General features: G+C 47.1%; 1 protein-coding gene across 1 annotated transcript; it reads left to right on the forward strand.

Moving 5' to 3' along the window:
• Positions 1-32,333: 32,333 nt before the first annotated feature.
• On the forward strand, positions 32,334-208,814 carry fat2 (FAT atypical cadherin 2). Its single transcript, XM_038796111.1, is given in 25 exon segments — positions 32,334-32,621; positions 89,348-92,609; positions 95,059-95,373; positions 117,796-117,857; positions 119,848-120,080; positions 120,082-120,160; positions 133,274-133,484; positions 146,175-146,314; positions 150,600-150,875; positions 156,287-156,497; positions 160,601-164,659; positions 167,500-167,696; positions 168,172-168,325; positions 171,498-171,731; positions 174,177-174,566; positions 178,312-178,526; positions 179,281-179,418; positions 181,248-181,391; positions 184,349-184,546; positions 185,307-186,111; positions 189,502-189,656; positions 191,413-191,863; positions 192,175-192,328; positions 202,199-202,767; positions 206,319-208,814. Coding segments are annotated over 24 exon segments (13,134 nt in total). The 5' UTR covers positions 32,334-32,621; positions 89,348-89,377; the 3' UTR covers positions 206,831-208,814.
• The last annotated feature ends 28,379 nt before the right edge of the window (positions 208,815-237,193 follow it).

Below are 237,193 nucleotides of genomic sequence, written 5' to 3' on the forward strand. Positions count from 1 at the left end.
TTTGCCCTTTTTAAAATTTAGAGAACCCAATTATTAGTTTTTCCCAATTAAGGGGCAATTTAACGTGGCCAATCTACCTACCCTGCACATCTTTGGGTTGTTTGGGTGAGGGCCATACAGACACGGGGAAAAAGTGCAAACTCCACACAGACAGTGACCAGGGGCCGGGATCGAAGCCGGTTCCTCGGCACCATGAGGCAGCAGTGCTAACCACTGTGCCACCATCTGATTAGCACTTGTGGCCTGTATATGTAACAACAGGATTGAGGAGTACTGTTGGTCACTTAAGAAATCACCATGCTACAAACAAAACTCTCCCACCTCCAAATATTGCTGATTGTAGTATTGGCTAGCCATGTTATGTAATGTGCAGAAGACAGATAATCAGCTATGGGTATGAGTAATGCAACATGTGTAACATGTACTGTTTACATTTTGGTTTACTCTCCAAGGCACAGTTGCAAATTATTGTTATCGAACAAGTTTCTCCCCTCCCCATTCTGTTCCTGGATGTAACCCTATCATTATTAAGTGAGACAGTGACTCTACCCAAAGTTGAATAATCTGTTCGTGAGGCACTTCAAAGTGCCGTTGATGAGGAAATTTGACGTGGAGATTTTGAATGGGAAACTTGAAATGTGGATCGGATCAAGGGTAATTCCATTTATATTCTCTTAGTGAATTTAATATCAACTATATTTACACATTAAGGTTTAAGTTTATGCATGTGACTTCAAAAGAGGGATAGCCTGATTTCGAACTGAAGTTCTTTGGAAAAGGAGGAACTATCACAGGAGCAAATAGTGTTAATTTTCCTATATGCATTTTGAACTTAAGTCAGAATGAAAGGATGTCCATTAAGATGGTGGCAGGACAGACTGATAAACCCATGAAAAAAAATACATATGGAATTCTCGGCTTTATTTTATTTGTTTATGGGATGTGAGCGTCATTAGCTGGGCCAGCATTTATTGCCAATCACTGAGGGCATTTAAGAGTCAACCACATTGCTCTAGATCTGAAGTCACGTATAAACCAGACCAAGTAAGGACAACAAATTTACTTCCCTAAAGGACATTAGTGTGATGAATGTATTATGCCAATAATCCACTATTGTAATTGTCTCTGTACTGTTTACCTTGTATTTGTATCTGTGCTATGCTGTTGCCCTTGTGGGCTTCTCCTATGGGCCATTGTATGGCATTATCCATAGGGGAACATGTTGGGGCATGTATGGGGCATGTAGGCAGTTCTCAGAATTGGATCAGTCGCAGGCAGGAACTGTTCTAAGTTGATTAAAGCCACATTTACTTCTACTCTTGTCTCGAGTTAATTGATGGTCGCATCAATTTAATCAACTTAAACGCAACTATGGAATCGGCCCTCAAACCTGACCGGCTGGAACTTGATCCGCAGGCTGCGGAGGCAAAATAAACTTTTCCGCACTGGCTCAACTGCTTCAAGGCCAATCTCGCAGCCTTCTCTATGCCTTCCGTCAGTGACGAACAGAAGCTGAGCCTCCTCCATGCACGCATGAGCCATCGAATCTCTATTCAACTCAACGAGGCCTCCTCCTACGCAGACGCCCTCGCGATGCTCAAACGCCTCTATGTACGGCCCGTGAACGAGGTCTACGCGTGACACATCCTCACCACTCGCCGCCAGCGTCCCTGGGATTCACTAGAATACTACCTACGCGACCTCAAAGTCCTCGCCGCAACTGCAACTACCAGGCCGTTACGGCCACTCAACATATGGAATTCGCCGTCCGAGACGTCTACATGGCGGGCGTCCGGTCCAACTACATGAGACAGCGCCTACTCGAAAAGGGGGCCCTGGTCCTGGATCAGACGGTAAAGTTAGCTTCCTCTCTGGAAGTAACGTTCCAGAGCCTTAACGCGTTCCCGGCTGACCAGGCGTCCCCCTCATGGATCCCCGACCAAAGACTACCCCAGGCCTGTGCCACGCGGCCGCCCGCCCATCATGGGGTGCTACCCTGCTATTTCTGCGGCCAGTCTCAAAACCTCCGGCAGCACTGCCCGGCCCGTAACGCGAACTGCAGCAGCTGCGGGAGAAAAGGACATTTCACCAAAGTTTGCCTGGCCATGTCCAAGAACTCTAACTCACAGGCCCGATCCTCAGACTCACAGGTCCGCAGACCCCGCAGTGTGGCAGCGTGTCTGCCGACTCCGCCCCCTGCAGACGCATGAGCAGCCTCGCGCTATCCGTGGGGGCAGCCATCTTCCAGCCCTCACAGCACATGAGACTCACGGGGCCACCATCTTGGTCATCCTCCCACATGCAGCCGGCCACGTGCGATCCATGGGGGCCGCCATCTTGGACGCCATCTTCCTCACCGCCCGCCACGCTCAACCAACGGCCATCTTGGCCGACATCTGCTATGCCGCTCAACGCATACGATCAACAAGGGCAGCCATCGCAGAGCCAGCCCAGCACCTCTGACCATGCTGGCTACCCGCAACTCAGCACGGTCACCCTGGACCAGTCGCGACCCAAGCACCTCCGGAACTCTATGATGACCGTCTGGGTAAACGGGCACGAGATGCCTTGCCTTTTCGACTCCGGGAGCACAGAGAGCTTCATTCACCCGGACATGGTAAGACGCTGCTCGCTCACAATTTTCCATGCGCACCAAACATCTCCCTCACCTCTGGGTCGCACTCGGTGCAAATCCGAGGGTGCACTACCGCAACCTTAGCAATGCAGGGCACCGAGTATGCCAATTTTAAGTTAGATGTGCTCCCAGATCTCTGCGCTCCTCTCCTATTGGGACTAGATTTCCAATGCAACCTCAGGAGCCTAATCCTGAAGTTCGGGGGGTACCCCCACTCGCCATATGCAGCCTCGCGACCCTCCCCCACTCTTCGCAAACCTCACCGCTGACTGCAAACCAGTCGCCACCAGAAGCAGGCGGTATAACATACAGGACAGGACTTTTATCAGGTCCGGGGTCCAGCGACTCTTGAGGGAGGGAGTCATAGAGGCCAGCAATAGCCCCTGGAGAGCTCAGGTGGTGGTCGTCAAGACCAGGGAAAGGAACCGGATGGTTGTAGATTACAGCCAAACCATAAACCGGTACACGCAACTCGATGCGTACCCCCTTCCCCGGATTGCAGACATGGTAAACCAGATCGCCCAGTACCGGCTCTTTTCCACGGTGGATCTGAAGTCTGCATACCACCAGCTCCCAATCCGCCCGGAGGACCGCCACTACACGGCTTTTGAGGCAGACGGCCACCTCTTCCACTTCCTCCGCATCCCCTTTGGCATCACGAACGGGGTCTCGGTCTTCCAAAGAACAATGCACCGACCAGTGGACCAGTACGGGCTGCGGGCCACATTTCCGTACTTGGACAACATCACCATCTGCGGCCATGATCAGCAGGACCACAACGCCAACCTCCACAGATTTCTCCAAACTGCACAAACCCAAAACCTCATGGACAACAAGGAGAAATGCGTTTTCAGCACAACCAGACTAGCTATCCTCGGCTACGTCGTGGAAAACGGGGTTCTAGGACCCGACCCTGACCGTATGCGCCCCCTCCTGCAACTTCCCCTCCCCCACTGCCCCAAGGCCCTGAAGAGGTGCCTCGGGTTCTTTTCATATTATGCCCAGTGGGTCCCCAACTATACGGACAAAGCCCGCCCAGTAATCAAGGCCACCATCTTCCCACTGGCAACTGAGGCCTGCCAGGCCTTCAGCTGCATTAAGGCGGACATCGCCAAAGGTGCAATGCGAGCAGTGGATGAGTCCGTCCCCTTCTAGGTGGAGAGCGACGCATCAGAGGTCGCTCTCGCCGCTACCCTCAATCAAGCAGGCAGACCGGTAGCGTTTTTTTCGCGCACCCTCACCACCTCCGAAATTCGGCACTCCTCAGTCGAGAAGGAGGCCCAAGCCATCGTGGAAGCCGTACGGCACTGGAGGCACTACCTCGCTGGTAGGATGTTTACCCTGGTCACCGACCAACGATCGGTAGCCTTCATGTTCAACAATACGCAGCGGGGCAAAATCAAGAACGATAAGATCTTGAGGTGGAGGATCAAACTCTCCGCCTATAATTACGATACAGTATATCATCCTGGGAAGCTCAACGAACCCTCAGATGCTCTGTCCCGTGGCACATGCGCAACGCGCAAGGTGACCGACTACGGGCTATCCACGATGACCTTTGCACCCGGGGGTCACCTGGCTTATCCACTATATCAAGGCCTGCAACCTGCCGTACTCCACCGAGGAGGTCAGAGCCATGACCAGGGACTGCCAGATCTGTGTGGAGTGTAAACCGTACTTCTATCGACCAGGTAAGGCCCACCTGGTAAAGGCATCCTGGCCCTTTGAGCGCCTCAGTATCGATTTCAAAGGGCTTCTCTCCTCCAATAACCGCAATACATATTTCCTCAATATTATTGATGAGTTCTCCCGCTTCCCCTTTGCAATCCCTTGCCCCGACATGACCACGTCACCGTCATTAAAGCACTACATAGTGTCTTCACCCTGTTTGGTTTCCCCAATTATGTCCGCAGTGACCGGGGCTCATCGTTCATGAGCAACGAACTGCGTCAGTACCAGCTCAGAAAAGGCATCACCTTGAGCAGGACTACCAGTTATAAACCCAGGGGAAACGGGCAGGTGGAGAGGGAGAACACGACGGTCTGGAAGACCGTCCTACTATTCCTGCGGTCCAGGAATCTCCCAGTTTCCCACTAGCAGGAGGTCCTTCCCGATTGGCTCCACTCTATTAGGTCCCTACTTTGCACGGCCACAAACGAGACCCCTCATGACCGCCTATTTGTTTTCCCTTGAAGATCTACCTCAGGGGCCTCGCTTCCATCCTGGCTGAAGACACCGGAGCCTGTCCTACTCAGAAAGCACGTCAAGAGCCATAAATCTGATCCTCTGGTAGAGAGGGTCCAGCACCTACACTCCAACCCCCAGTATGCTTATATCGAACACCCCAATAGCCAACAGGATACGGTCTCCCTCCAGGACCTGCCGCCCGCTGGTTCCACTACCACCACCACTGCCCCACCACCATATCCCACCCAAACTACCATAACCAATGCCCCCGCCCCTATATGGCTCCCGCGCTCCCTCCCGCTCGCCATCCCCCCTTCACCGATCCACAGCAATGAAGCTCCAGAAGAGACGTTCCCAGATTCCACATCTGTACCTGCACCGGCGCCCTCTCTACCGATGCCAGCACGGATGAGTTCAACACCTGGGCCAGCAACAACGCCAGAGCTTCGGCGATCACAGTGCACAATACGTGCGCCGGACCAGCTGAATTTATGAACCCGTCACCCCCGCCGGACTTCATTTTTTTAACAGGGGGTGAATGTGGTTAATGCCATTAATGTATTATGCCAATAATCCACCATTGTAATTGTATCTGTGCTGTTGCCTTGTATTTGTATCTGTGCTCGGCTGTTGCCCTTGTGCGCTTCTCCTATGGCCATTGTGTGGCATTATCCATAGGGGAACATGTTGGGGCATGTATGGGCTCCGCCCATGGCTCCTCTCCTTGAAGGGAGATATAAAGAGCAGTTGACCTGTAGGCGGTTCGCAGTATTGGATCAGTCGCAGGCAGGAACTGTTCTAAGTTGATTAAAGCCACGGTTTACATCTACTCTTGTCTCGAGTGAATTGATGGTCGCATCAATTAGTGAACTGGATAGGTTTTTACAACCATGGGTCTTTGGATTACTAGTCCAGCAACAATAGCACTCGACCACTGCCTCCCCTATAACTAGAGTGCAAAAACAAGAAAGCTCTGCTAAATATTTATAAATCACTGGTGAAAGTATTTTGCCCAATCTTTGGCACCAAGCTTCAGTAGTGTTCTCAAGGCCTTCAGGACGTTGTCAGAAGATTGTTCAAATGTGAACAGGGATGCAGAACTTTAGATATGTGAACAGACTGGATAAGATGGGGTTTCTCTCCTCAGAGCAGAGATGGTTAAGGGGAAATGTAATAGAAGCATTCAAAATCTTGGAGCATGAGCCCTGCTGCCTCACGGCGCTGAGGTCCCAGGTTCGATTCCGGCTCTGGGTCACTGTTCGTGTGGAGTTTGCACATTCTCCCCGTGTCTGCGTGGGTTTCGCCCCCACAACCCAAAGATATGCAGGATAGGTGGATTGAACACACTAAATTGCCCCTTAATTGGAAAGAAATTAATTGGGCACATTAAATAAAAAAATTTAAAAATTAAAAAAAATCTTGGAGCATTTTTAAAAATAAATTTAGAGTACCCAATTAATTTTTTACAATAAACGTGCAATTTAGCGTGGCCAACCCACCTACCCTGCACATCTTTAGGTTGTGGGGACGAAACCCACGCAGACACGGGGAGAATGTGCAAACTCCACACGGACAGTGACCCAGAGCCGGGATCGAACCTGGGACCTCGGCGCCGTGCGGCAGCAGGGCTAACCCACTACACCACTGTGCTGCCCTATCTTGGGGCATTGTAATCGATTAAATAAAGAAAAGCTATTTCCAATGGCAGAGCTGAAAATAATTTTTTGTTACACGGGGAATTATTATAATCTGGAATGCATTGTCTGAAATGGGTGGTGAAAGCAGCTTCAATGATAACTTTCAAAAGTGAATTGGATAAATGTTTGAAGGAGAAAGGTTTGCAGGATTATGGATAATAGCAGAGAGCTAGATTAATTTGGTAGCTCTTTCAGAGAATTGGGCACGATGGACTGAATGGTCTCCTCTGTGTAGTATCAATCTGTGATTTTACGGTTCTGTGAACACTGATGGAAAAAGAAAAGAATTTGAAGGTAATCAGTGACCATTTGCTGAGTGAATGTGAAGTTGTTAATAATAAACCGAATGGGCACCAGAGTGGCGCAGTGGTTAGCACTGCTGTCTCATGGCGGCCCAGGTTCGATCCCGTGACGAGAAACGGCTTGCCGAGGCCGCACTTAGTCCCATTACCTGCAGCAACGCGCTCTGCTCGCCAGTGCAGCAAGAGATCGGTGGATTGGCCATGCTAAATTGCCCCTTAGTGTACAAAGATATGCAAGTTAGGTGGGGTAATGGGGATAGGGCAGCTGGGTGGGCCTCGGTAGTGGGCTCTTTCAGTGAGTTGGTGGAGACTCGACAAGCTGAATGGCCTCTTTCTGCATTGCATGAATTCTGTGATTCTATCTTTCTCTTCTGGAACAGTGCTTCATCAGGGGATGAGATTGCTGAGCAGCACGTTGGTGCAGTGGTTAGCACTGCTGCCTCATGGAGCCGAGGTCCCAGGTTTGATCCCGGCTCTGGGTCACTGTCCGTGTGGAGTTTGCACATTCTCCCCGTGTTTGCCTGGGTTTCACCCCCACAACCCAAAGATGTGCAGGTTAGGTGGACTTTGTACTCTAAATTATAAAAAGGAAGATAGACAGATAGATAGATCTGTGTGTAGTAATATACCACAAACATGGCTGAGGCGCAGACTAGCTGTCAGCACCCATGGAATTGTACGCCAGCACGGGTGAGCAGAATTCTTTTTTTTTAAATAATTTTTATTCAAGTTTTCAAAATTTTTAACCAACAAGAACAGAAGAAAAAAAATAAGAACAGTAACCCCTCCCATACACAGACAATAAATTAACAGAAATAATTAACATGAGAACAAATATACACGCATGATAAAGGAAAAAACAAACAAACCCTAACCCCCCCCCCCCCCCCCGGGGTTGCTGCTGTAACTGACCATCATCTAACGCTCCGCCAGGAAGTCTAAAAATGGTTGCCACCGCCGAAAGAACCCTTGCACCGACCCCCTTAAGGCAAATTTGACCCTCTCCAGTATGATAAACCCAGCCATATCGTTGACCCAGGATTCTACGCCTGGGGGCCTCGCATCCTTCCATTGTAGAAGAACCTGCGCCGGGCTACCAGGGACGCAAAGGCCAGAATACCGGCCTCTTTCACCTCCTGCACTCCCGGCCTCACTGCTACCCCAAATATCGCGAGCCCCCAGCCTGACTCCATCCTGGTGCCAACCACCCTTGACAGCGTCACCGCGACGCCCCTCCAAAAACCCCCCAGCGCAGGGCACGCCCAGAACATGTGGGCGTGGTTTGCTGGGCTCCCCGAACACCTGACACACCTGTCCTCTCTCCCAAAGAACCGGCTCAGCCTTGCCCCAGTCATGTGCGCCCTATGCAGCACCTTAAATTGAATTAAGCTGAGCCTCGTGCAAGAGGAGGAGGAATTCACCCTCCCCAGGGCATCCGCCCACATCCCATCATCGATCACCTCTCCTAACCCCTCCTCCCACTTACCTTTCAGCTCTTCCACCGAGGCCTCCTCCCCCTCCTGCATCACCTGATAGGTTGCCGAAATCCTCCCCTCACCAACCTACGTCCCCGAGAGCACCCTGTCCTGAACCCGTCTTGACGGCGACAGTGGAAACTCCGCCACCTGCCGCCTGACAAACGCCCTTACCTGCATGTATCTGAAGGTGTTCCCCGGGGGGAGGCCAAACCTCCCCTCAGACTCCTGCAGGGTCGCAATCTTCCCATCTACAAATAGGTCCCTCATCCGCCTAATACCTGCCCTGTGCCAGCCCAGAAACCCTCCGTCCATTCCCCCTGGGACAAACCGGCGGCTCCCCCGCACCGGGGACCAGACCGAAGCCCCCACCTCCCCCCCACACCGCCTCCATTGCCCCCAAACTTTGAGGGTAGCCGTCACCACCGGGCTCATAGTATACCTCATTGGGGGAAGAGGTAGCGGCGCCGTCACCAGCGCCCCCAGACCCACGCCCACACAGGACGCCGCCTCCAACCCCCTCCACGCCACCCCACCACCACCCACCCATGCATCATCGCCACATCGGCGGCCCAGTACATAAGAACATAAGAACTAGGGGCAGGAGTAGGCCATCTGGCCCCTCGAGCCTGCTCTGCCATTAAATGAGATCATGGCTGATCTTTTGTGGACTCAGCTCCACTTTCCGGCCCGAACACCATAACCCTTAATCCCTTAATACCAACCCCCCCCCATCCCTACCCCGCTCCAGGAACACCCTTCTCACCCTCGGGGCCTTCTGCGCCCACACAAACCCCATAACGCTCCTACTGACCCGCCTGAAAAAAGCCTTAGGAATCAGGATAGGGAGGCACTGAAGCAAGAACAAAAACCTCGGGAGCACCGTCATTTTGACTGATCGGACCCTACCCGCTAGGGAGAGCGGCAGCGCATCCCACCTCCCAAACTCCTCCTCCATCCGCTCCACCAGCTTCGCAAAAGTTAAGGCTGTGTAAAGCCTCCCGGCTACCTGTACCCCCAGGTACCTAAAACTCCTCTCCTCCCTCTTCAGCGGGAGCTCCCTAATCCCCCTCTCCTGGTCCCCTGGATGTACTACGAACAGCTCGCTCTTCCCCACATTGAGCTTATACCCGGAGAAATCCCCGAACTCCCTAAGGATCCTCATCACCTCCGGCATACCCCCCATCGTGTCCGCCACGTACAACACTAGGTCATCCACGTATAACGGCAGCCGATGCTCCTCCCCCCCCCCCCCCCCCGCACTATCCCCCTCCAATTCCTCGAATCCCCCCGCGCCACGGCCAGAGGCTCAATCACCAGCGCAAAGAGCAGGGGAGACAGGGGGCACCCCTGCCTCGTCCCCCGGTACAGTCGGAAACTCTCCGACCTCCTTCCATTCGTAGCCACACTCGCTACCGGGGCCCCGCACAGCAGCCTCACCCACCCAATGAATCCCTCTCCAAACCCGAACGCCCCCAACACCTCCCATAGGTATCCCCATTCCACCCTATCAAAGGCCTTCTCTGCATCCATCGCCGCCACCACCTCCACCTCTCCCTCCACTGCCGACATCACCATAACATTTAAGAGCCTCCGTACATTAGCACTCAACTGCCTCCCTTTCATAAAACCCTCCCGATCCTCACGTATGACCTGCGGCATGATGTCCTCAATCCTCATGGCCAATATCCCCGCCAGCAACCCTGCATCTACATTTAGGAGTGAAATCGGTCTATCTGACCCACACTGTAGGGCATCCTTATCCCGCTTCAGTATCAGGGAGATCAGCGCCCTAGACATCGTCGGGGGCAGAACCCCCCCTTCCCCCGCCTCATTGAAGGTCCTATCTAGCAGCGGGCCCAGCAGGCCTGCAAACCTCCCGCAGAATTCAATCGGGAGCCCGTCAGGCCCCGGCCCCCCCCCCCCCCCCCCCTGCCTGCATGTTCCCCATCGCTTTGACCAGCCCCTCCAATCCACCTGCGCCCCCAACCCCGCCACCTGCCCCCCCCTCCACTCTCGGAAACCTCAGCTTGGCCAGGAAGCAGTCCATCCCTCCCTCCTCCACTGGGGGCTCTGACCGGTATAATTCCTCGTAAAAGCTCCTAAAGACCCCGTTGATGCCCATCGCGCTTCGTACCGTGCTCCCTCTTCCATCCCTAACTCCCCCGATCTCCCTAGCTGCCTCCCGCTTCCGGAGCTGGTGTGCCAGCATCCGACTCGCCTTTTCTCTATATTCATATACCACCCCCTGCGCCCTCCTCCACTGCGCCTCCGCTTTCCTGGGGGTCAATAAATCAAACTCAGCTTGGAGGCTACGTCGCTTCCACAGCAGCCTCTCCTCCGGGACCCCTACCCATCCTGGACCTGGAGCAGTCGAGTGCCGGGTCCAGCACCGTGATAAAATCCCCTCCCATTATTAGACCCCCTGTCTCAAGGCCTGGAATCCGGCCCAACATACGCCGCATGAAGCCCGCATCATCCCAATTCGGGGCGTACACATTGACCAGCACCACCCCCTCCCCCTGGAGCTTGCCACTTACCATCACATATCTGCCGCCACTGTCCACCACCATGCTCAACGCCACAAACTATACTCTCTTCCCCACCAAAATCGCCACCCCCCGGTTCTTCGCATCTAAGCCCGAGTGGAACACTTGCCCTACCCACCCTTTTCTCAACCTTACCTGATCCACCACCCTTAGGTGCGTCTCCTGGAGCATGGCCACATCCGTCCTCAGCCCCTTCAGATGCGCGAACACCCGGGCCCGTTTGACCGGCCCATTCAGTCACATTCCAGGTTATCAGCCAGATCAGGGGGCTATTCGCACCCCCCCCTGCCGATCAGCCATAGCCCTTCCTGGACCAGCCACGTGCCCGCGTCCCCCACACGGCCCGTTCCCCACAACGGCAAATCCCCGTCCCGACCCCCTCTGACAGCTCCAGATCCCCCCTGGCCTTTTCAGCAGCAACCCAGTCCCCCCCCCCCTTCTCCCTCCCACCCTCCCCCCCAAGCTAGGCCCCCCCCCCCCCCCAGCTGCGTTGCTTCCCCCATTGTACTCCCGTGAGTCAGCTGACTCCTGCTGACCCCGGCCACTCCCGCCGCACCAACGACCCCCCCCCCTCACCCCAGTGTAACACTGCCCCTCCCCTCCCTGCCCACGAACAGGCACATCCCCTTCCCTTTCCGGCCCCAGCGCGGGAAAAAGCCCGCGCTTCCAACTTCAGCCCCGCCCCCTTCAGGCCATAGCACGGGAAAAAAGCCCGCGCTTCCCGCACAGCCGGCCCCACCTCCTCTGGCGCAGCTCCCTTTCCAGGCCCAAACAACCCATCCCCATTCCAGGCCACCCCCCCCAGGAGGCCCCGTCAACCCCTACCGACCATCAACCCCCCCCCCCCAGGCAAAGCGCCTACCCCCCCTCCACGAGCCCGTCTGACGGGCCAAAACAACGCCCCATGAACTCCCCAAAGAACAAAGGAACAAGGAAAGAACCCCCCCTCGGGGCACAACACAACCATCCCTGACCATCCCCCAACCCTCAGTCTGGGTCCAGTTTTTCAGCCTGAACAAAGGCCCAGGCCTCCTCCGGGGACTCAAAATAGTGGTGACGGTCTTTGTGGGTGGCCCAAAGGCGCGCTGGCTGTAACATGCCAAACTTCTCCCCTCTCCTGTGCAGCACTGCTTTCGTCCGATTATAACCGGCTCTGTTCCTCGCCACGTCCGCACTCCAGTCTTGGTAGATTCAGACCTTCGCATTCTCCCATCTGCTGCTCCGCTCCTTCTTGGCCCACCTGAGCACACACTCTCGATCAGCGAACCGGTGGAACCGCACCAGCACCGCCCTCGGCGGCTCGCTGGGCTTGGGCTTCCTCGCCAGCACCCGGTGGGCCCCCTCCAGCTCCTAGGGCCCTTGGAAGGACCCCGCTCCCATCAGCGAATTCAACATGGTGACCACATAGGCCCCATGTCTGATCCCTCCAGCCCCTCCGGGAGGCCCAGGATCCGCAGATTCATCCGCCTCGACCGGTTCTCCATCTCCTCGAACCTCGCTTGCCACTTCTTGTGGAGCGCCTCGTGCACCTCCACCTTCACCGCCAGGCCTGGGATCTCATCCTCGTTCTCCGAGATCTTTTGCCGGATCTCACGGATCGCCTCCCCTTGTCTGGGTCTCCAGGAACTTGTTAAATGAGGCCTTTAGCAGTTCCAGCAACTCTGCCTGAAGCTCCCTAAAGCAGCGTTGGAGCAGCTCCTGCTGCTCCTGCACCCACTGCGTCCACGCTGCCTGGTCCCCGCCCACTGCCACCTTGGTCTTCCTCCCTCGCTCCAATCTTTCTCTGCTCCAATGCCACTTTTAAAAAAAATAAAATTTAGAGTACCCAATTATTGTTTCCAATTAAGGGGCAATTTAGAGTGGACAATCTACCTACCCTGCACATCTTTGGGTTATGGGGGTGAAACCCACGCAGACACGGGGAGAATGTGCAAACTCCACACGGACAGTGACCCAGGGCCGGGATTCGAACCCGGGTCCTCAGCGCCGTAGGCAGCAATGCTAACCACTGTGCCACCGTGCTGCTCAATGCCACTTTTTTAATTGCCCCGCTCCTGGTCCAATCCATACACCAGCAGGGAAATGTTGCTGTTTCATTTCCACACTGCGAAAAGTCAAACAAGCGCTGTAGCGGACCCTAAAATGAGCCCAAAAGTCCTATGCTAGCGGGAGCTGCCAAACGTGCGACTTACCTCCGCATAGCCGCAACAGGAAGTCGGCTGAGCAGAATTCTATCGAGAGAAAAAGATATAATACTCAAATAAAAAAGGAAAAGAAATGGAAGAATAAATAATAAAATCTTTATTGTCACAAGTAGGCTTACATTAACACTGCAATGAAGTTACTGTGAAAAGCCCCTAGTTGCCACATTCCAGCGCCTGTTCGGGTACAGTGAGGGAGAATTCAGAATGTTCAATTCACCTAACAGCACGTCTTTCTGGACTTGTGGGAGGAAACCAGAGCACATGGAGGAAACCCACGCAGACACGGGGAGAACAAGCAGACTCCGCACAGCCAGTGACCCAAGCGGGAATCGAACTTGGGACCCTGGCACTGTGAAGCCACAGTGCTAACAACTGTGCTACCGTGCTGCCCAGGACTGATGAGAAATGTTGAGATAGTGATACTGCTCAGGGAAAATCGCTGCATAAAAGCAACAGTTTGAAATGCAAAGACCAGTTTAGCATTGCAAATAAGTGAGGAAAACAGCAGGGAAATAGCAGAATGAGCTGATCAACGAACAGTCATCTGTGGTGACATCATTATCTTCCCACAAGCTATTGCTGTAAATAACGGTGCCATGCTGTGTACACCTCCTGCCAACCCAAAGACATATGGTATGACAGCAAATGCCCTGTTATATTGTTATTTGGAGCAGCGGTGTTTTGCCCAACAGATGGCATTCAGTGTGACTACCCATGAGCATGGAACTGTTCACCTGTACCCCAAAAAAAACCACCTGACTTCAGCACGAATTAGAACACTTGACAGATTGTCTTTCTCGGGGCTAAAGTCTGAAAAGTTATGAACCTTTCTTGACCACAGACCTTTGGTGTCCCAGTGTCCCCTCGAAGGAAGGATTTTGGCAAGCTGAGTTTATATCCCTATTCCCTGAAGGCATCAACGCATGTTCTAATTGTGCCAGTGGCCTCTGTCCTCATTCAGCTGTCCAGCCGGCAAACTCTTCTGAGGTCCTGGGCCAATATCAGCCAAATTTAGTGGGATGATATCTTCGAGCAAGTGGCATGTTTAGGGGCTGTTTAGCTCACAGGGCTAATCGCTGGCTTTGAAAGAAGACCAAGGCAAGCCAGCAGCACGGTTCGATTCACGTAACAGCCTCCCCGAACAGGTGCCGGAATGTGGCGACTAGGGGCTTTTCACAGTAACTTCATTTGAAGCCTACTTGTGACAATAAGTGATTTTCATTTTCATTTCATTTTCATGTCACAGGGCCGTTGACACCATCTATATTAATAACTTACACAAAGGCGCAGCGAATAATGTATCTAAGTTTGATGATGATGCAAAGCTAAGTGGGAATGTAAGCTGTGAGTAGAGCATGAAGATGTTGCAAGGAGATATCAACAGGTTAAGTCAATCGTCAACAAGAGGGCAGATGGAGTATAATTTGGGGAAGGGTGAGGTTATTTACTTTAGCCGTAAGAATAGAAAAGTATCATTTTTTAAAAGGCAGAACGTGCAAATGTTGATGTTTCATGAGGCTGCAGTGTACTTGTACAAGGAATATAAAAGGTTAGGATGTAGGCACAGCAAGCAATTATGAAAGCACATGGCATGTTGGCCTTTATTCTAAGGGGAATGAAGTACAAGAATAAAGAAGTCTTGTTATGTATCCCAATAGAAGGACAATGGCACCAGGAGCATGAAAACACCATCTCCTGCAAGTTCCCCTCGGAGTGACAAACCATTCAGCCGTTCCTTCACTGTCACTGGGTGAAAACCTTGGAACTCCCTTCCAAACAGCCCTGTGAGGGTAGCTACACTACATGGTGAGCAATTAGGGATGGGCAATAAATATTGGCCGAACCACCTAAACTATTTCCCTTTCCAGAACCTTTGGGCTGTATTTTTTTGCATTGGGGTGGGAAACAGGAGATATATCTGTTTTTGGGAAAAAACCCTAACTCTGGAGGATGAATTTAATCAGGTTGAGGGGTGGAGGGTGGGATGTGGTGGTGGTGGTGGTGTTGCTCAACCCCTGTTGGAGAATATGGGGCAGGATTCTCCGTTGCCTGACGGCAAAATTGTGAATGGTGATTGGGCGGAGAATGACTCCCGACGCCAAAATCGCGGCAGGTGCCGGTTTGACGGCGGGTCGCGATGCTCCGCCTCCTCCATATCCGCGTCATTGAGACAGTTACAACCCCATTGGAATGTCATTAGTGAGCCCAACCGTGATGCTCTGCCTACGATGGGCCGAGTTCCCAACGGCGAGGGTCACGTGTGGTCTCAGTGGTCGTGAGCCTGGCATGGCAGCTGCAGAGAGAGATAGAGAGAGGGCGTGTGGACAGTGTCCAGCACCGCCACACTCGGCTGAAATCCCTGCCGCTGGCCGGGGGGCTTCTGCCAGGGCTGGGGGAGTGGCCAGGAGGTGGGCTGCGGGGTCACGGTGAGTGGGTACACGGTCCAGCACAGCTGACGCCATCTCTTCCAGCGCGATCGGTGCGTGTATGGGGGGGTGTAGGCATACGCGCGGCTGCAGCTTGTCAGCCCAGTGCATGTACAGCATGGACCTGGCGATACTCCACACCTTGAAGTTAGTTTAATATGATTTATTGAACCTGTCACACAGTTAGCTCAATCCTCTGGGAGTTCAACTCTCTGCTAACCTAGTGTGATTAATCTGTCTGACTGAACCGGACTAGCTCTTAGCCACGTGCTGCAGGAGTTATATGACATGTACACCCTGACTCACACTGTAGATGTCACCAGTGGAAAGAGGCGGAGTGTGAGTGCCTCGTGCCTTTTATAGTGGGAAACCACCCCCAAGTGTTCTGCCTGCTGATTGGTTATGTACTCTTCATTAGCTGCCGGTTTGTATCTCATTATGTGCATGTCTGCATATCATGACAGCTGCAACACAGGACTACTTGCGTGCTAAACAGCAAAAGCAGCCAAGCAATAGCACAACCAACGGATCAGATCCAGGTTCTGCAGTACTGCCACATCCAGCTGTGAATGGTGGTGGACAATTAAACAACTCACTGGAGGAGGAGACTCCACAAATACTCCATCCTCAATGATGGAAGGGCCCAGCACATCACTACTAAACATCGGCTAAAGCATTTGGAACAATCTTCACCCAGAAGTGCCGAGTGGCTGATCCACCTCAGTCTCCTGCAGAGGAGCCCAACATTACAGAAGGTAGTCTTCAGCCAATTTGATTCACTAAACGTGATATCAAGAAATGGTTGAAGGCACTGGATACTGCAAAGGCGATGGACCCTGAAAATGTTCCTGCAATAATACTGAGGATGTGCTGCAGAACCTGCCGTGCCACTAGTCAAACTCTTGCAGTATAGCTACAGCACGAGCTTCTACCTGGCAATGTTGAAAATTGCCCAGGCATGTCCTCTACACAAGAAACAGGACAAGTCCAATTCGGCCAATTACCGTCCCATCAATTTACTCAGCAAAGTGATGGAAGGGGCCACACGGCGCTGAGGACCCGGGTTCGATCCCAGCCCCGGGCCACTGTCCGTGTGGAGATTTGCACATTTTCACCGTGTCTGCGTGGGTCTCACCCTCCAACCCAAAGATGTGCAGCGTAGCTTAATTGTAGGGGAATCGACCATGCTAAGTTGCTACTTAATTGCAAAATAATAATTGGGTAAGCGAAATTTATTGAAAAAAAGTGATGGAAGGGATCATCCACAGTGCTATCAAGTGGCAGTTACACAGCAATAACTTGCTCATGGACGCTCAGTTTGGGTCACTCATCTCCTCGCCTCAGTACAGTCTTGGTACAAACATGGAAAATAAGAGCTGAATGCCAGAGGTGAGGTGGGGGGGACTGCCTTTGACATCAAGGCAGCATTTGATCAAGTATGACATTATGAAACTCACGACAAAATCAGGCTTGGGCTGACAATTGGCATCGCTGGACGGAGCATCCTGGCCCATGATTTCTTGCTAGATGCCCAAGAAATACCAACTGCCTCTTCCTGATCTCAGCCAACAGTTATTTTGGTCTCAGAGTTTTACTGCCACCTCGTCATTGCTGCTGTGACCTGTCCAAGATTTCTTCATTATTCACCTCAAAAACCACAACTCTGCAGCCTCAAATCTTCTTGCATTGCTTCACCGACTGTCCAACACTCGCTTCCACATGCCAAAATTGGTGTGATGAAGCATTCCAGGACTCTGAGCTTTGTTTCCATGGCTAATTTTGAGCTGATCATAATCTTTTAAAATTTTCTGAAATGTAGCTTTCTCCATTCCAAAGAACAAAGAAGAAAGAACAATACAGCACAGGAACAGGCCCTTCGGCCCTCCAAGCCTGTACCGGTCATACCAACCTTGGCCAAAACCCTCAGCTCTTCCTTGTGTCTCTATACCCATCCTATCCATATGTTTGTCAATATGCCTTTTGAACGCCGTTAATGTATCTGCTTCCACAGCCTCCCCTGGCAACGCGTTCCAGGCACTCACCACCCTCTGCGTAAAAAACCTGCCTCGCACATCTCTAAACTTTGCCCCACGGACCTTAAACCTATGTCCCCGGTGACTGACCCCTCCACCCTGAGAAAGAGTGCCCACCCATCCACTCTGTCCATGCCCCTCATAATCTTGTAGCCCTCTATCAGGTCACTCCTCATCCTCCGTCTTTCTAATGAAAACAGTCCGAGTCTATTCAGCCTCTCCACATAGCTAACACCCTCCAGACCAGGCAACATCCTGTTAAACCTCCTCAGCACTCTCTCCAAAGCCTCCACATCCTTTTGGTAGTATGGCGACCAGAATTGTGCGCAATTCCGATCCTTCATCTTATTTTTTGGTGGCATTTTCCATCCGGTGTTAACATCCGTGCTGTAAACCTCTATGACTCTATAATTCCTATGGAACAAAATTGTCTATCTGCTTAATCATTTCATTCTTCACTGTGGTCTTACATTCTCGTATGATTTTCTTTATCGGCATTGTTGGACATTTGAAATTCGTATAATTTATGCTCAGACAGTTCTTCTCTCTTTCACTCTCTCTTCCATTAATAATCTTTTGCAGTTCTTCAGAGACAGCAATAAGAATGGTGTCATCTGCGTTTCTTGAGTGGGATTCTCCCGTACCCGGTTGGGCGGGGGGTTCCGGTGGGACGGAGTGGCATGGATCACTCCGGCGTCGGCCCGCCCCAAAAGGTGCGGAATCCTCCGCACCTTCAGGGTTTAGGCCGGCACCGGAGTGGTTTGCGCCCCGCCGGACGCCGTGGAAGGCCTTTGGCGCCACGCCAGCCGGGGCCGAAAGGACTTCGCCGGCCGGCGCGGGTCTGCATCATGCGCGGGAGTATCAGTGGCTGCTGACGTCATCCCGCGCATGCGAAGGGGGGGGTTCACCTACGTGTCGGCCATCGCGGAGGCTGACACGGCCGGCGCGTAGGAAAAGAGTGCCCCCACGGCACAGGCCTACCTGCGGATCGGTGCACCCTGATCGCGGGCCAGGCCACCATGGGGCCACCCCCCGGGGCCAGATCGCCCCGCGCCCCCCCCCCCCCCAGGACCCGAGACCCGCCCGTGGCGCCAGATCCCGCCGGTAAGGGACCTAGTCCAATTTACGCCGGCGGGAACTGGCAAAGAACCAGCGGGACTTCGGTGCATCGCGGGCCGGAGAATCGGCGGGGGGGCTGCAGTGAGCGGCCGCCGACCGGCGCTGCGCGATTTCCGCCCCCGGTGAATCTCCAGTGTCGGAGAATTCGGCGGCCGGCGGAGGCGGGATTCACGGCCCTTATATTTGTAAAGTTTTAACCTCAAAAACGAATAATCCTGGAAGGTCTTCAATCTCTCCATGACACCACCCTCTTCGAATCTTCAAAAAGTTTTAAAATTATTCTCCACTTATACAGTTGTAATTTGTTCCCAATAAAGGTTTCTTATCTAAGATGTTTTTCATCAAGGTCAAGGGACACTAATATGACTCCACCAAAAAGCAGACAGTTTTCAGCAGTTGTTAGAACCCATACTGGGACCTACAGAGTTGGACCATCATCTGCCAGACAGGGCCAGTATCTTGTCGAGTACAGGCACAAGGTTGCATCATGTGAAAGCACCTTGATCACATTCGGTCCAGATGACTAATACTTAGTAACGTTCCTCAAGAGGGGTGGCACGTGGCACAGTGGTTAGTACTGCTGCCTACGGCGCTGAGGGCCCGGGTTCGAATCCCGGCCCTGGGTCACTGTCTGTGTGGAGTTTGCACATTCTCCTTGTGTCTGCGTGGGTTTCACTCCCACAACCCAAAGCTGAAAAGGAAAATGAAAATGAAATAAAAATCGCTTATTGTCACAAGTAGGCTTCAAATGAAGTTACTGTGAATAGCCCCTAGTCGCCACATTCCGACGCCTGTTCGGGGAGGCTGGTATGGGAATTAAACTGTGCTGCCGGCCTGCCTTGGTCTGCTTTCAAAGCCAGCGATTTAGCCCAGTGTGCTAAACCAGCCCCTCAGGTGTGCAGGTTAGATGGATTCGCCACACTAAATTGCCCCCTGAATTGGGAAAAAAAAATAATTGGGTCCTCTAAATTTATTTTAAAATGTTAAGTTCCTCAAGGGAGGAAAGTTCTTATCAAGCCAAATCTGATTTGCATTGCCCCAAGGGAGTCCTGACCCCGACATGAGAGAGGTCGACGATGCAGATTTGGATATGGAGACACAGGCATCAGAGGTCTTCAACGGGGAGTGAACAATGCAGCAACCTCAGACAGTGCATCCACCATGGCGTTCATGTCGGAAGTGGTGTTCTCCATCCAGGTGTCCACCGCCCAATCCAGCATCGTGAGTCTCTGAAGCACAGCCGGATGCGAAGACCGTCCGCACTCTCCTACTTCGCAGTCGTCCATGGAAACTTTGGATTTTGGGATGGGAGGTGTCTATAAATCTCATGAGACATGCGAGGTTGGAGCAATCAACTCCCATGAGTCTCGTCGAATACGAGCTCCCCCGCTAAAGGGACAGGAAGCTCCAAATCATCCAGAGTTAAGTTCTGTATAAAGTCGGCCAGGTATGTACTGATAGTCAGACCTATTTGGGATCTGGTATATACTGTAAATACGAGTGTGTGTTAATACACCAAGTTTCTTAAATCTACTCGGTCCAGATTTGTTTGGGTCTACAAAAGCAGTCATTTTTTAAAAATAAATTTAGAGTACCCAATTATCTTTTTCCAGTTAAAGGGCAATTTAACATGGCCAATCCACCTAACTTGCACATCTTTGGTTTGTGGGGGTGAAACTGCCTCCAAATGCCGCCCATATTTTGTTATGATCACAAACTTTCTTTTTCTCTTTTATCTTCCCCTGTATTTTTCTGGACAACCATGGAGTTCTCGATTTGACCAGATTTGTCGAGAAGGGCATAGTGGTTGGCACAATTGCTTCACAGCTCCAGGGTTCCAGGTTCGATTCCTGGATTAGGTGACTATCTGTGCGGAGTCTGCACGTTCTCCCCATGTGTGCGTGGGTTTCCTCCATGTGTTCCCTCCCACAGTCCAAAGATGTGCAGGTTAGGTGGATTGGCCCTGATAAATTGCCCTTAATGTCCAAAATTGCCCTTAGTGTTTGGTGGGGTTTATGGGGATAGGGTGGGGGTGTGGGCTTGGGTAGGGTGTTCTATCCAAGAGCCGGTGCAGACTCGATGGGCCGAATGGCCTCCTTCTGCACTGTAAATTCTATGAAGAGCAGCCTTTTCCCATCCTCCACTACACTGACCTGACAGTCAACAACCTTCTTCTAGTGCTTGCAGGTGGTCTTCAAGCCGTCCAATTGTCATCCTCCTTCCTGCTAGAAATGACCAAACTAAGGGAACGGACAAGTGGAGTCAGAGAGTTGCCATATTTGCAAGATATTACATTCCAATTTCCACCCAGGTCACATCTTTGCTCAATGATCACGTGTTATGTTGTGGTGCCACTTGCAGATCTCTGGTACCCCATCCAAGTGACTACCTTTCATGTACAAGAGTGCCTAAATCCGCACCAGGTTGAATCGGTTTATGATCAAACCAGTCCGCTCCCATTGGTGGATTCTGGAGACACCAATTGAGACAATTGTTAAAAAAATAAATTTAAGGGCAGCACGGTGGCAGAGTGGATAGCATTGCTGCCTATGGTGCTGAGGACCCTGGTTCGAATCCCGGCCCTGGGTCACTGTCCGTGAGGAGTTTGCACATTCTCCCCGTGTCTGCGTGGGTTTCACAACCCTAAGATGTGCAGGACAGGTGGATTGGCCTGGCTAAATTACCCCTTAATTGGAAAAAATAATTGGGTACTCTAAACTTTAAAAAAAATAAATACATTTGGAGCACCCAATTCATTTTTTTCCAATTAAGGGGTAATTTAGCATAGCCAGTCCACCTACGCTGCACATCTTTGGGTTGGGGTGAGACCCACGCAGACATGGGGAGAATGTGCAAACTCTACACCCGATTGAACCCAGTCCTCAGCGCTGTGAGGCAGCAGTGCTAACTACTGAGCCACTGTGCTGCCTCCAATTGAGACAAATTAAGAGCAATCTCTATTTCATGAATGAGATGGAAGCCCAATCTAACAAACTTCTGAGAACCATCCAGCTCCCCAGTGAAAGGTCATGTGGGCACCATTTGGCACTCATATTTAGAAAGAGGAAGCTAGCGCAATGGCTGCTGCGGCGAGCTGAGGAGGTGAGTAGCTATTTCCAGTCCCTGACATGCTGCCCAGGGCACTGGAGCTGCTGCCCCACTGCTTGGGGACGGGTGGGAGAAGGCCTGGGCTGGATATCATAGGTCGGGGGATGCCCCTGGGCTCGGTGTGAGGTGCTCAGTGTCTGCGGGGCCGACAGGCCAACCTCCAATATTATGCATACCCATAACTGGGACATCTACATCTGCTGCCTGTCTGTCTTCCCAAACACTTCCAGGACAGCCCTGTTCAAGGTTATTAGCTGAAGGTCACTTTAACTCCCTTTGACTTTGAGCAGCCTCTGACTATTGTAAATAATGAATTGGGATTGTTCATTATGTGAACACTTCACAGCTCCCAATTGCATTCTCATGGGTACATGTGCCATGTCTCAGACGAGTGTTATTGACCAACAGTCCAATCGAAATGTAAGCCATGGACACTTTTTTTTAATGAATTTTGATTACCCAATAATTTTTTCCAATTAAGGGGCACTTTAGCATGGCCAATCAACCTACTCTGCACATTTTGGGTTGTGGGGGCGAAACCCACGCAGACACGGGGAGAATGTGCAAACTCCACACGGACAGTGACCCAGAGCTGGGATCAAACCTGGGATCTCAGCGCCGTGAGGCGGTTGTGCTAACCACTAGGCCACCGTGCTGCCCCAGCCATGGACACTTTGACTGAACACTGGAGGCATTAACACCACAAGGGCAGCAGCCAACAATCACTCGAGAGCTAGGCTTCAGCACTAGGGACAAAACCCCGCAACCAGAGGGTGAGTGTGTGGATCTGGGAAGGGCACCTGAGCATGGTCTCCCTAATGTTCTCGGTCGGGGTCTGGGGTCTAGGGTCTCCTGCTGTGGCCGGGGGTGAGTGTGCAGAATGGGATCTTCCCATGCAACTGGCTACGTGGATGGCACCTAAGGGTGGGGGAGACCCAAGGGATATGAGAGTCCAGGGGTGGAAGCCCTCGCAGTGCTGGTGGCAGCCCAGACAGAGAGGCAGCAGCGCAGATGCAGGCTGGAGGCAGCACACCATGTGCAGGGGGCTGCTGCACACCCAGCAGACCCAGCAGCCCATCAGGTCAAGGAGGGACCCAGAGGGGGACGCCAGCGATGGCCCAAGGTGTAGAGGCATCTTGGTCATTCGAGGAGGTAACAGACAGCATGCGCTGCAGGAGGCTCCGTCTCAACAGGGAGACGGTACAGCACCTGTGCCATGTCCTTGCGGACTCGGCACCTTGTGGTGGAGGAGGACACCTGCTCTTGGTGGCCGTTAAGGTGGTCTGCTGTGCCCTCCACAGCCTGGCACAGCCTCCACAACCTGGCACAGCAGCGAGGTGACGTGCAGGAGGAGGGAGATGTGGCCTCGGAGGACCCCTGGGAGCAGCTGGAAGATTGTGGTCAGGCGGCGGCGAGGATCTGGCGTGCCTGGAAGGCCAGGGAGCCCCTCATCCTCACCCGCTTCTCATAGGAAGAGGCTTTGCCCGTCAACTCAACCCATCACCCCATCACCCCCTCCCCCCATTGACCACCCCCCCACTAATCACCCTTACCCCAATTGACCACCCCCATTCCATTCCTCTCCCTCTCACCCATTCCCCCCTTCTTCCACACCTCCCCATTTGTGATCCCACACATACCCCTCCCCGACTATCTTGTTCCATCCTCCTTGTGTCTGTGTAACATCACTCCAGGGTGATGGGCCTGTGTCTTTCTGCTGAGAGCTCACTCATACCCACCACCTGCATGGGGTCTGCATCGGGGACTCTTGATGTTGGACCACTGTGCCTGGGGCAGCTGGAGTGGGGATGGTGGAGGGCAGCTGGCGGTGGGGGTGCGGGCAGTTCCGATGTGAAAAATAATGTGACAGAGGCTTCACGTGTATCAGGTGTAACATGTTTTAGTGTTGTGAACATTAAAAATAAATAAATTTGGAGTACCCAGTTCTTTTTTTTCCCAATTAAGGGGCAATTTAGCGTGGCCAATTCACCTTCCCAGCACATCTTTTTGGGCTGTGGGGGTGAGGCCCACACAGACATGGGGAGAATGTGCGAACTCCACAAGGACAGTGACTCAGAGCTGGGATTCGAACCCGGGTCCTCAGCGCCGTAGTCCCAGGGCTAACCACTGCGCAATGCTGCTCAGTAATGTCCACCTGCATGTGGGACATGTCCGTCAGCAACTGGGACCTGTCGTCAACGCCTCAGCCATGGTCGCGCTGACTAAGCAACACCTTGGACACAGCCACTCATGATGCTGAGGTCGTGCTCCAGGCTTTCCACTGCGGTCATCATCCTAGAGGTGTTAGCCAAGGTGCCATATTTTGCCGGCATCTTCTTATGCGCCTGTAACCTTTAGGACTCCTCAAATTGGCTATGCACTTGCATGAGTGACATCCCCAAATGGCATGGCCATGCCCTAGCGTTTGCATCAGCTCCAGGATCACCTTGCCCAGAGGCTCGGCATCTGACTGGGAGTCAGACAGGCCCTGGGATCCATAAGACCCCTGTTCCTTTGGATATTCCTGCCTCCACTTGATGTGTATCAGCAACTGTGTGGGGCTCACCAGATTGTACCCCAGAAGCTGTCCAATAATGTTGCCTTGCGAGGTGTCTTTCATAGATTGTCTTTCATAGAATTTACAATGCAGAAGGAGGCCGTTCAGCCCATCGAATTTGCACCGGCCCTTGGAAAGAGCACCCGACTCAAGCACACGCCTCCTCCACCCCAGCCCCTTAATCCAGTAACCCCACTTAACCTTTTTGGACACTAAGGGCAATTTAGCATGGCCAATCCACCTAACCTTGACATCTTTGGACTGTGGGAGGAAACCAGAGCACCCGGAGGAAACCCACGCAGACACGGGGGAGAACGTGCAGACTCCACACAGACAGTGACCCAAGCCGGGAATCGAACCTGGGACCCTGGAGCTGTGAAGCAACTGTGCTAACCACTATGCTACTGTGCTGCTCCACTGCTGTGTGTCTCTGCGCTGGGGGAGGGTGGGTAAGACATCTCTGACGCCTCGATGGCGCCCTCCTCCGAGCTCTGGGTGGCAGGGGGGGAATTAATAGCTGGGTGTCCCCACCCTATTAGATGGAGATCCTACGAACAATGAACATGTGGTTAGTGAGGGGGGAAGATCATTTTGTCCGGCATCAACAGCTCACTTGAGACTGGGTGAAGAGGCAGTGGATACTTACATCTGCGGCACAGGCCAAGCTCGCTGCTAGGTGACCGCTCTCTCCATGGTCAACTCCGCGATCTCGGGCGGCACGGTGGCACAGTGGTTAGCATTGCTGCCTACGGCGCTGAGGACCCGGGTTCGAATCCCGGCCCTGGGTCACTGTCTGTGAGGAGTTTGCACATTCTCCCCGTGTTTGCGTGGGTTTCACCCCCACAACCCAAAGATGTGCAGGATAGGTGGATTGGCCACGCTAAATTGACCCTTAATTAGAAAAAATGAATTGGATATTCTAAATTTATAAAAAGAAAAAAAAACTCCGCGATCTCCAGGGTCCGTCCCTCATAGGGGGTGAGGACTCTGATGTCCAGAGCCCTGCCGGCGCCTGGGCCCTATCCCGCCTGTTATGGGCAAACTTCTCCTCCGGGGACGGGGACGGGGGGGCGGGGGGACGGGGGGGGCATTGTGAGCCCCACGCTTGATGCATCGGGGGGGGGGGGGGAGCATCTATGGTAGGTGACATAGAGAATCATAGAATTTACAGCGCAGAAGGAGGCCATTCAAACCATCGAGTCTGCACCAGCCCTTTGAAGGAGCACCCTACCGAAGCCCACACCTACACCCTATCCCCATAACTCACGGCTCGAGAGATGGTGCAAGGGGGAGGGATTCAAATTCCTGGGGCATTGGAACCAGTTCTGGGGGAAGTGGGACCAGTACAAACCGGAAGGTCTGCACCTGGGCAGGACTGGAACCGATGTCCTAGGGGGGGTGTTTACTTGTGCTGTTGGGGAGGGTTTAAACTAATGTGGCAGGGGGATGGGAACCGATGCAGGAAGTCGGAGGGAAATAAAACGGGGTCAGAAACAAAAAGCAGTAAGGGGGAAAGTGGAAGGCAGAGAAGCTATAGTCAAAAAATCAAAAAGGGCCACAGTACAGGGTACAGTGACTGAGGAGAGTGTGAAAAGGGAGGTGGCCAATGCAGGATTGAGGGTGTTGTACCTAAATGCGCGTAGGATGCGGAACAAGGTAAATGAACTTGTTGCGCACATTGAAATTGGCCAGTATGATGTTGTGGGCACCACAGAGACGTGGCTGCAAGGGGATCAGGGCTGGGATCTAAATATCCAAGGATATGTGTCCTATCGAAAGGACAGGCAGATGGGGGCGGGGTTGCATTGTTAGTAAGGAATGAAGTTAAATCAATAGCAAGGAGTGATATAGGATCAGAAGGCATAGAATTTCTGTGGTAGAGTTGAAGAATAGCTGTGGTAGAGTTGATGGGAATTATGTACAGGCCCCCAGCTGTAGTCAGGATGTGGGGCAGAAAATAAATCAGGAGATCGAAAAGGCAGGTAAAAAGGCAATATTACAATAATCATGAGGGACTTCAATATGCAGGTGGACTGGGGCAATCAGGTTGGTAGTGGATCCCAAGAAAAGGAATTTGTGGAATGTCCAAGAGATGTTTTTTTTGAGCAGCTTGTGACAGAGCCTACTAAGGAACAGGCAATTCTGGGTTTGGTGATGTGTAATGAGGCAGACTTGATTAGGGAACTTAAGGTGAAGGAACACTTAAAGAGCAGTGCCTACAATTTCATAGAATTTACTCTGCAGTTTGAAAGGGAGAAGCTGCAATCAGATGCAACAGTATTACAATTAAATAAGGGTAACTATAAAGACATGAGGGAGGAGCTGGCCAGAGTTGATTGGAAAAGGAGCCGAGCAGGGAAGACAATGGAACAGCAATGGCAGGAGCTTTTGGGGGTTATTAGGGAGGCACAACAGAAATTCATCCCAAGGAGGAGGAAACATGCAAAGGGGAGGACAAGGCATCATTGGCTGACGAGGGATGTCAAGGACAGCATTAAAGCTAAAGAAAAAGCATACAAAGTGGCGAGGATTAGTGGGAAGCTAGAGGATTGGGAAGCCTTTAAAAGCAAGCAGAGGACAACAAAAAAAGCAATAAGGGGGGAGAAGATGAAGTATGAGTGCAAGCTAGCTTGTAATATAAAGGAAGATAGGAAGAGTTTTTTTACAATATATAAAAGGTAAGAGAGAGGCAAAAATAGGCATTGGACTACTGGAAAATGTTGTTGGAGAAGTAATAATAGGAAACAAAGAAATGGCAGGCGAACTGAATAGTTACTTTGCATCAGTCTTCATGGTGGAAGACACGAGTGGGATGCCAGAGCTCCAGGAGAACCAAGGGGCAGAGGTGAGTGCAGTGACCATTACTAAGGAGAAGGTTCTGGGGAAACTGAAAGGTCTGAAGATGGATAAGTCACCTGGACCAGGGTCCTAAAAGAGATAGCTGAGGAAATTGAGGAGGCATTGGTGAGGATCTTTCAGGAATCACTTGAGGCAGGAATGGTCCCAAAGGATTGGAAGGTAACACCACTGTTTAAGAAGGGACAGAGGCAGAAGACGGGAAATTATAGGCCAGTTAGCCTGACTTTGGTCATTGGTAAGATTTTAGAGTCTGTTATGAAAGATGAGATTGCGAAGTACTTGGAAGTACTTGGTAAAATACATGGTAAAATTAGACTGAGTCAGCACGGCTTTGTCAAAGGGAGGTGGTGTCTGACAAATCTATTAGAGTTCTCTGAGGAGGTAACAAGAAAGTTAGACAAAGGAGAACCAGTGGACGTGATTTATTGAGATTTCCAGAAGGCCTTTGACAAGGTGCCGCATAGGAGACTGTTAAATAAGTTTAAATCCCATGGTGTTAAGGGTAAGATCCTGGCATGGATATGGATTGGCTGACTGGCAGAAGGCAGAAAGTGGGGATAAAGGGGTCTGTTTCAGGATGGCAGCCAGTGACTAGTGGCATGCCTCAGGGGTCTGTGCTGGGACCACAACTTTTCACAATATACATAAATGATCTGGAAGAAGGAACTGAAGGTACTGTTGTTAAGTTTGCAGATCATACAAAGATCTGTAGAGGGACAGGTTGTATTGAGGAAGCAAGGGGGCTGGAGAAGAATTTGGACAAGCTAGGAGAGTGGGCAATGAAGTGGCAAATGAAATACAATGTGGAAAAATGTGAGGTTATGCACTTTGGAAGGAGGAATTTAGGCATAGACTATTTTCTAAATGGGGAAATGCTGAGAAAATCAGAAGCACAAAGGGACTTGGGAGTCCTTGTTCACGATTCTCTTAAGGTTAATGTGCAGGTTCAGTCGGCAGTTAAGAAGGCAAATGTAATGTTAGCATTCATGTCAAGAGGGCTAGAATACAAGACCAGGGATGTACTTCTGAGGCTGTATAAGGCTCTGGTCAGACCCCATTTGGTGTATTGTGAGCAGTTTTGGGCCCCGTATCTAAGAAAGGATGTACTGGCCTTGGAAAGGGTCCAGAGGAAGTTCACAAGAAGGATCCCTGGAATGAAGAACTTGTCATATGAGGAACAGTTGAGGACTCTGGGTCTGTACTCATTGGAGTTTAGAAGATGAGGGGGTATCTTATTGAGACTTATAGGATACTGCGAGGCCTGGATAGAGTGGACGTGGAGAGGATGTTTCCACTTGTAGGAAAAACTAGAACCAGAGAACACCATCTCAGACTAAAGGGACGATCCTTTAAAACTGAGATGAGGAGGAATTTCCTCAGCCAGAGGGTGGTGAATGTGTGGAACTCTACCGCAGAAGGCTGTGGAGGCCAAATCACGAGTGTCTTTAAGACAGAGTTAGATAGGTTCTTGATTAATAAGGGGATCAGGGGTTATGGGGAGAAGGCAGGAGAATGTGAATGAGAAAATATCAGCCATGATTGAATGTGAATGAGAAAATATCAGCCATGATTGAATGTGAATGAGAAAATATCAGCCATGATTGAATGGCGGAGCAGCCTAGGTGGGCCGAGTGGCCTAATTCTGCTCCTATGTCTTATGGTCTTATACCCAGTAACCCCACCTAACCTTTTTGGACACTAAGGGCAATTTAACATGGCCAATCCACCTAACCTGCTCTGGCTCAGGATCACTGTCCATGTGGAGTTTGCACATGAAAATGAAATGAAATGAAAATCGCTTAATTTCTCAAGTAGGCTTCAAATGAAGTTACTGTGAAAAGCCCCTAGTCGCCACATTCCGGCGCCTGATCGGGGTGGCTAGTACAGGAATTGAACCCGCGCTGCTGGCCTGCCTTGGTCTGCTTTAAAAGCCAGCTATTTAGCCCTGTGCTAAACCAGCCCCTGTATGTGTGGGTTTCGCCCACACAACCCAAAGATGTGCAAAGTAGGTGGATTGAACACGCTAAATTGCCCCTTAATTGGAAAAAATGAATTGGGTACTCTAAATTTTAAAACAAAATCCACCTAACCTGCACATCTGTGGACTGTAGGGGTAAACCGAAGCCCTACAGGAAACCCGCGCAGACACGGGGAGAATGTGGAAACTCCGCATAGACAGTGACTCAAGCTGGGAATCGAACCTGGGACCCTGGAGCTGTGAAGCAACTGTGCCAACCACTGTGCCCATATGTGGGTACTGCTCTTGGCATGAAGGGGTGTGCTGTTGGGTGCCAGGGTGTGATAGGGCACAAGTGCAATGATATACTGTGGGGCGGGGAGGTTGCGAGGTGCCAACCGCTGACTTGTTGGGGGGGGGGGGGGGCTGGAGGTCAAGGGGGTGGCAGGCAGGGCGAATGCCAGGGGGCCATTAACTTAACCATTGCAACCCGGTGGAGCTCCCAGGCAGCATTGGCAGCCCTGTCGCTGGTCCTCCAGTCCCCTTGGAGGAACAGGGGGTGAGATTCTCTCAGCCCGAGGCCGGGCCGGAGAATCCCCACGACCGGCGCAAATCGTGTCACGCCGCCACGACACCGGGGCTCAATTCTTCGCAGAGCGGAGAATCGGTGCCATTGGCGCTGGCATGGTTGGTGCGGCGCAGTTCGGACCCCCGCCGATTCTCAGCCCGGGACGGCGCGAGCGGCCGTTGTAAAAACCCCGGGTCCCGCTGGTGTCGTTCACACCTGCTCTCAGCCATCGGGAACGTGGCGTGAAAGGATCCGGGAGTGGCCTCCGCAAGGGGGTGTCCGACCCCGGGGGGGTGGCCTCCGATGTCGTGTGGCCTGTAATTGGGGCTCACCGATCAGCAGGCCGTCTTCTCTGTCTGTGGGCCTCCTTTCTTCCACTTCAGCCCCTGTCGCCTTGTGCCATGTGTGCTGGTGCCACCGCGCATGCGTGGACCCCACCACGCACAGTTCATGCCAGGATCTGCAGCTGGAGCGGCGTGGATCACTCTGGTGTCGTGCTGGCCCCCTGTCGGGCCAGAATTGCTCTTCCTGAGGACGTGTTGACACCGTCGAGAAAGGCGACGGTGTTTCCAACGGCGTCAACACTTAGCCTCAGGATCACTTAGAAGAGTGGCACAGTGGGTTAGCCCTGTTGCCTCACAGCGCCGAGGTCCCAGGTTCAATCCTGGCTCTGGGTCACTGTCTGTGTGGAGTTTGCACATTCTCCCTGTGCTTGTCTGGGTTTAACCCCAGAACCCAAAGATGTGCAGGCTAGGTGGATTGGCCACGCTAAATTGTCCCTTAATTGGAAAAAAAATGAATTGGATACTCTAAATTTCTAAGGGCAGCACGGTAGCATTGTGGATAGCACAATTGCTTCACAGCTCCAGGGTCCCAGGTTCGATTCCGGCTTGGGTCACTGTTTGTGCGGAGTCTGCACATCCTCCCCGTGTGCATGTGGGTTTCCTCTGGGTGCTCCGGTTTCCTCCCACAGTTCAAAGATGTGCAGGTTAGGTGGATTGGCCATGATAAATTGCCCTTAGTGTTGGGTGGGGTTACTGGGTTATGGGGATAGGGTGGAGGTGTTGACCTTGGGTAGGGTGCTCTTTCCAAGAGCCGGTGCAGACTCGATGGGCCGAATGGCCCCCTTCTGCACTGTAAATTCTATGATAATCACAGAATCCCGCCCAGGATGTCCCAACTCGCTCCACGGCATCCAGTAGCCTGGCAAGATCAGCATCCCCGAAGCTTGGTGCAAGTCTACGTGGTTCCATGGTCGGTGTGCTGCCTGGGAATGGGTTCGGAGGGAGCGTTTATGAGCAACTCCCCCTTGTTAGAGAGGAGTTTCCGGGCACAGTTCCGGCGAATCAGCTGATGGGACAGCCAGTTCCACCGTGAAGCTTGAGTGGGATAATTTTTGGAACTACTCCACTGTCTTGTTGGCTCGGCCCTCAGGAAGCATGCGGGAGTCCGCGCCCGATATGTCATTGAACATTTCCAACTAAATCGTGCCACTGACATTGAGATTAATCATTCCAGAGCAGATTGGAAATAAAGCCTGTCACCTTGCTGGCCCTCCATCATTCAGAGCCATAGTTGGAACATAGGAAGATGAATGGGCCATTCAGCCCATCCACCCTGTTCTGCCATCAAGTAATCATGGGTAAAATAAAAACAGAAAGTGCTTGAAAAACTCAGCAGATCCAGCAGCATCTGTGGTGACAGAAATAGGGTTCAGTCTGACTGCCCTCTGGGACCGCCAGACCTGCTAGGTTTTCCCAGCACAGGGGCAGCAAGGTGGCGCAGTGGGTTAGCACTGCTGCCCCACGGCGCTGAGGTCCCAGGTTCGATCCCGGCTCTGGGTCACTGTCTGTGCGGAGTCTGCACATCCTCCCCGTGTGTGCGTGGGTTTCCTCCGGGTGCTCCGGTTTCCTCCCAAAGTCCAAAGATGTGCAGGTTAGGTGGATTGGCCATGATAAATTGCTCTTAGTGTCCAACATTGCCCTTAGTGTTTGGTGGGGTTACTGGGTTATGGGGATAGGGTGGAGGTGTTGACCTTGGGTAGGGTGCTCTTTCCAGGAGACGGTGCAGACTCGATGGGCCGAATGGCCTCCTTCTGCACTGTAAATTCTATGATAAACATGTTCCTATGATGTGCAGGGTAGGTGGATTGGTCACGCTAAATTACCCTTAATTGGAAAAAATGAATTGGGTACTCTAAATTTTAAAAAAAGTTTCCCCAGCACGTTCTGTTTTTATTTCAGATCTGCAGCGTCTGCACTATTTTGCTTTAGTTCAGAATCATGGCTGGTGAAGCTGTACCTTCCTTACAATTAGGCAGCATGATTCCGTCTGGACAATCCACTAAAAACTATTGATGGGAGAGAGATTTTGAATCAGAACTTATTTAAAATCAAGCCAGAAAGAGCAACACATTAGTCCAGGTGACCAATTGCCCTACATAAGAAACAGTTGGTTTTATGATCCAGATTTCTAATAAACGCAGGTCGTTACCAGAACGAGAATTCTGGCTTTTTAAACAAACCTGCTGCTTGATTTGGTGAAGTTAAGTGTTGAGGTACTTGTAGCGATGAATCCGCAGTAAAACTTTGAAGGATTGGCTGTAGGAATTGGCTCCCCTCCAGCTTTGACGAAGTTCCTGGAGATTCCAGGTTTTGCATCTTTAAGCCACCTTTTCCCACGACAGGCAGTACAGGGGAACGGCGCTCGGGCAAAATTCTCGAAGATCCCCGGAGGTCGAGGCAACGCCAAGGACAGGGGTTACTCGGCCAGTGAAGAAGGATGAGACTGAGGGCCGGTCCTGGCAAGCTGCAGAGCCGGAGGGATTGAGCGAGATCAAAAAGCAGGACAGAAAGGAGGGAGAGAGTGCAAGAATCCAGACTGTGAGGTTCCAGTGGCTGCCGCCCAGCTCTGCTCCAGGAAGAAGTTTGAAGCAGCTCAGAGAGGTAAAGTTGTCAGTTTCTCACAGAGTTGCCAGTTTCATCCCTGCTCAGTGTTCACACCTGGATTGAAATGTGCAATGCAGCCACCCTGAGCCCGGATGGTCGGTGCAACTTGGTAAACTGGCTGATGGGTTAATATTCAGGTGAGAATGCAAGACGGGATGAGGCAGCGGTTCATTGCAAAGTGTGTTCCCTGTAACTTGGGGATTCGATTTTAGTGACTTACGTTTATTGAACAGGGTGAAAGAAAAACAAAGCGTTTTCGCTGATACTCTCAATGCAATGTGCCTCATCGCAAGGAAAGTTTATAAAGCAGTTTTAAAATATGTAAAGTGAAGGGAAATAGACTTGAAGCTCAGAGGAGTCACCAAAGAAGGCGGAGAACATGCATTGTCAGTCCATGTGTTCCGAGTCAGGTATAAACTCCAAAGACACCGAGAATAGGGAGGGAGAGAGAGAGAGAGGGGGGTGGGCTGTCATTGGACGAACTTTAACTTCAACCAGAGATCATCTCATTTAATTTTATTGTTTTCCTTTTCTTCCCTTCCCCAGTCACTAAACTGGTTAGTTTGCTATTGTGTGACCTGTCAGCTCCTGCACTGTAGCAGCCCGGGTTATCAAGAAAAAGTGAATTCCAACGAGATGACCTGGCACCTAAATCTCACCAGTAGTGAGACTTTTCTCTTTAAATGTTATGTGGGTGATAGTCAGAATACATTTTGCACCAAAGAGTGAAACCACTCGGCTGTTCTTCCTGTAATCTGTTCAACCTAGAATTTGACTTGAATTAATTACTGGGAGATGATTTATCTCCACCTCTTTTCCATTTCTTTCACCTTTAGTATTCTTTACTGCAAGCCTTTAATCCTTTGCCTGTGCTATTGAATTGACAGAAAATAAACTCAAATCAAAATTAACATAAGAATGCACCTCTGCATAAAAACAGTGCATAAAAGTAAAGAATGTTCTCTGGGTTACCAGCGACCTGGAGAAGCCTAATAGCTGTGTGACATTTCTATCACAACCTCATAGAGAAATAAGCATGGGATGTTTCTCCAGTATAGTGAAGTTTTGTTCCAAATTGCATATTCAAGGCGGCACAGTTGCTTCACAGCTCCAGGGTCCCAGGTTGGATTCCCAGCTTGGGTCCCCAGCTTGGGTCACTGTCTGTGGGGAGTCTGTACTTTCTCCCCATGTCTGCGTGGGTTTCCTCCGGGTGCTCTGGCTTCCTCCCACAGTCCAAAAGATGTGCGGGTTAGGTAGATTGGCCATGATAAATTACCCTTAGTGTCCCAAAAGGTTGGGTGGGGTTACTGGGTTATGGGGATAGGGTGGGGGTTTGGGCTTAGGTAGGGTGCTCTTTCCGGGGGGCGGTGCAGACTCGATGGGCCGAGTGGCCTCCTTCTGCACTGTAGATTCTATGATTGTATGATTGTTGCTTCAGAGCTCCAGGGTCCCAGGTTTGATTCGCAGCTTGGGTGACTGTCTTTGTGGAGTTTGACATTGGGCGGTGCATGGCACAGTGGTTAGCACTGGGTCTACGGTGCTGAGGACCCGGGTTCGAATCCCGGCCCTGGGTCACTGTCCGTGGGGAGTTTGCACATTCTCCCCGTGTCTGCGTGGGTTTCAGCCCCACAACCCAAAGATGTGCAGGTTAGGTGGATTGGCCACGCTAAATTGCCCCTTAATTGGAAAAAAAATTGGATACTCTAAATTAAAAAAAAGAGTTTGCACATTCTCCCCATGCCTCCGTGGGTTTCCTCCGGGTGCTCCGGGTATCCTCCCACAGTCCAAAGATGCGCAGGATAGGCGGATTGGTCATGCAAAATTGCCCTTAGTGTCTAAAAAGAAAGATTAAGTGGAGTTACTGGGTTACGGGTATAGGGTGGAGGTGTGGGCTTGGGTAGGGTGCACTTCCCAAGGTCTGGTGCAGACTCGATAGGCCGAATGGCCTACTTCTGCACTGTAAATTCTATGGGCGAGATTCTGCGCAAATGCGGAGAATCGTAAAGGTTGCCGTGGGACAGGCCGTGACCCACGGCAGCCTTCACGCCCACTTCCGGGGCCGATTCTCCCCCCCGGGCGGGGCTAGGAGCGCAGCCCCGTGCGGCGTGGCCTTGACGACGGTCGTCAAGGCCGCACGTCAAGCGTCACGCCGGCTGACGCGGCCGATGACGTCAGCCGCGCATGCGCAGGTTGGACAACGCCAACCCGCGCATGCGCAGTTAGCGTCTTTTCCCTCAGCCGCCCCGCAAGACGTGGCGGCTTGATCTTGCGGGGCGGTGGAGGGAAAAGAGTGCGCCTGTTACGGATGCACGGCCCGTGATCGCGGGCCTATGCCCCACTTGGCACGGCTGTGGTACTGCCGTGCCAATCGGGCCCCCAGATGCTCCAAACGGGCATCTGTCGCCCGTTTCACGCTGGCAGCAAACAGGTGTGTTTGCTGCCGTGTTGAAATGGGCGTGAAGGCCCGGCCGCTTGGCCCATCGGCCTCGGCGAATCGCCGCTCGCCGTAAAAGAGCGGCAATTCGTGGCCTGGGGAGGGGAAAATAGCGGGAGGGCGTGAAAAATGTCGGGAGGCCCTCCCGCTATTCTCCCACCCGGCGTGGGGGGCAGAGAATCTCGCCCTATGATTCTATTTTTAAAAATAAATTTAGATTACCCAATTCATTTTTTTCCAATTAAAGGGCAATTTAGCGTGGCCAATCCACATACCCTGCACATCTTTGGGTTGTGGGGGCGAAGCCCACGCAATCACGGGCAGAATGCGCAAACTCTACACGGACAGTGACCCAGAGCCGGGATCGAACCTGGGACCTTGGCGCCGTGAGGCAGCACTGCATGATTCTATTTAATATTGAATAAAATATTAGCTATAGGGCGGCACGGTGGCACAGTTGTTAGCACTGCTGCATCACAGCGCCAGGGACCCAGGTTCGATTCTGACCTCGGGCGACTGTCTTTGTGGAGTTTGCACATTCTTCCCATGTCTGCGTGGGTTTCTTCTGAGTGCTCCAGTTTCCTCCTGCAGCCCAAAGATGTACAGGTTAGGTGGACTGGCTGTGCTAAATTGTCCCTAGGTGGGTTTACAGGGATAGGGTGGGGGATTGGGCCTGGGTTAGGGTGCTCTTTTGGAGGATCGGTGCAGACTCGATGGGCCAAATGGCCTCATTCTGCACTGTACAGATTCTATGATTCTATGAAACATGTAGCAAGAGGTTGAGCTAACATATTTTTGGATAGAATTCTGTCCTATGAGAAAAAGCATGATATTGGGGAGCAAATGCAGGGAATTAATGAGCATTGTCAAGTTAATGGGAAAGAGGCCTCTATACAATACTGCCAACTAAGACAAGGCCATTGGGAACCGTGAGCTTCCTCTTTTAGAAATGCAGATGTATTTCACAATGAGATTTAATTATTTTCCACCATGAAAATCGAGGTAGGCAGAAATAAGCAAAACGGAGAAAGAGGAGGTAGTTGGTGAAGCAACATATTGGGACCCCAGGATGCGTGTTTGTGCTTGCGATCTCCCATCTGGTGAATAGCTGTGCAATTCTGTCGAAGGAAAGCCAAGCGTGGCCTCACTTGGTGAGTTAAAGCCAGGCGCTTCCTCACATTGCGAACTAGCTGTTGATGTCTTGGAGCCTTCTGTTGAAGTTTTAGATTGGTGTGTATTGAGCTCAGAGGTATGCTTCATGCAATGGTGCCAAGATGGTGAATGAAAGAGATCTAATGTGGGAAGATTCAAGACCAGGCAAGGGGGGAGGGGGGGGGGGGGGGGGGGGGGGGCGGGGCGGTGAAGGGGGAGAGAAGGATGTCTCAAAGTTAAGACCTTCTCAGGTTGAACCAGAACAAAAATGTGAAACTTAGCAGGTCTGAGATCTCACGGTGTCAAATAGTAACCTTTTAGTTACATAGGGTCCCAGCAATCATTTGACTGTTTGCTCCCAAGTGCCCAGGGTAAACAGAGAATATCCCAGAGCCTCCCAAGATTTCAAACCTTTCGTCCCATTGTGTGTGTTTCACACTTATGAAAGAACTGTGCTAAATCCTGCTGAAAGTTCCTCAGTTCCCATCAAAGCACACCGAGTCCCAGATCAGATGGTGGTGTGAACTAGCTGCTGAGGTTTTGGAGATTTCTGCTGGAGTTTTACAATGGTAGACACTGGTGCCACAGGGCTGGTTCATGCTATGTAGGCAGATTGGTATCACTCAAGAAAACAGAATCATTTCTGATCATTTCAAAAATTGTGGCTAATTCCTTTCAAGAAGATCGCAAAAATTGATTGATATTAATTAATTCCTGTCTCTGCTAGATTTGAAATCCTGAAATCTAACTTGAATATTCCATCTGAATGACCTTGTCACGTTTTGCATTCCTTTTAATTGGTGCTTGATGCATGTTAATGGCAAGAAAATATCAGCATTTATGTATATCTGCAAAATAGCTTGTGGCTTAGATTGTGAATGATAACAAGAGAACTGATAGAGGACAGTATTATATCTAAATATGTATCAATAATATTCAGCTGTTTGTAACATTTTTGAGCTTCAGAAACATGTAGCTCTTTCTGGGATTACATAGAACATAGAACATGGGCAGCACGGTGGCTCAGTGGGTTAGCCCTGTAGCCTCACGGCGCTGAGGTCCCAGGTTCGATCCCGGCTCTGGGTCACTGTCCGTGTGGAGTTTGCACATTCTCCCTGTGTTTGCGTAGGTTTCGCCCCCACAACCCAAAGATGGCAGCACGGTAGCATGGTGGTTAGCATAAATGCTTCACAGCTCCAGGGTCCCAGGTTTGATTCCCGGCTGGGTCACTGTCTGTGTGGAGTCTGCACGTCCTCCCCGTGTGCGTGGGTTTCCTCCGGGTGCTCCGGTTTCCTCCCACAGTCCAAAGATGTGCGGGTTAGGTGGATTGGCCATGCTAAATTGCCCGTAGTGTCCTAAAAAGTAAGGTTGGGGGGGGGGGTTGTTGGGTTACGGGTATAGGGTGGATACGTGGGTTTGAGTAGGGTGATCATTGCTCGGCACAACATTGAGGGCCGAAGGGCCTGTTCTGTGCTATACTGTTCTATGTTCTATGTTCTATGTGCAGGGTAGGTGGATTGGCCATGTTAAATTGCCCCATAATTGGAAAAAATTAATTGGGTACTCTAAATTTAAAAAAAGAGAAGAAAAAAGGACATAGAACAGTACAGCACAGAACAGGCCCTTCGGCCCTCTATGTTGTGCCGAGCATAGAACATACAGTGCAGAAGGAGGCCATTCGGCCCATCGAGTCTGCACCGACCCACTTAAGCCCTCACCTCCACCCTATCCCAATAACCCCTCCTAACCTTTTTGGTCACTAAGGGCTATTTATAATGGCCAATCCACCTAACCTGCACATCTTTGGACTGTGGGAGGAAACCGGAGCACCCGGATGAAACCCACGCAGACATGGGGAGAACGTGCAGACTCCGCACAGGCAGTGACCCAGCGGGGAATCCAACCTGGGACCCTGGCGCTGTGAAGCCACCCTAAATTCTTTAATATGAAGCTCACAAATTTGACCCGCACTATTACACTTCATTAGAGTCAGGTATTCTATGTCAGGTATGGCTGTTGCCAAGTCCTGATCCCGAACATCAGGAAACATGTCAGGATGAAACAATATGATCAGTAGAATACCTGATTAACTATATTAGACATTGTCCTGGAGTGTCCCACTGAATCAATAATGTGAAGTGTACATTGTTTTTTCATTGTTGCTATTTTAAAGTTGAAAGCTCCTTGGCTTTGTATTGTGATCTATGATTTCTGAAATGAAATGAAATGAAAATCGCTTATTGTCACAAGTAGGCTTCAAATGAAGTTCCTGTGAAATGCCCCTAGTCGCCACATTCCGGCGCCTGTTTGGGAAGGCTGGTACGGGAATTGAACCGTGCTGCTGGCCTGCCTTGGTCTGCTTTCAAAGTCAGCGATTTGGGTTTCTGGTTTCTGGGGGCGCTGGATGCAGCTCCATGATGGTCGCAGGTTATTCAGGGTGGGGGGTTTTGAACAAGTTAAGAAGATTGGATATAAGAATGGATAATTAAATTAAATGCAGTTATAAATTTATATATATTTGAATAAGAAACAGCGCATACAGTCAATATAAAGGGCACAGTAAGATCTTACTGTGCTCACCCCAGTCCAATGCCGCCATCTCCACAGCAATATAAAAGGATAATAACGTTCTGAGATTTATCTCATGAAAGCTGATTATATGTTGAATCAAATCATTTCATCCCGTGCATATAATTTATTGCCCATTCCTTTTTTAAAAATAAGTTTAGAGTACCCAATTCTTTTCTCCTAATTGAGGGGCAATTGAGCGTGGCCAATCCACCTAACCTGCACATCCTTTTGTTGTGGGGGTGAAACCCACGCAGAATGGGGAGTATGTGCAAACTCCACACGGACAGTGAATTTATTGAGCATTCCTGTGACTCCAACCATTTGTGCATCCCTCCCCGTTGATCCCAACATTAACAACTGTGCCTTTAGAAAACGAGTGCAGAGTTTTTGTGGGTCAAATTGGGGTGGGATGAAGGTAGGTGGCCAAGAAAAGTGATGTCAATGGTCGGTCTGCCACCTCCATTTCCATCCCAGGTGGTTCTCGTGAAAGTCAGAAGAGAGTGTAGTTGGAGGAGAGTGGGGGGGGAGTTTAGCTGGAGGTGGATGGGGCAGAGCAGGCTTATGATCTTGCCCGCAACAATGATCAGGCAATTAAGGATCTCATTAGGACTTTCTTTCAAAGTTTTCACGGGGAGGCCCGCTATCTAAAGATCAGATCAAGGATGGCAAGAACAGGGTCAGCTGATTGGAGAATATCAACTTCTAAGTCACAGTGAAGAGGCTTGGTGGCATTGAGAGGCCTGCTTGATCAGAGGATAAGTCGAAAAGTGTTTACAAGTTTTCACATTCCTACCTCATCACGTGTTCCATGTCTCCATCTGTCCCTGAAATGTGAAATGTCTGCATGTTCTGTTTTCGTACTTCTGAAATTACTGTCCAAACAGTAGCAACCTCAATGGTCACTTGAAAACAAGTCTGAACGTGGCCTGCATTTCCAGTGGCCAGTCTCTAATCCCGGAACCGCGCCCCCGCCCCCCCAGCCACTAATTGGCTGGCAAACGTGACCTTGATTCAGTTAACAGCTCGCCTCCACCAACATCACAGAATGTTTCACAGAATCATAGAATTTACAGTGCAGAAGGAAGCCATTCGCTCATCAGGTCTGCACCGGCTCTTGGAAAGAGCTCCCCACCCAAGCCCATACCTCCACCCTATCCCCATAACCCAGTAACCCCACCCAACACTAAGGGCAATTGTGGACACTGAGAGCAATTTAGCACGGCCAGTCCACCTAACCTCCATATCTTTGGACTGTGGGAGGAAACCGGAGCACCAGGAGGAAACCCACGCACACATGGGGAGAACGTGCAGACTTCTCACAGACAGTGACCCAAGCCGAGAATCGAACCTGGGACCCTGGAGCTGTGAAGCAATTGTGCTAACCACTCATTGACAATTCAATCTCATTGGTCTGGGTTCGTAGCCTGGTAGCAAATCCATCTCCCGATTCCTCCCTCCACCTCTAGATTTCACACTTGAAATTCCCTTGCTAAACTTGCCTTTTCTGACCAAACGCTGGTTTGATAGCACAGCCTTGCAGCTGATCATAGGGGCAGAGGCCAGCCCCCTTTATACAACTAGCCAGTTGGAAACAATTGCCACGGGTTTAGGGGAGGATTTCAAACATGGAAATAAATGACCAGAGACTATCACCATGTCCTTCTCTTCTTTTAAAACCAACTTTAAGACCTTTTCAATCCCACTTCTTTGACCAAACTTTTGATCCCCAGATTTCTGCTCCTTCACCCCAACACTCATTCTTTCCTTACAGTCTGCCAAGTTTCTTGGGAGGATTTTCTAATTTCAAATGTAAATTGTCAATGTGATGTTGTCAATGTAAAATATTTTAGGCCTCTACCTATAAAAGGACAACAGGGCGACACGGTGACACAGTGGTTGGCACTGCAGCCTCATACCGCCAGGGACCCGGGTTTGATTCCGACCTTGGGTTCTGTATGGAGTTTGCATGTTATTCTAGTCTTTGCCCGAGTTTCCTCCCACAGTCCAAAGATGTACAAGTTAGGTGGGGTTACGGGGTTAAAACATAGAATAGGGGCAGCACGGTGGCCTAATGGTTAGCACAGCTGCCTCACGCCGCTGAGGTCCAAGTTCGATCCCGGCTCTGGGTCACTGTCCGTGTGGCGTTTGCACATTCTCCCCGTGTCTGCGTGGGTTTCACCCCCACAACCCAAAAATGTGCAGGTTAGGTGGATTGGCTACGCTAAATTGCCCCCTTAATTGGAAAAAATAATTGGGTAATCTAAATGTAAAAAAAAAAACATAGAATAGGAACAGAGAATTCCTATAGTCCAGAAGGACGCCATTCAGCCCATCGAGTTTGCGCCAACCCTCTGAGCACCCACCTACAACCACGTCCCTGTAACCCCACCTAAACTGCATATTTTTGGTTGATGGGGCAATTAAGCACGGCCAATCCGCCTAACCTGCACATCTTTGGACTGTGGGAGGAAAATGGAGCACCTGGAGGAAACCCACGCAGACGCAGGGAGAAAGTGCAAACTCCACACAGACAATCACCCAAGGCCAGGATTGAACCTGGGTCTCTGGCACTGTGAGGCAGCAGTGCTAATCACTGTGCCACCATGCGGCCCACTTGCAGGGATAGGGTGGGGGAGCGGGCCTAGGTAGGGTGCTGTTTTGGAGGGTTGGTGCAGACTCACTGGGCCAAATGGTCTCCTTCTGCACTGTAGGGATTCTAGGATTCTACTGCATTGGGATGAGTTTGAAAAAGATTAAGGACAGTCTGGGGCATCTGGTGGGGGCGGGGGCAGGGGGGTGGGTGAGGAGTGAAAAAGTCAACAATCTGCAGTTGGTTTCCTTGAAGAAAAGGAGACACAAAGGTGACACGATCCTTCCTTTAATATTGCTGGAGGAAGTAATTCGTTCATCCAGCTGTGAGCAGGTTATTTGTCTTAGACACAGCCGCACCAAGTGTAATAGATATGTAGAGTGGACTCCTAATAAAAGCAGTTAATGTTAAATCAAGTTAAATCCTTTACAAAGGATTTGGGTAAACATCCGTTTAAGAACAAGATTTAAGTGCAGAAGGACAAAGTTAGACAGTGTTGGCTAGACATCAAGTGCTCAGTGAAGCTTGACAGTGTGTGTAACATGTAAAATATACCTGGTCCAACTGAATTATGTGCATTGTAAGGTTAGATTAATAATGTGGAGTTTCTGTTTGAATTATTTGGATGACATACTGAAGCTTTGCTGGCATGTTTTTACTATTCACTCAAGGCATGTGGGCATCCTTGGCAAGGCCAGCATTTGTCAATTCTTAATTGGCCTTGAGAAGGTGAGGGTGAGCTGCTTTTAGAACAGCTGCAGTGCATGTGGTGTAGGTACAGCCACAGTGCTATTTGGGAGGGCATTCCAGGATTTTGACCCAGTGATGTTGAAAGAGCGGTGATCTCGTTCCAAGTCATGATGGCGTGTGACTTAGAGGGGAACTTGCAGTTGGTGGTGTTCCCATGTATCTGCTGCCCTTGTCCTTGATGGCAGAAGTCCGCAGATTTGATAGAAACCTTCAAAGAAACCATCGCGAGTTGTTATGGTCCAGCTTGTAGATCGAGCATGCTGTTGTCACCGTGTAGAAGTGATAGAAGGAGTGAATGGGTAAAGCGATGTATGGGTTCTGATCCAGCAGGCTACGGAAATCAGAAGATGAGCTATTTGCTGCAGAACTCCTGGCTTCTTATTTGCTCTTCAACCCAAAGTATGACTTGTCTAAATGTGTTTCTGGTCAATGGTATCGCCCAGGATGTTGATGGTGGGACATGCAGTGATGGTAATGCTGTTGAACCTCAAGGCAAGATCGTTAGATTCTCTCCTGTTAGAGGTAGTCATTGTCCAGCACTTGTATGGCGTGAATGTTAAATGCCACTTATCATCCCAAACTTGTATGTTGTGTAAGTGTTATAGTTGGTGTCACCATTCCTGGAGTAGGTAAATAGGGGTGGTTGAATAGGTCAGGCTTACTACTTTGGATCTCTATCCAGTGACTTGTGCTGGAAGTTTTTGTAATTGCACATATGACAAGAACAGAATTAGACTCAGTTGCGATGTATTGCTTCCCATGATGGAGCAGACTGCTGATTGTCCAGGTTCACACACGCTGAGTGGTCATCCTGACAGCAGGGTGACTCATATTTGTGCAACTGCAGCCCAACAAAAGGAACGGAGTACAGTGCTAGAATAAGGAGGAAGGAAAAATGTTCAGATGGGTAAAGTACTGAGGAAAATCTGCAGATATATTTTGTTTTCCTGCCATATTTTGCAGGTTGCACCACATTTGCTGATGATATCAGCAAATTGGTCGTTCTAGGTAAATTAATTAGATGAAAATGTTCTTTTGAAATGCTGTTCTAATGTTCTGCATTGTTTGAAGGCATAATTTTAGAATTAATAAAATCAGTCACTTATCAGATGAATGTCGATATTGCAAAGCGTGTTCAGAAAATCACCCGCTCCATAAGCGCGCTGTTCTTTACCAGACCTGCTAGTTGCTGAACTTCTTTAACTTGACCAGGAGCTCCTGTTAGATGAGCCTCTCCCTATGTTTTAAACCTGATATGTGTGTTTTGCGTGGTTTAGCTGGCAGGCTGTAAGAGCATGTGCATACATGTCTTCAGAAACGAAAAAGTACAGAGGGTGGAGCCGGATTGCTGCAACTATTCAAACCTAAGTGAGAAAAAATATTGTCAGCCTTCTGTAAAAGTTCTGTCTCAAACCGCAACTGGAGCAGTGATAATCATAGAATCACTGCAGTTGGACTATTGAGTCCGCACCGACCCTCTGAAAGAGCACCCTACCTAGGCCCACGTGTCTCCCTATTCCCGTACCCCCATAATCCCAACTAACCTTTTGGACACTCAGAGGCAATTGAGCCTGGCCAATCCACCTAACCTGCACATCTTTGGACTATCAGTGTTAGAGCAAGGAAATGAGAAAGGAGATAGTAATCAAGGTGATAGCTAACATGCAGGAATAAGATACAACAGGAGCACTCAATTAGGGAAGCAGGGCAAGCATATTCAGCAATGAGTTAAAATAACAAACTTGCCATAAAGATAGGGCAGTGAACTTGGCGATGAACTGGGGAAAGAAAGAAAAAAGATTTTCATTAATATAGCACCTGTCACAATCCCAGCGCATTCCAAAGTGCCATACATCTAACAAGGTACTTCTGAAATAGCAGCGCTGTTTTAGTGTCGGAAACAGCACAGCCCATTTATATACCAGGTCGACAATGAGGTGGTGATTGCAAATGCTTTACTGGTGTGGGTTGACAGATACATATCAGCCAGGACTAGGCACGATAGGATCTTTTAGATCCAGCTGTCAAAGACAACACAACCTTTATTTAAATTCTCATCTAGATTTCAAATCTGGATATGGCCTTGAACCCTCAACCTTTTGGCTCAGAAATGAGAGGGCTACCAATGATCCAAGGTCAACTACTGAGTGAATACATTTAATTTATATACCACCTTCCTCACCAAGAGATAGAGCACTGGTGCTCATCAATGTTGGCTCTGCGGGGAATATACACCATCCATACCAGTGAAACCAAAAATCTGTTGGGAAATCACATGGCAACAAATTGGGTGCAATGTTTAGGAATTAAAAATATACGGAATTTCACTCATTCTTAAGTGAGCACTGTTCTGACTGATTTGACAGAATCGAATCTTTCACACGGATTAGTGATATTGGATTTCCCCACATGGCCAAGGTAGAAGTATACACTAGAGACCAAAAAGTTTTAGGTTCAAGCCCTGTTTTGTGCTGAGTTAGATCATTTTAATAGATGTAAGAGTAGCAGGTGCTGCGATAACTTCAAAGTTGGTGGGTCAGGAATAGTGGTTGGTGGAGGGGGTGGGGGGGGGGGGGCATTGGTCATGGTTCCCTTTAATGATTGTTATCCAGTGACTTCAGGGCCGCACGGTAGCACAGTGGTTAGCACTGTTGCTTCACAGCTCCAGGGTCCCAGGTTCGATTCCCGGCTTGGGTCACTGTCTGTGTGGAGTCTGCACGTTCTCCCCGTGTCTGCGTGGGTTTCCTCCGGGTGCTCCGGTTTCCTCCCACAAGTCCAGAAATGTGCAGGTTAGGTGGATTGGCCATGCTAAATTGCCCATAGTGCCCCCCCCTCCAAAAAAAAAATGAGGTGGGGTTGCTGGGTTACGGGATAGAGTGGAGGTGTGGGCTTGGGTAGGGTGCTCTTTCCAAGGGCCGGTGCAGACCCAGTTGGCCGAATGGCCTCCTTCTGCATTGTAAATTCTATGATTCTATGACTTCAGCTGGGAAATGTCCATCCACGAGCATCGAGTTGATGCCAATACCAAGCTGCCTTCAGAATGAAATGACCTGTTAACACTCACCACCAGGGCTAATGTAAGAATGACTGTTTGAGGGAGATACCAGAGTTCAGGTGGCTCCCATGGAAACGTACCCCAGCTTGAGCTGACACTTCCATCAAATCACGGGAGGACACTTTAGAGGAATAAAGATTAACTCTGCTGTTTTGGGACTCAGCTAAAGGGGAGAAAGTGAAATTCTAAATCACTTGCTTACTCCTGGTAGCTAACTAATTACAGGAAATCCAATTAAGTGTTTTTTAAAATAAATTTAGATCACCCAATTCATTTTTTCCAATTAAGGGGCAATTTAGCGTGGTCAATTCACCTAGCCCGCACATCTTTGGGTTGTGGGGGTGAAACCCACGCAAACACGGGGACAATGTGCAAACTCCTCACGGACAGTGACCCAGAGCTAGGATCGAACCTGGGACCTTGGCGCCGTGAGGCAACAGTGCTACTCACTGCGCCACCGTGCTGCCCAATTAAGTGGTCTGTTAAAGGGACTATTCATTGCTTGTTTCCACAAATGCTATCTTACTGTGACCCAAACCATGTTCTTATAAATTTGAGCAGTATTGCGAGGTATATCAATGATGCAAAAGAACTTGGAATTGTGGTTAGATAGTGAGTCACTCAGCTCAAGGGAGTGCCCACAACACTTAACTGTTTGAGAACAATGCACATGATTAACCATTCTTCTCTGCAGCAGCTATAAAGGAATCATTCATTATTTCATCTTATTTCACTAAGTCTACATCTTACTGCGACTGGCCTGCTGAGCTGAGGAGGTTTACAGTGAATGCTGCCTGAATTTCAGCCAGGGTGGGACTCGTCACTCCTACTCGGATATTTACAATCGACATTGCAGGAAAGAGAAAATAAACTGCTGCCAGTTTTTCCTCTTGGCTGCCATCGACCCTGATTACAAATAAACCATTTGTAGGTAAACGGTGAAGGCAGGATCTGACTTGTTTATGATCTGCAATTTCCTGAGAAAATAGACCACTCACTGTGAGAAACATAGGTAGAGAAACTGACTAGTATCGGTCAGTTGGCACAAGTGGGCACAGGGGAAGCTCCAAGCCCACTCTAAATTGGACTTCACTTCTTTTAGATTCAAGAGATGTGGGCATGTGCTGCGTATCACCAGGCAACCTAACAGTGAAGCTAGCGTCAATCGTGGTCGCTACAATACTGGGGTACAGAGGGGGGTTAATCAGGAGGGGGATCAACAGGAGCCGGCGATGATAGCTGAGACAGCTTTGGAGCCGTACCGGCGCCAAAGAATGGCGTGAACTAGTCCGGCATTCGGCTGCCCGGAAGGTGCGGAATCCTCCGCACTTCCGGGGGCTAGGCCGGTGGTGGAGTGGTTGGCGCCGCGCCAACTGGCGTCGAAGGGCCTCAGCCGGCCGGCGCGGGTTGGTGCATGTACAGGAGTGCCAGCGTGTTCTGGCGCATGCGCAGAACCGCTGGTGTGATCCTGCGCATGCACAGGGGGTTGCTTCTCCATGCCAGCCATCGCGGAGCCTTACACAGGCTGGCACGGAGGGAAAGAGTGCCCCCACGGCACAAGCCGGCCCGCAGATCTGTGGGCCCCGATCGCGGGCCAGGCCACTGTGGGGGCTCCCCCTGCGCCCCCCAAGGACTCCGCAGGCCGCCCTCAAAGCCAGGTTCCGCTGGTATGGACCATGTCCATTTCGCGCTGGTAGGACTGGCCACAAACAGGTGGCCGCTCGGCCCATCGGGGCCTGAAGAATCACCGGGGGGGGGGGGGGGGGGCACTGCCAATGGCCCCCGACCTACGTGGCGTGATCCCCGCCCTTGCCCAAAAGCTGGCGCCGGAGAATTCGGCAGCCAGCGGCGGAGCGGCGGGGTGGGATTCATGCCGTCCCCGGCGATTCTCCGACCTGGCGGGGGTGGGGGGGGGGGGGGGGGGGGGGGGTCAGAGAATCCCATCCCACGTCTTTTGGGACTTGTGGAAGGAAACTGGAGTACCCGGAGGAAATCCGCACAGACAGTGACCCAAGCCGGGAATCAAATCGGGCTCCCTGGCGCTGTGAAGCAAAAGTGCTAACCACTGTGCTGCCATGCTGCTTCTGAAGCATATAGGAGCGCAGAGATCACTGCTTCCCAGAAAACCATAACTGTAGTCATGGTTTTGAGATCCTGGGCCTCAAATACTTTTTCTCATCAAACAAGGGCCAATCTGAGTGATTCTGCTGGAACCTAAACTGAGAATCAGTGAGCAGGTTATTGCTAAGCAAGAAGTGCAGGATAGGTCGATAGGCCAGACTAAATTGCCCCTTAATGTCCAGAAGATTGGGTGGGATTGCTGGGTTACGGGGATAGGTGGAGGCGTAGGCTTAGGTGGGATGCTCTTTCTAAGGGCCGGTGCAGATTCGATGGGCAGAATGGTCTCCCTCTGCACTGTGAATTCTATGAAGTGGTGTTTGGTAGCATTGTTGATGACCTCTTCCATCACTTTATTGATGGTCGAGAGTAGACTGATTGGGTGGTAATTAGTCAGGTTGAATTTGTCCTGCTTTTTTTGTAGACAGAACAAACATGAGCAATTTTCCAAATTGCTGGGCAGATGTCAGTGTTGTAGCTATACTGGACCAGTTTGGCTTGGGTTGCAGCAAGTTCTGGAGCTCAAGTACCTTTATCGGAATATTGTCAGGGCCCAAAGCCTTTGCCGTGTCCAGTGCCTACAGCCCTTTTGTTTTTAAATTTAAGAGTACCCAATTAATTTTTTCCAATTAAGGGGCAATTTAGCGTGGCCAATTCACCTACCCTGCACATCTTTGGGTTGTGAGGGTGAAACCCACGCAAACACGGGGAGGATGTGCAAACTCCACACGGACAGTGAACCGGGATCGAACCTGGGACCTCGGCGTTGTGAGGCCGCAGTGCTAATTCACTGCGCCACCGTGCTGCCCCATGATGAGTTTTGTTGGCTATGTCTGCCTTCCATCAAGACGAGGCTCCATTTAATGGAAAATGGGCCACATTTTCTAGGATCATGCCATTTAGCTTCATTGGTGGGGTGGATGGGGCAAGGTGTTGTGTTGTGGTAGTTTGTTGGAAGAGGGCCTTAGTTTTCTTGGTGTTCAGTGAAAGGCCAGTTTTTCATATGCTTCAGGGAAGGTGTCAGTTTGGCAAAGTATTGGATGAATGGAAACACTCTCAATTACTTTTGTTTCCTCATAAAATTCAGGGGTACTTCCGGACAATAAAGCTTCACAACATTTTCACTGTTGGATTTTTTGAGAATTCCAGCAGTCAATATTAATCCCCAGCCCTATTGTGCCCAGGGAAGCTCTCATCAGTGAAGAAGTGACATACGGTCCACTCAGGTCCAAGTATAGCTCTGCAGAGAGAGGGAATTTATCCTGGACAGGAAACAACTCTGTTTGGAACATTGGCTTTTCGCTAACACGGCATCCTAAAATTTTTAGACAAGATCTTTGGCCCTTTTCCAGCCTTTTATCCACCTCGTACAGCAAAGCGGCTTTTCTATTTTCATCATAACCATTTGAATTAATTTTGATTTGATTTAATATTGTCACATGTATTAGTCTACAGTGAAAAGTATTGTTTCTTGCATGCTATACAGACGACGCATACCGTACATAGGGAAGGAAGGAGAGACTACAGAATGTAATGTTACAGTCATAGCTAGGGTGCAGAAAAAATATCAACTTAATACGAAGTAGGTCCATTCAAAATTCTGATGGCAGCAGGGAAGAAGCTGTTCTTGAGTCAGTTGATACGTGACCTCAAACTTTTGTATCTTTTCCTGACGGAAGAAGGTGGAAGAGAATATGTCCGGCGTGCGTGCGGTCCTCAATTATGCTGGCTGCCTTTCCGAGACAGCGGGAATCGTAGACTTAGTCAATGGACGGGACGCTGGTTTACATGATAGACTGGGTTACATTCACAACCTTTTGTAGTTTACTGTGGTCTTGGGCAGAGCAGGAACCATACCAAGTTGTGATAAAAGTGGGTGAGAATCGTAGCTGACTTGCCAAATTTCCCTAGTTTTCTGAGAAAGTAGATTCATTGGTGGGCTTTCTTAACTATAGTGTCGGCATGGGGGGGTCCAGAACAGATTGTTGGTAATCTGGACACCTAAAAATTTGAAGCTCTCAACCCTTTCTACTTCGTTCCCATTAATGTACTGGGGTATGTTCTCCTCTACGCTTCCTGAAGTCGATCACTAATGTATCGTGGCTTTGATGGGGCCTGCACTGGAATCCAGTAGGGTTTGGGAGTACTACTTTGCACAGTTTTGCTGCCAAAATAGGACTTCTGTAATTGTGGCTCCTGTATTTTCCTTTTAGCTAGTTTGGTTTTCTCACCACTCTTGCTAAAGGCACTGATTCATCCTGAGATTATGAGTCAACTTCCCAATACCTTACCCATCCAGATATTCAAACTAGATAAAGCTAACAAGCTCGCCAATAATCGTCACGTCCATCGCCTCCCAGCAGTCATGGAAAGAGTTGTATCTGAAGCTATCAAAAAGTACCCTGGGCGCGATTCTCTGCTGCCCACGACGGGTCGGAGAATAGTGGGAGGGCCTTCCCGACAATTTTCACGGCCTCCCGCTATTCTCCCCCCCCCCCCCCCCCCCCCCCCCCCCCCTCTGGCCGCCCCCGACACGAATCGTGGCTCGCCGTCTTTTACGGCGAACAGCGATTCTCCGCAGGCCGATGGGCCGAATACCGCGGAGTTTACGGCCGTGCCAAGGGTGGCATGGGCCTGCGATCGGTGGGCACCGATCGCGGGCAGCGGGTCCGATACCCGCGCACTATTTGTTCTTCCGCCGCCCCGCAGGATCAGTCCGCGGGGCGGCTGAGGGGCATGACGGCCCGCGCATGCGCGGGTTTGACGCGTCTGCGTGATGACGTCATCCGCGCATGCGCGGCTGACGTCATCGTGCGCGTCAGCCGCCGTGACTCTTGGCAGGCGGAGTTAGCGACGTTCGGTAACTCAGCGTCGCTGTGATTCCCCCGGCCCCGATACTAGCCCCGTCCGGGGGTGAGAATCGGGTCCCGGGACGGAGCTCCGAGGCTGGCGTGAAACACGGCCAGTTTCACGCCAGCCTTCACGGCACGCCGGATTTGCGGAGAATCGCGCCCGTTCATCAGTAACTTGTTCAACAGTACTCAGTTTAGGTTCTGTCAGATCCACTCATCTCAAAATAAGAGCTGAATGGCAGAGAGGAATCAATACTGTTGGCCCTTGAGATCAAGGCAACATTTAACCGAATATGGTAGCAAGGGGCAGCATGGTGGCGCAGTGGGTTAGCCCTGCAGCCTCACAACAAACAATGAAAAGCAACAATAAAACACCATAGTAACTGTAACACCCCCAAGACCGTATCAACGCATGTATCTCACCCCCCCCAAACCCAGTAAACAACAAGAGAACCTAAAAATAAATTAAAATTAAATAAACATAGTCCACCCCCCCCCTCCACCCCCGGGTTGCTGCTGCTGCTGACCCAGTACCCTATCGCTGAGCCAGAAAGTCGAGGAAAGGTTGCCACCGCCTAAAGAACCCTTGTACTAATCCTCTCAGGGCGAATTTGACCTTCTCCAGCTTAATAAAACCCGCCATGTCATTGATCCAGGTCTCCACGCTTGGGGGTCTCGCATCCTTCCACTGTAGCAAGATCCTCCGCCGGGCTACTAGGGACGCAAAGGCCAAAACACCGGCCTCTCTCGCCTCCTGCACTCCCGGCTCCACTGCAACCCCAAACATCGCGAGTCCCCAGCCTGGCTTGACCCTGGTTCCTACCACCCTCGACACCGTCCTCGCCACCCCCTTCCAGAACTCCTCCAGTGCCGGGCATGCCCAGAACATATGGGCATGGTTCGCTGGACTTCCCGAACACCTGACACACCTGTCTTCGCCCCCAAAGAACCTACTCATCCTAGACCCGGACATGTGGGCCCGGTGCAGCAGCTTGAATTGGATGAGGCTAAGCCGCACACATGAGGAGGAAGAGTTAACCCTCTCCAGGGCATCAGCCCATGTCCCATCCTCGATCTGTTCCCCCAGTTCCCCCTCCCACTTAGCCTTTAGCTCCTCTACTGACGCCTCCTCCACCTCCTGCATTACTTTGTAGATATCAGATATCTTACCATCCCCGACCCAGACCCCCGAAAGCACCCTGTCACTCACCCCCTCGCGGGAAGCAAAGGGAATCCCTCCACCTGCCGCCTAGCAAACGCCTTTACCTGCAGATACCTGAACATGTTCCCCGAGGGGAGCTCCAACTCCCCCAGGCTCGCAAACCTCCCATCAATGAACAGGTCCCTCAGCTGTCTGATGCCCGCTCTGTGCCAACCCTGGAACCTCCCCATCAATGTTCCCGGGGACGAACCGATGGTTCCCCCTTAACGGAGCCTCCATCGAGCCCCCCACTTCCCCCCCTATGTCGCCTCCACTGCCCCCAAATCTTGAGGGTAGCCGCCACCACTGGACTCGTGGTATACCTCGTAGGAGGGAGCGGCCACGGCGCCGTTACCAGGGCCCCCAGGCTTGTGCCTCCACATGACGCCATCTCCAACCGTTTCCATGCTGCCCCCTCCCCCTCCATCACCCACTTGCGCACCATCGACACATGGGCCGCCCAATAATACCCCGAGAGATTGGGTAACGCCAGCCCCCCACCATCTCTACCCCGCTCCAAAAAGACCCTCCACCCTCGGGGTCCCATGCGCCCAAACAAAGCTCATGATGCTGCTAGTCACCCTCCTAAAAAAGGCTCTAGGGATAAAGATGGGCAAACACTGAAAAAGGAACAAGAACCTCGGGAGAACTGTCATTTTGACGGACTGCACTCTACCCGCCAGCGATAGCGGCACCATGTCCCACCTTTTGAATTCCTCCTCCATCTGCTCCATAAGCCTGGTAAAATTAAGCTTATGGAGAGTCCCCCAACTCCTGGCCACCTGCACCCCCAGGTATCTGAAACTCTTCACTGCCCTCTTAAACGGGAGCTTCCCAATTCCCTCCTACTGATCACCCGGGTGTACTACAAATACCTCACTCTTGCCTAGATTTAACTTATAGCCCGAGAAGCTCCCAAACTCAGCCAACAGCTCCATCACCCCCGGCATTCCCCCCTCTGGGTCCGCCACATACAACAGCAGGTCGTCCGCATACAGCGATACCCGATGTTCCTCCCCACCCCGCACCAGGCCCCTCCACCTCCCCGACTCCCTCAGCGCCAAAGCCAGTGGTTCTATCGCCAGTGCAAAAAGCAAGGGGGACAGGGGGCACCCCTGCCTGGTCCCACGGTAGAGCCTGAAGTACTCTAATCTCCTTCCATTGGTAACTACACTCGCCATCGGGGCCTCGTAGAGCAACCTCACCCATTTGATGAACCCCTCCCCGAATCCGAACCGCTCCAGCACCTCCCACAGGTACCCCCACTCAACCCTATCAAACGACTTAGCTGCATCCAGCGCCACCACTATCTCCGCCTCCCCCTCCACCGCCGGCATCATAATAACATTTAACAATCTCCGCACATTCGTGTTGAGCTGTCTTCGCTTGACAAATCCTGTCTGATCCTCGTGTATCACCCCTGGCACACAGTCCTCTATCTTGGTGGCCAGGATCTTTGCCAGCAACCTAGCATCCACATTGAGGAGCGAGATTGGCCTGTATGATCCACACTGCAGGGGGTCCTTATCCTGCTACAGGATCAGAGAGATCAGCGCCCGTGACATCGTCGGGGGCAAAGCCCCCCCTCCCATGAAGCCCTCATTGAAGGCTCGCACCAACAGGGGGCCCACCAGGTCCGCATACTTTTTATAAAATTCCACCGGGAACCCGTCCGGCCCCGGCGACTTACCTGACTGCATTTGACCAATCCCCCTGACTGGCTCCTCCAACTCTATCGGTGCCCCCAGCCCCTCCACCAGGTCCTCTTGCACCTTTGGGAAACGTAGCCTGTTCATGAAGCTCTCCATCCCCCAACACCCCCCCCCCCCCCCCCCCCCACCACCGGTGGCTCCGACCGGTACAGTTCCTCGTAAAAGTCCCTAAAGACCCCGTTCACCTTCTAAAGGGGAATGTGGCCCCATTCTGCGCCACATTCCCACCCTTATCCGTCACTCCACCAATTTCCCTAGCCGCATCCCGCCTGCAGAGCTGATGCACCAACATCCTGCTCGCCTTATCCCCATACTCATACACCGCGCCTTGCGCCCTCCTCCACTGTGTCTCCGCCTTTCTGGTGGTCAGCAAGTCGAACTTGGCCTGTAAACTACGCCGTTCCCCCAGCAACCCATCCTCCGGGGCCTCAGCGTACCTCCTATCCACATCCAGTCTCTCCCTCTCCCTCCTCTCCCTCCTTTCCCTATGGGCCCGGATGGAAATCAGCTCCCCCCAGATCACTGCTTTCAGAGCCTCCCAGACCATCCCCACCCGGACCTGCCCCGTGTCGTTGGTCTCAAGATACCCCTCAAAACTTCCCCGGACCCTCCTACACACCTTCTCATCAGCCAGCATCCCTACATCCAGGCGCCAGAGCGGGCGCTGGTCCCACGCCTCCCCCATCTCCAGATCGACCCAGTGCAGAGCATGGTCTGAAATTGCTATGGCCGAATACTCGGCATCCTGCACCTTCGGGATCAATCCCCTGCTCAGGATGAAAAAATCTATTGGGGGGTAAACCCTATGCACATGGGAGAAAAAGGAATACTCCCGCGCCCTTGGCCTCCCAAACCTCCAGGGATCCACCCCTCCCATCTGGTCCATAAACCCCCTCAGCACCTTGGCCGCCGCCGGCCTCCTACCCGTTCTTGAACTGGACCGGTCCAGTGGGGGATCTAGCACCGTGTTAAAGTCTCCCCCCATGATCAGGCCCCCTGCCTCCAGGTCCGGAATACAGCCCAACATGCGCTTCATAAAGCCGGCATCATCCCAATTCGGGGCATACACATTTACCAGCACCACCTTCTCTCCCTGCAGCCTACCCTTCACCATAATAAATCTGCCCTCCTTGTCCGACACCACCTCAGCCGCCTCGAACGCCACCCTCTTCCCCACCAGAATCGCCACCCCCCGGTTCTTCGCGTCCAATCCTGAGTGAAAAACCTGCCCCACCCACCCCTTCCTCAGACGAACCTGGTCCGCCACCTTCAAGTGGGTCTCCTGGAGCATAGCCACGTCCGCCTTCAGCCCCTTCAAATGAGAAAATACCCGAGCCCGCTTAACCGGCCCATTCAGCCCCCTCACGTTCCAGGTGATCAGCCGGATCAGAGGGCACCCCGCCCCCCTCCCCCGCCGACTAGCCATAACTCATCGACTGCTCGACCCAGGCCAGCACACCCCGCCCGACCCGTTCCCCATGACGATACCGCCTCCCCTCTACCCCCCCCGGGCCCACACCAGCTCTCTCCTGGCCCTTCCAGCAGCAAACCGGTGCCTCGTACATCTCCTCTAAACCTTGTCCCTCGCACCTTAAACCTATGCCCCCTAGTAATTGATCCCTCTACCCTGGGAAAAAGCCTCTGACTATCCATCTGTCAATGCCCCTTATAATTTTGTAGACGTCTAGCAGGTCGCCCCTCAACCTTCTTCATTCCAGTGAGAACAAACCGAGTTTATTCAACCTCTCCTCATAGCTAATGCCCTCCATACCAGGCAACATCCTGGTAAACCTCTTCTGCACCCTCTTCACATCCTTCTGGTCGTGTGGTGACCAGAATTGAACACTATTCTCCAAGTGTGGCCTAACCAAGGTTCTATACAGCTGCAACATGACTTGCCAATTTTGATACTCAGTGCCCTGACCAATGAAGGCAAGCATACCGTATGCCTTCTTGACTACCGTCTCCACCTGTGTTGCCACTTTCAGTGACCTGTGGACCAGTACACCTAGATCTCTCCGACTGTCAATACTCTTGAGGGTTCTACCATTCACTGTATATTCCCTCCCTGTATTAGACCTTCCAAAATGCAGTACCTCACATTTGTCTGGATTAAGCTCCATCTGCCATCTCTCCGCCCAAGTCTCCAAATGATCTAAATCCTGCTGCATCCTCTGACAGTCCTCATCGCTATCCGCAATTCCACCAACCTTTGTGTCAGCCGTAAACTTACTAATCAGACCAGTTACATTTTCCTCCAAATCATTTATATATACTACGAACAGCAAAGGTCCCAGCACTGATCCCTGTGGAACATCACTAGTCACAGCCCTCCAATCAGAAAAGCATCTTTCCATTGCTACTCTCTGCCTTCTATGACCCAGCCAGTTCTGTATCCATCTTGCCACTCACCTCTGATCCCGTGTGACTTCACCTTTTGTACCAGTCTGCCATGAGGGACCTTGTCAAAGACCTTACTAAAATCCATGTAGACAATATCCACTGCCCTAACTGCATCAACCATCTTTGTGACCTCCTCGAAAAACTCTACCAAGTTAGTGAGACACGACCACCCCTTCACAAAACCATGCTGCCTCTCGCTAATACGTCCACTTGCTTCCAAATGGGAGTAGATCCTGTCTCCAAGAATTCTCTCCAGTAATTTCCCTACCACTGACGTAAGGTTCACCGGCCTGTAGATCCCTGGATTATCCTTGCTCCCCTTCTTAAACAAAGGAACAACATTGGCTATTCTCCAGCCCTCCGGGACATCACCTGAAGACAGTGAGGATCCAAAGATTTCTGTCATGGCCTCAGCAATTTCCTCTCTTGCCTCAGGTCAGAGAGAATTGCTTACTTGTCATTCTAGTGATCAGCTCCATTCGCAATTCAGTAGTTGATCTGCACCCTCATTCACCACTAAAGTAACTGCTATGTTTCCTATCAATAGGATATATGTAATAATTAATCGACTTTGCTTAAACAGCACTTCCCAGGAATGAAGAAAGGAGCAATATCATTCTTTTAAAAAAATAATTTAGAATACCCAATTATTTTTTTCCAATTAAGTGGCAATTCAGCGTGACCAATTCACCTATCCTGCTCATTTAATAATAATAATAATTGCTTATTGTCACATGTAGGCTTCAATGAAGTTACTGTGAAAAGCCCCTAGTCGCCACATTCCGGCGCCTGTTCGGGGAGTCCGGTATGGAAATTGAACTTGCTGCTGGCATTGTTCTGCATTAGAAGCCAGCTGTTTAGCCTACTGCACTAAACCAGCCCCAGTCTTTGGGTTGTGAGGGTGAAACCCACGCAAACAGGGGGAGAATGTGCAATGTCCACACGGACAGTGACCCAGAGCCAGGATCGAACCTGGGACCTTGGCGCCATGAGGCAGCAATGCTAACCACTGCACCACCCTGCTGCCCAAGGAGCAATATCTTAAGAGCATAACTGCTTCTTTGTAATACACTATCTTTAATTGAACATATACCACTGCTTCACCATCCTATTCATCTTCTCATCAAAGAACAAGGACTTCAGTAGTTCCAGGAAAGGGTCCTGTTGTTGATAACTCACCACTATTCTTAGAATTCCCCTATACCAAAAAGGGCCGACATTCTAAATGGTGAACTGGGATTCTCACTCCCCAACTCCGATGCAGGCTTCGGTGGGTGCTATTCAGGTCAAACTATATTTTCTAGTTATCCCCCGGTATAACCCATAGTTTCACCAAAGAATTCATCTACTTACCACTTAGTAGCATCGATCCTGGGTCCCGCATTGCTAAGTAAGTAAAGTAGATTTAGGAATAACCACTGTTTCAGGTTAAATTAAGTTATTTTATGATTATATTTTTTCTTTTAAAAGCTGCAATCACTTTCTTTACAGAAAGGTAAAACGATCTTGCTTCTGGATCCTTTTGGTTGGTTGAAGGGACCTTCAGGCCCAACTTGACAATCAATCTTTTTAAAATCTGGTCTTCTTTAGATGTATTCACTGGCTAGCTCGGCTGTTATGTCCTATCTTTCCCATGTACCGAGCTGCGAGAGCTGGCTCTGCCGGCTATATATGAGCTGACTCTGAGCTGACTCTGCCTCCTCTTTAAATTCTAGTCTTCCCCAGATGTATTAGCTGTTTTAGCTCGGCTGCTATGTCTTATTTTTCCCTTGACCGAGCTGGCTGTAAGCAGACTCTGCTTGCTTCTCTTGTTCCTTCTCTCTGAGTTCTGTCGTGGTCTGGTCTCTGGGTTTATATTCTCTTTCTAACAGTTATTAAGTTTTATTGACTTTATTGTAAACTAACTATTATTTCACTTTGATTGTAAAAAGTATCTTTGATCTAAACATTCTAGTACAACTAAGTATTCATTTTGACATGACCTCGCCTCTCAGGTCTCTGATTACATTGCTTCCTTTGTGATGTTCAAAGTTCCTTTGTGATATTCAAAAATGTTTTGGTTTCAATAGAGGTGTGAATTTTGGTTTGGTTCCTGTCATTTCTATAGTTTTATTTTCCAATTGTGTCCTCTGCCCATAATTTTGACTTTGATTTTGGCTCTAAATTATGTTTCTCGCAGACTGATAGTCTCCAGTTTTCTTTAATTTACTTGGTGTTGGCAGAATTTCACACCTAGAATTGTCACCAAATTCAACTGAACCTCATCCTTTCCTTTCCAGCTGCTTCCTAAGACAGTTAATTTCAATGAAGGTGTGAAACATTGCTTTTAGCTGTATGCTAAAATCCACTTGGTTATAACTTGAAAGGTTTACATTTATCACTTCGCTCAACTGAAACTCTCATCCATGCTTTTCCAGATGCTTACTAAGATAGTTACTTTCAATGAAGGTGTGAGCCATTGTTTTTAGCTTCATACAAAAATCCTCTCATGTTTCTCTCAGACCAGATACTGCCATGTTTCAAATGACACATCTTTCCATATTTTCATTAACAGTCCGTAATCACCTTCTGTGGGAAACAAGGGGTGAGAACCAAAGGTAGCCTGGCCAGCAGTGCCTGTACCTTATCAACACAATTAAATGCTGTATGGACCCAGATAATGAATGCCAGCAGGTTATATGACTGGAAAGTGTGAAGACAATCAAGGTTAATCTGGTCATCTGATAGGCAGCACAGTGGTGAAGTGGATTAGCCCTGCAGCCTCACGGCGCCGAGGTCCCAGGTTCGATCCCGGCTCTGGGTCACTGTCTGTGTGAAGTTTGCACATTCTCCCCGTGTTTGTGTGGGTTTCGCCCCCACAACCCAAAGATGTGCAAGGTAGGTGGATTGGCCACGCTAAATTGCCCCTTAATTGGAAAAAATGAACTGGGTACTCTAAATTTATTTTTAAAAAACTTTGAATTGGTATAAATGTTGCAGATAATTTGAGAAGAGATTGAAGGATTGTTGTACAGGTATAAACTTGCCCTATGCTGACATCTTTTATTAGTATTTAATTATCACAATGTAGGTGTTGTTGGCAAATCCAGCATTTATTATCCAACTCGAGTTGTCCTGAAACAATGGTGGATGGTCCTCTTGAACAACTTTAATAGTTCGATACGATTGAATAACTTGGGGTGGCATGCGGCGCAGGGGTTAGCACTGGGACTGCGACGCTGAGGACCCGGGTTCGAATCCCGGCTCTGGGTCACTGTCCGTGTGGAGTTTGCACATTCTCCCCATGTCTGCGTGGGTTTCACCCCCACAACCCAAAAATATGCAGGTTAGGTGGATTGGCCTCGCTAAATTGCCCCTTAATTGGAAAAAAATAATTGGTACTCTAAATTTATAAAAAAAAGGAAAGTAATTGAACAACTTGCACGGCCATTCCAGAGGGCAGTTGAGAGCCAACCATGTTGGTCTGGGACTGAACTTACCAATAGTCTTTGTCAGGAACATCTGGGGGGCGATTCTCCGATATGGCGGCCAAGTGTTCATGACGGCGCGAACAGGGCCCGGGCATGTCCTATTCTGGCCCCCATAAGGGGCTAGCACAGCGTTTGACCGGTTCACGCCACTCCAGCCTCCTTACGCGCCGCCAAATGGGCCTCAGAGAATCCGAGGCGCGGTTCCTGCGATGCTCCGGCCTGGCGCGGGGCTTGGAAAATCGCCCCCCTGGTTTCCTTCCCCAAAGGACGTTAATGAATCTGTTGGGTTTTTATGACAGCCTGGCAGCTGCATGGTCACTTTTGCTGCTATTGAGCTCATTGAACTCTGCACGCATTTTCGTGTTATAAAACTGTAGCTGTTGACACACAAAAAATTTCTACCTTCGGCTACAAAAAGACCTATAAATGGATAGTTATAAACATCTTATTCTGAAGGCTACAGAGACCCAGGTCCAAGAGCCTTGTGAATTGCTGCCGAACATCATTGCCTGATGTCTGATGGGGAACAGTGCTGGGAAGGGGTTGTTAGAGGGAGAGTAGAGAGCTGACAGGTTACTACAGTGTAGCTCTCCCAAAAATGGAATAACAAAGTGAAATGAAAGCTGAGCACAACTATAGTCAGTGAAGAAATTCCTGTGTCCATATTATCGGTTACCTATACTTTATAACAAATTTTCATGGGATGTGAGCATTGCTCGCAAGGCCAACATTTGTTGTCCACCTCTAATTGCCCGTGAGAAGATGGAGGCAATATAACTTTGACTGACATTTTTTAAAATGCCAACTTGCACCTTAACATAGCAAGACGTCCTAAGGCATGGGAGCACGGTGGCGCAGTGGTTTGCACTGCTGCCTCACGGCGCCGAGGACCCTGGTTTGATGCCGGCCCCAGGTCACTGACCAAGTGGAGGCTACACATTTTCCCCGTGACTGTGTGGGTCTCACTTCCACAACCCAAAAAGATGTGCAGGGTAGGTGGATTGGCCATATTAAATTGCCCCTTAATTGGGGAAAAAAGAATTGGATTCTCTAAATGTATTTTTTTTTAAATCCCAGGAGTGAATATCAAACAAATGTTGACACTAAAGCACATAGCAGATATTAGGACAGGTGTCAAAAAGCTCGATCAGAGAGTAGGTTTTAAAGGAAATGACATGAAATGAAAATCGCTTATTGTCACAAGTAGGCTTCAAATGAAGTTACTGTGAAAAACCCCTAGTCACCATATTCCAGCGCCTGTTCGGGGAGGCTGGTATGGAGGAGAGGTGGACACATTTAAAAAGGGAATTCCAGAGCTTGAGCATGTGAAAGAGGCCAGGATTGTGGGAGAGAGGGATCTAGAAGGGTTGTTGGGCTGGAGGGGTATGCAGAGATGGGGAGCAGTAAGACCATGGTGGAATTTGAGAACTGTTGTTACTTGACAAAAAACAGATGTATGGGTGAAAAAAACCAATCTTATGTGTTATTTTGTTTCAGACAATAAGTTATAGCAGAGAAGTCACCAGCAATACAATGTCACTTACATACTTGGCCTGGAATTGTGCTGGTTGGTACTTGAAACAACATGTTCTTTTAAACAGGTCTTTGTTAAATAGTGGACAGAGGAATTTCATGAATCTATTGGGTGTACAAACAGTGCGATTTAAATCATTTTTGCATTACTCACAAATTTAGACATTTTGCCTACAATACGTTGTGAAAGTTGAACAATCCTAGGATTAAGATCTGGGTAGAGTAAAGATTAACATTGACAAGGTTACAAAAGTAATGTGGTTGACTCTTAACTGCCCTCTGAAATGCCACTTAGTTCAAGGACAGTTAGGGATGGGAAATAAATGCTAGCCCAGCCAGCGATGCTGATGATCCATAAATGAGTGGAGAAGCTCATGTTGTACACCTTTATAAAAAAATTTAGAGAATTATTTTTTTTCCAATTAAGGGACAATTTAGTGTGGCCAATCTACCCATCTTGCACATCTTTGGGTTGTGGGGGTGAGACCCACACAGGCACAGGGAGACTGTATAAACTCCACACGGACAGTGACCCGGGGCCGGGATCGAACCCGGGTCCTCGGCGCCGTGAGGCAGCAGTGCGACACTGTGCAAAAAGTAGTCCAAATTTTCTTTCCATTGACTTGTGACATTTGTGTCAGTTGTGTTGCAAGATGGTAGCACTCTGGTCTCAGAGTATCAAGGTTCCACTATCCAGTGTCACTCATCAAAGCATAGAATCATAGAAAGTGTACAGCACACAAAGAGGCCACTTGACCAATCCTCTCTGCACCAGCCGGAAAACAAGCCACTCAGCCTAAACCCACTTTCCAGCATCTGATCCGTGGCCCTATAGGTTACAGCACATGAGCTGCACACCCAAGCACCTTTTAAATCAGCTGAGGGGTTCTGCCTCTACTACCCCTTTCAGGCAGTGAGTTCCAGACCTCACCACACTACTCCAGGGCTTGAGCATAAAAAAATCAATGCTGACACTCCATTGTGGTACTGACAGAATACTGCACTGTCAGAAATGACTTTTCTTCAATGTGACATTAAACCAAAGCCCCATTTGCCTGCCTGGGTGGATGATTCCATGGCACCATTTTTAACATGAGCAGGGATGTTATCACTCGTATCCCTCAGTGAACATTTCAGTTACAAAAACAGACTATCTGGTCAATATCACTTTGCTGTTGTGTCAGTTTGCTGTGTACAACTTGGCCATTCAATACGTTACACTGTGACTACTCTTCAAAAGTAGTTCACTGCCTCAGAAAGTCTTTGAGATGTGCAGGGGTCGTGAAAATTGCTATTTAAATGTAAGGCTTTCTTTCTTTTGACAAGAGTTTAGACTGGGCGACATAACGCACTGTCTGCTGCTCATTTTGAAACCTTTTTGAATGTGAACTTGACATGGGTCATAAATGTTCCGCCGGCACTCTTGGCATCTTATAACTACTCTCAGTTCCTATTATTTAGCCAAATGAAAATCCTGTTTAAAAGCCTCGTATTCGTATCCATTAGCTGTCCTGTGAACCCACAGTCTCAGCAGAAACAATGATGGCGTGTTTATGTCTTTCATGGTAAAAAAAAGAGTCTTACATTTATGTGGCACATTTAACAACCTCAGAATAGAAACTTAGAAAATAGGAGCAGGAGGAGGCCATACAGCCCATCGAGCCTGCTCCACCATTCATTAAGATCATGACTGATCATCCAATTCAATAGCCTAATCCCGCTTTCCCCCCTATATCCTTTAATCACCTTCGCCCTAAATGCTGTATCTAGGTTAGATTAGATTTTGATTTATTGTCACATGTACAGTGAAAGGTATTATTCTTCATATAATCGAGGTAGATCATTCCACACATGAATAACATAGGACACAGAACACATACAATGTCCTAGGGTAACGTGCAGTCAAATAAATCTTTTGAAATATAGCCCCAGTTGTAATCCAATACAGCAGGGCAATTAATATGCACCAGATCTCACAAACAGCAGAATGACCAATCTGTTTTAGTGATGTTAGAAGTAGTGTGACCCGGTATCTAAAAGGCACAGGTTCAAACCATATTCCAGAAACATGAGCACATAATCAAATTGACACTCCACTGGACGCAAGTATCCTAGAGAAAGGGAACTGTAGCGACATGTATGACCGACTGGTAGAAAGGGACGACACCGTACTGGACGCAACAAGAATGAAATGGGAGGACGACCTAGGGATTGAGATAGGGTGGGGACTCTGGAGTGAAGCACTGCATAGGGTCAACTCCACCTCCACGTGCGTAAGGCTCAGCCTGACGCAACTAAAAGTGGTACATAGAGCCCACTTAACAAGAACCTGTATGAGTAGGTTCTTCCCGGAGGTGGAGGACAGATGTGAGCGGTGCCAAAGAGGCCCGGCCAACCACGCCCACATGTTCTGGTCTTGCCCCAGACTTGTGGAGTACTGGACAGCCTTCTTCGAGGCTATGTCCAAAGTGGTGGGGGTGAGGGTGGAGCCATGCCCGATAGTGGCGGTCTTCGGGGTTTCAGACCAGCCAGATCTATTCCTGGGGAGGAGGGCGGACGCCCTTGCCTTTGCCTCCCTGATCGTCCGGCGTAGAATCCTGTTTGGCTGGCGGTCAGCAGCACCGCCCAGAGCTGCAGACTGGCTGTCCGACCTCTCGGAATCTCTCCAAATGGAGAAAATCAAATTCGCCATCCGAGGGTCGGACGACGGCTTCCACAGAACGTGGGAGCCATTCATGCAACTGTTCCGGGACCTGTTTGTGGCCAACGTACAAGAGGAAGAATAGTCGGGTGGCCAAGAATCGGGGGAAAATGGATGGGAATCGGGGGAAGGTAGCCGGGGGGGGGGGGGGGGGGGGGGGCTACGGGTTCGTTATGGGGGATTGATGGCTAGCTAAGGCCCAAAACCAAACTGTAAATAAATGCCTATAAACATGTGCCTCGGCCATATTGGGGAATGTAAAATATGTATGCCGGCTAAAGGGGGCGGCCACAGTTGTTATTACGAAGATGCTTACCTGTAAATATACATGTTAATTTTTGCGGGTTTTTTTCTCTCTCTAATAATTTGTTATTTGTTCAATAAAAATATGAAAACTCAATAAAAAACATTTAAAAAAATAAAATTGACATTCCACTGCAGTACTGAGGGAGTGCAGCATTGTTGAAGATGACGGCCACCTGATGAGATGCTAAACTGAGGTTTGTTTGCCACCTTTTGTGGACGTAAAGTCACCTTTCAAGAAAATTAATAACAATAATCTTTATTAGTGTTACAAATAGGCTTACATTAACAATGCAATGAAGTTAATGTGAAAATTCCCTAGTCATCACACTCCGGCGCCTGTTCGGGGATACTGAGGGAGAATTCAGAATGTCCAAATCACTTAACCAGCGCATCTCTCGGGATTTGTGGGAGTAAACTGGAGCACCTGGTAGAAGCCCACGCAGACATGGGGAGAACGTGCAGACTCCGCACAGACAGTATGGGCGGCACGGTGGCCCATTGATTAGCACTGTAGCCTCACAGCTCCAGGGTCCCAGGCTCAATGGGTCGCTGTCTGTGTGGAGTTTATGATGTGGAGATGCCGGCGTTGGACTGGGGTGAGCACAGTAAGAAGTCTTACAACACCAGGTTAAAGTCCAACAGGTTTGTTTCAAACACGAGCTTTCGGAGCACGGCTCCTTCTTCACCTGAAGAAGGAGCCGTGCTCCGAAAGCTCGTGTTTGAAACAAACCTGTTGGACTTTAACCTGGTGTTGTAAGACTTCTTACTGTGTGGAGTTTGCCCTTCCTCCCCGTGTCTACGTGGGTTTCCTCCGGGTGCTCTGGTTTCCTCCCACAGTCCAAAGATGTGCAGGTTAGGTGAATTGGCCATGCTACTCTATAGTTTTGAGTGGAATAATAATTATCATGCTTCTTTCTAATTTGGTGACTGTTTCAAAAAGTTTGGGATTAAAACATCTGACCACTTAACAGCTCACAAGTGCTAAACACTTTGCTTGTTTCCTTTAGTAGAAAGTCAGGTGAAGCAGCTAAGTGTAAAGTGGAGAGTATTCAGTTTAATGAGTATTGAACAAAAGGAATTGTTACCAACAGAATAGCTTTCAGATTGAGAACCCTAATCATAATGTAGAAAGGCCAGTGATTAAAGAAAACAGGAAAAACTAGAGCTACCAACACACCACAGACTTGATGTTACGGATTTGGGTTCCAACTTGCGACTGTGAATGCAGCTGGGATGTTGGACATGGAGATTGAACAAGCCAATCGCAGGACTTTCTGTCAACATAATTCAAATTTGCAAAATATGCCATTATATGATCAATTGGTCTGAAGCAGGAGGTAGAGGCACAGAACATTGTGAATTCTTAAAGAAATTGATCGATGAAAACATCAAATGAGCGAGCAGCAAGTGACACAGGGCTTAATTAACATGCCACCTTGCACATGCTCAGAACATCCCGAAGTGCCTTACAATGGAAGAAACTCACTTTGAAAATGAAATGAAATGAAAATCGCTTATTGTCACAAGTAGGCTTCAAATTAAGTTACTGTGAAAAGCCCCTAGTCGCCACATTCCCGCGCCTGTACGGGGAGGCTGGAACGGGAATTGAACCGTGCTGCTGGCCTGCCTCTGCCTTTGGAAGTATAGCAACTGGACCCGGTAGGCACATGAGTGAAGCTTCACATATAACGATGAGAGTAATGACCAGCTAATCTATTCTTTGAATATGTTAATTGAGAGATAAATATCAGTAAAATTCCCCTTTCTTCAAATCATGCCTTGGGATCTTTTACCTGCACGTGAGCAGGCAGATAGGGACTGTGCATCAGAAAGTTGGTATCTCCAACGTTGCCATGCTGTCTCAGTACTGTATTGAAGAATCAGCCTCATTGTTTAAGTCCTGCAGTGGGACTTGAACGTACTACCTTCTCACTCAGGGGTGAGTATGTTATCACTAAACTAATGGAAATATGACAATAGAATATGATCCCCTGCTCCCCCCAGAGCTTCTAGATTTTAATGCCAAAGGGATTAGGTGGATTTATTTATGAGATTCCACAAGGTTACAAAATCTAACGCAATAAATAATAAAAATTAACCTGTCTTAATCAGGCAAGCTGAAACAAATTTGTGTACAAGTGCTCACATGGATTTGAAAAGCTCATTATAAGCTCGTTTTAAGAAAGAATTAAAGAGCGATTATGTTTAACATACCTCCAAACATACAATACCAGCTAGGTGAGTAGCAATTTCCATGTCTCGAGCTTTATAATTTCCTGCCTAACTTCTCTACACGAATTCAGGATACTTCTGGGAATCTTTAAAAAATAAATGAATTTAGTGTACCCAATTACTTTTTTCCAATTGGACATTCTCCCCAGACATGGGTTCTCAGCGCCGCAGTCCCAGTGCTAACCACTGCGCCACATGCCGCTCTAGAAATGTGGAACTAAGGCCACAACCAGGTCACCGATGAATCCTATCGGATGTTGAAGCTCAATGGGTGAGCCGAATGGCCTACCTCTTCTCTTATTTCTTATGATCTAATGATGAAGTGGGAGCACAATGGCACAATCAGCAAATTAGCAGCAGGTATGGTTTCTGCATGATGACCTATGTGCCCTTTCTAATATGATATGTGTCATGCTGCAGTTTTCAGAGATGAGTGTTCCAACGACTGCACAAGAGGAACTTCCTGCAAAAATCTTGAATAGTACCCCACCCTGTTAATTTCGCAGGTGTGGTTTTTCTCAATAATATGAACCATTTCAAGGTTAAAGGAGCTTTTCCATTGAGGTTCGTTATGTATTTTATTTTTTCTGAGTTGAGTTCAATGCCTATGTGATCAGCACTGAACACAATGCTCAAATAAGGACTTGCCCTCCACCATTTTGGTGGCATCGTTCACAATTTTGGTTTAATATTCATTCTTGGGTTGGTGGCATTAATGGCAAGGCCACCATTTATTATCCATACTAGTTGGCTTTTGCAAGGAGGGTATCGTGCACCTCTGTCTTGAATCACTGCAGTGGTAAAGGAACATCCAAGGTGCCATTAGGCAGGGTGTCCCAGGATTTCAATTCATCGACAATGAATGAATGGTGATATATGTTCAAAACAAAATGGAGTGTAACGGGGGGAACTTGGAGATGAGCGTGTTCCATAAACTTCCTTTTCTTATCCTTCTATGTGATGGACGTCAAGGACTTGGAGGTGTAATCAAAGTAACTTGGAATCACTAGGTATCTATTTTGTAAGGAAAAATGGAAATGTAGAATATTTGTTAAATGGTGAATGACTGGAAAATATTGGTATTCAGAGGGACCTGGGTGTCCTGGTACACAAATCGCAGAAGGTTAACGTGCAAGTATAGTAATTGACGAGGAAATTAGGTACGTTAACTTTAATTGCAGAGTAAGAAGTCTTACAACACCAGGTTAAAGTCCAACAGGTTTGCTTCAAATCACTAGCTTTCAGAGCACTGCTCCTTCCTCAGGTGAATTAAGAGATGGGTTCCAGAAACATATATTCAGACAAAGTCAAAGATGCAAGATAATGCTTAGAATGCGAGCATTTGCAGGTAATTAAGTCTTTATAGATCCAGAGATAGGGGTAACCCCAGGTTAAAGAGGTGTGAATTGTCTCAAGCCAGGACAGTTGGCAAGATTTCACAAGCCCAGGCCAGATGGTGGGGATGAATATAATGCGACATGAATCCCAGGCCCCGGTTGAGGCCGCACTCATTTGTGCGGAACTTGGCTATAAGTTTCTGCTCGGCGATTCTGCGTTGTTGTGCATCCTGAAGGCCACCTTGGGAGAACGTTTACCCGGAGATGAGAGGCTGAATGCCTTTGACTGCTAAAGTGTTCCCCGACTGGAAGGGAACATTCCTGCCTGGCGATTGTCGCGCGATGTCCATTCATCCAATGTCGCAGCGTCTGCATGGTCTCACCAATGTACCACCTTCGGGATATCCGAAGCATTTTATTGCAGAGTAATTTGAGTATAAGAGTGATGAAGTTTTACTGCAGTTGGATAGGACCTTAGTGAGGCCACAGCGAGAATACTACGTACAGTTTTATTCTCCTTCGCGAAGGAAAGATTAGAGGGAGTGTAACACATGTTCACTAGACTGATTACTGCGATCAAAGGAGTGTCCTCTAAGGAGATATTTAGTAGACTACACTAATATTTCCCAGACTTCAGAAGAATGAGAGGTACCTTGTTGAAACAAATAGCTTGATTGAGTAGATACAGATAGGGGGCGAAATTCTCCGACCCCCAGCAGGGTCAGAGAATCGCCTGGGGCCGCCGAAAATCCCGCCCCCGCCGTGGCAGAGATTCTCCGCCACCCGGGAATTGGCGGGGGCGGGAATCACGCCACTCCGATCGGCGAGGCCCCTGCGGCGATTCTCCGGCCCGCGATGGGCCGAAGTCCCGCCGCTGGGAGGCCTCTCCCGCCGCCGAGGTTTGAACCACCTCTGGTGGCGGCTGGATCGGCGGCGCGACCGGGCCCCCGGGGTCCTGGGGGGGGGGACGTGGGGCGATCGGACCCCGGGGGGTGCCCCCACGGTGGCCAGGCCTGCGATCGGGGCCCCCCGCTCAGACTCCGGGCCAGTGCCCTGGGTGCACTCTTTCTCCTCCGCCGCCGCCACGGCCTCCGCCATGGCAGAAGCGGAAGAGAAACCCACATCGCGCATGCGCCGGCGGCGAAAGCCTTTCAGCCAGCCCCTGAAAGGCCGCTGGCGCCGGTTTTTTGCGCCAGTCTTCTGGTGCCAACCACTCCGGCGCTGGGCTAGCCCCTAAAGGTGCGGAGAATTCCCCACCTTTTGGGAGGCCCGACCATGGAGTGGTTGGCACCACTCTCCTACGCCGGGTAGGGGAGAATCCCGCCCAGGGTATTTCCTTTGGTTGGGAGGTGGAGGTTAAAACTAGGCAGTCACAGTCACAGAATAAGTGATTGGCCGTTTAGTATTGATATGAGGAGAAGCTTCCTTACTAAAAGGGTTGTGAATTCGCTACCCCTGTTGGCTGTGGATGCTAAATTGTTGAGTATATTTTAGACAGAAAGGGTGGCATGTGGCGCAGTGGTTAGCACTGGGACTGCGGCGCTGAGGACCCAGGTTTGAATCCCGACCCTGGGTCACTGTCCGTGTGGAGTTTGCACAATTTCCCCATGTCTGCGTGGGTTTCACCCCCTCAACCCAAAGATGTGCAGGTTCGGTGGATTGGCCGCACTAAATTGCCCCTTAATTGGAAAATAAATAAATAATTGGGGACTCTAAATTTATTTTTAAAAAAGTATTTAAGACAGAGATTGGAGATCTTTTGGATACTGAAAGAATTGAGAGATAAGAGGATAGTGGGTAGAAGATCAACCGTGATCATATTAAAGGATGGGGCAGGTACCTAGGCCTGAAGAGCTAAGTCCTGCTCAGAGTTCTTTTAAAAAAAATAAATTTAGAGTACCCAATTATTTTTTCCAATTAAGGGGCAATTTAGCACGGCCAATCCACCTAACCTGCACATCTTTGGGTTGTGGGGGTGAAACCCACACAGACACGGGGAGAATGTGCAAACTCCACACGGACAGTGACACAGGGCCGGGATTCGAACCCGGGTCCTCAGCGCCATAGGCAGCAATGCTAACCACTGTGCAACTGTGCTGCCCCTGCTCAGAATTCTGGGGCGGGATTCTCCGACCCCCCGCCGGGTGATGGGCCGAAGTCCCGCTGCTGACAAGCCTCTCCCGCCGGCAGGAATCAAAACACCTACCTGACAGGCGGGATTGGCGGCGCGGGTGAGCGCCGGGGTCCTGGGGGGGGGGGGGGATCTGGCCCCGGGGGGGTGCCCCCACGGTGGCCTGGCCCATGATCGGGGCCTACCGATCGGTGGGTGGGCCTGTGCCGTGGGGGCACTCTTTTCCTTCCGCTCTCACCATGGTCTTCACCATGGCGGAGGCGGAAGAGACCCCCTCCCCTGCGCATGCGCCGGGATGACGTCAACAGTCGCTGACGCTCCGGCACATGCGCGGACTTACGCCGGCCGGCGAAGTCCTTTCAGCCCCGGCTGGCATGGCGCCAAAAGCCGTTCACGCCAGCCGGCGGAGCTGGAACCACTCTGGCGCGGGCCTAGCCCCTCAATGTGAGGGCTTGGCCCCTAAAGGTGCAGAGACTTCCGCCCCTTTGGAGCAGCCCGACGCCAGAGTGGTTCACGCCATTCCAACACGCCAGGACCCCCCCGCCCAAGCCAGGTAGGGGAGAATCCTGGCCCTGATGTTCTTGTGCCCACAAAGGTCAATAATTGGGACCATCTTGCTTGTGCTGGCGTTTTGAAAGTGCAATCCAATTAGTCCACCAACCCTACTCTTTCTCAGTAGACCTGCAAATCTTTACTTTGGAAAACTGCTGCTATGCCTTTTGTGGATAGTTTACAATGGAATCACAATGTGCTGGTAATGGAGGAAGTGGATATTTAAAGTGAAAAATGGATGTCAATCAAGCAGAATGTTTTGTTCTGGATTTTTGCAAAGCCTCTTGAGTGCTGCCCCCAACCTGCCATGTGAAGAGTATTCCAAATGACTCTGCTTTATTGATTGCTGCTCTTTAGTGATCTGCTATCAGAACACAAGCACGAGGAGCACTAATGGTTCACCGAGCCTGCTTTGCTATTCAATATGATCATGGCTGACCTTGGGTTCCTCACAATTTCTCTGCTCACTCTCCATACCCCTAAAAGCCGTGGGAGACCAAAAATCTGTCTATCTCAGCCTCGAGTGTATTCAACAATGGAATGTTCAAAATCCTCTGAGGTAGCGAATTCTAAAGATTCACAACCCTTTGATTGAAGTAGGCCACACGGCCATAAGACGAAGGAGCAGAAGTAGGCTGTTTAGCCCAATGAATCTGTGCTGCCGTTCAATAAGATGATGACTGATCTGACATGAAAATCTCAACTCCACTTTCTCGCCTTACCCCATAACCGTTGATTCCCTTAGTGAATAAAGTAATTTTTCCTCATCTGAATTGTAAATGATAGGCCCCTTATCCTCAGACTGTGCCCTCGTGTTTTAGACTCCCCAATCAGCGGAAACAATATCTCAGCGCTTACCCTAGCAAGTTAGATATAGAGTTTAGAGTGCAGAAGGAGGCCATTTGGCCCATCGAGTCTGCACTGGCCCTTGGAAAGAGCACTCTATCCAGGCCCACACCTCTACCCTATCCCCATAACCCAGTAACCCCATTGAACACTAAGGGCAATTCTGGACACTAAGGGCAATTTAGCATGGCCAATCCATCTAACCTGTACGTCTTTGGACTGTTGGAGGAAACCGGAGCACCCGGAGGAAACCCACGCCCACACAGGGAGAACGTGCAGACTCCGCACCGACAGTGACCCAAGCCGGGAATCGAACCTGGGGCCCTGGAGCTGTGAAGCAACTGTGCTATCCACTGTGCTCCGTGCCGCCCTTCAGTTCCTTCAGAATCTTGCAGATATCAACAAGATTGCCTCTCATTCTTCTCTCTTTAGTAAAACCATGTTGACTTGCACAAATCATACCATGTTGATGAGCCCTGGACCATTTTGAACTTCAGACATTTCGATCAGTCACACAATGTTTATGTCAGCAGAACTATTTCTCCACCACTGAGGTGAAATAAAAGAAACTGAACATGTAAAATAAGAGCTTGATAAATCTACTGCTCTAATGAAGAGTTCCACCTGAAATTCTAATCTGTCTTTCAACTTCTGTTGCTAAAAATGCTGCGTATTTTCAACATTCACTGTTTTTCTTTAAGATAGAAAGACAATTATGACGTAATATGCTATTTCTCATGGGCAACTTGAGCTCATTCAAAACTTTGCTGCCTTTATTGAATGCATACCAAGTCCCATCAATCCCTGTGCTCAACTTAGCTCTGGTCCGACAATACCTCCATTTTAAATTCACACGCCTTGCTTTAATCCCTCCATGGCCACCTTCCACATCCTATCTCTGAAACTTCCTGAACCCTCACAACCATCCAAGAGCTCCGTATTTAGCCAAATCTGGATTCTTGTGCATCCCACCTCTTTTTGCATTAGCAGCTGGCTTCAGCTATCTAGGTCCTAAGCTTTGGAGTTCTTGCCCTGAAACATTCTGTTACACCAACTTTTACCTATAAGATGCTCATTAAACCCACCTCATTGACCAAGACTTCAGACATCTTTCCTAATATTCTTTGGTTTTGTGTCACATTTAGTCCGAATGTGCTCCTGTGAAACAGCTTGGCATGGTATCTTGGCATCTTGGCAGCAAAGTACCACAAGTGGGCAGCACGGTAGCACAAGTGGATAGCACTGTGGCTTCACAGCGCCAGGGTCCCAGGTTCGATTCCCCGCTGGGTCACTGTCTGTGCGGAGTCAGCACGTTCTCCCCGTGACTGTGTGGGTTTCCTCCGAGTGCTCCGGTTTCCTCCCACAGTTCAAAGACGTGCAGGTTAGGTGGATTGGCCATGATAAATTGCTCTTAGTGACCAAAAAGGTTATGAGGGGTTATTGGGTTACAGGATAGGGGGGAGTGAGGGCTTAAGTGGGTCGGTGCAGACTCGATGGGCCAAATGGCCTCCTTCTGCACTGTATGTTCTTTGACTATGACTGTTTCCCTGTGTTAATGGTGCAAGTTGTTGTTGCTATTGGACCTAGAGGAGGGCGCAGAAGGATGGGTGAGTAAATTTGCAGACGACACTAAAGTCGGTGGAGTTGTAGACAGTGCGGAAGGATGTTGCAGGTTACAGAGGGATATAGATAAGCTGCAGAGCTGGGCTGAGAGGTGGCAAATGGAGTTTAATGTGGAGAAGTGTGAGGTGATTCACTTTGGAAAGAATAACAAGAATGCGGAATATTTGGCTAATGTAAAATTCTTGGTAGTGTGGATGAGCAGAGGGATCTCGGTGTCCATGTACATAGATCCCTGAAAGTTGCCACCCAGGTTGATAGGGTTGTGAAGAAGGCCTATGGTGTGTTGGCCTTTATTGGTAGAGGGATTGAGTTCCGGAGCCATGAGGTCATGTTGCAGTTGTACAAAACTCAAGTACGGCCGCATTTGGAGTATTGCGTACAGTTCTGGTCGCCTCATTATAGGAAGGACGTGGAAGCTTTGGAGCCGGTGCAGAGGAGATTTACCAGGACGTTGCCTGGTATGGAGGGAAAATCCAATGAGGAAAGGCTGATGGACTTGAGGTTGTTTTCGTTAGAGAGAAGAAGGTTAAGAGGTGACTTAATAGAGGCATACAAAATGATCAGAGGGTTAGATAGGGTGGACAGTGAGAGCCTTCTCCCGCGGATGGAGGTGGCGAGCACGAGGGGACATAGCCTTAAATTGAGGGGTAATAGATATAGGACAAAGGTCAGAGGTGGGTTTTTTACGCAAAGAGTGGTGAGGCCGTGGAATGCCCTACCTGCAACAGTAGTGAACTCGCCAACATTGAGGGCATTTAAAAGTTTATTGGATAAGCATATGGATGATAATGGGATAGTGTAGGTTAGATGGCCTTTAGTTTTTGGACTTCCCATGTCGGTGCAACATCGAGGGCCGAAGGGCCTGTACTGCGCTGTATCGTTCTATGTTCTATGTTCTATTGTGCAAGGTCCATGAATTCATTTCATTTACATTGTATTAAGGTTTCAGACACCTGGAGCAACACTGAAGTACCTGCACGTACAGAACACGTTTGTACAGCTGCTAAGAAGTTGCAATTGTGCAGTCCTGTTTGCTTGCGAGTCACAGTTGTCACTTCATGTTTTTGGCTGTTATCCTCCCCTGCTGCTGCCGTTAAGGTCTATACAAGCCAACAAAATAATAAATCATTCTTCTGGCTATTGTGGGTGGGCTGCTATATGCGTAGAAAGAAATGATGGCCTACAGCATTTCAGTGCTATCGTCAGCATTTATATAGATTTATGCGAAACAACAGCTGCTTTCACTTACATTGTGTTTTGAAGGCAGAACTGCACTTCTCTGCTCTTTCTGCAATGGCATATGGGAGAATGGATGTCAAAGACCTGACAGCACAATCACCAAAAAGTCTACCGGCTCAAGGAGGCGGTTCACCACCTTCTCCTGGGCAATTTGGGATTGGCAATAAATGCTGGCATTGTCAGTGACACCCACATCCTGTGAATATAAGATGGTCTGGGGTGTGGGCGTTAGAGGGGGTGGTGGCAGAAGGAGATACTGTCGTAGGACTGAAGACAGTTAGGGCTGGGGTATGGGTGTGGACTGATTCAAAGATGAGAATTTTACATTTAACTAATTGTGGGCAATTGACGGACTTGCGGAGACCAGGAGACAGTTAGCAGAGTGTTAGATGAGCCGAAGCTTATGGAGAACAGTTGCTGAACCACAAGCACATCTTTGTTCATATTACAGCATTGCTGCCAAAGTAAGCAAAGACATTTCTTTCCCTGGACAAAGAAGTTCAGCTTCATTTCATAAAACAGCGTGCTGAGGCAGACACCTTTTAGGGAACAGTTTGCTTGCATTTTCTCATACTCCTCCATTTCCTACCTTTTTATATGCTAACAGATGTGACAAATAGCTCATTAGCTAAAACCTTGCATATCCTGGCTAAAGGATTTTATTATTTCAAGATTGCATCTCATTTTCTCCTCTTCAAATCACTGTTCATTAAAACTAGTCAATTAACCAATATCTATATTGCTGCAGATGTAACGCTGAGAAGCAGCAAAAAGAGGTTTGTTGCCTTGGAAGAAAAGAAAAGACAATTATCTAAAGTTATTGCGGTAGATTTTAAATTGTGCAACTGAGAGAGATGCAAAGCTGACTGATTATCATCTCTTTCTACCGTACCACACTAAAGTCTATTTCCATTGACTCTAACAACTCATGGTTTCATGGATTTCACAGTGCAGAAGGAGGCCATTTGGCCCATTGAGTCTGCACCGTCACATGGAATGATCACCCTATCTAAGCCCACATCTCCACCCTATCCCCGTAACACCATCTAATCTTTTTTTAGACACTAAGGGGAATTTAGTATGGCCAATCCACCTAACCTCCACATCTTTGGACTGTGGGAGGAAGCCGGAGCACCCGGAGGAAACCCACGCAGACACGGGGAGAACGTGCAGACTCCGCAGACAGTGACCCAGTGGGGAATTGAACCTGGGACCCTGGCGCTGTGAAGCCACAGTGCTAACCACTGTGCTACCGTGATGCCCTTTATCAAACCATTATCATAGAAAACCACTCCAAGGTACTTTACGGGAGTGTTAGCAAATAAAATCTGACATTGTGACACATTAAGAAATATTAGGACAGTGACCAAAATGTTTGCTCAAATGGCTAGGTTTTTAAAGACTACCTTATGGAAAGAGAGTGAGATAGTGCGGAAGAGAGTTTTGGGGAGGGGAATAGTCGAGCTTAGGGCTTAGGCTGCTGAAGGTACAAAGGTACAATCACCAATGGTGGAGTGTAGTTAATAAAGTTTTGACTGAAAGAGTGTAGAGACCTCAGAGGGTTGTAGGGCTGAAGGAGGAGACAAGGCTATTTAGGCCATTGAACACAAAAATGAGAGTTTCAATGCTGATCCATGATAGGGAAGGCCCAAGGTTCCATAGTGTGGCTTGGAGGGACTGTCCTGCTTCTCCTTGGCACCATTGGAAAGTTCAAAAAAAACTTCAATTTTTAAAATAATATTATCTTTATTATTGTCACAAGAAGGCTTTCGTTAACACTGCAATGAAGTTACTATGAAAATCCTCCAGTCGTCGCATTGCGGCGCCTGTTCAGGTACACTGAGGGAGAATTCAGAATGTCCAATTCACCTAATAGCATGTCTTTCGGGACATGTGGGAGGAAACTGGAGCACGTGGAGGAAACCCACGCAGGCACAGGGAGAACATGCAGACTCCGCACAGACAGTGACCCAAGCCGGGAATCGATTCCAGGTCCCTGGTGCTGTGAAGCAACAGTGCTAACCACTGTGCTACGGTGCCGCCCATCAATTGTGCCTCATCAATCCCCAATCCTCTTCCCCATTGTTTTTGCCTTGCAGGCAATTGATATGACGAGTGATAACACTACGGGGACTTGACATATCTATATGAAGAAGGACCCCAGTTGCCTTGAGTGGGTGCTTAATTAAATGCTTAAAATGGAAACGTGAGCAATTTTAACTGCCCAGTGGGCAGCACGGTAGCATTGTGGATAGCACAATCGCTTCACAGCTCCAGGGTCCCAGGTTCGATTCCGGCTTGGGTCACTGTCTGTGCGGAGTCTGCACATCCTCCCTGTGTGTGCGTGGGTTTCCTCTGGGTGCTCCAGTTTCCTCCCACAGCCCAAAGATGTGCAAGTTAGGTGGATTGGCCATGATAAATTGCCCTTAGTGTCCAAAATTGGCCTTCGTGTTGGGTGGGGTTACTGGGTTATGGGGATAGGATGGAGGTGTTAACCTTGGGTAGGGTGCCCTTTCCAGGAGCCGGTGCAGACTCGATGGGCCGAATGGCCTCCTTCTGCACTGTAAATTCTATGATCTATGACCCATCCAGTTTCCAGCAGGCAGCCTAAAATTAACCCCCACTCCCTACCCCGAGCATCAGAAATGTAACAACTTATACTTGCCTAATTGACAGCTGGTTCTGTCAATTGTAGGAGGTTTGAGCTGGATTTCCTCATCAACTCTACCATCCCTCACCCCAGCATTCCCCCCCCCCCCCCCCCCCCCCCCCCCCCCCCCCCCCCCACCACCATGGTCCTGCGCTCTGAGACTGAGACAGGGCTCTGCTTTCTACTATTATCTCAGTTTAGATCAACTAGCTCCTGAAAGATAAAGCATCAGACCTCAGGACTTTGTGGGGTTCTGTATGTATGGATCAGCACCAGACTGAGGCACGTGGAGCTACGAATTCCTGGCATTCAAAAGAAAAGACTGCAATAAAGGAAGGCAAAATTGAGTTAGAACCATAGTTATGAAAACAGAAAACACTCATAGGTCAGACAGCATCTATGGAGTCTAAGTTTAACATCTCATTGACGGTGCGGCACTCTACCGTGTTGGTGTGCCTTGATTTTTACACTCATGCCCTGGAATGGGACACAGAATCTCGTGACTGAAAGCCAAGAGTGCTACCAACTGAGTCACCTCTGACAGAATATGAGGCACCATGAGGTGATGTTGTCAGGCCCATTCAGTCAACTTGTCTCACAGAGGAGGTAATATATACAATTCTAGAGTGGAGCATGCAGATAACACCCAAAAAGAACAGAATAAAAGAAAAGATTATCATTCAAATGCCTCAATTTGAATAAATTCTCAGAGCCATCAAAGGAATGATTTGACCAATTAGTATGACAGGCTGGAACCTTTGTTCAGCAGATTGCTGACAGGAAGCTGCTATTCAGTTGGAGATTTTCTTTTTAACTGGGACAGTCCTCCCAGAGTCACTTGAGTCTACAGGAGCCTGGGGGTAACAGTAACCTGCAGACATAAGAGATGAGCTCAAAAACAAGTCAGGAAGTGGAGGAGCTGCAGCAGCAGACGACTATGTAGAGGGTAGGTGGTGGCTCTTCTGAATAATTTTGTGTTCAGTTTTGTACTTGGATAAATTATCCAAACATATTCGTTCATGAAGTAAAACAAACCATGCTCCTGATACTGTAAATTACATTGGAGTATATTTTTACAATAGGTGAGATTCAGGGCGGCACAGTGGTGCGTGGGTTAGCACTGCTGTCGAAGGCACTGAGGACCTGGGTTCGATCTCGGCCCCGGATCACTCTCCGTGTGGAGTTTGCACATTCTCCCCATATCTGTGTGTGTTTCACCCCCACGACTCAAAGATGTGCAGGTTTGATGGCTACACTAAATTGCCCCTTAATTGGAAAAATATCATTGGGTACTCTAAATTTATTTAAAAAAACAATAGGTGAGATTCAAATCCAATAGGGAATTCATGAGAACCGATTTTTAGTTAAAGAGCTGCAGGGATGTGGAAATCGCTGCCATGAGGAGTAGTTGAGATGATGAGCAGAGGGATTTTAGGGAGAGTAGATAAACACGCAAGGGGGTGTGATAACCCTCACGAGGACATGGGGAATCACTCACGATCTCCCTCTGGGGCTCATGGAGTATGCGTTCTCATGGTAATGGCCGGCGGCCCGCCTGGCGGGGACTTGTTACCGAGTCCTTTAAATGCCGTCTCAGACCCGAACTAGTCATTCTGTTAGTTGTCCCTTCTGTTAGCTGGGGCACTTATGCTGTGCGCTGTGAGTTGCAGTTTTACCTTTCAGTTTAGATTAAATCTGTTTAAACCTTCATCTCCGTGTCTCCTGGGTTACTACAGGGAGACAGGAATAGAAGGTATTCTGATAAAGTGAGATGGGGAAGATCATAAACACTTGGTATGGATCCGTTGGGCTGAATGGATCGTTCCTACCCAGTACATTCTATGTAATTCTATGCAACTTACTGATGTTAAAAATAAGTATGTATAGGAATTTACAGGTATATATAGGTGTAGTTAGGAGTATTGGCTGATGATTACCTGCTTTGGAGTCATGTTTAAGTGTGCGTTCACGAGAACTTGCAGTCTCCAATACTATGCACAAGTGACTATTCTTTCTGTGCAGACAGTGAGGTTTGACAAGCTCTATACCCGACAGCCCTACACAGTATCACATATTGGGTAGTGCTGAGGAGGAGGAATACTAGTGATTTCTTTGCTCCGGGGATTGGGGTTGGGTGGGGTTCTGCAGCTGACTGTAGTTGCCTCAGCTGCTGCCTTGGGCTGAGATCAACTAAGCTCAGCACAAATCAGGAATTGAACCTGGGATATTCATCTTTAATGTATAGCTGCACCATACCAAATTGCCAGCATAAATAATAAATATTTTTTTAAATTAACTTTGTTTCTGTCAAAATAAAACCCACATTAAAACCAGTGTCAAGCAGAAGAACTGGTTCTGAGTCAGTTCTGGAGAACATAAATTGGAGCCAGAGGATTTATTTACTCACTGTTTAGGCAGTTGATCATAGAATAGATTCAGAAATTCGTAGACTAGTTACAATACAGAAGGAGGCCATTTGACCTGCCATATCTATGCTGGCTTTCTGAAGGGACGATTGACCAAGTGTGTCCCCCCCCCCCCCCCCCCCCCCCCCCCACCATCACGCCATAGCCCTACCCATTCTTCCTTTTCGGATAATCTCCCAATTGCCTTTTGAATTCCTTGATTGAGGCTGCCTCTGTCACACTCTCATCGAGTGCGTTCTGAATGCCACTTGCATTCAGAATTACCACTTGCAGTGCGAAAATAGTTTTCCTCATGTCACCATTGCTTCTTTTGCCAATTACCTTACATCCACGCTTCTCAATCCTACAGATGGGACAAGTTGCCCTCTACCTACGTAGTCCAGACACAATATGATTTTGAATACCTCTATTAACGCTGCTCTCAATATTCTGTTCTCCCAGGAAAAGAGTCCTGACGTCTCCAATCTTTAAGCAACTAAAGTTTGTTATCCCTGAATCATTCTTGTAAATCTCTACTGCACTCTCTCTAAAGCCTTCATGTCCTTGCTAAAGTCTGGTACCAAGAACCGGACGCAATAATTCAGTTGATGGCAAACCAGTTTGGTATATAAATTTAAGATAACTTATTTGTTTTTATATTCCATGCTCTTATTGATAAAGCTTGGGATGCCATAAGTTAATTAACTGTGCTCTCTCAAATTATCCTGCCACCTTCAATGGTTTACCCACATATACACGCAGGTCCCTCTGCTTCTCCCTTTGGAATTGTACTTTTTATTATTGGGGTGAATTCTCCGCCTCACCAGCTGCGTATTTCTCGGCGTCACACCGTCGCTGGCAGCGGGATTCTCCGTTCCCGATGCTGGTCAATGGGATTTTCCATTGTAGCCACCCCCACATCGCCGGGAAACCCGCGGGCGGGGGTGTGTTGCTGCCAGAATGGAGAATACCACCAGCGGAGAATTCACCCCATTCTCTCTCTGCGTTCTTTCTACCAAACAAAAACACTTCACACTTCTCTGTATTAAATATTCAGCTGCCATTGTCCAATAAAAACTGAAACGCGTACAACAATTAATTTCTAAGTTGACAATAGCTTCAGGGGCCCTGGTTACTCTTTTTTAAAATACTCACCTTCTTCTCCACTTTTCTGCTCCTAAATGATGTGTGTATCATGACAGAGGAACGAATGGGGAAAAAAAAATCGTAGAAAACTTAATCGGAAAGTCGTCCGGACCAGAGGCCTTACCAGCCTACATATGACCAATGCATTTTAAAATCTCGATGGGGCGTAACGGGGAGTCCACCTCACAACTCTTGATTGTTTCGACAGATGGGCAGGCTGTCCAGAAAATCAGCCACGATTGACTTGTCTGTGGGAGGCTCAGATTTATACAGGTCACAGTAGTGGGATGTAAAAGCCACATTGACCTGGAGAGGGGCAGAAATGAAGTTGCCATCTGGGTTGAGTATCTGGGCAATCTCAAGGGAGGCCGATTGGTGTTTAAGTTTGTGCGCTAAAAGATGACTGGCCTTCTCCCCATATTCGTAGAAAGTATCCCTGGAGCAGATGTGTGGCCTTATTCATGGTCAGTAGCTCAAACTGGGTCTGCAGCATTTGTCTGCTTGTATATAATTCTGGTGTGGGATTGGGTGAGTACTGGTGATCTGGCTCTAAAATGGAATCCTCCAGCCTCTTTTGTTCTAATTTCTTCATCTTTAGCACATGTTGTCTGGAAGAAATAAATCCCCACCCTAAGGACAGCCACAATGTGGAAGGGGAGATGGGGAGATGGAGTCGGGCCTATTTAATTTAATGTCATCAATAGAGGTGGACAGGCACTCGCCAACAAAGTAGTATCCAATCTCCAGAGTGGACGTTGGGTTGGGCCAGACTCCAGCAAAGATCAACAATGTGTGGGGCGTAGTCAGAAATTACAATTGCTCAGTACTGAGCTGCCACCACCAATAGGAGGAGAGCCCTATCTCGAATGAAATAGCACGGTAGCATTGTGGACAGCACAATTGCTTCACAGCTCCAGGGTCCCAGGTTCGATTCCGGCTTGATTCACTGTCTGTGCGGAGTCTGCACATCCTCCCCGTGTGTGCGTGGGTTTCCTCCGGGTGCTCCGGTTTCTCGCACAGTCCAAAGATGTGCAGGTTAGGTGGATTGGCCATGATAAATTGCCCTTAGTGTCCAAAATTGCCCTTAGTGTTGGGTGGGTTACTGGGTTATGGGGATAGGGTGGAGGTGCTGACCTTGGGTAGGGTGCTCTTTCCAAGAGCCGGTGCAGACTCGATGGGCCGAATGGCCTCCTTCTGCACTGTAAATTCTATGATTAAAAAAAATGCGAGAGTACACATGGTGAACATGAGAGAAAAAAGAGCCCCTGTCATTCAGATGCAAAAAACACCAGGGGTCCACCCTTACCCTCTGAGGCATGAAGGAAGACAAAGCCCTGGCCTCCCCCGATGGGACATAAGATTTGGGTTTTGATTGATCCAATTTTGGGTCCAGAACACAATTCAGGTTGCCTCCTAAAATAAGATGCCGTGTGTCGAGGTTCGGAGCATGGTAGCACAGTGGTTAGCATAGTCGTTTCACAGCTCCAGGATCTCAGGTTCAATTCCTGGCTTGGGACACTGTCTGTGCAGAGTCGGGCCGATTCTTTTCCGATTTTGCCTCTCCTGGGCGTTGCAAAGATGAATTAATTCTATCCAGTTGATTTCAGGGTTTTATCAAAGCGCCGGGAAAAATGGTAGAATTGTCAGGTTTTCCTGCTGTTGATAATCTTTCATCAGAACCGGTTCCTGGTGCTGGTTTCGAGAGGATTGTTAGTCGGCAAACCAGGAAAGACCCTTTCTTCCTCAAATAGTATCATGGAATCATTTACTTAAGCAGGCAGGGGCTTGGTGTGGCATTTTGTCTGAAGGACAGTACTCAACCATGTCAGTATAGAAAATATGCTCAAGTCTTGAAGTGGGCTTGAAAACCTACCTCTGAGAGGGCTGCACAGTGGCACAGTGGTTAACACTGTTGCTTCACAGCACCAGGGTCCCAGGTTCGATTCCCGGCTTGGGTCACTGTCTGTGCGGAGTTTGCACGTTGTCCCTGTGTCTACGTGGGTTTCCTCCGGGTGCTCCGGTTTCATCCCACAAGCCCCGAAAGACGTGCCGTTAGGTAACTTGAACATTCTGAGTTCTCCCGCTCTGTACCTGAGCAGGTGCCGGAATGTGGCAACTAGGGGCTTCTCACAGTTACCTCATTGCAGTGTTAACATAAGCCTACTTGTAACAATAAAGATTATTATTATTATAATATGTGTAACAATCACCCAAGCTATCTTTTCTCCACCTGTCTGCTAAAGTTCCACATTATGTCGCACATGCCTTCCTGTAACAAACCACCATTAAGCAAGAGACGGCGGCCACTGAACAATTAAAAAACAGCTGCTACAGGAATGACTGAGAGGGTAACTATATTGCCCAGTATGGACTATGTGACAAAAATTAAGAATGAATCGAATCTACATCCCTTGTGTGGAGGCCTTCAGCTGTGACAGCAATCGTAATAGCCTGTCTGTTACTGCAACAGGGTCCCCTTGAAGCTTTTAAAATCATTGAATCCCTACAGGGCAGAAGGAGGCCATTCTGCCCATCGAGTCGACACCGATCCTCAGTGTTGAAAGAGCACCCTACTTAGGCCCAGTCCCCCATACTCTGCAACCCCATCTAACATTGGACACACTAAGGGGCAATTTAGCATGGCAAATCCATCTAACCTGCATATCTTGGGACTGTGGGAAGAAACTGGTGCACCTGCAGGAAACCCACACAGACACAGGGAGAACATGCAAACTGCACACAAATAGTTACCCAAGGCCAGTATTGAACCGGAATCTCCTGCGCTGTGAGGCAGCAGTGCTAACCAATGTGCCACCATCCCGCCCTGTGATTCTTGCTGAAAAGTAGACCTGAGATAGGAACAAACTTGGCTGCAATGAGCTTCTCATTGGTGGAGAAGAGGGAGACAGGGGAAGAAAATTGCAAGAGGTGAGGCAAACATCATAATTACAAAATTAATGTATTTTTTTCCCAATTAAGATGCAATTTAGCGTGGCCAGTCCATCGACTCTGCACATCTTTGGGTTGTGGGGGTTAGACCTATGCAGACATGGGGGGAATGTGCAAACCCCACATGGACAGTGACTTGGGGCCGGGAGTGAACCCAGGCCCTCAGCGCCGCGAGGCAACAATGCTAACCACTGCGTAATCGTGCCGACCTAAAAATAATATTTTTGACTGTTTTGAGTAGAGGTCATTGTGGAGGTTATTTAAACTTGTTGAATTTGGAATCAAAACAAACCTGATAATAAAATGCATTTAAAGCTGTTTTGTTGGGTCTACCTAATGGATATTTGTTGCATCCTGTGGGTGATTAGAATGCCAGGAATGGAGTTTCCCTTTCAGCATTTCACAGCTGCTTATTGCAGTGTTTTGGTAGTGTAATGTTTATCACATTAACCTCACACGCGAAAAGTCCTTGGTTCGAAGCTGGGCAGAAAGATTTTCAGTGCCGTTTATTTCAGTGTTGGTTAGTGCTGTGATTTTGCATCTCCGCACCCCCCCGAATATGCGCCTACAGTGTCTGTGTCAAACAATTAGAGCCATTTTCACCAGCCTGTTATCAGGGGCCACAGACCCAGCCAAGGTCATTTGAGAATCGTATAACAATCCGTACCACAGAGTCATGGACAATGGAGCATTCCACACGTAGTGAGTGTGTGATTTAAATCATTGGGCACTTACTAAGGATGGGATTTTCCGGTCCTTTCCACCAGCGAGATCTTACGGTCCCACGGAAGGCAAACCCCCTACAATGCAGAAGGATTTAGCCCATCGGGTCTCCACCAAGCCTCTGAAAGAGCACGTGGTGTGGTTCGGTAACAGAACAGGAATCTGGCCAGCCGAGTGTCCATTGATCCTGCTGTTTGCTTTTCCAGCCCTCTCTTAAATGTTTGCACCACCCAGTCGGGTAGTACGGTGCTGTATTTGTGTGCCATAGCCCGTTTGCCATCCTAAATCCCAGCAACTCCTTGCAGGTAAAGGGCTCCTCATTGTCGGTGACCAACACCTTTGGGATACCATGCATGTTGAATGAGCTGTAATTTTTCAATGGTCGCCTTTGAGGTAGTTGAGACATTCGATGGTCATCGAGCCATTTCCAGGGGAGCATACTAGAATCAAGGGGAGCCTACTAGAATCAAGATTGGGTCACTGTGTGGAGTCTGCACATTCTCCCTGTGTCTGGGTGGATTTCCTCCGGGTGCTCCGGTTTCCTCCCACAAGTCCCGAAAGACTTGTTGTTCGGTAATTTGGACATTCTGAATTCTCCTTCTTCAGGGCAGCACGGTAGCACAAATGGATAGCACTATGGCTTCACAGCGCCAGGGTCCCAGGTTCGATTCCCCGTTGGGTCACTGTCTGTGCGGAGTCTGCATGTTCTCCCCATGTCTGCGTGGGTTTCCTCCGGGTGCTCCGGCTTCCTCCCACAGTCCAAAGACGTGCAGGTTAGGTGGATTGGCCATGCTAAGTTGCCCTTAGTGTCCACAAAGGTTAGGAGGGGTTATTGGGTTACGGGGATAGGGTAGAACTGTGGGCCTAAGTGGGTTGGTGCAGACTCGATGGGCCGAATGGCCTCCTTCTGCACTGTATGTTCTATGTACCCGAACAGGTGCCGGAGTTTGGTAATTAGGGAATTTTCACAGTAACCTCTTCGTAATGTTAATGTAAGCCTACTTGTGACAATAATAAAGATTGCTATTGCAAAGAACATAGATCCTTGGAAAGGACCAGCAAGGTCAGCATGTAGCACCCAAGGCTGCCCCGGCTACTCCCAAGGGTGAAGCGGTGCAGCGGGTAGAAGGTTCTGCTGTTCCTGACAAACCCTGCACTTTTGGGCCGGCCTTTCTATATCTATGTCCAGGCTCGGCTGAGGGTGAGCATCTTCATTTTCATTATGCAGGTCCCGCAAGATGGACCCCACGCAGACACGGGGAGAATGTGCAAACTCCACTTAGACAATGACCTGGGGTCGGGATCGAATCTGATTCCTCAGTGCCGGAGGCAGCTGTGCTAACAACTGCGCCACCGTGCTGTCAACTGATGGAATAGTTACATAGACATTAATACTGGACAGCATCAAAGGAGAGACCCTGGCAATTTGTCTCCCTAACCCAGCATTTTTGAGACCAATTTCAATGCACCTAACTCAGTACAGATGAGGACTCAAATCTGGAATCTTCCATCTATTCTATAATCCCTTTCAGGAAATAGAGCCCCTGAACCAATGATCCAGTTAGATAGCTCTGATGATTAATTCTAATTTAACAACGTTTTTCATCAATCATAATGGGGTCGGCTGTTGATGGTGTTCAGATTTGTTGCTGGCAAGAAAAGCAGGGAAAGAAAGCCGATTCCCAGTTCCGATAACATTGTGCAGCCATGCACACCATGGCTGGGTTGGCAAAGAGTCATAAATGAAGGGGAGGCAGGCCTCAAACTAGCATCCAGGTCCTGGGAGGAGCATCACTGAATGAGATGATTGATCTCCAATCTGCATCACTCAAAGAAGCTTCGGAAATGAGATGCACTGTACAATTGTCAGGAAATAATTAACATCCTGTTACATCCTGAATGATTGGCTAACTTTGTTTCAGGTGTCCTGAGCTTTTTTAAGGAGCACATAAAATATGCCTTGTTGCATTCCAGTATTTGTTCAGATTAGTTCAGGCATGAGGGCAAAGCTTCTATGAACAACTGCTGTCTGCACACTTGACCTTTGAGGTTGAACACAAGAGCAACATTCAGGGTGCTATTAAGTTTCTGGCATGTACCAACAATGGCGAATCACAGGAATCAGCTAAAATGCTACTAAAGATGAACTTGTGTCGTACATTGATGATGGACATGCGTTGTACAGTGATATCGTGTCTGTTATATTCACTTAAATGCCCTAAATGTAATTCTTTTTTTACATCCGCCTGTCACATAATTAAAAAGAAAGGAAATATTAATCATGGCTTACGATCAAAAGGTGAAGACACGCCGTGAATGGTAGTACAAAACGGACATGATATCACATCAGCCACCTGTTATAGAAACTCTCGCCTAATACTCAATTCCATTGGTGTCAATGAAGTTGAATGCCTGAGGGAATAATGAAGGACCAAAGTAGTAACGTCCATCCCAGGCCACCACCCAGATGTATTTCTACCCCTACATCCAGGATGGTTTCATTGGTGCCTGCAACCCTTACAAGCTTCAGTACTGATGTTGCCATTTTGCCGTGATATTTGTGGGGCGTGGAGTTGCCGGGTGAGAAGTTGATAGTGGTGAAGAGTGAGCGATTTTTGTTCCCACTTGTATTAAAAAGAAGGGGTGGTAGATAAAGGCCAGAATTAAGTGACCTGCACTTGGATCAACCTAACCACTGGGGTTGGGATTTTTGGATGGATTTTCATCCAGATTTCTCATCAGAAAGAAGCTGAGAGCCGCAGACAGATTTGAGTCAAAATTTGGAGTTAAGCCCCAGCAGCTGTAAGTTCGGAGGCAGCCGTTTGCAGCAATGACTGACAGGGATGTTGTCAGTGAATGCTGAGAGACGTTTTGGCGACTATTGGAGGGGTTGCCTGTGGGTTTTGTACCTTAAAGCCTTTGAAACGTGGTTGCTGTTGCAGGCTTCTCAAGCAGGATACTAAGATTTAGATTTATTATCACATGTACCGAGCTATAGTGAAAAGTATTGTTCTGCGCACAGTCCAGGCAGATCGCTGCACACATGATAACATAGAACATACGATAATGCACAATGTAAGTACAAACATAAATATCGGGTGAAGCATATGGAGTGTAGTGCTACAACTGTGGGGAGGTTGCTGAGAAAGATCAGTTCAGTCCATAAGGGGGCCATTCAGGACTCTGGTACTGTATCAGAGGGGAAGAAGCTGTTTTGAATCTATTGGTACGTGTTCTCAAACGTTTGCATCTTCTGCCCAATGGAAGAGGATGGAAGAGAGAATTACCCGGGTGGGAGTTTTTTTTTGATTATGCTGCCCGCTTTCCCAAGGCAGAGGGAGATGTGGACAGAGTCAATGGATGGGATGCGGGCTCGCGTGGTGGACTGACGTGTGTTCACGACTGTCTGTAATTTCTTACGGTCTTGGGTCGAACAGCTGCCATACTAGGCTGTGTTGCAGCCAGATAGGATGGTAAAAATTGGTGAGAGTCATTGTGGACATGCCAAATTTCCTTAGTTTCCTGAGGAAGTATAGGCGCTGTTGTGCTTTCTTGGTCAGAGCGTCAACATGGGTGGATCAGGACAGATTGTTGGTGATATGTACACCGAGGAATTTGAAGCTGGCAACCATCTCCACCTCGGCACCATTGATGTAGATTTGGGGCATGGATGACACTTCGCTTCCTTAAGTCGATGACCAGCTTTTTGACATTGAGGGAGAGATTGTTCTCATTGCACTTGCTGATCTACGTTATATTTGTGGTGCCATATGTACCTTTCCTTTAAGGTGCTGCAACAGGCCCTTTTACTATGCATTTTTCCCACCTCCAAGTCAGCAAGCTATATTAACGATGTAGGTAGATATGATACATTATAGTGAGAGCCCAGGGCTGAAATTCAGTCGGCACTCTGACTCCTCTGGGCTTCCTTACTTTATGGCCATTAACCATCCATTTCATACAAAGATTCTATACTTTTCACTATCTGGACATTTAGCCTTCCTGTTTCGCTTGCAAGCTTATTTTTATAAAATTGTCTTCATTCTCTTACCTACTCAGAAACTTATCTCTAATTGGTCCCCATAAAATGTGGCTGTCAGTTATTGCTGGTGTACTTGCAACATTAAACTGTTTAGAAAGCTTCTGAGAGACACGGTATTCTGCCCACCCACGCCGGGTGGGAGAATCGCCAGGGCGCCGCGTGAATCAAGCCATGCCGCTCTGACCCACCCCCCCCCCCCCCCCAAAACGAGCGCCGCGCGAATTGCGCCGGGCCACTCGGAGAATTGCCGCAAACGGAGAGCGGCGATTCTCCGGCCCGGAGGGGCCAAGTAGCCGCTCCGACACGACGGGTTCCGTCTGGTGCTGTCCACCTCTGGTCGCTGCTGGCGGGAACTGTGCGGGAACGCTGGGGGAGGGGGAGCGGCATGTGGGGGCGGGGGGTCGGGGGGGGGGGAAGAGTGGCTCCTTCACTGGGAGGGAGCCTCCGATTGGGTGTGGCCCATGATCGGGGCCCACCGATTGGCGGGCCGGCCTCTCCGCCCCTGGGCCTACCTCCTTCCGCGGCTGGCCCCAGAACACTGGCACAATGTTGGTGAGGGGCCAGCGTGCGTAAGAAGTTTCCCGCGCATGCGCAGGATGGCGTGGCCCAACTGCGCAGGAATGAGCTGCCCCAACTGTGCATGCGCGGGTTGGCGCCGTGTAGGGATGCTGGAGTGGCATGAGCCACTCCAACGCCGTGCTGGCCCCCTGTGGGGGCCAGAATAAGTCATGCCCGGGACCTGTTTGCGCCGTCGTGAAACGCGACGGCGTTTATGATGGCCCGGGGACTTAGTCCCAGGAGCGGAGAATGCTGCCCAGGAGGCATCCCAAGCTCTCCTACACTCTAAAATCAGTAGATTGTCATTTCAGGGAACAGGCTAGTTTCAGGAAAGCTGGATCAGCCCCGGTTCTTACGCGTTCTCACTAAGAGGATACGTAACCTCAGTAACATGAATAGATTAGAGAGATTGGGACTGTTTTCCTTGGAGAAGAGAGGGCTGAGAGGGGATTTATTAAAGGTATTCAAAATCATGATGGGTATGAAAGGCACAGTGACCCACTGGTAGAAGGATCGAGGGTCAGAGGGCCCAGATTTAAGGTAGTTGGCAAAAGAAGCAATGGCAACATGAGGAAAACAATTTTTCATGTAGCACGTGGTTGGGATCTAGAATGCACTGCTTGAGAATATGGTTGAGGTAGAATCAATCGAGGCATTTGAGAAGGAATTGGATTGTTACCTGAAAAGTAAGGATGTGCAGGGGTATGAGGAGAAGGCAGGGAAGTGGCTCTCGGAGAATTGCTCTGTCAGAAAGCAAACACAGATACAATGGGTCAAATGGCCTCCTGTGCTGAAACCATTCCATGATTAAATGATTCTAGGTGGAAGACACCATAAAGATAATGCACCAATGTACAGGAGACAATATCAGCAAAAACATGTAACTAAAAAATGCATGGAGAGCAGAAACTGCATGAGGAATAGAACAAAATTAGTACTTAGAGGGAGAGGGAACTAAGAGAAGAAAAAGTGAGGAGAGGACCAGAAACCATGGAGTGGACTGGAAGACAAATAAGAATGACTGAGTAGCATCATATATTATTTTTCCAAATGGATTAGCTTCCAGGATTCAAACCTCTTGGTACTGTGTTTCTAGGACATACGTATGTCAACATATCATACTTAAAATGATGGGAGCTAAAATGGGCCATTTTATTTTCTCACGTTTAATGTGGACTGGTAAGACATTTTTACAATCAGCTTATGAGAACATTAATATTGGGATTCCCTGCTGTCATCACTGATTAAAATCCAATATAAACTTGCTGGATTTCCTAAGGCCAGACAGCGAGAGATCAGGGTATCCAGGTTCAACCTAGGTTCAAAGATGAGCTTTGAAATGTAAAACGGAGTATGGAGTTTATTTGTACCTTTTCTGGTGCTTTAAATGTTAGGATCTTGTGGTCATCAGGAGCTAATCATTTTCAATGGTCTTCCTACAGATTTTAAGAAGATAGCCAATGTGATGAACCATGGCATTCAAAAGTTTACAACTTATAGCACTTTTGGTGATGTTTGGCATTTCCGAAGAGCATCTGGAGAAACCGCACATCTCACCTTTCCAATTCACCCACCATGTTTACAACGCTACTATCTACGAAAATTCCGCCCCCAAGACTTACGTGGAAAGTAGTGTAAAAATGGGCATTCAGATTATAGAGGCTATTGACAACATTAAATACAAAATTGTTTCTGGAGACAATATGAACGTTTTCAAAGCAGAGGAATACTTTGTGGGTGATTTCTGCTTTTTGCGCATAAGGACCAGAAGTTCCAACATGGCTGTTTTAAACAGAGAAGTAAAGGATCATTATCTCCTGACAGTTCAGGCACTTGACGGGACATTTCAACATGAAGCATGGACCAAGGTGATGATCCAGATCCTTGATAAAAATGACTTGCGTCCTCTATTTTCACCATTGTCATACACTGTCTCCATAACAGATGATGCCCCATTGAGATCCAGTGTTGCCAGAATCACCGCGACAGATGCTGATGTTGGAAGCAATGCGGCATTTTACTATGCTTTCAAAGACAGGGCTGATATGTTTGCCATAAATCCCAGTAGCGGCGTTGTCACATTGGCAGGAAGCCTGAATTACACAACTTTTAAGCAATATAGGCTGGAAATCTTGGCAGTGGACCGCATGGTGAAGTTATTCGGAGGTAGTGGGATTGGCAGTGTGGCAAAGCTGACTGTCAATGTAGAGCGGGCTGGCATCAGAGCGCCAGGAATTCTGTCTGTACATCTCACCTCTCCTGGAAAGGACTATGATGCAACACGTGCCATTATCACAGTCGAGGAAGGAGTAGATGCAGTGGACATTGTGGATGGGGATCCAGCTCACCATTTTAATGTGATACCATTCTACCAAGGCAGTCGGGAGTTCAAGCTACTATATATCAAGGAGGAAAATTGGGTAGACAATTCCCTGGGCTATAACTTGGCTCTGCAAGCTAAAGATAAGAGCAACCCAACTAACCATTCACCAATAAAAATTATCCATGTACCAGCAAAGTGGCCTGAAACCTTAAAGTTTGAGGAAGATCGTTATAAGGTTAGATTGCCTGAGTTTGCACCACCAAATACTCCTGTTCTATTGGTTAGAGCTCAACCTAACCTTCCGAATCAGACTTATTACCTGGAGCATAAGCACGGCAGTACAAAATTCAGGATAAATCCTCGAACTGGTCTCATTACTACTGCTACTGCAATGGATTTTTTGGAACAATCCCACTTTGAATTAAAAGTAAAGGCCAGTATTGGTCAGATCTCAGCCAATATCATTATTGATCTCATCGACACCAATAATAATGCTCCAGAGTTCAGAGCATCTTCATACCAAGGGAGTATTGATGAGAATGCACAAATTGGAACAAGTATCTTAACAGTCAACGCAACTGATAAAGACCAAGGTGAAAATGGTTATGTGACATACAGCATTGCCAATGCAGGTCCTGTCCCCTTCAGCATTCATCCATTTACAGGAACCATTGTGACATCTGAGAACCTGGACTATGAACTTATGCAGCGAGTGTACCATCTACGGGTTTGGGCCTCTGACTGGGGCTCACCATATCACTATGAAGTGGAAGTCCCTGTCACAATTTACTTGAAGAATCTGAATGACAATGAACCACTGTTTGAGAAGAACAATTGTCATGGCAATGTTTCAAGGAATCTCACCGTTGGTCACCTCATCACCACTGTGTCAGCAGTGGATGCAGATGAACTGCAAGGAATCCGATATGAGCTTTCGTCTGGTAATGAACTCGATTTCTTTGATCTCAATCCAATTTCTGGTACACTAATGTTGAAGCGCCCCTTAACTTACAGTCCTGCCCGCATGATCTCATTTTTTAATCTTAAAATCACAGCTACAGATGGAGAGAACTATGCTTCCACTATAGATGTAAACCTCACTGTTACAGATCGCCTGAAAATGGTCAATATGCGCTGTAACGACACTGGAGCAATTAAAAAGCTTGCAGAGATTCTTCTGCTTTCTGTTAAACCACATTATCAACCTCAAGATGAAGATTCATTCTCTTATATCCACATCGTCAATGCCCACTCTCCACAATTTGATATTCATTTTCCAAACTCCATCGACGTAATCGAGAGCATTCCAGTAGATTCAACCATCTTGAATATTCATGCTATGGATCCTGACTCTGGTTTCAATGGCAAGATGGTCTATGTGATCTCGGATGGGAATGAAGACAGCAGCTTTGTTGTAGAGATGGAGACTGGGGTGCTGAAAGTTGTGTTACCCTTAGATCATGAAACAACAAGTCTTTACACTTTAAACATTACAATTTATGATCTTGGAAAACCTCAGAAATTTTCTTGGAGGCTGTTGACAGTGCATGTGCTGGATGCAAATGATAATAAACCAAAATTTTTTCAGGATAGTTATTCAGCAATAATACGTGAAAATGAGGAGCTTGGGACGCCTATAGCCCAGGTAAAGGCTAAAGATAATGATGTGGGAGATAATGGAGAAATAAAATACTCACTTCTAAGTGGTACCAAAACATTTTCCATTGACAAAGATTCAGGCATAGTGCATGTTTCTGGCACATTAGATCGAGAACTTCATCCAATGTATGTTCTGAAAATTGAAGCCAGAGATCAGGCTCGACAAGAGCCTCAACTATTCTCAACTGTCGATCTAACAGTAATCATAGAAGATGTAAATGATAACCCACCTCAGTTTGTCCCATCTCGCTACAGGGTGAGAGTTCCTGAAGATATTCCAGTAGGAACTGTCATAGTATGGCTTGAGGCCTACGATCCAGATCTAGGACTGGGAGGTGAAGTGAAATATAGCCTGATAACAACTGGAGAAAATGCATTCAGAATTGACAGACAAGTAGGAGCTATCCGCACCAATAAGCAATTAGACTTTGAAAGTAAGAATTTTTATAATCTAACAGCTCATGTGATTGACAGTGGAAAACCCCATTCTCTGAGCTCCACCTGTTATGTGGAAATCGAAGTGATTGACGTCAATGAAAACCTGCATCGACCACACTTCTCCTCCTTTGTGTTTAAAAGCTCTGTCAGTGAAGGAGTCCCTGTGGGAACCTCAGTGATAACACTCACTGCTCAAGATGAAGACAGCGGAAATGATGGTACGATTCGATATTCGATCAAGGGTGGAACAGGTCTTGGATTCCTCACCATTAATGAAAATACAGGTAAGAACATGAGCAGAAATTCTGATGGGTGTCATATTGTTCTGATTCCATAAAACTCCAATGGATTGTATGATTCGTATTATTGAATGTTTGAGGATTGAGACTTTTTAAAGAATTTCATGTAAAATAAATTTGTAAAATTTAGTGTGTAAAATAAAGTCTAAACATATTGCAGATTAGAGTCATAGGGCAGGATTTTCCGGTGACAGAGGCAGCCCGCCATTAGTCAAACGTGAGATCTTCCGGTGCCACCGAAGTCCAAGGGGTTTTGTGTGACCTGCACCCTCCAGCACCTGGGAACCCATCATGGGGGGGGAAGGGTTGCCATTGGTGGGACTGGAAGATGCTACTGGCAGGAAGGATCCAATCATAGAGTCGTGACTGCACATGGGAGGTTATTCAGCTCCTCAAGTCAATGCCGGCTCTCCATTGAGAAATCTAGCCAGTCCCATTCTTCTGCTGAATTGCTGAATTCTCATAGCCCTGCAAGTTTCCGTCAAGTACCCATCGAGTCTCATTTTGAAATCATTAATCACCTGAGCTTCCACCTCATCACCATTTCCTGTGTACATCTCCCCTGCATTTCTTGCCAAGAACGTTAAAACCGCGGGGGAAATTCTCTGGCCTCCCCACGGCGTTTTCTTGCGGCCGGGAGGTGGTGCTCCATCCTCTGGTTCCATTGCTGTCAATGGGATTTCCCATTGATCCCACATCCCGCCGCTTGGAAACCCACCGGTACAGGTGCGCCATTGGCAGGACCAGAGGATCCCACTGGCGTGAATAGCCGGAGAATTCTGACCTGTGTTGCCCCCCATACCAACCCAGCCTTGTAACATCAGCTAATGTAAGAAAAAATGGGCGGATTTAAAAAAGAAAATTCCCTCATGAATGAATGTTAATGAGTCAATTTTCTTCTACCAACTGCAGAGGACCTTCTTGTAAGCTTAGAAAATAATTCTATGTTGATGAGGTCTTGGTGTTAATCCTGAGAGATCAAGAAACAAATATTAATTCTGAGTGACTAACACACAAATACAGAGTGCATATATTGCTGAGTTTGAATATATGTTCATCTTAATGAGTTGTCATGAGAAATATCAACAGATTGAAGTTTGGTCAGTTTGAAACTTTGAAAATTGGCAGAGCGATGTGTAATGGGCAGATGAATCAATATTATCTGCTTCACACTACCACCCAAAGTTAAAATTACACCCAATTGCCCTCAAATCAGAGGAAGAGTACAGAAACTTTAAAAACATTTTTTTGAATCCCATTCTCAAAATTACAAAGCCAACGGGCAGAGTGGACAGGGCAAACCCTAAATCCATCTCATTGCTTGCTCCAAAACGCAATTCAATTCAAATTGAAACCAATTTATTGTCTCCACAAGAGAGACGTACAAGATCCAAGCAGACAAGAAAAGGCATTGTGCCTCATCTTGGGCTTGATCTGACGCTTAATTTCAGCCAAAAGACCGAGAAGTGATGAAGAATAGAATAACAATAATTACAAATTTACTGAATATGCTTTACTGGGGAAACGTGCCACTATCTAAAAACGTAAAAAAATCTGTTTAGCACTTCATTGCTACTTGATAAAACATTTGAAAATCTGTCAGTATGATTTGTGGTTTGAAAATAGTAAATTTGGACATGGAACACTCTATTGTGATACCTAAGTTCATAGTAAATACAGTGAATAGCTATGGCCCCAGTGCAGATCCCTGTGTGACATCACCAGTTATTTCCTTCCAATATGAATGCATACCCATTCTCCCTACTCTCTATCTTCACCTATCTCCTAACCATGCCAATATTTTGCCTTCAATTCAGTAAAATGAGTATTTATTTGAAAAGATGATAAAAAGCTAGTTCTGACACAATTCTGGAAGTATCCTTGCTAAAAACGATTCTATTCCCATTTTGACTTTCTTGGACGTACCTTCCCCTCCTTCACCACCTCATTCTCTGTGAGAATTGAAACCAATGAATTGTGGGACTTTTCAGAGTTCCACATTTACCGTACTTGGTCATGGAGAGGACCATTGCTTCTTGCATATTTGTCAATTCTGTAAGGCTCACATATGCATTGTGTCAGAATACATGATTAGCCTGGTGAATTTCATGGGAATGTTGATAGTCTGTTCTTTGCTCTATGCCATAGAGTCTATGGTAAGTCACTAACAATGTAGTCTGGAGTGATTTTAAGAGGACAGTTTTAATATAACCCAATAATTGGAAAATGTTCATGATCAGGTGAACCAATATTGTACCTGAATCCCATGGACTTTCCAACCCTGTGAATTAAGTTAAAATTACCCGATAATTGTGCATCACATAACACCTGAGTTGCTTGCATGTTTTTCAGGATAACAGAAACTTGTATTGATGGTAAATCATAAGGCAAAAACAAAAACCCGTCATTAAAGTTAATTTCCTTTCGATTACAGGAACAATACAGACTGTGGAACTCCTTGACCGTGAAAGATGGCCCCACTATTGGCTGACAGTTCTTGCTACGGATTTAGGTGCCGTTCCTTGGGTCACTTCAACTGAAGTCTTCATCAAAGTTTTAGATGTTAATGATAATCCTCCTCAGACCACAGCACCTGTTTACTATACCTCAATCAGTGAAAACTCCCAGAAAGATAAACCTGTTCTTCGCATCGACGCACATGACCGTGATTCCAGTTCGCAGGGTCAGCTGACCTTCAGGATCACTGGTGAAAACCCAAGAGGATTCTTCGCTATTAACCCAAAGACTGGTATGTTAATACGTTGTGAAACTATCACTTTTGAAAGTTTAATATTTATTGTGTTTTCTTTGCTTCTGCTGCCAAAATGAGTGAAGATCTGGGCCTATGTTTGTCAACAGGACAAAAAAATATTTATTTGGTTGTTCTTGGGTAGTACTGCTTTTGATGAGGTATTTTTCCTTTAAATTTCTGGTCATTTCTTTTTTTTTTTAACAGACAATTTTATTGAGGTATTTTTGGCATTGTAAACAGTAACAATATACATTAGTGTGGAGATACCAATTACAAAAAACATAGTGCAAATAACAGTACCACTCTCGCAAATAGACCAGCCTATTCTTCCCCCCTACTCCACCCTCCTCCACCACCCCCGCTGACGACTAGTTCCCTACGAAGAAGTCGATGAATGGTTGCCACCTCCGGGCGAACCCCGATAGTGATCCTCGTAAGGTGAACTTGATTTTCTTCCAAGCCGAGAAAGCTTGCCATGTCCGACAGCCATACTTCGGTCCTTGGGGGCTTTGAGTCCCTCCAGGCCAACAGTATTCGTCACCGGGCTATCATGGAAGCAAAGGCCACAACGTCGGCCTCTATTCCCTCCTGGACCCCCGGGTCTTCTGACACCCCAAAAATCGCCATCTCTGGACTCATCGCCACCCTTGTTTTCAGTACCCGGGATATGACGTCCGCAAATCTCTGCCAGTATCCCCTGAGTTTTGGACACGACCAGAACATGTGGACATGGTTCGCTGGTCCTCCCCCACATCTAGCACACTTGTCCTCTAGCCCAAAGAATTTGCTCATCCGGGCCACCGTCATGTGGGCCCGGTGAACCAACTTGAACTGAATCAGGCTGAGCCTGGCACATGTTGTGGTTGCATTTACCCTCCTCAGAGCGTCTGCCCATACGCCTCCCTCCAACTCCCCACCAAGCTCCTCCTCCCACTTGAGTTTCAGTTCCTCGGTCCCTGTGTCCTCCGCTCCCATAAGCGCCTTATAAATATCCGAGACTCTAACCTCTCCTACCTCACCCCCGGAAACTACCCTGCCCTGGATCCCCCTTGGTGGAAGGCGTGGAAAGGACGGGACCTGTCTACGGACGAAATCCCGGACATGCAAGTACCAAAGGTCATCCTCCCTCGCCAGCCCGAACTTTTCCTCCAGCGCCCTCATGTTCGCGAAGCTCCCTTCCAGGAACAAGTCGCCCATCCTTCTCACCTCCGCCACGCTCAAAACCCGCCATCCATCTTCCCCAGGACAAATCGGTGGTTGTCACATATTGAGGACCAGACCGACGCTCCCACTTCCCCCGCATGCTTCCTCCATTGACCCCAAATCCGCAGAGCCGCCACCACTATAGGGCTGGTGTAGTACCTGGCCGGCGGGAGCGGCAGGGGAGCCGTGACCAGGGCTGCCAAGCTGGTGCCCCTGCACGAAGCAGCCTCCACCCACTCCCGAACCGACCCCGTACCCACCATCCATTTCCTTATAAAAGCAAATTACTGCGGATGCTGGAATCTGAAACAAAAGGGCTAACGTTTCGAGTCCGATGACTCTTTGTCAAAGAATCATCAGACTCGGAACGTTAGCTCTTTTCTCTCCCCACAGATGCTACCAGGCTTGCTGAGATTTTCCAGCATTGTCCCTTTCGATCCATTTCCTTATCATGGCTATGTTAGCCGCCCAGTAGTAGTTGCTGAGGTTCGGCAACGCCAGCCCTCCCTCGCTACGGTTCCGTTCCAGCATCCCCCTCTTTACCCGCGGGGACTTCCCCGCCCAAACAAATCACAGGATGATTTTATTGATTCTTTTAAAGAAGGACCCCGGAATGAAAATAGGGAGACACTGAAAAATAAACAGGAATCTCAGGAGGATCGACATCTTCACCGTCTGTACTCTCCCGGCTAGTGACAGCGGGAGTGCATCCCACCTCCGAAACTCACTTCTCATTTGCTCTACCAGCCTGGACAAGTTCAACTTATGCATCTTACCCCAGTCGCGCGCCACTTGTATCCCTAGATACCTAAAACTTTCCCCAACCAGCCTAAATGGTAGCTCCCTCAGCCTATTCTCCTGACCCCTCGCCTGCACCACAAGCATCTCGCTTTTTGCCATGTTCAACTTGTAGCCCGAAAACCGGCCAAATTCCCCTGGGATTTCCATAATCCCGTCCATCCCTACGGCTGGATCTGACACATACAAAAGCAGATCATCCGCATAGAGCGAGACCTTGTGTTCTATCCCCCCCCCCCCTGACCATTCCCTTCCATCCCCTTGCCGCTCTCAGAGCAATTGCCAGCAGTTCTATGGCCAACGCAAACAGCAGTGGAGAGAGGGGGCATCCCTGTCTTGTCCCGTGGTGTAGTCTAAAATACTCAGATGTCGTCCTGTTCACCCCTACACTAGCCTCCGGGGCCTGATATAGCAGTTTAACCCAGTCCACAAAGCCCTCTCCAAACCCAAACCGTCCCAGCACCTCCCATAAATAGTCCCACTCCACCCGGTCAAAAGCCTTGTCGGCATCTATTGCCACCACTACCTCCACCTCTCTGCCCTCCAGGGGCATCATAATCACATTGAGTAGCCTTCTTAGATTGGCTACCAGCTGCCTGCCCTTAACAAACCCCGTTTGGTCCTCCACAATCACGTCCGGTACGCAGTCCTCGATTCTGGACGCCAGGATCTTGGCCAGCAGTTTAGCGTCTACATTAATCAGGGAGATTGGCCTATAGGACCCACAAACCTCTGGATCCTTATCCCGTTTTAATATCAGCGAGATGGTGGCTTGCAACATCGTCGGGGGTAGCACCCCATTGTCCCTCGCCTCGTTAAACATCCTAACCAGCACCGACCCAAGTATACCCGCAAACTTTTTGTAGAACTCCACTGGATACCCATCCGGCCCCGGGGCTTTACCCGACTGCACGGCCTTCAGGCCCCCCATTACTTCTTCAGCTCTAATCGGGGCCCCCAGTCCCTCTACCACCCCCCTGCCCACCTTTGGGAAGGTCAGCCCATCTAAGAAGCACCTCATCCCCTCCGGTCCCGTGGGGGGTTCCGAGGTATACAGCTTACTGTAAAAGTCCCTGAATACCCTGTTCAATCCTGCCGGGTCTCCCACCCGGTCCCCTGCCCCGTCCACTGCCGTCCCTATTTCCCTGGCCGCCTCCCTCTTCCTAAGTTGCTGTGCAAGCATTCTGCTGGCTTTCTCCCCATACTCATACACCGTGCCCCTGGCCTTTCTGAGCTGCTCTATGGCCTTCCCAGTGGATAACGCTCCCAGCTCCGCCTGCAGTCTCCGTCGTTCCCTAAGTAACTCTGCTCTCGGGGAGTCCGCATATTCCCTATCTGTCCGTGTCATCTCCTGCACCAGTCTGTCCATCTCTGCCCTGTCCGTTCTGTCCCTATGGGCTCGGATTGAGATCTGTTCCCCTCTCACCACCGCCTTCAGCGCCTCCCAGAGCACCGCTGCTGAGACTTCCCCTGTATCTTTGACCTGCAGGTAGTCCTGCATGCATTTCCCCACTCTCTCACACACCCTCTCCTCTGCCAACAATCCCACCCCTAACCTCCATTGTGGGCGCTGGTAACTTTCTTTGCAGACCAGCAGTCGACCCAATGTGGAGCATGGTCCAAAATAGTGATCGCCGAGTATTCTGTATCCCTCACCCCCTCCAAAAAGTCCCTACTCATAATAAAGAAGTCAATACGAGAATAAACCTTGTGAACATGTGAATAGAACGAGAACTCCTCCCCCTCCCCCGTTCGAGCAATCGCTCTGGGACTGAAACAGAAAGAAAACAAACAAAGAACAAAGCTCGCCCCCACCCTAGTGCAATTCAAACTGTGTAATGAGGTGGGCGCTACCACCCACCCCCCTCCCAACATTCCCAGAAGAAGAGAAAAAGAAAAGCAAAGAGAACCCGAACAGTCCCCCAGCACCCAACAACTTAAACTTTAACTATAACTTTGGCTTTAACTTTCAAACAGGCAAGCACAAACACAAGACCACCCCCAAATTTAAGTAAAAGAGCATGCCGAACGACATCGCTAACACGAAGGGCAATCTGCGAACAAATGCAGACATCTCTTAGTACACTCTAACTTGAGTCCATGGGTCCTCAGTTCGGCACCAGTCCATGCCCCTTAGCAAAATCCATTGCTTCCTCCGGGTCGTCAAAATAATGTTGATGTTCCCGGTATGTGACCCAAAGCCGCACCGGGAAAGGTAGCCCGAACTTGACCTTCTTTTTAAACAGAATCTCTTTAATTTGTCTATAGGCTGCCCTCCTTCTGGCCACCTCCTGGCTCAGATCCTGGTAGATGCGCAGGACACTGTTGTTCCATGAGCAGGTCTTCGTGCTCTTGGCCCACTGTAGAACCCGCTCCTTTTCCACAAACCTATGGAACCTGACCACCATCGCCCGGGGGGGGGGCTCCCACCACCTCGTGGCTGCCTCACCTGCACTCTGTGTGCCCTGTCCAGCTCCAACGGACGCGGGAAGAAATCATCCTCCACCGGCGCTGGCCCTGATTCCGGCTTCGGAATCGGTTCCCGCCCGATCGCCGATTACGATTTCGGCGTCGGGCAATGGAGAATCCCACCCTGTGTGTCTGACTTAATAAAAAAGTTGGATTATGTGTGTCTTGGACCAATTACCCTTGGCTCTCTCATTTTACTTCATTGAAGGCTTCACTTAGACATTGATTCGTCTTTTGCAATACCATGGGAGAATTCTTGCATCGCACTTCAAAAATATAGAAAGCAGACCAGTCATTGCTGGTCTCTGGCTCCTCTCCTGAGTTTAGACTCTCCCTGAGGCTGCAGTTCACAAACTACAAAATTATCTTTCAACAAATAAGTAGCTTAAACTAAACTCCATTTTAGCAGCTTAACATTGGCAGTAGAACGAGGGGGGCAATGGTGAACTTGCGCAATATTGTAAAACAAGTGGGAACAAGCCCATTTTGCATCACTTTGAATTTTTATTTCTACTGAGTGAATATGGGGGCAGATTACTGGCAGACATTTAGTGCAGACAAACATGAAGTGTTATACATGGGAAGCAAGAAGTAGATTTGATTTGATTTATTGTTATGTGTACCAAGGTACAATGAAAAGTATTGTTCTCCATACAGCCCAGACAGATCATTCCATACATGAAAACACTTAGTACATACTTAAATACTGAATGGTGTTGTAATAGATATGGATGAGATTAAAGGCATTTTAACTTCATAGACAAACAATTAAATATGCCTAACCATTGCAGAGCAGTGATCAACAAAGTCAATAAAACATTACACAGCATAGTCAAAGGAACAGAATGTAACTCGGGAGAGGTGATGATCAAATGTATTTGTGCTGTTCGGCTTTCGGTGGCGGCTATGAAGGAGTAAGTCGCACATTTGGTGGCTCCCGCTCGGGTCGGACTTTTGGACCTTTCCCCCGATTTTCTACCGGACCTGAATTGTAAAACTGATGACAGAGGCAATTGTGTACTGAATTTCCACATCGGTGCATGGAGAGGAGGACTAGAAGTGCTCGTAAAGGCAGAAACAGAAAGACAGGCTTGGGCTGAAGTGGCAGCGGGAGACAGCATGGCAGAGGTCCAGACCTCTGGTTTGTCGACCCAGCGGTCAACGGAGCAGCTGATGCAAGTTATTCAGGAAGGCTTCGCTAAGCAGAAACGGGACTGCTTGTACCCGATAAAAGAGTCAATTGAACCGCTGGAGCTTAGATTGGATGCCCAAGATCGGGCGATCCAGGAAGTATAGAAGGCGCTGGCTGACCAGGAGGAACGTCAAACTGCAGAGGAGTTGGAGGTGGGGATGCTGAGAGACAGGCAGAAAAGGCTCCTGGAGACGGTGGAGGACCAAGAGAATAGGTCCCGCTGGCAGAGCTTGAGAATCGTTGGGCTCCCGGAGGGGTCCGAAAGAGCGGCCGCTGGAGCATACATCGCGGGTATGTTTGAGAAGTTGCTGGGTGATGGGGAATTCCCCCGACCCTTGGAGGTAGACAGAGCTCACAGAGCACACGCGAGGAAGCCGCAAATGGGAGACCCCCCGAGGGCAATGGTGGTGAGATTCCACAGGTACTTGGATAAGGAGGGTATTTTACAGTGGGCCAAGCAGACACGGAGCTCCAAATGGGACAACAGTATCCTGCGGATCTACCAAGACTTGAGTGCGGAGGTGGCCAGGAGAAGAGCGTTCTTTAACCAGATCAGATCGATCCTTTTAAAGAAAAAGGTGATGTTCGGACTGTTGTATCCGGCCTGTCTCTGGGTCACGTACGAGGAACAGCACTTTTATTTTGAGTCGCCTGGGGACGCGCTGGACTTCGCGAAAAGGAAAGGACTCGTGGTGGACTGAGAACTTTTGAACACTGTTGCAACGTTCATCGTTTTTAAAAAAAGTTTCTCGTTTTTTGTTTTGTGGAAGCTGTTCCACAAGGAAGCCTTCTGTACTGATTTGGGGCCAGTTGCAGAGATGAGTAAGTTAAGGTTTACATTTGCACTGTTGGGGGATGGAGGTGTGCTTGTTTAGGTTTTGGATCTCTTGATCTTTGTTAGCGTTTTTTTTCTTCCTGTTTTTTCTATCGGGCAATTGTGTTGTGATTGTTTGTCATTGGAATATGTAGGGATGAGCGAGGGGGAGGGTGGGAAGAGGAAAATAGATGGGAGACTTTTCGGCGCCAGGGGTGGGGGCCACCAAGCTAGCTGGGTGGGCTAGCTCATGGAAGCGTAGTGGGGGGTGTGCATATGTTAGGTTACTAAAGGAGTTGAGTTATATTGTGTTGTTACTAGGGCGGGAGGGGAGGAAAATGTTCTGCTGACTTGGGAAGGACTTGTGCTAAGAGACAGAGAGGAGGTTGGGGGCAGAGGCTGCCTGGAGGAGGGCCGGTGGAGGCGCGGAGCATGGGCTGGAGGCGGGCCGAAAAAGGGGGATGGCTGATCGGCGAAGGGGGGAGCGGGGCAATGAGCCCTGCCAACTCGGCTGGTCACCTGGAATGTGCGAGGGTTAAATGGGTCGGTCAAGAGGGCACGTGTGTTCGCGCATCTGAGGGGACTCAAGGCGGATGTGGTAATGCTACAGGAGATGCACCTTAGAGTAACTGACCAGGTTAGATTGAGGAAAGGCTGGGTCAGCCAGGTGTTTCACTCGGGACTAGACTCAAAGACTAGAGGGCTCACGATCCTGATCAATAAGCGGGTGGTGTTTGAGGCGGGTAGAATAGTTTTGGATATAGGAGGTCGGTACATTATGATCAGTGGGAAACTGGAGGGGGTGCAGGTGGTATTAGTGAATGTGTATGCGCCAAATTAGGACGATGTGGAGTTTATAAAGTGGATGCTGGGGAAGATAACGGATCTGGACTCGCACAAGTTGGTCATGAGAGGGGACTTAACCACAGTTATTGACCCTGGCCTAGACCGGTCAAGCCCGAAAATGGGCAGGGTGCCAGCGATGGCACAGGAACTGAAAGGGTTCATGAAGCAGATGGGGGGGGGGGGGGGGGGTGTTGGTGGACCCATGGAGATTTGGGCAGCCGATGATGAAGGAGTTCTCCTTCTACTCACACGTGCATAAAGTGTACTCCCGGATCGTTTTCTTCATTCTGAATAGGGCTTTACTGACGGGGTGGTGGACACAGGGTACTCAGCGATCACAATCTCAGACAATGCTTCGCACTGGGTTGACCTGCAGGTTAGTAAAGACAGTACTGGAGGTTAGATGGTGGACTTTTGGCTGACGAAGGGGTGTGCGAGCGGCTGAGGAAATGTATTCAGAACCACCTGCAGTTCAACGACACGGGGGAAATTACAGCAGCGATGGTCTGGGAAGCACTGAAGGCGGTGGTCAGAGGGGAGCTGATCTTGATATGGGCCCATGGGCAGAAGGTGGACAGGACAGAGAAGGACCGACTGGTAAAGGCGATACTACAGATCTATAGGAGGTATGCGGAGACCCCAGAGGCAGGGCTTTTAAGGGAACGGCGGAGGCTACAGGCGGAGTTTGGTGTGTTAACCACAGAGAGGGCGGTGGAGCAGCTGAGAAAGATGAGAGGGGCAATCTATGAGCATGGAGAGAAGGCCAGCAGAATGCTTGCAGAGCAGCTTAGAAAGAGGGAGGCAGCTAGGGAGATTGGGAAAGTAAATGATGTTGATGGGTACCGGGTTGGTGATTCAGCAGGGGTGAATAAGGCGATTAAGGATTTTTACAGTAGGCTGAATGGGTCGGAACCCCCTACGGGGCCGGGGGGGGGGGGATGAGGCACTGCTTAGGGGGCCTGAATTTCCCAAAGGTGGACAGGAAGCTGGTAGGAGGGCTGGGGGCCCCGATCGGCTTGGAAGAGATAGTGGAGGGTCTGAAGACCACGCAGTCGGGTAAAGCCCCGAGGCCAAACGGGTACCCAGTGGAATTCTATAAAAAGTTCTCTGGGATATTGGGACCGTTGTTGATGAGGACGTTCAATGAGGCAAGGGAGAGAGGGATGCTACCCCTGACGATGTAACAGGCCACCATTACGCTGATTCTGAAGCGGGACAAGAACCCGGAGCTGTGTGGGTCCTACAGGCCGATATCCCTGTTGAATGTGGACGCCAAACTGCTGGCCAAAATCTTGTCCTTCAGGATTGAGGACTGTGTTCCGTACGTTATTGGGGAGGACTAGATGGGGTTTGTTAAGGGTAGGCAGTTGGTGGCTAATATAAGAAGGCTATTAAACGTGATCATGATCGCACTGGACTCTGGGAAGGCATTTATCGAGTCGAATGGGATTATCTGTGGTAGGTACTGGGACGGTTCGAATTTGGGTGGGGCCTTATTGACTTGGTCAGGTTGCTGTATCAGGCTCCTGTGGCGGGCATATGGATGAATAGGACAACGTCGGACTATTTTAGACTGCCCCGGGGAACAAGACAGAGATGCCCCCTCTCCCCACTGTTGTTCGCGCTAGCTGTAGAGCCGCTGGCAATTGCTCTGAGAGCTTCAAGGGGCTGGTCTGGGGGGACCAGAGTCTCGCTTTATGCAGACGGCCTGCTTCTGTATGTATCGGACCCAATAGAGGGGATGGGAGAAATCATGAGGATTCTAGGGGAATTTGTCCGGTTTTTGGGGTATAAGCTAAATATGGAGAAAAGTGAGAAGTTTGCGGTCCAGGCAAGGGGACAGGAGAGGTGATTAGGGGAGCTGCCGTTTTGATTAGTAGGGGAAAACTTTAGGTATCTAGGCATCCAAGTGGTGCGGGAATGGGATCGGCTGCACAGATTAAATCTGGTGGACCAAATAGTAGACCAAATGAAGGACGATTGTCGGAGATGGGACGCGCTTCCGCTGTCACTGACTGGGAGGCTGCAGATGGTGAAGATGATGGTCCTCCCGAGATTCCTGTTCGTATTTCTCCCCACCTTTAGTGTCCCCCCATATTTATTCCGCGGTCCTTTTTTAAACGAGTCAACAAAGTGATCACTGGCTTTGTTTGGCGGGCAAGAACCCGCGAGTAAGGAAGGTAATACTTGAGTGGAGTTGGGGAGAGGGCGGGCTGGCGCTGCCACATTTTAATAACTATTACTGGGCGGCGAATACAGCCATGATCAGGAAGTGGGTGGTGGGGGGAGGGTTGGCATGGGAGCGTATGGAGGCGGCTTCATGCAAGGGCACCAGTTTGGGGGCATTGGTAACTACGCCTCTGCCATTCCCACTGGCACGGTACTCCACCAGTCCTGTGGTGGTGGCGGCCCTGAGAGTCTGGGGGCAATGGAGGAGGCATGTGGGAGCAGATGGAGCATCGGTCTGGTCCCCAATCTGTAATAATCACCAGTCTGCCCCGGGAAGTATGGATGGGGGGGTTCTGGAGATGGCGGAGAGCAGGGATTGAGAGGATGGGGGATATGTTTACAGAGGGGAGCTTTCCGAGTTTGAGGGCGCGGGGGGAGAAGTTTGGATTGGCGAGGGGAAACAAATTCAGGTACCTGCAGGTGCGGGACTTCCTACGTAAACCGGTTTGAACCTTCCCGCTCTGACCACCAAGGGGGATTCTGGACAGGGTAGTTTCCAGAGGATGGGTGGGAGAAGGGAGCGTCTCGGACATTTACAAGGAACTTATGGGGTCAGAGGAGACGCAGGCTGAGGAGCTAAAGCGCAAGTGGGAGGAGGAGCTGGGAGGAGAGATAGAGGATGGTCTATGGGCGGGCGCGTTGAGTAGAGTCAACGCGTCCACAACATGTGCCAGGCTCAGCCTGATACAATTCAAGGTCATTCATCGGGCTCACATGACAGTGGCCCGGACGAGCAGATTCTTTGGGGTGGAAGACAGGTGTGCAAAGTGTGTGGAAGGACCAGCGAACTATGTCCACATGTTCTGGGCATGTCCGAAGCTTAGGGGATTTTGGCAGGGGTTTGCAGATGTCATGTCCACGGTGTTAAAAACAAGGGTGGCACCGAGTTCAGAGGTGGCGATTTTGGGGTGTCCGAAGATCCCAGAATCCAGGTGGAGAAAGAGGCAGACGTTCTGGCCTTTGCTTCCCTGGTAGCCCGGAGACGGATAATATTAGCTTGGAGGGACTCAAAGTCCCTAAAGTCAGAGACCTGGCTATCTGACATGGCTAGCTTTCTCTGTCTAGAGAAAATTAAGTTCACCATGAGAGCGTCAGTGTTAGGGTTCATGGGGAGGTGGCAACCGTTCATCGACTTATTTGCGGAAAATTAATCATCAGCAGAAGGCGGGGCGGGGGGGGGGGGGTTAGTTTTAGCTTGCAGTAAAGGTTAATAAAGGTGGGACCTGTAAGGGAGAGAGAAGGCTTTTTCACTATGTTTATAGATTCATGTACATTGTTTATTTTGTTGTTGTAAAACCAAATATACCTCAATATATTTTGTACAAAAAAAAATGTATTTGTGCTGTTGGCAGACCAGAGCGTAAATACCACGTCCAAATTATTAACCAAGAAACAAGAGAAAATTCAATTGCTGGAGACAGTGTTGAGAAGATCTATCAGAGTGGTATCTACAGAGTGGTATCAAGAGTCTTGAGTTGTGAGGAAAGACTGGAGAGACTATGGGCCGGATTTTCGTGAATGAGGTGGGAAGCTTGAGTTGGGACATTTCCTGACCTAGCAGACCTGTCTCCATAAAAATGGTCCCTTGTACACACTAACTGGAATTTTCCAGCCATTCCCGTTGACTGGATCTTCTGGTCTCACCAATGGCGTACCATGGGTTTCCCGATGGCACGTAGGGGCATAAAACGGGAAATCTCGTTGACAGCGGCGGGACCAGAAGATCTAGTGCCGGCCAATGGTGGGGCCTCTATCCCTCACCTTCCCCCCTCTCCCCCCATCATATCTCCCATATCTCCTGGGTGCCCCCTAAGCTCACATACCAATTATACAATGTACAGAACCAATAAGACATATAAAAACAATGGCAAGCCTTGAAATTGTTGTGAAAAAAACATCTCTTCTGGAATTTTCTTTGAAATAAACTGCTGCACCTACAACCTTAAAAAAGTGTCAGTTAGACACTTCATGGATAGTTTCAAAGCTTTACCCCACCTAATGCATTTTAATCTAGTCCAAATAACCATACAGACATTGAAAAGCAAAGATCATAGAAAGGAAAGCTTTTTATAATAGAACATAGAACATTAATTAATTAATCAAGGCTAGCACGTCATTTCCGTCTGAGCTGAGCTTTGTGTTTGTGAGTTTTGGAATAACGTTGCAGCACAGTAGCATGGTGGTTAGCATAAATGCTTCACAGCTCCAGGGTCCCAGGTTCGATTCCCGGCTGGGTCACTGTCTGTGCGGAGTCTGCACGTCCTCCCCGTGTGTGCGTGGGTTTCCTCCGGGTGCTCCGGTTTCCTCCCACAGTCCAAAGATGTGCGGGTTAGGTGGATTGGCCATGCTAAATTGCCCGTAGTGTCCTTAAAAAAGTATGGTTAAGGGGGGGGGGGGGGGGTTATTGGGTTACGAGTATAGGGTGGATACGTGGGTTTGAGTAGGGTGATCATTGCTCGGCACAACATCGAGGGCCGAAGGGCCTGTTCTGTGCTGTACTGTTCTATGTTCTATGTTCTAGGTGTTGGGAAGTGGTATTTTTTTTAATGTTTCAAATTAAGGGGCAATTTAGCATGGCCAATCCACTTGCCCTGCACATCTTTGAGTTGTGGGGGTGAGACCCACACAGACGGGGAGAATGTGCAAACTCGGGGAGTGGTATTAGCATCTGGATTACTCAGGATGGCCTTCTTCACCCTCAAGTATATTTTGATCCTGTTATAATTAAAGACCATAATGGAGAAAAGGATGAATATTACAATGAGTAAGTTAGAAATGCTTGTGGGTGTAGATGGACATGAACACAAAATTCGCAGGTGTCTTAAGAGATAACTAGAGATAGGAGAATTGCTTTTCCGAAAAGGTAAATTGTTGGCTTCCAATTGCTGGCCTGGCTGGAACCAGCTAATGTTGCAAAAATAGCGAATCAAATCTGTATCTTCCAATTTGCGTGATCTAGTAGTACAGGAAGGAGACTGTCTTATTCCCCTTCTATCATAACTCTACAGTAAATGTCTGTGGAGGAATGGAATTGTGTGGGAATAGGAAGTATCTAGTCACAATGCTACAGCCATGTGAGTGTGGGCAGGTTTGATGGGCCAACTATTCTTTTTCTTGTCCATTGTTTTTGGAAGTATCTTTCTGCCCAGGGCAACATTACCTTGCACCACCAGCTAAATCAAGTCAAGCAACTTTTTAACACTGCCTGTATTCAAGCTAGTAATTTACTTTCCCTTTTGGCCGACATACTAACAGCCTCTCCATTTCAAATATAGTTAATTATGTGAAACCCTTTGAGACTTTTTGGCATCCTAAAGTGCTGTGTAGATAGTGAAATCATTTAGGATCTTCAGATTTTGGAATGCTTTATTATGTTTTGAGATGGGTTATAATTATTGTTTTGTTTAATAGCTTAATTTGGAATTTGAAACTGGAACAATTTGCATCAATTAATATGGCTAATTATGAAACTAACGTGTGTGTATAGAACAATTCTTGCCAATGTTTGAGGAGCCTTGTTATCAGATTTATGAATCAGAATAATTTACATAATTACTGACGTCTCTGTGCATGAGTCAATGAAAAAAACTACCAACATGGCAATTAATTGTCTGCCACAAGAAAATTGGTTAATTGGTGAAATTATGAAAGGAAAAGCAGACTTGCTTTCTCCAAACAGAATATTATACGGTTTAATTTATTTAATGGATTGGAATATTTTCCAAAAACTAGGTGAATTGATCATAATATTTGCTGAGAACATCCCAAATGTTGAGAAATGTTGTCAACACCAAACTTCTGAAACTCAGAACTCTGGTCAATTACTCCAATATCTGGATGTGATTTGGCACCACATCTTCCTTTTCCATTTTCTTCATCTTCTTTTTCTTCCCAATTCTTGCCTTTCCTTTTATCATCTCTAAGCCATTGCTTCTTTCCGTTCCATTAGTTATGGCTCCTTTTTATATTTATATTTCTTATATTTTTAATCAGTGAGGGAATCAAAGATTGTAGGGATAAGGTGGGAAAGTGGAGTTAAGGATAATAACATCAGTTCAGTCATGATCTAGTTTAATGACGGAACAGACTCGATGGGCTGAAAGGCCTATTTCTGGTCTTATGTCTTTTGCATTAGTTGGGCTCATGATTTCTTGAAACCCCTGGTTTATTGGTCTTGCCACAGGTCAGACGGTCCTTATTAAAGCCACAATCAGAGGTTCTCCAGTTTATTGTCAGAACTCCCAGTTTTATATGAAATATTTGACTGAGAAAATTCAATATAGTGTCATGGCAGAGGATCTGTGGGGGCAGCTCAGTGGCGCAGTGGTTAGCACTGCTGCCTGACGGCGCCGAGATCCCAGGTTCGAACCTGGGTCACTGTCTGTGTGGAGTTTGCACATTCTCCCCGTGTTTTCCGTGGGTTTCGCCCCCACAACCCAAAGATGTGCAGGGTAGGTGAATTGGCCACGCTAGATTGCCCCTTAATTGGAAAAAAAAAATGAATTGGGTGCTCTAAATTAAAAAAATAAATGACAGAGGATCTATAGGATACTGATAAGTCCTACTATTAATAATTACCTGGGGACTTGGCGTCACTGTATTTTTAATAGAGGGACCTATTAGTAGCCTACAGTTCCTCTGCAATTACACTATATTGAATCTGACAACAGTCTTGAAAAGTCTGCAGCATTCACTTTAAATAAAAAGTATACATGATATTCCAGTCTCTTCTACCCCCTTGAAGATCTACTGTCTTTCTTCTGATACTGCGATGGGTATCCTGCCGCAACACCATTGCTAATCCCTCTTCTCCAGCAATGGGCTGGCTTTTGAAAGCTGAAATCCAGCCAGACGCCCACTCTGCGTATCGAATGTGATCCAAGGAAGAAATGGACTAAGCTTTACAACAGAATTGGAAATGCAAGTAGAAGCCTAGCTTCCACTCTCCTTTCTAAGCTGAAGAAAATCTTGTACTTTCCATCAGCGTTTACGGGATAACAATTAGAAATGGGAGCCAAAATTGATTTATTTTTAACCCTCATCAGCTGTTACCCCATTGGAATCAGTTAAGTCGGCACAGATTGAGGAGAAAGTCTGAGGATGGTCTGATCTGGATGGTATAAGTGATACACTAGGAAGTGACTTTAAAAAATAAATTTAGAGCACCCAATTATTTTTATTTTCCAATAAAGGGACAATTTAGCGTGGCCAATCCGCCTATCCTGACATCTTTTGGGTTGTGGGAGTGAGACCCACGCAAACATGGGGAGAACATGCAAACTCCACATGGATAGTGACCCAGGGCCAGGATCGAACCTTGGTCCTCGGCACCATGAGGCTGCAGTGCTAACCACTGCGCCACCGTGCTGCCTTACTAGGAAGTGTTTTTAGGCATAATTATAATAAGAATAATAATCGCTTATTGTCACAAGTAGGCTTCAATTAAGTTACTGTGAAAAAACCCTAGTCGCCACATTCCGGCAACTGATCGGGGAGGCCAGTACGGGAATTGAACCCGTGCTGCTACCTTGTTCTGCATGACAAGCTAGCTGTTTAGCCCACTGTGCTAAACCAGCCCCTCATGTAATTGTAGAGTGGTGGATTTTAACTGTGATATGCTAATCAGATACTGTGTATTAGCCTATATAATACAAAGAATGCTATAATAGTGCCATTAGTGATGCTGTAATGAAAGAATCATAGAATCATAAAATCCCTATGGTGCAGAAGGGGGCCATTCAGCTTATTGAGTCTGAACCAACGATTCGATAGAACCCTATAATTCATCATAATGGATTGATAGATTTATTTTCAGCAAAGATACGAAGTAGCATGGCAGCAAGATGGGCAGATGGAATTAAGGTGCAGAACAGCTATGATCTGCGGTCTAATTAAATGCCATACAGGCTTCGAGGTCTGATCCCATGTTCCTGTGTTCCATCACAGGAATCATAGAGTCATTGAGTCTTTGCAGCACAGAAATAGGTTATTGGGCCGATTGAACTGTCCCAGCTCTGCAGATTAACCCAGTTAGTTCTGCTCTCCTGTAGCGCTGTAAATTTATTTCCCTCAAGTCCCCAACCAGTTTCCTTTTGAACTCATTGATCCTTTTCCTTTCCACCAGCTTCACAGGCAACAAGTTCCTGGTCATTATCACTCAGTCAGTAAAAGGTCTTTCTCATATTTGATCTCTGGCTCTTGCCTAGCACCTAAATCTTTGTCCTCTAGTCTTCGTACCATCATCTAATGAAAACAGCGTTCCTTTGTCCACGTTATCCAAACCTATCATAGTGTTGTACACCAGAATCAAATTTCCCCCCAACCTCCTTAGCTGCATGGAGCACAACCCAAGCTTCTGTAAACTCACCTTGTAGTTGAAATCCCTCATCACTGGAACTTTCTGGTAAATCTGTACTTTAGTTGTGGCCTAACAATAGCCTTTAAAGGTTCTGAAAAACTTCCCAGCCTTTGCAAGGAATACCCATATTTATGATGCCTAAGATCTAAGATCCTATATTGTTTTCCAATTACTCTCTCAATCTTTCCTGCCACCTTCAAAGACATATCCAATTGAGCCTCCAGTTCCCTCTGACCCTACTCTTGAAAACTGTGCCGTTAAGTTTATACTCCCTATCCCCTCTGCCAAAATGCAGCACTTCTCAGTGTTAAATTCCATCTGCCCCTTGTCTGCCTGTTCTGCCAGCCTACCTATAACTTGTTGCAGTTCATTGCCATGTCCTCATTGTTTGCCGCACCTCTAAGTTTGGTATCATGGGTAACTATTGAAATTTTACACAGGATTCCAATATCCAAATCATTTATATTTATCAAAAGGTCTGATTGCAATTCCTTCAAGGCTGAGGTACATTTATCAGTTCAAGCTATTTCTTGCTTCGATACATCTAAATGTTGAAATACTTCCTTTCCTCAATAATTTGTTGCTCTTTAGTAAATAATTTGACTAACTTTAGGATGCAATCAGACATTTGCGGTTGAGCTAAGCAGCTTTCATGATAGAAAAATGCAGCTCCACTGCCATAGTGTATTATTGCCACTGAAACATTTTCCACGTCAATTTGATACAGCAGTTACTCATTTCTCTTTCTCCTTTTGGTTTGTGTAGGGTGTTATTAAAATTGCCCGGAGCTAGTGCGCAAGGACAGATTAATGCATGGGAAAAAGAAACCATCAATTTGATTTTCATCTCCCTGTTTAGACATGACTGGAAATGGCATCAAGTAGCAATAACAACAAACCCATCTGCACACTTTATTGCTTGTAACCTATTTTTCACTAAGTATTTAGCTCTGACATGCAGCTAGCGTAGGCTATATATTGTCAAACACTGCTCAGTTTGTATATCTGATTGAGAATTTTCTCGGTTCAAAGACCCACGGCGCAGAATTTTGAGCGCAAAATCTGCGTAGACTCTCCAATACAGAAGGAATGTTGGACTGTCAGAGGTGACGACGTTTCAACGAGGCCCAGTCTGCAATCTTACGTGGGCGTAAAAAATTCCACAGTAATATTTTCGATGAAAAGGGGGAGGGAGTTATTTGCAGCATTCTGATCAACATTAATGGTCAACCAACATCGTGGAAACAAATGATCTTGTGATGATCATTTTGCTGTTTGTGGGACTCGGTTGCATGCAAATTAGCTACCACAATTTCTACATTACAGCAGAGACACCGCTTGAAAAAAGTACTTAATTGGCTGCAAAGCATTTTAGGATGCCCTGAGGCCATGAAAGACGCGAGATGAATGCACGTCTTTCAAGCTTCATGCAGTAATGTGAGTTTGTTTGGTTCAACTGGGAGGTTTCTGTCTGAGTCAGAAAGTTGTGAGTTTAGTCCTGTTCCAGGAACTGAATATGTAATCTCGGGATGGATGTTTAGGTGTATTGCTGTAGTAATGCTCCTTTGCAGGGATCCTGTCTTTCAAATGATACCTGAAACGGAGGCTCTGGATGACTCATTTAGGTGAATGTTAAAGGTCTCATGGCCATATTTGAAGAGGAGGAGGGTACACTGTTCAATCTTTCCTGAATGAACTCATTACTCATTTTGGCAACATGCAGACTAGCAACAATATTCATTTAGATAGTCACATTCATGGTCATTCACTGTCCTTGCAATAAGGTTGCCTTGAGGATGTGAGAAGCACTGAATATTTGCAAGTTTCTTTTTCTTAGATTTCCCAAATTGTAAGATGTTTGTTCAGAGTGGACAGAGGGGTCTGATTACATTGGACATTTAGCACGCCATTTTGTTTTCTCCTGTCTTTTTATCAAGATGGTCACTGATGGACTATGATTCACCTCTGTTGGTCAGTCAACACTTGTTTCCCACAGTGAGTTATTTCAACAAACGATTGCAATCATTCCACCTCTGCTTCTTGGGCCAAAGATTGCATGATCGAGGGCAGTGCAACAGGAAAGTGACATTGGCGATAAATGGAGCTAACTGAAGGCCATATCTTAGAAAATTGTATTCTTGGAAACAAAACGATGGCCGTTTCTTATACAGTGCTTCTCAAATCTTCTCCCACTGTGACCCCATTTTGAAGCTTGAAAATTGCGGTGACACCTGAGGAACACTACTTTCAACTTGTCTCTAGACTGAGAAATGCCCATCTCCACCTACCCTCTGTTTCCTATCTCTTAGCCAACTTCTAATCTATGCTGCCAAGGACCCATCAATCCTAAACATTTCTAATTTGCTAACCAATCTGCCATGTGGCACCGTATCAAATGCTTTCTGAAAGTCTAAACATCCAACATCCATAATACTACCCTCATCTACTGCCTGTGTCACCTTGTCAAAGAACTCGATTAAAATTGTCAGACATGATCTGCCCTTAACAAAGCCATGTTGACTGTCTAGTATTAACTTATTTTTCTCTATGTGTAATATTTAGCTTATCCCTTGTTATGGCCTCCAGTTTTCCCACTATTGATATCAAGCTGACAGGTCTGTAGTTTCCTGTGTTATCCTTTGCCCCTTTCATAAACAAAGGCATCATATTTGAAATGCTCCAGTCCCCCGGGACTAATCCTTTCAGGGAGGCCCGGAAAATTTCTCTCAATGGCTCCGTAATGTACTCCCTTACCTCTTTCAGCAATCCAGGATACGTCCCATCCGGGCCTGGTGACTTCTCTACATGGAGTGCTGCCAGCCCTTTTAGCACCTCTTCTTTACCGATTGCTATTTTGCTCAGTTGCTCAACGCCCACATTTTCAACTTGGCCATTGTCACCGCATTCTGTTTTGGTAAAGACAGAAGCAAAGTACTCATTAAAAAAAAAAAAAATTTAGAGTGCCCAATTCATTTTTTCCAATTAAGGGCCAATTGTAGCGTAGCCAATCCACCTAGCCTGCACATTTTTCGGGTTGAGGGGGCGAAACCTACACAAACGCGGGGAGAATGTGCAAACTCCCCATGGACAGTGACCCAGAGCCGGGATCAAACCTGGGACATCGGCGCCTTGAGGCAACAGGGTTAACCCACTGCGCCACCGTGCCGCCCGCAAAGTACTCATTTCGTATCTCTGCCATACTCTCTGCTTCAGTGAGCAGCTTATCCTGCTTTTCCTTTTTGGGCCCACTCTATCCATCACAAATCCTTTACTATTAATATGTTTGAAGAACATTTTACTGTTTGTTTTAACGTAGCCTGCCACCCTTTCCTCATGCTTCCTCTTAGACTTCCTTATTTCAGCCTTAGCCTCTCTCCTATATTTTAGATACTCTTCCTGATTTTAAAAATAAATTTAGAGTACCATTTCTTTTCAATGAAGGGGCAATTTAGTATTGCCAATCCTCCCATCCTGCACTTCTTTGGGTTGGGGGTTGAGACACATGCAGACAAGGGGAGAATGTGCAAACTCCACACAGCCAGTGATCCGGGGCCGGGATCGAACCCCAGTCCTCAGTGCCGTGAAGCAGTAGTTATAACCACAGTGCCACTGTGCCGTCCCTCTTCCTGATTTCGATTGCTACTATTATTCCTGCATGTATCATATGCCTCTTTTTTCTTCCCTATTTTCTCCTCAATAACTGTACTCTAGCTTTAGATTAACAATCTTTATTTATCTCTGTATGTACACAGCTTGCACCCTATTCATGTCTCCCATTTTATATTCACTGCTTCATCCACCAAAATGCGTTTCCAATCAACCTGCTACAGTTCAACTTTTAGACCCTTAAATGTGCCCCTTTTCAGTCTGGGATCTTAAACCGTGACAGATTTCTATTGTTTTCCAACTTCATATTGAACCGTATTATATTATGATTGCTATTTCCCAACTGCTCCTCACTCTGACATTCTCCACCTGGCCTGCCTCATTTCCTAGGACCAGATCCTGCACAGCTTTCTCTCTCGTAGGACAGTTCCGGAAAGTTCTCCTGCACACACTGCAAGCCTTTCTCCCACACTCAATTCTTCTCCCATTTTAGAATCATAGAATCCCTTACAGTGCAGAAAGAGGCTATTCAGTCCATCGAGTCCGCACTTGTCCTTGGAAAGAGCACCCTACTTTAAAAAAAATAAATTTAGAGTACCCAATGATTTTTTTTCCAATTAAGGGGCAATTTAGCGTGGCCAATCCACCTAACCTGCACATTTTTAGGATGTGGTGGTGAAACCCACGCAAACACGGGGAGAATATGCAAGCTCCACATGGACAGTGATCCAGAGCCGTATTCGAACCTGGGACCTCGGCACCATGAGGCAGCAGGGCTAACCCACTGCGCCACCATGCTGCCCTAAAAGAGCACCCTACTTAAGCTTAATTGAAATCCTAACTGTCACAACCCAACTTGCCCCGCAGATTCCATAATCTCTTATGCACGGACTCTCTTTCGGAGGCTCTCTTCTACTTCCTCCCCAGCATTTGGAGGTCTATAATAAATACCCAACAAGGTAACTGCTCCCTTCCTGTTTCTCATCTCCAACCATATAGATTCTAATTCATGAATGGCATCTCATTTCAAGGACCATAATACTACCTTTGACCAAGACTGCTACAGCCTCCTCCCTTTTTACCTCTCCACCCCTCTTTCTCCTAAAAACCTAATAGCCCCGGGATTTAAGTATCCAGTCCTGTTCTAATTTGAGCCAAGTTTCTGTCAATAATACTATGTTAAATGCTCCAGAGTAATTTCTGTTTCCAGTTCTCTGGGTTTGTTCACTATATTCTGTACATTTACATACATACAATTTAACCCGGCCCTTATGGGCAACATGGTGGCGCTGTGATTAGCACTGTTGCATCACAGCCCCAGGGACCCGGGTTCAATTCCGGCCTCAGGTGACTGTGTGGAGTTTACACTTTCTCCCCGTGTCTGCGTGGGTTTCCTCCCACAGTCCAAAGATGTGCAGGTTAGATGGATTGGCCATGCTAAATTGTCCCTTGGTATCCAAAAGGTTAGGTGGAGTTACTGGGTTACAGGATAGAGCGTGGGCCTAAGTATGGTGCTCTTTCCAAGGGTCGCGTTGGGCCGAATGGCCTCCTTCCGCACTGTAGGGGTTCTATGACAATCTCTTTCTTGCCCTTTGGGCGGCGACCCTTTCTTTGTTCACTGTCAACGCTCAAGCTTCCCCCACGTCCTTTTTCCTATTCCCCATCTTCTCTCTTTTGCCCTCACTGGCACTTAGGCCTATTAGTCAATCCATCCCTGCCTTACAAGTAATGCAAGTCATGGGAGTAGCCCAGTCCCAGGTACAAGGGTTTTTGCATATATTAGGCGAAGATCAAACATTGACCACAGCAAACCTTTCAAAAATGGTGGCAACATAGAATAATACATATATATCCATTTTGACATGAGTGAGGCACAAAGATGTTTACTTTCACTGAAGATACAGATTGAATAGGAGTAGTTCCTGATTTTAGTTTAATGGAAAATTCCTTTCCTTTAGCCATGGATATGGGATACATATATTGCTCGTGTATTGCTCGTTTAAGTCAAAATTAGAATAGAAACGGGGCGGCATGTGGCACAGTGGTTAGCATTGGGACTATGGCGCTGTGGACCCGGGTTCGAATCCCGGCCCTGGGTCACTGTCCGTGTGGAGTTTGCACATTCTCCCCGTGTCTACATGGGTTTCACCCCATCAACCCAAAGATGTGCAGATTAGGTGGATTGGCCACGCTAAATTGCGCCTTAATTGGAAAAAAAATAATTGGGGACTCCCCAGCAGGTGAGTTGGGGGCGGTTCGGGGGTCGCGTCGGGGCTTGAGAGATTGGAGTGCCATACATGTTCACTGCCGGAGCTCGGAAACAAAACAGAGTTCGCTAGCGGGGTCCTCACTAATCCTCTCCAGAAAGCACTTTTTTTTTAGTTAAATTGCACCCTTGAAGTTTGGGATCCACCATTTGTTCATCTTCATGGACTGCCTGTCGTCCCAGCAGTGGCCACGGCTCTATTTCAGCAGAGCTGGGACTACAGTGCTCCTAGTCAATCAGATTGGCCGACAGCTCTCTCGGGCAGGACTTTGTCCCGGATGGAGGTACAGCCGATACAATTAAGGACGTCCCCAGTGTATCATCGCTGCCAGGCAGCCAGGACCCTGGTCGGAGTGATGCTGACACACGTTCCTGTCTGGAGAGCACGGATAACTCACATCCTGTAAAATCCACCCCATAAGAGTGACATGGACATATGATTACTTTCTAAACCATTTCATGGCATTTTAAGATTTTAAAACTATTGAGGACGGTAGAGGGTGGACTCAACTTAATTCAGCTAAACGTGTTTCATCTCATTGCACCTCCCATAAATATGTACCCTTAACTGAAATCATTTCTACTTATGTCTTTACAATATATCTTTACAAATAATTGCTTTCTTCTTTTTGATTCTAGGTCTCATTACTACCACAGTGCGTAAGCTTGACCGTGAAAAGACAGCCGAACACAACCTAGAGGTGAGTAGAATAAGACCATCAGGTTAGCGGTCAACAACTGAGGCCACCCCCCCCCCCCCCCCCCCCAGTCAGAGCAAGACAATGGTCAAGTTGGACAACTCGCTCCGTCCTTTGCATATATAAAGGTGCATCATTGTATATTTGAAATTGATATTAATATCTAATGGACATCTTGTGGTGCAGTTGGTAAAGACCCTGCCTCTGAGTTACAAGCTTCAGATTACAATCCCACTCCAGGACTTTAATGCCAAGGAAGATGCATTCACAACAAGGCCAAACAGGTTGAATATCAACTTGGAAATCCTCCTGACAAATGCCAATGGTAAGAGCACAGGGGATTCCTGGTCAACTATGTAATGGAAAGAAATTGGAGCCACGACCATCACTATCCATAGCTCCGAGCAACAACAACAACTTGGACTCCTTGGCCAATTTGGCTGGACCATTGGTATAGATCAGATGGAGTCAACAGCAAGAGGATCGACCCCCATTTCAGTTGGGGGTGGATTCGGGTCCCGCCTCCGTCCCCAGTGGTGGAGTTCATGCTGCTGTGGGTCGGACCAGCCCTTGGGCAGAGAACTCAGAAGAAGGAGATTAACATCTAAAAGAAAAATTATTTATTTCATGAGGAAAATGTAGAAAATCAAGCAGGTAACCGTCAGCGCAGTGACTAGATTCAGAACATTCACAATTTTCGTGATTCGTATTTCCACAAACGGCCGGCTCTCCTCCTCCACCCGTTTTGCACCATCCGCCATTAATTTTTGTTGGAGCAGGACTCTTACTCACTGCGACACTACCGTGCTGACCCTTGGCCATGCTAAAATTGACCCTTAGTGTCCAAACATGTGCAGATTAGGTGGGGTTATAGGGTGACGGGGATAGGGCAGGGGAGTGGGCTGAGGCGGGGGGGGGGGGGGGGGGGGGGGATTTCGGAGGATTGGTGCAGACTGGATGGGCAGAATGACCTTCTTCTGCACTGCAGGAATACTATGATTCTCTGGTTCTATCTCAGAATACTGGACATGAAGCCTCTCAAGCAGCCAAGAATGTGAAGGTCTGCTCCATGTTTTTCTTATTCACCTGGTTTTGTCACACATTGTCCCTCATATGGACAGGCATAGATTGTTCTGACAAAACCATGCCTCAGGTGATGGTAACAAAATGTGAATTCAGAAAATTGCACCCAGATAGCTTTCTGCCGTGCCAAGTTGGTGGGGAGAGTGAAGGCAGAATGGAGTTCTCAGCTTTCTTTCCCCACTTGCGCCTAAATTGCAAGAAAGCTTATTGTGTCTGTTATCCCATAAAAAAGAGGGATAGGTTTGGGCCTCCTTATGTTAAAAGATTTCGGCTGAATGCTCTGATAGATTTGTGTACTTTCTCTTGCTTGGATATACAACCTCTAATGGTTACAACCTTCTAATAGTTGCCCTATTATCTAATTTATTTTCTTTTCATATATGAAATGATCTGTTTGAGTTGCTCGCAGAAAAATACTTTTCACTGTACCTCGGTACACGTGAGAAGAAACAAATCCAATCCAATCATTGATCTCACAACGGGAAACATTCCCACTTCGAAACATTATCATAGAATCACTTGGTTTTACAATGTGTGATTTGGTGACAAGATGGTCTCTGACAGAAAATCTGAACATCTAGTTTATGATTTTTCACCTTTTCCCACCTGTGGGGAACCTTAAATCATGAAATTGCCTTGATACTATACTATGCTCACTGAAAAGTCAAAGACAATTGTTTTTATTTCCATACCAACACTTAAAGCAATCCAAATACACCCATGTGCCATTTTGATGGTGAGAGGGGATATGAATTAGAAGGTATGTTACCATTGATTTTCTCTGTTCATTAGCGTAGCTAAGAAGCTTGTAAAGCAGCATTGGTTCGCGACAATACAGGGAGATGGTTGCATCTATCTTAACAACATTTGGAAATGTTGGGAACAGTTTGCTCTTTCTGTTTCCTCACAGGTGACTGTCAGTGACAACGGTGTTCCCCCGAGACAATCCACAGCAAAGGTGATGGTGGAAATTTTGGATGAAAATGACAATGCTCCCAGGTTCCCAGAAGTCCTATATAATGTTAGACTGCTGGAACGCAACAGCTCCACAGAGCCTGAGCCCATCTACAAGGTGATCGCTTCCGACCGAGATATTGGTCCAAATGCAGATGTTACCTACAGCATTGAGAACGATGAGGAAAAAAAAATTCAACATTCATCCGAAATCTGGGCTGGTGTCATCTAAGTCGACATTCATAGCAGGGGACTATGACATCTTAACAGTGAGTAGGAATGTTTCCTATTTAAACCTTTTCATTTAAAGTTTAGTCTTCTGAGTGGATGGAACTGAAGAATATAATAGATGTGAAGTGCAATGGAGTACGTAGAGTTTTCTGGGGAGGGGTGTTTGCTTTGATCTGAGTTTGCAGGTGGATGGGAAGGGCGGCACAGTAGTTAGCACTGTTGCTTCACAGTGCCTAGGTCCCGGATTCAATTCCCACTTGGGTCACTGTCTGTGTGGAGTCTGCTCGTTCTCCCCATATCTGCATGGGTTTCCTCCGGGTGCTCCGGTTTCCTCACACAAGTCCCGAATGATGTGCTGTAAGGTGAATTGGACATTCTGAATTCTCCCTCAGTGTGCCCGAACAGGCACCGGAGTGTGGTGACTCGGGGATTTTCACAGTAACTTAATTGCAGTGTTTAATGTAAGCCTACTTGTGACAATAATAAAGATTATTATATTGTTATTAACAGGTGCCACATAAATCTTTTTTTATTCTTTCATGGGATGTGGGCATCGTTGGCAAAGTCTGCATTTGTCATCCATCCCTTAATTGCCCTTGAAGTGAATGACTTGCTCCACGCCATGTCAGGAGGCATTTTAGACTCAACCACATTTCTGTGGGTCTGGAGTCACATGTCAGCCAGACCAAGTAAGGACGGCAGATTTCCTTCCCTAAGCGGCATTAGTGAACCAGATGAATTACGGCAATCAACAATGGATTCATAGTCATCATTAGACTTTTGACATTGAATTCAAATTCCACCATCTGCCATAGTGGGTTTTAAACCTGGGTCCCCAGTGTAATTTTACCTTTTTCATTAGGCAGAGGCAAGTCTGAGCCGGTTTGAAGAAAGTACTAACTTTTCTAATAAATCTGAAACTTGCCATAGCAGAGCCGGAAGGTGGCAAAGGGTCACCTGACCACCTCCAGTCTTGTACCCTATTTGTGTCCCAGGTAGCAAGAGGGTGGCAGTATTTAAATTAAGGTTGGGATTAAAGTGTGGAGCAGGTCCAGAAATGGATAAAAACAAATTAGTGCAGATGCTGGAATCTGAAACAAAGAACAGAAAATACTGGGCAATCTCAGCAGGTCTGACAGAGAAGGGAGCTTGTTAGGCAGTATAGCGCTTGGGGAGAATGGGATTAAAGGCTATTGAGAGAAAGCAAGATTAAGCTATTGAGTTGGATGATCAGCCATGATCGTGATAAATGGTGGAGTAGGCTCGAACTAGCAAAAGGCCTCCTTCTGCTCCTATCTTCTATGTATCTATGTATCTATGTAATGCTTTGAGTCTGGATGACACTTTGTCACAGCGAGAGATAACTGGAAATGGGGGGAAAATTTATATTGTTGTGGGGAGTAGATTGGTGGGGATGGATAGAGGGCCAGCGATAGGTGGAGATTTACAAAGATGCTGTGGACAGAAAGATAAAGAAATGTAAATGAGGGTGATTACGGCTAAGAAGGTGCTGATCGTGGCCAGAAATGAGAAACCTGCTCTGAGTTAAAAATCACCCAGAATAGGCAGCACGGTGGCACACTGGGTTAGCACTGCTGCCTCATGGTGCCGACGTCCCAGGTTCGATCCCGGCCCTGGGACACTGTCCGTGTGGAGTTTGCACATTCTCCCCGTGTCTGCGTGGGTTTTGCCCCCACAACCCAAAGATGTGCAGGGTAGGTGGATTGGCCACACTAAATTGCCCCTTAATTGGAAAAAATTAATTGGGTTCTCTAAATTAAAAAAAATATCACCCAGATACATTTTTATTTTACTCTTGCATTTCAGTTACATTGCAGAAAGAAATCTATCACAGTGATACAGTGGTGTAGTCATTGGACTTGCTCCCGGGATCAACCTGGTCTGCAAAGCCTCGCCTGATCTATCGTGATCCGTGAGACGATGCAATGTAATTCCCCCCCATTGTCGTTTTGTGGTAAACCTGAATATTAAAGTGAGACATCTAGGGCGGGATTCTGCGCAAATCGTCGGGGCAGGAAAAAATGACGCAAACCACTCAGCTAGGACGGCTCCCGAGTGGTTTGCGCCGCGCTGGCCGGCGGGAACGCCACGGCAATTGGCGCCGAAGGGCCTCCGCCGGCCGGTGCGAGTTGGTGCATACGCGGGAGCGCCAGCGTCTGCTGGCATCATCCCCGCGCATGCGCAGGGAGGGGGTCATCTCCACGTCGGCCATCGCGGATCGGTACAAGGCTGACACGGAGGAATAGAGTGCCCCTACGGTACAGGCCCGCCCGCGGATCGGTGGGCCCCAATCGCGGGCCAGGCCACCGTGGGGGCTCCCCGGGGGCCAGTTTGCCCCGCCCCCCCCTCCCCCCCCGAGGACCCCGGAGGCCACACATGGAGCTGGGTCCCGCCGGTAAGGACCAACCTTGATTTATGCCTGGACCCTCGTTAAATGGGCGGGACTTCGGCCCATCACGGCCCGGCGAATTCGGGCGGCCCCGGGGCCATTGCGTTGTGCCGGTCCCCGCCATTCTCCGAGGCGTGCAGCGCGATTCACGCCGGGGCGATTTTTGGGGGCCGGAGTATTCGGAGGACGGCGGGATTGAGATTCACGCCGACCCCCGGCGATTCTCCGACCCGATGGGGGGGTCAGAGAATCCCGTCCCTAGTCTCACTTTAATAGGCAATTTCCTTTTAAAAAAAATTTATAGAGGACCCAATTCATTTTTTCCAATTAAGGGACAATTTAGCATGTCCCAGCCACAAATTCTGGAGAGAAGCATTGATAGAATTGGAGGGGCCTCCAGAGATAGAGGCCCCCACGGTGTGTGACCCCCCCCCCCCCCCCCCCCCCCCCCCCGCAAATGGCGTCAGTCCATTTTCTTTTCCATAGATGTCACGCCCAGTCCCCGAAAGAAAGGAGTCGGAGGGATGGTGAGGAAATCCCAGCAGCTGCCGCTGTTCCTCGACCAGGGTGCTTCGGGGTCGGACGGGACCCAACAGGGCCCGTTCCACCCAGCACAATTTAGTACCCAGGGGTTCCAGCGAATGGAGCTCTTCATTGCACAAAACGGGACTATGTGCGTCCTCGGCTGCACGTTCCCCGCTGAGGCACCTTATCTACCCAGGTGCCGTTTTATAGCATTGTGTTTCTCGGCACTGAGAGCACTGGGAAACACATGACTAACATGCTTGCTATGGGACTTTGTTCCTATTTAGTTAAATCCCGCCCAAAGTCGACAGAGGACATTGAAACACTTATCGATAAATACCCATCTGATTGACTAATGTTCCTTAGGGAAGGAAACCTTCCCTCCTTACCTAGTCTGGCCTCACGTGACTCCAGACCCACAGAAATGTGTGGTTGACTCTTCAATGCCCCCTGAAATGACAAGCCACTCTATTAAAGGGCAATTAGGGATGGGCAATAAATGCTGGCCCAGCCAGAGCTGGCCATGTCCCATGAACACATTTAAAAAAATCTGTAATAAGTACTGCTATAGGTATAATTGCATTATTCTGGAGATAAGCCAAAGCTGTCAACAATGAACAAAGCCTAGATATGAGCCTCTTCATTGCAGTCTGAGGTGTCACCTCTTAACAAAAACATAAGCATTAAAAGTGGCAGACTTCATACCACTTGAAGGTCGCAGGAAATATCAATTTTACTCTCTTTTCCTTGAGTTTTATTTTTTTTTTTAAATTCTCTGTATTCACCGTACAATCTGTAGGACTTTGTTTTTTATTCTTTTTTAAAATAAATTTAGAGTACCCATTATTTTTTCCAATTAAGGGACAATTTAGCATGGCCAATCCACCTACCCTGCATATCTCTGGGTTGTGGGGGTGAGACCGTCGCAGACACGGGGAGAATGTGCAAAATTCACACAGACAGTGACCCAGGGCCGGGATCGAACCTGGGTCCTCAGCGGCGCGAGGCAGCAGCGCTAACCACTGCGCCACACTGCCGCCCAATCTGTGGGACTTTCAGTTGTTCTCCCTGTTGACTCTTGTTGGAGGTAAAGCAATCCCATCCCTTTAACCCCACCTAGGGGCAATTTAGCATAGCCAATCCATCTAACCTACACATCTTTGGACTGTGGGAGGAAATGAGAGCACCCGGAGGAAACCTACACACAGCGGGGGGGGGAAAGTGAAAACTCTACACAGAGAGTTAACCAAGGTCAGAATCGAACCTGGGCCTCTGGTGCTGTGAGGCAGCAGTGCTAACCACTGTGCTGCTCTGAATTTTGTTATTTATTTTTTTTAAAAATGTATTTTATTACAAACATGTATCAAAACAGGTTACAGCAAATAAACACCGTGGGAAACATACTTCCCAGCAGTCAACTATACACTCCTTTTCCCGTTTTCACCCCCCCCCCCCACCCACCGCGACAAACAGCTCCTCAAACATGGTCACAAACATCCCCAACCTTTACTCAAACCCCCCTGCAGAGCCCCTAAACTCCTACTTTATCTTCTCCAACCGCAGGAAGTCGTACAAGTAACCCAACCAAGCCGCTACCCCCGGAGGCGATGCTGACCGCCACTCCAGTAAAATTCGCTGCCATGCAATCAGTGAGGCGAAGGCCACAACATCGGCCTTCCTCCTCACCATGGGCTCCAGCTTCTCTGAAACCCCAAATATCGCCACTAAAGGGTCCGGGTCCACCTCCTCCTCCACTATCCTGGCTAAAACCGCAGACACTCTCACTCAGAATCTTCCCAATTTTTCGCAACCCCAAAACATGGGTGCGTGATTCGCTGGCCCCCGCCCATACCTCTCACACTCATCTGCTACCCCCTGAAAGAACCCACTCATTCTCGCCTGAGTCATATGCACCCTGTGCACCACCTTAAACTGTATCAGGCTAATCCTTGCACAAGAGGAGGTCCCGCTTACCCCACGCAGTGCCTCACTCTATGCTCCCCAATTGATCTCCCCTCGCAACTTCCCCTCCTATTTCTCTTTGATCTTCACCATGCGCTCGCCTCCCTGCTCCCCCAGCCGCTTGTATATATTCCCAATTCTTTCCTCCCCTTCCACATCTGGAAGCAGCAGTCGTTCCAGAAGGGTGTATCACAGCAACCTAGGGAACCGCCCCAGGCAACCGAGGAACCCTCTCCCCCGGCAACCTAGGGTCCCGCCTAAATTTTGTTTTATAATGCTCCCGTGAACTGCCTTGGGACATTTCATTACATTAAAGCAATGTATAAATGCAAGTTATGTTGTCATTGTTGTTGTTATTAAAGCATAATTATCTATTCTCCTGCAGCTCTCTTCTCGTTCCCTCGAGGTATTTTCTTTCCTTTCACTATTAGGCTTTATCCTCTTGCCCTGGAGACAAACCTGATTCTCTGATCTCTGATTTCTAGGCCTTATTCAACATTTTGTAACTCTGGAGAATTACTATTCTTATTACCCTGGAATTAGGCCTAATTCTCCATTCCTCGGTTTGTAGGTAGGCCTGATATGATCCTCTCATGTATGTAGTTGGGAGGATGCGGTGTAGGAATCAATTTTGTGGCAGTGACTATTGGAGGAAATTTCTGCTTGTTCGATATGGGACAATGAATGAACAGCAGGAGAAATCAGAAGCAGTGGAAGGGTCGAGAGAGGTGGCGGTGAGGTAGTGCTGAGTATCATCAGCAAACCCATGGAACCTGATGCATTGCCACTTAGGTCCAGCATGCGGATGAAACTCATAAAATTAGAGAAACTTTAAGGTGACTATTCAGTCGATCATCTCTGTCCCAAACAGTGGTCTTGCTTAGGTCCACACCTGGGATTTTGTCCTTAACCTTATTGTTCTGTATTCTCAGTTCAATCCCTTTCAAAAATAAATAGCGGGAACCGAAGGAAAGCCAGAGGTAATTGTGCATGAACAGCAAAAGAAGCCATTACAGGAGGAGTTACAGGAGACCGGAGAAAGATATTGAAGCAGACAACTTAGTTTCCTCCTAGTTACAGCACAGACACAGACCATTTGGCCCAACTGACCTACACCAATGCTCATGCTTCACACTAGCCTCCCACCCGACTGTTCATAACTCTGTCAGCATATTTGTCTATTCCTTTCCACCTCATTTATTTAACTTTAAATACATCTGCACAATTTGTCTCGACTGCTCCATCTGACAGCAAGTTCCACATTCCACCCACTCACTCTCTGGGTAAAGTAGTTCCATAATAGATTTCCTTTTTAGATTTATTAGTAACTATCTTTTGTAAAAAGTATTCTGGTCAGAATTTTACATTGCTCAGGTGCACGCCCGGCCCAAAAGTCTGTAAAATCGTGGGAAAAGATGTCGGGCGCGCATCTGACGTTACTGCACACCATATTTCGGTCGGCTGGCAAGTGTGAAAGCCGGAAGCGCACCCGGCAACAATTAAGCAGACAATTTAGCCCATTAAGGGGCCAAGTGAACACAATTTAAATAGGATGTCTGATTTTATGATTGGCAGGAGGGCTGATTAGCCAGGTGGCCTGTATGTTTTAACTTGAACCTAGATCCAGGGCGGAATGAACTGTCAGGGCTGAAGTAAAATTTAAAAGGGTGCCTGGGGACTGAGTTTTGTGTTTGCCTGTGCTGCCTAGACACTGTTTGCATACTTTTCCCATCAGAATTTACATTTCAGCAGCTCCCTGAGCTGTCTCCCCCGGGGGAGCATATTGGAATTCTGGCCTGCACCCTCCGTGCTTCCTGTCCTCCACATCAAGGATGTGCCTTTCCCAGCATGCATTTCATGCTGGCTGCCAGTTAATTAGCCAGCCAATAGGAAATTGTGCTCCAGGGACAACCATGGCCAAGAATGCATTTCACGCTCGCTTCTGTGCTCGGCAAGTCAGCGCGCTCAATGGGCGCAAAAAATCCCGGCCTCTGTGTCCATCCTACCAAGCCTCTTCATAATTTCAAGGACCTCAATCACTCCATGTCTCAGCCTTCTCTTTTCAAAAGACAAAGCAAGCTCTTGGAGAGGAAGTCTTGGTGATCATTACTGGATAAGCAGTTGGAAAGTTAATCTGCCAAATTGTGGAAAGCATAATTCGAAAGCAAGGTTGACCAAGCATTAAAAGGGCATTGTGAAAAGCAGAGCAAGCCTATTTAATTTTGTGCAAGGAGAAATAGCAGAAGGACATTTTAGTCATAAATTCATGTGTGTAGTTGATACACTATGTTGTCTATTTATAAGCAAACAGAAAAAGGGTTGCCAAATGTTTTCTGTGAAACCGGTTAATATTCTAAATAACATTTAAACAAAGACACCAACAAAGATATGTTTAATTGCAGTTTCTCTGAACACAGAATCCATTAAATAGAAATAAAACCTGATTACAGGGAAACAAGGAAGGCGTGCTAGGATTATAGTTTAAACATGTTGATGTGTTGAAGGCAAATATGTTCACGTCTTTTAATTAAGAATGATAGAACCTTTAATGACACGGAGCCCTCAGGTAAACGCAAGAGATTTTTTTTTGCCAACAGTAGCTTTGCCCAAGATATATATATTTTTTTCTTTTTTGTAAGTTTAGAGTACCCAATTCATTTTTTCCAATTAAGGGACAATTTAGCATGGCCTATCCACTTACCGTGCACCTCTTTGGGTTATTGGGGGGGGGGACCCACACAAACACGGGGGGAATGTGCAAATTCCACTTGGACCGTCACCCAGAGCTGCGATCGAACCTGGGACGACGACACCATGAGGCAGCAGTGCTAACCACTGCGCCACTGTGCTGCCTCTTGCCCAAGATAGATGATAGGTCAGCTTCTTTTGGAAGGCTATTGATGGAGGCAGTTGCATAAAACTCACAGTCCAGAAGCTGACCATTCAGCTCAACTGCTAAATGGTATTCATGTTCCTCATGAGCTTCCATTTCTGACTTTATCGGCACAGCGTTCTATTCCTTTATCCCTTATGTATTCATTTAGTATCCCCTGAAAGAATCTATACAGTTTGCCTCAAGCATGCCGTTTTTTAGCAAGTTCCACACTCTTTACTTATGGGTAAAGAAGTATCTCCTGAACTCCAAATTTGATTCCTTAGTGACTATCTTCCATTATGACCCTAGGTTTTGGATTTTACCACAAGTGGAACTATTTTCTTTAGGTCTCACGGTAGCATGGTGGTTAGCATCAATGCTTCACAGCTCCAGGGTCCCAGGTTCAATTCCCGGCTGGGTCACTGTCTGTGTGGAGTCTGCACGTCCTCCCTGTGTGTGCGTGGGTTTCCTCCGGGTGCTCCGGTTTCCTCCCACAGTCCAAAGATGTGCGGGTTAGGTGGATTGGCCATGCTAAATTGCCCGTAGTGTAAGGTTAAGGGGGGGTTGTTGGGTTACGGGTATAGGGTGGATATGTGGGTTTGAGTAGGGTGATCATTGCTCGGCACAACATCGAGGGCCGAAGGGCCTGTTCTGTGCTGTACTGTTCTATGTTTTACATCTAGAGTATCAAACACCCTTTTCATTTTAAGGAGCTTGGTCAGGTGATCTTTCAGTCTTCTCCTTTTGAGAGAAAAGCACCTCTATCTATTTGATCTTTATAGAACCCCTCAGCTATCAACAACATGGGGGCTACTATTGACCAGAAACTGAACTAGACCAGCTGTGGCTACAAGAACTGATCAGAGGTTTGGAACCCAGTAGTGAGTAATTCACCTACTGACTCCCCAAAGCTTGTCCGCCATCTACAAGTCACATGTCTGATGGAATGCTCTCTACTTGCCTGGGTGAGTGCAGCTCCAACAATGTTCAAGAAGCTGGACACCATAAAGGACAAATCAGCCCGCTTGATTGGCACCCCACCCACAAAGGTTCAATTCCTCCACCACCGGTGCACAGTAGCAGCAGTGTGTACCATCTCCAAGATGCATTGCAGGAACTCACCAGAGCGCCTTAGACAGCATCTTCATAACCCATGATCACTACCACCTAGGAGGACTTGGGTAGCAGTGACATGGGGACACCACCTGGAGGTTCCCCTCTAAGCCGCTCACCACCATGGCGTGGAAATATATCGCCGTTCTTTCACTGTGGCTGGGCCAATATCCTGGAACTCCCTCCCTAATAGTGTTGTGGGTGTACCTACACAATATGGGCTACAGCAGTTCAAGAAGGCAGCTCACCACCACCTTCTCAAGGTGAATTTGGGATGGGCAATAAATGGTGGCCTAGCCAATGGCACCCAAATCCCACAAATGAATTAAAAAAAGCTCTGCTGAATCTCTTTTTGCACTTTCTCCAGTGCCTTTTCGTGATAGAGTGATCCCCAACTGTGTGCAGTAAAAGGTGCATTATGGATGTGAGTACAGCTGATACTAAATGCAAATATTTATGTGTACCACTCCCACACACAGCGTCAGGTCTTAAGCAGCATCATGACTGAATGATTGCCTGTAATTTAGAGAGTTATTCCAAAAAGATCAAATACAGTCTGCATTGTCAATGACTCTTTCTAATTTAATCTCTTGAGAAAAATTAATAATAAAAGAATCTCTCAAGTTACCTGATTCCAAAGACAATTGAAAGGAACTATCAACCCAATATTTCAATTTACAATATTCAGCCTTGATATTCTCATTCTGATATGATTGCATGCACAATGAGTATTTAATCATCTTCCTGTACCTTACTCCAGAATCTGTGGCCTGAATTTTCCAGATTCGTTGGTGATGGGTTGGGATGGGGAAGGTTGGCAATATGACATGGTAAGGTGTTGGGGGAGTGAGGGGGAGGGGGTGCTCGAGCCTCCCCACCACCTGCCTTTTTTCCCGCCACGGGAAAAGTGAGAGAGGAACTGCCCTCTGAGAGCCCAATTGAGTCACATTAGAAGCAAATTAAAAGCCTCTTCCTGCCTTCAGATGGGGAGTTTTCCAGCTAAGGTCTGGTGGGCTCCAGGGAAGTGGAGTGGCGCCTCCTTTTTAGACATTCCTGGGCCTACTGAGCTACAGCGTGGCCCCACTCCACCTGGTGCAATGTCTGTCCCAGCAACCCCCTTTGGCTGGGGCCTAACTAATTTGTCCGGCATCCCCAGAACCCACTCACCTGTCTTCAACTTCTTTTCTCTGATGGTAGCAAGTTTGATTTTTCCTACCTGTGTTCATTACTTAATATTTGGAACCCCATCTACATGTTGCTAATATGTAATCGATGATATGCGCAGAGTAGTCTATGCGGCTTAATATTTTGTGGATTATCATTTTCCTTTTTGACAAAATCCAGACTGAGGACTTGGCCAATTGTTCAGAAAAACAGTGAGGATACAAAGTGAAGGAAGAATGTGTAGGACAGTGTAACTGTAGGTCATGGGGAACAAGAGAAGAAACATTTGCACAGCAATAATAATGATAGCATCATAAATTAGAAAAAGATAGACTGTTGATAGTAGAGTTTGAAAATAGAGGGAGCTGGCTGTGAGCAGTGCTAGGTGTGTTCCTGCATGACAATTTGAGGTACACAAACAGGCAAAACAGATACTTGTATACCTACTGTTTATTGGCCTCCTTATTTAAGGAAAGATGTAAATGCTTTAGGAGCAGTTCAGAGAGGTTTACAAGGAGAGACAGTGGCATAATAGTATTGACGCTGGATTCGCAATCCAGTGAACCAGAGTCATGCTCTGGGGACCTGGGTGCGAATCCCACCACTGCAGATGGTGAAATTTGAATTCAATAAGAAACCATTGTCGATTCACTAAAAACCCATCTGGTTCACTGATGTCCTTTAGGGAATGAAATCTGTCACCTGGTCTGGCCTACATGTGACTCCAGATCCACAGCAATATGGTTGACTCTTAAATGCCCTGAGGGATGGGCAATAAATGCTGTCCCAGCCAGCGATGCCAATGTCCCATGAATGAATAAAAAAGAACAAGATTGATATCGGGAAAGAGCGGGTCATCCTATGAGGAAAGGTTGAACAGGTTAGGTTTGCATCCACTAGGCTTGGAAGAGTAAGAGGCAACTTGATCAAAGCCTTAAACATCCTGATGGGATATTGACAGGGTGAATGTGGAGAGGATGTTTCCTCTTGTTGGAGAATCTGGAACTAGGGGTCACTGTTTAAAAATAAGGTCATTTAAGACAGAGATGAGGAGAAATGTTTTCCGTCAGAGGGTTGTGAGTCTCTGGAACTCTCCTCCTCAAAAGGCAGTGGAAGCAGAGTCTTTGAATATTTCAAAGAGAGAGCTAGATAGATTCTTGAGGAACAGGGGTTAATAGATTATGGGAAGTAGGCAGAAATGCGGGGCTGAAGTTACAATCAGATCAGCCATGCTTTTTTGACTGGGGGAGCAGGCTCGAGGGGCCGAGTGGCCTACTCCTGCTCCCAATTTGAATGCTCGTGTGTCTATTTTAATTATGCTGGAGAATGAAAAATGATGGACTGATAATGAGCTAATATGATTATGTGGTTGTATCGTAACTTTAATTAAAATCTAGTGGATAACAAGCAATGTTCTTTTCAGATCAAGTACAATGAATGCTTTCAGAAATATTTTTTAAATAACTCTGTGGTGTGTAGCTTACGACACGTTTCAAGGCATTAGTGGGCGTTAGTGGGGTGGCACAGTGTTGAAATACTGAGGCACGATGCCAAGGAATGGCTCACTGCATGTTATATAGTGGCAATAGCCACCCAGCAAGGTCCTGATCTCAGCAAAACTATCAACTTAGTGACTCCCATTGAAGTATGGATTCACTGAGGCGAATGCAGGCCTGTTTGTGCTGGTGTGTTAAATGGCTTTCTTATTCCAATATGTGTTTATTGCTGCCAGAGTAGGGCGGCACGGTGGTGCAGTGGTTAGCACCGTTGCTGCACGGCGCTGAGGACCCGGGTTTGATCCCAGTCCCGTGTCACTGTCCTTGTGGAGTTGCACATTCTCCCCGTGTCTGTGTGGATCCCACCCCCACAACCAAAAAACAAAATGTGCAGGGTAGGTGATTTGGCTAGACTAAATTGCCCCTTAAGTGGGAAAAAAGAAATTGGGTACTCTAAATTTTTTTGAAAAAAATGGTTGCCAGAGTGGACTTCCTTGTGCTGGGAAGGGTCAATCTGAGTCCATTTGTTCAGATGTATACCATCCATTCGTAAAATGGGTGTACTGCAGCTGGCTTAATTTCTTAACCATATCTGCTGCAGGTGGGAACTCTTTCAACACATGTACGAATTTCAGAAGTTCCATGTCTTTTATTTGCATTATGAGGTATTGGGTTTCCTGCCTCATATTATTGACTTCTAAGCATGTACTGTGTGACTACTGGATGGAGAAGGTTCTTCTGACATATTTAATCTGAGTTGTAGCATCAGGTAAAGGAGTGAACATGATCCATTTACTTATTATGAAGTGGCTTGCAGAGTCTAGCTTTTTCCTGAACAGCTTCAGGCTCAGCTTTTACTGATTAGGTACAGGTGATTCTCAGGTTAAATCCCCACCAGTCAGTTCTCCTCGTCAAAGGGTAAAGCAGCCTATGGTCATCCGGGACTATAGCGATTTTACTTACTTACAGAGATCAGAAACAACATCAAAGCTACTAAGGAACCCATTGGAGTTGGACAGTTGATAACAACTGACAGGTGAAAATGCTCAAATAAAGTTGAATTAAATGCTGGCTTCAGATTGGAGGCAGTCCCAGTTTAACCCTATGTGAAAAAGATGCATTATCTAATGTATAACTTGCACTATATCCAATTTAAGATTCTTTTCATACAGTAGGCAAAGGATTATATTTTTAAATAAAGCATTTAATGTATATTAATTTACAAACTTGCCTATTACATATTAATGCAGTTCATTATCTTGTGCATGGCTCAGGAGCTGTTGTGACTGCAATATTACCGTAGGATTTCAGTTGAAAAGGGATTTGAGAATTCTTTGCACAATGTTCTTTGTATTGGGAAGACACCAAATGTTATCCTTCTCATTTGATGGTTGTGTCTGGAGAGAATGTGCATCTTCATAAAATCTGCTTTAGAATGCTGTGCTGCTGCCATGTAGCAGATACATAGCAGGAGTAAGAAGAGGACAACCAGATCATGTCACCATGTTGCAATAAAATCCACACTGCTGAAATTCACTGTATGTCACGACCGTGACTAGAATTATTTTTGTAATCCAAGTCGTTTAACTGCATTGTGTACTTTCAGATCTGTGCTTCTGATAATGGGAACCCTCAGAAATCAGCGACTGTCCGTCTGCACATTGAATGGATTAAGAAACCTTCACCATCCACCGAACCGCTGGCTTTTGACGAGCCTCACTTTAACTTTGCCATCATGGAGTCAGACCCCGTGAATCATATGGTTGGAGTGACCAGTACAGAACTCACTAAGAGTCAGCTGTGGTTTGATATTATTGGTAAGACAGTAATATACTTTCAGAAACATAAACATTCTTCAAGCTTAAGGATTATTTGTTGCCTTATGCAGTTTGAGTTTGAACCTGTTTATAGTTAAACCAACCCATCTTTCTGTTAAACACTGAAAAAGCCCAACAATTCTGTTCAAGTAACAACTTTTCCCAGCTGTGACGAAGAGGAATATCTTCCTTCTCAGGACTGTTTCGATGTCTCAGTTAGGTTACTGTGATGGAAGTGTCCTGTGCTCCTAGATGTAAGTTTAAATCTGACGGTAATCGGTACTAATTAAGCAATTATGCAAATTATGCTATTTTACTCAAATCGCTACAATTTGATTGCCTTGCACATAGCTGCTTTGAATTTGCATTTATGTAGTAGTTTTCATGGACCAGTACAGTATACAATATAGTAACAATAATATAACTTAGTCTGGCAAGATGGATCCAGTGGGAAGTACCATTTTTACCTGCCCACTTTGAGATGGACGATTCTTGTATACATGGAGATCTTTTGAGATCAAACACTCACAGAGTTAAGAAGTGTCTTATTCTGAGCAGGAAGATTATGTTGACACCTATCAATTATCCTTAGATCCAACGCATGAAAGATTGAGCTTCCCCACAATGAGTGACAGTAAAAATTGATAGAGTGGGGTTTAAAGAGAGATCAGAAGCTATCATCCAGGGCAGTGACAGGGATACTGAAATTGGCCTCAGTGCCCTTGGTTAAGGAGGGGAAGGATTCATGCTCCAAGATTTTCTGCTAGCTCTTGCTAGAAATGGAGGAGATGGTGGCAGTTCGGGAGTGCGGAGAGGGGAAGTTGCTGACTAAAATAGGAATCGGACAGGTAACCCTGGAACAAGAGTAGGGGCTGCCAGGTGCGGAGGTGGACTGGGCACAAGGACTACCTCTGTGCTCCACTGTGTTTACAATTTTTTAAAGTGCTAAAACAAAAACATCCCTCCAGCCCTCAACCCCCTCTCACCACTCCTTATGGCCCTAACCATGCCAACCTATTCCATGCAAAATACCCACCCACCCCCATGGTCCTTCAGACCACCTATGCCAACCCATGTGCCTACCCACCCCACCCCATACATGGAAACTTGATGCCACTCATGCCACCTCAAGCTCCCCCAACCACCACCCTTTGCCCTTTCATGGCAACTCACCCCAAGTGCCTTTGATAGTTCCTAGATGGCTTGGCGGTTCCAAGGAGTTTGTGCAGAATCATTTCTAATTCTAACAATTTCAAAGGGTTCCTCAGCACTCTTCTCTACTGAGTCGCACGACACTCCATATGCTTCATCTGATGTCAATGTCGATGTATTTACATTGTGTATTTATCATATGTCCAATGTTTTTCATGTATGGAACGATCTGTCTGGACTGTAAGCAGAACAATAATTTTCACTGTATCTCGGTACATGTGACAATGAATCCAAATCCAAGTCCAAATTCAAAGACGGTGCCTTATCTCTCCAAACGTTTGGCTTACCTCTTCCAAAGGTGACTCTGAGGACCCTATACCTTGCCAAAGGGGAGAGCTATCCAAATAATCCACCAATTTCAGACCTCCTCTCACCTGGTCTGCTTGCACAGTCCGGAATCTGTGCAGCAATGGTCCAAAAATCCCCCCTCAGTGGAGGAAGTTGGTGACTTAAATGGCTAGTTGCCTCCATGATGTGCGAAGTCCAGCTTGACTCCAGTCCTGCCTCTCCAAAGATGGGAAATGCCAAATTTGGGGACGGGACTTAGAAATGTTGTCCATTTCTGGGACTTGTGCCATGTTGAGAGCCTCTCCTTCACAACGAAAATCCAGGTATGTGTGTCACTGTGACAGCAGTTGCCCCTACTTTTGTCCAGTGTTGGAAAAGTGCATCTGATTCTCTGAAGGAAGCAAATCACATAGAATAGACATCACAGAAACAGACCATTTACTCCAATTACAAGTGTATAATATATACGTGCCACACCCGCAGTCCATCTAGCTGTTAGGATCTCGGATGCGAATCTGACTATCTGCAATTTGTAAAACTGAGGAAAGGTGACTGCAGCACAGGAATGATATCCCTGACCTTTTTTTAAAAACAAAATAGGTTTAAAGCACCCAATTCATTTTTTTTCCACTTGAGGGCAATTTACTGTAGCCAAACAACCTTCTCGGCACATCTTTGGGTTGTGGGGAAGATACCCACACAGACGTGAGGAGAATGTGCAAACTCTACACAGACAGTGACCCAGGGCAGGGATTGAACCCGGGTCCTTGGCGCTGTGAGGCAGCAGTGCTAACCACTGCACCACCGATCCTCCTGTGATAACACTGACCAATAGCCAGCTTTTGTGTGAAGGCAAATGTTATGAGCCAGGGTTTAGAGAATCCCAAAGTGTATCATGGAGTTCATAGATAGTTAATAGATTGTGGTATGGGGCAGCACACGGCCCACTCTACAGGTGTGCACAGCAGAAACGGTAGCATGGTGGCAGCACGGTAGCATGGTGGTTAGCATAAATGCTTCACAGCTCCAGGGTCCCAGGTTCGATTCCCGGCTGGGTCACTGTCTGTGCGGAGTCTGCACGTCCTCCCCGTGTGTGCGTGGGTTTCCTCCGGGTGCTCCGGTTTTCTCCCACAGTCCAAAGATGTGCGGGTTAGGTGGATTGGCCAGGCTAAAATTGACCTTAGTGTCCTAAAAAAATAAGGTTAATGGGTGTTGTTGGGTTACTGGTATAGGGTGGATACGTGGGCTTGAGTAGGGTGATCATTGCTCGGCACAACATCGAGGGCCGAAGGGCCTGTTCTGTGCTGTACTATTCTAATTCTAATTCTAAATGGAAAAGTATTTTTTTAAAGCAAAACAATGTTTATTCTATGAACTCAAAGTTAACCTTTTTAAAACATACAGTGAACATCTTAGCAACCATTAATTCAAATACAACCCCCAAAGACTACAGCATTAAGTAATCCTTTAAGCTTTCCTTTTAACATCCATATGACTTAAAATACCTTTTACCAGAAGCAGATCAGGTTAAAGTCACAACTGTTATTAGTTTTAAATCACCAGGATTGATTTACATTCTTTAGATTACAGAGAGAGATTCATACACCTTCTGGCTGTGACTGCAGCTATCCAGCTCTGAAAATGAAATGAAAACACACCCTGCAGCAAACAGCCTAAAACAAAAGCTGACAGACAGCCCAGCTCCACCCCCTCTCTGAGATCACTGCAGTAATAAACACTCATTTCTTAAAGGTACTCTCATTACAGATATTTATATACACACCCATTTATAAACACCCATTTCTTAAAGGCACTCTCACATGACACAAATCATGGGGCTGGGTTAGCTCACTGGGCTAAATCGCTGGCTTTTAAAGCAGACCAAGCAGGCCAGCAGCATGGTTCAATTCCCGTACCAGCCTCCCTGGACAGGCGCCGGAATGTGGCGTCTAGGGGCTTTTCACAGTAACTTCATTGAAGCCGACTTGTGACAATAAGCGATTTTCATTTTCATTTCTTAATTTAATCACAGAATGAAAAAAACCATTTAGAGTACCCAATTCATTTTTTTCCCCAATTAAGGGCAATTTAGCCTGGCCAATCCACCTACCCTGCACACCTTTGGGTTGCAAGCCCCATGCAGACACAGGGAGAATGTGCGAAGTCCACACGGACAGTGACCCGGGGCCAGGATTGAACCTGGGTCCTTGACGCTGTATGGCAGCGGTGCTAACCATTGTGCCACAGTGCTGCCCATTTAAACACAGAGTTAACCACTATGACAACAGGGAAATAGCTTTACAGTTAACAGTTACAACAGTTCTTAAGTAAAAGAAGACACCTTAACTTATTTCCTAAATCTGCCACTATATTTCAATTAAGTCAACCAATATAGCTTAAATACCACTCATGAAAAAAGTTAACAAACAGGTTTTTATTTGCTTTTCTCTGTGCAGGATCTTTGGAGAGATAATCTTTCAGGACCAAAACTGAAACACCTCTGTTTTAGATTAAAATCCTTGGAAGAAGGGGCAGCACGGTGGCCTAGTAGTTAGCACAGCCGCCTCACGGCACTGAGGTCCCAGGTTCGAATCCCGGCTCTGGGTCACTGTCCGTGTGGAGTTTGCACATTCTCCCCGTGTCTGCGTGGGTTTCGCCCCCACAACCCAAAAAAATGTGCAGAGTAGGTGTCTCGGACCAAACACAATACCCCTCGTAAGTTATCAACACCCCAATTGTCCTTTAATCCTCTGCTAGCTAACCAGATATAAACAAGTAAACGGTTCTCAAATTTATAGCAGAATACTTAATCTACAAAATCAATGATTACCCCACTTTGATGACCCCTTAATCACGCTTTAGCAGACATACTGGCTGTATGCATCTTAACCCAGTTTAAAAAAAATATAATCTTTATTGTCACCAACACTGGAAGTTACTGTGAAAAGCCCTTAGTCGTCATATTCCGGCGCCTGTTCGGTTACACAGAGGGAAAATTCGGAATGCCCAAATTACCTAACAGCATGTCTTTTGGGACTTGTGGGAGGAAACCGGAGCACCCGGCGGAAACCCACGCAGACACGGGAAGAATGTGCAAACTCTGCACAGACAGTGACCCCGCCGGGAATCGAACCTGGGACTCTGGAGCTGTGAAGCAACAGTGCTACTCATTGTGCTACCGTGCTTTCCATTGCTGCAAAAATAAAATAAAATATGACAATTTTTTACATACATCACGTACCTGGGACGGGGTCGAATGGCCTTGTTGTGCCCGACTTGGTGAAGCGGCGAAGCCGTTTGCCTCTCGCGAGATTTTCAACGCTCAGGATGCCTCGTGAGATCTAATTTGATCTCGCAAGACGTCACCTCTCGGGGCAGGGTCCAGATTTACATATTTAAGTGAGCAGTTAACTTCACTTAACTATGTCTCTGCCTGAGTTTCCCAATGCCTGGGATTGAACGTTCATGCTTGGGAATGCTTCCTGTCATGGTCCGTTTAACACTGGTTCCCACAAACGTGGACCAGGCATAATGGCACTTTGGGGAGTCTCCCTGGTGATCAGAGGCCCCTGAGTGGTCTGTCTCTGGGCATGGTGGTATCCTGGCACCCCCCTTACAACCCAGGGACCTTGGCTCTGCCACCCTGGCACCTTGGCACTGCCACCAGTGTGGCACTGCCAGGTTGGCATGGAAACTGCCAGGGTGCCATAGGTACCCAGGTGCCAGGTTACCTGTGAGAGGATCAGGTCCGGGGGTGCCCTGCTCTTATGAAGTGGGTGAGGGGGGGGGGGTTAGGGGCTCAAGGATCCTCTAATCTGTAAGTTGGGGTGTCGTGCAGGAAATGCGGTAAGTGCGGTCTGGGCGGGCATTCACCGCAGAAGCCCCCCAGAATAACAAAGTCCCGTTTGATAGCTGGGTTGTTCTGGCACTGCGGTCTCCGAGAAACACCCGACTGTTCGAGCCCAAAATAGAACATTTTTTTTTTGTTAAGTCGCACCTCTCACCTCAGTCTTTCAGCATTTTGATCTATTCCTTTATCTCTCATGTACTCATCTACTTCTATTTGAAAGCCTCTAAACTATTTGCCCATTCCACATACTGTTCTCTTACTGAGTTGATAAATTGCGCATAATTTTTCAATTAGATTTATTAGTAACTATCTTTCCCATCTTGTGTTAATGGCTCCTAGTTTTGGAGGCCAAATCTGTACAGAGTACCCTCAGTGTATGTGGCAAGGATTGCATGCAAGTTTAATATAATTTAACTACTTTTGAACTCTGTACCCACAAAAGTAAAGCCAGGGCTTAGTAAGCATTTCTACTTGCTGAACTGATCTGCCCTTGCTCCTTTTAATGATTTTATAGAATCACAGAATTTGTACTGTGCAGAAGGAAGCCATTTGGCCCATCATAGAGTTTGTACAGCATGGAACAATGCTGGGCCCAATGTGTCCGTGCCACTGTCAAGCACCTATTATTGCAAGAGGATTTGAATACAGGTGGAATGATGTCTTATTGCAACTGTATAGGGCCTTGGTGAAACCTTTTTTTAATCTTCTCACCCAAGGAAGGATATAGTTGCCGTGGAGAGAGTGCAGCAAAGGTTTACCAGGCTGATTCCTGGAATGGGAAGGATTGTCATATGAGGAGAGATTGTGGGCTGGATTCTCTGCTGGCGGGATGCTCCATTTTGCCGGCAGCCCAGGGGTTTCCCGACGGCGTGGGGCTGCCCCACATTGACCGGATGGCATAATGGAGCATCCCGCCGGCGTGCTAACACGGAAATGTAGTGCGGCGGGGTGGAGAATCCAGAGCTAGGTTGATTAGGCTTGTATTCATTGGGTGTCGAAGAATGAGAGGGATCTAATTCAAATATACAAAATTCTATCAAAGCTGGACAGATTGGATGAAAGAATGTTGTTTCCCCTGGCTTGGGGGGGGGGGGGGGGGGCTCTATAAACAAGGGGTCACAGTTTCAGGATTTGTGGTAGGCCATTTAAGACTGAGATGAGGAGAAATGTCTTCACTCAGAGGATGGTGAACCTGTGTAATAATCTACCACAGAAGGCTACGGAGGCCAACTTACCGAATATATTTAAGAAGAAAATAAATAGATTCCTTGGGGATGATTTTGAGCCCACATTAGGGGTCCACGGGATCATCAACGTGGCAGAAAATGAACCGGGAAACGGTTCCCTCTGGAATGATTGCAATTCCTGCTTTTCTACACACCCCACAAAGGGTGAGAACCTCATTTTAATGGTTTTGTATGCATTTTAACACAATTAGCCAGCCGCCTGCCACATACCAGCCTGGCAGTGCCAACCTGGCAGCAGCAACCTGTACTGGGTGTAGTGCCAGGAATGGGCCCTCTGGGCAGCACCATGGGAGGGGTTCTCCTTGTATGTGTCGGGGAGGGCTGATGCCTGTGGGGGGGGGGGGGGGGGGGGGGGGGGGGGTCTCTTCAGTGCCTGCAAGGGGGTTGGTGGTGAGAGGGTCACCCAATGCCTGCAAGAGGGGGTCACTTCGTACCTGCAAAGGAGTTGGAGATGAGGGGTCCACCTGACAGCTGCAAGAGGGGTGAGGAGGTTGCCCGATACCTGCAAAAGGGTTGGGGGATGAGGGGGCCACCCAATGCCTGTGAAGGAGGTGGGGTTGCTGTGATGTTGGCATTGTGGGAGGTGGTGGGGGAGAACCTCATCACTCTGGTGGCACAGTGGTTAGTTCTGCTGCCTCACAGCTCCAGGGTCCCAGGTTCGGTTCCCAGCTTGGGTCACTCTTTGTGCGGAGTCTGCATGTTCTCCCCGTGTCTGCGTGGATTTCCTCCGGGTGCGCTGGTTTCCTCCTACAGTCCAAAGACTTGCAGGTTAGGTGGATTGGCCATTCTAAATTGCCCCTTAGTGTCCAAAAGATTAGGTGGGGTTACTGGGTTACAGGGATAGGGTGGAAGCCTGGGCTTACGTAGGGTGCTCTTTCCAAGGGACGGTACAGACTCGATGGGGCGAATAGCCCCCTTCTGCACTGTCAATTCTATGATTCTATGATTCTCTGCTGTGGTGGGCGGAGGCACTGAATTGGCCGTCTTTTAAAGATGACCTCCCGATCTCTGTGGCCTGGCAAAAACCATGCCCACTCAATTTTTTTTCTCAGACATTCTCACGATCTGGGGCGAAACTGGTCTGTGCAGCTGCGAGCTACACAATGGATTCAAAGAGCCAAATGGCCTACCCCTCCTATTTTCTGTTTCTCATATCGCTTTTGAAAGTTTGTTCACCTGTACCCCTAAATCCCTTTGCTCTTCTACCCCATCCAGTTGCGTATTTTGTACTCAGTGTAGGTGACATTAGTACCTAAGTCTTTCACCTCATATTTTTCCACGTTAACATTCACTTTCCACTTAACGCCCAGTCTACACGTTTTCTACTATTCTATATTATGTTGTTTACACCGTCAATTTGAGCTACACCCTCGTGTTTAATATGATCTGTAAAGTTTGATGCTGAGTTACTTATTCCTGAATCCAGTTCATTAATGGAAATTATGAATAACAATTGTCAGGGCAGCACAGTGGCACAGTGGTTAGCATTGCTGCCTATGGCACTGAGGACCCGGGTTCGAATCCCGACCCTGGTCACTGTCCGTGTGGAGTTTGCACATTCTCCCCGTGTCTGCGTGGGTTTCACCCCCACAACCCAAAAGATGTGCAGGGTAGGTGGATTGGCCACGCTAAATTGCCCCTTAATTGGAAAAAATAATTGGGCACACTAAATTTATTTTCAAACAATGAATAACAATTGTCTCAGCGCTAATCCTTGAGGAAAATTGTTTTCCTCCATCAAAAAATCAAACTTTAGCCTTCGTCACTGTTCTCTATGTAAAAGCCAATATGCTACCCATGTAACTATTTGTCCTACGTACCCGAAAGTTTGTTATTAACCCACCATGTGGTACCTTATTGAAAGGTACAGCACAAAAGGTTGCTTTTTTCAGATACATTGCACCTGCAGATAAACATCTTTCACTTTACGATTGATTTAAATCCTCTTGTGCTCTGGCAACAGTTCGTGCTGTTTGTTTGTGGTTGTTATGAAGTTCTACAATCAAGTGTGTTCCCTTTCTGAATTGAACAAAATTTAGTTACAGTTGTGCTGCGATTTGAATGATTCTTGTGAAACCCATTTATAGCATGTCAGTTGTGAAAACCCAGTCCTGGCGATGATAGATTATAAATGCTGAAGGCAGATTAGATTTGTACGAATGCTCTCTCTGAACATGGACTCAGCGACTACTTATACTCTGTCGGTCTATTTGAATGGTAAAGGGCAGGTAGTACCCCTGGTGTGGTGTGTCCTCTGATTGTTTTAGTTGCATCAGCATGCTAAACATCTCTACACCAACAGAAACGCACTTGCAACCGCTAGTGGTCTGCATGGAGAGGTATTTATGCAAAAGTTTCCCGTGGGTTTTGAACACTGAAAGAATGGCAGTTATGCTACAATTATATAAAGCCCTGGTAAGACCCCAATTAGACTGTTGTAGTTAGTCCTGGGTACCACACCTCAGGAAAAATGTATTTGTCTTGGAGGAGATTCATCAGGATTATACCAGGGCTAAAAGAGTTAAAATATGAGGCTAGGTTGCGAAGTCTAGGTTTGTATTTCCTCACGTGCGGAAGATTAAAGTGTTATCTAATTGTGGCGATTGTCCCTTGATAAGAGTGGGGAATCAACTCAAGGCAGGAGTTATCGTAGGCAGAGGTCCTCTAGAGCTGCAGTATGTTTACGACTATCTCTGAATTTCCTCTGCCTAGGGAAACCCCTCCCCCGGGGGTGATTCAGTTCTGATTGGTCACCCAGGCCAGGTGACCTTTACTCCGATATGTTGCCCTTAAAGGTACAATCACCACGCTGATTGAGGTTTTTCAGTTGATTAAAGGATTTGATAATAATCGCTTATTGTCACAAGTAGGCTTCAAAGAAGTTACTGTGAAAAGCCCCTAGTCGCCACATTCCGGCGCCTGTTCGGGGAAGGCCGGTACAGGAATTGAATCTGTGCTGCTGGCATTGTTCTGCATTGCAAGCCAGCTATTTAGCCAACTGTGCTAAACCAGCCCCTTGGGGTAGATAGAAATTATTTTCTCTGGTGGGAGAGCTGGAAACAAGTGATCATGACCTTAAAACTAGAGCTAAACAGGGCAGCATGGTGGTGCAGTGGATTGCACTGCTGCCTCACGGTGCTGAAGTCCCAGGCTCAAGCCCGGCTCTGGGTCACTGTCCGAGTGGAGTTTGCACATTCTCCCCGTGTCCGCGTGGGTTTCGCCCCCGCAACCCAAAGATGTGCAGGGTAGGTGGATTGGCCACGCTAAAATTGCCCCTTAATTGGAAATAATGAATTAGGTACTCTAAATTTATATTTTAAAAAATCACTGCCAAATTTTCTCCCATCATCTCTTCAAGCAGTATAATTAATATAGTTGACAAAAATGTCACGGGAGGAGTTTTTTATGCCGCAAATTGTTTCAGATTAGAAAGCCTTGTCTTATAGGGTGGTGAAAGCCGATTTAGTTGTAATTTTCAAAAGGAAAACAGATATATCATTGAAAAATCATAATTTGCAGGGCTATAGGGAAAGAGAAAGTGCGTGGGCCTATTTGGATAGTTCTTTCAAAGAGACGACACAGAGACCATGGGCTGAATGTCTCCTCCTGTGTTGTATGATTCCAATCACTGATTTACGAAAGCATGAAGCTGCTATTCTCCAGATGAGAGTCTACAAAAACAGACAATAGAGTAAGAGAGAACATCAAAGCCAAGTCTGATCTTGTCACCTCATACAACGTTTCAAGCAGAGGTTACGAGATATCAGGAGCAGGAGTCCTGACTGACTTTTGCTGTTTACTAATCCGGCATGCTGAGGCCAGTTGCAGCATCTCCACGTGAACTGGAGAGAGAACCTGAAGCATTCCTATGATCTGGTTCCAACTGAGCAACACATCCACCAAGTTCATCAGGCGAGGTGCAACAGGCTCTCTGTCTACTCAGGTGTTTCGTATCTGTGCCTCTGTGCTGGTGAAGATGCTTCACACAATGAGGAAGCAAAGGCACAAACAGTGTACCTGTCCAGTGTACAGATATGAAAATCTATGTACAGCAGATAGAGGAGCATTTGCTATGAATCTAGAGTATATCATTATTTCCTCACAATGTCATTCAATTCATGATGTTACCATCTGGGATCTGGCACGACCTCCATTCCCACTGAGTAATCCATCTGTTCCTCACACTTTGCATTCTTTCACTTGGCCATTAATGTAATAAGTCCCCTGTTGCTCAGAGTTTCCATTTAGATGTCATTTTATTATGTCATTAACTAATTATGGAACTGCTTTTTCTTTGCTGACTGCTGATAAATACTTGTAATTCTTCACAGTACAGAAAGACACAAATGAGAATAATATTTTTATGAATGTATTTGACTCCATGCCACTGGCTGTACTTAGTGTACTCAACATATGTGCATATGTATATGAATTATGTAGGTATATGAATTATGTGTATATGTATATAAATTATGTATGGGCAGCATGGTAGCACAGTGGTTAGCACTGTTAAGTCACAGCGCCAGGGACCCGGGTTCGATTCCCACTTGGGTCACTGTGGGGAGTCTGCACATTCCCCCTGTATCTGCGTGGGGTTCCTCCGGGTGCTCCGGTTTCCTCCCACAAGTCCTGAAAGACATGCTGTTAGGTGAATTGGACATTCTGAATTCTCCCCCTCTGTACCCGAACAGGCGCCGGAATGTGGCGACTACGGGATTTTCACAGTAAATTCATTGCAGTGTTAATATAAGTCTACTTTGTGACAATAATAAAAGATTATTGTATATAGTAATTTCTATGGCATTACTAAGATCAATCAAGGGTTCCAGTGGCACTAATTTGCAGATGCAAACATAGAAGAATAAATTCCTGATATTTCAATTGCATACTTGGCGTTTCAACTAAAATTTATATTTACATTTCAGACTGACTAGATTCAATCAAATGATAGTGCAACTAGTGTGAGTTTCTGAGACATTTCCATGAGATATTCTAACAGATGCAATTAAACCAACAAGAACATCTGTAGGAGTCTGTGGTGATTGTAGATCTGTGTAGATGCAATACAACCGAGCAAGCACTAGAGGGAGCACGGGAGAGCTATAAATACAGAGGGACAGGAAGTGAGGGCACACTTCACAGAAGGGAGAACTGGTAGCAAGACACAGGGAGCAAGACACAGGCAGGCAGCATTTGAGGTAGCTGTAAGTTAAGCTCTGAAGACAGAACAAATTCACAATAAAGCATCTACTCCACCTTTGAGACTACGAGCTTTATTAAGACACAAGGAACAACACAGAGTCAAAGCATTAAACCATGAGGAGCCATTCCGAATGAACAAGGTCACACAAACTGCAACGAAGGGCAGGGTGAGGATTGCTGCCATTTTGAGCAGGCCGCCCGACAGCAAAGCCCCATAGCTGGCCACCTGTCCCTGCACATCGCAAATCAGCCCCCTACCCCCGGAGTTTCTGGGTTCCCCTCCTTCCCCTGACCTGCCACCCCCTAGAAACCCCCTAAATAAAGAGACCCCTCCCAGCAACCCCCTAAATAAAGGGATCCTCTACAGAGATCCCTTAAATAAAGCCCCCCCCCCCCCCCCCCCCCCCCCCCCCCCGCCCACACACCCACAGAAAGGAGACCCCTGTCTGAGAGAGCAGTTGGAGGTAGTGAAAAGAAATACTGTTGTACCACTCAGCTGGGCACACACCTGCAGGCTCAGACAGAGGAAGCACCACGTGTCAATTCTAAGAAAGAGAAACCAGTGATCGGTGTTTAAACTGTTACGATCCTTGAGCTGCAAGCCATTCATTCATTTCCCTTACTGGGCTATTGGGCTGCCATTTTGTCCCTTAGTGTCCTTAGTTAGGTTGGGTTATGGGCCTAGGGTGGGGGCATGGGATTAAGTAGGGTGCTCTTTCCATGGGTCGGTGCAGACTCAATGGACCAAATGGCCTCCATCCGCACTGTCAATTCTATGATTCCATGATTTTTGATGAAAAGTATATTATTGAAAGAGATTCCCGTGCCTGGCATTGAATCTGGGGAATATTTATTTCAGGCTGACATATTCATCTCTCCTTACTTTATCAGGTGGGGCTGCCGATGAGGAGTTTGAAATTGAGAAGAACAGTGGCACCATCACCGTTGCTAAACGATTGAATGCCAGTCAAACCTCAAATTACAATTTGACAGTACAAATGACGAATGGAACACATGCTGTGACAACTCAGGTATAAAAGTTAAATAAATATCAATGTCAACGATGTGCACCATTTATTTTATAGTTCAGTAGTAACGAGCTCCGTGTGGCCATAACACATAGGGTAATGCCACCATCTGCTGGAGCCATTCCACGACTCTCTTTTGAAATTGATTGTAGTGCTAATTTATTCGGGTCTGGAACACAGCGAGGATGCTTCTATGCTCAGATAATGCTGCGTTAACTTGGCCTATCTCTGCTCAGGCACTGCCTGTGGACAAGCAACTTAAACAAATGCATCCTGGGGCGAATAAGTCGTTCATTGTTGAAGGAGGTTTCTGTACTGCCACTTTTTACTACTTTTTTTAATGTGGGGAAGATGGTAATGTAGTGGTAATGTCACTGGCCTAGTAATTCCACAAGCCCAGGCTAATGCTCTGGGCACATGGGTTAAAATCCAGGACTCTGGAATTGAAAGCTCGTATCAGTAATGGTGACCATGATTCATTGTAAAACCCCATCTGGCTCGCTAGTGACCTTTCAGAAGGAAATCTTCTGGGAGGGATTTTCCGTCGACTTATGCCAGAATCGGGAAATGTGATTGGGCGGAGAATCGGTTTTGAAGCCAAAATCATGGTGGGTGCCAGTTTCACAGCAAATCGCAAATCGCAATTCTCCGTTGACTCGATAGCGGGGTCAATATGTTCCAAAACGCATGTAGAGTAAACGTTGTTGGCTTCTCATTAGCGGGCCCGACCCGCGATTCTCCGTATCCAGTGGGGGGGGGGGGAATTCCCAACGGCGATGTTCACTTGTGCTTTTAAAAATTGTGAAACAGGCGCCGTGGCTACTGAGGGGGAGAGTGGGGATACAGAACATGTCCAACATCGCCATAGTTTACTGACAGTCATGCCGCTGGCTGGGGGGCTTCTGCCAATGCCGGGACGGGTGGGGGTGGCTGTGGGGTCGGGGTGGATGGGCACGGAGCACCATTGCTGCAGACTGCAAGGCAGCCATGCAGCTGCGCATGCCGCTGACTGCCTACTGTGAATTTAGGGCCACAGTTCCACAGGTCCCCACAGGCCATTCATCTAGGTATCCTCTGGCCCCAGCTAACCCATCAGCTGGATGGGCATACTCCAGCGCAACCAGTACCATCTTGTTGGCTGGGATGAGGTGTGTGTGGGGAGTGTAATGTGTATATTAAAAATTTAGAGTACCCAATTAATTCTTTCCAATTAAGGGGCAATTTAGCATAGCGAATCCACCTCCCCTGCATATCTTTGGGTTGTGGGGACGAAACCCACACAAACACGGGGAGAATGTGCAAACTCCACACGGACAGTGACCCAGAGCCCAGATCGAACCTGGGACCTCGGCACCGTGAGGCAGCAGTGCTAACCATTGCACCACCGTGCTGCCTAGAGTATAAAGTGTGTATGTGGAAATAGCTTGTCAGCCTCCTGAGTGTCAGTCATGGACCCGGCGAATCCCGCACCGTTTCTCATTGGAATCGATTGTGTTCCACGTGGCACCAGTGCTAGCCCCTCAACAGTCGCTGAATCGGTCCAGGTGCGGTGCCAGTTTTGCTGCCGTAGAAGTCCACGAATCCTGCCCCGGCGGCAACACTTAGAATAATAGAATTTATAGTGCCGAAAGCGGCCATTCAGCCCATTGATTCTGCACCATCCCTTGGAAAGAGCAACCTACTTAAGCCCATCACTCCACCCTATCCCGGTAATCTCACCTAACCTTTTGGACACTAAGGGGCAATTTAGCATGGCCAAACCACCTAACCTGTACATCTTTGGACTGTGGGAGGAAACCAGAGCACCCGGAGGAAACCCACGCAGACACAGGGAAGAAGTGCAAACTCCACACAGGCAGTCACCCGAGGCCAGAATTGAACCTGGCTCCCTGGAGCTGAGGCAGCAGTGCTAACCACTGTGTCACCGGTACGCCCCTCTTAGGCTCTTATTCTCAGGAACGGAGAATCTGGCCGTGAATCGTTACCTGATCTGGCCTTCATGTGACTCCATACCCATAGCAACACGGTTGACTCTTGGCTGCCCTCTTAAATGGCCTAACAAGCTAGTCAGTTCTAGGGACAATTCCGGAGTGGAATGCAACAAGTACTGGCATTTCCAAGGATGCTCGCATCTCATGCAAAAATTTAAAAAGTGTGATATCTGTAGTTGAAATCAGAGGAAGGCATTATACATAGTCCTCATGGGTTCCATCACTCAAATTATACCTGAGACAATAAGGACAGAAAGTGCAGAAATTTCCATTCCTATGAATTACCATTTTACAATACTTTCAACGGAAGATATAGGTTACATTGTTCCGGCCATTTGAGGGTTGCCATATTCTGAGATCATTTTCTTGACCTTGTACTAACCTGAACAAATCTTTGTTGAAACATATTCTAAACTGTTTCTTTTTGCATCTGGCTTGACTGCAGCTTTGGATTTGCTAATCTATATGGCTCAGTACCACATTAAGCATTGTGTCACTGGGATCATAGACTTAACAGAACTGAGGGAAAACTAAAATTAAGATCATCATGCCACTGAATAGACTGGGTAATGGCCAACTGCCCAGTGGATAGATGTGCTTGTGCGGTGATCCTGGACCTTACAGACACTAGATCCCTCTCGTCATGATGTGAATCCCACCCATCGTGAGAAGATCACTTTTTGGCAAATCTGCACATCAGTGTGAGACAGCCAGTCTCACTCTTAATATGCACTCCCACATCTACCCAAGGCTTTGGGATCTAATCCCTTTGTGTTGTAGACTTCGGGTGAGTACCGTTCAGTGCTGGTCTCCACAAACGAGGATCAGAGGGAACGGCACTCATGGGGGTCGCCCAGAGGAAAGAAGGCCCCCAGCTGCTTGCCCTCTTGGCAGTATGGCTCCCTGGCACTGCCAAGTCTATAATTATTCCCAGGTTAATGCTGAGGGGGCAGGGGGTGTGTGTGTGTGTGTGTATCAGGCTGGGATTCCTCTTTCTGTCGACAATGTAGTGATCTCTGCCGGAAAGTGCAACAGTAAAGAATAGGTCAGGCAATGATGGGCATTCCCCGCCCATTGCTGCTCACTCTCCAGAGGTTGAAACATGGATAATATAACTTTAACAGTGCATCAAAGGGTTGGTGGCACTTGAAAGGCTGCAGTTCAGCATCAATCCCCGGTTCAGAATAGGAGGTAAGAAAATGTACAGTAAAAAAATATATAGCACAGAAACCGTACCATTCAATCCACCAGTCCAAGCTGGTATCTGAACCCCCTCCCATTCTTGTTCACATAACTCAGCTTAGTCCATTATTTCCATCTCTCATTTGCTTCCTCTTAACTATATCCACACTATTTGTCACAATATGCCTTATGGCAGTGAATTCCACTTTCTCATTACCCTCTGGTTTCCCAATTTATTTATGGAATCAGGAGCAATGGGGTAGGTGGACGTCCCACCCCAGTGACTATGGGCTGCAATTCAGCCAGGCAGAAATATCCCAGCAGCTGTGTAAAGGAAAGTAGACCAACTCATTTGAATGGACAATACATAGACGCATGCAATCAAATAGACTGTGATGAAGGCACCCCTTTGAATTTTAAATACTACCCCATCAATGCCATTACAACCCTGTAAGCCACATGCTCCTAACACCCAGAGTTCCTGGGGATAAATGGCAGCAGGTGTAACGTTCATTCACATGTACGTTGCCCATAGGTAGCTCCTTAGCTCATTGCCTGTTGGTGCATCATTCTGAGCCATTTCCCATGATGCTATTTTTTCCAGTGGTGGTTTACCATTGCCTTCCACGCTGAGGGTAAGGGCACAGAATCAGACCCCAAGTCTACCTCAGGCAGAATGGAAATTAAACCCACACTGTTGGCTACTTGCTCGCAGTCGAGCCAACTGAACTAACAGCCCCCAAGTCTAACGTAGTAACAGTTAAATGATAACATTTCCCAGCAGAAGGCCTTCAGTCCAGCCTGTACATCTATCTACAGTATTCCCTTGGTGTACTTCTAAACAGAAACTGCTATTACCTATTCCTGCAAAGTGTTATAATGCAAGTGTGCACACCTGTATTAGGGTTATTTTATATCACCCGTCACTTGCAGTGGAAAATCTTGAGAAGTGGTGATGAAGGGAGGAGCACAGGAAGAGGCTCCATGGCTAATCTTTCATGCATACCTGTATGATTTACATCCAGAGGAACATCCTGGCCACTGCTGCTTCTGTAATATTCACTTCATAACTTTCAGGGCAGCATCTGATAATCACTTTTGTTTTTAAATATTAGGCCTACATCAGAGTGATTGACATCAATGAACACCGGCCACAATTTTTGCAGAATATGTATGAGATCTCGATTCCTGAGGACACCCCTCACTTCACTGAGATTCTGCAGATCAGTGCCCGAGACACTGATGGGAGAAGCAAGATGATTTATACCATTCAGAGCAGTGTTGATGTTAACAGCCTTCAGCTGTTTCGTCTGGACCCTACCAGTGGAAAGCTAATGACTACCAAGGAACTAGATTATGAATCGATGCAGCTGCACATACTCACTATTATGGTAGGTTAACCACATACAATTAAAGGCTAGATGGTCGAATTTTTTTTGTATGAATGTGTCGAAAGCCTTCTTATCCAATTAGTTCTCTTGGTAGTGTACAGCGTCTTCAACCTTTCTTCGATCCACTGCCATATGTTTGCTAGAACACGAACGTTATGGAGATGGAGAAGATCCACCAAAATTCTTAGCCCCGTGTCAGCATCAAGCACTCCCGTGTCAAGAAATCATGGGTGGATGTAGAATGAAGCTCCTTCAATCTACCATCTCCCAACGGTATGCCGTTGCCTCGACTTCAGAAAAACAAACCCCTGCAACATCAGAAGGACATTTCTCTGTTCTCCAGAGCCAGCCCATCTATGGCCTCACGAAAGGACATTGGCTACTTAATTCCAATTTGTACAGGTATATTGCTGCATGTCCGTTCCCATTGAGAACTGGATTGACATTGCCCGAACTCATTGTATAAAGAATTCAACTGGGCACCTTAGGCAGGATCAGACAGCAGTACAGCACTGCAGCAGCATTGGTTGGGGTTCAGACACTGGGCACCTTAGGCATGATCAGACAGCAGTACAGCACTGCAGCAGCATTGGTTGGGGTTCAGACACTGGCACTTTTTAGCCAATGTACTATGAAATCCAAAATTTCCCCGGATAATGTTTCCTATTGTACTAAAGCCATTCTATTTCTTAGGCTAGGTTTGAGTGACTGTAAGACCATTTCAAGTGAAATTAATTTGACTCTTGATTCCATAAAAGGAGAATTGTTCGAATAAGTTTGATTCTGTAGAGGGCGGGAATGAGATTGCTATTGAGCTGGAGATAATTTTCATTTTTCCTGGAAGCATATGGGAAAAGCCTGAATTTTGCCAAACCTGTTCCATCCACCTGTTGTCAATGTGCAAAATTATAAATTACATTCATTTCCACAGTACTGATAACCTTGGACTTGATTTTCAAGGTCATGCAAGTAATATTTCTCTAGTTTGCTTTGCCAAGCTTGCTGTTTGTGTAAGTTCTGGTTGCAATGTGCCAGCTTTCAAGCTGACAGATTATTGCACTGAGCACAGCGGGCGCGATGATACAATGTGCTGGCAAATTTGACTGTCCTTTTAAGCTGTGATGTAAGCTTCAATGCAATGGAGTGGTGGAATGATATTTCCTCTGTGACAGCTGTTGAGGTACATGAGTTAGAAATCTGCTAAAATGAGGGCTGATATTTCCATTCCCGCCTCAAGCATCTTGACATTTGCCCTCACCCGGGTTTTTTTTTGTCAAGGACACCTCACCTTGCTTTTGCAGTAACTAACTGAGTGTTTATATATTTCACTTCTGTAAAAAGTCTGATTAGAATTTCCCGCAAGAGACATGGGGAAAAGTCGAAATGGAAAAAATTCAAGATGGAGTTGCTAACTGAATTGTTAGTTAAAATAATTCTAGTTTTAAATAATGACTCTGGTGGCCAGCTTCCAACAGCAGCCAGGAATTTTGTCAACATTAAAAATTGGCTTAATTTCATTCTTAGAAGAATGCGATCAGGAAATTAGACTTTAAGTGATTGATTGCGCTCTGTGGAATCAGGATATTTAGTAGTTAGATTTTTTTTTACCAATTTGCCAGCTAAAAGTGAAGTAGAGAATAATTAGGTGTTATGGCATATTGTTATCTATGTACAAATTCAGAACCCAGCAAAGGAGGACTAAAAGGATAATAAAGAGACAGAAAATAAACTATGAGGGCAAATTAGCGAGTAATATAAAAAGTGACAGAAAGAGCTTCTTTAAGGATATAAAAAGGAAGAGAGAGATCAAAGTGAACATAGCCCCCTTAGAAAATGAATCGGGGGATAGTTATGGGGAACAAGGAAATGGCAGAGGAGTTAAACAGATATTTTGCATCAGTCTTTACATTGGAAGATACATACAACATCCCATTAATAGCAAAGAATACAGGGGAGGAATTAAATACCATCACCATCATTAGGGAAGCAGTATTAGACAAACTAGTGGGGCTAAAGGCAGATTAGTCACCTAGCCCAGATGGCGTGCATTTTAGCAACCTAAAAGAAGTCACGACAGAGACAGTGGATTAATTGATTGTAATTTTCCAAAAATCCTTTGATTCTGGAGAAGTACCAGAGGATTGGAAAACTGCCAATGTGACACCCTTATTCAAAATGGGAGGGAGGTAAAATGTGACTAACTGTCATTCAATTAGCCTAACATCTAGTGTTGGAAAAATGTTGAAATCAATTATAATTAGTATACTTCTCATACCACCCTTTCATGGGCATGGTGCCCCTCAGGCTCTGACCCTTGGCAGTGCCACCCTTGCACCCTGGCACTGCCAGCCTGACACCATTATAGTGACCATGCCAGCCTGGCAGTGTCACCCAAAAAACTTGGCAGTGCCCGGTGGTGATGCCGAGGTGTCAGCCTGGCAGTGCCAAGGTTCTTGCGTGTCTGGGGAAATACAGGATGGCACTTCCAAGCTTGCAGGGGCATCACGACCACCGGGGCCCTGGCAGAGGCCTCTCCTGGTATTTAACGGCCGTGTCCCATTCCAATTCCGGCAGGATGCGCCCGGTGAATCGTGCCCATAGAATACTTAAGGGGATTGACAGGGTAAACGCTGAGAGAATGTTTCCCCTCATGGGAGAGTCTCGGAACAGAGGGCTTAACCTCAGAATAAAGGGGTGCCAATTTAGGACTGAGATGAGGAGGAATTTGTTCTCTGAGGGTCGTGAGTCTTTGGAACTCTTTGCCACATACAGCTGCAGGGGCAGAGTCCTTGTGTGTATTAAGGCTGAAATACATAGGTTCTTCATTAGTAAGGGAATCAAGGGTTACAGGAAAAGGGCAGGAAAGTAGACTTGATCCTATTGAATGGCAGAGCAGACTCGAGGAACCGAATAAGACCGTAAGACATAGGAGCAGAATTAGGCCACTCAGCCAATCGAGTTTGCTCCACCGTTCAATCATGGCTGATATTTTTCTCATCCCCATTCTCCTACCTTCTGCCCATAACCCCTGAGCCCCTTATTGATCAAGAACCTATCTATCTCTGTCTTAAAGACACTCAGTGATTTGGCCTCCACAGCCTACTCCTGTTCCCATTTCCTGTGGTATTAAAGTACCGTGTTCAGTCCTAGAAGTGTCATGTGTTATGGGCCAGGGCTTAGAGAACCCCAAAGTGTATCATGGAGTTAACCTGACCCACAACTTTTAATAGATTGTGGTTATGGGGAGCACATGGTCCACTCTACAGGTATGGTGCAAACAGAGCTTTGCAGTACTTTTAAATGAAAACAATGTTTATTCTATGAACTCAAGTTAACGTTTTTAACGTCTTAGCAACCATCAATTCAAATACAACCCCCAAAGAATACAACACTAAGTAATCCTTAATAACTTCCCAAACAACATCCAGAAGACCGAAGAAACATCTTTCAACAGAAGCACATTAGGTTTACATTCACTACTGAGAACATTTATAATTCTGAATTCACCAAATGATCAAGAGATAATCTTTTGATGGCAGAGAGAACTGTAGGACACCTGCTTGGTCTGGCTTCAGCTCCAAAACTGAAAACGAAACTAAAACACACCCTGCAGCCTGCTCTAAAACAAAAGTAAAAAGCTGACAGACAGCCAAGCTCCACCAACTCTCTGACATCACTGCAGTAGTAAACACCCATGACACATGTGAGAGTACCTTTAAGAAATGGGTGTTTATAAATGGATATGTATATAAATATCTGTGGTGAGAGTACATTTAAGAAATGGGTGTTTACTACTGCAGTGATGTCAGAGAGTGGGTGGAGCTGGGCTGTCAGTCAGCTTTTTACTTTCATTTTAGGCTGTTTGTTGCAGGGCGTGTTTTAGTTTCATTTTCAGAGCTGGATAGCTGCAGTCACAACCAGAAGGGGTATTAGTCTCTTTCTGTAATCTAAAAACTGTAAATCGATCCTTTGGTGATTTAAAACTAATAACTGCTCTCAGTAGTGACTTTAACCTGATGTGCTTCTGTTAAAGGTTTTGTTTTTAAGTCTTATGGATGTTAAAAGGAAAGCTTAAAGGATTACTTAGTGTTGTAGTCTTTGGGGGTTGTATTTGAATTAATTGTTGCTAAGATGTTCACTGTATGTTTTAAAAAATTTAACTTGAGATCACAGAATAAACATTGTTTTGCTTTAAAAAATACTTTTCCATTTCTGCTGTACCACACCTGTAGAGTGGGCCGTGTGCTCCCCATACCACAATCTATTAAAAGTTGTGGGTCAGGTGAACTCCATGATACACTTTGGGGTTCTCTAAACCCTGGTCCATAACAGAAGGAAGTAGAGTACAATGATTTCTATATCAACAAAATACTGTAGATGTTGGAAATCTAACATAAAAACAAAATGCTGGAAATGATTGGCAGGCCAAACAGCATCTGTGGAGAGAAAAACATGAGTTAATATTTCAGGTCAATAGCTGTTCATTAACTCAGTTTCTTTCCAGAGGCACAGCCAGATCTACAATGAATTTGGATGGAATTTGGTGCCGTTTAAAGGCTTAAAGTATTCATGGGTGGTGTGATACGCCAAGGAAGGATTTAGCAATGAGCTTCAGGACCCCAATATCTGGATTAAAGGGGGCGCTGAGCACACATTCACCGGCAGCAAGTCCAGCACAGTGACATTCCTGGAGATGGCTTTCTAATTAGCCATCTCTGAACCTGCCATCCAATTAAAGACAGAGGGCAGACTTCACATGCTGTTTGGAGGGTTAGTAGCTCTCAAGCCTCTCCCCATTGGGAGGGGTGGGCGCTGATCAGATAGGTAGGAGACCTCAACGGCACTTCAAAATGGATGTCCCCACGGAGGGGTAAAATTAAAGATATCAATTAAGAGGGGAAACTGATAGGCCTCTCTGATCAGGAGGAAAACAGCTCCTGATGGCTGGGTGGGCTCCAGGGCTGGATTTTCCTGGCTTTGGCTCACTCTTTGTGACAGGGAGTCTGTGTCTTCCCCCCCCCCCCCCCCCCCCCCCCCCAATCCAACCAGCCTGCAACCTTTATTAATCAGTAGGTTTTCACATCTGGCAGCAGCTCTTTCTCTGTTATTAAAATGCCCCCAAGCTGGTTTAAACATCCCTAACTATGTACATTGGCTGTTCACTGATGTGCTTTCCTGCCTGCCTCTGGATACATTTCCCAACGGCACGGATGTATCAGTAAGATGTCCAGATGCATCTCCCTACTATTTTCCCAGCCTTCCTCACCTCCAAACCTGCCACCCTGTATGTCCCGAGATACATACAGTAGAAGAACAATCTAATTTGAGGTTTGTTTGCCTGTTTTTCAAGTCACTTTTTAGAAAACTGAAATTAAGTGATGGAGTTGTGACCTGATTTAATTTTGTGACAGGTGCGGGATCAGGAGGTACCCGTTAAACGGAACTTTGTCCGGGCTGCAATTAACGTGGTGGATTCAAATGACCACCCACCTAGATTTACCAGCCCCATTTACAAAGCCAATGTGACAGAAATGATACCGCTTGGATCTCAGGTTCTGCAAGTAACCGCTTTAGACAAGGACACAGGAATTAATGCAGAAATCATGTATTCCATTCAATCAGGTAAGAAGAACATCAAATATAGAATAGCCAATGGATAATAAAGAGGCTGGTTTTGTACAGTTGTTCAACATGGATACAATCACAACATAGAAAAGGATAAGAAAATCAATTTGATCTGAACTAATTCAGCAGAAAACCTACCTAGACCCTTCATTACAACTTGAAAACTGTTTGTTGACTCCATCACCCTCCTGTAATGCCCATTTATATTGGTTGATCCTCAGGTGGCACGGTGGCGCAGTGGTTAGCCCTGCTACCTCACGGCGCCGAGTTCCCAGATTCAATCCCGGCTCTGGGTCACTGTCCATGTAGAGTTTGTACATTCTTCCCGTGTCTGTGTGGGTCTCGCCCCCACAACCCAAAGATGTGCCGGGTCGGTGGATTGGCCACAATAAATTGCCCCTTAATTGAAAAAAAAAGAATTGGGTACTCTAAATTTATTTTTAAATATATATATAGGTTGATTCTGTGGTAAGAAGAAGTTCCTGACATCAACTCTAAACTTGCAATTTAACTAGCTTGAATCCGGGACGCCATGTCTTCCATCACAAATTAATTTGAATGTTAATATTTCAAATTAACATTTTTAAAGTCATTTGCTACCGTAGGCACCTCTTTAAGACCTCCTCCCTTTCAGGGTTGAAGAACTCGAGTTTCTAGTTTCTTTCTCAGTTCTCGTTGTTCTGAAGTGGCATTCGAATCAGCTCTCGACTGGTTCCTTGTTTGTTTCCATTTGTCCAGGATCTGAGCACAAAAATCATGGCTCCATTGTGTGTTCTCTGCCTTGCTCTATCCGGATGGTTTTGATTGTGTAGTGTTAATCAGAGAACAACAAGTCTTGTAAACCAACAAAACTATTTTATTAAACACTACTATCTGGATTCGACATTCATCCCTAAGAAACAAAGAGTTGATTGATCACTCATAAACTATACTCACCATACTCATTTACATCTAACTCAATAACATTTTAAACTACTCTCTTGTTCTGAAGTGGCATTCGAATCAGCTCTCGACTGGTTCCTTGTTTGTTTCCATTTGTCCAGGATCTGAGCACAAATATCATGGCTCCATTGTGTGTTCTCTGCCTTGCTCTATCCGGATGGTTTTGATTGTGTAGTGTTAATCAGAGAACAACGAGTCTTGTAAACCAACAAAACTATTTTATTAAACACTACTATCTGGATTCGACATTCATCCCTAAGAAACAAAGAGTTGATTGATCACTCATAAACTATACTCACCATACTCATTTACATCTAACTCAATAACATTTTAAACTACTCTCTTGCTCTCTCACTATCTTCAGTCCTTCTAGCCAGCTCCTGCTCTTACCACCTACTCCAACTCTGACCCACAAGGCTCAGCATCATCCCGTATATACTTCTGAGACTAGCTCCCTCGAGTGGCTCCCTGTGTCCATTTTATTAACCCTTTACTGGCATGTATAAAAATACCACACTGCAGTTATTAAGGGAAGTGCTGTACTGCCAGAAGTCCCATCTTTCAGATGAGACATTAAACTGAGGGCATGTGTACCCACTCCGGCAAAAGATCTTTTTTTTTTTATAAATGTTTTTTATTCAGTTTTCATGTTTTATATTGAACAAATTACAAATTGTTAGAGAGAGAGAAAAAAAAAGAACACGCAAAAATTAACATATATATTTACAGGTAAGCATCTTCGTAATAATAACTGTGGCCTCCCCCCTTTAGCCGGCATACATATTTTACATTCCCCAATATGGTCGAGGCACATGTTTATTGGCATTTATTTACAGTTTGGTTTTGGGCCTTAGCTAGCCGTCAAACCCCCATAACGAACCTGTAGCCCCCCCCCCCCCCCCCCCCCCCCCCCCCCCCCCCCCCCCCTCCTGCAACCTCCCCCAATTCCCATCCATTTTCCCCTGATTCTTGGCCACCTGACTATTCTTCCTCTTGTTCGTTGGCCACAAACAGGTCCCGGAACAATTGCATAAATGGCTCCCACGTTCTGTGGAAGCCGTCGTCCGACCCTCGGATGGCGAATTTGATTTTCTCCATTTGGAGAGATTCCGAGAGGTCGGACAGGCAGTCTGCAGCTCTGGGCGGTGCTGCTGACCGCCAGCCAAACAGGATTCTACGGCGGACGATCAGGGAGGCAAAGGCAAGGGCGTCCGCCCTCCTCCCCAGGAATAGATCTGGCTGGTCTGAAACCCCGAAGACCGCCACTATCGGGCATGGCTCCACCCTCACCCCCACCACTTTGGACATGGCCTCGAAGAAGGCTGTCCAGTACTCCACAAGTCTGGGGCAAGACCAGAACATGTGGGCGTGGTTGGCCGGGCCTCTTTGGCACCGTTCACATCTGTCCTCCACCTCCGGGAAGAACCTGCTCATACAGTTTCTTGTTAAGTGGGCTCTATGTACCACTTTTAGTTGCGTCAGGCTGAGCCTTGCGCACGTGGAGGTGGAGTTGACCCTATGTAGTGCTTCGCTCCAGAGTCCCCACCCTATCTCCATCCCCAGGTCGTCCTCCCATTTCCTTCTTGTTGCGTCCAGTACGGTGTCGTCCCTTTCTACCAGTCGGTCATACATGTCACTACAGTTCCCTTTCTCTAGGATACTTGCGTCCAGTAGGTCTTCCAGTAGTGTCTGTCGTGGCGGTTGTGGGTACGTCCTTGTCTCCTTTTGTAGGAAGCTTTTGAGCTGGAGGTACCGCAGCTCGTTCCCCCCCAGCTAGCCAAAATTTCTCTGTCAGTTCGTCCAGTGTTGCGATCCTGTCGTCCGTGTATCGGTCCCTGATTGTCAGTGTCCCCCAGTCCTGTCTCCACCTTTTGAAGGTGGCGTCAGTCAGTGCTGGTGTGAACCTATGGTTGTTGCAGATGGGAGCCTTGTCCGACATTTTGGTCAGGCCAAATTGCTGCCGCAGTTTGTTCCAGGATTGGAGGGTGGCTGTCACCACTGGGCTGCTGGAGTGTTTTTTGGGTGGGGATGGGAGTGCTGCCGTGGCGAGGGCCCAGAGGGAGGTCCCCATGCAGGAGGCCTCCTCCGCGCGCACCCACTCGGCCTCTGGCTCCTGGATCCATCCCCTTACTCGCCGGCAAAAGATCTTGAGATGCCATTCTGATGGGAGTTGTGTCTGATTTCCCAGCCATCAACATCAGAACAACAGGCTGCTGTTTGAATTTGCTGTGTGAAAATGTTTTTAAAAAAAAATTTGTTCATGGGATGTGGGCGTCACTGGCTGGGCCGGCATTTACCGCCCATCCCTCGGGGTATTTAAGAGTCAGTCACATTGCTGTGGGAGTCACATATAGGCAAGGATGACAGATTTCCTTCCCCAAAGGACATGATTGAACCAGGTGGGTTTTTAGGACATTCAACAATGGATTCATAGTCATCATTAAACTTTTTAAATTCCCGATTTTTATTGAATTCAAATTTCACCATCTGCTCTGGTGGGATTCGAACCCAAGTCCGCAGAGCATTACCCTGGGTTTCTGGATTATTACTCCAGTGACAATACCACTCCGCCACTAAAACAGCAGTGACAGCTGATGAAAAGTGCTTCAATGGCTGCAAAGCTTTGGGGCATACTGTGCTTGTGAAAGGTGCTCTATAAATGCAAGTCTTTCTTTCTTTACATCTAGAATTGAACACAACACTCAACAAGAAGTCTAACCAAAGTGACATTTCGCATTATTTAAGATCACGCAGCAATATAATTCCTTTTAATTATCTTATAATGTACTAATTTAAAACATTACATTTGAAACAGAGACTTGACGATGTGTCAAGTCAACTGTCAAGTGTGGGCCGGTGTTTGTGGGCTTTACAATAAAGGTATGGAACATTGCTCTCTTTTCCTTGACAATGAATTGTATAACATTCCAATCAAGATATATAAAAGTTTGTCTAAAAGTGACACACTCGATATAAAGCTTTTTACATCTGCAGCATGAACCATTGAGCAACTTCAGAAATAGGCAATTCAATAATGCCATAGTTATGTGTTGTTATTTCACAGGTAATTGTCGATATGATTTCCCGCCATAAGCCAAAAACGATTCAACATTTACAGTACTTGTCAAAAAATAACTTTCCGCCCTTGTGTTTTTCAGGTAACAGTGGCAATATGTTCAGTATTGACCCTGTTTCAGGCAAGATAACTGTGGTCAAGAAGCTAGACCAAGCTATTAAAGGATCCTATGATTTAACAGTGAAAGCCCAGGATCAAGGTTACCCTCAGCTCAGCACACTCGCCAGTGTTGATATTATTGTCATGGTTTCTGATAATTCACCCCCCAAGTTTCTGGTGAAGGAGGATTATGCAGAAATCAGTGAAGCAACCAACAGTGGAGCTTCAGTTATCACAGCAACAGCAATCAGCCAATCAGCAGTGACTTATGAAATTAAAGCTGGAAACATAGATGACACATTTCACATCAACTCATATTCTGGTGTGATATCTGTCCGTAAGGCGCTGGATTTTGAGAAAAACCCAGCTTACAAACTGAAGATTAAAGGTACCAACATGGCTGGTCTGTACAGCAGTCTCATAGTTTTTGTAGACATTCTAGATGAGAATGACAATTCGCCTGTCTTTGCTCAGTCTGAGTATGTTGGCAGAATCAGTGAGAATTCGCCCATCAACAGCATTGTGCTGGGCGATAGAAATGCACCCCTCGTAATTCAAGCGACTGATCGAGACAAAGACGCCAATGGAATGTTGGTATATCAAATCTTGGAGTCTGATATATTGAAATACTTTGCCATTGATTCCAATATGGGAACCCTCAGCACAGCAGCTGTTATTGACCGTGAAGCCATCTCCATCTTTCATCTCACAGTGCAGGTACATGATCGTGGGCAGCCGAGTCTATTTGCAGCAGAGGTAGCAAGTATCACCATAATGGTGATGGATGTTAATGACTGCCCTCCAAGGTTTGAGAGAGACTTGTATGAATCAACTTTGCTGATACCTGCTCACAGGGGGACTGATGTTCTCACGGTGAAAGCAGTGGATGCCGACTCCAGTTTCTCAAAAGTCACATACTGTATCGTGGAAGGAAATAACGAGGAGACATTCAGTATTGACCCTTCTACAGGCTTAATTTCAGTCAGGGATACAAACAATCTCAAAGGTCATTTTGAACTGACAGTTAGAGCATCTGATGGAATGTACAAAAGCACTGCATTGGTAAAAATAAAAGTGTCTGAACTAAAGGAAAGCGGCCTAACATTTGGCCGGATCTCACATTCGTTTTCAGTGTTAGAAAATACGACACTGGTCGAAACTTTAGGTATTGTGAAAGCATCTGGAAATCAACTGAATGAACCCATCTTTTACTATATATTAAATCCAGATGAAAGATTCAGAATAATCTACACCTCTGGTGCTTTTCAAACCACTGGAGTGGCATGTGACCGCGAAGAACAGGAGGAATATGAATTTGTTGTTGAGGCCCGTGATTTGCGTAACCCTCCCAGAGTTGCACATACATTAGTTAAAGTTTTTGTGGAGGACATGAATGACAACGCACCACATTTTGTTCAGTTGCCATATCTAGCTACAGTCCAAGATGATGCAGAACCAGGTGATGTTATATATCAAGTGACCGCTGATGATGAGGACACTGGGGACAATGCCATCATCCATTATAGCCTTGTCGATCACTATAAATACTTTTGGATTGATCCCTACCTGGGAGACATTTCGCTCAGTGAGAATCTTGATTCTGATGCATCAGATAAATATATATTAGCTGTTATCGCTCAGGACAAAGGAGATCCTCCTCTTTATGCACAGACTGAAGTGGTTATCACTGTAAGAGATAAAGGCACCCCTAAGTTTGAGAAAGCATACTACAGGGTCAGTGTACCTGAAAATATTTCTCCCTCCACCCCAATTTTGCACGTGCATGCCAACAACCCCTCAGGATTTCGCGTAATCTACAACATTGCCACAGCGAGAGCCCTTCATTTATTCTCTATTGAATTCAAGGCTGGGGTTCTAAATGTGATTGAGTCCTTGGATTATGAAAGCCAGACAAAGCATGTGCTGACAGTGAAGGCCACAGATTCAGTGACTGGATCTTATGCAGAAGCAATCATTGAGATTGAAGTTGAAGATGTCAATGACAACCCTCCTGTGTTTACGGAAAAGGTCTATGGCGCAGTATTATCCGAGGCCTCATCTATCGGTACCCCTGTGGTGAAGGTCAGTGCCAATGATGCTGATTCTGGAAGGAATAAAGCTATCAGTTACCAGTTTGCAGCTGTTACTAATAGTTCAGAATACTTCCATATTGACACTACTAATGGTCTTGTTACAACAGCACGCACACTGGATTATGAACAGACCCAACATTACAGTCTTACAGTTAGGGCTGTAGATCATGGTATTCCACCATTAAGTAGAGATGTCCTTCTGAATGTGAACATTTCAGATTTCAATGATAACCCACCTACATTTCGACAGAACCAGTATGACACTACTATAAGTCAAGTGGCTACATGCGGTCATTTTGTTATACGTGTGCAGGCAAGAGATCCAGACAGCATCGACATTGATAAGCTGGAGTACATCATCACAGAAGGAAATGAACAGAGGCACTTTACAATTGGAACAAAATCTGGAATAATTTCCGTGTCTAATTCTTGCAAGAAAATATTGGAAGCTAATTACCACCTGAATGTGTCCGTTTCTGATCGTGTTTTCAGGCGATCTATACCAGTTCAGATTAGAACTTCTAAGACAAACCAATTCAAACCCATATTTGATCAAAATATGTACGAGGTTGAGCTTGCTGAAAATGCTGAGGTGGGGACACATGTAATTCAGCTCGGAGCCATAGGTCCAGACTCTGGTCCATATGGCAACATTGACTATACAATCATAAATAAGTTAGCCAGAGAGAAATTTAGCGTAGATGACCGTGGTCGTATTTTAACATCACAGAAATTGGATCGTGAGAATTCAACAGAAAAGGTCATTGCCATTAAAGTAATGGCAAAGGATGGCAGTGGTAAGGTTGATTTTTGCACTGTGAATATTATATTAACTGATGAGAATGACAATGCACCTCAATTCCAAGCTGCTGAGTACAAAATTCATATCCCCGCCAGCACTCTTAAGGGCGCTCCCATAATCCAGATCGTGGCTGTTGATGCAGACGAGGGAATGAATGCAGATGTCACTTACTCTGTTGCATCCAGTGAAGACAAGTTTGAGGAAATATTGGAGATAAACCCCCGTACTGGATTTATCACAATCAAAGAGAGCCTGGTTGGGTTGGAGAACAACTCGTTTACATACTATGTGAAGGCAAAAGATGGGGGCTCTCCACAGCATGATTCCTGTGTTCCTGTTCTTGTCAAAGTTATCCCACCGGACCTATCATTCCCACGATTCTCTGAACCACTGTACTCCTTCTCAGCCTCGGAGGACCTCCCAGCTGGGTCAGAGATTGGTGTAATCATGGCGGAGGCAGACCAACCAGTTATATACAGCCTGGTGAAGGGCAACACTGATGAGAGTAACAAGGGTGAAGTATTTACCCTTGATAAAAACACTGGAACATTGAAAATTGGGAAGAACATAGACCATGAAAGAACAAAGTGGTACAAAATTGATGTCATTGCTCAATGTTTCCATGGAGATCTTGAGGTTGCTTCTTCAGTGTCGATTAGTATTCAGATAAAGGATGTCAATGACAACCAGCCCATTTTTGAAGCAAATCCTTACAAAGCCTTTATCCCAGAGAATATGCGATCAGGAACCACAGTCATACAGGTGACCGCCAATGACAAGGATACAGGGACAAATGGACATGTGACCTATAGTCTGTCCAATGAATTTGATGATGTTACAGATGTTTTTGCCATTGATGGAGAAAGCGGGTGGCTTACGACACTGAAGGAACTGGACTGTGAAACAAAGAGCAGTTACAAGTTTGGCGTGGTGGCATTTGATCATGGTGGAAAAGTGCAAATGTCCTCGAGTGCCATTGTAGAAGTTGAGGTCACTGATGAAAATGATAATCCCCCACAATTCACAAGGGACATCTACAAAGCTACAGTCAGTGAGGACAGCAAACCTGGGGAAGTGGTTGTTGTTCTTAGCATGGTAGATGCTGACATTATAGAATCCAACAGACATGCCACCTGCTACATTACAGGTAGGTCTTTGGTATTTTATATTCATTTAGATATTGATGATGCTTAGGAGTATAAATATTGTTGCAGCGTCCTGGGCTAGTGCATTAGTGCACAGTCAGTTCCAGGCCCCTTCATACGAAGTTGAAAGCCAATTGAATTAACCAATAATTCTTAGAAAACGACTCAAAGTCGTTGGCCCATGGCTGCCCAATAATGACAGTCACCAGGTTTGTAATTTAAACAAAATAACTTATTTATAGCGATACCTGCAATGAAATATGCAGAAAATACAACTGGTTAACTATTATCTAATTCCTAAACCCCCCAACCCCTGCACCTTGACTTGCCCCACTCTACACACACACACAAGACAAACAAACACAGAGGGGAAGAGAGGGGTAAAAATAATAGATAAAAGGATGAGCGTCTTTTTTTTTCATTTGGTTGTCTTTTAGCAGGCTTTCCTTCAAAGCAGGCTTTCAGGTCGAGGTCTCTAGTTTCCAGTCTGTAATGTTTGCACTATAGTTTCATTCAGGTCTCTGCAGTTTCAGGCAGAATGGTGGCACAGTGGTTAACACTGCTGTCTCACAGCGCCGAGGACTCGGGTTCGATCCCTACCCCGGATCACTGTCCATGTGGCATTTGCACATTCTCCCTTTGTCTGTGTGGATGTCACCCCCCACAACTCAAAAAGATCTGCAGTGCGGGTGAATTGACCACACTACATTGCCCCTTAATTGAAAAAAAAAAGAATTGGGTACTTACATTTTAAAAAGGGGGCAACATTCTCCGATTTTGAGACTATGTCTGGAGGAACCAGGCGTTTTACGGGGGAAAAATCGGCGCTGCCCCAGCACCGGTCCTCCGACCGGTGAGGGGCTAGCAGCCGCGCCACATAAAACCCCCGGCCTCCACGAAATAAAGGGCTGTAGAATTGCCAGGTCTGTGGCCGCGCATGTGCACGGCGATGACGACCGCACTGTACAACACGGTGCTGGCCGTGCATGGATCTAACTTGCCAGATAATGCCCTCCTGGCCACCCCCCACCAGTCCCCCCAGCCCTCGTCGAAGCCCCCTCAGCCAGCAGCACAGCTCCCGCCTGACGGTGATGGCGCTGGACACGGTCCACAGGCTCAATCAAACCAAGTCCTATCCCATCTCTCAGGTGCCACAAAGTCTAAGTTCTGCTGCTCGAAAACTAGCACCATATGCTCTGTTGCAACTTCTTCAGTTCCTCATTCTCTTTGCTGCTTGACTTAAAGATGCACGTCCATTAAGCATCCATGGATCCAAATGTTAAAAATGGCAAAGAAATAAATAAAGTTAGGGAAAATAAGGGTATCATCAGAAAGGACCCTTACAATATACTTGCCAACATCACAATAATGGGTGGAATTTTCAGAAAGTAGAATGCTTGGCCATTTGTTGAACCTGCTCAATATCCATCTGATGATTGAATAGATTTTTTTATGAATGGGTAAACCACCCAGGCGATTAAAGAATTACGAATATTCCACCCGTCTTCAAATAAAGCTGTAAGGATAAGCCCATCAACTGTAGGCAGTCCAGTCATTTTAACTTCAGTAGCAGGAAAATGCTTAGAAACAATCATCTTGGACCAAATTAACAGTCACTCGAACAAAGGTGAATAATTGTTTTTTAATTTTAGAGTACCCAATTATTTTTTTCCAATTAAGGGCCAATTTAGTGTAGCCAATCCACCTAACCTGCACATCTTTGTGTCATGGGGGTGAAACCCACGCAGACACGGGGAGAATGTGCAAACTCCACACAGACAGTGACCAGGGCCAGGATCGAACCTGAGTCCTCAGCATTGTAGGCAGCAATGCAAACCATTGCACCACTGTGCCGCCATCAAAGGTGGATAAATTAAGGAAAGTCAGCATGCATTGGTAATGGGAAAATGGTGTTTAATTAATTTGATTGAGTTTTTGATGATAAAACAAATAGGGTTGAAGAGAAAATGCTGTTAATGTAGTGTTAAAGTTGAAGTCCATGTAATAACAGGGGAAGTGGTAGCTTGGATGCAAAATTGGCTGAGTAACAGGAATCAGAAAGAAATGATCAACCGTTCTTTTTTCAGACTGGAAGAAGGTATATAGCAATAGTTCCCCAGGGACTGACATTAGGGCAATGCTCTTTTGATTATATTAATGACCCAATCGGGGATTTTCTAGTGTTCCCCGTGCGAGTTTCCAGTGGTGGAAGCCATTGGGCAGTGGCTGGTGAGCAACACAAATAGCCTTTGACCTCTGTGGCTCAGCTAGAGTATTGAGTGTGACTCTGGGCATCGCACTTTCGGAAGGATGTACGTGGAAAAGATTTACAAGGATGTTCCCGAGATGAGGCACTTAAGTTACTTGGATAGGTTGAAGAGGCTGGGACTGTTCTTAGAGAGGTAAAGCTTGAGAGGAGATTTGATAGATGTTCTAAATTATGAGAGGCCTGGACAGATTTGTTGAGGAGAAACTATTCCCAGTGGTAGAAGGATTGAGAACGATTGGACGCTGATTAAAGGTGAATTGACAAAAGAAACAACCATGGTACGAGGAAATACATTTATCTGGAGTGCACTGCCTGAGATTGTGATGGAGGCAGATTCAATTGTGGCTTTCTCAAGAGAATACGGTAATTATCTGATGGGAAAAGAATTGCAGGGGGTAAAGATGGGGGATTGGGAGTAGGTGAGGTGCTGTTGCAGACAGCCAACACAGACACAGTGGAGAAGAATGACCTCCCCTGTGCTGTAACCATTCTATTATTCTGTGATTTTGTGTCAAACGTGTCACAGTAAACAGGTTTAATTAAAGTCTGTGAATTACCAATCTGTTTCATTAGATGGCGATGGTCTGGGTCAGTTTGCAATTGAAAATGTTCAAAACCAGTGGCGAGTTTATGTAAAGGAAATCCTGGACCGAGAGGCGAGAGAGAAATACATTCTAAATATCACGGCCACTGATGGCAGCTTTCTGGCTGAATCAGCAGTAGAGGTCCTCGTTCACGATGTTAACGACAACAGCCCACACTGCCAGCAGGTAATTATCTTTCAATAAAAAGAGCGTTCACATGTCTAACAGAACATCCACCAATGTTATGGTGGTGGGGTAGGATGTTACCGATGTTATGGTGGCTATTAGCTCGCTTGCACCCGAGAGAACACAGCAAAAGATTCAGGATTCCTCCGATGAACGCAACCATTTTCCTCTAAAGTAAAAGCAAAGTACGCAAGAATTTGACACCACCACCATTGCTACACTGCATCTCCAGACAACATACTGGGAGTTGCACATGCTCTTCTGGAGAATATAGTGGTGTCACCTTCCTCTTTGTTGTGAGTCCCTCCTTCAGCTTTCACATCATGTCCTGAGAGAGGGAAACATTGCAGGAAGCAGGCATTGAACACACTGCTTATGCATGCTGAACAGAAGAGTAATAGCCCTTTCGGGCTGTCACTTATGTCACTACCAACAAATGTCTGTTTTATTTTGACAATGGCCATTCTTTCCACAGTTGGTTTACACTGAAGTCATTTCAGAAGGGGCACCTTGGGGTCAGTTCATTTTGAAGGTTTCTGCAGAAGATTCTGACGCTGGCATCAATGCACAGATAACTTACACTCTGCACGGGCCAGGCGCAAACAAGTTTCGACTCGACCCACAGACAGGTAAAAAAAATAAACAGTTGGTTTGAAGTTTACATATTAATAGTGCAGTGGTATTTAACCATAACAAAGGGAAAAGTGATATGTAACCCTACAGCCTGGAGCTAGTCAAGGTTCTCAAGTTGCCAATGGCTACTAGGCAAAGTTTACAACATCATTGCCATGGGTTGGTTTAGCTCAGTTGGCTGGACAGCTGGTTTGTGATGCAGAGCAAGGCCAATGGTGTAGGTTCATTTCCCGTACTGACTGAGGTTATTCATGCATGTCCCCCCTTCTCAACCTTGCCCCTTGCTTGAGGTGTGGTAATCCTCAGGTTAAATCACCACCAGCCAGCTCACCTCCTCAAAAAGGAAAGCAGTCTGTGGTCATGACTTTACTTAACAGCATTGGCTGGAGCACAACCTAACAGCAAAGAAGGGATAGAAACATAGCAAATGCTAGTGGTAAAGGGACTCAAGTCCAATTAGGTTGCCTTCTACCATTCTGGTAGTTTCGTGTTACGATGCTACTGGAGTTGTTGATTGCTTCTTTTCTGCCTTTTTATGCTGTTCTCAAGTTTATTCTATTTTAATGGCTTCTGCACTTTAACCAAAATGGACAGCGATAATGCTAGCAATCCAGGACCGAAATTCAATGCTGCCATACAGTCAAGCCCCGTCCCCTCAGCAGATAGTGAAATGGAATTAAAGACTCCCTAATTATTGTGGAAACTTGCCACGTGGCCCTCTTAGTTGGAGAAATATTTTCAGTGCTAACTTTAATTGGTGTTTTTCTAACACTGTGCCAACTTTTACGCAACACTGAATTATATCTTTTCAATATTCGTTCCAAGCATTTGGCTATGGAATTTTCCAGCTGTGGTTTCTTAGAAGGGAGAAATTCCCAACAAGTGCAAAATCATTCCCAATGGTCTAAATGCATGACTGACCCTGACTAATGAGGTATCCTGATTTGCTTGCTTATGTATTGGCAAATAATTTTGCAAGAAAACATAATATTACGTTGGAGAATTAGTTTCCTCCCATCTGATTTTTGTCTGCTGCCTGCGTTTTGCTCATTGCTGTGGGATTATTAAAAAATATGGCTTAATCTTGATTGGATATGGATGTCTAGGTCAAGAATTTTATTACCCCTCCCCCCGCCCGGTGAATAGGCGGTAGGGAAGGTCTGTAAAATTGGGTGCCATGCAGGGCGGCGGCATATTTGCCTCCTGCCACCAACTCTAACGCCCATTGCCAGAGACTGCCAACTGATCCAGTGAGATCTTTGAATTACCTTTGAGTCTGGTTCCATCGCTGCATGTTCCCTTCAGGAACTGTCTGCAGTACCAGCTCTGGCCACCACTCTCGCTGGTGATGCTGGGGCAAGAAAGTTAAAATGGCCATGGGGTAGACTGGTCCAGAAGAGATGGGCTCGCCACCAAATTTCATTTTTTTTTAATATAAATTTAGAGTACCCAATTATTTCTTTTCCAATTAAGGTGCAATTTAGCGTGGCCAATCCACCTAACCTGCACATCTTTGGGTTGTGGGGGTGAAACCCACGCAGACATATGGAGAATGTGCAAACTGCACACGGACAGTGACCCCCCCAGGGCCGGAATTCGAACCCGGGTCCTCAGCGCCGTAGTCCCAGTGCTAACTACTGCGCCACGTGCTGCTCGCCACCAAAGTTTATGTTGGGTGTGGGCAGGGACCCGCCCCCCAGCATAAGATTTAGCTCCTTAATTTCCAATGGTTGCACATTTTTCAACTTTTCCATTAGCAAAAGTATTTGTGCTGTAGTATCAGCCACGATACATGGGAAATACTTTTCCTCAAAACTGGTGCAAAGTCTACCAAAGTGATCATATTCTGAAAGACAACCTCTGCTGTGCAGAAAGGACTAATCATTTTGTTTCCAAATATACTTGTGTCTGTCTGAATGGACTGAATTGGAGTTCACCAGAAATGTGTATCATTATGAGATTGCCTAATTGCGTCACCAGCATTTCTGAAATTTGGATAAATGCAAGGACAGCTTTCAGTCACATTATTGAGGAGAGATGATGGCCTCATGGTAATGTTACTGGATGGGCCATCCAGAACAAATGTCCTGGGGTCCCGGGTTCAAGTCCCACTATGGCAGCTGTGGAATTTGAATTCAGTTAATAAATCTGGAATATAAGAGTAACCTCAGTAATGGTGACCATGAAACTATCATCAATTATCTGCTTCACTAATGCCCTTTAAGGAAGGAAATCTGCCATCCTTGCCCAGCCTGGCCTACATGTGACTCAAGAAATGTGGTTGACTCTACTCCGAACTGCTCTCAGTTCAAAGGCAATGGGGATGGGCAACAAATTCTCACTTTGCCAGCCATGCCCCTATCCCTCAAAAAAAATAAATTGATAAACTGAAGCAAAGATTCTCAACAGAATCAGGGCTTGGCGACATGATGGTGCCGTGGTTAGCACTGCTGCCTTACGGCGGCGAGGACCCGGGTTCGATCCCTGACCCGGGTCACTGTCCGGGTGGAGTTTGCACATTCTCCCTGTGTCTGTGTGGATCTCACCCCCACAACGCCACAACCCAAAGATGTGCGGGACAGGTGGATTGCCCGTTAATTGGAAAAATATTTAGAAAAATAACAGAATCAGGACAAGGTGAAGTAAATTCAGTCAGTTAATCCTCAAGAAAAAAACAAATGGTAGATCAGAAATTTGTTGCTCGGCTTCTAAATAATTAACCTTCTGGTTTATCACCAGTTTTCTCCAACATTTTTCTTTTCACTGCTCTTTTCAATATGGCCAAAAGTATAATTCTAGGTAATGGTGACTCTTTGGCACCTCAGTAAAGTGGTCATTATTCATGTGTGAGCCGAGACTTTTAGCCTGAATGGGATTTTTAAGCAAGTGGCATCAAAGCCGAGTTGAGGCCTGTTCTTATTTGTCAACCACACGTACACACTTCCAACACAGGTAGCTGGATGGCAATTATGAGTAAAAATTCCTAGTAACCCATGAGTCCTGAGGCCAACTGTAACATGCCAAACGCCAGCCCAGCTGTGTTCGTTAAGCTCAACTCAGACTGGGGATTTAACCTTGGACCTTCCAGTTTGGCAGTAAGGGAGAGCTGTAAGGGATTTGAATGACAATTTGCATTGTAGTGACTCTTACTTCTATTCTTTGCCTCAGGGGAACTGATGACAGTTGGCATTTTGGACCGAGAGAGCCAAGCTGTGCATAATCTGGTTGCAAAAGCGTCAGATGGGAGTGGTCTATTTTGTGAGGCAGATATCAGCATTGTATTACAGGATGTGAATGACAACGCTCCCAAGTTTTCTGCATCTCAGTATGCAGTATCCGTTTTTGACAACACCACTGTTAAGACACCTGTGGCGGTCGTCCATGCCAGGGATCCTGATGTTGGTAAGTTGGGCATTAATTTTCTTTTACATCTTGGCAATTTGTTTGATGCTTCCATGATGTTGAGTTAAGGGGCCCAGATTTCCCTCTACTGCTATTGACACTCCTTGAAAGATATGAGTGATTTGTGAAAGATGTGACTGACGTGATAGGTTTTTGTTTCAGTCAACCAGCCTAACTTATAACCGTACTGTATTTAAAAACAATTTTAGCTATCCTGGGTACCTAACTTGCAATCAGCTGGAGGAAGCAAACTACTGTATCATAGAATCCCACAGTACAGAAGGAGGCCATTCAGCCCATCGAGTCTGCACTGAGAGAACACCCCGCCCAGGCCCACAATGCCGCCCTATCCTCGTAGACCCACCTAACCTGTACATCCCTGGACACTAAGGAGCAATTTAGCACGGCCACTGCACCTAACTTGTGCACCTTTGGACTGTGGGGGGAAACCAGAGCACCCAGAGGAAACCCATGCAGACAGAGGGCGAATGTGCAAACTCCACGCAGTCACCCAAGGTCGGAATTGAACCTGGGTCTCTGGTCTGTGAGGCATCAGTGCTAACCACTGTGCTGCCCCCATAGTTGGTGCAAGTCTGAAGCAACATGGAAAGCATTGAAACACTCAGCAGTATGATCCCTGGTGTGGGCACAATGCCAGCCTGGCTCCCTGGCAGTGTCCCTGCCAGCCTGACAGTGCCACCACAGCAGTGCCACGCTGGCATCCAGGTGGCAGTGCCAGACTGCCCAGATGGCATCAGTAGTACCAGTGTGCCACCCTACTCAGAGGCTGACCACCTAGGGCCTCCGATCCCTGGGTGACCCCTCCCAAGTGCCGTTCTTCCTGGTCCCCGTTTGTGATCTAAGCTCTCTGAGGTGAAGGGGTTCGTTCCCAATGTCTCCGGTTGATCAGGCAAGCTGCATATTAGAGTGAGACTAGCTACTCGCTCGAATATGCCACATACTGATCCCATCCACAATGGGCGGGATCCAGATCGCAACGTCTTGCGAGATCCCGTCAAAATGTGAGCGCGAAGTGGCCAGTAGACTGTGGAGACCGTTAGTGGATAGTTTACCAGATCGGAAATTTTGCAGGATTTGTGGGAAGAATCAGTGAGTCAGAAATGTGAGGGGGTGAAGGGTTAATTACGCAAGGTACTGCTTCTTGTTCTCAAGGGATTTCATGACAAAAAGGAATTAATGTTCTTCCATTTGAAATGGATAGATGTGTGATGGACTTTTCTCGGAGTGTGGGTATTTGAAAAATGAAAATTGCTTATTGTCACGAGTAGACTTCAACAAAGTTACTGTGAAAAGCCCCTAGTCGCCACATTCCGGCGCCTGTCCAGGGAGGCTGGCACGGGAATCAAACCGTGCTGCTGGCCTGCTTGGTCTGCTTTAAAAGCCAGCGATTTAGCCAAGTGAGCTAAACCAGCCCCTGTTTGCTGTTCCCTGGAATATATTGACGTACACGACAGGTTTAGAGGTTATTCATGAAGGCCCTGCCTTCTCCATTATGCCCCTAGCTGAGGTGTGGTGATCCTCAGTTTAATCACCACCAGTCAGCTCTCCCCCTCAAAGGGGAAAGCACCAGTGGTCACCTGGGCGACTTTATCTAAATGGACACATGAAATGGACTTGCTGAATTGGGGCTTCTGGCTGTATAGAATCAGGGCCGGCTCAAGGCACCGGCAACTCGGGCAGTCGCCCGGGGCGCCATTTGCTAGGGGGTGCCTGACTCTGGTCCCGCGCATGCGATGTTGGGCCGGTGCCAACCAGCGCATGCGCGGTGGCCGCCCTCCCCAGGGCGGCCCCGCTCGGTCCGCCCCCCCCCTCGGTCCCCCCCGCCCCCTCCTCGGGTCCGCCCCCCCTCGGGTCCGCCCCCCCGCCCCGCCCTCGGGTCCGCCCCCCCCTCAGCTCCGCCCCGCCCTCGGGTCCGCCCCCCCGTCCCGCCCTCGGGTCCGCCCCCCCAGCCCCCCCTTCGGGTCCGCCCCCCCCAGCACCCCCTTCGGGTCCGCCCCCCCCTCAGGTCCGCCCCCCCTCAGGTCCGCCCCCCCTCGGCCCCGCCCCCGCCCCTCCTCATCCCGCCCCCCCGCCCCTCCTCGGCCCCGCCCCCCCGCCCCTCCTCGGCCCCACCCCCCCGCCCCTCCTCGGCCCCGCCCCTCCTTGGCCCCCCCCCCCCCCCCAAGGGCGCCGAAGTTCAGCTTGCCCGGGGCGCCAGCAACCCTAGGGCCGGCGCTGTATAGAATGATGGTGTAGGGGTGATGCAAATGACATTAGTGGACTTCCTGTCCCTGAAACATAGATTTGCTTCAAAATAGTTCGATGTCGAGGAAGTAGAGTACCATCACAGGAGGGATGCTCAAGCTCTCCACTATCCTACCTGGTTTACACTTTATGATAGGGTAGACACACATTATTTTCTAATCTTGTTTTTCCCATCAACAGGTGCCAGTTCAGAGGTCACATATTCCTTACTGGACTCAGAAAATGAATATTTCTCCATTGATGAGATCTCAGGAGTCATATATCTGGCAAAATCTTTGTACAAGGAGCAGCAGAAAGCTTTTAACCTCATAGTTCAGGCCACAGACCATGGCCTTCAGGAGAGGCTGTCTTCAGTTGTCACTGTGGTGGTTTCAGTCATAGGCATTGAAGAGTTCATCCCTGTCTTCATACAAAGGGAGTACATTGCCACCATCCCAGAGAATGTGAGCATTGGGCTACAGATTCTGAGTGTGTCAGCACTAACACGGGATGTCACTAACGATGCACAAATCCTTTACACCATCATGAATGGCAATGACCAGGGCAAGTTTCGCATTGATTCCAAAACAGGTAACAATTATATCTCTCTTGTTCTGAAAGCATCCATGGCTTGCTGGATATATACCAGATAGTTGCTGTGAGTTTTCCATTCTCTCTCATTAACGTCCAAGGGACTCAAGCAAATGAAAGGCGCGTGAATAGATGGTATGCAATAACAGAGAGAGATTGACATTGTCTATTTCATGAGAAATTGAGTATGCAGGAGATCATTCTGGTAAGATATATGCTGATACACTAGAGAACATTGTGTCACACAAGTGTATGGACTGGTAAATGGTATCATTGATATTTAAGCGCACTCAGGCATTTCACGTACGAGGACGACCCTGGATCTACACATTAAATATCAGAACATAATGCCAACATTAAACAAGAACTTCCTTGCCTTCCACTTAAACCAGAACATGCTTTGAAGGCAAGTGCCGGTGTCGTATTCAAACTGGTTCTAATAAGACCTGCGCCAACACAAAGTGTTTTTTTTTCTTGCCTTATGAAGATGCCGCATATTCAACATGCTCAGGTCCTTACTGCTTCACTGATTTCAAACATGGCTAATAGATAGGAAAATTCAATAAAACTGCCATGGGCTGGTGGTGTAGGATATCAAAACTTAATAAGGGCTAGGACACCTATTGCCCGTTGCCACCTCAGTGAAGGAAAGGAGATGGGTGAATTGTCGGACTTGCTGTCTTTCAAATGAGATGTTAAAATTATTCCATATCAACCCGTTCAGGCATTGAAACCTCAAGTCTTGAAAGAGATGAAGATACTCACAAAACCATGCTAGATTTCTCAAAAGCCTTTGACAAAATCCTGCATTGGCGTGCTAAAAGCAGCAGGCCAGATGAAGAGTGTATTTAAGAAGGCATACGGGCCACTTGCATTCATTAGTCATGGCAGGGAGGTTATGTTGGAGCTGTACAAAACTTTGGTTAAACCACAGCTGGAGTGTTGTGCGCAGTTCAGGTAACCTCACTTTAGGAAGGATGTGATAGCACTGGAGTGGTTACAGAGGACATTCACCAGGATGTTGCCTGGGATGGTGCATTTGAGCTATGAAGAGGGCTGGATAGGCCTGGGTTGTTTTCTTTAGAGCAGAGACGGCTGATGGGGGCTAATTGAGGTGTAAGATTTTGAGGGGCAAGGACAGGGTAGATAGGAAGCAGCCGTTCCCCTTAGATTTTTAAAATAAATTTAGAGTGCCCAATACATTTTTTCCAATTAAGGGGCAATTTAGCATGGCCAATCCACCTACCCTGCACATCTTTGGGTTGTGGGGGCGAAACCCACGCAAACACGGGGAGAATGTAGAAACTCCACACGGACAGTGACCCAGGGCCGGGATCAAACCCGGGGCCTCGGTGCCATGAAGCAGCAATGCAAACCACTGCGCCACCGTGCTGCCCTTGTTCCCCTTAGTTGAAGGATCAATAACAAGGGGGCATAGTTTTATGGTGAGGGGCAGGAGGGCTAGAGGGGATTTGAGCAAAGACGTCATCACCCAGAGGGTTGTGGGAGTCTAGACTGCACTGTATAGGAGGGTAGTAGAGGAGGGAAATCTCACAACTTAAAAAAAATACATGGTTAAGCACTTGAAATGCCATAACATTAAAGACTATGGGCTAAGTGCTGGAATGTGGGATTAGTGTAGATTTAGTACAGTTTTGTTGGTGCAGACTCTGCGGGTCAAAGGGCTTCTTCTGTGCTATATGACTCTGTTACAAACTTCACTACTCTGGAATCCTGGGGGCCTGATTTGACAGAACCTGGCAATTCCCTATCGACAGAAAAGAGAGTAGTGTCTGATGGGGATTCACCCTGTCCTAGAGATGTGCTCACCAGAGTGCTCTAGGGCACTGTGTTGGAACCTATATTCTTTTTAAGATTAATAAATGACCTTCTTAACAAGTTAAAACTGGTGCAACTATTTGCAGATGACTGCATGGTTTATGCATTACAGAAATCTCAGAATCTTATCATTTCACTGCAAGATAATCACCTGGAATTGAAACAATGCCAGGATCCACGGGAGATGGCGTTCAGTGCCTGAAAATTATATATTGTGTGTATTAGCAACAAAATGATCCACCAACAAATAACTTGAAGTTCTGTAATCAAATTCTCTGACGGGTAGCTGGCTACACAACCACACCTATTGGTTCATCTTAAAATCAACCTTAGATGAGGATTTACCATTCAGCAGATGACATCCAAAACAACCAGGGATTTTGAATTTCTGGAAAGGAAATTTTCGCATTGAAATAAATATCAGAGTTATAACTTGCCATCGATTTGTTCGTCCAGTCCCAGAGTATGCAAGTTGTGTGTGAGATCCTTGTATGATGAAAGATCTAAATGAGACTGAAGAAATCCAGTGATTATAGAATTTACAGTGCAGAAGGAGGCCATTTGGCCCATCGGGTCTGCACGGGCTCCTGGAAAGAGCACTCTACCCAAGATCAACATCTCCACGCTATCCCCATAACCCAGTAACCACACCCAACACTAAGGGCAATTTTGGACACTAAGGGCAATTTATCATGGCCAATCCACCTAACCTGCACATCTTTGGACTGTGGGAGGAAACCGGAGCAGCCAGAGGAAACTCACACACACACGGGGAGGATGTGCAGACTCCACGCAGACAGTGACCCAGCCGGGAATCGAACCTGGGACCCTGGAGCTGTGAAGCCATTGTGCTATCCACAATGCTACCGTGCTGCCCACAGTGATGTGCTGCACAGATCAGTATTGGAAATACACCAGTATCACACCCTTACTCAAAGATTTGCAATGGGAATCACTATAGCAGAGGAGGAAGAAAAATAGACTTTCATGTTGTACAAAATGTGGGGGGTTCCGAATATGGCGGAGAGCAGGGATTGAGAGGATGGGGGACTTGTTTATAGAGGGGAGCTTTCCAAATACGAGGACACTGGAGGAGAAGTTGGCATTGGCGGGGGAAACAAATTTAAAAAAAATAATTTTTATTGGAATTTTTTTACAGAAAATATAAAACATAACGACAAACAATGAAATGCAACAAAATAACCCATAATAACTGTAACACCCCCCAGACCGCATCGACAGGTACCGACCTTCCCACTCCTGCCACTAAGGGGGTTTCAGGACAGGGTAGTTTACAGAGGATGGATAGGTGAGGCGGGGGGGGGGGGGGGGGGGGGGGGGGGGGCGGCGTTAGGTTAGCGTAGATGAGGGGGTTAATTAATGGTAGGACCTGTTGGGGAGGGAGGTGGTATTTGCAGTATGTTTATATTTTCATGTACATTGTTTATATTGCTGCTGTTACAATGCCAAAAAAATACCTCAATAAAATTTTATTAAAAGAAAACATTTTCATCATTGGGACGACCATCTCAGCAGGTCATGCCTGACTTAGCTATTGCCATCCATATAAATGTTAGTGGAATACCGATATTAGTCTATGATGCTGACACAATCATCGCAGAAGCAGGTACTGTAGCAATTATTGGAGAAAAGGATTGAGTTGTCTTGGTAAAATTCTTCCTTCACATGGACTCCAAAGGTGTATTAGTAGATTCACATCAGTTGCTTGTGAAAGATTAAAACGGATGTTGCGTTAGTTTACATGGCTTAGTGTTTGCCCTTCACTACATATATCCTTAATTATATTGCTTTGGGAAGTCCTGAGAGATGTGTAATGGTTCTCGACATGTTATTCTTGCTTTGTTTATATACCATTTGTGAAAACAATGTCAAATTTTGTGTTCAGGAGCCATGTATGTAAATGGAAGCCTTGACTATGAATCCTGCCAAGAGTATTACCTGTCGGTTGATGGTAATAGGAAAGGAACACCATTGTTCAGTGACAGCACAACGGTGATCATCAATGTCACAGATGTCAATGATAACCCACCCAAGTTCAGCCACAGCATGTACAGTGCTGAAATCAGTGAAGATGCTCCACATGGAGAACTGGTTCTTAAAGTAAGTAAAAAAAAATAGCCATTGTTATTATCATCCAAATAGAAATTAGTCTGGCACAGTCACTAGCACAGGGCTAAATCGCTGGCTTTGAAAGCAGACCAAGGCAGGCCAGCAGCAAGGTTCAATTCCCGTAAAAGCCTTCCCGAACAGGCGCCGGAATGTGGCGGCTAGGGGCTTTTCACAGTAACTTCATTTGAAGCCTACTTGTGACAATAAGCGATTTTCATTTTTTTTCAAAATCAAAACTGGTGTTGGAAAAATCAGTTTAAGTTGTAACTTCGCAATTCACCCTGGTGATAAAACGTTTGGACACCGTCTCCACCCAACCTGCCAATTGTTTCAGTGGTCCCACCTGCAATGTTATCTCAGCTAACAGTTAAGTAGTTCAACATTTAACTAACTCGGCTAACAAAGTTGATATTTTTAATAGGAAGTAAAGATAAGTGGTGTAGGTATGTAAGATCTGACTAGTAGCCCACAAAACAATGTCCTGTGTGTTGCACAGGTTTCAATCTTCATTCTGATGGTGATGTAAAGTTACCTCTGCCATGAAACAAAAATAATCACTGCACTCTTCGTTCCAAATCCTGAAATTGTCATTTCCAGTCGGATACGGCCTGAGTTGAAACTAGAAGCCTAACCAGAGACTGCGGTTAGGACTGAAGATCTGAATGTTCATCATTTATCATTCTTTCAATAAAATGAGACATTACTTTTCCCTCATCTTGTTCTCTCTCTCTTGTGTTTCCAATAGGTGACAGCAACTGACACAGATGGACCCCTAAACAACCTGATCCACTATTCAATAACGGATGGTGATCCTGACCAGCATTTTAGAATAAACCCAACGAATGGGGAGATCTTGTTATCACAGCACCTTGACAGGGAAGAGGTAAATAGGAAGTCTGTGACAGTGGGTCTGGAAGGTACAGTTGGGCAGGTGGGCAGATTGCACTGTCATGGTAGGAGTCTTACAACACCAGGTACAACATCAGGACCTGAGGAAGGAGCAGTGCTCCGAAAGCTAGTGTTTGAAACAAACATGTTGTACTTTAACCAGGTGTTGTAAGACTTCTTACTGTGCTCACCCCAGTGCAACGCCGGCATCTCGGGGCAGCAGGGTAGCATGGTGGTTAGCATAAATGCTTCACAGCTCCAGGGTCCCAGGTTCGATTCCCGGCTGGGTCACTGTCTGTGTGGAATCTGCACGTCCTCCCCCTGTGTGCGTGGGTTTCCTCCGGGTTCTCCGGTTTCCTCCCACAGTCCAAAGATGTGCGGGTTAGGTGGATTGGCCATGCTAAATTGCCCGTAGTGTCCTAAAAAAAGTAAGGTTAATGGGGGGGGGGGGGGGGGGGGGGGGGGGTTGTTGGGTTACGGGTATAGGGTGGATACGTGGGTTTGAGTAGGGTGATCATGGCTCGGCACAACATTGAGGGCCGAAGGGCCTGTTCTGTGCTGTACTGTTCTATGTTCTATCTCCACATCATGGTAGGAGTGATTGAGTGGCATTAGGAATAGGAATATTGTACTGGTGGGGCACTGGGTGGTAAGGTAGGTAAGTTTATTTCCATTCCTGATGAGCTTGTTAATGCAATGCATGAGAAAATGTCTTCCACCTGACTTTATATTTTAACCAGAAATAAATGATAGATAAATGTTCCCATTTTTGGCAAACTGGGCCAGTAACAGTAACAGATTTCTGATCTCAGAAATCGTATTGCCTGAACAGTACTCATGGAGTATTATGCCTTTACTTCAAAGATTCAATACATCAGCAAAACTGCACCTGAGCATCATTACCAGAATTCCACCAGTTATGAATAGATTTCATCCCGAAAACTGCCACAAAATATTATTGCCAGAAATCGAGATCTGTTTAAGCTGCCTGAGAATATGGGGGTTAACTGTCCAACATTAGCTACAGAACAGGCCTCAGACACCAGTCATTTTGTTTAAACCTCATGAGGGCGGGTTGTGAAGCATTTGTGTTTGTTACTGTTATGGGCAGTGGATGTGGCCTCAAGGTTGGGGCTTCACAAGATGATCGTCTTTTACCTTATTTCAGAAGAAATATATATAAGTTGTTAGGTGAATTAGACATTCTGAATTCTCCCTCCGTGTGCCCGAACAGGCACCGGAGTGTGGCGACTAGGGGCTTTTCATAGAAACTTTGTTGCACTGTTAATGTAAGTTGACTTGTGACAATAACGATTATTATTATTATTATTTATCAGGCATGCTTTCTGTTATTTAGTTCAAAAGGAACCTTATGGTGAAATTTTGTTTCTGTCAGGACTCCAAAGCACCGTCACCTACTTCACCACCCAGGAAGTGAGCGCTGACAGGTTATTTGACTCAGGGAAGACTAGCCTTCTGTGCTTCTGACCACTTGCCGATTGTAGTCAGCAGAAAGGGATCGGGGCTGGAAATGCTCAATTATTTTATTTTCCCTCCCGAACCCAGAGTTGCTGGGGCCAATTCTATCAATAGTTCCACCCACACTGTTTTATCAGCTAACACAAGGTAGACTGAGAAAAGCATGGGGCCTTCCTATATTTCTATGATACATTATCACACCACAGGATGCATTCGCCAAGTGAAATGCAAATAATATTTGATCAAAATCTGCTGTAACATGTGCAGAGCGGCAGTAACGCAATAGAAGTTTATATTTTTATCATTATAACGGAACCCATGACCGATGCTGTCTCTCTTCTCCAGATGTCCAGTTATTCCTTGATGATCCGGGCTACAGACAATGGAAAACCTCCCCTATTCAGTCACACCGCTCTAAACATCCAGGTGTTAGATGTGAATGACAATCCTCCCACGTTCTTTCAATTCAACTACAGTGTGCTTATTCAGGTAGGTGCGAGTAGATCACAGCCATCGCCTTACAGAAGGGTGTACACAGGTGGTTTATTGCAAACACAATACTAATAACAACACAATGACTTGCATTCGATTATATATTTTACATAGCAAAGCGTTCCAGAGGACTTCACTGGCGTATTATCAAACAAAACTTTGACAGCGAGTCTCATAAAGAGATATTAGGATAGGTGACTGTTATAACCCGCAAATATCTACAGAGTGGCAACAATTAACTTCCCCGTGAGCTTTGCAGAATATGAACTCCCCAATTAAGGGGATGGAGGATCTCTAAACAATGTATGGTTTGTGGTCTATAAAGCCGGCCAGGTAGGCACAGGCAAGGCAGACCCATTGGGATCTACTGCGTAATGTCTATAATAGTTATTGTAAATAAACTAAGTTTCTTTCAACTGCTCGGTGAGGACTCCTTCATGACTTTATAAAAGTGACTAAAATCTTGAACAAAGAGATAGATTTTAAGCAGCATCTTAAAGGAGAAGGAAGAGCTGGAATGGCTGAGAGGTTTAGGGAAGCAATGCCAGAGTTTTGGCTCTCGATAGTTGAAGGCACAGTTGCCAATGCTCTCGTGATTGAAATCAAGTCTGCACAGAATTGGAGGAACATAGAGCTCTCAGAGGGTGTAGGGCTGTATGAGCTTCCAAGAGTGAGGCTGGGCAGTCATGTCATTGCAGAATTTGAAAACACGGATGAGAATTTAAAAAATGACATATTCCTGAACCGGACGCCATGAAGGTCATCACATCAATTTATTCAACCCAGCTGTTGTTGGGTATGATATAGCTTTCCACAGACATTTATTTTATTTATTTTAAATTTAGAGTAGCCAAGTAATTTTTTTTCCAATTAAGGGGCAATTTAGCGTGGCCAATCCACTTAACCTGCACATCTTTGGGTTGCGGGGTGAAACACACGCAGACATGGGGAGAATGTGCAAACTCTATACAGACAGTGACCCAGGGCCGGGAATCGAACCCAGGTCCTCAGCACCGCAGGCAGCAGTGCTAACCACTGTGCTACGTGCCACCCTTCCACAGACATTTGTAAGGTAGGTTAGAGTACAAAGCTACAGATTGTCATGAGTTTAGTTCAAGAGAATTATATCCTTTATCACCACTGCTCTTCACTTATAGGATGTCACCTCTGTTCGGCTCAAGTCCTCTTGGACAGAGTCTTACATTTCTTCCATCAAATATCTGCATAAGACCATAAGATGTTAGAGCTGAAGTTGGCCATTTGGCCTGTTGAGTTTGCTCCGCCATACAGTGAGTTCATGACTGATCTGATATGGATAATCTTCAACTCCACTTCCTCACCTTATCCTCACAACCCTTGATTCCCTTACTGGTTAAAAATCTGTCTCTCTCAGCCTTGAACATATTTAACGACCCATCTCTCTGCGGTAAAGAATTCCACAGATTCACTACCCTCTGAGCGAATAAATGGACAACCCTTTACTCTGAGAATAGGCCATCTGGTTTTAGACTCTCCCACAAGGAGAAACAACCTCTCAGCATCGACCATGTCAAGCCATCTGAGGTTCCTACATGTCTCAATAAGGTCACGTCTCATTCTTCTGAACTCCAACAAGCACAGGTCCAACTACTCAACCTCGACTCATAAGAAAATCCCTCCATAGCCGGGACCAACCTAGCGAACCTTCTTTGGACTGCCTCCAGTGCCAGTACATTTTTCCTGATGTGATGTGATTTTTATTTTCCAACGCTGTCGTAGACATTTTGATTTAATTTTGTTTCAATGTTGATCATCAACTTAAACTTCTTGATGGATTTTATCAGCCCTTGAGGGATAGGCTGGGAGGCTGGGCCCTTTAAAATGGCACGGTGAGAAAGTGGCGAGGTTGGGTGGTGTTGATAGAGTGCCCATGGTCTTCCCACCAATTTGGTATTCTGCCAACAGTGGGGCAGGGGAAAGATGGCCCTCCTGTTCAAAGGCAAATTGTGCCAGCTCAGGGTATCTTGCCACTGCCTCTGGCATCTTACCAACAATGTTTGCGCCTTCCGCCATGTGGAGAGATTGCCAGGTGAACCCCATGGCCCTATGGGGGGGGGGGGGGGGGGGGGGGGGGGTGGGGGGGGGGGGGTGGTAATCACCTAATTGGACACTCTGTGGTCCCCCAGTGACAAAGCCCACCCCACTCCTCAAACCCACTTACTTTGCAATTTGGGTGTCATCGATCACTGTGTCCTTTCAGAAGGGTGCATTGTCAGTAGTGACGACATGGCTGGAAGAGTTGCCAGTCCGTCAATAACTAACAGCACTTGGTGACGGGCTCCCCGCGTTTTAATTTTTATCGCATCCTTAAAGTTTCAATGCCAATGCACAGGGTTGACAGGACAAACACTTAATCCATCTCATCACATGAAAACCAATTTGAATTGAAGCCAATTCATGGTCTCCACAAGAGAGACATACAAGATAAGAAAAGGCATTGCACCTCATCTTGGGCTTGGTCTGACGATTGATCTTAGCCAGTAAGCTGAGAGGTGATGTCTTTTAAAGGGAGGGAAGCCCCAATTGTAACTATATAGTTGCTGGCTGCACTTTAAATGCAGCTGAGGCAGGGTTTATGTACAGGAAAGAAAATAGAATGTATGTATTACTCTTGTTATAAGATTGAATGTTGAGACAAGATCAAAAGGGAAATGGATGTGGAGAATTGAAATTATACTGAGCTCAGCAATCAGGCCTGCTCATTGATAGCACACGTCAGAATCACGTTCATAGTCAGCACCCATCTGATTAATTATGTTCCCAAATATCTGATGGATTGAGACAGATCCAATGTGGACAACATTTGTTACCTTTTAAATGAGGGACAAGCTGATCTGTGGTGACTAATAATCTCGTGTGGTCATTAACTAGCCATGCAAATCTTTAGAGACTGAAAGCTGTTTTTCCCTTCTCAGGAGAATGAGCCAATTGGCTCGGGTGTCTTGCAATTGTTGGTAATAGACCGGGACTCCGGCTCCAATGGCCCACCATTCCTGTTCTCCATTGCAGCCGGAAACGAGGGGAGCAACTTTCACATTGACCACCAGGGGCTGCTGAAAACGCAAGCTCGCCTCCAACAGAAAGTGAGGGATCAATACATTCTGCAGGTTCAGGTAAATGTTCTGAAATGCCTTAACACTTTTCTTAATACTTTCCAAAGACACCGACTGGTTAAAAAAAAGACCTTTCGCACATGAGGTTGAGTGCCAATTAACCTTATCAGCATTAAGAATGGTGGATATGAATGTGTTACCCTTATCGCATGAGGCCGCTGGCATTGCATAAACATAGGTCAACATCAACACATCTCCAGTTTTGTCTGTATTACTTAACTTGTGCAATCAGATTCTCCAAGATACAATTGAATATTATCTCTGCTGCACTAAACAGCATAACTCTGACCTGCACAGGCAAATCCTAAACTGGCACTGTTACAACCTTCCAAACAATGGCACCATTGATGTACCTTCTTGCTGAATAGCTGCCCTTCTCTGTTTCTGGAATGAACTCATTAGAGCACCCATTATTCCATTCACCACAGAAAAGAAATTCTCCAAACATTTCGCTTCAATAACAAGCATAATAAGATTTTGGTTGATACTTCTAATAATCCATTTAGCTACAGGTACACTTTTGCAGGCTCAGGCACTGTGAATGGGAGAGGATTAAAGACTGGAAAATGATATTGGATATGTCTGTTGGCTTAGCGAATGAAAGCCTCAAAGACTCAGGCACTGTCCCATATTGGCACACATCCAGAACTGTTAATCCAATGTGCTTTCTCACTAAACCCTGTCTAAAATGACTACAGCAAAGACTAGGGAGCAAGAAGTGACATAATGTTATTCATTTTTAAACATTTGTTTTCTTCAGGTCACAGACAGCGGTCAGCCACCTTTGTCATCTTCATCTTTTATAAACATTCGAGTGATTGAGGAAAGTCAATACCCGCCATCTGTGCTTCCTCTGCAAGTCTTCATTGTTACTTCCAGCAGCAAGTTTCCTGGACGATTCGTTGGAAAGATTCACGCGGTAGATCTTGACGTTCACGATACTCTCACGTACAGCATGGTTCCGGGGTTAATGGCAGACGACATGTTTTCCATTGGAAGTGAAGATGGCAAAGTGTTGGCACAGCATGCCTTAGAGGCAGGGCACTACTCCTTCAATGTCAGCGTCACTGACCGAAAATTCATCACAACGGCAGGTGTGCGAGTCCATGTCACACGTGTGACACCAGACGTACTCGACCACAGCGTTCTGGTGGAACTGCTGCAGGTCACACCGGAGAAGTTCATCAGTGACCACTGGCGTAACTTTCAGAGATCCCTGGCAAACCTCCTGCAGGTTAACAAGAAGAACATTGAGCTCATCAGCATGCAGCCGGCACAGAGTTCTCGAAACTTAGCCATCCTTCTGGTCGTAAAGGAATCAGAAGACTCCTTTTATAAACCTGATGTTCTGCAGCAGAAGCTCACCTCATTTGCTGTGGACTTGGAAAAGTTGGATGGAATTCAGATAGAGAGAGTCACTCACCGGTGTTCCAATCACAATTGTCACCAACAACACTGCGAGGGGAAATTTCAACTGGACATGGGAAATGTATCAACATACACTACTGCTGTTCTTAGCTTCATTATCCCTCAACACCTTCACTATCAAGCCTGCTCATGTAATGGTAAGATTTAATTCTCTGATTATTAAATCAAAGTGTTGATCCAAATCTTTCTCAATCCACTTCTGGAGGTGGCCACCTTGGCACAGGGATAGTATTCTTGTCTCTGAGTCAAGGGGTTCTGGGTTTCTGCCATTTCAATAGGCTTGAGCACACAATCTTAGCTTGCATTTCAGTGCCATATAGAATGAGTTCTCCCGGTGTCCTGGTTAACATTTATTCCTCAACCAACACCACCAAAATAAATTACCTGGCCATTTATCACATACGTTATTGTTAATCAAAAATCTTTCGATCTCTGATTTAAACATATATAGTTACTGAGCTTCCACAGCCCTCTGGGGCAGAGATTTCCAAAGGTTCACAATGCTCTGTGAACAGAAATTTCTCCTCATCTCTGTCCTAGGTGGCATCTCCCTTATTTTAAAATTGTGTCCCCTGGTTCTCGGCTCCCCAACCAATGGAAACACCTCTTATTCTCAGGAACTTTAGCGAATACAGACCTAGTTTGCCCAACCTCTTTTTATCCCTTCTTCCCCGGAACAAGTCTGGTGAACCTTCGTTGCACTCGCTCTATGGCAATAATAGCCTTTCGGAGGTAAGAGGACCAAAGCTGCACCCAGTACTCCAGATGCAGTCTAACCAAGTTCCTACAAAATTGAAGCCAGGCCTCATTACTCCTGTACTCAAAACCTCTTGTGATAAAGGCTGATATTAGAACATAGAACATAGAACAGTACAGCACAGAACAGGCCCTTCGGCCCTCGATGTTGTGCCGAGCAATGATCACCCCACTTAAACCCACGTAACCCGCATACCCGTAACCCAACAATCCCCCCATTAACCTTACACTACGGGCTCTCTTAACCTCTTAACTTCTCTTAACCTTCCTAATAGCTTGATGCACCTGCATGCCCGCCTTCAGTGACTTCTGGACAAGGACACAGTCCTTGGACAAGGTCCAAAAATATGCAAATTCAGTGGATTGGCCATTCTATATTGTCCCTTAGTGTTCAAAGATGTGCAGATTAGGTGGATTAGTCATGATCAATGCACAAGGTTACAGGGATAGGGGGGGTGCGTGGGCATAGGTAGGGTGCTCTTTCAGAGGGTCAGTGCAGACGTGTTGGGCCGAACAGCCTCCTTCTGCTCTGTAGGGATTCTATGGACAGCCAAGTTCCTTTGCACATCTACATTTGCTAATTTCTTCCCATTTAAGAATTACTCTGTTTACCTGATCCTTCTTCCAAAATGGATTGCCTCACATTTTTCCACATTATATTCCATCAGCCATGTTCCTGTCCATTCACTAAGTCTATCCCAATCCTCCTGTAGCCACTTTACACCTTTTTCACAACACGCATTCTTGCCTAGCTGTGTATTGTGAATATTTGGGCCCAAGAACTGATCCTTGCGGAATCCACACTGAGAATGTCCCTTTTATTCCTACTCTTTATTTTCTGCCTTTTAGCCAATCCTTTTTTAAAAAATAAATTTAGAGTACCCAATTCTGTTTTTTTCCAATTAAGGGGCAATTTAGTGTGGCCTATTGACCCATCCTGCACATCTTTGAGTTATGGGGGTGAGACCCACACAAACACGGGGAGAATATGCAAATTCCACACAGACAGTGACCCGGGGCAGAGATCGACCCGAGTCCTCAGCGCCGTTAGGCAGCAGTGTTAACTGCTGTGCCATCTCCGGTCCCCAAGCCACATGTTTCTCAGCGCTGCGCCGTTCTCTGGCACCGGGATTCTCTCCACTCACTGCTTGTCAATGAGAATTCCCTGTTGAAGTCAGCCCACGCTGTCAGGAAACCCGCAGGCAGGGACGCACTGCCAGTGGGAAAAGAGAATCCCAATGGTCAGAGACGTCCAGCCAGTATGTTGCCTCCTCGCTCATGTACTTTTATTTTGCTAATTAACCTCCTGTGGGGGACATTATAGCTGTGGCAAGAAAAAATTGCCTAAATGCATGACCTTTAGGTGGTAACTTTTGTTGAAGTAATGTTCGCCCTCCAGTACTCCGCTCAAACGTAATTCTTCATCCATGAGCCCAGATAGTGAAAAACAGGAGGATATTCCCCATGGGAGTCATCGTGTTGAGCTTAATCCAGTACTGACACCCACACACACACACACACACACATCTATGTACCTTGTAGCTAGTGGGTATCTTTATAGTGATTAGGAGTAGGAAACCCAATTGATTTTTTTTCCCTCCGATATTCCAAAAATTTCCAGGTCATCTATAGAACCTTCGCTCAGTGAACTCAGCCTCCCCCTAAAGCTGAACATGTGACTCCTGTATCACATTGTTCAAAAGGAAGAAGTGTGTTTATCTACTGAGTATTTTGAGAGACCTAAAAGTAAACAAAAATAAGCATCTTAAAATATGATCATTGCAGATATTGAAATGAAGTTTATATCACTCAACGTGTTGAGGTGAACAGATAATTGTTCTTTGAAAATAGTTTTGCTCAGCGACTAATGCTTAATCTCACCAGCCTTGATGTACTGAAGACGTCCTGTTTTTACATGCTGTGCTGTGCAATTCAATCTATTACCATCTGTGTTATATAGCATATCTAAACAAGTGATATGCACATCTCCAAAAACAACAGCTGCATCCCACCTATTTCCCTCCACTCAGAATCAACGAAGATACTTATCTTCGGCTTTAGTTCCTTCCAGGGCCTTCTTCCTCCCAACCACCTTGATCTTTTCCAGGTCGATGTTGCTGAAAACATCCTCCAGGCTGAATGCATCCTCCAGTCCTTCAATATTTGCTCATTTCCCCCATTCCACCATCAGTTTTCACTTCTTCAGCCTCATTATCCCTGTCAACTGGAAACTCTTGTGTCCATCTTGACATCACCTTTCCTGGCTTCAAATACCCCCTATTACCCCCCTTTTCAACTGTGGTTTTGTCTGCACCAACCCGCTTCCTCATCTTCTTTTATTACTACAGTTTACCTATTACCCCTGTTCTCACTGACCAAAATTGGATTCTGGTTAAGCAGCACCTTGATTTTATAATTTTCCTCTTTGTTTTCAAATATCTCCATGGTTATGCTCCTTCCTATCGCTGAAATCTCCACAGGCAGTCAAAACTAGTCCAAAAGATCACTATGGCCCTGACTTCCAAACAGCACTTAACTCTTGTTCGAATGTCAAGATCTTTTTCTTCCTCCACCATCTTTAATCCTTCACCTCGGACGGTTTATGAATGTTGAGCTGTTGCCATGCCGATATGGATATGGCGATAATTAAACAGCGCTGGGCATTTGTTGGAGCAAATATTAAATGAGTGATTGTCCATAATTATAGCCATTGGATTATGACGTTATTTTACCTTCTTTAAAAAAGTTGAATGCATCAATTGATATTTCAGATTCTTCTCTGAGATTCACTGGTGAAAGCTACTTGAAGTATCGTTATCTGGATGAAGAAGCTTTGCTGAACACAGTCATCACATTCCGGATACAGACCCTCCAGTCAGAGGCAGTGGTGATGTACACCAATGGGACTGATTCCAGTCTTCTTGAGGTAAACGCGCAACCTTTTCAATATCCTTTAGATTCGATAATCATTTAAACATTAGGCCAGACAAACAGCAAAGATGAATTACATTTTTTTTTCCTTTGGGTGACAAAACAGAGGTTTGGTCAGTTGAGTGTCTGATACATGCAGAGTCCCAAGAAATGGGTCAACTCATCTCATTCCAACAATTTGAGTGCTATTCTGAAAGTGAGGTTATTAGGTTTTGTTACATTTTCCAGATAAATTAACATAATAATTATATTGTTGAGTACCTGAGAATGCTCGTGTAATTATTATTAGTAAAATGAATACTGCCAAGAAGCTTTGGTGTGCGAGGGGGAAGAAGTAAACTAATGAGATTGGATAGAAACAGAAGAGGCTGAGCAAGAACGGTCACTGAAATCAGGGAAATCAATGAGATCAAAGTTGAAGCTGGTAATATAATAAGAATAATCTTTATTGGCACAAGTAGGCTTACATTGACACTGCGATGAAGTAACTGTGAAAATCCCCTAGTCGCCACATTTTGGCACCTGTTCGAGTAAACAGAGGGAGAATTTAGAATATCCAGTTCACCTATCTGTACACAGACAGTGATCCAAGCTGGGAATCGAACCTGGGACCCTGGAGCTGTGAAGCAACAGTGCTAACCACTGTGCTGCCATGCAGAGCAGGAGCAAAGGGAGGAGGACAGCCAACAATACATGAAGGATGGCCTGATGTAAAATACGACAACAGCAATTTGCTGACAAGATGGTAGCTTGTACTTCATAGACACAGTAGACAGAAAGAATATCTGAACCTAAGAACTAGGAGTAAGACATTCAGCCCTTTGAGCCCACTCCACCATTTAATGAGATCATGACTGTTCTACTTCAACACCATTTTCCTGCACTATCCCCTTATCCCTTGATGTTTTTAATATGTACAAATCCATCAATCTCAGTCTTGAACACGCTCAATGACCGAGGCTCCACGGCCCTCTCGGGCAGAGAATTCCAAAGATTCGCCACACCACCCTCTGAGTGAAGAAATTCCTCCTCATCTGAGTTCCAAATGGCCTGCCCCTTATTCTGAGCCATTGTCTACATTTCCTACATCGTGAAGGACAATAGAAGCCACTGTGAACCTTATTCTCCACTCGCACCGTTAATGTAGTCAGGTACCCTGGGGCACTTAGAACATAGAACGATACAGCGCAGTACAGGCCCTTCGGCCCACGATGTTGCACCGACATGGAAAAAAAAAACTAAAGGCCATCTAACCTACACTATGCCCTTATCATCCATATGCTTATCCAATAAATTTTTAAATGCCCTCAACTTCAGAGGAATGTTATCAAATGAACTTTGATACTGAGCCACATCAAGAAATACAAGGGCAGATAAGCAAAACCTTGTTCAAAGAGCTGAATTTAAAGCAGCGTCTTAAAGAAGGGAACGTAGGTAGAGAGGCGGAGAGGATACATTCAGGAATTTATTTGGGGTGGCGTCTGACCAGGAGAGCATTGGAATAAAAGTTTTTAAAGGCACCAATATACCGAAGCAAATAAATAATGATGGAAGGTAGGCTAAACACGATGAGAAAGGCAATGATGGTCGTGGAGAATGAGAGAAACTGATGAGGGTTTTGTATTAGGTGATAGAATGGGACTGGGATGATGGACTACATTAACAAAGCTGGGTGGGTTCATTCTTTCCAGAAACACAGCAGATTACACTGTGGCAGCAACATATTTTAAAAATTCTCCCTTGTTTTACAGATCACTAATGGGAATCTAAGGTTCACTTATATCTGTGATGGAAAGAGTAAGGTTTTGTTAGTTAACAACACACCAGTCAACAATGGGCTGTGGCATTCGGTTCAAGTCGAGGTAACTGAGCTGTCTGTGAAGCTGGTGTTGGACTCAATACACACAGACTCTACGGCACTTTCAGAATCATGTCGGAGAAGTGATGGTGTGTTTTTCGGTGGCCAAGTTCAAGAGGATAACTTGGGGCCCAATAATCAAGAACAAGTCATCAAGGAGTTTAAAGGCTGCCTTGGCTCCCTTAGATTCCAGAGGGATGAGATCTCAACAGATGAAGAAACAAACAAACCATTTGTGGCGGTTGAAAGATCTGTGGGAATTGAAGCCTGTTGTCCCCCCGTTGAAATATGTTCAAAAACGCCGTGTCAAAATCGGAGAACATGCACTGAAACCCTATCTGGAGGTGAGTAAAGAACTCATCGGGAAAAAATACAATTAAAACGTTTGGATCAGTCTGGCTATAGTACGGAACTCTTAAGCTCACCCGATAGTTTAGCTAGTTTATGAAGTTTGTCCCAGTTGAATCAGCTGTTCATTGTCTGGGCTCATTCATGAAGGTTGGTTGCTTGGGTGACGCTTAGGGTTCCATAGCCCAGAAAATGTTAAAACTGTTGAGGGGAAGGATGGGATAAAATTGCCAGAAAACTGCTATGGTACAGGTTATTATATGGCTCTAACAGAATCTATACATATAATTTTATTTCTTAAAACCAGGCTATGTTTGCAAATGTCGGAAGAATATTCTTGGCGTCCATTGTGAACTGTTTGACCACACCTGCCTCTCTCAACCCTGTTTATATGGAGCGACCTGCATCCCACAGCAGAATGGCTACACCTGTAACTGCACAAAGGGGAATTCAATGCCAAGGTAAAGCACAGCACCAGATCACACTCCGCTGCATCTGCTTCTTGCATCTCTTTATTAACACTGAGAATGAGCAGAAATAGTGGACCAAAGTTCAAGTTGCACAGTAGCTGTCTTCAACCTGGTATTTCATGCATGTTACCTTATTTGGTTGAAACATGGCATCGAATTGCAGAATACAGAGTTCACACTTGTATACTCCTTAGTAAATATCCATCTAACTTCTGTTTAAAATGACCAGTTCTATCAACTCCAATCATTCCAAGCATTCACCATTCTCTGTGTGAAATGGTCATATCTGATCTGTCCATACCTAAAATCCATGTGCCGTATCCTGCAGGTAAACATCGTTTAGTTTATAGTTCAATGTTTACTCTCTTTTGGTCGTTTCATCGCATTGCACTATTTTACATTGAACTTAATTTTCTACTTCTCACACTGACCTCAAAAGCTATATGGATTCCTCTACACCTGAGTAACCAGCTAGGATTTCATTGACTCCACAGAGCAAAAGGAAGCAATTTGGCCCAACAGGCCTATACCATGAAACTCCTCCTACTTTACTTCATCTCATCCTATCAACTTATCCTTTCCATCCCTTCCTGCGCCTCAATATAAATAAATACCTTCCCCTTAGGCTGGGTGGATTCTATCTGTGATATGTAGCAGTGAGTTCCACATTCTTGCTACTTTCTGTTCAGAGAAATTCATCTTAAATTCTTTATCCGACCTGTTAATGTTTAACTTAATTATGCCTAATTCTGATTCATCCAAAAGTGGGTACAGTTTCCCCACTTTCATCCTGTTGAACCACTTCATAATTTAAAGAAAATTTCCATCAGGTCTCCGCTTAGTCTTCAGTTTTCCAGAGAAAAGAAACTGGAATGGATGTTCAAATGCCAGTGAGGCAAGAATGGGTGCAGGAGTGCATTGGAAAGCATGCTCCCGAAGGGAGTCACTTTACCATCTGGAACACCATCAGATTCTCAAATAGAAATAGAGGTGCAGAGCCGGGAAGCTGCATGTGAAGCGTTTGTTGATCTCATTGATGAGCTCATTAACTGGCCTCAGAGGAGCAGTTCAAAGTTTCAATTTCTGGAAACATGCAATGCCTGGCACATATTAGGATGCAGCTGCTGTGAACATGGTGGGAAGCTATGAAAAGTAAGAAATGCACTGCTCAACATTTTTAAGAAATGGGGGGAAATGCTCAGCTTTTCATCCAATGGCGTAAATGTATCATTGCTGGTGCTGAGTAGCCTATATTTGTGATTGGTGACTGGTGGAACTCTGAAAGAATTGAGATGGGAGCAGGCTACTCTGATATTGGACAGAAGAGTGAGGAGGAGCTTCTCGCAAGGCTCGGGATCAAACGTCCGCGCCTGGGAGACCTCACCATGGCGCCGTTTAGTACTGGCCCACACAAACGTGGACCAGGCGTAATGGCACTTGGGGGGTTCACCCAGGTCATTGGAGGCCGCTGTGTGGTCGAACTCTGAACACGGTCTTACATGGCACTCCCACTGCCATCCGGGAACCGTGGCCCTGCAAGCTGGGCACCCGGGCAGTGCCAAGGTGCCAGGTTGGCACTGCCAGTGATCAGGCCTGGGGGTGCCCTGACCTTGTGAGGGGGGTACCTGAGGTCCTCTAATAGGTGTGGTGGGGGGGGGGGGTCTGGGGTCCGGGTACTGTGGTGGGGGGTCCAGAGATCGGGACATTTAAAAATGGCATCCAGATCTCCTCCTTTACTGACAAGCTGAAAGGGGCGTTCTTCACCAAGACCAAAGAAACAGAGACCCGTTTGATATCAGGGTCATTCTCTGTGCTGATGGCACCGAGAAACACCCCACCAAAGGTACCCAAAACTGGACTCTCTCCCCCCTCTCCCCCCCCCTCCCCTCCCTGTTAAATCACGCCATTGTGCCATCCTCATCACTTGCCGTCCCACCTATAAAAATATAATTCGAACAAATTTGTCAGGCATGGTTGCCCCTTCTTGAAGTCATTCTGACTCTGCTTGATTGTATTCCTAAATAATTATTTCCTTTATAATGGACTCTAACATTTTCCTCATGACAGAAATTAAGCAAACTGGCCAACAGTTACTTGTTTCTCGTCTCCCTTTTTTAAATAAAGGTGTTACATTGCCAATGTTCCTATCCTCTGGGACTTTTCTCGAATTTAAGGACTCTTGGTAGATTTCTGCCAGTATATCCACTATCTCTGTGGCTACTTCATTTAATATCCTGGGATGCGACCCATCAGGTCCAGGGGACCAATCGGTCTTTAGCCCCATTAGTTTCCCTTGTACTTTTTCCATTGTTATTGTATTTATTTTGTTCCCATCTATACCTTGATTACTTCGTTTTTTTGGAATGTTATTAGTGCCTTCCACCGTGAAGACTGACGCAAAATATTTGTTTAACTCCTCTGCTAATTCCTGGTTCCCGATTCTTGGAGGCGATTCTCCGACATGGCGTACAAATGTTCGCTCCATTGTGAACGCCGTCGTGTTTCACGATGGCGCGAACAGGGCCCGAACACGACCTATTCTGGCCCCAGCACGGTGCTGGAGCGGTTCACGTCACTCCAGCCTCCGTACGCGGCGCCAAATGGACGCCGTGCCAACCCGTGCATGCGCAGTTGGGCCAGCTCAATCCTGTGCATGCGCAGTTGGGCTGCGCGCCATCCTGCGCATGCGCGGGGAACTTATCACGCGTGCCGCCCCCGACCCAACATGGGGTCGGTGTTCAGGGGCCAGCGGCGGCAGAATGTAGGCCCGGGAGGAGGGGGGGGGGAGAGGCCGGCCCGCCGATTGGTGCCCCCCCCTCCAAGTGAAGGAGCTCCCCCCTCCACAGGCCGTCCCCACCGAGCGTTCCCGCAGAATTCCCGCTGGAAGAGACCAGGGGTGAATGGAGCCGACTGGACTCTGTCGTGTCGGAGTGGCTGCTCAGCCCCGCCAATTCCGCGGCGACGCAAATGGCGCCGATTCTCGGCACCTCGGTGTCGGGGTGTCTTGGCGCGGTTGCTCCGATTCTCCGGCCCGGCACGGGGCTTGGAGAATCACCCCCATTATTTCCCCAGTCTCTAGATTCAATGTCAGAGACTTGGGGCGGAATGCTCCGCTCCCGGGAAAAATCAGGAGGGCCGTCGTGAACTCGGCCGAGTTTCACGACGGCCTCGGAGGCCGCTCCTCGCCCCCTATTCTTCCCTCCCGGCGGGGCTAGGAGCGGTGCTCCGTGAATCTCGGCCGCGGGGGCGCGCGCCGAGAATGACGCGGCCGGCGCGCCTAATGATGTCAGCCGCGCATGCGCAGGTTGGCCGGCTCCAACCCGCGCATGCGCGGCTGACGTCACGACGCTGACAGCTCTAACCCGCGCATGCACGGTGGCCTTCTTTCCCCTCGGCCGCCCTGCAAGACGTGGCGGCTTGATACCGTGGGGCGGCGGAGGGGAAATAGTGCGTCCGATTGAGATGCCGGCCCGACGATCGGTGGGCACCGATCGCGAGCCTGTCCCCTCCCGAGCACAGTCGTGGTGCTCATTCCTCACCAGGCCCAAGCCCCAAACGGGCATCTCCACACCCGTTTCACGACAGCAGCGACCAGGTGTGGTTGCCGCCGTCGTGAAACGGTCGCGAACGGCAGGCCGCTCAGCCCATCCGGGTCGGAGAATCGCCGGTCGCCGTGAAAAACGGGGGGGGGGGGGAGAATCGCGCCCTTGAGGTGGGGGTGGAAAGGGATAGCAAGTAAAGATTATATTGCAATATTCCATTGGAAGGGAGGAAAGTTTTCTTTCGAGGAGAAAGTGAGCTGTTGTGATATTGTGTCCATGCCCTTGTAGTGTAAAGGTGCTCAACAGAGCAAGGGTTAATATGGGATTGGAGAATGGCGTCACCACTGGCGCATGCGCGCTGGGGGGTTCTCTTCCGCCTCCGCCATGGTGGAGGCCATGGCGGCGGCGGAAGAAAAAGAGTGCCCCCACGGCACTGGCCCGCCCGCCGATCGGTGGGCCCCAATCGCGGGCCTGTCCACCGTGGGGGCACTCCCCGGGGTCCGATCGCCCCGCTCCCCTCCCCCAGGACCCCGGGGGCCCGCTCGCGCCGCCGGTCCCGCCGCCACCAGAGGTGGTTGAAACCACGGCGGCGGGAGAGGCCTCTCAGTGGCGGGACTTCAGCCCATCGCGGGCCGGAGAATCGCCGCAGGGGCCTCGCCGATCGGCGGGGCGTTATTCCCGCCCCCGCCAATTCCTGGGTGGCGGAGAATTTCTGCCATGGCGGGGGCGGGATTTTCGCCAACCCCGGGCGATTCTCCGACCCTGCGGGGGGTCTGAGAATTTTGCCCCTTGAATCAGTGTTCCCTGGTTATTGAACCCTCTTCTAATGGAAAACTGCCTTCATATCTGCCCTATCTACACCCCTCATAATCTTATACACCTCTATCAGGTCCCCTTTCAACTTGCGCTTCTCCAAGGTAAACAGCCGTACCTATCCAATCTTTCCTCATAGATCAGACCCTCCAGCTCAGGTGGCATCCTGGTAACTTTCCTCTGTGTCCGTTTCAGTGCAATCACTGCCGTATTGTAATGCGGTGACTTTCTCAAGCACAATTAGGGATGGACAATAAATGATGACTTAACCAGTGACGCCTACATCCCATGAAAGAATTAAAAAAGTGAGCCTGAAATAAAGAGACCAGAATTTCAATGAATAATTGCATTTTATTTCAATGCTTATCATGTGCGTATATTGACATTATATTTTTACATCTAACAATGCGCTGAAGACACTGCCGCTTAATGTTTCTATCTTTAACAGGTTCCTTTATGACTTAAGAAAAACAATTGAAGCTCTTTGTGCTGTTGCCTTGTTACTGTGGAATGATTTCCTTTGCTGTCTGACATGAGTTTTATGATTTAAGACTATTTGCAAAAGGCACCGTTCTGAAGTGGCATTGTCCATTCAGGTTTAATGGTAATATTTCTGTCGAACTGTGAAGATTGTCATGGTCAAGGTCATTTTATTATGACATGTCACCCGTGGAGGTCACTACATAACAATCAGTAGCACAAAGACCATTTCCACTTGCCTGACCTAGGGGTGCTGATGCTAGTTAAGGTGCCCTGTCTCCATCCTGACGGTGGTCAGCGTGGGCTACGGATGATTCGTTGTGTGTAAAGCTCCGGAGAGACATTGATTTTAACTCTGAACCAGTGGGTAGGCTCTCCCCACACGTCCTCCGTCCCCCAACTAAGTTAACTTTCTTTTTTGTTTAAGAAGTATTTTATTGAGGTATTTTTGGTATAGTAACAACAAAGTAAACAATATACATGAAACCCCATGAACATAGTGCAAAAGCACTGTACCTCTCGTACAGGTCCCCCCCTTATTGACCCACTACTCTAATCTAAACTACCCCCCACCACCCACCACCATCTACTGACGATTAATTTTCCGCGAAGAAGTCGACGAACGGTTGCCACCTCTGGGCGAACCCTAACAGTCACCCTCTTAAGGCCAACTTGATTTTCTCCAAACAGAGAAAGCTAGCCATGTCCGATAGCCAGGTCTCTGACTTCGGGGCTTTGAGTCCCTCCAAGCTAATAGTATCTGTCTCCGGGCTACCAGGGAAGCAAAGGCCAGAACGTCTGCCTCTTTCTCCTCCTGGATTCCCGGGTCTTCCGACACCCCGAAAATCGCCACCTCAGGACTCAGCGCCACCCTTGTTTTTAACACCGTGGGCATGTCATCTGCAAACCCCTGCCAAAATCCTCTAAGATTTGGACATGTCCAAAACATGTGGACATGGTTCGCTGGTCCTCCCACATATTTTGTGCACCTGTCCTCCACCCCAAAGAATCTGCTCATCCGGGCCACTGTCATGTGAGCCCGGTGACCAACCTTAAATTGTATCAGGCTGAGCCTGGCACATGTTGTGGACGTGTTGACTCTACTCAATGCGTCCGCCCATAGACCATCCTCTATCTCTCCTCCCAGCTCCTCCTCCCACTTGTGCTTCAGCTCCTCGGTCTGCATCTCCTCCGACCCTATAAGCTCCTTATAAATGTCCGGGAAGCTCCCTTCTCCAACACCACCTCTGGAAACTACCCTGTCCGGAATCCCCGTTAGCGGTAGGAGCAGGACGGTTGGCACCTGTTTTTGAAGGAAGTCGCGCACCTGCAGATACCTGAATTTGTTTCCCCTCGCCAACCCAAACTTTTCCTCCAACACTCTCGTATTCGGAAAGCTCCACTCTGTGAACATATCCCCCATCCTCTCAATCCCCGCTCTCCGCCATAACCGGAACCCCCTGTCCATACTCCCCGGGGCAAACTGGTGATTATCACAGATTGAGGATCAGACCAATGTTCCCACTGCTCCCACATGCTGCCTCCACTGGCCCAAAACTCTCAGGGCCGCCACCACCACTGGACTGGTGGAGTACCACGCCAGCGGGAGCGAGAGGCCCAGTTACCATCGCCCCCAAACTGGTGCCGTTACATGAAGCCTCCTCCGTGCGCAACCATGCCAACCCCTCCCCCACCACCCACTTCCCGATCATGGCTATATTAGCCGCCCAGTAATAGTTGCTAAAATTTGGCAGCGCCAGCCCGCCCTCTCCCCGACTCCGCTCAAGCATTACCTTCCTTACTCGCGGGGTCTTGCCCGCCCAGACGAAGCCCGTGATCACTCTGTTGACCTGCTTAAAAAAGGACCGCGGAATAAAGATGGGGAGACACTGAAATACAAATAGGAACCTCAGGAGGACCGTCATCTTCACCGTTTGCACCCTCCCAGCCAGAGACAATGGAAGCGCCTCCTATCTCCAAATATCGCCCTTCATTTGGTCCACCAGCCGGGCCAGATTCAATTTATGCATTCCCGCGCCACTTGGATTCCTAGGTACTTAAAGCTTCCCTCTACTAACCGAAACAGCAGCTCTCCCAGTCGCCTCTCCTGACCCCTCGCCTGGACCACAAACATCTCACTCTTTCCCATTTTAAGCTGATACCCCGAAAATTGGCCAAATTCCCCGAGAGCCCTCATGATCTCTTCCATCCCCTCTATTGGGTCTAAAACGTACAGAAACAGGTCATTCGCATAGAGCGAAACCCTGTGCTCTATTCACCCCCCCCCCCCCCCCCCCCTCGAACCAATCTCTTCCAGCCCCTTGAAGCTCTCCGAGCAAATGCCAACGGCTCTATAGCCAGCGCAAACAACAGTGGGGAGAGGGGGCATCCCTGTCTCGTCCCCGGTGCAGTCTAAAATAGTCCGATGTTGTCCTATTCGTCGTACACTTGCCACAGGAGCCTGATACAGCAACCTGACCCAGTCGATAAAGCCCCGCCCAAATCCGAACCGTCCCAGTACCCCCCACAGATAGTCCCATTCTACCCGATCAAAAACCTTTTCTGCATCCATTGCGATCACTACCTCCACCTCCCTACCTTCTGGGGACATCATGATCACATTTAACAGCCTTCTTACATTGGCCACCAACTGCCTACCCTTAACAAACCCCGTCTGGTCCTCCCCAATAACGTCCGGAATACAATCCTCAATCCTGGAGGACAAGATTTTGGCCAGCAACTTGGCATCCACATTCAACAGGAAGATCAGCCTGTAGGACCCACACAGCTCCGGGTTCTTGTCCCGCTTCAGAATCAGCGAAATCGTTGCCTGTGACATCGTCGGGGGCAGCACCCCTCTGTCCCTTGCCTCATTGAACGTCCTCATCAACACCGGCCCCAATATCCCCGAGAACTTTTTATAGAACTCCGCTGTGTTGAAGTCCCCTCCCATGACCAACCTGTGCGAGTCCAGGTCCAGTATCGTCCCCAGCATCCTCTTTATAAACTCCACATAATCCTAATTTGGCACATACACATTTACTAATACCACCCGCACCCCCTCCAGTGTCCCACTGACCATAATGTACCGACCTCCCACATCCGAGACTATTCTACCCGCCTTAAACACCACCCGCTTATTGATCAGGATCGCGACACCTCTAGTCTTTGAATCTAGACCTGAGTGAGAGACCTGACTGACCCAGCCTTTCCTCAGTCTAACCTGGTCCGTTACTCTAAGATGCGTCTTCTGCAACATTACCACATCTGCCTTCAATCCCCTAAAATGTGCGAACCCACGTGCCCTTTTGACCGGCCCATTTAACACTCGAACATTCCAGGTGACCAGCCTAGTTGGGGGCCTCATTGCCCCCCCCCCCCCAAACCTGCCGATCAGCCATCCCCTTTTTTAGGCCCGCCTCCACCGGTCCAGCCCCAGGCAGCCCCCGCTCCCAACCTCCACTCTGTCCCTCAGCCCAAGTCCCTCCCTCGTCAGCAGAACATTCGCTCCTCCCCGCCCCCCCCCTGCCCCCCCGTAACAACACTCTGTAACCCAACCCCTTTGATAAACCGAACATATGCGCACCCCCTACTGAACTTCTGAGAGCTAGCTCGCCCAGCTGGGTGGCCCCCATTCCTGGCGCCAGATTGTCTCCCACCTATTGATCCCTCCCCACCCTCCCCCATGCTCATACAAACAAACTCCAGCATCAAACAATCCCCACACAATTGCCCAACAGAAAAAACACTAAGATCAAAACAAGCACCCCTCTATCCCCCAACAGTGCAACTAAAAACCGTAACTCACTCAGCTCTACAGCTGGTTCCAAACCAATGCAAAGGGCATCACAAACATCTTCCATGAAACGCAAAATGAGAAACTTATTGCAAAAACAGAAAAACAAAAAGAAAAAAAACCAAAAACATGAATGTTGCAGTCAAGTTCAAAGTTCTCAATCCATCATCAGCCCTTTCTTTTTCGCAAAGTCCAACGCGTCCTCAGGCGACTCGAAGTAGAAGTGCTGATCCTCAAGTGTGACCCAGGGACGGGCTGGGTATAACAGTCCAAACTTCACCTTTTTCTTGAAAAGGATCGACCTGATCTGGTTGAAGCCTGCTCTTCTCCTGGCCACCTCTACATTCAGGTCCTGGTAAACCCGCAGGATGTTATTGTCCCATTTACAGCTCCGTGTCTGCTTGGCCCACAGTAGAATGCGCTCCTTATTCGAGAACCTGCAGAATCTCACCACCATTACCCTCGGGGGGGGGGGGGGGGGGGGGGGGGGGGGTCGGGTCGGGGGGTCTCCCATTCGTGGCTTCCTCGCGAGTGCTCTGCGAGCCCTATCCACCTCCAAGGGCCGGGAGAATGTCCCATCCCCCAGCAGCTTCACAAACATGTCTGTGATGTATGCCCCAGAGTCTGTTCCTTAGGACCCTTCCAGGAGCCTGACGATTCTTAGGTTCTGCCGGCAGGACCTATTTTCAAGGTCCTCTACCTTCTCCAGGAGCTTCTTCTGCTGGTCCATCAGCACCCCCACCTCCAGCTCCACCGCAGTCTGATGTTCCTCCTGCTCAGCCAGCACCTTCTCCACCTTGTGGATTGCCCAATCTAAGCCCCATCCACTCAATCGACACTCAAAAACGGGTCCAAGCAGTCCCGTTTCTGCGTAGCAAAGCCTTCCTGAATGACTTGCATCAGCTGCTCCATAGACCGCTGGGTCGACAAGCCAGAGGTTCGCCACTCCGACATGCTGCCTCCTGTTACAGCTACAGCCCAAACCTTCTCTATCCTTTTGTTTCTGTCGTTACGAACACTACTAGTCCTTCTCTTCATGCACCGATGTGGGACTTCAGTAAACAATTGCCACTAACATCCGTTTTACAATTCAAGTCCGGTAGAAAAACGGGGGAAAGGTCCAAAAGTCCAACCAGAGCGGGAGCCACCAAATGTGCGGCTTACTCCTTCATAGCCGCCACCGAAAGTCAAGTTAACTGTCTCTAACAACTGTATGCTTTGAATTCTCAGGTGCAAAGAGGACTTTAACGAATGCCCAAAGCACGCTTGCCTGAACAACGGGAGCTGTGAGAATTTCTATCATTTATTTAACTGCAGCTGTGTGTCTGGATACACGGGCAAATTGTGCGAGATATTCGCGGAGGGGCAGTTGCGGAGCTCCCCGATCGTCATCAGCCACTATGAAATTATTGAAATAGTAGGGGCAGTGCTGGTGATCTGCATTTTAGTTGCACTGTTTGTCGTCTTCCGTAAAGTCAGGAGCAAAAAGAAGAAGCAAACTTCCCTGCACATTCTGGGCAGCAACGAGCTGTCAAAGAGTCAAACAACGAACACTTACTGTGCTTCACATTCGTCTGCGCTGATCCCACTCAACATTCTCAAGGGCTCTGCATACGACATGGAGAGAGATTTATACCAAGGATCACCCGGGCATCCAGACCTCAATACGTTCAACCCAGTTCACAGCAAGTGCAGGTCAACTGTTGTGTGCAGCGTGGCACCAAACCTTCCTGCTCCTCCCTCATCCAACTCGGATAATGAATCTATTCCAAAGACGACGTGGGAGTGTGAGTACGAGGGTGAGAACAATCAACATTTATTATCTTAGAGTCATTTGCAGCAAAGAGGGAAGCCATTTGTTCCATCCAGTCCATGCCTTAGTAGCTTTACCTTGCCTACCTCACCTGAACCTATCAGAATTTGATACACATGGATAAAAATGTCCCTCAATCCCTTTTGCTCCAAGGACAACAGCCCCAGCTTCTCTACTCTAAATTTTAGCTGAATTACTTAACCCCTGGGACCACTCTGGCCAGTCCCTCTTCTGCATCCTCTCAAGGACCTCCATCCACATCCTTCCTAAAATACGGTCACCCGAACTGGATGTAATATTCAGTTGTGGCCTAACCTGGGCTTTAATTAAGTTTCTGCAAAACCTTCCTGCTTTTCGACTCAATGCCCCTATACTTATCAAGCTCAACATTCCATATGCTTTGCTGTCTTTGGGATCTTTCTACTTAAACAAGGCTTAAATAGGTTAAAAGAGAATTGTCTCAAATTTACTTTAGAAACCTTCTGCTGAGGGACGCCGAGCAGCTCAGTGAGTTTGGAGCTGACCTGTGCTAATCAGGAAATTTCCAGATTTGGGGCCAGGTGTGTGCTGAGTGACTTGACAGTTTTTGGTTCTGCGCGAATGAAAAGCAGTTTGCCACTGACATTCCATGAGGCCAGTTCGCCTTCAAATGCTGATTGCTGCATTAATGTCTCAGAATGACATGCCTGTGAGACCTCAAATTCTTGCTTTGGCTGAGAGCCTTGAAGATCAGACCTGCCCTGACCTGCAGCAGCAGCGATTCCTTTGACTGGAATCATTTACACTCAGTTCCCATGTCATTTGTCTCTGTATTTAGGTATCAGCCAAGGCGGATCTATTGGGAGACCATATCTAGTGCCTTTTGAGACCAATAACAATCTAGAGGATGACAGGAGGGGTTGGGGGATGGGGGAGGGGGGTGGTATTATTTTCACCCTCCGAGGTAACCCAGCAATGCTGTTTCAGAACTCACACTCACACTTCGTTTTTGTCCTATAATGAGTAGACAGCCCACCCTCCACATTACTGTCTGGATGACAAAAGTTGAGAACTCAGAGAGTTCTATTGTGTTGGGTAGTTTCCCCTTATTGCCTGACACGTCCGCACTCTGGTTTAATGCTGGCACAGATTTACCAGTGCTCGTCGGCCTCCAGTCGGACATGCATTATCCTTGTGTGAGTCTCAATGATCAATGTTAGTCGGCTGTCAGACTGAACAACAGAGGAATTAAGCATTAAGCCTTTAACATTAACTTTAATGTTGTTCTCCGCCAACGATTACCAGGGATCATGAGAATGCAAACGGCAGCAGATTCCCTGGCCATTATTCTCTCGCCTTAAACTATTGCTAATGAGGACAATTCCAGCGACCCAATGGAGTTCATGAGGTGATTAAAGAGAAATTAATATCATTCGCTGTGGGAGTCTGGAACAAAGGGACTCAATATCAAAATTTAGAGCCAGTTTGTTCAAAGTTGAAGCCTGGCAGCTCTTTCTCACACAAAGCGAATACCTGGAACTCCCTCCCTCCAAAAAACTGTTGAAGTTGGGGGTCAATTGAAAATTTCAAAGCTGAGACTGATAGCTTTTTGTTGGATAAGGGTATTAAGGATTCCAGAACCAAGGCGTGTAGATCGAGTTAAGATACAGATCAGCCATTGTCTAATTGAATAGGGGAACAGACATGAGGAGCTGAGTGGCCGACTCCTGTTCCTACGTTCCAGCCAAGCTGATATCATCTTGAAGTTAGACAGACTAGGAGTCTAACCTGGGGCCTCCTTAATCTGAATGTCACAGCTACCTGATAAATTGAGCGAATCACTGGGCACTAACAACAGCCTACATTTTGTTGGCAATCTATTAGTTGTTGCTCCACTGTTCCTACACTCCCTTTAGCTCCACAGTGCATGGTGTTGCCTTTCTTACAGGCCGGGACCTGTTGGTGAAGTGAAGCCTCCTTTATGGATTGTTTGAGTGGCAAAACACGGGTATTAAAAAGAAAGCAAATAGAAAAAGCGATGGAAAAATATCAAGATAAAAACAAAATGAATAGTAAACGCAATAAGCAAAAGCTCCTCAAAGCAGGAAGTAAAATCAGACAAGTTGCAAAGATAAAAAGTAAACTTAAAATGAAAAGAAATCCTAACAATTGAGCAAAAAGGAAACTGGAGGGGCAGCACGGTGGCACAGTGGTTAGCATTGCTGCCTCACGGCACCAAGGTCCCAGGTTCGATCCCGGCTCTGGGTCACTGTCCGTGTGGAGTTTGCACATTCTCCCCATGTTTGTGGTTTTGCCCCCACAACCCAAAAGATGTACAGGGTAGGTGGATTGGCCACGCTAAATTGCCCCTTAATTGGAAAAAAATGAATTGGGTACACTAAATTAAAAAAAAAGGAAACTGGAGGAAAAAGTTAAACCTTAACAAGATGCCGCCAGAGAGGAACGGACGATATGTATGTTGTGGATCTGAGGTTTTCAGCTGTTATGGGAGAGTAAGGATCTGCTAGTGTCCAGGTGGGTAGTTGGTCTAAGGTGCGCTGCAAAAGGCGCTGTCTTTAGAACATCTCACGTTTTATTGCAGCATTTAAAGCAGATTATAAACTGCAGATGGCAGTATGGTGCTATCGGTGAACAATGTCCTGTGATTCAATGAGTAAAGGATAGGAATGCGTAGGCAAGAAAAATAAGAAAGAATCAGTGGAGAAGAGGAGATAATGGACTTGCAAAAATGACAATAGCTCAAGATAAAAGCAGACACGATGAGAGAAATGACAGAAGTAAAAGACATGCCAGACCCACTCAGGAGGAACAACCAGTTCATCATTTTCAAATTGCAGTAATAATTAATAAAAATGGGTGAGATTTTCTATTTCCCCCCCTTCCTCCCCTCACTCCACCACGGCGTGGTTTGCAGTGATGGAGGCGACAGATCTTCCAGTCACGCCGCTATCAATGGGACTTCCCGTTGTTCGCACCCTTTGCGTGTCGGGGCACACCATCGGTGGGCCCGGACAATCACGCCGGCAGAAACAGCAGAAAACTCCTGCCCACAGACTCCAGTCATACCGGAGTTCCATTTTAAAATATACACCACCAGTTCAGGCATGTGTTACTGGTACTTTTCAGTTCTGTATGTTACTGTTTTTTCCTCCTCTTGTGTGAATAGTTAATGCAGTTTAGATTTATTGGAGAGGGGCATGGAAACATGCCATAGTGGAGTAGGCTGCAGAGGCCTTGGAGTCGAGTGGAAGGGATAGACAAGTCAACGCTAGAGGTCCGGGTCGCCCTACTGATCATGTGCTGTGCTAATGAGGGATCCCCACCCCCATCACCAACCTCTGCTCAGGGCCAGCTGTGGGTTAGTGGAGGGTGGGAGGGGTAGTTGGTTGCCGGATCCAGACTGTGTTGAAAGGGGAAAATACAAAGCTGAAGGAAAATGCTCTAATCCCTGTTGATTCATTTTGAGGATGCCTCTTAATTATTTGTGCACCGTTTGAATATTTTAAAGTTCTTTCAACTTTCTGTTTTAAATTTCAGTCTATCACGGGGACCCTCCAGTCTGGCCACCCCAGTCTCAGTCCCATTCATCAAGAATGCAGGAATATTCACAATATGAAGGAATGGAAGAGAATCTCCCACATTCAGTGGCCAAAGAACACTTGGTCGGATACGATGGCTTCCCATTCCCACTGGACCATTATTCCTCACGGAGCAAGCGAGCACCCCTGGCTCTGCAGTACAACGACCAGGTCTTGGAAGACTTCCCGGATGTTGATCCAGGGGCTTTATTGGCGTCACGTTGCCAGAATGAATACACTGCCATCAGCTACTATCCGGCAGAGCTGCTGAAATCTCAGGTCGCAGGCATTCCCATGCAGTCTGGCTACCAGAAGGTTCACGTTCGCCTCAGTGTTGCCCAGCCCTCCTATGCAGAGTGCGGGCCCATGCACGCACAAGCTGTGGTGCCCCGTCTAGTCATGCCTACGTGCTACGAGGACTCTGATCTAATGGAGAGTGACTATGGCAGTTGTGAAGAGGTGATGTTTTAAGGAGAGGATTTTTTTCATGTCTTTACCATGCACTATGTCAGGTCAGGACCACTGATGACCACTTGCTGCTTGCTCTTTAGACCACTGCAATAACGTCACTGTGGGTGCAAGTGGAATGGTCAATTTGAGCACCCTCTGGACAAAAGAGCTGATCAAACATGTCCCAGGCTCATAGGCCCGCCACGACACAAATGTTGCAACAACAGATCGCCATTACGCGAGTAAGGCTTCAGCCTTGAGGTGACATTAGGTGGCTACTGATGAACTGAGAGGAAATGCCACACTAAAGACTGGCAAGACATTGGGAAAACAAACACAATCGTCTAACTTTTACGATGTAATGCCAGTGAGATTGTAAAAATGTCTTTTTAGTAATGGAAATATAATCTCTTCCCAGCCGTAAAAGTATTGGATTACTGAGAGACTGTGGACAGTTGGACACTATTTTGTGCACCGTCTCTTTGCAATGGATATTTACACCAGCTTCCACTGTTAATGGTCATGCACGTCTGAAAGTATCACCAAAGCTAACTTGATACTTGCTATGTTTCACTGACAACAGTTTGAATTCAGCATGTTGTGGGGTGGGAGGGGGTTAGTAACTTTGCCGATGTTTTACACTTTTTTCTGTTATTTTACATGGGAACTGAGGCCACCATCATTGCCAAAGCCCAGGAGCTTTATTCCGCATCTAGCTGTGCTACACTTGGTCAGGGAATGAATCTCGCTGTTGCCTGAAAGGGAAAATATCCCATTCCACCACATTCTTTACATTTGTCTGAGCATGCAGTTCAGAAAAAGAAATGATAATTATTCAGTGCACCAGTAAATACAGGCACGTCCTCAACATTCATTTAATGACAATCTTTCAAATGAAGAAGAATGGATATTTGACACAGCAAACCTATTCACACTCAAAATCTGTTTCCATAAAATGCTCCCAAGTGTCTTATTTATGTAAATGTGAACATTTTGTAACATCTGACAGATTTCTTTATTAAGGATAGAATTGTAGCCACGTGAATAATTCATTGCAGAGTAGTAGTTTGGGGTAATGCAGATTTATTTCTGACGAGTGAGAATTGACGTTCGTGTGAGGCTCTGGATTTGACATTTGTTCAGGGAGAAAGAAATCAGGAGCAGGGGTGTCACATCGAACATACCTGCCCGCTGGTCATACTGTACTCAAAATCCGCTGTCCTGTACAAGGAAATTAGTAGTTCATCATCAAATAGCTGATCAGAATTTTACCAAACATTAGATACTCCACAAGATAGAAACAAAAAAAAATTCAGTGCTTTCTTTTCTCTGCCTGACTACCATTTTGGCATTGTACCAGGAGAGGGCGCTGCATCCCCAATTATGTGATGCTGAGCCATTATACTTAGCGCTGGCTCAATGTTCCTTGCAACACGCCGGTGTTGAACCACTTCCTTATCATTATCCCCTGTTCTGGGCCAACATGTGGTTAAATGGCACTGAAGATAAAGTGGTCTTCATTTGAAGTTGTTACGACGTCCTGGCCCAAGAGTAACATGCAAACTGGACTCTGGGCTTAAAGGCCACATTTAAAGAAATACTGACTGTGTTGTTTAGGGTCGTACTTGATTTTAGGGACGTAAAACTTCAAATGAATTGTGTGTTAGTGAAGGTTCAGACATCAAAAAGAGCCTTATTTAGTATCATACTGTATAACAGGCAACGTTTTGGATTGTTACAGGGTGCTGAACTGCATGAAGAGTGCAATCACAATGTAAACTGAGTTTGACACTGGAGATGGAAGTTGCAGCCTCTCCATATTCGTCCCTCTGCAGCTGTGTACACCTGTTCTATTTCTTTGCATTTTAGTCATATGCGATGTCTGTGTATTGTATTTGTGCGGCCAGTGTTTAATATATTGTTCCAGTGTATGAGTTTGTACAGAAAGTGTTTTGCGTTTTATTTTGTATTATATTCAGTAAAATGTGGTTTTATTTTGATTACAGATCTTCCATATTGTGTGTTTATTCCACATTTGTCAACAGATTGGGTTTTTAAAAATTGAATAACTCCAAAGCAGTAACTTCTTCCTCTTGGTAGAAACATAAGGAGCCGGTGGTGGGTGGTCCTCGGATACATAAGATGATGGTCAGCAGAATGTGAGAGAGGAGAGGTTGGGGCGATGATGAAGAGCAGAGAGGATGGAGGGATGGGGGGGGGGGGGGGAAAGGCGATGGGAGAGGATGGGGTCAGGGGGGAGGGTGGGAAAGGTGATGGGAGAGGATGGGGTCAGGGGGGAGGGTGGGAGGGGAGGGTGGGAAAGGTGATGGGAGAGGATGGTGAAGAGAATATGCAACGGTAGGAAACAGATCATTGACAAGATGGGAGAGGCGAAAGGTCAAGAGAGAAGGGGTGGGAGGAGAAGAGGGCCAAGGCAGTAAAGTGACAGGACATTGGGGTGATAAGAGCAAGAGGGCAATGAGAGGACGTTAGAATCATACTGCTGAGAAGGAGGCCATTCGCTCCATTATGACAGTGCCCACTCTCTGATTAGTCCTACTCGCCATCTTTTTTTAAAAATATGTTTTTATTGGTTTTTGCATTTAATTTGTAAGACCATTGCAGAGTAAAGATTTAAATTTTAAAAAAAAGAACAAAAGATCCGAAGGCAACAAGCAGTATAAAACAAAACAAAAACAGGGAAGCCGTGATCCGGTGTAAATATACAGGAAAGCAATGTACAGATTTGAGGCCTGTTGGCATTAGGCCCTCAGTAATTGGTTGTCCCAACCACGCTGTTTTACTATTTACATGTGACCCATGGTATTAAAACATACCAGGGGGTAATTTTGAGGTGACCCAGGTCCGCCCTCTTGTTGTTGCTATGGTCGCCCCTCCTGGGTTCTTCCCCCCCTTAGGTGCCCTTTGGTCCCTCTGCTCTCCTTCCTCTTTGCTCTGGGTGGTATCTATCCCCCCTCACCCCTCTTCCTTCTCTTCACTGTTTGTCTGTTTTGGTCCTCCTCCTGCCCCATTCCCCCCCCTCTCTCTTATTGGTTGATTGTCACAACCAGGCCCTCCCAACAGGTTGGTAAATTGCTTCCTTCTATTGCGGAAGCCCTCCTCCGATCCTCCAATGTTGAATTTTATCTTTTCCAATATGAGGAATTCTGCCAGGTCGGACAGTCAGTCTGCGGCTTTGGGTGATGCTGCTGATCTCCACCGAATAGGAGTCTCCAGCGGGCGGTCAGGGAGGCAAACACTAGGGCGTCTGCCCCTCTCCCCGTGAAGAGCTCTGGCTGTTCCAGTACCCCAAAGACAGCCACTAGTGGGCATGGCTCCACCCTTGTTTAGCACGTGGCTAAATCGCTGGGTTTGAAAGCAGAACAAGGCAGGCCAACAGCACGGTTCAATTCCCGTACCAGCCTCCCCGAACAGGTGCCGGAATGTGGCGACTAGGGGCTTTTCACAGTAACTTCATTGAAATCTACTCGTGACAATAAGCGATTTTCATTTTTCAATCTTTGACATGGCCTTGGAAAGGCAGGTCAGGACCAGACCAAATCTGGAACATGACCAGGAATGTGGGCATGGTTGGCCGGGCCTCTCTGACACCATTCGCATTTGTCCTCCACCTCCGGAAAGAACCTGCTCATGCATCTTCTGGTCAAGTAAGCCCTGTGCACCACCTTTTTTTAAATAGATTTAGAGTACCCAATTCATTTTTGTTTCAATTAAGGGTCAATTTAGCGTGGCCAATCCATCTAGCTTGCACATCTTTTGGGTTGTGGGGGCGAAACCCACGCAAACATGGGGAGAATGTGAAAACGCCACACGGACAGTGACCCAGAGCCGGGATCGAACCTGGGACCTCGGCGCTGTGAGGCCACAGTGCTAACTCACTGTGCCACTGTGCTGCCCACTCTGTGCACCACCTTTAGCTGTGTTAGGCTCAGCCCTGCGCGTGAGGAAGTAAAGTTTGCCGTATGTAGTGAGACCTTCCCCTATTTCCATGCCTAGTTCTTCCCATTTTTACCTTGCCCTGTCCAACGACGACCATATCTCCTCCAGTAGTCATCCGTACATGTCGGCGCAGTTCCATTCCCTATTCCTCCACCCCCCCCCCCCCCCCCCCCCCCCCCCCCCCCCCCCCCCCCCCCGGTTAGAAATCTGTCCAGGAGGGAGTGTCCTGGAGGCTGAGGTAACACTGTCTCCTTGTGGAGGAAGTTCATTAGTGCACATATCGCAACTCGTTCCCTTTTAAGAGCTGTAGCTTGTCCATCAGTTCCTCCAGGGTTCCTATCCTGCCATCTATGTATATCTCCCCTACCCTCAGTGTCCTCCCACTCTGTCGCCATCTTTTAAAGGAGAGGCAAAATGTCGCTGGGGTGAATTTATGGTTCTTGCAGATGGTGGCTCTGGTGAATATTGCTACCATTCCGTAGTGATACCTAAGTTTGTTCTACACTTACAGCATGGCTGGGGGAGTGGAAGTGGGGCCATGCCCGGAAGGATGTCCCCTACAGAAGCTCTCCTCCATTTTTACCCATTCCGCTCCCGACTCCATGACCCATCCCCATACTCTCTGCGGTGGCTGCCCAGTGGTAGAGTTGGAAGTTCGGGTGGGCCAGCCCCCACATGATTCTTCTTCTTTGTTGGACCCTCTTGCAGATACAAGGATTCTTTCTGAACTTCCTCCTGTGGGTCAGCCATTCTTATCATGAGGGTGTGTCCCTGCTTGCTAAGGTTTCCCTTTGTCTGAGATCCATTCAAGATGGCTGCCATTGTCTTCTTTGTTCTGGCCGCCTCCATGTGCGACCTGTTGCAACTGGCCCTCCCCCATCACTCCCCACCCTTGCTGGCCCCTTTCCCCATGTCCCTGTGGACTCCCTCCCCTGCTCCACTTGCACTTCTCACCCCGCCTTGTTGTTCTGGCTCCCCTTTCTTAATCACCATCTTTTTCCCCATTGTCCTTCCATTTTCTCCAAGAATAATGTTAAATTTCTCTTGACAGGTAGTACGGAACCGGGTCCCACCAAACCTTCGCTATTCCTTCTCCTCGAATGCAACATTAACTTCCTCCTCCTGTTTGTGAAGGCCAACTAGTCAGCCAGTTCCTTGTTTATGGTCTCTGACTCTCCAAGAAGATCTACTTTGCGATGCTAATCGGCCCCACCATTCCTTTAACTGCCTTTCTCACTTTATAGATTATCGAATTTACAGTGCAGAAGGAGGCCATTCGGCCCATCGAGTCTGCACCGGCTCTTGGAAAGAGCACCCTACCCAAGGTCAACACCTCCACCCTATCCCCATAACCCAGTGACCCCACCCAACACTAAGGGCAATTTTGGACACTAAGGGCAATTTATCATGGCCAATCCACCTAACCTGCACATTTTTGGACCGTGGGAGGAAACCGGAGCACCCGGCGGAAACCCACGCACACACGGGGAGGATGTGCAGACTCCGCACGGACAGTGACCCAAGCCGGAATCGAACCTGGGACCCTGGAGCTGTGAAGCGATTGTGCTATCCACAATGCTACCGTGCTGCCCTTTTTAATATGTATTCCATTTATAGAAATGTTGGTGCTCATTTTTTATCTTACTCACTAATATTTTCTCTTATTCCGATTTTGCCCAAATCATCCATTTTTGCAACTTCCTCCAGTACTCTCTGGTCCAGTAAGTTGCAAAATAGAGGGAGAGGGTGATGGTGATAATGGAGTAAGGAAGATGTTGAGTGGAAGGCACAATGAAGAATCTTGTGATTTTTTTTTTGTTTTAAATTTTCCCAGTTTAAGGCCAATTCACCTACCCTGCACATCTTTGGGTTGTGGGGGTAAGACACACGCAGGCACGAGGGGAATATGCAAACTCCACACAGACATTGACACGTGGCCGAGATCGATCCCAGGTCCTCAACGCCGTGAGGCAACAGTGCTGACCACTGCGCCTCCGTGCCGCCTTATCGTGTGAGATTTCTGATCATTGATATCGAGAGCAATTTTATGTTTGAGGGCGAGCCCTCAGACAAAAGGAGCGCTGCACGATCAATTGCACGAAAGACTCAGATTGGTACAACTGTGGCTTTATTACGGTCAGATGCGTGGCCTCCTGCTGCAGCTGGCGAAATGGCTGATCAGGAGGAGGACATGCATATTTATACGGTTCCTTATGGGTGGAGCTAGCCGGTAGGGGCTACCGGCGAACCTGTAGTACAGGTCCTACCTTACATCCCCTAATACAGGTGCACACAGTGGATCACCACAAGGAGTAACTAACTTGAGGACTTTCAATGAAGGCAGCCTTATCTCAAAATTTAGCGTTGAGATTAATGGCTGGGATTCGCCAAGCCTCCACGCCGCAATCACGCTCGGCGTGGGGGGGGGGGGAGAATGGGCCTCAGACCCACGATCGGGTCCAATGCTGCTCCTGCGATTCTCCGGGGCCAATTGCGCGCGGTCGACGCGGTGCCGGTTGGGGGCCATTGAAAGAGGCCCCCGCAGCGATTCTCCGCCGACAACTGGCTGGATTCCCGCTGGGGTTGTTTACTCATGGTTCCACTCGGCGGGAGCTCCGAATGGCAGCTGCGGATTCAGTACGTGGACGCCCTGGTGGGGGGCGTGGGGTCTGTCACGGGGGTGGGGTGGGGAGAGGGGTGCTGCAGGACGGCCAGGCTGGCGATCGGGGGCCACCGATCGGCGGATGTGCGCGATCTCGGGGTTGGGGGGGTTGGACTATATTGTCGGTGCCGGCCCGCGGTGTGGGTCCGTCATGTTGCGCGGGGCCTCCGCCACAGGTGGCCGCCATGCGCGGTCTTGCGGCCGGAAGTGTAGGGCCCCGTGTCGGCAGCCGGAGCTGCGAGGAGCACTCCGGGGCCCTGCTAGCCCCCTGCAAAATGGAGAATCACCCTGAACTTACTCCAGGAAAGCCAAAGTCATTTGCTCGTGCTCGTTTTCTCGCGGGCGTGGCGACATAGCCCCATTATCAGAGAATTCCACCCAAGGTGTCTGATCAATCTAAAAGTAGGCCTGCGCTTTCAAAATCCAGCCAGATAAATGATTTCAATTCTGCAGTGTCTCACAGCGGCATCGTCAGGAAACTGAAAGGTAACAATGTCAGGTTGCAATACAGTGCTCTCACTGTGCTGCAGGTGGTTACTGAACAGAGGTCAAGCAAGGCTACAGCTCAGTCACATGCCAACATAATCTCATTAAATGGCAGAGCAGGCATGAGTGGTCACATGGCTTACCTTTGCTCCTATTTATTACGTTATTGTGTGTTCGCTTGTTTTGTTTCTAATCCTGCCAAGCTCCACCTGTGTCTGCGTTGGGCTGGGTGAGTTGTCCTCATTTCAGTAATGTTGCGTGTTCAACAGTTTTCCTCATTCTTGAAGTCTGTTTAAATTCCCAAGGGAGTTGGGGCAGCACGGTAGCATAGTGGGTAGCACTGTTGCTTCACAGCTCCAGGGTCTCAGGTTCGATTCCCGACTTAGGTCACTGACTGTGCGGGGTCTGCATGTTCTCCCCGTGTCTGTGTGGGTTTCCTCCGGGTGCTCTGGTTTCCTCCCACAAGTCCTGAAAGACGTGCTGTTAGGTCGTTTGGACATTCTGAATTCTCCCTCCGTGTACCTGAACAGGCGTTAGAATGTGGCGACTAGGGGATTTTCACAATGACTTTATTGCAGTGTTAATGTAAGCCTACTTATGACAATAAAGATTATATTTTAAAAAATTAACCCATACCAATTTTTTTGACAGTGGCTTGCATGGCTGGAGATAGCTATTATTTTGCCAGCAGAAATGTAACTTAATTCCCTAGATACGAGAAGTGAAATGGGGACTGTGTCCTAAATAGGTTGAAAAACAATGGGCCGTGCCCTCTTTCCAGTGAGATTACTCATACCTTTGTGAAATAGCTGAAATTAGCTCCAGATGGCTATGGGCAATGTGACAATGATTGAGTCACCATGCAAATAGCAGTGGAGTAAATTCACAAATGTGTCTGGCTCAGAGTGGTTGCAGGTGGCTCTGTGGCCATTCGTGTGCCTATGCTTCAGTATGGCCCAGAAATGTGATTATTGGAGGCTGTTCCATGTCACAAGAACACAATATAATCCATCTGAGGAAGGGTATTCAGCCCATCTTAGGGTTACCGAGAAAGAACTAACAATTACCCCATTACTGCACCTAATGTTCTTAACTGATACCAATGTCTTTCTTCTATTATCTTCTTATTTAAAAACCTATTCCACATTGATTCCTCTTGGACGAACTTCCAGATATCACTCCTAAATTTGCCTTTCACCAGTTTCAGCCATTGTCCAATATCTTTCTCATGATTTGGTGTAAAGTGACATTCTGGCTGAATTTTCTATAATCCTCAGTACTTTGTAGACCTGTTGGGATGATGATGATCAGGCAGGACACTGCAGAGACGTACAAGTGTGGAAAAGAAAAGTAAAATTTCTCCCGTTTCCGCTCACAGCCCAGTCCTCTCATGTCATTTTCAGGGTATCAGTGCGTTCCCTTGGTGACCAGAGCCAGACACAGCAATTGAGGCTATATTTTTAAAATTCATATTCGGGATTTGGGCATAGTTGGCCAAGCCAGGACTTATTATCCATCTCTATTTGCCTTTACGAAGGTGGTGCTGAGCTGCCTTCTTGAACCGCTGCAGTCCATGTCGTGTAGGTGTGCCAGTTAGGGAGGGAGTTCGAGGATTTTGACCCAGTGACAGTGAAGGAACGGTGATATATTTCCAAGTCAGGACGGTAAGTGACTTGGAGAGGAACTTCCAGGTGGTGGTGTTCCCATGTGTCTGCTGCCCTTGTCCCTCAAATGATAGCAGTTGCGGATATAGATGGCGTCGCCTGAAGAATCTTGGTGAGTTCTGGTAGATGGTTCACACTGCTGCCACTATTCATGAGTGGTGGTGGGAGTGAATGTTTGTGGAAGGGGTGCCAATCAAGCAGGCTGCTTTGTCCTGGATGGGGGTCAAGCTTCTTGAGTGTTATTGGAGCTGCACACATTTAGGCAATTGAAGAGAATCCCATCACCCTCCTCACCTGTGTCTTGCAGTAGGCGTACAGGCTTAAGGGATCAGGAGGTGAGTTACTTGCCACAGGATTCCTAGCCTCTGCATTGCTCTTGTAGCCACAGTATTTATATGGCTGGTCCAATTCAGTTTCTAGTCAATGGTACATTGCAGGATGTGATCAAAGCAGCTTTAAACATAGCTTCCTAGGGCAGCACGGTGGCCTAGTGGTTAGCACAACCGCCTCACGGCGCTGAGGTCCCAGGTTCGATCCCGGCTCTGGGTCACTGTCCGTGTGGAGTTTGCACATTCTCCCCGTGTCTGCGTGGGTTTCGCCCCCACAACCCAAAAATGTGCAAGCTAGGTGGATTGGCCACGCTAAATTGCCCCTTAATTGGAAAAATGATTGGGTACTCTAAATTTAAAAAAAAACATAGCTTCCTCTAACTTGTTTTCAACAAATAGTTCATCTTTCTATTTGATTATATAAGTGGTTCTAATTTTGTCTGAGACGGGAGTAAGCTTCCTAATTTAATAGAACTGTGGCTAGATAAATATAAACAAATGTACAGTTGTTAAATTATAAGCACAAAAAGAACAGTTTTGTACCACTCAGCTCATTGGCATTGAGAACTGATGGCCTGGGGACTCACCTGTGTTTAAATAACAACAGTTTTGTAATGTGTCTGTCAGTACCTCTTAACTTAAGCACACATATATCTGATTTGGATTTTATTTATTGTCACGTGCACCAAAATACAGTGGAAAGTATTTTTCTGTGAGGAGCTCAACCAATCATTAAGTACATGAAAAGAAAAGGAAATAAAAGAAAATAGATAGTAGGGCAATACAAGGTACACAATATAACTACATAACTTCTGACCCACAGACCACAATCAGTAAGAATGAACACCAACACCTCCTCCACAATAGTCCTCAATACCGGGGCCCCGCAAGGCTGCGTACTTAGCATCGGATGAAGCATACAGGGGTGTAGCTTTCCGAAGTCGATGACCAGCTCTTTAGTTTTGCTGGCATTAAGGGAGAGATTGTTGTCGCTGCACCACTCCACTAGGTTCTCAATCTCTCTCCTATATTCTGACTCGTCGTTATTCGAGATCCGGCCCACTATGGTCGTATCGTCAGCAAACTTGTAGATGGAGTTGGAACCAAATTTTGCTACGCAGTCATGTGTGTACAGGGCGTAGAGTAGGGGGCTAAGTACGCAGCCTTGCGGGGCCCCAGTATTGAGGACTATTGTGGAGGAGGTGTTGGTGTTCATTCTTACTGATTGTGGTCTGTGGGTCAGAAAGTCGAGGATCCAGTTGCAGAGTGGAGAGCTAAGTCCAAGGTATTGGAGCTTTGATATGAGCTTGGCTGGAATCATGGTGTTGAAGGAGGAGCTGTAGTCAATAAATAGGAGTCAGATGTAGGATGTTCTGTGGTGATGTTCCTCTAATAATGCATGAACAGCTAGGACAGGATGACTTTTCCTGACAGACCTTTCATTTGGCTGTCAGGGCAACATGCCCATCATTGACCCACACATGCGGTTGGCGGGATTCGCAGTCCCACTGGGAGGTAGTCAGTTAACTAGCCTCTTCCCAACCTGGTATACATTTAGGGTTGGGTGGGGCAGGAAATTGCCTGTCTGCACAGGATAGAAAGGACGGTGTGGAGTCATCTCAGTGGATGCACTGAGAGAGCTGAGGTGGTGTCTATGGGAAGAGACTCGAGAAGAACATGGAAGTGCCAGGTAGAGAAGGCTGCCCGACACTTCAAAGATGCCCTTCCTTCAAATAATATTGCAGACAGTGACTCACAGGGGTAGGTCCTACTTCCGAAGGGTGGAAGAAGGAGGTCAGCCACTTGACCAAGCAGGTATAACTGGAAGTATCTGAGCAGCCCAGGGGTTATCATCAGGACCTGGGTAGTGCAGGACAGGTTTCAGTTACCTCGTGAAATGTGGCAATGTGAATGCACTGCAATGCTGGTTTAGCTCACTGGGCTAAATCGCTGGCTTTTAAAGCAGGCTAAGCAGGCCAGCAGCACGGTTGATTCCTGTACCAGCCTCCCCGGACAGGCGCCGGAATGTGGCGACTAGGGGCTTTTCACAGTAACTTCATTGAAGCCTACTCGTGACAATAAGCGATTTTCATTTCATGTAAATCATTCTCTGAACTCCACCGCAGTCTTCTGCACAGGAAAGCAGAAATTCATCATTTCTGAGCAATGTCTCACAGATTCACTTCACGACTGCTCACCACCCAATCAACCCTCACATTCAGCCCTACTGGGTGGGGGACTGAGGGGAGAGTACCTTTACTGTCAATGGGGAAGTAGGCCCGGGAGATTGGCAGGGTGGCAGCAGGCCACGTTGTCAAGGGGAAGATAAGGGGCAGAGAGTGGGTGACAGTATTATTGAATCTTCTTCCCCGTTACAGCCTCCCCGAACAGGCGCCGGAATGTGGCGACTAGGGGCTTTTCACAGCAACTTCACTTGAAGCCTACTCGTGACAATAAGCGATTTTCATTTTCATTTCATTTCATTTCAACGTAGCACATGACTAATTCACTGTCGTGTTGGCAGGGTGCTCTGCAGGGGGCTTCAGCAATTTATCTCTGCAAAACAATTGTATTAACAGTGAGCTGCTTCTTTAATGATAACCCTTCTCCGGTGGCTGATTGATTGAATTATTTTCGCATATACCGAAGTACAGTAAAAGGTATTTTTCTGCGGCCAAGGGAGCATACACAGTACGTACACAGTAGACAAATAATGATTGGTTACAGAGCAGAACAAAGGCCAAACAAAGCAAATACATGAGCAAGTGCATGCACAGGGCGTCGTGAACAGTGTTCTTACAGGGAACAGGTCACTCCGAGGGTCCTCAGCACTGTGAGGCAGCGGTGCTAACCACTGCACCACTGTGCCGCCCATTCTTGACACTTATCAATGAGATTTCCCATTGAAGCCATGCCGCTAGGAAAACCCGGATGTGGGTGTGCTGCCAGCAGGAATAGAGAATTCGAGGGTGGCACGGTGGCACGGTGTTAATGTAGGCCTACTCGTAATACTATTAAAACAGGTGCGGCAGGACAGAGAAACCCAACCCTTGTTTCTGACTCTCCTTCTCACTCTCCTCCATGACTACTAAATTGGCAATGAGGATAAAGCGGAACTACAGTCAGCGCTGCTAAACATTTGGAGCCACCTTTCTTCATGACCGAATAAAGTTTGTACCATTTTGAAAATGCTGCTCTTTAGCCGACATCGAGGCATTCAACGCGGATGTAGAGGACTGGAATCAATACATGGACTATAGCGACTTTAAGGCGGACGCTATTGGTGGGGATGCTTGCCAGACGGTGAGTCTTCTGACTGTCTGTGGGACCCTCACTTCTACCGTTACAAAGAGCCTAACATACACCGCAGCCTCAGACTCCAAGACATTTGAAGAGTTAGTGGCACCCGTGAACTGCGACCGCAAGCTGCTGGTTATCAAACAGAGGTACTGATTTAATACGAGCGAGAAGAACCCAGGGGAGTCCATTACTGAGATTTTGGTGTGATTACGCAAACTGGTGGACATTTGTGACTATGGGCCATCCCTACCCAAGATGCTACGGGACCACCTTAATGCAGAGTAAATAATATGGGGATACAGCGGAAATTGTTGACTGAGCTGTTGCTGGGCTTAAAAAAGGCTGTCAAAATCTCACTCTCACAGGAGAGCGCAGAGAAAGGACTTCAGGAACTCCAGGCAATGTCAGGGATGGAGGTCAGCAGCATAGGAAGCACCCCCCCCCCCCCCCCCCCCCCCCCCCCCCCGCCCCCACCGCCTCGCTCCAGCGAACAGCACCCCCTTGGACCAAAATCTCCAGAACCCCATCCTGTCTCAAACACTGTCAGGTCCAGGACCATTGGCCAAGGGCTGCCACGGCCAGCCGGGGCACCTTCCCGGAGTTGATGGAGATGATCCAAGGCAGTGCAGCACTTGCAGCCAGAAAAACCGCAGGGATAGGAAACCACAGGTCAGCCGGTGAACCTGCCACCCTGTCCAAGGGAAACACCAGCCCAGAGCCTGAACCCTCCACTAAGAACAACCCGATGACGAAGTGTGTATGTAATTGCATTGCATTGTCACGCCATGAGTCGGCCCTATTAGGATTACTTCCAGCTGAACGGCCACCTGTTAGAGATGGAATGGGGCCATGGTTTCAGTAATAAGGAAGCAGGCTTTCGAGAGAATCAGGACTGGCGTTCAATAGTTGGAGTTGTGGGACACCAAAGCAAGACTGGTGACCTATGCAGGGAAACCCTTTCCCACATCGGGCACAACGATGACCCCAGTTAAATATGGACAGCAATTCTTTAGGCCCCGCGCTATTCATAATAGCCTTGGACTGAGTCTACTGGGGTTGTGACCGGCCACAGCACCTCCAGCTGAACCAGCAACAGATCTTCTGGAGGATCACCAGAGGATTTTATGAAGCCTTGGGAAAGTATCCAGAGGTCTTCGAGGAGGGCCTGGGCAAGATTGAGGAATCCATGGTCAAGATATATGTGGACCCCAAGGCCCAGCTAAAGTACTATTAGGCCCTCCAGGTCCCCTATTCACTGCTGGCGAAAGTCGAGGACGAACTCAACCGAATGGAAGGCCCCGGTATCATCCAACCAGTGCTGTTGGCGATTGGGCAGCGCCAGTAGACCCGGTACTAATACCTGACAAAGCCATACGCCTATGCGGAGATTATAAATTGACCATAAACAAGCCACCTGTCTGGACAGGTACCCAATGCCATGGGGAGAAGACCTGCACGCGATTTGGCTGGCGGTCGTTCGTTTTCGAAGCTCGTCATGAGCCATGCCATCTCCAGCTGGAGCTGGTCGTCGATTCCAGGCATTAAGTAAGTATTAATACCCTTGGAGCCTCTATGAGTACACAAGGTTGCCGTTTGGAGTATCGTCAGCTTGCGCAGTATTTCAACACGTTATGGAGAAAATCCTGAGAGGGCTATTGCGTGTGATGGCATCCTGGTCACTGGAACCATGGAAAGGGAGCACCTGAGCAACTGGCAGATGTCCTCCACCGGATTTCTGAGATGGGTGTTCGCCTCAAGATGGGAAAGTCCGTTTTCTATGCCAAGGAAGTTACATACTTGGGATATCGCGTGGATTGGGACGGATCACACTCGGTTGAGGAGAAGGTGCAGGCGATAAAACAAGCCCCCACACCAGAAAAAAACGAGAGATTAGGTCGTTATTGTGTCTCGTAAACTACTGTGGCAAATTTATTCCTGGCCTAGTGACCATCCCCACCCCACTACACATATTGCTAAAGAAGCATCAATCATGGCCGCAGAGAGCAGCTCAGGAGGAGCCATTTGCCAGGGTGAAGCAGCAGCTAATGTTGTCGGGGTTATTGACGCATTACAACACTTCCAAGCCCTTTTTGATAATATGCAACACCTTGCCTTACAGAATAGGAGTGGTGTTGGCCCACCGCATGACTGACAGTACAGAAAGGCTGATAGTATACGTGTCAAGGACATTGACCGCTGCAGAGCGGTGAAGAAATTTCATCAGTGCATGTATGGGCACTGATCCACCATTGAAAATTAAAATGAAAATCGCTTATTGTCACAACTAGGCTTCAATGAAGTTACTGTTAAAAGCCCCTAGTCGCCACATTCCGGCGCCTGGTTGGGGAGGCTGGTACGGGAATTGTACTGTGCTGCTGGCCTGCCTTGGTCTGCTTTAAAAGCCAGCTATTTAGCCCAGTGTGCTAAACCAGCCCCTCTTGTGATGGACCACAAGTAATTACTAAAGAGGACAAGGTGATCCCGCCAATAGTGCCCACCCGGATACTGCAATGGTTCTGTTGGCAGCTGCGCATGATGTAGCCATCTAAGATGGCCACCTGCAAAGGACCATGAGAATTATGGCCAACCCAGGACTCAGGCAGATACAGAGCCTATGTGTATCTGAAACACAGGTAACCAAACCTGATCGAAACCCCCACTCGTTTGCATTTTAATGGCCCATTTTCCCAGGACAATAGAAGCCTAATCAAACAACCGGAACAGCCACAGACTGATCGCCGCCACTCCCCTTACTCAGAAAGCCCAACTGCCGAGGTCAATGACCTCTAAGGAACCGCCCAGCCACCAAGGCACTCCCTCCTTTATTGGCCAAAATTGAAGACAGTGATCAGAGCCCTGTCGAACTATTGGGTCCAAGGTTAAGGACCACCCCAAAGAGCGCAAGATCCCAGAGGGATAAAAGAGAGCTCAGCATGTGTTTTGTCTCTTTTGGATCTGGCCTGTGCCAACCCATTTGCAGCAGGAACAGCCAGCCAAGTTTAAGACCAACGATCACTACCTGACGGACAAGACCAGCAGAGACAGAGCCACATTCTTCGAACCAGCCAAGTGAAATCCAGATAAAGGCCTTATCCATTTGCACAGTGCCAGTGAAGTAAAATATAGGTTATTGTAGCTGATAGGTGTAGTTTAACTTGTAGTAGAGATTGTCTTTGCATGTCGAGATAACTCTTGTGTATGTAAATAAACCATCTTTTGGACTAACTAACTGGTTGTGTGGTCATTTGATTGATATGAGGGAAGGCTTGTGGTTCACCAACACCATTAATATTAGCAACAGTATTGGCGACGCTGTTGGGATCGAAACAGGTAACAATGGGTACACCCACGAGCTCTGCCCAGGCACCCAAACTGCGAACGTGGACACGTTGAGCAGGCACTGGTTGCTGACACACACCCCCACCCCCAGTGAAAGCTAACAACGAAGTTTTGACACTTAATTTTCTGGACACCACTGCCCAGATATGCGGCCAGACGTAAAACGACTAAATATTGGTGAGGGCCAGCCAAGGAAGCAGCACAAAGAATTATGGGCCTTTGAAGCCAAAGTTCAGGAGTTCAGCATCGAAGGCAGCATCCTCCTGTGGGGGGTTCGCATCAAGGTCCCAAGTCAGCGCAGACGTGCCATCCTTCAGCATTTGCACAACAGACACCCAGGGGTGTTGAAAATGCAGATGCTGGCCTGCAGCTATGTGTTGTGGTCAGGTTTAGATGGCACGATCGAACAACTGGCCCAACAGTACTCCCAGACATGAGGGGTAGAGGCCCAGCCGCGTGCTAGTTAACTTGAAACCCAACCCAGGTAGGGACTGAGCTGCAGAATAGTCCCCACCGGGACTGGGACTATTGCTTGTCAATGCGTTCTTCTGGTAAATACATTTTGTTCTTTACTCTCCTTTCAGGATTCTTCCATGACTATGAATGGATGACTATGACTCCATGATAATGGATCTGAATAGATTGTCTTTTTGGAGAGCTGACAGATTTGGTGGGCTGAATGATTTCTTGCAAATTTTAGGGAATCTTAACCTAACCTACTGGCTGAGGAACACTTGAGATTGGGTGAAATATTATTCCTGCACACCAACCAATATTTCCCCCACTGACTTCAAAGAGGTGCGTGCAGAAAACCCACATTGTATGGGCAGCAGGGCAGCACAGTGGTTAGCACTGGTGCATCACAGTGCCAGGGACCTGGGTTCGATTCCCGGCTTGGGTCACTGTCTGTACGGAATGCAGAGTATCCAATTCTTTTTTTTTCAATTAAGGGGCAATTTATCGTGGCCAATCCACCTACCCTGCACATCTTTTGAGAATGAGACCTGCGTAAACACTGGAAGAACGGGCAGTGACCCGGGGCCGGGCTGGGTTCAAATCCAGGTCCTCAGTGCCATGAGGCAGCAATGCTAACCACTGCGCCACCGTGCCACTCTATAAGACACTTTTAGTGCAGTCCTCAGCCCCAACCTCTCCAGAAATGCCATATTACAAAAAAACGCATTAAATTTGCTATTAATGCTGAAGTGGATCCTTTCTATCTGCAAGTTACATATTAATTCCGTTAGCCATGAATTAAAAAGTGGTATTGTTTCTGTCTTCCACACTTTCAGAATAACTTTTTTTATTTTCACCATCCCAAATGATACAGCAATTAGGTTTTAACGCAGTTGAAATGAAATGGAATTTTTAGGTTAGCTGTCTTACGCAGAGGTAACTCTCAGGCATTTCCATGCCCAGCAGGGGCTGGATTGCTTTATAGACCCTCTTAATCACATTTCGATTTAATGTTTGGCAGGTTTCTGTTGCTCTTTGTTTGGCTTGGGAACCAATGGAGGAAGTTGGAGAGAAGTAAAACGGGGCCAGTAACAAAAAGCAGTAAGGGGGAAAATGTAAGGCAGAGAAACCACAGTCAAAATCAAAAAGGTACATAGTACAGGGTACAGTGACTGTGGAGAGTGTGAAAAGGGAGGTGGTCAATGCAGGATTGAGGCTGTTGTACCTAAATGCATGCAGTATACGGAACAAGGTAAATGAGCTTGTTGCGCACATTGAATTGGCCGGTACGATGTTGTGGGCATCACAGAGATGTGGCTGCAAGGGAATCAGGGCTAGGATCGGAATATCCAAGGATATATGTTCTATCCAAAGGACAGGCAGATGGGCAAAGGGGGCGGGGTTGCATTGTTATTAAGGAATGAAGTTAAATCGATAGTAAGGAGCGATATAGGATCAGATGGCATTGAATCTCTGTGGGTAGAGTTGAGGAATTGCAAAGGTAAAAAGATCCTGATGGGAGTTATTTACAGGCCCCCGAGCAGTAGTCAGGTTATTCTGACTTCGGTCATTGATAAGATTTTAGAGTCTGTTATTAAAGTGAGATCGCAAAGTACTTGGGAGTGCATGGTAAAATAGGACTGAGTCAGCACGGCTTTTTCAAAGGGAGGTCGTGTCTGACAAATCTATTAGAGTTCTTTGAGGTGGTAATAAGCAAATTAGACAAAAGGAGAACCAGTTAACGTGATTTGTTTAGATTTCCAGAAGGCCTTTAACAAGGTGTCGCACAGGAGACTGTTAAATAAGTTAAGAGCCCATGGTGTTCAGGGTAAGATCCTGGCATGGATAGAGGATTGGCTGACTGGCAGAAGGCAGAGAGTGGGGATAAAGGGTTTTTTTTCAGGATGGCAGCTCGTGACTAGTGGTGTGACTCAGGGGTCTGTGCTGGGACCTCAACCTTTCACAATATACATAAATGATTTGGAAGAAGGTACTGCAGGCACAGTTTGCAGATGATACAAAGATCTGTAGAGGGACAGGTTGTATTGAGGAAGCAGGCAAGCTGCAGAAGGATTTGGACAAGCTCGGAGAGTGGGCAAAGAAGTGGCAAATGGAATACAATGTGGAAAAGTATGGGGTTATGCACTTTGGAAGGAGGAATTTAGGCATAGACTATTTTCTAAATGGGGAAATGCTTCGGAAAGCAGAAGCACAAAGGGACTTTGGAGTCCTTGTTCATGATTCTCTTAAGGTTAATGTGCAGGTTCAGTCGGCAGTTAAGAAGGCAAATGCAATGTTAGCATTCATGTCAAGAGGGCTAGAATACAAGACCAGGGATGTACCTCTGAGGCTGTATAAGGCTCTGGAGAGACCCCATTTGGAGAATTGTGAGCATTTTTGGGCCCCGTATCTAATGAAGGATGTGCTGGCCTTGGAAAGTGTCCAGAGAAGGTTCACAAAAATGATGGGGGGGATTAGAATTAGAAGGATGGGGGGGGGAGGATATTATTGAAACTTCCAGGATACTGCAAGGCCTGGATAGACTGTTGGTGGAGAGGATGTTTCCACTTGTAGGAAAACTAGAACCAGAGGACACCATCTCAGACTAAAGGGACGATCCTTTAAAACTGAGATGAGGAGGAATTTCTTCAGCCAGAGGGTGGTGAATCTGTGGAACTCTTTACCACAGAAGGTTGTGGAGGCCAAATCACTGAGTGTCTTTAAGACAGAGGTAGATAGGTTCTTGATTAATAAGGGGATCAGGGGTTATGGGGAGGAGGCAGGAGAATGGGGATGAGAAAATACCAGCCACGATTGAATGGCAGAGCAAACCCGATGGGCCGAGCGGCCTAATTCTGTTCCTATGTCTTATGGTTTGGGCAGTAGCAGTCCTTTTTAATTTGTCCCTGGGTTTGTTTCTTTTAGCATAATTAGATGATCAACCTTAAAAGACCGATAACTCTCAGCCATCATATTACTGCTGGCGAGCTTAATAATAATAATCTTTATTGTCACAAGTTGGGTTATATTAACACTGTAAGGAAGTTATTATGAAAAGTCCCTAGTCACCACATGAAAATGAAAATGGCTTATTGTCACAAGTAGGCTTCAAATGAAGTTACTGTGAAAAGCCCCTAGTCGCCACATCCCAGCGCCTGTTCGAGGAGGCTGGTACGGGAATTGAACCGTGCTGCTGGCCTGCCTTGGTCTGTTTTCAAAGCCAGCAATTTAGCCCTGTGCTAAACCAGCCCCTGGCCGAGCATTCCGGTACCTGTTCGGGTATACAAAGTGAGAATTCAGAATGTCCAAATTATCTAACAGCACGTCTTTCGGGATTTGTGGGAGGAAACCGGAGCACCCGGAGGAAACTCACGCAGACACAGTGAGAACGTGGCAATGACAGAGACCCAAGCCGGGAATAGAACCTGGGACCTTGGCACTGTGAAGCAACTGTGCTACTCTTGCTGCATTGAAAGGGAATGCCAGAAATTCACGTGATTATTCAACCGTTACGCAACATGGAAATCACATACAGGATGCACATTAGTATGTAATCATCTCTGCCAACAGGTTAGTTGCTCTGTCAACACCAAGAGGTCAGAGACCTACACGTTGTATGGCATCCTTCCTCCTATACAAATAGAGCCAATTAAGGATGTTTATTTAACTAATGAGGTCAGATCAGAGTAAATCTTCATCTGGACTTGAATCAAGAGGCTCAAGTAATTTTCCAGAAATTGACATACCCAAAATGATCTTTTGCAAAGCTTCAAGTCCCATTTCGCTATGATTCGCTTAGTGGCTTACAAGATCGTTTTAGCGAAAAAATATGTGAATATCCAAGTTTGGGAGGAGACCAGACATTCAGGTCCATTTACCAATTACTCAGCTATTGGCATTACTAAGGTTAGTAATTTTGACAGACTTTTGTTGGACAGGAGGGATATGGAATAAAGGCGGCTGAATAGATTTCAGGTGCAGTTCAGCTGTAAATTAATTGATTTGTGGAGCAGGTTCCAGGAGTTCATTGGCCTCACCCTGTCCCTATGGCACCAATTAGCCGATCATGATCAATACATTGTAGTTGTGAGCAGCTGATGCAAACAGTGCCGTTTGGTGAGTACACAGCTTCCATTATTCGCCTTGAAATATCACAGCTTCTCCTGCACTAGCTCTCAATATAAAAGTGGATCTGTGAAACCATCAGCTTGCTTCTTACTGACGAATAATCACCACTGATTTAGTCCTAAGCTTCAATAAAGTTATCTTATTTTTGTCACAAGGAGCAGTTTTGCTTACTGCATCGGGTTATTATGCCAACATTCTCGTTTTAATCTTCCTCCACGTCTTCCTCTAAGTGAGCCAAGTAGGGTGGCACGGCAACTCAGTTGCTTCACAGCTCCAGGGTCCCAGGTTCGATTCCCGGCTTGGGTGACTGTCTGTGCGGAGTCTGCACGTTCTCCCTGTGTCTGTGTGGGTTTCCTCCTGGTGCTCCGGTTTCCTCCCACAGTCTAAAGACATGCGGATCAGGTGGATGCTGTTCTCATTGTTCTGCAATAGTTTCCAGGAAGATCTATTATTTTCATAAATAATTACAAACCAGAGAATTTCAAGGAAACTCAGAACAAACCTTCTTTTTGCCGAATGTTACCACAGTAGAGAAGGCTATCCAACCCATTATGCCTCTGTCAGTGCTTTGAAAGAGATGCCTGACCCATTCCTGCTATTTCGCCGTAGTCGTGCTAGTTTTTCCTTTTCAAGAATATACTTAATTCCCTTTTGAAAGTTATTATTGAATCTGCATCCACCATGCTTGCAGGCAGTACATTTCAGAACAAAACAAGCAGCTAGATATTTTCTTTTGCGCATAATTACGCAATGATTTCAAAAGGAAATTGGGTAGGTTCTTTTGGGAACCACACTTGCAGAGCTACAGGGATCAAAGGGGAAAATGAGGCTGACTCGATTGTTGTACAGAGAACTAGTGTGGATTTGATGGACTGAAAGGCCTCCTTGTAATGGTTCTCTGGGCTGCATTTTCCTGGTCCATGGCGATAAGTCAAGGGAAGGCAACTGGAGGGTAGAATAGGAACCTTTGTGGTGAAGTTGCCTACCAGGTAGCCAATTAAAACGCTTATTGGCCCAATTATGGGCCACTTGCCAGCCTCACGTTTTGTCCATGTTTTTACTGGGGTTGGGGGGGGGGGGGGGGGGGGGGGGGGGGGGGGGGGGGGGGGAGAGAGGGGGGGCTACTGCCACCAGGAGAGACCACTAGGTAAAGCTTGATTACCTCCATGAGGGATCCTGAGTAGAGGGGCTGCAAGTGTCTTTCTTTCTTGACAGTTCATGACACACAGAGTGACCCAAAGCAGGGGTCCCAGCAGAGTGATTTCAATTTCCAGCAAAACGTTTCGCCCTATGTCTCGACAATAGAAAACCTCAATTACATATTATAATGTTTATTTGATGTTGTAATATATTAAAGAATTAGATGGAAAGTGACTTAATGAGATACCTGACAAATATAGTTATGTACATCTGTTTGTCTTTAAAAGAATGAACATTTTAATTTAGCTCATAGGATATAAAGGGAAAAAAGGGTGAAACCAAAAAAACAGCATGTTCCTGCCCTCTGGCACTCCCATGCTGGTTATGACTATCTAAACCAGGGGTGGGCAAACTACGGCCCGCGGGCCGCATGCGGCCCGTCAAAGGTCTTTATGCGGCCCACCAAGATCAAGTCATCAAAAAAAATAAATTTTTAAAAAATTTTTTTATTAATAATTATTTTTTTTAAAATAAGGTTAATGGGGGGGGGGGGGCTGTTGGGATACTGGTATAGGGTGAATACGTTGACTTGAGTAGGGTGATCATTGCTCAGCACAACATCGAGGGCCGAAGGGCCTGTTCTGTGCTGTACTGTTCTATGTTCTATATGAGGCGCCCAGAATCATAACCGGGTGAAGCGCCATTTTTGAAAAGTAGAGAAAAAGAGGGCTAAAGGCAGGATGCCGTCGGGGGAAGCGCTGAGGTATATGCCGCACGCTAATTGGTTACAACCAGGACTATTAATTAATATACTATGCGGCCCTTTAAAATTGTGAATTTCTGAATGTGGCCCATGCACGGAAAAGTTTGCCCACCCCAGATCTAAACGGTACAATAGTAACGTAATTTTACAATTATATTGTACCTTTAATATAACAAAATGCCCTAAGGAAGGGCAAGTCAGTGACTAGAAATTGGGAGAAGGTAATAATAATCTTTATTGTCATAAGTAGGCTTACATTAACAATGCAATGAAGTCACTGTGAAAAGACCCTAGTTGCCATACTCTGGCGCCTGTTCGGGTACACTGAGGGAGAGTTCAGAATGTCTAATTCACCTAACAAGAATGTTTTCGGCGGACTTGTGGGAGGAAACCGGAGCACCCGGAGGAAACCCAAGCAGACACAGGGAGAACGTGCAGAGTCCGCACAGATAGTGGCCCAAGCCGGGAGTTGAACCTGGGACCCTAGCGCTGTGAAGCTACAGTGCTCCCCTGCCACTCAGGTGAAGAATTTAGCAATGGAACAATCAAAGGAGAACATTTTGAGGAGTCTTTTAAAAATCTGGAAGATTATAGCAAAGCAGGTGGGATTTAAAGAGGATTCCGAATGTAAGCTGAATACTTTGCCGCCAATGTGAAGAGTTGGGAGAGGTGGGAGGAGCTGGCAGGAAATGGTGGTGAATGAGAAGTAGCACAATCAGCAAGACTCAAAATGCCTAAGTGTGTGAGTTCGACATTGAGCTCATGGAGTTAGGATGGAGTGGTGCTATTGAGGGATTGCTGAATCAAGATGAGGGTTTTGAAATTGACGTGTTGACAGGTTGTATTGACAGGTGAGTAGGACTTAAAATGGAGTAGGACACTGGTAGCAGAATCCTCGGTGAGCAGGAAATCAGAAGGATTGTCAGCAGAAAACTCAAAACTGAGAGCTGGGCGAGGACAGGTAGATGATCAATTTGCTAGTGTTGAGTTCGGGACAAAGGCTTCAATGATAAAGATAATCTTTGGAATGAATGGGAAAATTAGTTGAGCATTGAGCAAAAGATTGAAATTGTATACTAACAACACAGACATCAGTCAGCTCCTCCTTTTCATGAAAAAATTGCTGATGACATTCTTAATAAACCAGATCGAAGAGTTGTGTAATTAAGAACATATGGACTGCGGAAAAGTGAGTGAATCCGATCGCAAATCAGGTACAGAAAGTGAAATAAAGAGAGGGAGAGAAATATTGGATAAAGAGAGATAAAAAAAAAGAGGCTGGAAGGAAAAGTACAGAAAAGCATTTTGAATTTTGTACTTTTTAATTTACAACAGCAATGACAATGGTGAAGTAACGATTGTAAAATCTAGCCCATTCTATCTCTGCGAATATTATAGGAATTCAGTTGGATACAATTTGTTTTCCGACACTACAGAAATAATAATTAATGAGTTATGGGGATAGGGTGGAGGAGGGGGGCTGGGTAGGATGCCCTTTCAGAAGGTTGATGCAGACTCAATGGGCCAAATGGCCACCTTCTGTACTGTAGGAATTCTATGGTTCTAATAGTCGAGATGTGGAGTCAGGTCCTGATATGACAGAAGTGCAGCAATGTGTAACTCTTTCACAAAAGATTCTCTCACACATTGGCACTGCATGGATTACGCTGCAACAAAATACCTGGGGAACTTATCCAAACTTCTGATCCCTTCACAAACTGAAGCAGGATGTTTTCTTTCCAAAGTATTTTGAGCAATGTGCTCTCTGAGGGGAGAGTTGCAGATGTGTGCAATTACAGATGTTGGCAGTGGGAATGGAATACGGTTCGGGCACATTTGTCCCTATAAAGGCAAGCCAATTTTATGAGAACTTCCTTGCAAATTGATCCGATGATTGTTCCTCTGAGGCATCTAAACTTATCCAGCACAGCAGTGAACAGACATATGGTCAAATCAACAATTAGGATCAGATATTTTTAGTTAGTGCAAAAGAACAGTAATTCCCTGATGTAAAAGCATTTTATACACTGAGCAATCATTGGTCACATCAGTACTCTAAATTAGCTCCTCTCTTCTCTCACGCATGGGATGCACATTAAATACTGGATACAAGGAATTTTCCGAACTTTAAACTCAAATTTGGTGGCTTGAAAATCAATAAAAATTATATTTTTATCAGGTAAAGGAGCAGTGCTCTGAAAGCTAGTGATTCGAAACAAACCTGTTGGACTTTAACCTGGTGTTGTAAGACTTCTTACTGCGCTCACCCCAGTCTAGAAGAGAAGAGCAACAGAGGTTGGGTGACCTCAAGTTTATGGAAGGTAGAATATGGAGATAGGTCAGGGATTTGTTAGAATTGTCGAATGGAGAGGGAGCGGAGGAATGGATCAAGGTCAAACAAAATTTGATCCTCAGCAACATAAGGAGATGTTAGAACAGATATATATATATATATATATAAATATAGTCATGTGAGTGTTCCTTTAAGAAAGGGTTTTGTCTTGTCACATGGCTTCAGTGATGTCATTGTATGGGTGGAGCTGGGCTTTGGCTGTTGAAGTGTTTTGGTTTCAGTTTCAGTTTGACTGCTGTGGACTCGAGGAAAAAGAAATGTTGGTATCTTTCTATATTTTCATTTTAAAAACTGTCACAGAAATAAACAGGTTGTGGCTACCTGCTTTAGTAACTTAAAATATATAGTTTGCTTTCCAGAAGGAGTTCGAATGTGCTGGTTGAGACTGGATCAGAATTTCAGGAGAAAGACCAGTCCCATTCAAGTGAGAATGCAGTGTGCTGGGCCATGACCTTGAATAGCATTTTTTTGGTTTATTGGATTTTGTTATTTAATTGGAACAGTTAAGGAGGAATTCATTACGTGATTATACATAGGTTACTGTAACTGTGTGGTGTTTTCATGTAATTGATAAAAAGTCTTGCTGTGTGTTTTATATATATATATATATGCTAACTATATTCTTATAATAAACCTTGTTTTGAAATAAGTGTCTAGGGAGTCTGCTGAATCTCACCATAGATGAGGGCTTTTGTGCTCATCCAAGCCAGATTCAACATAAAGGTTCTAAACCCATAATACACTTTGGGGTTTCTAAGCCCTGGCCCATAACAAAATTGGGGGCTCATTGGATACATGTCTATCTTTCGTGATTGGTTTGGCTTAGTGAACTTATAAACAGTGAGGGGTGAGCATATTTGTGTTTGCTTTTAAGGAATTGTATTCAAGTTTAAATAGGGAGTGTGTTGTGGACAATGGCTCTTTCAAATGCTCAGACATTTTTGGGTGTGGAGAAGGTCACATGCAGTACCTTACACATGGAGACTAAAACAAGGCTTTTAGAATTGGCAAAAACATGGCTGTTAACATTGCCTGACAAAGTACGGAAAGAAGGGGTAATTGCGGTGGTAGCTGAGCATTTAAACTTGCCTGAGACACAGTCAGAATCATTGGAACTGGCAATAATTCAATTACAAATGAAACAGCTTGAACATAAAAAAGAATGAAAGCTGCTTGAATTACAGATCAGGGCACAAGAAAAGGAGAGCGAGGAAAAGGGAAAGGAAAGAATGGGCCTAGCAGACCAAAAAGACAAAGAGAGAGACTTTGAACTTCGGAAAGTGGCCATGAAAGGTGAATGTAAGTTAAATTGGAGGAGGTAAAGAGAAATGTACAGTCTGAGGACAGTGAAAAAGAGCAAGAGCTTCATAGTCAAAGGCTTGGTGGGGATCTATTTAAATATGTCCAAGCATTGCCAAGGTTTGATGAGATGGATGTAGATGCCTTTTCATTTCATTTGACAAGGTGGCTAAACAAATGAAATGGCTACATGACATGTGGACATTACTGATTCAAATGAAGTTGGTAGGTGGAGCTAGTGAAGTGTTTGCATCACTATCAGAGGAGGTATCTGGAAAGTATAAGGAGGTGAAAAACATCTATCTTAGGTGCCTGAAGCTTACAGACAAAGCTTTAGAAATTTAAAGAAAGAACCTGGTCAAACGTACAGAATTTGAAAGGATCAGAGTAATTTTGATCGGTGGATAAGGGCTTTGAAAATAGACCAAACGTATGAAGCTCTGAGAGAAATGATAATTTTGGAGAAGTTTAAGAATTCAATTCCTGATGTCATGAGAACTCATGTGGAAGAGCAGAGGATTAAAACTACGAGATTAGCAGCAGAAATGGGGATGATTATGAATAAGTTCATAAATCAAAGTTTTGTTTCCAACTTCAGTTTCAGCCTGTGAGGGATAGAAACTGGGGAAAGGAGAAATACTCAGGTAGAAAAGGTAAAGGAGATCTAATGGGAGATAATAAGGATAGTGTACCTCAGACTAAGAAAGAAATCCAAGAGGGTGAACGAGAAATGAAAAGTTTCAGGTGTTTTTAGTGTAATAAACTAGGCCATGTAAAGTTAGTGTTGGGGTTTAAGAAAAGCACTGGGAAGGTTGATGTGGTAAAACAGGATAAACCAGTGGGGTTTGTTCAAGTGGTACAGGAGAGCTCAATGAAGTGAAGGAGGTGCAAAAGATCTTACAGCCTGATCAAGAGGTGATTGATAAGAAGGTGCCAGGTCTCTTTAAATAATTTACTTCTGTGGGTAATGTTCTCTCATGTGTACCAGGAGGAGTAGGTAAAGGAGCAAAATTTTAAAGAGATACGGGAGCTAGTCAATTTTTGATGGAGTTCTGTAGTTTGGGAAGAATATCACCAAAAAAGTTGGTAATGTGTGGAATTCAGGGTGAGAAGAGTAGTGTTCCGTTGTATAAGGTGAAGTTGGAGAGTGCAGTGAAGAATGGTGAAGTGGTAGTAGGAGTAATAGAGAAACTATCTTGTCCAGGAATACAGTTTATCTTGGGTAATAATAGTGCTGGATCTACTGTGGTTGATACCCAGTGGAAAATTAAACAACTGAATTGTTGGAGGACAAATGTCCTGGGATTTTTCCTGGTTGTGTAGTAACAAGGTTGAGGTTAAGACACGCGGGGAAATCAACGAGTGAAGATAAAGTTGAAGTTCAGTTATCAGAAATGATTTTTGATCAGATGACTGGAAAAGAACAAGACCAGGTGGAGGATGAAGCAGATATTTTTAGTCCAGGAAAGTTGGCAGAGTTACAACAGAAAGATATAAAAATAAAATGGATGTATCAGAAAGTATACATGGAAGAGGAATCTGAGTGTATACCAGAATGTTATTACCTTAGAAATGATAGCTTAATGAGAAAATTGAGACCTTTACATATGCAGGTAGATGAAAAGTGGGCAGAAGTTCATCAAGTGATATTGCCGGGAGGATATAGAAAGGAGGCGTTGTGAGTGGCAGATGAGGTGCCAATAGGAGGTCATTTGGGAGTAAGGAAAACGCAAACTAAAATACAAAAACCTTTTTATTGGCCGAGACTACATAAAGATGTAACTAAATTTTGTTGATCATGCCACACATGCCAAGTGTTGGAAAACCTCAAGTGGTGATAAAACCAGCACCCTTAATACCCATTCTAGAATTTGTGGAACCTTTTATAAGGGTCTTAATTGATTGCATAGGACCATTTCCTACAATGAAAAGTGGGAATCAATACCTTTTGACTATAATGGATGTGTCTACTAGGTTTCCAGAGTCCATTCCAGTACGCAATATTATAACTAAAAAGATTGTGGAGGAGTCACTTCAATTTTTTTTTACCAGATATGGACTACCCACAGAAATACAATCAGATCAAGGATCAAATTTTACGTCAAAGTTATTCAAGGATGTATGGATAGCTTATGAATAAAACAATTTAAATCAACTGCGTGCCATCCAGAGTCGCAGGGAGCATTAGAACGGTGGCATCAGACGTCAACGCCAATGTTGAAGGCTTATTGTCAAGATTATCCAGAGGATTGGGATAAAGCAATTCCATTCGTTTTGTTTGCAATTAGGGATGCACCTAATGAGTCAACCAAATTCAGTCCTTTTCAACTAGTTTTTTGTTCATGAGGTAAGAGGACCACTTAAATTCATTAAGGAGAAATTGGTGGGTGAGCAGTCTGAAAGTACATGATTGGATGTCAAATTTTAGGGAACGATTAAATAGAGCAGCTGAATTCGCTAGACAACATTTAAAAGTTGCCCCGCATGTGATGAAACAGGAAGCGAACAAGAAAGCCAAAGTTCTTAGTTTTGCCAGTGGAGATAAAGTTTTAGTATTGTTACCAGTGGTAGGTGAACCCTTAAAAGCAAGGTTTCGCGGACCTTATCAGGTTGAAAGGAAATTGAGTGAGGTGAATTATTTGGTAAGAATGACAAATAGAAGGAAAACTCATTGAGTGTGTCATGTGAATATGCTTAAAAGGTATTTTGAAAAGGAAGGAGATCAAAAGGAGGAGGTTTTAGTGATTCTAACTCAAAGTGAAGAATCAAATCCAGATGACTCTGAATTTGACATTCCTCAAATTAAATTGGATATCGAGGATGCTCTTAAAAATTGGGATAAATTATTGAGTTACCTTCCAGAGGAAAAACAAACTGACATGAAAGAGTTATTAGTTTGTGGAAATAATTTGAGAAGTACTAAAATGATTATACCTGATGTAGATATGGGAAATGCTGTTCTAATTAAACAACATCCAAGTAGACTTAACCCTCTAAAATTGGCACAGATTCAAAAAGAAATTGAAAGTATGCTTAAAAATGCCATGATTGAAATGAATTACAGCGAGTGGAGCTCACCCATAGTGATGGTCACGAAATTGGACGGTACCCAACAATTGTGTGTGGACTATGGAAAGGCTAATGCAGTTACAAGAACAGACTCTTACCTTATCCCATAGTTGGAGGACTGCAGTGAGAAGGTGGGGCAATCAGCTTTTATCTCCAAACTGGATTTACTCAAAGGTTACTGGCAGGTACCCTGATCCAAAAGGGCAAAGGAGGCTTCAGCTTTTGTGACTCCAAATGTTATATACCAATTCAAAGTTATGCCATTTGGCATGAGAAATACCCAGCCATGTTTCAACAGTTAACTAACAAAGTAATTTCAGGATTACCCAATTGTGCTGTGTACATAGACGATCTGGTGATTTTTAGTCAGACATGGAAAGAACATTTGAAGCATCTGATGGAGTTATTTGATCAATTTTAGGAGGCGGGTTTGGTAGTAAACCTAGCCAAAAGTGAGTTTGGAAAAGCCCAAGTCACGTTCCTTGGCCATACAATCGGACATGGACAAATGGCCCCACGGGATTTGAAAACAAAAGTTACTGGGGAGTTTCCAATATCCTCGACACAAAGGGAAATAATGAGATTTCTTGACATGAGTGGTTTTTACCGTAAATTTGTGCCGAATTTTAGCAGCGTGGTTGCTCCACTGACGGATGTGCTGAAGAAGCGTAGGAAATTTCAGTGGACAGCGGAGTGTCAACAGGCATTTGACAGCCTGAAGGCTGTGTTACCACTGCTCCTGTGTTAGCTACCCCAAATCACACAAAACCATTCAAAGTGGCTATCGATGTGAGTGATATGGACGTAGGTACTGTGCTCTTGCAAGAAGATGACGAAGGAATAGAGCGGCCTATTTTCCAAAAAATTAACTAATCACCAGAGGATGTATTCAACAATTGAAAAGGAGACTTTGAACTTGGTGTTGACTTTGCAACATTTTAACATTTATGTTATCAGCAACTCATCTGAAACAATTATATATACTGATCATAATCCATTGACGTTTTTGGAGAAATCCCAGAATTAAAATGCCAGACTGTTTCGATGGAGTTTCTTATTACAGCCATTTAATTTAAAGCGTATAACTATGGCAGGGCGGGAGAACGTGACGGCCAATGCTTTGTCACAATGTGATGAAGAGAAGCAGGTTCGATGGTCGAAGACAAAGAACTAAAATTGACTTCTTATCGTCAATGTTACCTGTTTTAATATTTTTAAACGTATGTATGTTTATTTTTAGGAATGGGCAAGTGAAAAGGTGAAAATGAAACCATGTTGATGGTTTATTTTATTTTCTTGGGGGGAGGTGTCATGTGATTGTCCCTTTAAGAAAGGTTTTTGGCTTGAAGCATGATGGCGCAGTGAGTAGCACTGCTGCCTCACGGCGCCAAGGTCACCTGTTCGATTCTGGGTCACTGTCCGTGTGGAGTTTGCAC

The sequence above is a fragment of the Scyliorhinus canicula genome, chromosome 4, assembly GCF_902713615.1.
Source record: "Scyliorhinus canicula chromosome 4, sScyCan1.1, whole genome shotgun sequence".
In the NCBI taxonomy this organism is placed as follows: domain Eukaryota; kingdom Metazoa; phylum Chordata; class Chondrichthyes; order Carcharhiniformes; family Scyliorhinidae; genus Scyliorhinus; species Scyliorhinus canicula.